This window comes from Lithobates pipiens, unplaced genomic scaffold, assembly GCF_037356315.1.
Source record: "Lithobates pipiens isolate NorthernLeopardFrog02 unplaced genomic scaffold, aLitPip1_a1.2 Scaffold_18, whole genome shotgun sequence".
In the NCBI taxonomy this organism is placed as follows: domain Eukaryota; kingdom Metazoa; phylum Chordata; class Amphibia; order Anura; family Ranidae; genus Lithobates; species Lithobates pipiens.
The window spans coordinates 512,164,310-512,452,667 of NW_027507758.1; the positions used below are offsets into that span (position 1 = coordinate 512,164,310).

At 43.9% G+C, this 288,358-nt stretch overlaps 3 protein-coding genes and 6 non-coding genes across 11 annotated transcripts; all 9 read left to right on the top strand.

Annotated features, from left to right (window-relative positions):
• The first annotated feature begins 25,245 nt into the window (after positions 1–25,245).
• RPS7 (ribosomal protein S7) lies at positions 25,246–39,433 on the top strand. Its single transcript, XM_077488734.1, has 7 exons — positions 25,246–25,379; positions 29,136–29,217; positions 31,676–31,747; positions 34,225–34,368; positions 36,792–36,856; positions 38,579–38,729; positions 39,320–39,433. The coding sequence occupies exons 2-7, from the start codon at positions 29,143–29,145 to the stop codon at positions 39,395–39,397; spliced, it is 585 nt and encodes a 194-aa protein (XP_077344860.1). The 5' UTR covers positions 25,246–25,379; positions 29,136–29,142; the 3' UTR covers positions 39,398–39,433.
• On the top strand, positions 28,755–28,977 carry LOC143990694 (small nucleolar RNA SNORA73 family). The gene has a single exon (XR_013277413.1). It is a non-coding gene; the product is annotated as a small nucleolar RNA SNORA73 family (small nucleolar RNA).
• LOC143990696 (small nucleolar RNA SNORA73 family) lies at positions 30,679–30,900 on the top strand. The gene has a single exon (XR_013277415.1). It is a non-coding gene; the product is annotated as a small nucleolar RNA SNORA73 family (small nucleolar RNA).
• On the top strand, positions 32,024–32,245 carry LOC143990691 (small nucleolar RNA SNORA73 family). The gene has a single exon (XR_013277411.1). It is a non-coding gene; the product is annotated as a small nucleolar RNA SNORA73 family (small nucleolar RNA).
• On the top strand, positions 35,186–35,407 carry LOC143990693 (small nucleolar RNA SNORA73 family). Its single transcript, XR_013277412.1, has one exon. It is a non-coding gene; the product is annotated as a small nucleolar RNA SNORA73 family (small nucleolar RNA).
• On the top strand, positions 37,059–37,280 carry LOC143990697 (small nucleolar RNA SNORA73 family). The gene has a single exon (XR_013277416.1). It is a non-coding gene; the product is annotated as a small nucleolar RNA SNORA73 family (small nucleolar RNA).
• On the top strand, positions 39,029–39,250 carry LOC143990695 (small nucleolar RNA SNORA73 family). Its single transcript, XR_013277414.1, has one exon. It is a non-coding gene; the product is annotated as a small nucleolar RNA SNORA73 family (small nucleolar RNA).
• A 46,783-nt stretch (positions 39,434–86,216) lies between the features above and the next one.
• On the top strand, positions 86,217–172,521 carry COLEC11 (collectin subfamily member 11). 3 transcript variants are annotated; one of them, XM_077488738.1, is made up of 7 exons: positions 86,217–86,369; positions 139,671–139,826; positions 147,854–147,925; positions 157,365–157,436; positions 159,243–159,296; positions 160,789–160,884; positions 168,131–172,521. In XM_077488738.1, the coding sequence occupies exons 2-7, from the start codon at positions 139,697–139,699 to the stop codon at positions 168,538–168,540; spliced, it is 834 nt and encodes a 277-aa protein (XP_077344864.1). In that variant the 5' UTR covers positions 86,217–86,369; positions 139,671–139,696; the 3' UTR covers positions 168,541–172,521. The 3 variants fall into 3 exon arrangements, with proteins under 3 accessions (XP_077344864.1, XP_077344862.1, XP_077344863.1); XM_077488736.1 differs by lacking the exon at positions 86,217–86,369 and adding an exon at positions 122,234–122,498; XM_077488737.1 differs by lacking the exon at positions 86,217–86,369 and adding an exon at positions 122,251–122,498 and having other exon boundaries at positions 168,149–172,521.
• A 5,530-nt stretch (positions 172,522–178,051) lies between these two features.
• ALLC (allantoicase) lies at positions 178,052–230,718 on the top strand. The gene is made up of 12 exons (XM_077488735.1): positions 178,052–178,148; positions 192,080–192,195; positions 206,977–207,027; positions 214,106–214,193; positions 217,184–217,309; positions 218,046–218,122; positions 222,407–222,539; positions 224,147–224,302; positions 224,433–224,506; positions 225,416–225,524; positions 227,899–228,026; positions 230,269–230,718. The coding sequence occupies exons 2-12, from the start codon at positions 192,103–192,105 to the stop codon at positions 230,407–230,409; spliced, it is 1,176 nt and encodes a 391-aa protein (XP_077344861.1). The 5' UTR covers positions 178,052–178,148; positions 192,080–192,102; the 3' UTR covers positions 230,410–230,718.
• The last annotated feature ends 57,640 nt before the right edge of the window (positions 230,719–288,358 follow it).

The window sequence follows — 288,358 nt, forward strand, 5'->3', positions numbered from 1 at the left end:
GAAAAAAATATATACAATAAGTAATAAAAAGAAAAGCACCCAGAAGGGCACAGATCATGAATAACACACTTTCAAAGTAAGTTTCAAGCTCTTGCTGATACATGCTAATCTGTGAACATCATGTAGTACTTATGACCTAATGCTCCAATAAGAGCCAAACACCCATATAAAACAGCATGAACGGAATGTGACATGGGACATAAATAAGAGGGGATGTAGGGAGTGGGGGAGGGTGTAAAGGGTAGAACAAAAAGGGGGAGGGGCAGTAGGGGAATAGGCTATACCACCTATCAACCTTTAACCACTTCCGCCCTGGAAGGATTTACCCCCTAATGACCAGGCCATTTTTTGCAATACGACACTGCATTCATTTAACTGATAATTGCATGTTCATGCGACGTTGTACCTGTTTTTCCCCACAAATAGAGCTTTCTTTTGGTGGTATTTGATCACCTCTGCGGTTTTTCTTTTTTGCGCTATAAACAAAAAGACTGACAATTTTGAAAAAATATATGTATATCTATGTTTACTTTCTGCTATAATACATATCCCAAAAAAATTAAAAAATGTATTCATCAGTTTAGACCAGTATGTATTCTGCTACATATTTTTGGTAAAAAACAAAACAAAAACAAACAATAAGTATATATATATATATATATATATATATATATATATATATTTTTTTTTTTTATTCTTTATTTGTGAAATAACCAGGAGATAACATTGAACAAACTCTGGTACACAAGACATGACCATATTGTGAACATTGTCCGCACATCTCAGCTTTTAAGAACAAATTATGATTATAACAAGTCGCAGTCCCGGGTCGAGACTTCTCTGTGCCCAGTCTGGGAGACCAGGCTTGAGATTATGGAGCTCCTTGTGTCCCTTGTGGTGGCCATTCTGTTTTATTAGTGAGTATGGGAAAATTAGATGTCAACTCATGGGTCAACATTCCTTTTATGAGAAGAATAGATGAAGTGGTGGTAAGAAAGAGATGGGGGTGGAGAGCAGAGAAGAGAAGAAAGGTAGAGTCCAGCTGGTAAGTGTAGTAGGGGAAGTGGGGGGGGGATTTCCCATCCTCCATGTCCTCCACCTGCGTTTCCACAACAAACTAGGGGTACAAAAAACCCAATTACTTATGATGTCAACCTCGCATACTCCTCAGAGTAGAAAAATTTGAGCCAATAATACCATTTTTTGAGAAACTGCTCCCTGAGGCCCCTATCAGTGGCCACCATGTCCTCCATTCTGTACACTTGAGCTACTCGCTTCAACAATAAGCGTATATTGATTGGTTTGCGCAAAAGTTATAGAGTCTAAAAAATATGGGTTCGATTTATGGCATTTTTATTTGTTTTTTTGCTTTTAGTAGTAATGGAGGCGATCAGCGCTTTGTAGCGGAACAGATCGGACACCTGACATTTTGACACTTTTTTGTTAACCGGTGACATTAATACAGTGATCAGTGCTAAAAATACGTACTGTTATTGTACTAATGACACTGACAGGGAATGGGTTAACATCAGTCAAGCCACCTTGCTGCAGTACATCTGCGGTGGGTGGTCAGCAAGTAGTTAATTAGAACAAAAACAGTCAGCATGATAACCAGGATCAGAAATGTGAGGTAGCAAAGGTGTTCTAGGGGTATTTAGCCAACCTATTGAATCTCAGGTACACAAAGGCAATTCAGTTTGGGGTCTCCAGCAATAAGGATAGAGACAAATAGGGTCCAGAGTAAATAGGCTAAGGCGCCTGTGGGGCACTAAAAGTATAATGTATCAAGGTAGCCCAAACACTATAAAACTTCTCATGTCTTTTCCTACACGTTGCCACCCACTCCTATGCTGTCATGATATTATTAACCAGACGGATCCTGTCAGCCCATCCAGGAATATGGGCTGATTTCCAATGGATGGGGATCAGATGCCTGGCTGCATTTAGAAGGTGGGGCAAAACCACTTTACAGTAATTACCCAGAGGGGTGGTTGGCACGTGGAGCAAAAACCCAAAGGGAGAGTCACTCCTTTCAACATCCAGTATTACCTTTATCTGGGCTCTAATATCTAGCCGAAAAGACCTACCTTCGGGCACTTCCACCATATATGCAAATAGGTGCCTTGAAGCCCGCAGCCCCTCCAACAGACATCCAGGGTTGCCAGATTAATCCTGGCCAAGGCGGCATGGATTCTACCACTGAGTCAATAGCATGAAGCCATTTTCCTGCATCTTTGTGTCCACAGAACTCTTGTGGGTAAGGCTACATGAGTGATCGAGCACTCTAACACTTTGAATTACTTGTGTGTGGTCGTGGAACGATGTACCCAAATGAAATTTTTATCATTTTTTTTGAGACAGGTAGAGCTTTCTTTTGGTGGTGTTTAATCGCCACTCAGCTTTTTATTCTTTGTTAAAAAATTTTTTTTTAAAAGTTTCTATTATAACATTTTGTAAATAAGTTATTTTTCTCCTTAACTGATATATTGCACATATGAGGCGGCACTGGTAGGCTGCCCTGATAGGGAATTATGAGGTGCCACTGATTGGTGGCACTGATGGGCATTGAAAGGCAGCACTGGCTGGGCACTGTTGAGGCTGCACCGATTATCAGGGCACTGATGGTTTGTGCAGGTCTCCATGAGAAAATACCGCTGATCGGCTCTCCTCTCAAGCTGTCAGTGCGAGGAGAGGAAAGCCGATAACAGGCATTTCCTTGTTTACATGTGATCAGCTGTGATTTGATGCAGATGATCACATGGGTAAAGAGCCTTGCTATCAGCTCTTTACCAAAATTGGGATGCTCCGTATCCTAGAGACACTGGGTGCCCGCGGAGTGGGATGACGTCATGTGACATCCCAGAACGAGAAAGCCACCCTACCGCTGACATTTGTCTATACAGCAGGCAGGAGGTGATTTTAATGGCTGAAGGTTTTTGTTTTTGTTTTGTTTTGTTTATTTGCCTTAATGTATTATTCCCCCCCCCCCCCCCCAGTAATTACCTGAGCCCAATCTTGGTACAGGGCTGTGCATAAGAGCAGTGTCTCTCTCTCCCTCCTCACTGGACTCAGTGAGAACAGTAGGAGCCATTGTCTCCTGCTGCTGTCAATCAAATGCGAGTGCAGCTAGGGATCAACCTCCTACCAATCAGCATCCACCAGCATCCAAAACCATTGCACAGGGCAGGTAAGTATAACAAGTTATTAAAAAACAGGTCCTTTGCGATCACTAAAAAGTGGTATTAAACCCCAAAACAAAGGTTTTTTTAAGTGGTTGTAAACCGTTAGACACAAACTATGAACAGGAATATCCTTCTATAGACTGCCCTTGTCTCAATCCAGAGCACTAAGTGTCATTTCGGTCTGCTGCTTCATTCCTCTGCTGTCTGCATGAATCACTTTTGATAAGTTTTCCTGACACTAAGAAAAAAATGGTTACAGGGGAGGGTGCAGCCTGTGACTGACAGCCTCAGCTCTGTTGCTGTGTGGAGGGTGCGTGTCCCTTCCCTCCAATCAGCTCTCAGAGATCTCACTAATGTAATTTCAGCTCCCCCAGTCACTTCACTGGATATATGTGCGGGTTTACAAACACTTTAAATTGCAGCAATATGGATCATTAGCCACACTGCAGGCAGACTATGAAAGTCTAGGGCAGGCTGCAGCTGGATGGGGTTGAACACTACTAAATAGTACCACTATTTAGGGTCCTGTGCTTTCAGTCATGAAGGACCAGCATGCTGGGTGGGACGAACTGCAACTGGATGGCCCATTGTGCAAGGAACCTAAAGTGAAGTTCAGCCAAAAACATGTTTGCCCATAGTACCCTTCTAATGTGTTTTTAATTGCTAGCAGGTAGGACTCCGAACATGAGTACTGCTTGGAGCAATGTATATTGCTGTGTATTTCAGCCTGTCATTTAGGCTGCAGGCTGTACCATTGCCTCCCAGGGTCCATTATCTGTGATATTGGCCAGTATCAGCTTCCCTATTTATTAAAGTGTTTGAAATATACCACCTAGTCTTTTGATTATTTATGCTGGGGGCTCCTTACCACACAACCATAGAGTCCTGTCACTCTTGGCATTGTTAAGACTATACACTGAAATATTTACACTGGGCACTTTTCACCACACAACCATAGAGTGACCTTCGGATGAACAACATTTCCATTGGTAACAGAAGCTCGGCAGTCTCAGATCAAAAACCGTTCTCTCAAACCACACAGGTTGGTTTCAAACACAAAAACAATCTAGGAGAAATAACTGGGCCACCACTTGTCCAGCACTACCACAAATCTACTAGATCATGGTTGACAGGAGGAATTCAAGCGGTATTAAACCCAAGAACAAAACTGTAATATATAGCAGCTTACCGATCTTTATATGCGGTAGCTGCATTCAATTTATTTTTATTTTTTTTAACCCGGTGATCCAGCCAGTAACACAGTTGCTGTCTTAGGGTGTCTCCACTCTGGATAAAGAAGCACCAAGTATACCCTCGGGGAGCAGCATTGTCAATCTGGGGAGGGGGTAGTGTACGATGCATTAGCAGATTAAAGGACGGTTCACACTGGTCCAACATGTGCTCCGACTTTGGGAGCACAAGTTGCATGACATGTAAAAATCAGTGGTTCCCTATGAGAGCAGTCTTAACTGGTCTGACTTGTGTTGGTCCGACTTTGAAAAAACGGAAAATTGTATACTTACCTTTCCATAATTTTCCTTTCCTGTCGCATCTTCATGGCAGCATACATTCTGGGTTGTGACTCCGCTTCCACAACCTGATAGGACCACATAGCTATAAGATGACGAGATGGCCCCGCCCCAGTATTCTCCATATATATGAATCACCTTCAGCATATGGCTGTTAGGGATGCTACCAAGATTGCTCTTCTCACCCTCTGAATCAGTGGGGAAATCTTCTCTACCGGTAGCCCCACCATGTTTGTCTGGGTATCCAACTGCGCACCCAGGAAGATCATCCTCTGGGTGGGACGAGCATTGCTCTTTTTCCAGTTTATTAACTAGCCCAGTCCTTGTAGTGTGGAAACTAGAACCACTTGATGTTGGATAAGGGACTCCTGGCTGTTTGAAAGGAGGAGAATGTCGTCCAGGTAGTGATGGACTCTCAATCCTTTCTCCCCCAAGGATGCAATCACTGGTAGTAGGACCTTAGTGAAGGTTCTGGGGGCAGTATAGATCCCGAATGGGAGGCTATGAAACTGAAAGTGGCCCTGATTTACCGAGAACCGAAGGAACTTCTGGAAGGTGACATGGGTCGTAATGTGTAGGTAGGTGTCCTGGAGGTCTATGGAGAGCATTCAGTCCCTCAGATTTATGGATTGGGAGATCGATTGTAAACTTTCCATCTTGAATTACTCCACTTTGATGGAGCGATTAAGGTTTTTCAGATCTAAGACTGGACGGAGGTCCCCTGATTTTTTTCTTGACCAGAAATAACGGGGAATAGAATCCCCATCCCCTCTGTGATGTAGTCACTTCTATTAGTGCTTTCTTTTGGAGAAGCTCTTGAACGTAACTGGTCAGCAGTAACCGTTTTTTCCCTGATGGTGGAAGCCTGGTTGGACAAAATTGGTCCCCTGGGGGATGTCCTCTGAAAGACCATCTGTGCCCGAAACGGACAGTGGCTACTGTCCATGGGTCCTTTATTGCCTCCTCCCAAGCCAGCTTGAATTTTGAAAGCCTTGCCCCCACTACCACTGGCTGGGTGGGCGCCCCTTCAAAAAGACTTTTGGTCACTGGAAGCGGGAGTTTTGGGTTTCTGAAATTTCATAAAAGATGTTTGGGGGTTCTTCGAGCTCCTCCTGTATTCTTTCCCCGACCTATAGGCTTTTGCATCCCTGTAAGGAGGAGGCCTCTGTTGCTTTGGTTTCCTGTCCGATGGTATAAGTCCCGACTTCCCGCCGGTCACTTTTGAAATTGCTGAATCCAGCTTTGCACCAAAGAGATTCTCGCCATCATACAGGATGTGTCAGCAATTAGATTTAGAAACAGGGTCCGCCGCTCAGGGTTTCAGCCACAGTGCACGCCTGGCCATTACAGATGCCAACATGGCCCTTGATGCCGATTTAATCACATCCACCGAGGCCTCTGCCACAAAGTCCCCCGTGAGACTCAGCTCCTGCAGAGCTTTCACTATGCTCTCCTGATCCGTGCCTTCTGAAACCAACTTCTTGGTGTTCGGCAACCAGCTGGAGATAGCCCTGCCTACGGCTGCGAGTGCCACTGCCTTTCTGCAATCGCCTCCTGCCGCTAGGTAGGCCCTTTTCATATTCGTGTCAATCCTCATATCCAGAACATCCCTGAACATCACAGCATCCTCAATCGGCAGTGTTATATGCCTATGTAACAGCATAAGAGAAGTGTCCACAATAGGAAGAGAGACCAGAGGACTCACTTTAGGCCCTTTGAGGGGATACAATTTGGCAAGCCTGTTATTCAGACTCGATTTCTTCTCGGGTCCCTGCCATTCTTCCTTGATTAAATCGTCCAATTCCTCAATGAACGGAAAAGCCTCTGAGTCCCTTTTGAGGGTCGGGAAGTATTTCTTCCGTTTCGGTTGAGCCTCCTGGGGTTCCTCCCAACCAATCGCCTCTTTAACCGATTTGACAAAGGGTTCTATTAGAGAAAAGTCAAAACCCGCAGATGCTTCCAACCCCTCATTATCAGACGGGGAATACTGCTCTCTTGATGTACTGGGAGGAGCAGGTGAGGCACTTCGCGTCGACAACTCTGTTTACTGAGTAAGAATCTGTGAAGCTACAGGTTTTTTAGACTGTGGTTCTCTTTCCTAAGTAGCCTCCTCGTTGCACCTATGGCAGGCCAGTTTGTCTGGGAGAGCTGCGGCCCTGCATATCCAGCATGCGTTTCCGGAGGGTCTCAATGGGGATTGCTGTCCATGCACAGGAGATCGTCTATGGTAGGAGCGGCTGTGTCTAGAATATGATCTGGAGCGACTTCTCCTGCGACTCCCTCTATGGCCTGAGCGACTTCTCCTGCAACTTGAGCGGCTCCGTCTTTGGCCAGAATGGCTTCTCCTGCGTGAGGTCTCTCTGTGCCTTGATTTGGATAATTTTGAGGACCTGGTAGGGCTAACCATTTAGGCACCGTTAGGATTGCTCTCTTTTTTAATCTTCACTATTTACCAAGGTAAATCCTCCCCCCCCCCCCACCTAATGGGCTGACGGTGATCTGCTAGGGCAGTGGTCTCCATGGAAAGGAAATAAGGCAAGCCTAAAGACATATATAGTGTCAAAAATGTGTATAGGGAATGCAGGGAGGAAAGAGCACAGCAGACATGCAGTAAACATTAGTATAGTAACAGGTATCCACTCACCTAAGCAGGATGGATGAAAGTTTTGTAAGGAAGGTCAAAATACTGGCAATCCAATCCCTTTTTAAATCTGCCACCGGAGCCAAGCTCAGGAAGACTGCCAAAGGATACACACAAGGTAAACAGGGAAAGACAGAGGTGGAGACCACTGCAGTTTAGCCAACCCTGTTTAAGACTTATGTGCTGAGTATATTCTCAAGCCTGTTTAAGGCTTATAACAGGAGCCGAACAATACTACTAGAGCCTGTTTAAAACTTCAACCATAGGAAGATAAAAATGCAAGCCTGTTTAAGGCTTATTCAAGGTCACAGAGAGAGTGCAACATACCCCTAAGATCACCAGAGTGGGGTTCCTTCCATTTAGCTTCCTTTAGAGGCTGTACCGGTACAGGAGAGGCTAGAACCTGGCTGGGGCGAAGCGGTAAGGGGGTGATGATCCATGTGGTCCCAACAGGTGAGGGAAAGTAAGAGAATACTGGGGCGGGGGCCATGTTGTCATCTTATAGCTATGTGGTCCTATCAGGTTGTGGAGGCGGAGTCACAACCCAGAGTGTATGCTGCCATGATGCGATAGGAAATGTTCCTGCACTACTTTGATCCGACTTGGGCATGATTTCAGCTCATTGATTTGCATGTACTGTAAGCCCCATACACACTATCAGATTTTCTGATGATTTTTTCCTTCAGATTTACCAAAACCATAAAATATGAGGTCAAACCTTAGGAGTTTCAATTTGTATGCAATCAGGCAGGCCCTTGCACTACATGGTTTTGGTAAATCTTAAGACTGAAATCAGCAGAAAATCTGATAGTGTGTATAGGGCTTACGTCGCATTCCAAGTCAGATCATCATCTTAACTGATCCGACTTTTGCTCTGAGGATCTTGAATCTAAAAAAAAAAAAAAAGCGTAAAGTCCCCCCAAGACCATACTAGACTCTTCACTCTGATATAGATTTTGAGGGGAAATCCTAAAAAAAATAAACGTTGTGGGGTCCCCCCAAAATCCATACCACACGCTTATCTGAACATACAGCCTGGCAGGTCAGGAAAGGCGCTGGACGAGCGAGTTCTCCCCCCCCCCCCCGACCATACCAGGCCACAAGCCCTCAATATGGGGGGATGGGTGCTTTGGGACAGGGGGGGCTCTGCACTCCCCACCCCAAAGCACCTTGTCCCCACGTTGATGGGGACAAAGGCCTCTCCCCAACACCCCTGGGCAGTGGTTGTGGGGGTCTGTGGGCAGGGGGCTTATCAGGCCCCCAGATCCCTGCTCCCCCATGTGAATGAGTAGGGGGTACATTGTACCCCCTACCCATTTACCAACAAAAAAGAAGTGTAGTGTTGCAAAAAACAAGAGACGTTTCCTTTATTAAAAATGAAGAATGTCCCCCATCGTAGCTCTAATGTATCTTCTTTCTTCGGTTCCGCCCCAGATGTCTTTTTCCTCCGGTCTTCTCCCTCCGCTGATGGCTTTTGCCTCCGTTCTTCTCTCTCCTCTGAAATCCTCTTCCTCCAGTCTTCTGCCACCACTGCCCTGCCAAAAATAAAAAGCCCGGTCCTCCTCTTCCGCTGGCTTCCGGTGTTGTGTCAGCTCTTTTGTCTGCCTGTTCTTATATCATCCCTGGCTGGGTGCTAGAGATGGCTGTTGGCTTTGAACCTAGAAGACCTGGAGAAGATGGCAGCAGTGGCGAAGGTGTGACAAGGGGGAGCACAAAAGTTGCTCAAAGAGGACTCTGGGAGGTAAGTTTGCCATAATGTGAAATGAAAAAAATGGACAAGGATTGCATCCTTTTCTGTTTTTCCAGACCTAAAGGCGATGGATCAAAGGTAGCCTGATGTGCATGGACACAAGTCTGTTTACATTTGGCCACCTGGCTCTGCCAATGTCTGCTGTCAAAATGTGGACAAAAAAGTAAACAAGCACAGTTGTCACAAAATCTTTGATTCAGCAGGGGATCTGCTCACAAATCGCCCGCTGAACAGAGAAGAGCATCCCCTTCTGAAAGAACGATAGTGACTTGATTTCACGATGTGCAGTGACCTCCATTTTTCCGCACTGGATAAATGCAGGTCACTGGGCTATGGCACATAGAAAACAGATGCTTTCTATGTGCCCCATTCACACCACAGCATTGGTGTATTGTTCTGTGCATTGCAGTGTGTAAAAAAGGCAGCATGTCTACATTTTTCCTCATCGTGCTAGATGTCCCTGCAAGTCATTGCCCTGCAGAGCAACACTGTGCTGTTGTGGAGTGAATAAGGTGAATAAGGTGTTACTCTGTGACAGACAGGCGCTTTTAACCCTTTATTTGGCCTCTAGCAGGGGTTAAAAGCGCCCCAATAACGCTCGAAAAACGCTGGTAAAGCGCTGCTAGTTTAAGCGGCGCTTTACGAGCGTTTTTTCGGGCGCTGACATTTCACATTGGGACTGCAGATGAGGCTTCTTTCAAGCGCTTTACAGGCGCTTTTTTTAACGCTAAAGCGCTTGAAAAACGCCTGAAAAACGCCCCAGTGTGAAAGGGGTCTAAGACCCCTTTCACACTGGGGCGTTTTTCAGGCGTTTTTCGGGCGCTTTAGCGTTAAAAAAAGCGCCTGTAAAGCGCTTGAAAGAAGCCTCATCTGCAGTCCCAATGTGAAATCCCAAGTGCTTTAAGAACCCTTTCACAATGTCAGCGCCCGAAAAACGCTCGTAAAGCGCCGCTTAAACTAGCAGCGCTTTACCAGCGTTTTTCGAGTGTTATTGGGGCGCTTTTAACCCCTGCTAGTGGCCAAATAAAGGGTTAAAAGCGCCCACAAAACGCTGCTGCCAATAGCGTTTTTCAGGCGTTTTTCTGGCGTTTTACAGGCGCTTCCCATTGATTTCAATGGGAAGGGGCGCTTTAGTCACCGCTCCAAAAGCGCTGCAAAGAAGCTGCTTGCAGGACTTTTTTTGACGCCCTGCCAGCGCAGCGCCTTGGTGTGAAAGCAATCGGGCGTTTACATTGGGATTGCAGTTGCAGCTTCTTTCAGGCGTATTTTTTAACGCTGAAGCGCCTGAAAAACGCCCCAGTATGAAAGGGATCTCGGTGTGAAAGCACTCGGGCTTTTACATTGGGATTGCAGTTGCGGCTTCTTTCAGGCGTATTTTTTAACGCTAAAGCGCATGAAAAACGCCTGAAAAACGCCCCAGTGTGAAAGGGGTCTTAATAAACAGAAAACAAGCGTATGTCAAGCAATGTCAGCCCACATATTTTCTCTGTAGTGCTATACTGCCATAAACAACTGTGCCATGCGTTACATCAGGTCAAGATAATGTAAGTGTATATCTAGGCAAAACCCTTTTTTTGTTTTGTTTTGATAGGCTGGGGAAGGGTTAGATCCTTTGTCAAGTCTTTATTGCTGTCTGTGTCCCCATAGGGGAGATTCACCATTCTATTTGTACTAGCGACCATTGTCACAGAGAAGGAAAGTGAGGAGACATCAAACATTTTAGGGTTGTCCCCAAAACAAGAGGTAAGGTGACATCTTCTAATGGGGACACCTGTTCTGGTGACAATTGTCTTAAAGTGGTTGTAATCTCTTACAAACCACTTTGACCTACAGGTAAGCCTAGATTAAGGCTTACCTGTAGGTCCAAGAAATATCTCCTAAACCTACACGGTTCAGGAGATATTTGCCAAAAGACAGGCACCGCTGTCTACGGCGCATGCGGCGTAGACAGCGGCGCGCAGGCGCACTGAGCACGCCGCTGTTAGCGGCGATATGCCGCGAGTGGCGGCTCCCGTGCGCATGCGCGGGAGTGACGTCATTGCGGCCCTGTCGAATGACAGCGCCGGAGCAGCGAGACCCACCAAGTAGATGGAGGCTCCGTACACAAGGGGACAGCGGTGACTTTGCTGGCTCCTGTGTCAGGTAAGTGACACATAATGGACTACTATGCGATGCATAGTAGTCCATTATGCTTTACCTTTGCAGGGAATCAAAGAGGAAGTAACCCCATCAGGGTTTACTTTCTCTTTAATCACTTAAGCCCCTGACCAATTGTCAGCCTAAGGACCAGAGGTCTTTTTACAATTTCGCACTGCACTGCTTTAACTGGTAATTGCGCGGCCATGCAATGTTGTACCCAAACAAAATTTGCGTCCTTTTCTTCCTACAAATAGAGCTTTCTTTTGATGGTATTTGATTGCCTCTGCGATTTTTATTTTTTACGATATAAAAGGAAAAAGACAGAAAATTTTGAAAAAAAAAAGATATTTTCTACTTTTTAGAAAAATCGAATAAACTAAATTTTAGTCATACATTTAGGCCAAAATGTATTCAGCCACATGTCTTTAGTAAAAAAAAATGTCAATAAGCGTATATTTATTGGTTTGCGCAAAAGTTATAGCATCTACAAACTAGAGTACATTTTCTGGAATTTACACAGCTTTTAATTTATGACTGCCTATCTCATTTCTTGAGGTGCTAAAATGGCAGGGCAGTACAAACCCCCCCCCCCCCCCCAAAATGACCCCATTTTGGAAAGTAGACACCCCAAGAAAAATTCTGAGTGGCATGTTGAGCCCATTGAATATTTTTTTTTGTCCCAAGTGATTGAATAATGACACAAAAAAAAAAAAAAGTTTACAAAAAGTTGTCACTAAATGATATATTGCTCACACATGCCATAGTTATATGTGGAATTGCACCCCAAAATATATTCAGCTGCTTCTCCTGAGTACGGGGATACCACATATGTGGGACTTTTTGGGAGTCTAGCCGCGTACGGCACCCCGAAAACCAATCATTGCCTTCAGAATTTCTAAGCGTGCAAATTTTTGATTTCACTCCTCACTACCTATCACAGTTTCGAAGGCCATAAAATGCCAAAATAGCACAAAACCCCCCCAAATGACCCCATTTTGGAAAGTAGACACCCCAAGGAAATTGCTGAGGGGCATGTTGAGCCCATTGGATATTTTCTTTTTTTTGTCCCAAGTGATTGAATAATGACACAAAAAAAAAAGTTTACAAAAAGTTGTCACTAAATGATATATTGCTCACACATGCCATAGTTATATGTGGAATTGCACCCCAAAATATATTCTGCTGCTTCTCCTAAGTACGGGGATACCACATATGTGGGACTTTTCGGGAGCCTAGCCACGTACGGGACCCCGAAAACCAATCACTGCCTTCAGGATTTCTAAGGGTGCAAATTTTTGATTTCACTCCTCACTACCTATCACAGTTTCGAAGGCCATAAAATGCCAAAATAGCACAAACCCCCCCCCAAATGACCCCATTTTGGAAAGTAGACACCCCAAGCTATTTACTGAGAGGCATGTTGAGTCCATGAAATGTTTTATATTTTGCCACAAGTTGCGGGAATATTACAAACTTTTTTTTTTTGCACAAAGTTGTCACTAAATGATATATTGCTCACACATGCTATGGGCATAAGTGAAATTACAACCCAAAATAAATTCTGCTGCTTCTCCTGAGTACGGGGATACCACATGTGGGGGACTTTTTGGGAGCCCTCAGGATTTAAATATAAAATGCTACCAAAAAAAACTGTTAGCGATCGCAGAGATCAGGCCTGACAATGTGAACGCTGCAGTTATGTGTTTAGTGTTATGTAAGTGACAGTGATTGATCGATACTGCACTTGGGTGGGCTGGGTGGAGGGGCAAAATGCAGGTGCTAGCAGGTATATGGGCTGATCCCGCTAACAATGCGTTTTTTGGAACCCTAAACTGCTGGGGACGCTAGTATAGATCTGATCAGATCAGATATTGATCTGTTCAGATACTATACCCCTACGGGAGGTGTATGTTTTGTGCGTGGGTGTTAGCGGTACTGGCACTAACCTAGCGCTGCCTGGGGCGATGCAGACCCTGACCCTAAAACCTAATTGATATCACCCTCTGGGTGATCAGGGGGTTAATCCTTTATTGGGTAATAAATGGTGGGTTCCCTGATGCTATAAAAAGCAAACTAACTAACCACAGTCACCCGTAACACTTATACAGTGATCACTGGTGAAAGGGTTAACTAGGGGCAATCAGGGGGTTAAAACCTTTATTAGGTAGTATATGGGGGTCCCTGACACTATATAAAAACCAGATGGGGAACCTAAATAACTAACTGGCTAACCAGCGTCACCAGTGACACTTATACAGTGATCGCTGGTGAAAGGGTTAACTCTAGGGGCAATCAGGGGGGTTAAAATCTTTATTAGGTAGTATATGGGGGTAAGTAAAGCTATAAAAACCTGAAGGTGAACATAAAAAATAACTAGCTACCTAGCGGCACCAGTGACACTAATGCAGCGATCAGAAAAACGATCGCTTAGTGACACTGGCAAAAGGAGGTGAAAGGGTTACCTGGGGGCAATCAGGGGGTTAAAACCTTTATTAGGTAGTATATGGGGGTCACGGACGCTATATAAAAACCTGACGGGGAACCTAAATAACTAAATAACTAACTGGCTATCCAGCATCACCAGTGACACTTATACTGTGATCGCTGGTGAAAGGGTTAACTCTAGGGGCAATCAGGGGGTTAAAACCTTTATTGGGTAGTATATGGGGGTACCTAATGCTATAAAAACCTGGCGGTGAACCTAAAAAAATAACTAGCTACCTAGCGGCACCAGTGAAACTAAGGCCTCATGCACACGAGACGCAGTTAAACGCTTGTTCAGATGCAGTTGGACACTTTTTTCAACTGCCCCTGAACTCATTCAATGTTATCCTATGTGTCCATGCACACAGTCTAGTTTTTTGCCGTTTTTATGCAGTTGCGTTTAACCTCGTTTTTCCAGAAGCAAAAAAATGGGTTCAGATGCAAAAATTTCCACGTTTCAGACGCAAAACACGGCTAAACGCGGCTAAACACGGCACCCGCGTGTAGCCGCGTTTGCGTTTATATGCTTTTTTTAAAGGAACCCAGTTTTTTGGACCTGAAAACTCAGAAATATGATCTGAGAATTACATTTTGTGACCCGACTTTGGGGGCCCATATCTTGCGGCCACTTATTGCCAGGAACCCCAAATTCGGTATGCAGACACTGTGGATCTAGCACTACAACATATCCAAATGGTTCCTATCACCAAGTGACCCCGAGATAGGGGGCCCCAAAGTCGGGTCGCAAAATGTCATGCACTTTTCTGCATCAGAGAATGACATTTTGTGACCCGATTTGGGGGCCCATATCTTGGGGCCAATTATTGCCAGGAACCCCAATGTCATGTCATGCACTTTTCTGCATCAGAGATATATGGCCTCAAAGTCAACTGTGACCATCTGCGGCAATGTAATTTGGTCATTAGGGTTGGGTGTTATGGTAAGTGGTTATCCGTTAGGGTTAGGGTTATTGTTTAGGATTAAGGGATGGATTAGGGTTAGGGTTGTTTAGGGTTAGTGTAAGGGATAGGGTTAGCTGTTAGGGGTAAAATTGCCACAAGAAAATTTTAGATATTTTAAAAAATTGGATAGTTTGCTATAAATAGACATTATTTTTTTTTAAATAAAGGACAGAGAAAAAAATTAATCTGTACATTTATAGATAAATATATTTTATAAATATATACACATACCTGATCGTTACCAACAGACGTTCCTCTGGTGACACACTGTTTCTCATATTGGTGTCCACGAATGTCAGACCAGGTCGTACTTTTTCTAAGAGCAGATCAAATGTGACAATGGACATCCAGCTAAAATTAAAAAACTTGTCGGGGTAGGTACACAGCTGCACATACATGTTTGTGAAATATTCAACGGACATTCGCTGTCCCATCAACGGATGGGTCCAATATCGATGAGCTCTGACTCTGGACTTCTCACGAAATTTGCGACGACGTTGCTGTCTCATCAAGAGCAACATCAGGAGCATTTCTTGACATATATTCAATAAGGGATCCATTTAAAAATATATTCCACAGAAAGAGAGGCAAATGCAAATGTACAACTGCTCTCTATGCTGCTGCTGCTCACTCTGATCAAAATAGCAGAAATAGTTAAAAAAACATGCTTTGAGAGCTTGGGGAGGGTCTACATGATGTTATCTTTATAAACGCTTATAAACGCAAACGCGGCTAAACGCGTCTAAACACGGCATGCAAACGCGGCAAAACGCACGTTTCAGCTTTTTTTGAGCAGAGTTTTCACCTGCGTCTCGTGTGCATGAGGCCTAATGCAGCGATCAGAAAAACAGGGGGTGATTTGTGTGCCTATGTGTACCTACATGTCAGTGTAGTGATTGGTGCACTTACTATGTTTTCTCCTCGCAGTCCGGTCAAAAAGACCGCCCCGAGGAGAATGACTTCACTTCCTCCCTGCCTGTGTTTACACTACACAGGCGGGGGAAGCTTCTCATTTGGCAGGAACGATCGAGAGGGGATGGCCAGAAACCAACGGCCGTCCCCTCATCCCGGATTGCTCCGATCGGACCCCCCACCCGCTGGAAGGCAAGCACATACCGGTACGTGCGTGTGCCTGTCGGTGCCATTGTGCCGACGTACATCTACATGCGGCGGTCCTTAGGTGGTAAAGCCCCATACACACTATCAGATTTTCTGCTGATTTTTTCCTTCAGATTTACCAAAGCCATGTAGTGCAAAGGCCTGTCTGATTGCATACAAATTGAAACTCCTAAGGTTTGACCTCATATTATATGGTTTTGGTAAATCTGAAGGAAAAAATCTGCAGGAAATCTGATAGTGTGTATGGGGCTTAAAGCGGGATTCCACCCTAAAGTGGAACCTCCGTTGATCGGAACCCCCCCCCTTCTGCTCAGCACTTCAGCGAATGCACAAAGCGAAAATACACAGCAGACTACAGGTGACCTGATTCTCCAAACTTTTTCTTCTCTTATTCATGCTTCCTCCCAATCTCACCACTCTGTATCATGCACTCTCTATTCTTCCTTCTCACAGTTGCATCGTCTCTGCTTAAATTCTCACTCCTTCACCCACCTTCTCCACCCCACAGCTTATATATATCTCCCTCACTCCTGTCTTCACCTTATTACTGCACTCATCACCTCCTGCTAACGCTAAATCCTTATACCAATAAAGCCTGCAGGCCATTGGGACGTGTCCCCCCACATAAGTCACACTCCCATATCACCTCTCTCACCCTTCTGCTTCTCCTAACTTCTGGAGATATTTCCCCAAATCCTGGACCACAATCATTTACCTTCGGCCAACATACCCAGCACAGCCCATCCTCTGCTAGCAGCCGCAATCCACACAATCTCATTTCTATTCCTCTTCAGCCTAGAGCCAGCCTCCCCTTCTCCTGTGCCCTTTGGAATGCCCGCTCTGTTTGTAACAAACTCACCACTGTCCATGACCTGTTTATCACTAACTCTCTGAACCTACTTGCAATTACTGAGACCTGGATTCAAGAATCTGACCTTCCTTCTCCTGCGTCTCTCTCCTATGGTGGCCTCCTGTGGACTCACTCTCCCAGGCCTAGTGGACGGAAAGGAGGTGGTGTTGGAATTCTCCTATCCCCTCAAAGCACTTTCCAGGTTCTTCATCCACCCCCCTCTCTGTCCCTCTCTTCATTTGAAGCTCACTGTATTCGCCTATTTTCTCCGGTTTCATTGAGAATTGCTGTGATCTATCGCCCCCCTGGACCGGTATCAAACTTCCTTGATGACTTCTCTGCCTGGCTACCCTACTTTCTCTCCTCTGAAATTCCAACACTCATTCTTGGTGACTTTAACATCCCTGTTAATCTTAACACTCCTGCCACTTCTAAGCTGCTGAGCCTAACCTCCTCTTTTGATCTAAAACAATGGACAAGTGCTTCCACTCACTCTGTTGGCAACTGCCTTGACCTTATCTTCTCCTACCTATGCACTCCGCACACCCTTTCCAATATTCCTTTTCCTCTATCTGATCACCACCTTATTAGTTTCAATCTCTCCTTGTCTGCCTCCTCCTTGCCTTCCAACTACCAAACTATTACCCGTAGAAACCTTCGCCATCTTAACCCTTCTCTTCTTTTCTCTGCTACAGACTGTCTCTACGACAAAATCTCCTCCTTGTCCTGCCCCAACTTGGCTACTTCTGTCTACAACAGTTCGCTGTCATCCACCCTGGATACCTTGGCCCCCTTTACTACGCACAGAATCAAGCCCCGGCCGCTGCAACCCTGGCAGACAGACAATACCAGAAGCCTCAAAAAACGTAGCCGTGCTCTTGAGCGTTTGTGGCGTAAAACTAAGTCACAGCAAGATTTCAGCCAATATAAATCTGCCCTCCAAAAATACCATTCCTGCCTGCACGCTGCCAAACAGACCTACTTTATCACTCTCATTAACACCCTCTCACACAGTCCCCGTCAACTCTTTTCTACCTTTACCACTCTACTTCGTCCTCCATTACCCCCACCCACTAACTTACTCACTGCCCAGGAGATTGCTTATCACTTCAAAAATAAGATTGAGACGATTCGTCTCGAGATCTCCGCTCTACAGACATCTCCCTCACCTTACACTCCCTGTCCTCCTGCACAATCAATACTTTCCTCTTTTGACCCAGCTACTATAGAGGAAGTCACTAAACTTTTTTCTAATGCCCGCCTAACCTCCTGCCCCCTGGACCCTGTTCCTTCTCAAATACTACGGTCACCATCTGACTCAATCCCACACTCCTTAACTCATATCTTCAACCTCTCACTCTCTACTGGCATCTTCCCCAACCCTCTAAAACATGCACTAGTCACTCCCATACCAAAAAAGGCCTCAGACCCCACCAATCTTAACAACTTAAGACCCATCTCTTTACTCCCTTTTGCCTCCAAACTCCTCGAACGTTTAGTCTATAACCGACTGAGCAACCACCTCACTGAAAATAACCTTCTCGATCCTTTTCAGTCTGGATTTCGCCCACAGCACTCCACAGAAACTGCCCTTCTAAAACTCACCAACGACTTACTAACAGCCAAAACCAACGGTCATTATTCCATACTCTTACTCTTGGACCTTTCTGCTGCCTTTGATACAGTTGACCACCCCCTCCTCCTCAAAAAACTAAATTTGCTTGGTCTCCATGACTGCACTCTCCGTTGGTTTGAATCTTACCTATCTCATCGCACCTTCAGTGTCACTTTCAACTCCACTTCCTCTTCTCCAACTCCTCTTACCGTTGGGGTCCCCCAAGGTTCTGTCCTTGGACCTCTACTATTCTCGATCTACACATCCTCCTTGGGTCAGCTGATAGCCTCCCATGGCTTTCGCTACCATTTATATGCTGATGACACCCAAATCTATCTCTCTACCCCTCAGCTCACCCCATCAGTCTCCTCACGCATCGCTGATCTACTAACAGACATATCAGCCTGGATGTCACACCACTTCCTCAAACTTAATCTATCTAAAACCGAGCTCTTAATATTTCCTCCCCCACGTACCCCTTCACCTGACTTCTCTGTCAAGATCAATGGCACATCTATCAGTCCATCCCCACATGCCAAGGTGCTAGGGGTAACCTTAGACTCCGAACTGTCCTTTCAGGCCCACATACAAGCCCTGTCCAAATCATGCCGCCTTAGCCTCCGCAACATTTCCAGAATACGCCCCTTTTTAACTAATGACACCACCAAGCTTCTAATTCACTCCCTGGTCATCTCTCGCCTCGACTACTGCAACTCCCTCCTCGTTGGATTACCTTTACATAGGCTATCCCCCCTCCAGTCCATAATGAATGCCGCTGCCAGACTCATCCACCTTACCAGCCATTCAGTGTCCTCCACCCCTCTCTGCCAATCCCTGCACTGGCTTCCACTCACCCAACGAATAAAATTCAAAGTACTAACAATAATTTACAAAGCCATCCATAACTCTGCCCCCAGCTACATCACTGACCTGGTCCCAAAATACCAACCAAACCGCCCTCTTCGGTCATCTCAAGACCTCCTGCTCTCTAGCTCCCTTGTCCCCTCCTCCCATGCTCGCCTCCAGGATTTCTCCAGAGCTTCTCCCATCCTCTGGAACTCCCTACCCCAATCTGTCCGACTGTCCCCTAATCTATCCATCTTTAGACGATCCCTGAAAACCCTTCTCTTCAAAGAAGCCTATCCTGCTTCTAACTAACACTGTTTTACTTCCCCCATCAGCTCATCCCCCACAGCAATTACCTCCTGTATCAATTGCCCCTTCCTTTTTAGATTGTAAGCTCTAACGAGCAGGGCCCTCTTATTCCTCTTGTGCCAAATTGTAATGTAAATGTAATGTCTGCCCTTATGTTGTAAAGCGCTGAGCAAACTGTTGGCGCTATATAAAACCTGTATAATAATAATAATCGGAACCCCCCCCCCCTCCGGTGTCACAATTGACACCTTTCAGGGGGGAGGGGGGTGGAGATACCTGTCAAAGACAGGTATTTTCACCCACTTCCGGGCATAGACTCCCGTGGGAGTCTACGCCATTTCCTGCCCTGCCGCGATGTCTGCTGGGACACACACGGGTCCCAGTGACAGCGCGGAGATTTCCTATTGCGCGGCGCTGCTCGCGCATGCGCAGTAGGGAACCGGGAAGTGAAGCCGATTCGCTTCACTTCCTGATTCCCTCACCTAGAATGGTGACTACAGCAGCCGAGAGCCGAGCGATCGATCGGCCTCGGCTGCCGGCATCGCTGGAACCCGGGACAGGTGAGTGTCCATTTATTAAAAGTCAGCAGCTGTAGTATTTATAGCTGCTGGCTTTTAATATTTTTTTTTTTGGTGGAATCCCTCTTTAAGAGTGGAATTATCCTCACTTTGGGAATTTTCGCTAACTTCCTGGGACAGAAAATGAAAGAAAATTTTCCCAATGGTACACAGACAGAAAAAATAAATAAAAAGCCACCACTCAAACCATAAACCTCTGACTTTAAAGGAAGTCAAAGACATGATACACCAATGTTTCAGGGCCAGGGTGGACCTATTTCTCAAGGCTGTCTGTCACCTGGAGAAAGTACCCTCATTAAAATTTTGAGGTCTATGAGCTGAGTGCTGGCTCTTTCTCTTTTTGGTTACTTTACAGTATCACCGTTAGCCATTCATGTCTAAAAGCATGAAGGTGGAAATAAGGGTCTGGTGCTGGATGAATGTTACAAAGCAAAGAAGAAAAAATTGTCATGGGGTTTTCAAAGAGATGTATGGCCAAAATAGCTAAACCAAAGTTGTTTTGGACATACTTCTCTTGTGGGTCATAGGCATGAACTGGAGGCAGAGAGCGGTGACTGAAAATCACCGCTCTTTGACTCAAGAAAACCGAGAACTGAACAATCAGGAGTCGTGCGATTGCTCTGCTGTCTGTGTTATATACCAGTTTTTCTCCTGTAAACATTTTCTTCTTAAAGAGGATCTTCAAACTGAAAACATAAAATTAAAATTCAGCAACTAAAAATAGTGTAGCTGCTGGTTTTTAAAAATAGGACAATTACCTGTCCAGGGATCCAGTGCTGTCCTCACCCGAGTTGCCCCTTTGGGTCCAGGCGCTGGCATGTTCACTTTGGCAAGCCGACTGTAACTGCTTACAGCTTCACAGCCAGGTTCCCACTGCACACGTGTCCTGAATGGTCCTGCAGATTTCTGAGACCTATGTTGTGTCCTGGAAGCCTCCAAAAAAATGTAGTGCCAAAACTTAACCTCTTCAGCCTTGCGAAATTTCGACCCCCTTCCTGACCAGAGCACTTTTTGCGATTTGGCACTGTGATGTTGCACCCAAACAAAGGGCATGAGTGTGATGTTTCTACAGGGCCCCTTGCGTGACCGTCGGCTCCTGTGCCTCCGGCAAATCATGGAGTCGGAGTCCATGGCCCTGGAAGGAAAAGGGGTGAAGATGGAAGCGGCCACCAGCGGGGACATCGCAGGCTTCATTTGCAGGTAAGTGGCACATAATGGCCTAGTATGCGATGCATACTAGCCCATTATGCTTTTACTTTGCAGGGAACAAAAAGAGGAAGTAAAACCCATCAGGATTTACTTCATCTTTAAGGCTGGGTTAACACTAGTATGAATTGGATGCAGATTTCCCTGCATCCAATTTGCATGACAGGAGAGCGTGCCTGGTGTTCCGTCACAATTGGTGACCCATCAGATTAGGTAACGGAAGTGACATTCTGTCTTCTGAATACTTACTGCACATGCATAGCCGGTTTGTTAATCTGAGAGAGCAGCAGCAGTCAGAAGGAGACAGCGGACATCTTACTACACCTAGCTACGTCTTGAATTTCACAGTCATTTTAGCAATAAAGTGAGAGTATATAAATAAATATATTATATTCACATCTGTGATGCTGTTTTTAATGTTACATTTTGAAAGAAGCTGGAAGCCAGCAATAGGAAGGTGGCGGAGGCCATCTTGGTACACCTCGCACTGGTCAGTGCTAAACATTTATGCATGAAAATTATCATGAAAACAGCATAACAGATCTGAATATACTATGTTTAATTATATATGCTCATTTTATTGCTAAAATTACTGTGAAATTCAGGACGTAGCTGGGTGTAGTAAGATGTCCGCTGGCATTTCTTGTGACTGCAGGTGTTCTGTCAGATTAGAAAACCTGTGCAATAAGTATTCAGCTGACGGTGTGGGTTAACATGGAACGCTTTCTGTGTGCTGCAGACCTCACGGTAGTGCCTTGGATCCCTCGCACACACTGACATCTCAGCAGCGATACCTCCTGCCTCACACTTTCCACCCTAGATGTTTGGGACAACCTACACGAGAAGTTCTCATGGTCCTACAACTCCCCTTTAATGCCGCTTCTCAACCACTGATACTTTCTACCAGGCCTATTAGACCCGGGATTTCGGACTTGGTCCCCTGATCGACCCCTCCTTCTACATCAGGTCCTCCGGACTGATAGCATCAAGTCTCTAAAGGATATTCTTGGCACCACTCCAATTACATTCCTCGACAGGTGGAGATACGCTCAGTTACAGTGTTTCCTACGAGCTCTGCCTCGACCACTCAGAGGCCCTGAAGGTCTTAACGGGCTTGAGGCTGTGTTTTATCCAAAGGATCCTCCGTTGCAATGCCTATCGCTGTTTTATAAGGCCCTTATCAAACTCCTCTACAACTCACACCCGCCCTATCTGGCTAGATGGGAGGAGGACCTAAACGCAAGCCTCTTGGACCTACAAAAGGAAAAGGTACTGCAAATAACCCATGTTTCATCCCTTGCCTCAAATATGGCTGAAGTTAACTACAAGTTGCTCACCAGGTGGCATTACGCTCCAGAGAAATTGCAACGGATGTTCCCTGAAAACTCCCCGCTTTGTTGGAGGAATTGTGGGTTCAGGGCCACTCATGCACATATCTGGTGGTCTTGTCCACTTATTACACCATTTTGGGCCAACGTGATTCAAGTTATACAGCGGATCTCGGGCATTAATCTTCCTAATGATCCTTGGACCGTTCTTTTCCACGCTACAGCCGACCCTGTAGGCCGGTACAGACGCTCCATAATCCCCCACCTGCTGAACACAGCCAAGGCACTAATACCTGCTCTTTGGGGGCAACCCAAAATTCCAATGCTGAAATGCTGGATGCATAAAATTGCAGCAGTTCATCTCATGGAGGACATGACTCACTCCAACAAGAAGACTTCTCAAAGAGTTTTTAAGAAGTGGTCTAGCTGGGGGAATTCACTACCACCTCATTCTACAAGGATCTCCTCACACAGCCCTAATGAATGAGGCTCAACCCCGCAACCCCTTTGAGTCAACCACGCCTATCAACGGTACCCCCCCCCCCCCCCCTCACCTCAGGAGGACTAGGTTTTTTCTTATCTTAGGCCTTATAGTAGTACAGTGTAAGTTTTGGTATTAATTCTCTACATGTAACCACGCGAGCCAACCCCCCCTCCCCCCCTCCACCCCCTCCCTACCTCCCTTCTTGTCCCTCATTCTCTTCCTTCGCTGCCCCCCTTTCTACGCTCTCATCTTTCTTTATCCTATCCTCTGTTCTATAGACAGATGACTTGAAGCCCAATACTTGAAATATTGCTGTGCAATATCCCCATACTCTCCGATTGGTTGGTTTTAAGAGCTCATACGTGTCCCCCTCTCTGTATTGAATACTAACATGCTCTAATTTTTGGATTCCTTGAAGGTATTCGTTTTGTATGTTACCATGTTTAGGGGATTTGGCGCTGTCTGCATTCAGACTTTATTGTCATTGCTTGTTTGTTATTTGTCTCTAATAAACTTTTATTAAACAAAAAAAAAAAGTATTCAGCTGACGGAACTAATCTGATGGGTCACTGATTCTGACGGAACACCGGCTCTCAATGGAGCTGGCTCTGGGGCAGCTGCGGAGTGGCTTGCACAGGGGTCCTGTACGTCTTTGGCTCCGTTTCAGGTCTCAATTCAGGCAAAAAACGCAGGCCTGATTTGTCCCTGAAACGGAGAACAGGGACCCACCGGACCTCTGCTGTGAGCCATGTCCGCACTAAGGCCTGGTTCACACCTATGCATTTTTTAGAGCATTTTTAGTTTTGCACCTGCAATATGCAAACTGCACAAGTAAGTGGACTAAGTATGAACCCAGCCTCAAGAAGAGGGCAGAGACACGCCAGATAAGTGTAACTTCCTATTTTGGGTGAAGTTGTGCTTAAAGCCTTGTACACACGGTGTGATTGTTGGCCAACCAATCGTCTGATTTTTGTCAAAAGGGTTTGTGTCAGCATCTTGTCTTGCATACTATCGGTACAAAATTGTCGTGCCACAAACACAAACGTAGTGATGTACTACGAAGAATTTCAGCTCTTGAGCACCACCCTTTGGGCCCCTTCTGCTAATTTCATGTTTGGTGAGCATTGATTCCGAGCATGTGTGTTTGTATGTTTGACTTTTGTGTGACAGATTTGTGTACTGACCATATACGAAAATCTGACATCAAACTGTTGTCCACTGAAAATTTACTAGCCTGTCATCCAACATTTATTGGCCGAAAATTGGAAAACAATTGTCAAGTAATCGCACCTCGTGTACGAGGCTTTAGGCTGGGTTCACACTATTGTGAATTGGATGGTGGTTCCCCCATCCAATTTGCAATAGCAGAAGAATTTGACAGGCTTTCTATGGATCTAGTTCACATATCTCCACTGTGACTCCAGAACGAATTTGCACACAAGTGCAGTTCTGTGCAGTGCAATCTTTTGGTCCAAATTCAGCCCAAAATTCGGGCTGAAATCGGACCTGAAACAGTCCGGACCCCTGCTGTGTGCCGCATTCAAAGATATTGTGAATCCAACCTTAAAGCGGAGTTTCACCCTCAAGTGGAAGTTCCACTCATCGGAACCCCCCCCCCCCCGGTGCCACAATTTGCACCTTTCAGGGGGGAGGGGGGTGCAGATACCTGTATGATACAGGTATCTGCACCCACTTCCAGGAATAGCTAGTTGCAGATGCCCCCACCCCCCATTGTGTTTTGGGAAACACACAGTTCCCAGGACACAGCAGGGACCAGTGGAGACACACAGCGCGACTCGCGCATGCGCAGTAGGGAACCGGGCAGTGAAGCCGCAACGCTTCACTTCCCGATTCCCTGACAGAGGATGTCGGCGGGGGCAGCCGAGAGACGAGCGATTGCTTGTCATCTACTGCCGACATCGCTGGACCCTGGAACATGTAAGTGTCCATTTATTAAAAGTCAGCAGCTGCAGTATTTGTACCTGCTGGCTTTTAATATTTTTATTTTTTTCAGGTGGCACTCCTGTTTAATCCAAAACTAAAAGAAAAAAAAATTGAAATTAGCTAGAGATACACTTTATTAACTTTTGTATGATGGTGCTTTATAAATCAGCTACTGTTGTCAAGACTGCCTTTCCACTCATTATAGAACGAACTACTATTCATTCACAAAGATCTGCTTCCGCCCTCACTGTACATTCCTCTTGACTACCGCCAGGAGCTGGAGTAAGGAAGAAGGCGTGGTAGTCGATTGAAATACTGGCTCCCAATTTCCCATCATCCTTTTCGCCCGGGCGAGATCTGGGCCTCTCTCGCGGGATCTCGCCCTCTTCCTAGGCCGTCACTGAGAGAGGACGGTGAGTGCGGCAGATCCTCTGAGGGCAATGTGTCTTTTTACTGCGTGTTCCCCTCGCCGACGGCCCGAAATGGCGGCGTGTGCTGACGGTACAGGGCCCCCTCTTGCCTGGCGTGCGCTGGCTTCTCTGTGCGGGGCGGTGTGTGCGGAGGATGGCGATGGATGGAAGGATCGGAGCGGCCCGGCTGGTGATGGTGGATGTGGGGGGGATGGAGCCGGGACTGCACGTGTGCCATGTGTGTGTGGGGAGCCTGGAGAGGGATGTGTGCGGGGAGAGTATTATACAGCATAGGACACTCTAATAGACATTACTATATACACTGTGTTCTGTATGGGGCTCATACATGACTATATATACACACTGTTCTGTATGGGGCTCATACATGACTATATATACACACTGTTCTGTATGGGGCTCATACATGACTATATATACACGCTGTGTTCTGTATGGGGCTCATACATGACTATATACACGCTGTGTTCTGTATGGGGCTCATACATGACTATATACACGCTGTGTTCTGTATGGGGCTCATACATGACTATATACACGCTGTGTTCTGTATGGGGCTCATACATGACTATATACACCATACAGTACTTTTCCCCACACAATAGCATAATAGGACAAACCTATAAGTCATTGCATTTCTGCCACATGCGCTAGGCCCCATGCACTGCATGCTTGTTTGTGGATTTAAGGCAGATTGTAGAGTGTATATGATCATTAATGTATTGACATCCGATCAATCGGGGAGGGTGTATTCTGCCACCTGAGATCCATCACTAATCATTGTGTACATGAGGCATGGTGTGTAGGATGGAGGGAGCTTCAGGATAAAGGGACAGGGAAGTGTAATGTGTCCCTTTTATTTGTGTAATCTCCTAGATCTGACCTGTGCAGTGATAATAGGAAGGGGAAGTATATTGGAGATGTATAGTTATTGGGGGGTGGTGTCATATCGCTTTTACGTGTGCGCTCTTCTATTCATCAAATAGGGCTGGGTCTGTTAAAGGAAGGTTAAAAAAACGCAATGGCTGGTGTCATGTCAGAATACTGCTACCCATCAGAAAATGATGTTCTGAGAGTTTACTGTGCCATGCGTTCCAACATGGCCGCTGTGTGTTCCAATAGGTTTCCTAACCTGACGGAACACTGAAGCAGTAGCGGACATCTTATTACACCCGGGCAAGTCTTCCATTTCACGTATTTTAGCAGTAAACTAACCTTATATACTGAAATACAGTAACTTTAAATTTGTGATGCTGTTTTGATGTTGCATTTGAAAAGCAGTAACAAACCTGCAGGCGGAAGATGGAGAATGCCATCTTGGTACACCCCGTACTGCTCAACGCCAAATTGATTATATACTGAGACTATTTCACTTAGTCACAGTGAAATGGTCTATTTCAGTATATAAGGGGAGTTAAGTGCTAAAATAAGTGAGATTGAAGACTTGTCTCGGTGTAAGAATATGTCTGCTGCTGCCTTCGAGTTTTTTCAGATTAAGAAACGCATAGCAGCCATGTTGGAACGTTTAGTGCATTGAGCAATATTGCTTGCAGCGTCTCTTCTGTTGGGTAGCGCTATTCTAATAGAACACTAGGTTTCATTTATTGCTTGGTACACATGGGACAGAAGTGGTTGATTTGGCAGTAACTGTGTTAACCCCTGATTACCAACAGGTTATCGGACACATACCTGTCCCAGGGTCCAGCGATGCAGGGAAGCAAAGCCCCGCTTATCTCCCCCAACTCCCCCCTCTATGGTGCCAGCATTGTAAGTGTAGACACCCACTGGGCATGCGCGATCCGCACTTGCCCAGGCAATCATCTGAGACCTGTGGGATACGTCCCAGATTGCCGAGAGGGAGTGGTGATCTCTCTTCCTGTGCCGTGGTGTGCCAGGGGGAGCTGGGACCCTCTAAAAAAAGGGTCTGGCCCCCCAAAAAATTACATGCCAAATGTGGCATGCTAGGGGGTCACCTCCCTTAAGCAGAAGTTCCATTTTTGGGTGGAACTCTGCTTTAAGCTTGCTGGGTTCAATGAGAAAACTGGCCGTGTACCTGGTTTAATGTGATGGTAAACCTACAACAGTAAAATAAGTCTGTATATGCAGCAAAGCATGCTTGCTGTGGAACCTAATCCTCCACATTGTGTAAAGTGTGTTTGGTTCCTGTATTCTCTAATCTTCCACTGTCCCCAATCAATCTCTGGTAAAACAGAGGCTAGGGGAGGGTGGATGTGATCATCTGGCCAATTGCACTGTACAGACAGGGTCAGAGGTCCTGCAGCCTCCTAGGACATTCAGCAGAATGAAAATTCCTCCAAGCTTTAGACACTGGTCACATGACTGCTATATACTGCTGAGAAAGGCGTTAGCAGTTTATATTTACTAAAATTGCATTTCCATGTTCTGTGGGAGAGCAGATATAGACTGCAGGGTCCTGGGTTTAGTGATGCTTTAAACCATGTCACACTATCACGTTGCGGGAACCAGCACGACTGCAGTGCCAGTTCCCACATTGAGTCTCCCTAGCAGGCAGTTCACAATGCCATCTACAAACCGCTGCGGGTCTTAATACAAAGTTCATGACACCCCCAGATTGGATCAGAGAAACTGAATTCGGAGAGGCATCGCATTGCGTGGGTGTGAACACCCATGCGTTTAGATGCCATTGCTGGGGAAAAAGGTTCCTGCAGCATTGTGTGAATGCCTTGCGAGTTCAGTCATACAAACTGGCTGAATTTGCATCACATAGAAATTCAGTGCTGATCACATGCGTGATGTCTGTGTTCAATAGTGTGAACCCAGGCCAAGGCCTCATTCACATGGGGCATATCAATACATAAACAAGGTGATAACCACACAAGAATGCAAAGGTGTTCCATGCATCCCCATGCTGGCAGTGCTTTTTGATGTCACTTGGGAGGCAGCAGCTGCTGTTACTGATTGACATTTGTGTGGCATTGATGCATCCTGTGTGGATGAGGCCTAAGGACTGATGAGGAATAGAATACATTTTTAAGTTCAGTTTTCATTGCACTTGCCTACATACTGGTTTTTCTAAGTCCTTTTTTCTTCTTTGTAGCTGGACTTTCTGGCACTTTTTTTTGGGACTTTGTTTTTGCCATCATCACACATGTTCATGCAGTGCATTCGTTCTGAATAGCCTAAAATTCAACCTGAAACATTTCTGTGATGCATTTGGCAGTTTGAAACGTAACCACTGGGTTTGTGTGAAAGGTCAATAACTGTGTCAGACGAGTGTTGAAAAATCTGCCAGTGGGTATTGCATGCCATGTGTTTAGTACAGCTACAGACCTTAATCTTGGCTTGAATGTTGGTTCCCCTTACAAATGTACAGCTTGACCAACGTGGATATCCTGTGAGGTTGCTCTCTCAGGCTCTGTCCTCGTGGCGTATGGGAGCGTAGCGTCTTTCTGGCGCAATGACGTACAGTCCCGTTCCACAACGTTGGAGAACATGCATGTCCCCAGCCTTCAGGTTGGTGTGGATGGCGTCCTGTATATTCCTACAACTTCCCAGAGCCTCTAGGCCCTGACTGGGGAGAAAAACCATGCAGGATACAGATCTTAATTGATTGCATTGGCAACACATTATTTCCAGAAATTGCTGTTTGTGGTTTGAGTGCTATTGAATGATTGAGGTGAATGATACTGGTTGTTGATGTAAAGATGATGCTGGTGACTATCCTTTTGTTAATGATCCTTTATTTCCCTTCTTTTACAGAAAGGCCATGTTCAGTTCAAGCGCCAAAATCGTCAAGCCTAATGGCGAAAAGCCAGACGAGTTTGAGTCTGGCATTTCCCAGGTGAGTGGTTTCACTCGTCCAGTAAACGACTACTGGCTTTAAAGTAGAAGTTCACCTTTACCCCCCAAAAAAAGGGTATTTTATTACAAACAAGTGTACGTTTATTAACATAAACAGCAGATCACAGGTGCAATGCAAGGCTCCTAACTGTCGGCATAGCCGTCTGCCCAGACTATGCTGAAGAATAGGGAGAATTAAACTACCTATAGCGCTCATCCCCTGGTAGTTCATTGACAACTACAAGCTGTCAGCTGTAATCTCTGATAGTTGTAGTTTTCCCACTAAGGCCCCTTTCACACTGGGGTGGTGCGGGCATTGGCGGTATGCGGCCGCAAAAGGGTTAAAAAGCCGTGTTGCCCCATTGATTTCGATGGGTAGGAGTGGTGAATGCACTGCTCCAAAGATGCGGCTAGCAGGACTTTTTTCACCGTCCTGCCGGCGCACTGCTCCAGTGTGAAAGGGGCTGGTTTTTTCAGGCGCTACGGCGCTAAAAAGCCTGAAAAAAACAGCCCCAGTGTGAAAGGGGCCTTACAGAACACTGAATGTGGGTGGGCCATGTTATGAAATTGTGACAACTGGTGTAGGGAGAAGATTCCTGGCCTGCTGTCAACAGACATGTGGTGGCTGCACTTGCATGTTACACCCTGAATACAAGTGTAACATGTTATAATGTGAACCTGTCAATGTAAAGAGTCGGTCATAAGCTATGTATGTGACCAATGCATACCTGTCAGTGCATAGCACTACTTGCAGCCCTTCCAAAGTAGCTATGTATTTAGACCCCTTTCAAACTGCAGCACTAAAGCTCCTCTTGTTTTTGCGGCACTTTACCTTTCCTAAATGTAAAAACCGCCGCTAAAACAATGGTAAAGTCCAGTTTTGCAGTGCTTTTTAAAGCCATTCGGTGCAATGGGCAGGAGTGTTTTGGGAGTGCTAAATACAGCGCTCCCAAAGAGGCTGCTTGCAGGGCTTTTTCTAACCTGCAAGCGTACCGCCCTGTGTGAAAGGCCCCATTGCACAGAATGTGAGGCCGTTTTCGGGCGCATTTTAGAGGCCATTACAAGTGCTAAAATGCCTGAAAACTGCTGTGTGGGTTTTTTTTTTTTTTTCCTGTACCACTAATTTAAAAATGCAACACTTATTGCTATTAAAATGTCAGTCACTTGACCAGCCTATGCTACAATCAGAGCTTTCTGCTGCTTTAAGCAGAGAACTCTGGGGCGTTACTTGCTCCACAGACAGTGGCCTGCATCCTTTTGAATGCACATAGGAATGACGTAATCCGTACTCTGCCTCTGTTGTCCAGATTTCAGTCTGCTGGGTTTTTGGATGACATTGTATTGCTTAACCAGGTCTACAAGTGCCATGGGTCATTGAGCAAAGTTTTATTTTGGAGATTATCCCCACACTTAACTGTATTTGGGTTCTCTTTAATTCAGATGTTTTCAGACAAGCATTTAATCAACGTGGATATCCTGTGAGGTTGCTCTCTCAGGCTCTGTCCTCGTGGCGTATGGGAGCGTAGCATCTTCTGGTGCAGTGACGTATAGTCCCGTTCCACAACGTTGGAGAACATGTATGTCCCTGGCCTTTGGGCTGGCACGGACATCGTCCTGTATATTCCTACAACTTCCCAGAGCTCTCGGGCTATTACTGGGGAGACAAACCATGCAGGATACAAATCTTTAAAACTAAATGCATCATAATGTTTGAGAGCACATATCGGCATCTGTCTTATGGTTGGAAAATCCTAATAAAGTATACCCAGAGTTTGTCCCTTAACTTGTGTGTTTTTTGTTGCTTGGTAGTAAAAATTCAGGTTTTTCTCCTAATAGTAAAAGTGAGAATTTTGACGTAAAATTCACCTAAAGACAAATTAGTCTAAAATGTCCCACTCCTAAACTAACCTGTGTAGATACTTTACCTATTCCCAACCTGGTCCAGTCATGTGACATGGTGGCACCTATGGGTGACATCATCAGTCCTGGATCTCAGCCATTGTCTTGCGCTCTCATTCCCTACTGGCTGGCATGGGATCATGTGACGAGTGCCCTGAAAAAGGGGTTATGTTTATACTATAACTTTATTTTAGTGTTAGGAATGGGGGAGGAATTTTAAGACTAGGCTGCAGCTGGTATGATTCTTTAACCCACGGTTGGACCTTTCTTCTTCCTTCCCTTCATTGGTCTCCTGAATGTTGTGGATGATGTTTAGCTATAGAAGATCTGGTTCCTCCTGTGTACCTTCATGTGTTTGTAAAGCGCTGCACAAACTGTTGGTGCTAAAAAAAACTTGTAGAATAGTAATAGATGAATATGACAAGCTCTGTTTTAGGGGATCCTGGGCATGTTCAAAGGAATGTATCAAAGACAAGCATGTGGCTTTGAAGTCTATTTAACATCACTTTGCTCCTACTTGCATTTAGTGACACATTAATCTGGTCATTTTTAAATTCTAGGCTCTGCTGGAGTTGGAGATGAACTCTGACCTCAAAGCTCAACTAAGGGAATTAAACATTACTGCAGCAAAGGTATGATATATAATTGCTCTTAAACATCTCTCATATCTTATTGACCTTAATGAATGACGTGGCTGGGGAGCATAGGGAAATGACCACTTAGAGATTTTTCTTCTAAGCAGTGGGGGGGGGTTGTGTGAAGGATTTTACAAACCCATGTGGGGTGGCTTTAAAAGTTTGTATATTGAGCACCAAATTAGCCTTATTGGGAACTGCCTGTTACATTTGATTATACAGTTAGCCCTCTGTCTGGGCTTGGCTTTTGCTGGTCTTTATAAATCCTATTTACCAACGTGGATATCCTGTGAGGTTGCTCTCACAGGCTCTGTCCTTGTGGCGTATGGGAGCATAGTGCCTTCTGGTGCAGTGATGTACAGTCCCGTTCCACGACGTTGGAGAACATGCTTATCCCCGGCCTTTGGGCTGGTGTGGATGGCGTCCTGTATATTCCTACAACTTCCCAGAGCTCTTGGGCTATTACTGGGGAGAAAAACCATGCAGGATACATAACAAAAGATACTGGTTCTTTTACATGTTTTTCACTTGTTTAGAGGTGTTTATAGTGAGGTATTTACATTAGACATTTTGATGGTTTGAGGAAGGATGGTACATGATTTAGGAAGTTTTATTTTTGTTGAGCATCCTACATTGCTGCAGGAAGTAGTAATACAAATATGCAGTTATGGTCTAAGTGTTCTAGAGCTGCCCTATGCTGGCTAAAATGAGAGTCACGTTTTTTTATTTTTTTGAGAATTCTCACAGGGTAACATTCTTTCACATTAAAACAAAAAACAATTGGGCTAACTTTATGTTTTTATACTTTTTTTTTTTTTTTTTTCTTACCCAAAAGTGTTTTGAAAGACAGCTGGGAAAATAGTGACATAAAATATTGCGACAATTGATTTCCTAGAGTCTCTGTTAAAATATGTTTGGGGGTTCCAAGTAATTTTCTAGCAAAAAATATTGCTTTTAACTTAAACAAGTGTCAGAAAAAGATTTAGACTTCTAAGTGGTTAAACTTCCTGCATTTACACTTTTTAAGAACTTGGCAGACTGCCTGGATTTTTTTTCACACATCTTATCTCTTTGATCTAAGAAGGAAGAGTTAGTTACAATCTTTCATTTTAAAAACTTGTCAGACTGCCCTGATTTCTTTTGACAGCTGAGAGCAGATATGTCTCTCCACTTATGTAAAAGAATCAGCAAACTCTGCAATAGAGATCGTCTGGGGGGTTGAATTGAGATCATGATTTTTTTTTTAACTATTGTGCAACTCTAACGTATTCATCCCCCTAATGGCTCATTTCTGTCAGACAGGGTTAACAAATTTTGTGTTTTATGTGCCCAGTTTATGCCACCACAGCATTGAGGTTGATTGTGTTAAAATGCAGACCTGATGCATTTTTACAGTGTACCTACCAGAATGTCACTGCAGTGTGCACATAGGCTTGAATGTGTCATTTGGTGACCATTCAAAAACATAGTAAGCACCACCCCCTGCGTGGGATTGAAAGGTGCATTGACTGGCACAATCAAGTCCTAACTGGTATGTGGGGTTTTTTGTTTTTTTTTCTTGGTCAGAACTACTTGCCAAAAGTACCTTAGAGGGTTATAACCTTCTATGTAAAGTGGGTTGTCTTTTTTTTTTTTTTTTTTTGCCCTTTCTCCCTTTTAGGGAGATTTACCTTCACATCCTGTCCCATAGCCAAACAGGAAGTGACAGGAAATCTCTGTAATTGGAATATCTTGGGGGACCCCCAGGTCAGCAGAACTAGTGTCCCAATTAGAAGACTTTACTTTTCTAGGCACAGCCCAAAATTTGGGGTTATACTTGCTTTCAATGATATAGTGGATGAATAAGGTGAATCTCCCTATCAGAGTCACAAATGTCAGTTTTTATTGCTAGGTGTTCTGTGTCCACGCCAACTTGTTTTTTGACTTTAGTTATACTTTAAAGTAGTTCTAAAGCCAGAAATTTTACCTCTCATCTGCCTTAGGGTAAAAAAACTTCAACCCCCATATACCTTCTCCCTTTTAGGATTAAAAATTTCTAACCATGGACTTACTGTTGCATAATACATTTAATGTTTTCCATCCAGATGCCCTATTCTCTTTTGGACATTCTAAAAAGGGCCAATACCAGAACTTTCAGTCAGTGCACTCATGTGATAGCTGACTGCTGTCATCTGCTCACTTCTCTGAAGAGAAGCATCATTGGGGATTAGACATTGACCACAGAAGAGGCCATTACACTGAAAAGTCAAAGCCTTTTTGCCAGAGTGTAAACCTTTTTAGCAAAGGGGGGTGTTTGGAAATTACTTAAGCTTTTTCTGAAGCAAATTTTTTTTTTTTTGTTTTTTTTTTTTGTTTATTTTGTAAAGGTTCCTCTCAAATTTGTATCTCCTGGCTTTTATTTGCCTCTATAGCCCATTGAAGATGATCTTTGGGTAAACCATGGTACACACCTGAATTTTTGATATTTCTCACAGGAAATTGAAGTCGGGGGTGGTAGAAAAGCAATAATCATCTTCGTTCCAGTCCCTCAGCTGAAATCTTTCCAGAAGATCCAAGTCAGACTGGTGCGCGAGCTGGAAAAGAAGTTCAGTGGCAAGCATGTTGTCTTCATTGCTCAGGTAAGAAAATTTACCCATATAGCTTCCCTTTCTTTTTTTTCTTTTCCTCCCAAGAATGTCTACATTTAAAGCAGAACTCTGGGATTTTCAAAAAATCGCCCTTTAGTACCCCTCCCCACACAACGCTAAGCAGCTATTACATTTGTGACTTTTCTTTACCGTTTTTAAGATGTCAATTTACTGGAAGTAAGCTCTGATTCAACAAATGTAGCCTGTACACTAGGTTTGTAAATGGAAACAAGCCCACTTCAACCTAAATTGCACCCCTCGTTTTGCAGCCAGCAAGTTGTGCTACTCAGTAACATAAGGTATGATGGGTTACAACCATATAAATGCATATTAACTACTTCAGCCCTGGAAGATTTGGCTGTTAAATGACCGTCGCTTTGACTATTGTGCGGTCGTGCGACGCTGCGCCCAATTTTTTATTTTTTTTTATATTGACTGCGACATGCTGGACACTGGACAATTTTGACACATTTTTGGGACATTGGCATTTATACAGCGATCAGTGCTTAAAAATGGCAGTGAAGGGGTTAACACTAGGGGGCAGTCCTTCATGGAGTTCTGTTTTAAACTCCCAACAGGAATATCAGAGTAATTATTTGCATGGCTTGCATATCATTAGAGGAGCTCCAGGTGAAATGGCCCAAAATAGATTGGGACAATTGTGCAGCCAGCACAGTAAAATCTGTTTGCATGTTCAAAACAAGGGGCTTAAAATATTGAAGCCAAGTGAGTCAATATAATGGCTAAGCAACTTTTTTACAAAATGGTACCGTCTTTCGTATGTCTCATGCAGTTTTACTTTTAATCACCAACGTGGATATCCTGTGAGGTTGCTCTCTCAGGCTCTGTCCTCGTGGCGTATGGGAGCGTAGCATCTTCTGGTGCAGTGACGTATAGTCCCGTTCCACAACGTTGGAGAACATGCATGTCCCCATCCTTCGGGCTGGTGAGGACAGCATCCTGTATATTCCTACAACTTCCCAGAGCTCTCGGGCTATTACTGGGGAGACAAACCATGCAGGATATAAAACTACATATTATACCTGTCAGTGTAGCACTGCACACCATCTCCTGTGTTCAAATTAGTATCTTGATCACTGTTTGGTCTTGGAAGAATTTCTCTCCTAGTTGCTGTATGCATATTGGATTCTCACAATGTATTGAATGGCTTTGATTCACCTGTTTACTGCCAGGTTTTTCAACTGCTAGAACTCTGCAAGTTTATAAAGACAAACCATACAATTTAAAAAATGTTGGCACTTAGAATGAGGTTAGTTGGTTGAGGCTTTCTCTTGGATGCCTAATTTTGGTAAATGTTGAATGTCACCCCAAAGTAATGTTCAGCATTGAGCCTAAAGTCAATCCAGCTGCCTGAGCAGCTCTGCTGCTCTCTCCTCACAGGCTCAGGCAACAGCGGGAGCTGTTGCCACCTGCTGCGGTCAATCAAATCTCTTGAGGGATCGGGGCTAAGCCACTCTGTGTGCCATGGACACAGCCTGGCTCAGACACAAACCCCCACGAGTGCCCCATTGCAAGCAGCTTGCTACGGAGGCATTTAAAAGGGAGGAGGAGCTGAGAGCGCTGGCAGGGGACCCCAAAAGAAATGGTGGGGGGAGGGCAAGGGGGTGCACTGAGCAGGTCATTTTATCCCATATTTATTTATTAAAAGCTTTACAGTTTTTTGAACTAAAAATGACTGGTGGGTTGACCCTGGAAGTTAATGTCTGGGCGTTCATCAACCCTCCTCCAGAGCAGTGTTCTCCAAACTGCAGCGCTTTATTTATTTTATTTATTTTTTGGCTTTTGGGGTATAGTTCTTGCCACTGAAACAGGGCACTATTCCTCCCACGTACACCAGTGGTATTACTCCTGCTGCGCCCCCTTCCCCTGTCTGGACCATAAACTAGCCCTTTGTTTAGAAAGATTGAAGGCCCCTGTTCTAGAGCATGTTCCCAAATTATTTCTTGTAGCGCAAAATGGGTTTTCTGCTCCCCCCTCTGACCCCATTTGTGGACTTGTAAAGTTCTTGCAGGAGCCACTGCTGAGAGAAGGTATTAGCAGGTGTGCTCTGCTGGTTCCTGCTAACCTAGGCACCATCTCGGATATATATTTTATTTTATTTTTTTTGTCAGGGCTGACAACTTGGCTTTGGATTTCAGTGCTGCTAAAGATTTTGTTTTTTGTTAGGTTTTTAATTTTTTGCATATGGGGCAGACCTTTTGTATACTGTAATGCTAGTTCACGCATGCTATTAAAAAGATGTGAATGAATCGTGTATATATGTTACTGTTGAGACCTCTTAACCCAGACCTATTCATGGTCCCCAAAGGATCTCATATGTTTAGATAATCTGTATGTTTTTGTGGTTCTCTATAAAGTCGGTGTAGTGATGTGAATTGTATTTCCCTATACAGAGAAGGATTCTGCCCAAACCAACAAGAAAAAGCCGCACAAAAAACAAGCAGAAGCGTCCCAGGAGGTAAGTGGGCTTTCAAAAACTATTTAGTAAAACTTTGTAGCTTGAAAGAACTGCTGTTTCCCTCTGAGCCCCCATTGCCCAGTTACTGAGTTGGGGTTCTTGCTCAGACTTTTTGAGTTTAAGGTGCAGGATCAGTAGATGTCTTTTTACTCTGCAGTGTTTTATTTCTACAAGCCTTTCAGTGAGAAATTGGACATCTAACCCAACATGGATATCCTGTGAGGTTGCTCTCATAGGCTCTGTCCTCGTGGCGTATGGGAGCGTAGTGTCTTCTGGCGCAATGACGTACAGTCCCGTTCCACAATGTTGGAGAACATGCATGCCCCTGGCCTTCAGGCTGGTGTGGCTGACTTCCTGTATATTCCTACAACTTTCCAGAGCTTGCAAGCTGTGACTGGGGAGACAAACCATGCAGGATACATACTAAAAATATATATTTTAATGTGTGTTTATTTTTTTTACACACTTCCTCCCCACTGTCTAAAACAAAAATAAAAATTGGTTGGAGTTGGGGCTTTTTTTTTTTTTTTTTTTCTGCCACCCATAAGAGAATTTTTATTTTATTTTTTTCCCCTTTTTTTGTTCTGGATGGTGTAAGGAACACCAACCATCTCATGAGCAGCCTTCCCCTCCCTTCCTCCCCCATCTCCTTGAGATTTGGCTTCCTGGGGACAACCCACAATTTGGGATTCACGCTTAGGCCGGATTGACACGTGCGGTTTCAATATACATCTTTAAACCATTGAATTCTACAGAACTAAAAACTGGAAAAAACCTGGCCCTTTCCATAAAATGCTGATGCATTCTTGGGGAAACCATGTTAAATGGACTAGTGTTTCTGCAAAACTGAAAACGCACTAAATGCATAGGCATGAACCAGGCCTTAAGGTGTCATTGGCTTTTATCTGTGGTATTCTGAATACTGTGCAGAGTTTTCAGGTAATGTTTTGTAGTACATCTTTTGAAGTAAAATTTGATTCTGTGCGCTTTTTTTGACTTGCTCAATGTGTTCCGGATGCAATATTTTATTGTGAGATGAATTGAAAGACTTACTGGTGTTGCCAATATTACCTGGGATTGTTTTGGGGGAGCACTATCTTGTCTTTATATTGACTCTGGTTTTTCTGCACAGCTTTTCTTTTGCTATTAAAGGTGCTTTTTCAGCTTAATGCATCCTATGCTTTAAGCTGAAAACTTTTGTGACTAGCGCCCCCCCCCCCCCCCCCCCCGTTTTTTATCGCCTGAGCCTGTTTGATACCTTGGCAGACACGCGCTCTTCCTCTCTGCCCATTGTCTCGGCTCTTGGTTGATAGTAGCACAGCCATTGTCTCCTGCTGCTGTCAATCAACTACAATACCCCAGGGCCTGCCTTCTGTGTGAATGTACACAGATGCAGGAGTGCCTACATGGGCCTCATCTCAGGAGAGCTTTCTCTAAAGTGGACACTCGATGCGGGGAGAAGCTATAGTGCCGCCAGGGGACCCCAGAATTTGATGATCAAGGCGCCACTGTGCAAAACTAACTGCACAGTGGAGGTAAGTGACATGACTTTATTTTTATTTTTTTTACCAACCCCTTTTAAGATCATATGATCTCCACTAGTGATAAATGCTTAGTGTCACAGGTAACCTCCTACATAAAATCATTAATGTTACACGGTGGGGAGATAATTTTGCCTCATATTTGTTTTTGCTAACTTTGCTCCCAACTGTCTTATCCCAGCCGTACTTTGACTGCAGTACATGATGCCATCCTTGAAGATTTGGTTTACCCAAGTGAAATTGTGGGCAAGAGAATCCGTGTGAAGTTGGACGGCAGTCGGCTTATCAAAGTCCATTTGGACAAAGCACAACAGAACAATGTTGAACACAAGGTAACTTTCTTTGAATGTTGTCAGACAATGGAAGGGAAAACATTTTTGATGAAAGGAGAACCTGCTAGAGATTAAGGTTGTCATTGATGGCTTCCTTATCAAAATGCCAGGCTTTTGTCAACAGATTTTACTATTTTGGGTCACTTGGCCTGAAACAATTATGCAGCCAAGTGCAATGAAATTCTTGTGTGAATGGTTATTTAAAACAAGGGACCTAGAATATTGACTCCAAGCATCTAAAGAATTGTGCAGTAGTGACAGCCTTTCACATCTGTCTCATGCAGCTTTACTTTTAATCCCCAACGTGGATATCCTGTGAGGTTGCTCTCTCAGGCTCTGTCCTCGTGGCGTATGGGAGCGTAGCATCTTCTGGTGCTGTGACGTACAGTCCCGTTCCACAACGTTGGAGAACATGTATGTCCCCAGCCTTCGTGCTGGTGCGGACATCATCCTGTATATTCCTACAACTTCCCAGAGCCTTCTGGCTATTATTGGGGAGAAAAACCATGCAGGATACATAATGTGAATAATCTGTTTCCAATCTGTTTATGCTGTTTGAGTAACTTTCTTTTTTTTTTATTTTTGGCTAGGTGGAAACATTTTCTGGTGTCTACAAGAAACTCACAGGCAAAGATGTGAATTTTGAATTCCCAGAATTTCAGCTGTAAAGTGCTAATGATGTAATTAAAAAAAAAATACTTGTACTTTTTTGTATTTATTTTTTCCCCTAGAAACTTTAAGCTGCTTTTTTTTTTTTTTTTGTACAGACAATTGCTTAATGTTTAAGTGACCTGCTTATACTTTTAGTGCTGCTCTAAGAAATATATGTGCATTGTCCCGCTGGTGCTCAGGGATGGGGTGCCGGTGTTGTGCCATATAGCGTCTGTACCGCGCATGCGCAGTACGGAGCAGATGAAGCTTCAGAAAATCTCAGAAGTTGAACGGCGCCGTGAGTGGAGGTGGTGGCTCCACCATCCAAGCGGACATAGGGTTGTGAATATTAAAGGGGCCCCTCGCAGGCGAGCTTCACTCGCCGCGCTTCGGGCTCGGCCTCGCTGCGCTCGGCTTTTATATTCCTACTCTATGTCCACCTGGATAGTGGGGATGGAACCTGGACTCACGGCGCAGGCGCCGTTCATCCTTGGCAATTTTCGGAATCTGTTGCTGTGTACTGCGCATGTGCAGTACACAGCGGACACTATCGGATGGGGGACTTCATATGACAAGACACCGGCATGAAATATCACCATTTGGTAGTGTAGTATACTGCCACGTGCTGATGTTTCGTCCTGGTTACTGGGAGGCTTAATCATAGAAAATGACCATAGACCTCTGACTAAGCCCCCGGTGCGTGGGGCAAAATGTTAGGGCGTAAACTGGACTGGGAGAGCAGCAACTTGAAACATAATTCCCCCCCACAAATATTGGTTGGTAGCACTGTGCTACACGTTGAGGGAGATCACTAATAGTGGAGCACATAGAATCTGGTGCAGCTGTGCATAGTACCCAATCAACGTCAATTAAACTTTGACAATAACCTGGAAGCTGATTGGATACTATGCAGAGCTGCATCGGATTCTTTGCTCCCAGTTGTAGAAAAATCTGCCCCATAAGTGTAAATGCAATGAAAAACTTGTGATATCACTGCAGTAGAGCATCTATATTAAGGCGGTTGTAACCCTAAAAGGCAAAAGCTTCTGCACTTTTTTTTTTTTTTTTTTTTTTTTTTTAAATAGGTGTGATCTATAGCGGGGATATGCAGTTCGTTGGCATCCCAGCTATTGCAGAACTAAGTTCCATGTGGCATATCAAGACTCTTTACAGCCACAAGCATTACACCCAGAGGCATGATGTGACTTATAGTTTTGGCACAACTAGAAGTGTGCTAATTGCATATCCCTGATCTATAGCATTGTGCTTCTGCAGTGTAATATGGTCCTTGCTTTGATCTGAAATACCAGGCTGATCTTGCCTGTTTTCCTCTTTGTGTACTGACCATGGTAATCGTGGCTGCTTATCCATGATATTGTGGTCTGTTTGCATGCCTCAGTCATCCTGCTCTCTGCTCTGTCATCTTCCCTCCCTGCCTGTTCCAAAGTGTGTGCCAATCTCCCTGCCCCTCCCCTCCTAGTTCGTGTGGCTTAAAAAAAAATTCCTGTCAGCTTCTAATTTTCTGCCACTTTGAAAAAAGATAGCTATGTCTATGGATTTACTGCTGGTTTCTGTATACCCCTTCTAAGGAAAGGGCTTTATCCATATTGGTCACCTACAGCCAAGAGGGGGGAATACATGGACCCCATAGCAAAGATCAGGGATGACCTGTTTATGTTGGCACTGGATCACAAGAGCAAAGCTTAACAGGATTTTTGGTAATGTCATTGGCAGAGTGCTGAGATCCATGGTAGAAACACCCTTGTTGGTGGGCACTTTGTGGGCATTCCTGCTGTGATGGCTAAAGATTGGTTTAACATGGCACTGACCGGAATTGGTAAGTTTCTGCTCGGTGCCAGTCCCCTTTGGGGCTCATAGGTTTTAGAAGGCATGTCTATCCAGTTCAGTGTGGAGGTGGGGGGGTTGGGTGCCCTGTATATTCTGCTTCTACGGGAACAGTGTTTTTAACCACTTGCTGACAAACTGCCATCCTACTGCAGCAGGCCTGGTCCTTCCTGCAAATCGCTGTACGACTGCCTTTTAAAGTGGTTGTAAACCCTTACAAACCACTTTGACCTACAGGTAAGCTTAGATTAAGGCTTACCTGTAGGTCAAAGAAATATCTCCTAAACCTACATGGTTTAGGAGATATTTGCCCAAAGACAGGCACCGCTGTCTACAGCGCATGCGGCGTGCAGGTGCACTGAGTGTGCCGAAGTTGACGGCGATATGCTGAGATTGGCGGCTCCGTTGCGCATGCGCGGGAGTGACTTCATCGTGGCTCCGAATGACCACCAGAGCCGCGAGACCCACCAAGAAGATGGAGGCTACAGGGGACAGCGGTGACTTTGCTGGCTCCTGTGTCGGGTAAGTGACACATAATGGACTACTATGCGATGCATAGTAGTCCATTATGCTTTACCTTTGCAAGGAATGAAAGAGGAAGTAAACCCATTAGGGTTTACTTCCTCTTTAAGAGCTATAGCAGGTCGCTCTCCGCAGCGCAAGAATGGGGATCTGTCAAACAGGGAAGTTCAGAGTGATTTTTCTCCTAGAGATTAGGAACAGCAATCTCTCTGTACTCCAAGTCAGTCAGTCCCCCCCCCCCCCCCCCCAGTTAAAAACGCCTAGCAGGGAACAAGATTTAACCACCTGATCACCACTAGTGTAAACCCCTTCCCTGCCAGTGTCATTTATACAGCAATTATTGCATTTTTATAGTATTGATTGCTGTATAAATGTCACTCGTCCCAAAAAGTGTCCAATTTGTCCATTGCAATCCAGCTGAAAATTACTGATCGCAGCCATTACTAGTAAAATAAAAATGCCATAAATCTCCCCTATTTTGTAGACCATTATATAGCTTTTGCACTAATCAATATTCCCAATAATCCCAAAAGGGTCTGGAGGTTGTTCTGGCTGTAGGCAGGCGGCACATTTCTAATTTGGTTCCGTCACTGCATGGTGCTGTCCAGCGGCCATCTTGGATGTGGGAAAGCCTGTATTCCCCCCCTGGCGAACTTCAGCAGCCATCTTCTTTGTAATCTCCTATTACATCTGCGGCCATTTTATTGAAGCCTGAGCGTTCTTTTCACCGCAGTTCTCTTGTGGCAGCATTACATGTGCTACCACTTGCTGTTTCCTGTGTACAGGATGCTGGATGGCTCCTTGCTGAACGCTGAAGCTAGCTCTGCAGAACGTTTCACCGCTGTTATAAGCAGCTGCTGCTGACAGTTTTCTCTCTGCAACTGGGAACCTCCTAGGGACTACAGGCACTGCTAGTGGCATTCACAGAACGCCCCAGGGTGGTGAGTCTAGTGCTAATTAACCCCACTACGTGGGGGCAGCAGGAGGGTGGGACCTTCGCTGTCCTAAGTCCCCTTGCAGGTGGCAGAGAGGGTAGGGTCAGCATGGCTTCAGAAACTGGTTTCTTCCCCCGAAATCCAGGCTATAGCAACTGGGTCACCTGCGGATAGCGCTGTGCACATGGACACCCTGACGGCGGTCCTTGACTCTTATGTTGCTAAGATAGAGGTGGCGCGTGGAAGGAAAGGTGCCCGCAAGATGCCCCTCCTGTCCTCTGGGGAGAGCTCTGATGCAGACTCGGGGGGGGGGGGGGGGGGGGGCCCTGCTGCGGCTGGTGACCCCTGCTCTGACCTATCAGACGTGGATGACCAGGACCATTCGGACAGTGAGGATGATTCCCCATCTGGCCATGACAAAGCGCTTGTTGGAGCACTTATCACAGCTGTGTGTGATACCCTGAAGATTCAGGGGCCAGCGGATCCCTCTGCTGATGTACCGGTCCGTTTTGGGTCCCACAAGCCAGCACGTTCACCTAAAGGTGTTCCCGTATTTGATTTATTTTGACAAATTCATCTACAGGGTATGGGGTTGCCCCCAACGGACCTTTTCGGTCCCCAAAAATATGGCGGTGCGTTACCCCTTTGAGGAAAGCCTTCTCAAAGTGGTCGGCTCCTCCGGTTGTGGACCCCCCCAGTATCCAGGTTAAATAAAGTAACCACGATCCCGGGTAAGGGGACTCCTGCATTCAAGGATCCTGCGGATAGGAAGGCTGAGGTGGTGGCTCATTCCTTGTTTATGGTTGTGGGTTCAGCCGTGCGACCTGTACTGGCATCCGCACTGGTGTCGCAGACACCAAGTGGGCAAAACTTTTGCACTGCGAATTGGGAGAGCAGAACTCCCCTGTCTAGCAGACCAACTCGTGCAAGGCCTTAAGTACATTTGTGACATGGCCCCGGATACTCTCCCTCCCTTTGGCTGAAATGCTGTTCTGCTGACCAGGCATCCAAGAAAGCCCTGGGCGGATCTTCCCTTCCTTGGCTAGCGGCTCTTTGGAGCCTCGTTGGATGACCTTAAGACTGCCACTGGTGGTAAGAGTACACTACTCCCACAGCCCAGGAAGGTTGAGGAGCCTCGCGCCGCAGGAAAGGGCCCTCTTTTTCCGCTCACAAGCGGCTTTTTCGTCCGCCCGCTGCTTCGGCAATACACCCCCCCCCCCCCCCAGCCCGACAGGACGCCCATGGACAGTCAGACGCATCCCTGGAACCACAAGCCTGCGACCAAAAGTGCTACCGCGTGAAGGTTGGGCCCCCACCCACTTATCGGGTGGGGGGTAGTCTTCGGGAGTTTGCAGCCCGGTGGACCTGGTTATCCAACCAATGGGTCTGCGATCTGATTTCCACAGGCTACAAGATAGTTTCTCTTGGCCGCCAAACGGGTTTCCCCCCCCCCCCCCCCCCCCCCTTCCAGCAAACCCGTGTCCCCGGTTTGCCGGGAGGCCCTGTTAGGGGCGGTAAGGGACTTGCTGAATCGGGGTGATTGTACCATTTCTGGAATCGGAACACTTGCAGGGGTTCTACTCATCTGTTTGAATGTACCCCTTCCTTCTTGGGAACCACAATCTTGGACTTAAGCCCTCAATCACTTTGTAAAGGTGCAGAGGTTCAGAATGGAATCGTTTCGCTCAGTCACTGCACTCCATCAAGGGGACTTCCTGGCGTCCTTGGACATCCAGGATGCTTACCTGCACATACCCATTTGCCTTCAGCATCAAATTCCTGTGTTTGGCAGTTGGGCAAGCCCACTACCAGTTTGTAGCTCTTCCTCTTGGCCTGGCATCAGTCTTTACCAAAGTACTGGCTCCAGTATTGGCGTTGCTGAGGCAATGCGGGATAGTGATTATGGGTTACCTAGACGATCTGCTCCTTGGAGCATCTTCTTCCTCAGAATTAGAGGAGGATGTGGCGATCACCATGCAGACCCTGCAAGAATTTTTGGGTGGCTGTTGAACCTAAAGAAGTCGGTTGTACCAACTCGGTGTCTGTAGTACCTGGGGTTACTGTTGGACTCCAGGGAAGCGAGGGGTTTTCTCACCTTGGACAAATTGCTCTCAGGTCTGCGGTCAATCTACTGATGAACTGCAAGTGGTTGTCTCTCCGCTTTTGCATGCGAGTGCTGGGACTCATGGTGGCCTCCTTCGAGGCAGTACCTTATGCCCAGTTCCACACCAGAGTCCTGCAGAAGGAGATATTGACAAAATCGGACAAATCTCCGTTATCACTGGATCAGCAGATCCAAGTGGGCCAACCAGTCGGACTCCCTGATCTGGTGGTTGAGGTCCCTTGTGATTCAGTCCGGAAAATTGTTTTTCTCTTAACTGGAAGGTGATCACTATGGATGCCAGTCTGTCGGGCTGGGGTGGAGTGATGAGGATTGTCGGCTCAGGGCCTCTGGTCGACAGAGGAATCCAAGTTGCCGATCAAGCTGCTCGAATTGAGAGCGATCAGGCTGTGCCTCCACACGTGGTCGACGTGTCTTCAAGGGCGTCTGACCAGGGTACAGTCAGACAACGACACGGCTGTGACGTACATAAATCACCAAGGGGGAACAAGGAGCTCAGCCGCTGCTCGGGAGGTCGCTCACATGCTTCCGTGGGCAGAGCGACACGTTCTGGCTCTGTCAGCCATTTACATCCCGGGGGTGGAAAATTGTCAGGCAGACTGAATCGTCAGATGTTGGACCCAGGAGAATGGGCGTTGCAGCTGGAGATATTCCAGCTGCTGTGCCTGAAATGGGCCATGCCAGATGTGGATCTCTTGGCCTCCCGTCTCAATCGGAAGGTGCTGAAATGTGTGTCCCAGGACGAGAGAGATTCATGGGCAGACGCGCTGGTGGCTCCATGGGATCAGTACCAACTGATCTACGCCTTTCCTCCACTAAAAACTCTTGCCACTTCTACTTCGCAGAGGGCATTCCAGTAATCCTGGTTGCCCCAGATTGGCCTCAGCGGCCCTGCTACCCAGACCTGGTGAGTCTGGTGGCAGATGCTTCCTGGCGACTGCCACTGCAGGAGGGCCTCCTATCTTGAGGTCCAATCTTTCACCCTGCTTTACCATCGCTGGCTTTAACGCCATGGCTTTTGAGAGCCAGGTGATGAGGAATTGGGGGTCTGTCTGACTCTGATTCCAACTATGCTGAGGGCGTGGTAATCTTCGTAGAAGATATACTATCGTACCTGGAAGGCCTACATCTCTGCGTGAGGAGAAAGGGTGGCATCCGTGCTCCGTTTCTATATTGAGGATCCTGCTGTTTCTTCAGCATGTATTGGACCAGAAAATGGTGCTCAATGCCAATAAGGGGCAAATTTCAGCCCTGGCTATCTTTTTCCAGCGACCCCTGGCATCTCACTCATTTAGTGAGTACCTTTGTTCAGGGGGTATGACATGTAGTCCCTCCGGTGCGTCCTCCGTTACCCCCATGTGATTTGAACCTGGTGCTGTCAGCGCTTCAGAAGCCACCATTTAAGAATATCAGGGAGATTCCCCTGTTGACCCTTTCACAGAAGGTGGTCTTTCTAGTGGCCATCACATCGGTCAGAAGGGTTTCAGAATTGGCGGCCTTGTCCTGCAAGTCGCCTTATCTGGTCATCCACAGGAATAAGGTGGTGTTGCGGACGCAACCGTCCTTTCTTCCAAAGGTGGTTTTGGCTTTTCATATCAATGAGGACATTGTATTACCATCGTGTCTTAAACCGAAGCACCCCAAGGAGGTGGCCCTTCCTGCTCTCGATGTGGTTAGGGCTCTGAAGGTGTTCTTGTCTGCCACTGCTTCCTTTTTGGAAGTCAGACTCACTGTTTGTTTTGGTGGCTGGTCCTAGGAAAGGCATGGCGGTCTCGTCGGCCATTTCCAGGTGGATCAGACAGATTGTAGTCCAAGCCTACGCCTTGAAGGGGCATGTGCCCCCCCCCCTTTCCAGTCATGACCCACTCTACAAGAGCAATCAATGTCTTGAGCCTTCCAACACCAAGCGTCTGTCGCTCAGGTGTGTAAGGTGGTGACCTGGTTGTCCATGTGTTTACGAAGTTCTACAAGGTAGACATCAGTGCATCGGCTGATGCTTGTTTTGGCAGCAAAGTTTTGCAGGCGACTGTGTAGTTGCAACTGAGTTTTTTTTTTTTTTTGTTTTGTTTTTTTCCCCCTTAATTGGGTGTTGCATTACTTCTGCAATGTTGCGGTCTTGGGCATCATTCCTGTTGAGGATGCCTGGTTATATGGTGGCGTTTCCAGACACTGCTGGGTTTTTTTTGTGGATTTAGTTTCACTAGTTCCCACTTGCCATGGTGGATCAAGTTTTTAATGCGTTTTTTTTTCCCCCACCCCTCTTTTGGCACTGCTTGGGGACTTCCCATTTAGTTAGAGAGGAGCTGTGTCAGTCGGTGAATATAAGAGAAAATAGGATTTTTGTACACACCGTAAAATCCTTTTCTCTGTAATTCACCAACTGACACAGCACCCACCCCCTCCTTTTCTCTACGTTATACTGTTTGTTGACGTACTGAATCTGCTGGGAGCAGCGAGGAGGGTTGATAGCACAGTACCCTACAGCCAGGGGTATGCAACTATTCCCCTCACCCCCAGCTGCACTACATGATTCCGCCGGCATTTTTCCCCCACAGCTACTGATCCTTGCTGGTGGAGGGCAATCCGGCTGAACCCTGCACTTCTGGTGCTTTAGAAGTTCCCTCGCCGGGCAGGTGACCTTGCTGCTGACCATCCGGCCTCCTGACTGTATCATGCTCGCAGACATATCTCTGGTGGTCCTGGGACGTGTAGCAAGATGGTGAGACTCTGGCTGTGTCATTTCTGGTCTATGGCTATCTTGGTGGAGGCTGGAGCCTCCAGGGCAAGCACTAGTGAGTTGCTTCTGGTGACATCACATCCAGTTGGCTGCAGAGTGGAGTTCTTACTAAACCAGTACCCCATCTGCCAGCAAGGTATGTAGCCACTTGGGTAGTGCTGAAGAGGATTTTCTGCTCCGAACAGGTTGATTTGCATAACTCAGGATGGCTTATGCTTGGATGCTGAGGGTGACCTGGCATTGGAAGTTTATTTCTTCAGAAGTTAGAGGAAAATGAGTTAACCACTTGCTTACTGGGCACTTAAACACCCTTCCTGCCCAGACCAATTTTCAGCTTTCGGTGCTCTCACACTTTGAATGACAATTACTCAGTCATGCAACACTGTACCCAAATGAATTTTGTGTCCTTTTTTTCCCACAAATAGAGCTTTCTTTTGGTGGTATTTGATCACCTCTGGGGTTTTTATTTTTTGCGCTATAAATGAAAAAAGACCGAAAATTTTGAAAAAAAACGCATATTTCTTTGTTTCTGTGACAGAATTATGCAAATTATTAATTTTTCTTCATAAATTTTGGCCACAATTTATACTGCTACATATCTTTGGTAAAAATAACCCAAATTAGTGGATATTATTTGGTCTTTGTGAAAGTTAGAGAGTCTACAAGCTGTGGTGCGAATCGCACAAAATTGATCACATCTGATGTACTGGTGGCCTATCTCGCTTCTTGTGACCCAAACAAGTCAGGAAAGTACAAATACCCCCCAAATGACCCCTTTTTGGAAAGTAGACATTCCAAGGTATTTAGTAAGAGGCATGGTGAGCTTTTTGATGTTGTCATTTTTTTCCCACAATTCTTTGCAAAATGAAGATTTTTCATTTTCTTTATTTTTCTCCACAAAATTGTCATTGTAATAGGTTATTTCTCTCACGTGGCATGTATATACCACAAATGACACCCCCCAAAAAATTCTGCTACTCCTCCTGAGTATTACAATACCACATGTGTGGGACTTTTTCGCAGCCTGGCCACATAGAGAGGCCCAACATGCAGGGAGCGCCATCACGTGTTCTAGGAGCATAAATTACACATCTAACTTGTTGACTACTTATTACACTTTTGAAATACCAGGACAATGACACGTGACACTGATGACAGATGGCACTGATACGTGGCAATGATGACACTTATACGTGGCACTGATGACACGTGGCACTGATGACAGATGACACTAATATGTGGCACTGATGACACGTGGCACTAATACGTGGCACTGATGACACGTGGCACTAATACGTGGCACTGATGACACGTGGCACTAATATGTGGCACTGATGACACGTGGCACTAATACGTGGCACTGATGACATGTGGCACTAATACGTGGCACTAATACGTGCCACCGGTGACAGATGGCACCAATGACACGTGACACTGATGACAGATGGCACTGATAAGTGGCATTGATGACACGTGACACTGACAACAGATGGCACGTGACACTGACAGGTGGCACTGATGACAAATGGCACTGATACGTGGCACTGATGACAGATGGCACTAATACGTGGCACTGATGACAGATGGCACTATGTGGCACTAATAACACGTGGCACTGATGACAGATGCCACTTATACGTGGCACTGATGACAGATGGCACTGGGGACAAATGGCACTGACAACAGGTGGCACTGGGGACAGATAGCACTGCGGGCAGGTGGCACTGGGGTGGGGTGGATTGCACTGGGGTGGATGGCACTGGGGCGGATGGCACTGGGGCAGGATGGCACTGGGGCGGATGGCACTGGGGCAGGATGGCACTGGGGCAGGATGGCACTGGGGGGGGGGGGCATGGCACTGGGGGGGGGGTGGCACTGGGGGAGGATGGCTCTGGGGGAGGATGGCACTTTTTATTAAACTTTTTTTTTACTTTTTTTTTTTTTTTTTTCTTTTTTACACTGACGGCTGCTGCAGCCGTTCTTCTCTCCCCTCTCACACGCTGTCTGTGTGAGGAGGGAGAGCGGCGCTGAGAGATGATCTCATATGTTTACATATGAGATCATCTCCCATTGGACACGCCGATCACGCTGTAAACGGCCGCTGTGATTGGCCGTTTACAGCGATCTGTGTTTGCCTGTCCCCGGGGGACACGGCAAACACAGAACTTCCGCGATGCGCGCCCGCGGCGGCGCGCATTGCGGAAGTAAACACCAGGCCGTCCAGGGACGGCCAGGCGTAGGAAGCCGCCCGCCCTAAGGCCGGCATTCGGCTATAGGGCGGGCAGGAAGCGGTTAATTCCCAAAAGACTCCCACCCCATCCCATGGAGAAATAATATGGGGGAATTGTACGACAAGAAGAAAAACAAAAGTATACATAAAAGTAATTTTATTACAAAATTTTATACATTTTCCTAAAACCATTTAAATGGTTTACAAGTGTGTGTATATATAATGTTGGTAAATTCTTGAATCACAAATAGACGCCAAAGCAGGGGCTCATGTGAATAACCTGATCAGAAGAAAAAAAAAAAATCCCAATGTGTTTTGGAAAATCAAGGGAATAGCGTAAACATATTCATGCCCTTGCTCGGGTTCAATGCAAGCAAACCGTTATATACCTAATAAAGAAAAAAAAAAAGGGGGAGTTTATATTTTAGTATGATAAAACATGCAAAGTATAAAGATGTTTATTTGCTTAGCAGCGTGAATTATATCCAAATATGACGTAACATAAAAAAAAGGAATATTACTCACAATCAGTGTCCGATGTGGAGAAAACACGAACCATGATAAAGAGAGATGGGGGCCTTGCGTTGCAGAACTGTTTGTGAATGGCAGATGTATACCAAAAAACGCAACTCATGAGATTGATGTTTTTTTTTTTTTTTTTTTAAACAAAAGCCAGAAACTCAGATCTTTTGTTATATGTTGAAGTGTACCGTCCAGACCCCAGAGCAGAAAATCAAGGCTCACAAGGAACAGCCATAAAGTCAGAGAAGTGCTAATCTAACAAAAAAAAAAAAATGAAATAAAGTGAAAAAAAATAAAAATAAATATCAACAAGTGTATATATTGTTTTAGCTCATGAGTCATCCGGGTATGTGAATTGCAACAATGTAGAAAGTGTGGAGGGCAATTAAATGTGTGTGTATATATATATATATATATATATATATATAATGCTCAAAAGAGCTTAAACCTGCGTTGAAATGTCAGCAAAGGAAAATGTTTTAAACAAGATATTTCAGGTGTAGAAAAGGAGAGTAGTTGCTTTCCTTTGTGGAGAGTATACAAAATGAGGCTAAGAAGCTACTCTTTAAACGCTGAAAGGGTACAAAGTGCTCACCTTTAACAAATTATATATGTGACCGACTCAGAAGGAGCCGACGCGACAAAAGGGCAAACCAGTATAGGCATGATGGTCAGACTATGCATGAGCCGCACGGATGACGTTCAAGCGACTGCGCAATACATACAGCCAAAACAAGTTGTAGAGATGGCAGGAAAGCGAAAGCCAATATGTTCGGACACCCCCTAGCGGTCATGCAATACATTGTAACCTTTACACAGGAAAAGCCCTGGGATAAAAGAAAACCCCTCCCCCAGGGCTCCTGTGTGCGGGGGAGTGTCGATGAGCCACAAAGGGGGAAATGACAGAAAATGCACCACAACAATGTATATGTCCAATTTCAGGGACCTTGTATGAAGTAATGTAGTTCAAGTAAAATTCTGAGATAATGAGACCGGAGGCTGCCATCTCTCTTGTACAGCTTTCAGAGTGGAAAAAACTGGAGGGAGAAGAGATTATGTTAAACATAAGGCATGACGTGATTAATTTTGTACAGTAGTTATTGAGGATCACAATTCCCATCAAATAGATATAAAGAATTAGACACACACATAACCACGTTGATATTAATAAAACATAGAAAATCAATAATGCATCAAAGATCTTTGTCAAAGCCCCCAGATGAAAACCCAGGTAAAAGGCTTTAAGTTAAAGGCCTCGTTGAGGCCTGGTGGCATTTAGGTCTGATATCCACCTCAACTCGCGTTGTAGGAGGAGCTTGTTTAAGTCCCCTCCTTGCGAGCTAGGGTGTACCCGATCGAATACCAAAACTGACACTTTGGGACATAACCTGCCATGAGTTTGCAAAACATGCCTTCACAGAGGGAGGTCTGGATTTTTCATGTCGGTAGAGCCTCTGCCATAACCTTTGTATTGTTTTCCCAATATAGAAACATTTACAGCTGCATAGCAGGAGATAGACCACATTGTCTGGCAGTTGGAGACGTGTTTAGGAATGAAAGACCTTCTATTAAGTAAAACTATGTTTTCTGGAATCCATATACTGGCAGTAGGTGCAGGAACCGCAGGGAAATGTACCAACGGTTATGCAAGGATCTCCCAGTTTTGAGCCCCGATATTCACTACTCACTAACATATCACATAATTAGGTGGCATGTCTGTAAGTGATCGCTGGGGTGGGGGGATACAAACTGTCCCACTATGGGATCTGAGGTTAAGAGGTGCTAATATTTTTGGAAGATCTGTCTCAGATGGGTATGATCTTCAGTATAAGTAGTGATAATTCTTGGACATTCATCGGGAGTTTTTTTCTTTTTTGGGAGAAGATTGTGTCTGCTAACTGCATCAGCATGATTAAATGCCTTTTTAAGGCTTTTGTTACTATAGCCCCTTTCAAGTAGACTGCGCCCAAGATTGTTGGTCTCTTTTAAAATTGAGTATTCTGAACAGTTGCGTTCGATACACAAATATTGGCCATAAGGTATGGATTCAACAAGCGATCTTGGGTGAAAGCTTGGGGAATGAAGAATCGTGTTTCCTGCGGTAGATTTTCTAAATTGCTTGCATGAAAGCATATTCAAATTATCTTTAACGATCTCAATGTCCAAAAAGGCCACTCTAGAAGTGTTAGACATGGTAAATTTTAAAATAAATTCTTTGATGTTCAGGGCTGTCAGACATTAATCTAAAAGTTGGTGTGGGCCATCCCAGACAACGAAGACATCGTGGCACAGGTACATAGAGAGACCCTCATCGCTGAAAATGAACTTTTCCCATTCCCCTAGGAACTGATTGGTGTAGCCAGGGGCTCAAGTGCCCTTGGCCACGCCCTGCACCTGGAAGAAAATGTGTCCATCAAAGGAAAAAACAGCATATTTATACTTTGCATTGTATGTTTTATCATACTAAAATATAAACTCCTCTTTTTTCTTTATTAGACATAATGGTTTACTTCCATTGAAACCCTGAGGAAGGAAATGAATATGTTTACTCTATTCCCTTGCTTTTCCAAAACATGTTGGGATTTTTTGTGATCATATTATTTGCATGACCCCTTCTTTGGAGTCTATTTGTGATCCAAGAATTTAGCAACGTTGTATGTACTTGTATCCCATTTAATGGTTTTAGGAATATTTATAATGTATAATATTGATATTTTGTAATAAAATTAATTGTTTTTTTATGCATACTTTTTTCTTCCCTTACTCATACTCTCACCCATACAATCCCCTCAAGGGCGCTTTTTTTCCCTCAGTAGATATGGATAATCTTCTATAGGCTGTAGCAGACACTGGGTATCAAAGAGAAAAAAGCCGCAGTGCTTTCCCTGCACGACAACATTTACAAGGGATTGCAGCCAAGAACGTTTCCAGTGCATCAAATTCTTAAAAACATAGTCAAGAGGGAGTGGGATAAGCCAAAAAAAAAGCTCTTCATACCAGAAGGAGGACAAGACTTGGACAAAATGTCGCAAACAAATTCGACTTGGCTTTTGATGATGGGGGGCATGGGAAGATTTTGAATCCGGTAATAGCTTCCACCTGCACAACTCACATCCTGTTAGCTGGCTGTCTCAACTGCAAGAGCTGCTAGGAGACGCACCAAGGGAAGAAATAAGCCTCGTACACATGATCAGATTTTCAGACGACTAAAAACGTCACTGTATTAGTCTCACGGGTGATGCTGGTTGGCTATTTTTTTTCTAGCATCACGGCACCTGCTGTATATTGCCTAAATAAAGGCTTACCTCCCTGATCACCCGGCGGGTGATATCAGTTAGGTTTTTAACGCTAGGGTCTGTGTCACCCCAGGCAGCGCCAGATTAGTGCCAGTAACGCTAACACCCATGTACGCACCATACACCTCCCTTAGTAGTATAGTGTCTGAACAGATCAATATCTGATCAGAGCTATACTAGTGTCCCCAACTAGCACCTGCGTTTAGCCCTTCCGCCCAGCCTACCCAAGTTCAGTGTCAGTCAATCACTGTCTCTAAAAAAAGACTAAAAACGCATAACTGCAGTGTTCGAAGAGTCGGGCCTGATTCCTGTGAATGCTAAAAGTTTTTTTGTTATTTTTTGAAGCAGTTGCTGACAGTCAGGAGCTTTCCTGTGAGTCTCACTACTGTACCAGTAAATTTAGAGACCAAATGTCAAATTGAAGGTACAGTAGTGAGGAGGCCTATATGTTTCTGAGCATGACAGATGGTGAAGAGGAAGTCACACATCTGTCAGATTCAGGCTCAGAATACGAACCGGTAGACAGCAGCGGCACCCTGATGGGTAGCTCTGATGACAGAGTAGTGGTCCCTGCCGAGGTCAAGTGTACCCAACCTTGTTCTGCTGTCATTGAGCCACAGGGCTCTCGTATGGAGCAGAGAGCCAGTACTAGTGCCGCTCATCCTTCTGGTGAACTGGCAAGCATCCAGCGGTCTAGTGCATCCTACACTGCAGTAACACTTGGTGATGGGGCAAGTCCTATAAGTGCAGCTGGTGAGATGGCTAGGACGAGTAGTGTCTCACAGCCACCAAGAAGAAGTCAAACACTGGCCCTTTGAGCCCAAAGTGCCCTTCCTGCTGCATTTGCCAATCCTAATTGGAAGCCCACCACTTCTGCAGCGCCCGTACTTCCCCCATTCACTGGCCAACCCGGAATTCAGGTTGATTTTATGTCACTTGATTTTTAGTCGCTGTTTTTCACTGAATATCTCTATAGATCTATTGAGGACCAAAGCAGTTTGTATGCTAGTCAATTCATCGCCGCTAATCCCCAGTTGACCCTCTCCAGAGATTTGAGACCTTTAACGGTCTCTGAAATTAAGACCTTCCTGGGCCTATCCCTCCTCATGGGCATAATTAAAAAGAGTAAGTTGCCGTCATATTGGTCTACTGACCCAATTCACCATATGCCCGTGTTCTCTGCCTCCATGACCAGGACACAATACGAGCAGAGCTTGCGGTTCATGCACTTCAATGATAATGAACTCTGTCATCCTGGAGGTGACCCTGGATTTGATCGGCTCTACAAAAGTCGGTCCCTTGTAAACCACTTCAACCAACAGTTTGCAGCATTGTTTACTCCCGATAAAGTTGTCTGCGTTGATGAGTCCCTGATTAGATTTTCTGGCCGCTTGTCTATCAAACATTATCTTCCCAGCAAGCGTGCCAGATATGGGGTCAAGATGTATAAGCTCTGTGACCAAGCAACAGGCTATACATATAGTTTTATGGTTTACGAGGGAAAAGATAATCATGTAGAACTGCCCAGACTACATAGAGAGCACTGGTAAGATTGTGTGGGACTTGGTGTCGCTCTTATTCGCAAAGGGATACCACTTGTACGTAGACAATTATTACACGAGTGTGCCACTTTTGAGTCACCTTTTTGATTATGGAATTGGCGTATTTGGCACCGTGCGATCTAATCGCCGGGGCTTCCCCTTAGACGGGGGGAGAGAGTCTGCTTGAAGTGTAATAATTTGTTAGCAATGAAGTGGAGGGATTCACGGAATGGTTTCATTCTGTCCTCCCTTCATAGAGATATGACAGTCCAAATTCCTACGGCAACTGGTGTTGTGGAGAAACCCCTCTGTGTCCACGAATACAACCTGAACATAGGAGGGGTGGACCTCAACGTCCATTTGTTGGTACCCTACTTAATTGCCCGTAAGGCCAAAGGTACAAAAAAGCGTCTGTATCCTTATTTAAATTGGCTCTGCTGAATGCTTTTGTGCTATATGAAGCTTCAGGATGAACTGGATCCTTCCTAAAATTCCAGGAAGAGATCGTCACAGCCCTTCTGTTTCCAGACGGTGCTATGGCCCACCTTCCTAACGAAAATGCAATGAGCCAGCTGCATAAGCGGCATTTTCCGTATGTCCTCCCTGGTACCCCTACCCAAAGAACACCCCAAAGAAGATGTCGCTTCTGCAGAAAACACGGATTTAGGCGTGACACATGCACTTATTGTCCTGACCAACTTGGTCTCTGCATCAGTGACTGTTTTAAACGCTACCACACACTAGTGGAGTATTAGTGTAGGGTACAGCACTACACAGTCTTAGGGCACACTAACACAGGGTTTTGAAAGATGAGATGGCCATCACATTTTGAGAGACCCTAATCTGCAACGTTCAGTTTAGTTTTTAAGAAGTGAAAAAAACACACAAACGCAAAAAAATATAAAATAAAAAAGCCAAAATTAGTTATGGTTTTATTTTTCTTCTCTATTGTTCTCTCATGTTCGCTCTCTACTGTCCGCTCTATTGTTCGCTCACTATTGTATATTTATTATTCTCGCTCAGTTTTATTTTTACTGTTTTATTGTATAAGTTTTGCAGGTATGGGATGTCTTACTGTTATACTGTAATGTTACTTTGTTAACCATCATTTGCTTAGCAGGTACAGCATTTATTATCTTGTCAGCAACAGCGTTTGCTCCCACTATACGTAAATCATCAACTGCAGCGCTGTTGGAGGTGATTTCACCACCACAGTTAAAAAATAAATAAAAATAAAATGTTGCATGTATGCCCATCATTAGAAGTGGGTGGATGAAGAACGGTATTCTAAAGGTGGACATACCCAGAGATCTCTTTTTTTTCGTTCAGCCGACATGCTGCATGATAAAAAAAATTCCAATGTATGCCCAACAAGGACCAGTGCTGTACTGGTATGTTGCTGGACTTTGAGTGGTTATACCAGAATGATGTCTGCAGGTTTAGGTATCATCTTGGTATCATTCTTTTCAGCCAGCGGTTTGCTTTCTTGTAACGGCAATCCTAGCAGCTAATTAGCCTCTAGACTGCTTTTACAAGCAGTGGGAGGGAACATCCCCCCTCCCGCCGTCTTCTATGGTTTTCTCGGGCTCTCCTGTCCCAACAGGGAACCTGAGAATGCAGCCGGTGACCATAGAGCTGATCAGAGACCAGAACGGCTCCATCATCTCTATGGCTTAAGGAACCGGAAGCTATGATCATTTCATGACTTAACCACTTCGCGACCGGCGCACGACGATGTACGTCGGTAAAGAATGGAACGGGCAGGCAAACTGGCATACAGGTACGTCCATTTGAAATTGCCGCGCATGCCGGTTGGGACCCCCGTGAGTCCGGTCGTGGGTCCCGCGATCGTCTCACGGGCAGGCTGAACAGGGAGATGCCGATGTAAACAGCATGTCCCCGTTCTACCTAGCAACAAGTGACACTGATCTCTGCTCCCTGTGATTGGAGCAGAGATCAGTGTTCACTAACACACAGCCCAGCCCCCCACAGTTAGTAACACGCCCCTAGGACACACTTAACCCCTACACTGCCACCCCCTGGTTAACCCCTTCACTGCCAGTGTAATTTACACAGGAATCAGTGCATTTGTATAGCACTGATTGCTGTATAAATGACAATGGTCCCAAAAATGTCTGATGTGTCCGCCATAATGTCACAGTCACAATAAAAATCGCTGATCGCCACCATTACTGGTAAAAAAAAAAAAATTATTAATAAAAATGCCATAAAACTATCCCCTATTTTGTAAACACTATACATTTTGCGCAAACCAATCAATGATCGGTTATTGCGATTTTGGTGTGGCCAGATGCTTTGAGGGCAAAGGAGAGATCTAGGGTCTAATAGACCACAATTTTTTCAGAAAAGAGTACCTGTCACTAACTATTGCTATCATAGGGGATATTTACATTCCCTGAGATAACAATAAAAATGAAAGAAACAGTTTAAAAATAAAATAAAAAAGCTAAATAAATTTAAAAAAAAAGCACCCCTGTCCCCCGTGCTTACGCACAAAGGCGAAAGCAAGCGTTGGTCTGGTGTCATATGTAAACAGAAATTGCACCATACATGTGAGGTATCACCACGGAGGGCAGAAATTTTAGCAGTAGACCTCCTCTGTAAATCTAAAGTGGTAACCTGTAAAGGCTTTTAAAAATGTATGCAGTTTGTCACTGCTGCAGGTTTGTGTGCAATTTTAAAGCATGTCGTGTTTGGTATCCATGTACTCTGCATAAGATCATATTTTTTATTTCATCAAACATTTGGGCAATATAGTGTGTTTTAGTGCATTTCATTTTTTTTTAAAAGATGCGTTTGAAAAATCGCTGCGCAAATACTGCGTGGGAAACAAAAATTGCAACACCCATCATTTTAATCAGTAGGGCCTTTTCTTAAAAAAAATAAATAAATATATATATATATATATAACGTTTGAGTTTTTTTTTTCCTCTTGCAAAAAAATAAAATAAATATTTTTTCATGTAAACAGTGTCAGAAAGGGTTTTGTCTTCAAATGGTTAGAAGAGTGGGTGATGTGTGACATAAGCTTCTAAATGTTGTGCATAAAATGCTAGGACAGTTCAAAACCTCCCTAAATTACCCCTTTTTGGAAAGTAGACATCCCAAGCTATTTGCTGATAGGTGTGTTGAGTCCATGGAATATTTTCTTTTATATTTTGCCACAAGTATGGAACTAAAGAGATGGTGCTAGGTTGGTCTAGGCTTAACCCACATCCTGGACAATCTAGGTATATGGAATTTGTTCCTCTGGTGGGGCTTTAAAGGGAAAAGGGATACTCTTATAGTAATCGTAAGTACAGTATTTATTGGAAAAATGTATAAATGTATAAAATTGGAATGCAAAAGAAAACAAAATTAAGATATACAGGATGCGTTAATGATGGATATGCAATGCAATACATAAGTGACAATCATACATTCCGTAGAATGTAAAACATATACGGGAAATACCTGACGTGTTTTGAGTGTTACTCTTCTTCAGGGGGGTCAAGTCAATTGTATATGCATATAAGTACGAACCATAAAGTATTGCTAAAGGCATCTAGTATTGTTGCATCCACTTTTAAAACCTTATAGGAAAAAGGAGGGGAAAAGGAGAGGGTGCCACTGTTCCGCAGCAACGCTTGATTCAGAGCCGGGCATGCCCAACGAGAAACCCCAGAGGAGATTCCCCTGCAGAGGGTGTGAGAATCCCTGATGTGTGGTCTGTATCCAGGGAGCAAAGCAGAGATCGCTGTGGAGAAATGAGAGCAATATATCTGTACTGGGTTGAGTAAACCCACAGTGCGTATGACCACAGGTAGTGAATTCCCCGTGTGTTTATACGGATAGAAAGAGGGGCTAGAATTATAAGCAGTGTGAAGGTGAGATGTAAAAAGATAAAAAATAGTACCTGCTATGATGTTCCCGTTCAAAAATGGTACATGGTAAGGCAGAAGGCTGGTTTGCCCTGCCCTGTAAAGGTGCAGATGGAGGGGCGCAAAAGAGTACTGCAGTGCATAGGTGTACACTATAATCAGATGAAGCCATGTGTTTGCCTAAAATATAGGAGGATATGTAAATCCTCAAATGCAACATGTATGAATCAATATATACCATGAAAATATATATGGGGTCCCCATGCCTACATGTAGGGATAGCTAAATAAAAAAGTATGATGAATAGGTACCTGCTAAAGTGTCCTGCCTTGCCTTACACTGGGGTGCCCAGCTGACCATGGACCCACTGATTGGTCCATTTGTACCAGCCACCCCGGCATTTACCTGCAGACGAGCTGGTTCTCTTCGAGACCAGCTGGTCTGCAGCAAATTCAAAGGAGGGGGCATACGAGACCCATGTAAAAATAAGGGGACTTTCATCTGCGGTGGTTGCAACACAGATTGGGACATGGGTGCTGTAAATGGCCTCCAGATCACGTGATCGATGGGTCCAACGACAGCCATCAAACTGCAAATAGAGACACGTGTCTCTTTGTGGGCTGTCCCTGCTGATCTCAGTGCAGGGGATGCTGCAGAGATGACCGTTTTCTGTGTAACTGATGATTTTAGTGTTCAGTCACACAGAGATCACACAGACTGCAGCCATCCCCACAAAGTAAACGAGCACCACTGTCCCTGTCCAAGTGCCCTATTAACATCTGTCACAGTGTATCAGTGGCCCATCAACATCTGTACCAGTGCACAAAAACATCTGTCAGTGTCCCACCAAGAAAAAAAATTTTTTAAGCGCCACTATCCCCCCGTGAACCTTGGTTCTGTACGCATATGTATTGTATATGAATTGCTGCGAACGTCAGAGCGAGAGCAATAATTCTAGAACCAGACCACATATGTAACCCTAAACTGGTAACTAATAAAGGAGTGTTCTGGTGGGGGGCTGTCCCACTGTCAGAACCCAACAGCTTAGCATGGGAGATTGCTCTGCTATGATCACATATTTAGTACAGCTGGTGCTACCGGAGTTGTCAGTTTCTCTTTCGTTCATTGACGGACACAGCTCCATTAATCTTGACCGTAGTGTTATTATGCTACCTTCAGGAAAGGACTAGGCAGAACATGTAATACATGTGAAAAACAACAGAACTGTACAGTTCCACCTAGGGGGTGGTCCCTCTGGTAATAACCCCTTAGTCTGTTTCCTGCAGCTCAGTTTTTTTCTGCCTAGTGAAGGAGAAGAACCTAGGCTCCCTGCCGGGACCATCTGTCCTGGGGACTTTTTTCTGGATTTTGCCATTTGCGCAAGATTTTAAGATCTTCTATCAACAGCCGGCTGGGTGACAGGCTGGATAATATAGATCCTTGTAGTCTTCCCAGCCTGGCCATAGAGCGTGTGCAGACCCTAGCTAAGTGATGGGTCGGCCACGACATGCCCCTCAGGCTCCAGGGGCGGCCGGTGAACGCAATGTTCCAGGGCACGCATATGACCGGACTACAGATGTCTTTGTCACAGCCACCCTGTACTGCTCGGTTGTGGGTCTGTGATTGGATGCCTCCAGCTCGTCCGGATGGTAAGTACAGCTCTTCCTGCCTCGGCGGGATAGAGCAGCTGGGCATTCCCTGGGAGGTTGATTAGGGGGGTCCCTCTCCTCCCTTTCTTCTCTCCCTTTCCCTGTTTTCCCTCCCCCTGTGGGGAATGCTGCATGACTGGGCTGTTGAGCGGTGTGTATACCTGAGCCAAGGGTCCTCTGGGGGGTATGATCCTTGATTGGGGGCTGCGTTGGCAGTCTGTGTCCCTGGGCTGTCTTTGGTCTCTCTGCTGGTGTCTGTGGGCTCTGCATATGCTGCCGCCATAGTGCTGTCTGCCGCCATTATCTGTGTATGTCTCTGTGAGAAGCATGGTCAGCAGGCATTTTCTCGAAATTCAGCGGCCATTTTCCCTCTATACAGGGCACCCAGCGGCCATTTTCTTGTAGCCTCAGCACTGGTTCCTGTACCTCAGAACAGCAAGTTTTTTTTGCTCGCGACACCTAGGAGCTGACACTGGACACAGGCACCTGTAACAGCATGACGCAGCGCTCGGTCAGGGTGGTGAGTCCTGCGGTGGGGGCCCCTCAGTCTGCAGCAGCTAGGAGGGTGGGATTAAGCACCTTGTCCTAAGTCCCCAAGGGTGGCAGACAGGGTGGGTCAGCATGGTGCCAGAAACTGGTGTTTCTTCCCCAGAACTCCCTGCAATTGCAACCGGCTTGTCTGCAAACAGTGTAGTGCCTTTGGATGCTTTGTCGGCAGTCCTTGAAATGTTCGTTGCCAGGGTGGAGGCGGTGTGTGGGCGCAAAGGCGGTAAAAAGGGGCCCCTGCCCCCTGTGTCCTCCGGGGAGAGTTCTCACTCAGACTCGGGCCCCGCAGTGACTGGCGGCCCCTGCTCTGATGTGTCAGAGGACACTGACCAGGACCGATCAGACAGTCAGGATAATGCCACGTCCGGGTCCGCACAAGACAGAGCACTAGTTGGAGCACTTATCACAGCTGTGCGTGATATCCTGAAAATATAGGATGCAGCAGGATCCTCTGCTGAGGTAGTGCCCCCTTTTGGGTCCCGTAAGCCAGCCTGTACACCTAAGGTGTTTCCGTATCTAACTTATTTAGATAAGTTCATATACAAGGAATGGGGAAGCCCGCAACGGATCTTTTCAGTCCCAAAAAGAATGGCGGTGCATTACCCCTTTGAGGAGAGCCTTCTTAAAAAATGGTTGGCTCCCCCGGTCATGGACCCCCCAGTATCCAGGTTAAATAAAGTAACCACGATCCCGGTAGAAGGGATTCCTGCATTTAAGGACCCTACCGACAGAAAGGCTGAGGCAGTGGCCCGGTCCAGGTTTACAGTAGTGAGGTTAGCGATACGACTGGTTCTGGCCACAGCATTGGTGTTGCAGACACTGAGTGGGAAAAACTGTTGCACCGTGAATTGGAGAAGCAGCAGTCCTCCTGTCTGCGTGGAACTAGCAGACCAGTTAGTGCACGTCCTGAAGTATGTCTGTAATGCGGCCCTGGATACCACTTCCCTTGCTCTTCAGAGTATCAGTATCAGCAGTGGTGCTGCGGCGCCTGATCTGGCTGAAATGCTGGTCTGCGGACCAGGCATCTAAAAAAAGCCTGGACGGATTTACTCTTCCTTGGTGAGCGGCTATTTGGAGCCTCGCTGGATGACATTATTAAGAATGTCACAGGTGGGAAGAGCACTTTGCTCTCACAGTCCAGGAAGAGTAAGGAGCCACGCCGCAGGCAAGGGCCCTCATTCTCTGCTCAAAAGAGGCTTTTTCGTCCGCCTGGGACTTCAGTAAAACGCTCCCAGTCTGAGAAGGCAACTACTGAGGGACAGTGAGCAAAAGTGCTACTGCATGAAGGTTTGCCCCCGCCTGTCACTCTGGTGGGGGGTCGCCTTCGGGAGTTTGCAGCCCGTTGGGCCTCTCGGCTGTCCAACCAATGGATCTGCAAACTGATTTCATCGGGCTACAAGATAGAGTTCCTTTCTTGGCCACCAAACAGATATTTTCCCTCCAGCATACCCTTATTCCCGGCTCGCCGAGAAGCCTTGGTTGGGGCAGTAAGGGACCTGCTCAGCTGCGGGCTGATAGTGCCTGTTCCAGAAACTGAAACGTTTCAGGGATTCTATTCCAATCTGTTTGTAGTCCCCAAAAAGGAAGGGGTACGAGATGTCCAATCTTGGACCTAAATGCCCTCAATTGCTTTGTGAATGTACAGAGGTTCAGAATGGAATCAGTTCACTCCGTAGTCGCTGCACTCCATCAGGGGGACTCCCTGGTGTCTCTGGATATCCAGGACGCGTACCTGCACATAGTCATATGCCCCAGGTATCAGAGGTTTCTGCGATTTGCAGTAGGGGGAAGACCACTACCAGTTTGTGGTTCTCCCCTTTGGCTTGGCTTCAGCACCCGAGTCTTTACCAAGGTATTGGCTCCAATTTTGGCATTGTTGCAGCAACGTGGGATCTCCTTCCAAGAGCAGATTCCGTCCTCAGAATTAAGGGAGGATGTGGCAATTACCATGCAAACCCTGCAGGAATTTGGGTGGGTGTTGAACCTCAAAAAGTCAGTACTTGTGCCGACTTAGCGCCTGGAGTACCTAGGCTTACTGCCTGTTCCAGAAACTGAAAAGTTTCAGGGATTCTATTCCAATCTGTTTGTAGTCCCCAAAAAGGAAGGGGTACGAGATGTCCAATCTTGGACCTAAATGCCCTCAATTGCTTTGTGAATGTACAGAGGTTCAGAATGGAATCAGTTCACTCCGTAGTCGCTGCACTCCATCAGGGGGACTCCCTGGTGTCTCTGGATATCCAGGACGCGTACCTGCACATAGTCATATGCCCCAGGTATCAGAGGTTTCTGCGATTTGCAGTAGGGGGAAGACCACTACCAGTTTGTGGTTCTCCCCTTTGGCTTGGCTTCAGCACCCGAGTCTTTACCAAGGTATTGGCTCCAATTTTGGCATTGTTGCAGCAACGTGGGATCTCCTTCCAAGAGCAGATTCCGTCCTCAGAATTAAGGGAGGATGTGGCAATTACCATGCAAACCCTGCAGGAATTTGGGTGGGTGTTGAACCTCAAAAAGTCAGTACTTGTGCCGACTTAGCGCCTGGAGTACCTAGGCTTACTGCTGGACTCCGTGGAAGCGAGTGTTTCTCCCTTCAGACAAACTGCAGACTTTCTGAGCCGCCGAGAAGCTATTGATGAACCGCAGGCGGTTGTCGCTGCGCTTCTGCATGTGAGTCCTGGGCCTCATGGTCACACCAGAGTCTTGCAGAAGGAGATATTGGCAAAATGGGACAAATCTCAGTTATCCCTGGATCGGCAGATTCAGGTGAGCCAGTTAGTCAGGGACTCTCTCTTCTCTGGTGGTTGAGATCTCCGGCCCTTCGGTCTGGGAAATCGTTCCTACCTCTTCATTGGACAGTGATCACAATGGACGCCAGCCTGACTGGCTGGGGTGGAGTACTGGGAGTACAATCGACCCAGGGCCTCTGATCGAGGGAGGAATCCCAGTTGCTGATCAATGTGCTTGAACAAGAAATCAGGCTATGCCTCTCCACACTGTCGATGAGACTACAAGGGCATCTGATCAGGATCCAGTCAGACAATGCCACAGCGGTGGCATATGTCAAACATCAAGGAGGAACAAGAAGCTCAGCTGCAGCACGGGAGGTCACTCACATCCTTCGGTGGGCAGAGCGACACGTACCGGCCCTGTCGTCCATATACATCCCGGGAGTAGAAAACTAGCAGGCGGACTATCTAAGTCGCCAGTTGCTGGACCAGGAGAGTGGTCACTGCATCAGGAGGTGTTCAGGCTTCTGTGCCAGATGTGGATCTCCAGGCCACTCAGGTCAATCGAAAGGTGCAGAGGTTTGTGTCCAAAACAAGTGATCCTTGGGCGGACGTGTTGGTGGCTCCATGGGAGCAGTTCTGTCTGATTTACGCCTTTCCTCCACTAAAACTGTTACCACGTCTGCTCCGCAGAGTGGAGGCCGAGGGGATTCCAGTGATACTGATTGCCCCAGATTGGCCTTGGCGTCCTTGGTACGCCGACTTGGTATGCCTAGTGGTGGATGCTCCTTGGCGGTTACCGAGGCGAGAAGACCTTCTGTCACATGGTCCGATACTCCATCCTGCTTTACTGTCGCTGGGTTTAACGGCATGGCTGTTGAAAACCAGGTGCTAAGGAACCAAGGTCTGTCTGATTTCCACTATGTTGAGGGCACGAAAATCTTCTCGGAAGATATACCATTGTACGCAGAAGGCTTATATCTTCGTGTGCGGGAGATGGGGTGGCGTCCACACACCTACTTGGTGTCTGAAAGGTTATGTTAAGCATCCATCTTGTTTCTGTCAGCCATCTTAATATTCACAAACTTCCATTTCACAATATGTACAGTTTGAACACCCCTTTAACTTCTCAGATAACTGTCTCAACATGAGATTCTTCTAACTCGTGTGTTCTCACACACTTATCTATAACCTTCACACTGTTTCTCAGCATCTTTTAGCTACAGAAGGAATTATGTATCTTTTCTTATATTAATTCAGCTAGCTTAGAACAAAGAACAATAGCGTTTTTGTCTTGACCAGCTGTAATCGTCTTGATGTCTACTGCGCATGTCTTATTCTGTATGACGTAAAATATACTATATCAATTGCTTTGTAACAACTCAATACAATTAGTTCTCGAAGGACGCCATGGTGTGTGTGTGGTTTTATTTGTCCTTTGAGAATTGATTCCAGATATATCTGAATTTATACAATACATTGGATCTAAGGTCTGAGAGGTTGAAGGGACCACCCTAGACACAGGATTAACCCTTACAGAACTGAGGGCTCGTCCCGGGATGGATGTTTATTTACCCTTAATGGACGTGGAAAGCTGCTACTTTTAACGGCTCGGTAAGTGAATTCTATTCTTATTGAGTGAAATTGACTTGCCGGAGTCCAGGTGTCAGGTGTGTGACTTGGCTTCCATCCCACAGAGATTGCTGTTGGGTTATAGAACCTCTCATAAGTATACATAAGTTGACCGGTCATGACCTTGGAGGTCATATAGTGTTTTGGGGACACTTGTAAAGGTTTTGGTGACCTTAAAAGAAAAGATCTTGGCGATCTTAGAAGAATAGGTTTTGGGGACCTAGAAAAATTTACAGAGTACTCTAGAGTTTTCGTTCTGTTCGGGACAGAACTGGTGACTGATGATCAATGTATTGTGTAAACTTTGTGTATGATTGTATAACTGCTTTGCTTTAAAAGTATCACGCTGAATGAATTGCGCTGAGTGTGTATATGTGGACTGCTATTTTGTTTCCAGGACCAAAAGGCATACTTGGTGAGTAGTATTCCTGGAGGTTAAAAAGTTACAATTTGGGTAAAGCCATTTTGTGAAAGGTAAACAGATTAATCTACATTGCAAAGTTAATTTCATAGAAGATTTAAATTTGTCTGAAACAAAACAGCAGGTCCATGAGCAAGATTGTGTGTTTATTGTATCTGAAATACTCTTGAACTTGTTCCAAATTTATTCTGTTACAGTCTTGAAGTGATTGTAGCTGTATTAGTACAAAAAAGTATCACGGACAGTACTGATTTCTTTTTGGTAAAGGAATCTAAGTTGAGGTATTGTCTAATTGTCTGATTCACACCGTTGTCTGATTGTCTGCACCGCTAGGTGGCAGTCAAGCAAGTCAATTGTTTTGTTTTCATAGGAACACTAAATGTACAGAGCGATACCTAGTTAACCCTTAGGTGGTTCATATGGCAGGATGGACAGAAAGCCAGTTTGGGTATTCTGTCAACTTTGGATCCATTATTGATCCAGACTTTCCTGAGTAATCTCAAACCCCATTTAGTGGTCCCAGTCAAACAAATGATTACTGAATGGTCAACACTTTCTAGAACTGACTTTGGCAAAGCTCTTTCACAGAAAGATGTCTCCACACAACATTTACAAGGGAATACGAAGGGGAACTTTAGAGGCAGAGGAAATTTTAGAGGCAGATTTAGAGGCAGAAATGGAAGAGGGATGAGTCGCTCTAGAAACAATGGATGTTTCAATTGCGGTGCTGAGGATCACTGGGTGAGTCAGTGTCCTCACCCCACCCCTTCTCAGACTCCCGATTCCAGCTCTGTCCCTAACCAGACACAACAACCACAGGCATCCATCCAACAAGGTCCAACATTTCCAATCAAATGGGGAAATCAACAACAATGATGGGGCCCCGGAGGGTAGTGTCCCAGCTTTTCCTTTTGTCTCAGATGATTTCACTGACAGTCCAATGGTTGCTATTTCAATAAAAAGGAGACTCCTCCCCTATCTCGTTGATAGCGGGGCCACTAGGAGTACTATTTGTGAAGATCATTTCAGAGGCAAATGGGAACCAGCGGAACCCTCTTTGGGAATTAATGAGATACTGACAAAAACATATAGGACTCCACCCCTACCAATAGAAGATGATGAAGGGTACACCATATGCACACATTCTTTCAGGATAATACCAAGGTGTCCTGTAAATTTGTTGGGAAGAGACTTGTTTGGGCCACTAGGAATCACAATTAGAACCAACTCAGAAGGAGGTCTAGACATTTCCTCAGATAAAATCACTATAGTAGCATGCAAACCAGGTTTATTGATGCTGTCACAACAAAATAGTGAAGAAGATTTTGAGGATATAGACCCCCAGGTCTGGTCTACATCAGATCTGGATGTAGGACTTGTTTCATGCACACCATACAAGGCCACTCTCAAAGAAGGTGCATTTCCTATCTATCACAAACAGTATCCACTCTCTAAAGAAAAGATGGATGGCATAGTGCCAATGGTGAAAAAGTTTCTGCAGGATGGAATCCTGGAGGAAATTATTTCTCCATACAACACACCTGTTAACCCTGTAAAGAAGCCGGATGGCTCCTTCAGATTTGTACAGGACTTGAGGGCCATAAATGACCTCATAGTCCCAATAGCACCCATTGTACCTGATGTTCCATCTCTACTGTCTTCCATTCCAGCAACAGCCAAATGTTTTACTGTGATTGATTTAAAGAATGCTTTTTTCTCTGTCCTTGTAGACAAGGAGACAAGGCCACTCTTTGCTTTTACTGTGTCGATTGACCAACACAATCGCCAGTTTACCTGGTGTAGAATGCCCCAGGGATATATAGACTCACCTGTGGTCTATTCTATAGTACTCCAAGCCACCCTCAGGCCTTGGACTGCCCCTCATGGTTCTGTACTGTTGCAATATGTTGATGATCTTTTGATTTGTAGTTCTTCAGAGGAGGACTGCCGAGCTGATAGCCTATCCTTATTGAAATGGTTATATACGTGTGGTCACAAAGTGTCTAAGAAAAAATTACAATGGTGTAAACAGGAGGTTGAGTACCTAGGGTTTGTGCTGTCTCCGGGAGTTAGGAAAGTCAGTCACAAAAGAATTGTTGCTATAGTGGGTCTGCCCCGCCCACTTACCAAGAAAGACCTGCTAACCTTTCTTGGAATGATTGGTTACTGCCGCCAATGGATACCTGACTGTTCTTTCTATGACAATATATTGAGACAAGCAACACTCTCTGAAATGTCTGATATTGTAAAATGGTCTGATGAAATGTTAAATGCTTTTACCATGTTGAAAAGTGCAATGGTTACCAGCCCGAGCCTCGGCCTCCCTGATTTTAGCAAAATGTTTCACTTGTTTGCTAGGGAAAATTGCAGAACCATGGCAGGAGTACTGGCCCAGGAACATGGTGGGAGACTGCGCCCTGTAGCTTTTTTCTCAAAGGTGGTTCCAGTACAGGTGCAAGGCATGCCTGCTTGTCTCGTTGAAGCTTGAAGCGTTGGCTTCTTGTTCTATGGTTGCAGAGTTGGCAGCACCATTTACCTTGGACCATAACACTACTTTATATATCTCACACAGCGTTACCACATTTTTTAAAATTTTATATATTTAGCATATGTCAGCACAAAGTTTGAGTGGGTATGAAGTCATCCTCCTGTCCAATCCAAACCTGAAAATAAAAAGTTCAAACATAAACTCTGGCCCAGCTCCAATTTTGAATGCCTTATTAGGTCTTAAAGGAGAACAGGATGACTTACCACCACCTCATGACTGTATACAATCAATACATCAAGACACTTCACCTAGAGCAGACATGCTTTCAGTACCAATTCCTACTGCACAAACAGTTTTTGTTGATGGCTCTTGCAGCAGACCAAGTGATAATGTCTATCATGCAGGATATGCTGTTGTCCAACTGCCGGATACTGCCCTCGAGGCCAATCCAATACCCTATCAGTCTGCACAAGCTGCTGAATTGATAGCATTAACCCGTGCATGCCAGCTGTTTGCAGGAAAAGAGGTAAATATTTACACTGATTCCAGGTATGCTCATGGTGTGGTTTGGGACCATGGTGTAATATGGCTTCGCAGAGGATATGTGGCAGCAGATGGAAAGAGCATCTCACACTCTGACCTAGTCACAGCATTACTAGATGCAATTCAGTTGCCTTCAAAACTAGCTATCATGCACTGTAAGGCACATACAGGCCAAATGACTGATATAGCCAAAGGTAATGCACTAGCTGACAGAATAGCTAAAGAAGCTGCATCTACACAAAAGGCAAACATTCAAATGCCCATGCTAACACCTCAGCCATGTTCCCTGAAAGAGACACATTGGCTCACAGAACTGCAGGCTTTTGCCACCCCTGATGATATTGCGCAATGGAACTGTGATGGGATGGTACAAAAGGATCCTAAAACAGGATTAATCTGCAAAGAGGGGAAGCCGTGTATTCCTGTTGCTAGCGCCCCCCTGTTCATTGCACAATACCATGGACTGGGTCACAAGGGATGGCAGGCCACATGTGAACTTCTAGATGCAGATTTTTTCATTGCAAGGAGATGTGTCACTTGCATTAGGAACAATCCAACAAACCCAAAGAAATCAAAGCATGAACATCTTGAGTACCCAACAACACCGTTTACCCATTTACAGATAGACTTTACACATATGCCCAAAGAAGGAAAGAAACAACAATATCTTTTGGTTATCGTGGACATAATGTCACGCTGGCCCGAAATTTTTGTCACCAACAATGAAAACGCACAAACTGTAGTGAAGATCCTCACACAGGAAATTATTCCTAGATGGGGGTGTCCATTGCAAATAAATTCAGACAATGGCCCAGCTTTCACAGCTAAAATATGCCAAGATCTTGTAAAAGTACTAAAAATAGACTGGAAATTTCACCTCCCCTACCATCCACAGAGTTCAGGAATTGTAGAAAGAATGAATAGAACAATTAAAGACAGGAAAAGGAAAGCTACGGGTGGGAATTTTGGCAAGTGGAAAAAAGTTCTCCCAGCTGTATTAGCTGAAATCAGAATGACCCCTCACAGTGTGACGGGTTATTCCCCCTTTGAGGTACTCATGGGTAGGCCATTCCCCACACCGTGGGCTAATCATCCCTTGATGGTAGAGAAAGGTGATTTGGAACAAATACAGGAGGAATATGTAAAAAAACTGATTGAAACTCTTGATATTGTCGAAAGAAGAGTTGCTCGCACCTCTCCTTCTTCTTCACAGGTACCAACCCACCCATTCCAGGTCGGTGATCAAGTTGTGGTCCAGAGGCTTCAGAAAGGTCGAAAGCCACAAGAGGTTCCATTCGGACCAGTGACCAAAGTGGTAGCCGTCACCAGGACCGCCATCCTTACAGAGGAAAGTCCTACTTGGATCCATGCCAGCAGAGTAAAGAAGGTTGATCTAAGCCCAGGAATTCAAGAAAGGCTGAAAAGAGGTGAAGCAGGTGTTTTAAGTCCTCAAAAGACAAGCACAGACATAAAGGACAGTGATGTCACTCATTTCACCACAGACTTCTGGGAAGGCCTTTTGCCTTCTGGTGATGTTTCTACTTCTGATCTTTGTCCCAGTGTGGATAATAACTAACTGTATTTTTCATCCTGAAGACTTAGGTGCCTTGAAACTCATATGTGGTAAAAGCGAAATACACACCAACCATACTGACTTTCACCTCAGAAATCGCAGTAAAAGAGATGTCTCTAATGAATTGATCAAAGAAACAAGTTTTTCTGGAAAAATGTTACTGTTAAAATTTAAATATGCTTATGCTAGAAAGTCAGGATATGAAAAATGCTGGATTTGTAGTAAGTTGCACCCAGAAACTGCTAAAATCCCACTTTTAGCTGTCCCTCTGAACCTCAAGTCATTATTGGAAAATACTCTAGTCTTAAGTATTAAGAATGTCTCGGAAGGGTACCGCAATCAGAGTATTATGTTTTACACTTTAGGAAAGACACATGAACCTGAGTGGTGTGTTCAGTTCGGCAATACATCCAACGGAATAGGTATGTGTTCCAAGTCTGTATTTAACATTTTAAAGGGTATTCCCTTCCACACCAGTAACATTATCATAGGTCATATGTGTATTTACAAAAATCAATCCCTTAATAACACCATTAGTGAACTTACTACATACAGGAACACAACATCTGGGATACTTGTGAGTAAACTTGTTAGTGCTGCATTTGAGGCTGGAACTGAGCCCCAACGTAGTTCTCTAAGAAGTTTTTCATTGGGAAACAATACATACGTATGCTGTGCTAAAATTTGTTACCCATGGATCCCCACAGGAGTGAAAGGATGGTGTTATTTAGCACAGTTGGTACCAGTCATGTCAGCCCTAGGCCAGAATCAGGAACATCACATACAAGTTACTTCAACTCCAGTACATAGGTTAACTTATAAATACAAGAGAGAAGCCCCACCTATGTTTTCTACTTCAGATAAGTCATGGACATGGTTTCCATCCTGGACAGGATGGGGCATAACCATGATGGACAAATTAAATAACTACACTAGTTTAATAAATGATGTTATGGAAAAAAACTCCCAAGATATAGGACTACTCAATGTCGAGCTCAAAGCAATTAGAAGACAACTAGAGTTACACGAATTAGCTATTGAAAGCATGAGTGCAGCTCTGACAGGTTTATGCGAAATGACCCAAGATTATGAATGTTGTACATGGTTTCACAATACCAGCCTGGAAATCCCAGACTACTATGATGTTATTAATCAACACTGAACACAGGTAAATGAATTAATGAAACAAGCAAGGGACATAGGTAATTATGGATGGAACCCCTTTTCTAGTTTGGGTTTAGGTGGAATGTTTTCATGGTTAAAGGACATAGTGATTATGATTGTCATAGTACTATTGTTAGGATTGATAGGCTACCTGATTTTCAAGCTTATTCTACTTTGTATTAGCAAGTGTACTACACCAGACCAACCTTCTCACGCATATACACAATATCTGCAGCTTTATGTAAAAGAATATAACAAACGTAGCAAGAACCGTAGATTTCAGGAGGCTGCGGATCTGTAGAAGTCATTCCATGACTTAAGAGGGGGTTGAAAGGTTATGTTAAGCATCCATCTTGTTTCTGTCAGCCATCTTAATATTCACAAACTTCCATTTCACAATATGTACAGTTTGAACACCCCTTTAACTTCTCAGATAACTGTCTCAACATGAGATTCTTCTAACTCGTGTGTTCTCACACACTTATCTATAACCTTCACACTGTTTCTCAGCATCTTTTAGCTACAGAAGGAATTATGTATCTTTTCTTATATTAATTCAGCTAGCTTAGAACAAAGAACAATAGCGTTTTTGTCTTGACCAGCTGTAATCGTCTTGATGTCTACTGCGCATGTCTTATTCTGTATGACGTAAAATATACTATATCAATTGCTTTGTAACAACTCAATACAATTAGTTCTCGAAGGACGCCATGGTGTGTGTGTGGTTTTATTTGTCCTTTGAGAATTGATTCCAGATATATCTGAATTTATACAATACATTGGATCTAAGGTCTGAGAGGTTGAAGGGACCACCCTAGACACAGGATTAACCCTTACAGTGTCCAGGGTCTTGCTGTTCATACAGCGTGGAGTAGACCAGAAGTTGGCCTTAAGCACCATCAAGGGACAGATATTGGCAAAATGGGACAAATCTCCATTATCCCTGGAGCGGTAGATTCAGGTGAGCCAGTTAGTCAGGGACTCTCTTCTCTGGTGACTGAGATCTCCGGCCCTTTGGTCCGGGAAATCGTTGCTACCTCTTCATTGGACAGTGATCACAATGGACGCCAGCCTGACTGGCTGGGGTGGAGTACTGGGAGTACAATTGACCCAGGGCCTCTGATTGAGGGAGGAATCCCAGTTGCCAATCAGTGTGCTCGAATGAGCGATCAGACCTCTCCACATGGTCGATGAGACTACGAGGGCGTCCAATCAGGATCCAGTCAGACAACGCCACGGCGGTGGCATATGTCAACCATCAAGGAGGAACAAGAAGCTTGGCTGCAGCACGGGAGGTCGCTCACATCCTTCGGTGGGCAGAGCGACATGTATCAGCCCTGTCGCCCATATACATCCCGGGAGTAGAAAACTGGCAGACGGCCTATCTAAGTCGCCAGATGCTGGACCCAGGAGAGTGGTCACTGCATCAGGAGGTGTTCAGGCTTCTGTGCCTGCGGTGGGGCACACCAGATGTGGATCGGGTTTGTAGTCAGTTTGTATGGCTGAAATCACATCGTATTTGCACCAAAATAGTGCAGGTCCTTTTTTTTTTTGTCTGCACTGGAATCAGATTGTATGGGTGTTCAGTGGTTCGCAAAGAGCAGTGTGAACTGCCTGCGATTCAGATGCGATGCAGAAACCTGCACAGGAATCGCTCAGGTTCCCGCATCGCACCAGTGTGAACCTAGCCTAAATAATATGCACTGATTTGAATTTTTTTATTATTTTTTTTAAGCCCTTCCCGCCGAGCGTACGCAGATGTGCGTACTCGGCTTCCGGGGGGTATACGTTTTGTTCAGCTGGCGATTGGCTATCCAGCCATAATAACCGAAGCGGCTAAAAGCCGCTCGGCTGTTATACCGGAGGAGCGGGAGGGGACGTCCCCCCCTCCCGCCGCCTCCCGCCGCTGTTACTGGTGCTCCCGCTTGATCGGGAGCACCAATTCAAGATCTGGCGCCTCTGGCTGGATAGCCGACACGGAAGCGACGTCATGACGTCACTTCCCGTTTACTCGGCTGCCAATGGCGCCGGTTTTAAAAATATATACGGTATTCGGCGATCTGAATACATTGAAGTGTAAAGGAGGGATGGGGGGTCTTTTAGACCTCCGATCCCTCCATAAAGAGTACCTGTCACCACCTATTACTGTCACAGCAATAAAAGTGATCAATTTTTTTTTTTAAAGTGCCCGCCGTCCCCGCGACCTCGCAAAGCAAAGAAAACGCATACGGAAGTCGCGCCCGCATATGTAAACGGTGTTCAAATCACACATGTGAGGTATCGCCGCGATTGTCAGAGCGAGAGCAACAATTCTAGCACTAGACCTCCTCTGCAACGCTAACCTGGTAACCGTAAAAAAAAATTAAAGCGTCGCCTATTGAGATTTTTAGGTACCGTACTTTGTCGTCAATCCACGAGTGCGTGCAATTATAAAGTGTGACATGTTTGGTATCTATTTACTCGGCATAACATTATCTTTCACATTATGCCAAAAAATTGGGCTAATTTTACTGTTTCGTTTTTTTAAATTCATGAAAGTGTCCCTTTTCCCAAAAAGTTGCGTTTAAAACACCGCTGCGAAAATACCGTGTGACATAAAATATTGCAACAATCGCCGTTTTATTCTCTAGAGTCTCTGCTAAAAAAATATATAAAATGTTTGGGGGTTCCAAGTAATTTTCTAGCAAAAAATATGGATTTTAACTTGTAAACACCAAATTCCAAAAATAGGCTTAGTCATGAAAGGGTTAAATTCTTTTTATTGTCGTTTATATACAGCATATAAAAAACAAACAGAACAATTGAAAGCCAGTCTGATACCAGACCTCGCTTCTCAGCATTGAGACCGCACTCTGAGGCTCATAATAAGAACATAATACCAGTATATATCATGTGTGCTTAAATTCAGCATCAAAAAATGGCCTTACTTTAGCTCTATACAGTTGCGCTCATAAGTTTACATACCCCGGCAGAATTTAGGGTATAGCGAAGTTTGAGGTCACTTCCTGTGCGCCTCCTGGACATTTTCCTGCCCTTTTCCATCAGGTCTTCTGCACAGGTGCGGGTTGTCATACTGAGGCGTCTTTGGCGCATGCTCAGTTGGCATGGATTTCCTCTTGCGGCAACTCGCCATTGGTGCATGCGTAGTAAGCCCTGGACTCTTACACATGGCTGTTGAAATACCTGAAGCTTTATCCAGGGATTACGCCCCTGCCACAGGAAGGTTGAGACTTACCGTTCTATACTCTTAAATATATATGCCGGAATCTACACAGGCGAATTCCGGAAAATATATAGGAAGAGAGGCAAGAATTTCATTTTCAGTAGATTAACCTTGCAAATGAGCGTAAGATGGAGATTCTGCCAGGCTTGTAGCTTATGACGTAACTGCAACAGCAATAAAGCAACATTTAGTGTAATAAATTCAGATACAGTCAGGTCCATAAATATTAGGACATCGACACAATTCTAATATTTTTGGCTCTATACACCACCACAATGGATTTGAAATGAAACCAACAAGATGCGCCTTAACTGCAGACTTTCCGCTTTAATTTGAGGGTATTTATATCCAAATAAGGTGAACGGTGTAGGAATTAAAGCAGTTTGTATATGTGCCTCACACTTTTTAAGGGACCAAAAGTAATGGGACAGATTAACAATCATCCATCAAACTTTCACTTTTTAATAGTTGGTTGCAAATCCTTTGCAGTCAATTACAGCCTGAAGTCTGGAACGCATAGACATCACCAGGCACTGGGTTTCATCCCTGATGATGCTCTGCAGGGCCTCTACTGCAACTGTCTTCAGCTTCTGCTTGATCTTGGGGCATTCTGCCTTCAGTTTTGTCTTCAGCAAGTGAAATGCATGCTCAATCGGATTCAGGTCAGGTGATTGACTTGGCCATTGCATAACATTCCACTTCTTTCCCTTAAAAAACTCTTTGGTTGCTTTCGCAGTATGCTTCGGGTCATTGTCCATCTGCACTGTGAAGCGCAGTCCAATGAGTTCTCAAGCATTTTGCTGAATATGAGCAGATAATATTGCCCGAAACACTTCAGAACTCATCCTGCTGCTCTTGTCAGCAGTCACATCATCAATAAATACAAGAGAACCAGTTCCATTGGCAGCCATACATGCCCACGCCATGACATTACCACCACCATGCTTCACTGATGAGGTGGTATGCTTTGGATCATGAGCAGTTCCTTTCCTTCTCCATACTCTTCTCTTCCCATCACCCTGGTACAAGTTGATCTTGGTCTCATCTGTCCATAGGATGTTGTTCCAGAACTGTGAAGGCTTTTTTAGATGTTGTTTGGCAAACTCTAATCTGGCCTTCCTGTTTTTGAGGCTCACCAATGGTTTACATCTTGTGGTGAAACCTCTGTATTCACTCTGGTGAAGTCTTCCCTTGATTGTTGACTTTGACACACATACACCTACCTCCTGGAGAGTGTTCTTGATCTGGCCAACTGTTGTGAAGGGTGTTTTCTTCACCAGGGAAAGAATTCTTCGGTCACCCACCACAGTTGTTTTCCATGGTCTTCTGGGTCTTTTGGTGTTGCTGAACTCACCGGTGTGTTCTTTCTTTTTAAGGATGTTCCAAACAGTTGATTTGGCCACACCTAATGTTTTTGCTATCTCTCTGATGGGTTTGTTTTGTTTTTTCAGCCTAATGATGGCTTGCTTCACTGATAGTGACAGCTCTTTGAATCTCATATTGAGAGTTGACAGCAACAGATTCCAAATGCAAATAGCACACTTGAAATGAACTCTGGACCTTTTATCTGTTCCTTGTAAATGGGATAATGAGGGATTAACACACACCTGGCCATGGAACAGCTGAACAGCCAATTGTCCCATTACTTTTGGTCCCTTAAAAAGTGTGAGGCACATATACAAACTGTTGTAATTCCTACACGTTCACCTGATGTGGATGTAAATACCCTCAAATTAAATCTGAAAGTCTGCAGTTAAAGCACATCTTGTTTGTTTCATTTCAAATCCCTTGTGGTGATGTATATAGACAAAAAGATTAGAATTGTGTTGATGTCCCAATATTTATGGACCTGACTGTATCAAGTTGGATATATGGAGGTCCAAATATTTGACCTTGTCCACCCGTTGCAGGGGGCAGTCTACCGGGACCCTACCTGTTTTAGATGCTGTCTGAAGATGAAGAATTTGAGATTTACCCCAATTAACCTTAAGGCCTGAAAATAAAGCAAAGGTGTTTAAAATATCCAGGGCTGCCTTTAAAGATGACTCAGAGTCACGTAAGAATAATACCATGTCATCCACATAAAACGCATTTTTTTCTGTTGGGCTGCCCACCTGTATCTGATGTCCCACATTAGAAGCTCTCAATGGCACCACCAAGGGTTCAATCAATAAGGCAAATAGGCCAGAGGACATAGGGTAACCCTGTGTAGTGCCTCTGTTCACTGGTAAAAAATCCAACAGTAGACCGTTAGGTTGAATAGCCTCAGTCGGATTCTGATAAAGAATACTTATCCACCTCCTAAACTGGATTCCAACACTGTGGCCACTTGAAATGTCTGGGCCTAGCTGGGTATGTGTAACCACTTAAGGACCGCCTCACGCCGATATACGTCGGCAGAATGGCACGGCTGGGCACAATCACGTACCTGTACGTGGCTCTTTAAGTGCCCAGCCATGGGTCGGAAGCGTGCCGCTGCTGGCCCGCTCCCGACCCGGTTCTGAGCTCCGTGACCGTGGACCCGATCGCCGTTGGTGTCCCGCGATCGGGTCACAGTGCTGAAGAACGAGGAGAGGTCTGTGTAAACAAACCTCTCCCCATGCTTCCTAGTGTGGCTGTCACCGATCGTCTGTTCCCTTTTATAGGGAAAGACGATCAGCGACATCACATGCCAGGCCACGCCCCCCTACAAAAAAAAGACATAACGTCACACATAACCCCTACACTGCCCCCTAGTGGTTAACTCCTTCACTGCCAATGTCATTTACACAGGAATCAGTACATTTAAATAACACCGATTGCTGTATAAATGACAATGATCCCAAAATGTGTGAAAAATATTAATAAAAATGCTATAAAACTATCCCCTATTTTTTAAACGCTATAACTTTTGTGCAAACCAATCAATAATTGCTAATTGCGATTTTTTTTTTTTTTTTACCAAAAATATGTAGAAGAATACATATCGGCCTAAACTGAGGAAAAAAAATGTTTTTGTTTATAGCGCAAAAAATAAAAACCGCAGAGGCGATCAAATACCACCAAAAGAAAGCTCTATTTGTGGGAAAAAAAGGACGCCAATTTTGTTTGGGAGCCATGGTGCACGACTGCGCAATTGTCAGTTAAAGCGACGCAGTGCCGAATCACAAAAAGGGGCCTGGTCCTTTGCCTGCAAATTGGTCCGGGGCTTAAGCGGGTAAAAAACCCTATGCAAATGTATGTCTGTTGCTTTTTTATACATGAAACCGGTCTGATCAGGTGAGATAAGGTGTTGCAATGCGGGTATCAGTCTATTCGCCAGTACTAGTTAACATTTTCAAGTCTAAGTTGAGGAGAGAAATCGGTCTATAAGAAGAACTTTGAAGGGGGTCTTTGTCAGGCTTAGCCAAAAGCACAATGTGTGCCTCATAAAAAGAGGGAGGAAGGGCACTATCATGAAAACAGCCTGCATACAATTTGAGTAGTCTTGGTGCGAGAACCTCTGAGTAATGCCTATACCACTCAATTGGCATGCCATCTGGGCCAGGAACCTTATCGGCAGGTGAAGAATCCAATTGCATTGGTCACCTCCTCCTCCTTAAAGGGAATATCAAGAAACTCCCTAATCTCTTACGTTAGCTTAGGTAAGTGTAAGGGCTCTAGAGTATCCAGAAGGTCCCCTACATCATGTGGCACTATAGGCAAGAACAACCTCTTATAGAACACAACAAGTTCTTGCAAAATTTCTTCCCTGGTCGTCGGCTTCACTGCGGAGAGGAAATACACAGGACCACAGACAGGGGGCTTCCTACAGCGGTCAGTAGCGCCAGAAGCATGCCATTTTTATCCCCCTTTTCAAGGACATGTTCAGCCCTCTTGCACAGTATTTAAGGCCATATCCTGATCATGTAATAGCCGAAATCACGCGAGATTTCGGGTGTATTAGCCGAAATCTCGCGAGATTCCGGGTGCATTAGCCGCAATGTCTCCTGGGATTACTTGGACGAGATCCCAGGAGATAGTGCGGGCTTCAGCAGGAAATGATGCTGATCCCCGCAAGAGACCGCCCATCGCCGCAGGGGGGGAAAATAAAAAACTACGAATTACAAAAGGTAGATTCATAAAAAAAAAAAAACATGTGGCATTATCAAATGTACGGTCTAGAGGCAACAGAATGGGCAAATGTATTATTATGAGTGCAGAACCGCTTTAAGGTTAAACCTCTTTTCTTCTAATTTTAATGAGTGGCCACGAGTCTTGTTAAACTCCCTTTTGCAAAAAAGTTTTATCCCCATTGTGGGGTCACCAGTATGGTATTTGTATATTGAAATCATATCCCCTCTCAAGCGTCTCTTCTCCAGAGAGAATAAGTTCAGTGCTGGCAACCTTTCCTCATAACTAATATCCTCCAGACCCTTTATTAGCTTTGTTACCCTTCTTTGAACTCGCTCCATTTCCAGTACATGTTTCCTGAGGACTGGTGCCCAGAACTGGACAGCATACTCCAGGTGCGACTGGACCAAAGTCTTGTATAGTGGGAGAATTATCGTTTTATCTCTGGAGGTAATCCCCTTTTTAACCACTTCAGTACAGGGCATTTATACACCTTCCTTACCAGACCAATTTTTAGCTTTCAGCGCTCTCACACTTTGAATGCCAGTTACTCAGTCATGCAACACTGCACCCAAACAAAATTTTTATCATTTTTTTCATACAAATAGAGATTTCTTTTGGTGGTATTTAATCACCACTGGGTTTTTTATTTTTTGCGCCATAAGTGAAAAAAAGCGAAAATTTTGAAAAAAAAACACTTTTTTTGTTTCTATGATAAAATTTTGCAAATAAGTCATTTTTGTTCATAAATTTGGGCCAAAATGTATACGGCTACATCTCTTTGGTAAAAATAAACCAAATTAGTGGATATTATTTAGTCTCGTTGAAAGTTATAAAGTCGGATGCCCACAGTAGTAATGCCGGCGCCGCACACAGGCAGGGGAGAGGAGCGAGGTTTCAGGCGCAAGCATCGCTGGACCGTGGGACAGGTGAGTGTGCATTTATTGACCACACAATACAGGGCATTTATACACCCTTTCTTCCCAGACCAATTTTTCGCTTTCAGCGCTGTCACACTTTGAATGCCAATTACTGCATTGTAACACTGTACCCGAACAAAATTGTTATCATTTTTTTCATACAAATAGAGCTTTCTTTTGGTGGTATTTAATCACCACTGGGTTTTTTTATTTTTTGTGACATAAGTGAAATTTTTATTTGAAAATAAGTAATTTTTGTTCAGAAATTTGGGCCAAATTAGTGGATATTATTTAGTCTCTTTGAAAGTTATAGAGTCTACAAGCTATGGTGCAAATCATTGAAAATTGATCACATCTGATCACACCTGATGTACTGACGGCCTATCTCATTTCTTGAGGCTCTGAAATGTCAGGAAAGTACAAATACCCCCCAAAATTACCCCTTTTTGAAAAGTAGACAGTCCAAGGTATTTAGTAAGAGGCATGGTGAGTTTTTTGAAGTTGTAATTTTTCCCACAATTCTTGGGAATAATAAGAATGTTTTTTTTTTTTTTTTTTTTTTTTACAAAATTGTCATAACAAGTTATTTCTCATACACAGCATATGCATACTTCCAATTACACCCCAAAATACATTCTGCAACTCTTCCCGAGTATGGCGATGCCACATGTGTGGGACTTTTACACAGGCTGGCCACACAGAGAGGTCCAACATGCAGGGAGCCATAAATGACACCTCTAATTTCCTAACGACCAATTAAATTTGTGAAGGCCCTGGAGCACCAGGTCAGTAGAATTACCCACAAAATGACCCCATTTTGAAAAGCAGACACCCCAACGTGGAAAACGTGGAAAGAAAATGAAAACATATTTTTTTTTACACAAAGTGGTCAGTTTATAAAATATTTCTAACTCAAATCATGTACATAGCAAAAATTACACCCCAAAATACATTCTGCTACTCATCCTGAGTATGGCGATACCACATGTGTGTAACTTTTACACAGCGTGTCCACATACAGAGGTCCAACATGTAGGTAGCGCTGTCAGGTGTTCTAGGAGCATAAATGACACCTCTAATTTCCTAACGACCTATTACATTTGTGAAGGCCCTGGAGCACCAGGACAATGGAATTACCCACGAAATGACCCCATTTTGGAAAACAAACACCCCAAAGTACATTCTATGAAGCATTATGGGTCTTTTGAATGGTTAATTTTTTTATACAAGTCTTCATAAAACGTGGAAAGAAAATATATATTTTTTTTTACACAAAGTTGTCCATTTATAAGATATTTCTAACACATAGCATGTATATAGCAAAAGTTACACCCCAAAACACATTCTGCTACTCCTCCTGAGTATTGCGATACCACATGTGTGAGACTTTTATACAGCCTGGCCATATACAGAGGTCCAACATGGAAGTGGTACCTTCAGACGTTCTAGGAGCATAAATGACACATCTCATTTCGTTCCTATCTATCACACTTTTGAAGGTCCTGGAGCACCGGGACAATGGAATTACCCACAAAATGACCCCATTTTGGAAAGCAAACACCCCAATGTGTATTCTATGATGCATGAGCTGCAAATAGGTACTCGGGTACTCTGACGGGCTGGTGATAGGAACTCTGTTACTCCGACGGGCTGGTGACAGGTACTCGGGTACTCTGACGGGCTGGTGACAGGTACTCGGGTACCCCGACGGGCTGGTGACAGGTACTCAGGTACTCCGGGCTGGTGACAGGCATTCGGGTACTCAGATGAACTATGACAGGTACTCAGACTATGACAGGTACTCAGGTACTCAGATGAACTGTGACAGGTACTCAGATGGGCTGTGACAGCTAATCAAGTACTCAGATGGGCTGTGACAGATACTCAGGTACTCGGGTACTCAACTGGACTGTGACAGGTACTCAGATGGACTGTGACAGGTACTCAGATGGGCTGTGACAGGTACTCGGTACTCAGATGGGCTGGGACAGGTACTCGGGTACTCAAATGTGCTGTGACAGGTACTCGGGTACTCAGATGGGCTGGGACAGGTACTCGGGTACTCAGATGGGCTGGGACAGGTACTCGGGTACTCAAATGGGCTGACAGGTGCTCAGGTACTCGGATACTCAGATGGACTGTGACAGGTACTCGGGTACTCAGATGGGCTGACAGGTACTTGGGTACTCAGATGGGCTGTGATGGGTGATGACAGGTACTTTGATGGGTGGTGACAGGTACTTTGTGGGTGGTGACAGGTCCTCTTTATGGGGGGGTAATCAGTGTGTGATTGGTGTACACTAGGTGGTAACGAGATGTTACCGCAATATCCTCACACACGATCACGAGGAGAACCCGGTAACATCTCGTTACTGCGGTTTGTTTACATTCTGTGACCGGCTGTGATTGGACACAGCCGGTCACGTGGTAAAGAGCCAATTTAATTGGCTCTTTACTGCGATTGGGGTTGGGCTGTGTCAGGGTGACAATCCGCATCCCTGATCAGCGCTCTGCCGGCCACATGTATCGGGGGGTGGGGGGTGGGGTGGGGGTGGATGGGGATGAAAATCCCACAGATCGGGGATGGGCTGTGTCCGAGGGACACACCTCATCCATGATCGCCGCGCTGCAGGCCCCCGGGGGCCCACAGGAGCGGCAAAATACCGAGACAGTCATATGACGTCCACCAGGATGGGAGATCCCATCTGTGGCCGTCATATTACTATGGCCGGGTATTGAAGTGGTTAATGCATGCCAATATTCTGTTTGCTTTGTTAGCAGCAGCTTGACATTGCATGCCATTACTGACCCTATCATCTACTAGGACCCCAAGGTCCTTTTCCATCCTGGATTCCCCCAGAGGTTCTCCCCCCCAGCGTATAGATTGCATTCATATTCACATTTTATTGCCAGCCAAATGCCTTATTTTACATTTTTCTACATTGAACCTGATTTGCCATGTAGTTGCCCACCCCATTAATTTGTTCTGATCTTTTTGCAAGGTTTCCACATCCTGCGGAGAAGTTATTGCCCTGCTTAGCTTAGAATAGTCTGCAAATACAGAGAATGAACTGTTTACCCCATCCTCCAGGTCGTTTATGGACAGGTTAAATAGGATTGGTCCCAGCACAGAACCCTGGGGGACCCCACTACCCACCCCTGACCATTCTGAGTACTCCCCATTTATCACCACCCTCTGAACTCGTCCTTGTAGCCAGTTTTCAGTCCATGTACTCACCCTATGGTCCATGCCAACGGACCTTATTTTGTACAGTAAACGTTTATGGGGGAACTGTGTCAAATGCTTTTGCAAAATCCAAATACACCATGTCTACGGGCCTTCCCTTATCTAGCTGGCAACTCACTTCCTCATAGAAGGTTAGTAGATTGGTTTGGCAAGAACGATTCTTTATGAATCCATGCTGATTACTGCTAATGATACCGTTCTCATTACTAAAATCTTGTATATAGTCCCTTATCATCCCCTCCAAGAGTTTACATACTATTGATGTAATTCCCAGGGATGTATTTTGGGCCCCTTTTTAAATATTGGTGCTAAATTGGCTTTTCTTCAATCAGCTGGCACCATTCCAGTCAGTAGACTGTCAGTAAAAATTAGGAGTTCCCTAAGTACCCTCGGGTGCAAGCCATCTGGTCAGGGTGATTTATTAGTGTTAAGTTTACCGTCTAATTTTAATTCTGTCCTCTTTTAACCATGGAGGTGCTTGCTGTGATGTGTCGTGAGGATAAACGCTGCAGTTTTGGTTACTAAAGCCCTCTGATTCCCTCGTGAAGACTGAGGAGAAGAATAAATTCAATACCTTCGCCATTTCCCCATCCTTTGTAACCAGATGCCCTTCCTCATCCTTTATGGGGCCAATATGGCCTGTCCTCTCTTGGTTACTGTTTATATACTTAAAGAATTTCTTGGGATTTTTTTTGCTCTCCTGTACTATGTGTCTTTCATGTTTTATCTTAGCTGTCCTTATTGCACCCTTACATTTCTTGTTGCATTCTTTATAAATTCTGAATGCTGATGATGATCCCTCAACCTTGTGTGTGAGATTTGTGGTCTGTGCAGTCCCCGGCCCAATCAGCATCCACATATCCGACCAAATTTTGGATGTGATGTTGCTGGTGACCGTAACTTCATCTGAATTGTTTCTTTAAGGTATTGCATCACTCTTTTTTTTGCAGATATTTTTAGCTTTTGCTGCTCAGCTTTCCAGATAGAACAGCCCTTTATTAAGTGACCGGTCCTTTTACAGTGAAAACAGGCTCTGCTTTCTTTTTTGTGCTTTGTGCTGAGCTTTGTCATCGTATTTTCTTTCCTTCTGTCATATTTATTGATTAATTTCCCTTAGACATATTTCAGTGTCAGCTTCTGCTTGGGTCTGGTTTCTAAAGCATCAATAAGAGCAGTATATGTCACTGGAATGCTGCAAAGGAGCAGGGCAACAATATGGTTATCTTTGATGTCCTCTCCGATGGCGCATAGCTGCTCTATGATCTCTAACATAGCTTTCTTGTGGTCACACATTTGCTGGCCTTCTAATCTCATCCTGTATAACTTTCTTAGTAAAAATAGCTTCCTGTTGAGGCTTGAATGCTCATGCAGTTTTTGTAATAAAGTCCACATACCTTTGGCTGTTTTCTCTGTTCTTATGTGGATAAGCTGGTCATCTTCCGTGGTCCTGTCTGTATTCAGCACTTGCCACAAGTCCTTGTTCAGAAGCATTTCTAGTTTAATCTTGTACAGCTGGTAATTGGCACTGTTCAGCTTTACAATTGCAAACGTCACATCTGAACCACTTGCCATCTTTCCATAGCTTGTATACAGTACTCGCTGTACTCACAGTGGCAGAGTTCTCTTTTCAGTGCCTGGATGCTGCTGGGTACATTGGGTGCGCTGTGTGTGCCTGGAGCTATAACCTGTTGTCAGAGTATTGAAATCATGCACTGGAAGCTTCCTATATACAGCAAACGGCTTTACTTTTATGGAGGATTAGAAGAACATATCTTTACAACATGTCTTTATTATGGAACAGGAAGCAGGAATATAAGGGAACACATACACTGAGAAAGATAACACTTCCTCTGATTACATTCAAGGGTGTAAAACTGGTGGCCCTCCAGCTGTTACAGAGATACAAGTCCCATCATACCTGTAACTGTCAGCCTTGCAATGCCTCATGGGACTTGTAGTTCCAAAACAGCTGGAGGGCCACCAGTTTGACACCTGTACTAGATAGGCATAATGCATACAGTATTATGACTTTATTAGAAACCATGCTGTTGTTCCTTTCAATAAAAAACACGCTAGTGTGCATGCTAGCCTTGAAGCTGGCACAAAAACTCTATTATGAGCGGTTTTCATCCACCGTTTTTCTGGCTTTTTTTTAGCGTTTAGGGTGCCCAACACTTACAGGTTTCATTGCCACCCCTCCCCTTTCACTGGGAAGAGGAGCTGCACACCGAATAGCTCATGTTTCTGCTAGTCTGCTCTTTCCTCCTATCAGCATGCATCTTGCCCTGAAGCACAACTGATTGGCTCCTTGTGCTGCTTCTCCCTCCTATAGCCTAAACTCTGTTGTACAGGGACTGAAAAGGCTTATGCCAAATGTAATTCTGGTACTTACACTGCTTGCATTTAATAAAATACAATTAAGTATGTATTAATAAATACTTAAATTCCTTCTTTCTTAAATTTTTTCTTACTATAAATCTTTATTAATAAATACAGATCTGCATTCATTTACGTCTTTCATTTCTGCATGGAGTTCAGTTTTAAATCTATGTTCTTCGACTTGGTATAATATTAATATTAGCAGTGGAAACCGTTAGAATGACAACTTCTATTTAGGGTATAATACAGTATACGGTACGTGATCATTTTTTTTGCTGGTTTATTTGATATAAAAACTTGTACATGCACTTTTCTATTTTTTTTTTTTTTTTTACAAATTTACAAATCTCAGCAGGATTTAATGAGCCATAACCATCCATGTTTTACTTTATAAATGTATGTCATGATAGTTCATGAAAGTAACCCCTGACATTTAGTAACCTATCTTTCCTGGAACCCCACTGACAACTTATGTTCTAACAGATGGCATTATCTAAAAAGAGATAGCGTTTGAGTGGGTTACATCACAGGGCACCTTCTTGTTTCCCACACTTCTTGCCTAATTATCCAGCACAGCAGCTGAAAACTTTCAAACAGGAAGCTGTTTACAGATAACACTTGTGACTTCTTGAGCTGGAGAGCTGAAGGCATCTTTTTCAATTAAGATCTGTCAGGCTTTTGTAAACAGCGGCTATGAGGTCCTTAGGCATTGCAAGTCAGAGGACAGTTCCAGTCCCAAGCCTCAGGGGAAATACAAGGTAAGGAAACTTTTCACTAACTTCTGTTCATCTTTTCTTAGTCTTCTCAATAGCAAGAATAGTGACAATATTTTCAGTTTTGTTGGATCATACCCCATGTGATCAAATGTTTGTGGACACCTGACCATCACGTTTGATGGAAATCCTGTTTCAGATTCTGTCTCAAAACTATAGGCATTCAATTGGAGCTGCTTCCCCCTTTGTGGGTGTAACAGCCTACACAAGATTTTAGAGTGTGTTGTGGGAATTTGTGCCTAGTCAGCCAAAAGAGGATTTGTGAGGTCAGTACGGCGAAAAGACCTGGCTCCTAATCAGCATTCCAATTCATCCCAAAGGTTTTTCCCTATGATGAGGTTTGGACCTTTGTGCAGGCCATTGGAATTCCTCCATGCCAAAGTCATGAAACCATGTCTTATGGGTCTAGTTTGTGCACCTAACTCAATATTTTAAAACAGCCTTTCTCAACTTTTTTTACTGGAGGAACCCTTAATAAAATTTTTCTGGTCTCAGGGAACCCCTGCTAAAAATGATATATCTAAGTTTCAGAGTAAAATGGCGCATTCAATAAGCTGATAATGGTTTTAAATAAATCATAGAGATAAGGATATTTTTGGTGTCACTTCAAAACATGTTTTACATGAAAGAAACTCATGTCATGTACCAGGTAATAATAATAGTTACCTAGAATATTTAATAACCAGAGCAGATTATTTTTACATTGCTGTCTTGTCAATTATAATCATGAAGGTTAAAGTGGTTGTAAACCTACATCTTCAATTTGTACCTATAGGTAAGCCTATAATAAGGTACAATAAATATCTCCTAAAGGAGCTGTGCCAATGATGTCATCGGCTCCCGTGCACATGCGCAGGAGTGACGTCATGCAACCCCGGCCAGTCACAGAGGACGAAGATAGATGTGGTCTCCAGTGGGGACAGCGTGGGCTTTGTTTGCAGGTAAGTGCCACATAATAGGCTAGTATGCGATGCATACTAGCCCATTATGCTTTTACTTTGCAGAGAACAAAAGAGGAAGTAAAACCCATCATGGTTTACTTCATCTTTAAAGCGGAGTTCCACCCACTTTTACAACTTTATCTTAAAGGAAAGACCACCCCTCCACCACTCGTTTTTGGATAACTATTTATTCTATGTTTCTTACCTTATCTGAAGTACTGAGTGTACTTCCGCCCTAACTCGGCCGCGGTCCAAGGCGTAATTTCCTCCTGCTCCCCCACTGCCTTCTTGGACCTGTGTGTCTCCCAGAAGACAACAGGGCCAATAAGAAAGCACAGCGTGACTCGCGCATGCGCAGTAGGAAACCGGCCATGAAGCCTGAAGGCTCCACTGCCGGTTTCCCTTAGTTACAATGGCAGCACCTGCATCCGAGCGTGGGCTCCCTGGACAGGTAAGTGTCCTTATTAGAAGTCAGCAGCTACAGTGTTTGTAGCTGCTGACTTTGAAAAATGATTTTTTTTTGCGGCTGGGACACCGCTTTAATAATAATGGCCAGAAAAGAAACAGACTGTGAAACTGTACTGTGCCCTTTTACTGGATAGAACGTACTGTTACCTTTACAGTGATGGTAAAAAAGTATTTGATCCCATGCTGATTTTTCCCACTGGAAAATAATAAATAAATAGAAATAATCAGTCTATAATTTTAATGGTAGGTTTATTTTAACAGCGAAAGATAGAATAACAACAAAATCCAGAAAACCGCATTTCAAAAAAATTATACACTGACGTGTATTTATTTTATTTTTTTATATAATCTTTATTTTAGTAACATTTTGTCATTACAACAAGAGAGTGCACATATAGAAAGGGGGAGGGAAAAGGATAAAGGAAGGGGATGAGGGATACATTTATCATGGCCCCATTGAAAACAACAGTAATAGCAGGGAGGCATCTCAATATGTTGTGTTGATAAGGGCACCCTCCTTGTCCCAGACATTTGGTCCATATGGACAAATCTCACTGCTGTGTAGGGAGAGATTAGGGCGATCCCAATCATAAGACCCAAAGGTAGTGCATATAGGGAGAGGAGAGTTCTACGCTTGTAGCGAGATATAGGCATGGGGGGGTGGGGGGGGGGGGCGTGGAGCAAAAAATGTTTTGGCGAGGCCGGAAAGGTCTATACCCAGACCAACTGATATATGCTTGCCAACCATAGACCAAAACAGTGTTAGCACTGGGCATTCCCACCATATATGGAGAAATGTTCCCTTCATTCCACGTCCCCTCCTGCACTGGTCAGAGGCAGAGGGAAAAATTCTAGCCAGAGATGAGGGCACCCTGTACCACCTCGATAAAAGCTTATAGTTATTTTCTTTGGTCCTAGAATCTAGCTTGAGTGGATGAGACAATACAGGTGATGCAGCTGCTCATCTGTGAATTCACACTAAAGGTCCCGCTCCCATTCTTTTATGAAAAGGGGCTTGGGGCTAGGTGTTACTGTCTCCAGCATCTTGTAGAGGACTGAAATGTTACTACGAAATCCTCTAGTTGATGGTGTTTCCAGAAATGAAAGGGGAAGCCATCATATTGTTCCCTGAGGGTAGCAAGTGGAACCAGCGTATGACCCTCCACAAATTGTGCCAGGCTAACAACCCCATCACTTGCCCAGGTTCCGAGGAAGGATACCTGCTCCTGGGGGGGGGGGGGGGGGGGGGCCACAAATACCCGCTCATGGGGGCAAGCGGGGACATCCGTGGTGCCAGTGCCAAATAGTCATTCACTCTATCCCATACCCTCAGTGAATGTACGGTTAGTGGGGACACCCAGTCAGAGAACCCTCTATCTCCTGCGGGGACCCAGGGCAGACAAATCACGACCCGCCATAGGTTGTGTGGAACCTCCAGTTGAGGACACGTTGCAGTGCAATTGCCTGGTAATATTGTAATACATTGGGTATACCTAGACCCCTGTTAGCTTGAATCTTTGTAGCAACGCCATGGCAAGGTGTAATCTCTTACCGCCCCACACAAACTTAATGAGGAGGATGCAGAGCTCCATGAAGAAGCACCAGGGTAAATGCATAGGTACCATCTGGAGGAGGATCTGTATGCGGGGCAGTATCGTAATTTTGAGGATATTTGTACGGCCAACCCATGTGAATGAGGCTCTGTCCCAGGACTGCAAATCTTGGTGAATCTTCCTGAGTAAAGGGGCATAGTTATGTGTGTATATGGAGTCGAGACGTTCGGAAAGCTGGACGCCCAAGTATCTCATAGAGGGGGGCACCCATGTGAAGGGGAAAGATCCCTTCAGGGAGGTGGCCAGGGCCAAGGGAACGGTGATTGGCAGAATCTCAGATTGAGCATAGTTAATTTGGAAGTTGGACACGGCAACGAGACAAGGGGATCCACTACATGAAAAAGAATGTCGTCTGCATAGGCAGAGAGCTTGTGTTCCAGAGAACCCACCTGCACCCCTTTAATGCTCGGGTTGGATAGGACTTTTTGCAACAACGGTTCCAAGATCAGTGCGAACAGGAGGGGTGAAAGTGGGCATCCGTGTCTCGTGCCGTTCCGGATGGGGAATACCACAGAGAGACCACTGTTCACCTTTACCTGAGCAGTAGGGGATGCATATAGCGTTGAGATCCAGCTTAGCATATGAGGACCTAAACCCATTTGCGTCAATATTGCGTTAAGGAAGTCCCAGTCCACGCAATCAAATGCTTTCTCCACGTCTGTAGATAGAATCAAATTGGGAGGCATATGATCGTGTGTGCTGGCCCAGTGGATGAGTTAAGGAGCCCTGAAAGAGTTGTCCCTAGCCTCCCATCCCACGCATGTATCATCTCAGGAAGGAGGTGTTTGAGGTGGTTGCTTAGAATTTTAGAGGATATCTTGAGGTTTGTGTTTAGCAAGGAAATAGGGTGATAACTCTGCAGTAGGGTGGGGTCTTTTCCATCTTTTGGGAAAACTGTGATGTGTGCCAGCGAGGCCCCCTGTGGGAGATGCCGGTTGGTAGCTATGGGGCAGCTCTTTGGTCTTGGCCAAGGTGGAGAGATTGGAATTTGATTGATTGATTGATTGCTTCTGTGGACAGGTGTCTTTTATACAGGTAACAAACTGAGATTAGGAGCACTCCATTTAAGAGAGTGCTCCTAATCTCGTTAACTGTTTAGAAGACACCCGGGAGCCAGAAATCTTGCTGATTGATAGGGGATCAAGTACTTGTTTCACTCATTAACTTTTTCGAAATATGTTTTTTCTGGATATTTTTGGTGTTATTCTGTCTCACTGTTAAAATAAACCTACCATTACAATTATAGACTAATCGTTTCTTTGTCAGTGGGCATACATACAAAATCAGCAGGGAATCAAACACTTTTTCCTCTCATTGCATGGTCAATGGAGAAATATCCACTTATATTGGTAATCATTGTAGATGGAAGCTCAGTCTATCATTGCTCAATGAACCTCTAGCAGCCTGGTTCAGAAAGCCTGCTTTGGTGGGTTGTCCACATACTGCTGACCATGTAGTGCAATGTTTCTCAACTCCAGTCCTCAAAGCGCACCAACAGGTCATGTTTTTAGGATTTCCCTAAAGGTGAAACAGTTGTGGTAATTACTAAGGCAGTGAAACTGATCAAATCACCTGTGCAAAATAATGGAGAGCCTGAAAACATGACCTGTTGGGGCGCCTTGAGGACTGGAGTTGAGAAACATTCAAACTGGGTATCTGTTCTTTATATAATACTGGGCAAACCATACACGAGCAACACCGATGAGTTATTCCTAAAGTTTAGAGAGCTGCCAATAATTATGGGAGACTGGTGATGGATGCTCATATGCTGGGATACCAGTTTTCTTGTATTTTCTGCTGTAGTAAATAATTACATTTTGAATTATGCCAATGGATAAGAAAATGCCTTAAAGTTGTTGTAAACCTCACATATATACGTAGTGACTGGCCTTAGGTGATACACAGAAATTAAACAAATTATCCTACATAAGTTGTACCTGTTTATCTAAAAGCATCCTTCCCCTACAGCCATTCAAAGTGCAGAACTTACCCAGGATCTGTAAGCTCTGAAAGGTAGGGGGTGGAGAGCTGAAGTTACATCAGTAAGGAGAGCACTGAGAGCTGATTGGAGGCAAGGGACACCCCCCCCCCCCCCCCCTCCACAGCAAGCAGTCAATCAGCTGGAGCTCCCTCCCCTGTCTTTTCTCTTGGTGTCAGGAAAACTTGTCAGAAGTGACTCATGCTTATAGCAGAGGGACAGAGCAGCAGATAGAAATGACACTTAATGCTCTGGATTGAGACAAGCACACACTATATAGAGGAATATGCTTTGTTTATATTTAATGTCTTAGGTTTACAACAACTTTAAAACATGCAATAAAAAAATGTGATAAATAAACTCGATTCACTTAAGTGAACATAACATGCTGGTAATCTCTCTGTATATAACGATGAGCACCTCTATACTCACGAGATGTTAACTTAAAAAACTGGTTCCAAGCAACACTAAAATTTGAAGATAAAAGGATATGTATGACCACTCCAACACTGCTGCACATCCTTTCGCTGTCTTATTACCTTGATGCAATGAAATGTTACTTTTCTTATTCTAAAAGGGGTCCATCTCTACTGTAAGGCACCAAGGTTTCTTCTGAAGTTTTAAAGATTGGTATTCCGACTTTTTGCACATTAAGCCATTGCAACCTTTAGAGACCTATCTCCTAAAAAATAAATGCTATATATGACAGGACCACAGATCTGTTCAGTGACACTGTAGAATGTTGCTGATCAGTGTGTCCATTGTTGTGTTATGAATCATTCCCCATACATTGCCAGACAAAGCAGATTACATAGATGACTGGGGTTTCAAGAAAAAAGATAATTTCACAGATTATCACATTTATTTATTTCTCATTGAAATAAATAACACCATTAGCTTCTACCTGGGAATAATTGTGAAGTTCATTGATGTATCTATTAACCACTTAAGCCCCGGACCATTTTGCAGCTAAAGGACCAGGCCCCTTTTTGCCATTCGGCACTCCGACGCTTTAACTAACAATTGCGCGGTCGTGCGACATGGCTCACAAACAAAATTGGCAGCCTTTTTTTCCCCACAAATAGAGCTTTCTTTTGGTGGTATTTGATCACCTCTGCGGTTTTTATTTTTTGCGCTATAAACAAAAATAGAGTGACAATTTAAAAAAAAAATGCAATTTTTTTTATTTTTTGCTATAATAAATATCCCCAAAAAAAAAATAAAAATTTTTTTTTTCTCAGTTTAGCCCGATACATATTCTTCTACATATTTTTGGTAAAAAAAATCACAATAAGCGTTTATTGATTGGTTTGCGCAAAAGTTATAGCGTCTACAAAATAGGGGACAGTGTCATTTTTTTTATACTAGTAATGGCGGTGATCAGTGATTTTTATTGTGACTGCGACATTATGGCGGACACGTCGGACAATTTTGACACATTTTTGGGACCATTGGCATTAATACAGCAATCAGTGTGATTAAAAATGCACTGATTACTGTAAAAATGTCACTGGCAGTGAAGAGGTTAACACTAAGGGGCAGTGTAGGGGTTAAGTGTAAGTGTGTTTGTGTTTTTTTTACTGTAGGGGGCTTGGCTTGGCTTGTGACAACACTGATTGTCTTTCCCTATGACAGGGAACAGACAATCAGTGACAGGCTCACTAGGAAGCATGGGGAGAGGTTTGTTTACACTTACCTCTCCCCGTTCTTCAGCTGTGTGACCCGATCGTGGGACACCGACGGCGATCGGGTCCCACGGCCATGGTCACGGAGCTCAGGACCGGGTCGTCGGTGCAGCTGGGCTCTTAAAGGGCAACGTACCTGTACGTGCTTGTGCCCAGCCGTGCCATTCTGCTGACATATAGGCGGTCCTTAAGTGGTTAAGGAGAGAAGACCAAGGAGCCTATAAAGCAGAACTAAACAGCTGTGTATTGGGTGGGTTTTTGCCATAATGTTCAGGTATGCACAGTCAATTGAAAAATCACCCTTCATCAAGCCTGGTGGAGCTAATATGCCAGCCACCGTTTGAATTTTGGCCAAATGGGCAGGCCAATACGTATAGGAGTTATATTGTCCGCTGTCATCCAGCCCATTCCTGGCATCTTACACATGCTGGGAATGGGCCAGGAGTGTACACGCATGTGCCATACAGTGTACACAGAATATACAACATTTCTAAGTGAAAAAGAAAGATATCCTTACCTCTTAGCAGTTTTTTTTGTAGAGTTTAGTTCCGCATTAAGATTAAGATAAAATGCAGTAAAACCTTGGATTGGGAGTAACTTGCAAGTGTTTTGCAAGACAAGCTAATTTTTTTGATAAACTTGACTTGACATACAAGCGATGTCTTGATATACAAGTAGTGTCATTTCACAACTGAGTATAAAAGAGAAGTGTAGCAATATCGTTACATTTAACCACTTCAGCACCGGACCAATTAACAGCCTAAGGACCAGAGGTCTTTTTACAATTTCGCACTGCACTGCTTTAACTGGTAATTGCACGGTCATGCAATGTTGTACCCAAACGCAATTTGCGTCCTTTTCTTCCCACAAATAAAGCTTTCTTTTGATGGTATTTGATTGCCTCTGCGATTTTAATTTTTTGCGATATAAACGGAAAAAGACCGAAAATTTTGATAAAAAATTATATTTTCTAATTTTTGTTATAAGAAAAATCGAATAAACTCAATTTTAGTCATACATTTAGGGCAAAATTTATTCAGCCACATGTCTTTAGTAAAAAAAATGTCAATAAGCGTATATTTATTGGTTTGCGCAAAAGTTATAGCGTCTACAAACTAGAGTACATTTTCTGGAATTTACACAGCTTTTCATTTACGACTGCCTATCTCATTTCTTGAGGTGCTAAAATGGCAGGGCAGTACAACCCCCCCCCAAATGACCCCATTTTGGAAAAATTAGACACCCCAAGGAAGTTGTGGAGAGGCATGTTGAGCCCATTGAATATTTTTTTTTTGTCCCAAGTGATTGAATAATGACACAAAAAAAAAAAAAAGTTTACAAAAAGTTGTCACTAAATGATATATTGCTCACACATGCCATAGTTATATGTGGAATTGCACCCCAAATATATTCTGCTGCTTCTCCTGAGTACGGGGATACCACATATGTGGGACTTTTTGGGAGCCTAGCCACGTACGGCACCCCGAAAACCAATCACTGCCTTCAGGATTTCTAAGGGTGCAAATTTTTGATCTCACTACCTATCACAGTTTCGAAGGCCATAAAATGCCAAAATAACACAAAACCCCCCCAAATGACCCCATTTTGGAAAGTAGACACCCCAAGCTATTTACTGAGAGGCATGTTGAGTCCATGAAATATTTTATATTTTGCCACAAGTTGCAGGAATTTTACAATTTTTTTTTTTGCACAAAGTTGTCACTAAATGATATATTGCACCCCAAAATAAATTCTGCTGCTTCTCCCGAGTACGGGGATACCACATGTGGGGGACTTTTTGGGAGCCTAGCCACGTACGGGACCCCGAAAACCAAGCACTGCCTTCCGGATTTAAATATAAAATGCTACCAAAAAAAACTGTTAGCGATCGCAGGGATCAGGCCTGACTCTGCGATCGCTGCAGTTATGTGTTTAGTGTTTTGTAAGTGACAGCGATCGATCGATACTGCACTTGGGTGGGCTGGGCAGAGGGGCAAAACACAGGTGCCAGCAGGTATCTGAGCTGATCCCGCTAACAATGCGTTTTTTTGGAACCCTAAACTGCTGGGGATGCTAGTATAGATCTGATCAGATCAGATATTGATCTGTTCAGATTCTATACCACTAGGGGAGGTTTATGCTTTGCGTGTGGGTGTTAACGGTACTGGCACTCACCTAGCGCTGCCTGGGGCGACGCAGACCCTGACCCTAAAACCTAATTGATATCACCCGCGGGTGATCAGGGGGTTAAACCTTTATTGGGTAATAAATGGTGGGCGCCCTGATGCTATAAAAAGCAAACTAACCAGAGTCACCCGTAACACTTATACGGTGATCACTGGTGAAAGGGTTAACTAGGGGCAATCAGGGGGTTCAAATTTTTATTAGGTAGTATATGGGGGTCCCTGGCACTATATAAAAACCTGATGGGGAACCTAAATAACTAACTGGCTAACCAGCATCACCAGTGACACTTATACTGTGATCGCTGGTGAAAGGGTTAACTAGGGGCAATCAGGGGGTTAAAACCATTATGGGGGTACCTAGCGCTATAAAAACCTGGCGGTTGAGATGTGTAATTTATGCTCCTAGAACGCCTGAAGGTACTACTTCAATGTTGGGCCTCTGTATATGGCCAGGCTGTGTAAAAGTCTCACACATGTGGTATCACCATACTCAGAAGGAGTAGCAGAATGTGTTTTGGGGTGTAATTTTTTCTATATACATGCTTTGAGTTTACTAATATTTTATAAACTGACCACCTTGGGTAAAAAGAAAAAGTTTTTATTTTATTTTCACGTTTTCCAAAGACTTGTGGGAAAAAAATTAAGCATTCAAAAGACTCATTATGCCTCACAGAGTAGACGCTGGGGTGTTTGCTTTCCAAAATGGGGTCATTTTGTGGGTAATTCCATTGTCCTGGTGTTGCAGGGCCTTCAAAAATGTAATAGGTTGTTAGGAAATTAAAGGTGTAATTTATGCTCCTAGAACCCCTTATGGTGTTCCCTGCATGTTGGACCTCGCTTTGTAAAAGTCACACACATGTGGTGACGCCATACTCAGGAGGAGTAGCAGAATGTATTTTGGGGTGTAATTGGAAGTATGCATATGCTGTGTGTGAGAAATAACTTGTTATTATGACAATTTTGTGAAACTTAAAAAAAAGAAATAAAAATTCTTAATTTTCCTAAGAATTGTGGGGAAAAAAATCACAACTTCAAAAAACTCACTATGCCTCTTACTAAATACCTTTGACTGTCTATTTTCAAAAATGGGTCATTTGGGGGGTATTTGTACTTTCCTGACATTTCAGGGCCTTGAGAAATGAGATCAGGTGTGATCAATTTTCAATGATTTGCACCATAGCTTGTACACTCTGTAACTTTCACAGAGACTAAATAATATGCACTAATTACGCTTATCTTTACCAAAGAGATGTAGCAGTATAAATTTTGGCCCAGATTTATGAACAAAAATTATTTATTTTAAAGATTTTATTATAGAAATTAAAAAAAGTGTTTTATTTTCAAAATCTTTGCTTTTTTTCACTTATGTCGCAAAAAATAAAAAACCCAGTGGTGATTAAACACCGCCAGGAGAAAGCTCTATTTGTATGAAAACAATGATACAAATTTTGGTTGGGTACAGTGTTGCATGACTGAGTAATTGACATTCAAAGTGTGAGAGCGCTGAAAGATGAAAATTGGTCTGGGCAGGAAGGGTGTGTAAGTGCCCTGTATTGAAGTGGTTAATGATTGCTATGCATGTCTAAATGTCAGAGTGAAAATTCAGTGATCTGCTTAAGTTGCAGTGCTTTAAGTAATTGGTTTATTACACTACTATCTGTAATTGCTCCTGTCTAAGGGTTTAACCCTTGCTCACAGCATATAGGTCCATTTGCTGCTTCAATGTCTGCAAATGGGTGTGTGGATGGCCACTGATATTGTATTAAGGCTCCTAGCCAGTACGTTCGGGTATTTATTATGACCACAAACCTGCAGCTCACATCTGGAGCCATAAGCTTACCCAGAGACTAGTCACAGTCAATAAGGTGAGGGCCAGGTAAGTATGCTATTATAAAAAAAAAAGTGCGTGGGCAGTATGGCTTGTAATACTCTCCAGCCCTTAAAATACCAGCACCACTCCCCAAAGGAAAAGTGGCAACTTGTTCCAACAGTGACAGGTCCTGTTTGGCTCTAAAAACTGCTATACATTCAAAGTGCTGCCACAAGGGGCAGACTAAAGGAAATAACAATAAGGACCATCCTGGGCAGAATGGGGAGTGTGGTTAGCTGAAGTTCCCGCCAATATACTATACCAAGTTGCCTATCAGACAGCAGTAAACACAAAGGCAGATGTGTTCACTCAAGTGCAAACTGACTGGGTGGATCTCTAGTAGCTAACACTCAGGTACTAAGCTAATCAAACAGCCGAGTTTGTTTGTTTAAAGGGTACCTCCTGCCTCAAAAGCAGGCCAATGAGCATTAATCAGATTGGCCAGATGTGTCTTCATGCTAGCAGAGGATGCAAGATCCCCTCTGTAAAGCTCAACTTTTACTGCAGAAGCAGTTAGCCAAGCAAAGTAATCTTCATCAGAGTAGCCAGAAGTGCCAGTCTGCCAGCGGATGATGCAACAGCCATCTCAGAGGCATGGGAACAGCAATATGGATTTGGAAAACAAAGGTTTATACTACCATTAGGGAATATGGTGCGGCCTGCGTTGGGGTGTACTTCAGTAGCCAAGGCAGCAGACGAGTTGAAGGCAAACTTGGCCAGTAATACACCTCTATGGTGCTTGATCCATGAGTGAAATTAGAGTGACCAGCGAGGCAGTACAACCATTATGGAGGGAGCAGGCTATTCCTCATACTATTCTGTGAGGGTAGTCAAGCCCTATGGCTTAACCCACTGACTGCGTATACCACTTCTAATACGGATGGAATGTGATTTAAGATGGAATCAGTGATGCCCAGCTCAGGGACTAATCCCTTAGACCCCTTTCACACTGAGGCATTTTTAAGACGCATTTGGGTTAAAAATAACGCCTGAAAAACGGCTCCCCTGCAGTCTCAGTGTGAAAGCCTGAGTGCTTTCACACTGAGGTGATGCGCTGGCAGGACATTAAGAAAACTCCTGCAAGCAGCATCTTTGGAGTGGTGAAGGAGCAGTGTATACATGACTGCTCGGTCTGGGCATGCGCGTGCCATTCGCGACGATGGCACGGTGTGGCGCAGTGACGTCTTGGGGGGCCCGCCCATAGAGGCCTGGTTTGTGGCTGACGATTACACAGCTGATCGGCTCGGTTTGCCGATCAGCTGTATCCTGCACAGTGTTTAAAGCTCAGATTCACTACAGGTCTGGCAGGGCCAGGAGAAGAACTCTCAATTCTAGGTGTTTTTGGGATCCATGACTGGGACCTTGGCTGTTCAGGTAAATTATATATCCTCTTACTCACTATGAATATTTTTCTGGTCGGATGTATTGTACATCCATTCCAGTTACCATAGCAGGTATATCCACAAGTTTGGCTTGCCTATTTGGTTTACTCTGGACATTTTTGTCTTTATGACAGTATTTTCACCTGACAGCGGGTCTGTATTAACTGGGTCCCTGGACTCCCTAAGCGCCTTTCCCTGTTCTGATATTGGCCTGTGATTACATCAGTCTTTGATCTAGGTGAGGTTTTTTTTATTGACGGGGCAATTACATTTGGGTTTTCTTTTTAACCCTTCCCTTGTTTTATGCCTTACCTATACAATACATGTGCATTACAATTATGTTTTTTTTTTTTTCTTTGTGTTTGCTTTCTTCCAGACTTTCCACTTATTGGGCCCCAGTGTACATGCCAGCCTGTTGTTAGTCTGGGACCCCAGACTTCATTGTGGCTGGTGGGCACGTGGCTTAGCAAGGGGGATATTTCCAGCCTTTTCCTCCAAAACAAACCCCTTGTTCCATCACCTTCTTTTATACATTGTTTATCAACATACGGTGGGATAGCATTGGTGTGGGGCCCCGCTTTGTGATGTCTCTTCCCCATTTTTAAACTTTTTTGTTGGATGTTCGAACGTACCCATTTAGTGATTAGGATGTAAGTATATGTTCTGTACTACTCTATGATTAGCAATCTATGTCAGGATTTGTTGGCTGATTGCTGCACATTTAAATTTCATAGACACTGTATTTCCTGTGAAAACCCCTGATGAAGGAGAACACAACTAATCTCAAAAACATTGTTGGGTTTGGGATACTACATTGTATCTACTCACTATTGTTTGTACTTCATTATACATCCTTGAGTCTGTGTTCGCATTTCATGTATTATTTCTATGTACAATAAATTGGATATTTTTCTATATATTCTTTGATTTAGTAGTACCTATAAAGTCCCACTTATAGGGGGTTTCTCTATGATTATTCTTTGGGATGTGGTACACTTTCATAGCAGTTTCATTCAGATAGTCCCCTTTCATACATGGCTCCTAAACCGCTCCTGCCCATTGAAACGAATGGGCAGCGCCGCCGAACCGCTGGAAAAAGCGTCGCTGCAGCGGTGCTTTGTGGGTTGTTTTAAGTGCTCCGTTTGTGGCTGAAAACCTCTGCAAAAATGACGGTAAAACACTGCTATAAATAGCGGTGCTTTACCTCCGATGCCACCGATGCCCCGAAGCAGTCTTAGGCTAATCACCTAGACCCAGCACAAAGAGTGGTGACAGGGCCTGCGAAGAGCTGGAGAAGAGATTGTCTTTGATCGCCTAAGTCCAAGTCGACTCCTCTTGAGGAGCAGCCAAGTTCCTTTTCACTCAAATGTGCCCAGTAGGTGTTATATTGCAGAAATGAATGCAAATTTTGGTAGGAGGCTCAGGATCAGTGAGGCATGTGCAACACTTATCTTTGTGATGTCATCTGTCTGCAACAAAACCTTGGGACAACAACAGAAGATTCCTGTTGTGCTGGCAAGTTGTACTTTGCAGAAAGAAAGTCACTATAATTTCTTTCCACTCTTCCAACTTCTCTAATTTCCACTATGGTTCTTTAGAGCTATCAATGCTTTAAGCAAATGTTACCAAATCTTGTCCAACAGGAACCATTGGTCCATTGTTCTTAGTCGAAAAGCAGATTTAGGCAAAATATGGAACGAAGGATCAAGATCCCCCCCCAAAAAAACATCATATGGTCATTGAGAACAATCACTCAAACCATCAGATAAAGCAACTACAGTTTCTCTAGATCTAGCTAATGTGTACATGCAGTTCGGTACACCCAGGCTTCTGAGAGTTTCACTTTGGGTTCGTTCAACAACCTTTTGACCTTTCCAAATACTCAAGACATTTTTCCAGAATGTTGCTTCCAGTAGTGGCCATCTTGCAGAAGTAAGGGCTGCAGGTTCCTTATGCGAACAACAGCTGCAGGTGGCTCAACATCCTCCAGTTCCTGTCAAACCCTGATTCAGAGGGAAGGCCAACTAATCTCATTATAATAATGACATTTTAGACGTTCAGGAGAATACTGTCGCGTTGCCCTTATGGAGGGTGACAGTATTAGGTCTTATGTAGAGGCAAGTCCTAGCTCTATCCCATCTGTTTGTATCCCATGGTCAAGAAGTAGTCTGCAGTAATCCATGCAGTTGGTTGGATGCACTGGAGGATTGAGAACATCATAAACTGGCCTTCTAAGGTAAAGAAAAATGTGCTTCCTATTCCAGGGAAGATTACCCCACATATGGGACTAGTCCTGTTGATGGGGGCTAAGGATAGTTAAATTTATCAACTTGCAGGCATACCAATCATCAAAGTCTATTCACTTTCTTGGTATTCACCTCAGTGACCTCCTAGCTCAAGGTCAATGACATAGGCCAATGGAGGACGAAGTGTCTAACATCAGGGGTACAGTGATTCCCAAGTGGGGAAGTCGTTTGGGCAACACAGCCTACGAGGCCTCAGTTATGCTCCAGACGGCAATAGGTAATCTCCTATTTTCATGGCAAGAGGTATCTCCCATTCAGGTTTGCCAACAGTAAAACCTGTCTCATCTCATCGTTCTGTGTTCTGACTTCCCAGAACTTTCTGTCAGATACGGTAAAATATGAAGCCTTGGGTGTCAAGGGTGAGCCCCTAGACCAACAAGTGGTTCAATGAATCTCAACTTGGCAGTAAACTCAATGGTCGGGAAGGGCAGTTATTTCTGCAAGAGGAGCTTCTCAGAAGTGGAAGCAGTGGATCTACTAACATCCACCTGGGTCGGCAGGTTAGCATATAGATAGCCACCAGACTCCATGATCTCCAAGCTCCTCATCAAGATCATAGTACATAATTAGGCAGGTTGAGAAAAGACACAAGTCCATCTAGTTCAACCAGGATCCGTAGTCATACAGCTGGGATAAGGGCAATAATGATCCAGTGGCCTTACAGGCCATGGTCCTCAAAGTACAGGATTTTGCCCAAGAACCTCCTATTCTATTCATCCCGAGATCTCAGACCTTACACAGCGGAGCCAAGTGTATCCAAATTCAGCCACGTTGGATCTAGCAACTGGGAGACCAAGTTAGGAAGGCTCATTGAGGGGTCTCACCCCTATTATTTGAAACCTTGTGGAAACCAAGGGAACCTGCAGCAAATGCCAGGTATACTAGAACATGGGAAATCTCAAGGATAGAATCCTCTGCTACCGGCTGAAAAGATTAAGATGTCTGCAAGTAATATAAGATAAGGGATTGAGCAGTAGTCAAGTCTTGGTTAGGTCCTCAATTCCTGAGATCCAGTGACTGCCGCACATCTGGGGGAACCAATTCCGAAAGGCCGGTACAGATCATTCTTTCCCCTTAGAACTTGCAGTTGGGAAGGTTGTCCCACTCCTCCATTCTTCTGAACAAGACTACCTCAATAGGTTCAGTGACACTAAAGCCCTTCTGGCATGTCCAAACAAATGTCTGCGTCACCACAAGCTGGAGTAATGGACTCTATGTGGAAGAAATACATGGAAGTGGCCCTTCTCTAGAAGGTCAGACAGTGGCCTCTTTAGGCCTGGCAGTATCAGAAGAAGACTTTTCACTGTCCACTAGGACAATGGCATTATCTTGGGTCAAAGTAGCCTAAGGGGCTTATAGGACGAAGATAAATTCAATCTAGTGCAGAGCTCACTTTATAAGATGGGTGGTGTGCTCATGGGCAAAATTCAGAGGTCCAGAATTTTACAGGATACCAACCAGGTTCATATACTAAACCATTTTTTTTTTTGCCTATTGCAGAGTCCATTAAGCAACATCGGAAGCAGGGGAGTTGACTTCAGTTCTGTTGATTCAAATGCTTCAGCATGTCCCTCCCTTATAGGTTTTGTTGGCGTCCTACATCCCATTCGTGTATGCAGTAATGCTTCTGTCACGAAAACGGAAAATTGTATACTTACCTGATGGTAATTTTCCTTTCCTCATGCAAAGCATTTTTGGGTTATGGGTTTCGCATTTGAGTATACTTATGAGAATGCCACCTGGGGGGAGGTGACTCGTTTATATATAGTTTAACCAGTCCTGATTGGGCGTAGGGTGCAGCCTATCCTATTCATGTCATACTTTAAATCAGGAAATGAAAATTACCATTAGGTAAGTTTACAATTTTCCGCTTTATCAAGTGTTCTATTTTTATTTATTATATATTCTCGGTATGCATCTAGCTGCATTGTAATTCTAAAATGTGATTTTTGATTCTGTGACTGCAAGCCTACATGTCTACATGTGCGTAGTACTATCTGCTAGCACTGTGCAATTAATTGTAAAAGATAAACTGGACAGACATAAGGAATTGAATAGAGAAAAGCTTAATGCTTTTTAGGAATTTACTGGCAGTTTGAGATTTGGCTATGAAAATTTCTGTCCTTGGAAGTTTAAACTTTTTAAGTTGAGTTTCTGTAATCACTTTGGCTGTTTTCACATATGTAAATACATGGAGTTTTGTGTGCTAACATGCACTATGGCATGCACTGTTGTGCATAGGTTGTTTGTTTCACCACATTTGCAATTTAAATGTTTGTAAAGGTTTTATTTATTTATTTATTTTTTAAATAACAAACATGGTATACTTAGAGTGCCTTGAAAAAATATTCATACCCCTTGAAATTTTCCACATTTTGCCTTTTTAACAAAAAAATTAAATGTATTTTATTTGATAGATGTATGATTGTGGTCTGAATAATAATCTTAATAATAATTTGTTATGTTACAATCAAAAACGTAAAAGTATTTTATTGGGATTTTATGTGATAGACCAACACAAAGTGGCACATAATTGTGAAGTGGAAAGAAAATGATAAATGGTTTTCCATTTTTTTTTATTATAAATAAATAAAAAGTGAAAAGTGTGGCGTGCATTTGCACTCAGCCCCCTGAGCCAATACTTTGTAGAACCACCTTTCACTGCAATTACAGCTGCGAGCCTGTTTGGGCATGTCTCTACCAGCTTTGCATATCTAGAGAGTGAAATTTGTGCCCATTCTTCTTTGCAAAAAAAGCTTAAGTTCTGTCAGATTGGATGGAGAGTGTGAACAGTAACTTTCAAGTCTTACCACAGATTCTTAATTGGATTTAAGTCTGGACTTTGACTGGGCCATTCTAACACATGAATATGCTTTGATCTAAACCATTCCATTGTAGCTCTGGCTGTATGTTTAGGGCTGTTGTCCTTCTGGAAGGTGAACCTCCTCCTCTGTCGCAAGTCTTTTGCAGACTCTAATAGGTTTTCTTCCAAGATTGCCCTGTATTTGGCTCCGTCCATTTTACCATCAACTCTGACCAGCTTACCTGTCCCTTCTGAAGAAAAGCACCCCCACAACATGATGCTGCCACCAACATGTTTCATGGTGTGGATGGTGTGTTCAGGGTAATGTGCAGTGTTAGTTTTCCATCACACTAAGACCCCTTTCACACCGAGTGTGTTTTGCAGGTGCTATAGCGCCTGCAATCTGCCCTCAAACTGCTGCCCGAGGGCTTTCACACCGGAGCGGTGTGCTAGCAGGACGTCAGGAAAAGTCCTGCCAGCAGCTCCTTTGGAGCGGTGAAGGAGCGGTGGGTTTACTGCGCCTCCACCGCTGCTCCCCATTGAAATCAATGGGGCAGCGCTGCAATACCGCTGGAAAAACGCAGCTATTGCAGCTTATTGCGGGCGGTTTTAACCCTTTCTTGGCGAAATACGCTGCAAATCCGACGGTAAAACGCAGCTAAAAATAGCGACGTTTTACCGCCGACACTATGGGCGCGGCAGTGTGAAACGGGTCTTAGTGTTTTGTTTTTTAGGCTAAGAAGTTCAATTTTGGTCTCATCTGACCAGAGCACCTTCTTCCACATGTTTGCTGTGTCTCCCACATGGCTTCTCACAGACTGCAAATGGGACTTTTATGGCTTTCTCTCAACAATGGCTTTCTTCTTGCCACTCTACCATAAAAGCCAGTATTGTGGAGTGCACGACTAATAGTTTTCCTGTGGACAGATTCTCCCACCTTAGCTGTGGATCTCTGCAGCTCCTCCAGTGTTACCATAGGCCTCTTGGCTGCTTCCCTGATTAATGCTCTCCTTGCCGGCCCTGTCAGTTTAGGTGAACAGCCATGTCTTGGTAGGTTTGTAGTTGTGTAATGCTCTTTCCATTTTTGGATGATGGATTGAACAGTGCCCCATGAGATGTTCAAAGCCTGGGATATTTTTATTTATAACCTAAACCTGCTTTAAACTTCTCCACATCTTTATCCCTGACCTGTCTGGCGTGTTCCTTGGCCTACATGATGCTGTTTGTTCACTGATGTTCTCTAACAAACCTCTGAGGGCTATACAGAACAGCTATATTTATACTGAGATTTAATTACACACAGATGGATTCTATTTACTAATTAGGTGACTTCTGAAGGCAATTGGTTCCACTGGATTTTAGTAAAGGGGGCTGAATACAAATGCACCCTATACTTTTCAGATATTAATTTGTAAAACAATTTGAAAAGCATTTACTTATATTATATTTATTTTCCTTCCACTTCACAATTATGTGCCACTTTGGGGGTTATTTACGAAAGGCAAATCCACTTTGCACTAGAGGTCGACCGATATGGGTTTTTCTCTGGCCGATGCCGATATTTAGAAATCATGGCGGCCGATAGCCGATATATGATGCCGATTTTTTGGGCCGATATGTTAGGCCGATTTTTTTTTTTTTTAATCCCCCTTGATCTCATAAAATCTAACACACCTTTCCCACTGGGACATTTTTCAGGCGCTTTTGGGCTAAAAATAGCGCCTGTAAAGTGCCTGCAAAACGGCTTCCCTGCAGTCTGTGTGAAAGACAGAGTGCTTTCACACTGAGTACCCGTTCACACAGGGGCGACACGACTTGCAGCGCGACTCACAGAGGCGACCTGCACACGACTTCAGCAGCGACTTGCAAAACGACGACTGTATAGAAGTCAATGCAAGTCGCCTGAAGTCGCCCCAAAAATAGTACAGGAACCTTTTTCTAAGTCGGAGCGACTTGAGTCGCTCCTATTAGAATGGTTCCATAGTACAGAACGGAGCGCGACTTGTCAGGCGACTAAGTCGCCTGACAAGTCACGGTAGTGTGAACGGGCACTAAGGCGATGCGCTGGCAGGATCTTAAAAAAAGTCCTGCAAGCAGCACGTTTGGAGTGGTGTCTACCGCTCCTCCACCACTCCTGCCCATTGATATGAATGGGCACCACTGCCGAAGCGCATGCAATGCGATTTGGCAGCGGTGCTTCACGGGCGCATTTAACCTCTTCCTCGGCCGCTAGCTGGGTTTTATGTGCCCCACTAGCAGCCAAATAGCGCCGCTAAAATGATGGTAAAGAGCCGCTAAAACTTGCAGCGTTTTACCATCAACGCCTGATACAGAAAAGTTCTTACATTTAAACATTTATTAAACAAAACAAACCTCCAATCAGTTTACTTGTATGTATGATTTAGATTAAAAAAATAAACCTATATATTAAATAAAAACAGGTAGTCAAAACTTTTGGACGAAAAAAAAAATGGGCTAACTTCCTAAAAAAAAATGCATTTGAAAGACCTCTGTGCAAATGCCGTGTGACATAAAATATTGCAACAACCGCTATTTTATTCCCTCGGATCTCTGCTAAAAAAAATATATATAATTTTTGGGGGGTCTAAGTGATTTTCTGGCAGAAAATACAGGATTTTTACTTGTAAGCAACAAGTGTCAGAAAAGATTTAGTCTTTAAATGGTTAAACTGAGAACTTCTACACACAGAGATGATTTCATTCATTCAAGTGAAAACATTGTATCTTTTTGTTCTTTTCTTGGCAGACTGCCCAGAGAGGAGGAAAGTCGTTTCTATGACGACTCAGGCAACTTACACTGACTTCTATTAGGCTCGGTTCACACAGTAGGCGGCACGACTTGCAGCGCCGCGACCTGCACACGATCAGCGGCGACTTGCAAAACGACTTCTGTATAGAAGTCAATGCAAGTCGCCCAAAGTCGCCACAAAAGTAGTACAGGAACCTTTTTTCTAAGTCGGAGCGACTTGAGTCGCTCCTATTAGAACGGTTCCATAGTACAAAACGGAGCGCGACTTGTGAGGCGGCGAAGTCGCCTGGACAAGTCGCCCCTGTGTGAACCGAGCCTTACAGAAGTCTTTCCAAGTCACGCTGTTCTAAATCGGCCTTTTTATCAGCACAATCGGCCGATGCCGATTAATTAAAAAACGGCAAATATCGGCCGATATATCGGTCGACCTCTACTTTGCACTACAAATGCAAACTACAAGTGCAAAGTGCACTTAAAATTGCACTGAAAGTGCACTTGGAAGTGCAGTTGCTTAAATCTGAGGGATAAATCTGAAATGAGGGGAAGCTCTGTTGATTTTATCATCCAATCATGTGTAAAATGCTCTTTTTTATTTTCCTTGCATGTCCCCCTCGGATCTACAGCGATTTTACTTCCAAGTGCGCTTGCAATGCAAAGTGGATTTTCCCTTAGTAAATAACCCTCATTGTGTCCCTTGATGAATGATAAGGAAATAAGAGAAATTCATTGTTAGAGTTTACATACGCTTCATTTAGGCCTCTTTCACACTGCCGTGACTTGAAAGACGTGTGATTTTACCACGATTTTGCAGCCGCAATTTCAGGGAATGCCTGTGTAAACTTGAGGTCTATGGACCTGAACTCGCATCAAAGTCAGACCAGAGTAGTACAGGAACTACTTTAAGTCGGTGCGACTTGAAGTCGCACAGATATGAATGGTAATCATTGGGAATCATGGGATATGACTTGTCATGCCACTATGGTATCCAAAGTCGCAGGAAAAGTCGTGAAAGGGGCCATAAACCTGTATTGTAATGTTAATCCTGGCCACTGACACACATTCTGTATATATCACCATAATCTTACTGTTAAAGTAGAACTAAAGACACTTGCCTTTTTCAGCCCCATACACATTATCAGATTTTCTGCTGATTTTTGTCTTCAGATTTACCAAAACCATGTAGTGTAAGGCCGCGTACACACGGGCGGACTGTTCGCCCAACTTAGTTCGTCAGACAATCCGACAGACAGTCCGTTCAAAATTTGCATGAACGGACTTGACCACACACGATGAGCAGACAGTCCGCTGAAAGCGTGTGCGATGACGTGAACGGCACGTACGACGGGACGAGAAATTCGACGTCCAATACACTGCAATGCAACCTTCGCCGTGTAAATCCTTTCTGAGCATGCGCCAAACTTAGTCTGTCGAACTAGCCTACACACGAGCGGACTGTCCGCTGAAACCAAGTTTGGACGGACTGTCTTACGGAAATTCCGTAAGACTTTGTTCGTCAGACTGTCCGCTGAAACAGTCCGCTGAAACAGTCCGGTGAAGCCCACACACGAGCGGATTGTCCGCTGAAACACTGTTCAGCGGACTAAGTTGGGCGAACAGTCCGCCCGTGTGTACGCGGCCTAAGGGCCTTCCAAGTGCAATTTCAAGTGCACTTTGCACTTGTAGTTTACATTTGTAGTGCAAAGTGGATTTGCCTTTTCGTAAATAACCCCCTTTGTGTTTCTCTAGCACATAAAATCCCAGTAAAATACATTTACGTTTCTGGTTGTAACATGGCAAAATGTGGAAAATTTCTAGGGGTGTGAATACTTTTTCAAGGAACTATACAAGCCGATAGCCGCAAGGGATGTTGATACTTGTAGTTCATTCAACTCTGTCAATGAATGACGCAGCTGTGTGGATGGAGCCTTCTGTGCCACTTTGCTCTTTTCAAAAAGTGGCTTCTCCCCCTACTGCTGTCACACAGAGGTCTCAGATTGCCAAACCAATGCAGGAGCGCGAACATGTTACATGTTCCACCCTAAAAAAGGAAAAAAGGGTGGAACATGTAACATGTTCCTGAAGTTGAACTTATCCTTTAAAGTGGAAGTAAACTCCTCTATTGTTTTCAGCCAAGGAAGCTGCCTCTGTTTAATCTTCAACTGCTATGGTGCTGCACATGTGATTCGTTATGACACCAGCCATTGGATGGTTTGATAGTTTGGCTGAGAGCACAGCCAATGTGCAGTTAGCATTCCCGGCATGCCTTTTTTTTTAACTGTTTAAATCCATGGGTTTACTTCCACTTTAAGATAAATTAACATAGTAGAGATATATTGTGAATAATCTCCGAAACGTGCACCGTTTAGGAGATATTTACTTCTGAAGCCGCGTATGACGTCACCGGCGCATGCACTCTGAAGAAGCGGCATACCCATTCTCCCAGAGCTCTGTCTTGTGAACAGTGGCTCCCATACATGTGCACGGGAGTGATGTCATCACGGCTCGTCCAATCAAAGGAGCGGAGCTCGCCAACCGGGAAGGAAAACCGGGTGAAAATGGAAGCCCTGTCAGCGGTGACCGTGTGCGGCAGGATGGCTTAGTTTGAAGGTAAGTTTCACATAATATTATTATAATTAGAACATTTTTTTTCCTTGAAGTTTTTTACTGCGTTAAAGTCCCTTCCTCACATGCATATACATACTAGGGCCAATTTGGACAGGAGCCAATTAACCTACCAGCATACATCTGCAGTGTAGGAGGAAACCCACGCAAGCATGGTTAAGATTTGAAAAGCACCCTAATGCTTCAAGATAGAAGGGCTAACCACTAAGCCAGTGTGTAGTTCTCCCTTTTATTAGTTGAATTAGATGGGCTTGTGTCCTTTTTCAACCAGACTAACTATGTAACTACGAAAGTAAAGTGTATAACACACCCCATGCCCTTGCCTGTACAGCAGTTTGTCCATTTGAATTATTTTAAAATGTTGGCATGAATTGGATGCAGTTAAATATTACCTGATGACTGGCCAACAGTTGGTTGAACTTGGACATTGTTCATTGACTAATAAAAATGATGTTCCTGTATTTACTCTCCATATTCGTATGCACTGGAAAAATGACTTTTCTCACATTTGGATGGCATCATGTTTTCCTGTGAATCTGTGTCTGTTATTGCTCATTGCACTATAGAACAGTTTCCCAGCCAGTGATATATATACCTGGGGTGGTGGGTGCTAGTTTTTTTTTTTTTTTTTTTTAACAAAAAGGTTGGTCTTTATTAGTAAAAGAGCAAAGCAATTACAAGCAGTATATGAAATAGTATACAGCACAGAAGCAAGGTATGACACATAACAGAGCGAAAAACCACAGATCCAGTCAGCAGATCAATACCAAAGTCATACCCCCAGATAAGGGACAATAGAAAGAGGATGAAACAAGATCGGTTACTCTGCAGAACCCACCCACGGTTGCCATACCCCTACTAGCATAAGTCAATTTATACATAGGTAGTACAGCATCCACAGCCTTTTCCCAGGCCCTCCTAGTAGGTGGAAGAGGCGAGATCCACTTGAGAAGAATTTTGGCATAGAATAGTAATAACGAGATCAAAGTTTTGGTGGGTCTGGGCCTCTGTATATCATCATGTATGGCCAGGAGAGCCAGCTCAGCTGTCAGTGGGACACTCAGCTGGAGCCGCTCATTAATACAGTCCATCACCGCAGACCAATACTGCAATATACGTGGACACGTCCAGAACATATGCAAGAAGGAGCCCTGACAGGAGCGGCATCTAGGGCAGAGCGGAGACCTGTCCGGATACACTCTGTGTAGCCTCTGAGGCGTGAGGTGTATCCTATGTAAGACCTTCGTTTGTATCAACCGATCCTTAGAAGATATTAACAGCCTAACACTCTCCTCCAGGCAGTCCTCCCAGTCCTCCCTATCTAGAGTTGGAATGTCCCCCCCTCCATTTGTCCCACAGAGTTTCCAGCCTGGAGGACGAGCTATTGATCAGAACTGAGTATAATTCCGAGAGGGGCTTCCTAAGCGAGTCTTGCGCCAGGAGGTCCTCAAGTGCATCCAGTTCAAGGATAGGCGGTTCCGGAAACTGAGCCCGAAAGGCATGCCGCAACTGCCAATACCGAAAAAGCATACTACCAGGTACAGCATGCCTCTCCACCAGCCCCCGGAACGGGACCAGAGCCCCATTGGAAATTACATCCCCCAGAGTCCTAATACCGTACCTAATCCACAGTTGCGGGTCCAGGATGGTTCTGAAGTGGGGAAGCAGCGGGTTACCCCACAAGGGACAGCGGGGGGACCACCTACCAGAGCCAGGGAATCGCTTCACCACGGCCCTCCAGATCCGCACCACTGACCTAGTGGGACCCGCAAGTGCAGGGCGATGTGTCGCTCCCGAATGTAGCACCCCCCCCAGCTCCACCAGGGGGCTCACCAGGAATGTCTCCAAACGAGCTGCAGCGTTCCCCCTGTTCCCCCCCCAGCCACCATCGCACCGTGACTAGCACGGCCGCCCAATAGTACAACAGCAGGTTGGGCATCGCCAGCCCCCCTCTACTGACCGGCATCTGCAACGTAGCCTTGGCCAATCTAGGGGGGGAACCCTGCCATAGAAACCCTCCCAAGTAGCCATCCAATTCCCTAAAGAGAGAGCGGGGCAGGCCCATTGGACAGTTACGAAAGAAATAGAGAAATTTGGGTAGATAAACCATTTTAAAAATACTAATTCGTCCCAATAAGTTCAAAGGGAGAGAGGTCCACCTGGCACAGTGATCCCTCAGCTGCTGCACCAGGGGGCGGACATTCAGGTGGTGGTACGATTGGAGGTCCCTTGTCACCCTAATGCCCAGGTAAGTAAATTCCTCAACCCAACGCAGCGACAGCTGAGGCTCGAGACCCGTCGCCCTGACATCTAATGGGAATAGTACCGATTTGGACCAATTAATCCGTATACCCGAGAACCGTCCATATTCGTCAAACGTCTCCAGGGAAGCCTGCAAAGATGCCTCAGCATCCTGCAGAAACAATAGTGCATCGTCTGCGTACAGAGAAATCTTCTCCTCCAGAGAGCCCACCTTAAATCCAACTATGCGGTCAGACTGCCTGACCAGAGCCGCCAGCGGCTCCAGAGCCAAGGCAAAAAGGCTGGGAGACAACGGGCAACCCTGCCGGGTGCCCCTCTGGAGGAGAAAGGAATCCGTGAGAGAGTCATTCACCCGAATTCTCGCCCTCGGGGCCCTGTACAATAATTGCAGCCACTGGAGAAACCTAGGACCCAGCCCAAACTTACGCAGTACCTGCCAGAGGAACTTCCACTCCACAGAGTCAAAAGCCTTCTCTGCGTCCAGAGAGGCTATGACTCTGTTCCCCCGGTTCGTGTGCTGGGCAGACAAATTTAAGAAAAGCCGGCGGATGTCGGTGCCCTTACCCGGCATAAACCCGGTTTGATCCATATGTATCAGTTCCTCAATGACCCCTCTTAAGCGGAGGGCCAATACTTTGGCCAGCAGTTTAGCGTCCGCGTTAATCAAAGAGATAGGCCGATACGACGCACACTCTTCCGGGTCCTTACCAGGCTTAGGCACCAACACCACCACCGCTTCAGCTAGAGAGTCCGGGAGCGCATCCGCCTCCAGACATTTATGGACTAGAGAAGTGAATCTAGGGGCTAGGAACTCCTGGTATACAGAGTATAGTTCAACGGGTATGCCATCAGGCCCGGGGGCCTTCCCTGAGTGCATGGTACCCAAAGCTATCTGCACCTCGTCTAGGGTGATATCTCTGTCAAGTGCAGCACGCTGTTCCGGTTCCAAGACCGGGAGAGAGATCCGCTCCAGATACTGATCAAGCTGCAAATCATCATAGGTCACCCTAGAGGAGTAGAGAGTCTGGTAGAACTCAAGAAATCGCTCTGCAATAGCCGAAGGCGAAGTCAGGAGTCCACCAGATTGATCCTTTATCCGAGCAATATGGGTAACACCACGTTGGCCCTTGGCCAACCATGGCAGTAGTCTCCCATTTTTGTCCCCAAACTCAAACACCCTCTGGGCGCTCTCAAACATAGATTTTTTCGTGAGATCCACTCTGAGTAGTGAAAGGTGTCGTAAGGCATCCTGCCAGGCCACGTATCGAGCCTCAACCGGGCGGCGCACGAATTCAGCCTCCCGCAGTCTGGCCCGCTCCTCCATCTCCCCCAAAGCTCTCCCAGCCAGCCTCCTTCTTGCAGATATGCGGGACATATACTCCCCCCGCAGCCAAGCTTTAAAAGTGTCCCAGACCAATAAACAATTACCCAATTCTCCATTAGCTAGCCAAAAAGCACACATAGCCTCGGGCATATCCAGTTGGATCTCTGGGTCCATGACCCAGAACCTGGATAAACACCAAGTCCGCACTCCTCCACCCCCCGAGAGCCGCAGTACCACCGACACCGGAGCATGGTCCGAAATACCCCGCGAGAGGATCTCAGCCGAGGTCACCCTGCGGAGCAAGCCAGAAGAGTCCGATGCGTGGTAGATAGGCACGTAAACTCCCTATCAGGAGGATGGAAGTGTCGCCAAAGGTCAGAGAGGCCAAAGACCGCAGCCCAACAGACGAGATCATCCCGTCTTGAGGCTGAGGCCTGCAGCCTATCTAGATCCTCATTCATCACCAAATTAAAATCACCAGCAATTAATACATTGTCAACATTGTATAAAACAATTGTCTGCATTAGGTCATGAAGCAGCTGTACATCCGCCGGAGGAGGCAAATAGATACCAACTATTACCACAGGAATCTCCGAGAGGAGAGCGTGGAGGAGGACATACCTGACACCCGGGTCAGTTTTAACATCCAACAATTGAAACGGTAAAGACCAATGAATTAGTACACTAATCCCTCTTGCGTAATTGGAATATGTGGCATGGTAGTGCTGCCCAATCCACGCCCTCCGAACACCTAACACCCGAGAGCCCACCAAGTGGGTCTCCTACAAAAGGCATATCTGCGGGCGCAACCTACGGAGGTAGTTAAGGACCAGCGATCTCTTAACCGCCGAGTTGAGCCCCCGCACATTCCACGACACGACTACACACTGAGCCATAACACCATTCTCGTAACAATGTGCGGAGGGCCTCCCCGGCTACCGTCCCACGAGCACCGGCTCAATGTGCCCACACCCGTGGGGATCGCAGGTCGGCCTCCCCCGCCCGTCCCCCCAGTATCAAATAACCAATCATAGCGTACCACAGTCACCCATAAAGACCAACCCTTGGAAAACCAGAAACGGAAACAAAACAAAAAAAGAAACAAAAACCCCACCCTCACATAACACCCACCCCAAATCAAACATAGCCCCAGCGGGCCTCCCCACCCCCCTCCCCGTGCACCTTCCCAAACACTAAGGAGCACATAAGTCCCATAAAACCCCAACTTGAACAAGTAATAACCTAGGTTAGGGGCACGGACCATGGACGGGTCACCGTGACCTAGTAACTCGTCCACCGTATGTAGACAAGTCAAGAAGTAAGAAAAAGGACAAAAAAGGAAAAAAAAAGGGTTTAACAACTGAGCAACAAACACAAAAAAAAAACTAGAATCTAGTTCTGTCCGGAGTTCCTGAAGTAGAACAGCCGCCATGCGGCTACGGCATCTTCTGACACAAGAGCAGTTAGTGTATAGTGCAGAGCCCGAAGGCCCCGTGTACAACAACCTCCACCCATCCAAGTATACATCATCTCGGCAGCTAGCAACAGCTACAGTTACAGGGGACAGGTGGCCTCCACGCAGGCAGTCACAGAATGCCCGAAAGAGCAGCCAGACAGGGTATCAGGATCCCCAACTCAGGCAGGGTCAATTGCAGCTGGTATAGTCAGAAAAGGCATAGGGGCATAGAAGCACTGCAGGCAATCCAAACAGGAAAACAGCACCATTCTTGGCACGGGCCGGGTAGCCAACACAGCATCTGGGAGCTCCGGCCACCCATTACGGAAGAGTGTCCATCCAGGCTGAGGCATCTCTAGGGTTGGTAAAAAAACGGACCGTCTCCCCATCCACCACACGGAGTTTAGCCGGGAATAGGACGCTGTACTTGAGACCCTTCCTACGCAAGGCCGCCTTAACTCCATCAAATGAACGGCGCTGCCGTTGGGTCTCCATTGTATAGTCTGGGAACATCATAAGGCGGTTGTTTTCATAGGGAAGGTCCTTCGCCACTCTAGCAGCCCTAAGCAGTTCATCTCTGTCCCGAAAATTAAGCAGACGAAGTATGAAGGTTCTCGGTGGGGGGGCTCCCTCCGGGCCAGGTCTGAGCGGCACACGGTGGGCCCTCTCCACTGCAAAATACGGGGAGAGGGAGGCCTCCGGCAGCAGAGAGCGGAGCAGACCCTCAGCGAACCGAGCTGGAGAGCGGCCCTCCACCCCCTCCGGCAAACCAACGATGCGGAGGTTATTTCTTCTGCTGCGGTTCTCAGCATCCTCGGCCCGATACTCCAGGGCCTTCACCTTTAGTTGCAGCGTGTGGATGGAGGCCGAATGTTCAGCTACTACGTCCTCCGTTTCGCCGACCGCCGTTCTGCCTCCGACACCCTCGAGCGGATCTTGTCTAGATCCTGACGGATCAGTCCAATGTCTAGCTGCACCCCCTCAATTTTCGAGGCCAGGGTGGACTGGCAGTCTGAGACCGCTGTTCGACAGGAGGTAATTGCCGACAGTATCTCCGACAATCCCGGGGCTTCCGATGGCCGTACCTCCTCGTGCTCCGTCTGTGACGCCATGTTGCAGAAGAGCGATGATAGGCCCTGGGCAGAGGAAGCCGCAGCAGTTTCAGGCCAGACGGACGGGGAGAATTTATTCTTCTTGCCCCTCTTCTGGGATCCTGGGGTCCTGGAAGGCATCCAGAGACCTTCGAGCCCGCTAGCAAGGTATGTGTGTCAGCTACGGATCAAATAGCGGATTTCACTTCAGGAGAGCTCCGATAGCACGTCCGTTCACTCCGCCACCTTGGCCACGCCCCGGTGGGTGCTAGGTTTACCTTATGGGGTACCTGAACAAACATCTGGTTTCAGTAAATGATGCAATTTTCCCCATCACCGAGGATGTACTACTAAACAAAATTGGATTTATTTTCTTTATCAGCAGTTTCTGTATTATCCATTCTTGTGTGGGGCTTTTTAGAATGTATGTGATATTTTTTTTTTTTTCAAGCCAGACATATAGTTTCTCAATCAACAAAGCTCACATTATCTGCTGATTGGAGAGCGCTAGCTCTCATTTAGCAGGAAATGTGTTGGACCGCTACAGAGAGACCACTGCTTCCACACAGAGAGCAAGGGTCCCACTCTGCAACATGTTATAGTTTCATTCACTTCTTCAGATGGCTACAGCGCGGACCTACTTTGCCGGGAGGGCATCAATAGACGTCCTCCCATGCTCAAGCGGCCTGCGTGCCCCCTGCAGGGCACGTGCTGCACGCTCTGTGATCAGCGAGTCTATGAGATTCAGCTGATCACAGATCGGAGTAAGGGGTTGATCTTGACCCCTTACCACGTTATCAGCTGTTAGCCAATGACAGCTGATCATGTGATGTAAACAGAGCCAGTAATCGGCTATTTTTTCTCCTCGCATTGATAGCATGAGGAGTAAAAAAAAAAAGCCAGTGGCTGTCAGAGGGGCATCGGGAGAGCTGCCTCCAGCTCATCTGTGCCCACCAGTGCCACCTATCCGTGCCCACAGTACCACCTATCAGTGTCACCAATCAGTTCCTCATCAACAGTGCTGTCTATCAGTGTCACATACCAGTGCCTATCAGTAACACCTATCAGTGCCCATCAGTGTCACCCACCAGTGACGCCTTATCTGTGCCCACCAGTGCAGCCTATCAGTGCATACCAATGAAGGAGAAAAATTACCTGTTTGCAAAAGTTTATAGCATACTATGAAAAATGATTTTTATTTATTCAAAATTTGTCAAATTTTGTTTAGCAAAAAATAAAAATCCCAGCTGTGATTAAATAACACAAAAAGAAAGCTCTATTTGTGTGAAAAAAATGATGCAAATTTAATTTGGGTACAGGGTTGTATGACCCCGTAATTGTCATTCAAAGCGCGTCAACGTTGAAAGCTGAAAATTGGTTTGAGCAGGGGGTGGGAGGGGTGGCGGGGGGCTTAACTGGTTGTAAACTCTCTAGCAAAACTTTATCACATTTAAAGCTACCGTATTTATCGGGGTATAACACGCACCGGCATATAACACGCACCCCATTTTAAGGAAAAAAGTTTTAGGAGGGAAGTTTAAGGAAAAAAAAACTTACATTTAAATGCCCGTCAATGCAGCCTTATCAGTGTGCATCTGCAGCCTTGTCCATCATTGCAGAATGATCAGTGTCATTTGCAGCTTGCCCAGCGCTGTTTGCAGCTTTGCAGTGTCATTTGCAGCTTGGCCAGTGCCGTTTGCAGCCTTGCCCATGTTTAAATTTCCCGCTGCCGAGACAGACCGAGCGAGCGCCTCCGAAAAAGACAGAGCGCCGCCGAAAAAGACAGAGCCGACTTGCTCGGCTCCGCTCGTAGTCCCGCCTCCCTGCTGTTTCTCTAGCGAGCGCTGCCGAAAAAGACCGAGCCATCTGTACTGTGTATTCGGCTGGGCTCCGCTCGCAGTCCCGCCCAGTATGGGCGGGACTGCAAGCCGAGCCGAGTACACAGTACAGTCGGCTCGGTCTTTTTCGGCAGCGCTCGCTCCAGAAACAGCAGGGAGGCGGGACTATGAGCGGAGCCGAGCAATCGGCTCTGTCTTGTTCGGTGGTGCACTGTCTTGTTCGGCGGTGCTTGGTATTTTTAGGCGGCGCTCAGTATTTTTCGGCGGCGCTCAGTATTTTAGACTCGCAGACAGTGGGGATTGGCGTATAACACGCACCCGCGACTTTCCCCCGATTTTAAGGGGGAAAAAGTGCGTGCTATATGCCGATAAATACGGTACATTTGTCAGGCTATTGATCGCTGCCTGTTACACTTCACTTACTTTTTTAATCTCACAATTCGTGCTGCAAACTTTCACTACGTCACTGGCACATGCACAGTTCATCGTTCGATTAACAGCACGCGATGTGTGCCTTTTCCCTAACAACAGCATGCCAGGTATGTGTGTTCCATCGAGAATGGCACAGCTAGGAAGGCTTGCGATACTGCTCATTCCTCCTCAGCGTCCCGATTCTTCCCGCGATTGCGCATGCGCGAGATTTCGGCAGGGGAACCCAGGGAGGCCAGAAATGATATCCATAGAAAAGACAAAAGATGGCACTGCTGATTTACGAAAAAAAGGTAGTTCTGAAGAGTTTTTAATAATCTTAAAATGTTGAATGACTGCTAATACTTTGTTTTTAGAGTTTGCTTCCTCTTTAAGTGCCCAGTCGCACGTGGTTAAGGCTGAGTTCACACTATTTCCGCATGCGGCTCACAACGTCTCCATTCACCCTTTCAGGTCCGATTTCAGCCAGGATTTTTGGGCTGAATTCAGACCTGAAATGGACCAAAAGACGTAGAGGACCCTACGGGTGCCGCACCGGAGATATAGAGAGCCGGTCACAATCTCCTATCATGCGAATTGGATGCGGTGAAACCCACATCCAATTCGCATAGGTGTGAACCCAGCCTAAAAGTAGTCATAGGTGAGATTTAACTCGGACCACTGTACAAATCTGGTGAATGCTCTAATGCTGGCCACACCTAGCAATGTTTTAGGCAAATTAAATGACTTTCTACCAGATTTTGATCACTAATACAATTAAAAGTTAGAAGAACAAAGACAGCCTACCGTTTGAAATTTTGATTCCATGATACATTTTTATCAATTTTATGGACACAAATAGATTGAGGAGATTGAAAGAATAATTGTGACTGAATAGAAAATGATCAAAAACAAGGACCTTGTCAAACAATTTTATAGAAAGCTGTTGGATTTTCCTCTGAGATCAACTGGGGTTTTTCCATGCCATAACCACCATGAAGATTTCACTGCTCTACTGCCTTTTTTTCTCAGTTTATTCAGTGGCACAACATACAATTTTTACAGTATGTATTTTGCATGTGCTTTTTAAAAAACAGCACTTGTAGCACTAGTAGATCCATTGAAATCAACGACACACATGCAAAGACGCTGGGCGTATTCCTAGGATCTGCACTGCACTTTGAGCACCTGCATTTCCCTTGTCCCCATCATACACTTGGTGGAAGCAATGCAGGAGAACAGATTTGTGGGATTTCATGGGAGGCAAGCTGTCACTTGTAAACACAGAAGCCAGACTTCTGTGATTGCAAGTGATAGTGGTGAGCAGAGTGACTGAGCCAGAGGTATTGGAACTGAGTTTCACCAAGTTCCAGCTCAAAAAAAAAGGTCTGGCTGCACCTCTCTGCCAATCCCTTCACTGGCTTCCCCTACCCCACTGTATACAATTCTAAACACTAACCACAACATACAAAGCCATCCACAACATGGCCCCCAGCTACATCACCAACCTCATCTGCAAATATGGCCTAAATTGTCCCCTTCGCTCCTCCCAGGACCTCCTGCTCTCTAGCTCCCTTGTTACCTCCTCCCGTGCTCACCTTCAGGACTTCTCCAGAGCCTCTCCCATCCTCTGGAACCCCTTGCCCCGGTATGTCCGATCAGTCCCTGCCCTGTCCACCTTTAGGCGATTCCTGAAAACCCACTTATTCATCGAAGCCTACCGCACCTCTGCCTAAGAACTGTTCCGAGTCACCTCCATCAGATCATCTCCTGCAGCTATTACCTTTTGTACCAACACCTCCCCTTTAGATTATAAATTCCAGGCACAGAGCCCTCCTATCCCTTCTGTATTGAACTGGACTGTAATTGTACTGTCCCCCCCTTTACTTTGTAAAGTGCTGTGTAAACTGTTGGTGCTATATAAATCCTTTATAATAATAGTAGGAGGCGTGAAACATAAAAGCTGTATCCTGTGCTTATTAGTAAGCTTTTCAATTTTTTTCACAGTTTGGTTGTGCAGAAAGAGAGAATCCTCATACTCTTGATATTTATCTGCTGGCACAGCGAACCAGACCAACGCCCAGCCATCTGAAGCAGTTTGTTTGATATTTATCTCAATTGCTTAGTGGACAATTGAAAATAGTGGATTAACCACCTCCCACCCAATCTATAGTAAAAGAAAAATGGTCGAGCAGGAGCACTGTTATCCCAAAGGATGCCATATGACATCCTCCCATTCACACGATCATTGTACCAGCTACTGTGTGTGGCCCTGGTACCATGTGATCATTGGCTATATACCTTCTGTTTGTGAACTGAACAGTGAACAATGCCCATACAGTATAGTGCTTGTGTACTTGCTAGGAATGCGCAAGAACACTTAAATGTATTTTTTAAAATGCTATCCTACCCTCAGGGGTGTGCCATCCACCCATTTGTGTACAACTGGCAGACTACAAGTAGTTAAAGTCCCTCTAAAGCCTGGCGTTTTTTTTCTTTTCAGACATTTTCAATGCAAAATTACAAGTTAAAGGTATTGAAATAAATGTACCTTTTTTTATTTTATTTTTATTTTATTTTTTTAATTATTGATAAATGTATCTGGAGAGCTGCCAGCATCTAAGCAGCTAAAGCAACAGCAAGGTTGTTGATGTTTCAGTGATTTCACTACAGAAGGAAAAATGGTGCCATCCAGCCAAAGGAGGTGTTCATTCAATGGTTCTATTGGCAGGATCTTTATAAAAAGTTCCAGGGGTTCTGAGAAAAACATGAAGCCAATTCTCACTGGTCTGGAGAGCCCACATCACATACTGTATGTGATTTTATAGGTTGACCATAGTTCTACTTTTAAAGTGACAGTGTTTAAAAAAGATATATTTAAGTATTTATTCTTAACTCAAAGTGTCGTCTATTACTCTCATTCTCTTACAAATCCTTCTTTTTTTTCTGTGATCCAACTTTTACATGACTGTTCCGCCTGTCAGTTTTCCATTCATCCTTAACTAGGGATGCTCCAATTTCTATATTGAGTATCGCCCAAATGATCCCGATACTGAAACTCTTTGCTATGTGCTTTGCGGGAATACAAAATGAATGGGCACAAATTGCATGTGATTTGAACAGAAATGAGGTGTGATTCCTACCTGAATCGCATTTTTCCCCACCACTCCTGTGTGTGTGTGTGTGTGTGTGTGTGAGTATGGATAGAAAGGGAAGTGCCATCTAGTGGGCAGTTTAAAAAAAGGTTAGAACTCACTGTACATATCTGGCCACATTCAAAATAATCTACATCCACCGATGATAGCAAATCAGGGCTGCTGGAGGAGAAGTTCTGGGACCCCATGGGTGTAGGGTGGACGTTATGTCAGCTTGGGGGGGGGGGGGAACTGCCTCTACATCTCTTCCAGCCCTATGAGCACCTTCAGTGGCCCTGATTTTCTACCATCAGCGAAACCTATGTATATTATTTTGCATGTGGCCAGAAATGTACTGTAAATTATAACATTCGTTAAACTGCCCACTAAATGGCACTTTAATCCCTTTCTACACACACACACACATCACATGCAATTCCAACAGGAATCGAACTGCATTCCTGTTAAAATCACATGCAATTCTTTGCAATGCGATTTGCGCCAATTTTCTTTGCATAGACTCAAATCACAGCGCATCAATACTCAGTATGGCCGAGTACTTGTACTCGCTGAAAAAAAAAAACGGTATCTGTGCAAACCTAAAAACAAACAAATGGGGATCCGCCCTCCAGTCAGTTGTAAACGGACAGTGGAATCTGTTTACAGCCAACCATAGAGCAGAGCAGGCTCTGTCCATGTTCACTCTCCATAAACTGAGCGGACACGGACCTGTCATCCGCCCGCTCTGCTCTGATCAACAGGGGATCCGTGAGCGGATCCCCTGCTGATCGGAATGGAGTCCACCCAGTGTGAAATGGGCCTTAGAGGGTGGCTATGTTTTCTCTCCATGGTTCCACTGTATGTAGGAGTGTAGCCAACATCTCTTGTCCACTCTTGAGATGGATTAGGGACTATGTGGTTTGGAGTGTGCATAGAGTAGTAAACATGGCTGCATCTAACGTGCACTGCTGGTTCTAAACAAACAGAAATGAGGGGGGAAAAGGAGTTTGAGAGCTTACAGAGGACATTACAAGGAGGTAGAAAAACACAGTAACAAACTATTTAATGGAAAATAGCTTACAGGGCCATTTAGTAGTGGATGTGTATAGATATGGCCCTATAGGTGAGATCTTTGTACTTGAGCTCCTAAGGTCCTACACTTTCTATAACACTTATCAATGGGCCCAAACCTCTATGTTGCATCTCGCATTTTTATTTTTTAAATTTTTTTTAATACTACAGAAAAAGCAAAAGGAAGAATGCGAAAACCCATTTTGTAGGAGAAACACGAGCCCCCCAACTGTTTGGGAACTTATGACTGGTGCTCTCAGCCCACCAGACTCCGCCTATAACTATAATATCATTTTTGGGTGCCCTGACCCTTTAATAGGTGGATCTTTAGTAGAAACCAGGTTAGTTTTTATATGGAGTCTTTTGCCATTCAGTTCTGCATGTCTTTGCTCTTGTGCGGCTTCCTGCCTGGCCACCGTGACACAAGCTTTCTCTCATTTGAAAAACATTTTTGGGAATCTCGGCTTAAATCTTCTTTTCTGATGTGGCTCCAGTTCCTGCAGTCAGCAGTCAGTGTTTGCTCAGTTCCATCTTTGTGTTGTGCTTGGAAATCACTGTGAGTACAGATCTCAGAAAAAAAAAAGTTTCTTTCCTGTACCTCTATGCAAATATCACTGTAGGAGCGGAGAACAAGCGGAGAACAAGAGTACAAACCTAAGTGAGCAATAACAAAAACGTGAAAGTCTCCGCACAGCCAGCTATTTGTCCAGCTGACGGTGGGAAGCACAGTACACCCCGGACACCCCGGACATCTGCACATCTCTGCTCTATAACAAGACGCCAGTGGGACCACCAATACCCTTTTCTGTGCTTTCTAATATTTGCTTTGGTTAAATGTGGCCATGGAGAGATCGGGCTGATAAGTACGCCGGTTGGACCTCTTAGATGCACTATTCTGTTTGTAAAGGTAAGAGTTCTCTTCTGTCATGTGAGAAACGGTCATAAAAAAAAAAGAGAGAGCTTGAACATGCAGCAGTTCACTAATGACATTAAAATATAGCTAAAGGCAAAACTTTCGTTTTAAATGTTGTATAGAGTGGACAGGGTGTAGAACATCTGTTAACCACTTTCAGACCCGACCAATTTGCTGGTCAATGACCAGACCACTTTTTGTGATTCGGCACTGCGTCGCTTTAACTGACAATTGCGCGGTCGTGCGACGTGGCTCTCAAACAAAATTGACGTCCTTTTTTTCCCACAAATAGAGCTATCTTTTGGTGGTATTTGATCACCTCTGCGGTTTTTATTTTTTGCGCTATAAACAAAAATAGAGCGACAATTTTGAAAATAACGCATTCTTTTTTACTTTTTGTTATAATAAATATCCCCAAAAATATATAAAAAAACATTTTTTTCCCTCAGTTTAGGCCGATACGTATTCTTCTACATATTTTTGGTAAAAAAAATCGCAATAAGCGATTATTGATTGGTTTGCGCAAAAGTTATAGCGTTTACAAAATAGGAATAGTTTTATAGCATTTTTATTAATAATTTTTTATTATTTTTTTTTACTAGTAATGGCGGCGATCAGCGATTTTTATTGTGACTGCGACATTGTGGGGGACCCATCGGACATTTTTGACACATTTTTGGGACCATTGTCATTTATACAGTAATCACTGCTATATAAATGCAGTGATTCCTGTGTAAATGACACTGGCAGTGAAGGGGTTAACCAGTGGGTGGCAGTGTAGGGGTTAAGTGTTCCTAGGGGTGTGTTACTAACTGTGGGGGGGTTGGGCTTTCATTTAGTGAACACTGATCTCTGCTCCAATCACATGGAGCAGAGATCAGCGTCACTAGTTGCTAGGCAGAATGGAGAAATGTTGTTTACAACGGCACTTCTCCATTCGGCCGCTCCGTGAGACAAACGCGGGGATGCCCGCGGCGATCGAGTCCGCGGGTCCGGCGACCGGACACACAGGGTCCCGACCAGTGCGGGAGCGCGCCGCCGGCGGTGCGCTCCCGATGACAGGGCGGCAAATTTAAAGGGACGTACATGTACGCCAATTTGCCTGCCCATGCCATTCTGTCGACGTACATCGTCGTGCGCTGGTCGGCAAGTGGTTAAAATGTCATTGCTATCTGTGGCCCAGCTAGGGAGATAAATCCTTTCTTTACCATTATCACCTGAGAGTGAAAGGAAATCCCAAATTATAGGTTGTCACCAGGACAGGAATAGAGCGGAAATCTTCCAATGGGGACACTAGTTCTGATTACAGGAAGTGAAAGAAAATCTCCCCAATCGGACAAAGATGGCAAAAAAAACTTTCAGGGGTTGTAACTCTCCCTTAAGCCCAATACACACTATCAAATTTTCTGCAGATTTTTGTCTTCAGATTTACCAAAACCATGTAATATGAGGTCAAACCTTAGGAGTTTCAATTTGTATGCAATCAGGCAGGCCCTTGCGCTACATGGTTTTGGTAAATCTGAAGACTAAAATCAGCAGAAAATCTGATAGTGTGTATGGGGCTGAAAAAGGCAAGTGTCTTTAGTTCTACTTTAACAGTAAGATTATGGTGATATATACAGAATGTGTGTCAGTGGCCAGGATTAACATTACAATACAGGTTTAAGGCCCCTTTCATGACTTTTTCTGCAACTTTGGATACCATAGTGGCATGACAAGTCATACCCCATGATTCCCAATGATTACCATTCATATCTGTGTGACTTCAAGTTGCACCGACTTCAAAGTAGTTCCTGTACTACTCTGGTCTGACTTTGATGCGAGTTCAGGTCCATAGACCTCAAGTTTACACAGGCATTCCCTGAAATTGCGGCTGCAAAATCGTGGTAAAATCACACGTCTTTCAAGTCACGGCAGTGTGAAAGAGGCCTAAATGAAGTGTATGTAAACTCTAACAATGAACTTCTCTTATTTCCTTATCATTCATCAAGGGACACAATGAGGGTTATTTACTAAGGGAAAATCCACTTTGCATTGCAAGCGCACTTGGAAGTAAAATCGCTGTAGATCTGAGGGGGACATGCAAGGAAAATAAAACAGCATTTTAGCTTGCACATAATTGGATGATAAAATCAGCAGAGCTTCCCCTCATTTCAGATCTACCCCTTAGATTTAGAGCGACTGCACTTCCAAGTGCACTTGCAGTGCAAAGTGGATTTGCCTTTCGTAAATAACCCCAATATCTTATATAGTTAATAATCAATATCAATAATCAGTATCAAAAATAACAATTCATAGACATTTAACCACTAGGTGTCCGCGCTATAGCCGAAAGACGGCTGCAGAGAGGACGCCAATTGCCAGGGACGGCCTCCTGTTTACTTGCGCGTTGCGCGCTCCTGCGAGCGCGCATCGGGGACGTTCTGTGCTGCCCGTGTCCCCTTGACACAGCCAGTCACAGATCGCTGTAAGTGACCAATCACAGCGGCCATTTACAGCGCGATCGGTGTGCCCAATGAGAGATGATCTCATATGTAAACAAATGAGATCATCTCTCATCCCCGGCTTTCCCTCCTCACACAGACAGCGTGTGAAGAGGGAGAGATTAGCAGCTGCAGCGGCCGTAAGTAACCTGTCCCCAGTGTGCTAATAAATCTGTCCCCAGTGTGCAATCTGTCCCCGGTGTGCCAATAAACATGTCCTCAGTGTGCCATCTGTCCCCAGTGTGCCAATAAATCTGTCCCCAGTGTGCCACCTGTCAGTGCCATCTGTCCCCAGTGTGCCAACTGTCAGTGCCATCTGTCCCCAGTGTGCCACCTGTCAGTGCCACCTGTCAGTGCCATTTGCCCCAGTGCCACCTTTCAGTGCCATTTGCCCCAGTGCCCCCTGTCAGTGCCATTTGCCCCAGTGCCACCTGTCAGTGCCATCTGTCCCCAGTGCCACGTATAAGTGCCATCTGTCATCAGTGCCACATATAATGCCATCTGTGATCAGTGCCACATCAGTGCCACATAGTGCCATCTGTCATCAGTGACATATCACTGTCACGAGTCATCAGTGCCACATATTAGTGCCATCTGTCATCAATGCCACGTATCAGTGCCATCTGTCATCAGTGCCACCTGTCAGTGTCACGTGCCATCTGTTATCAGTGTCATGTGTCATCAGTGCCATCTGTCATCAGTGTCACGTGTCATGCCACATATTAGTGCCATCTGTCATCAGTGCCACGTATTAGTGCCATCTGTCATCAGTGCCACGTATTAGTGCCATCTGTCAGTGCCACGTAATAGTGCCACGTGTCATCAGTGCCACATATTAGTGCCATCTGTCATCAGTGTCACGTGTCATCAGAGCCATGTATTAGTGCCATCTGTCATCAGTGTCACATCAGTGTCACGTGTCATCAGTGCCATATATCAGTGCCATCTGTCATCAGTGCCACGTCATTTTCACGTGTCACTGTCCTGGTTACTCGAAATGCGTCGGGTCCCTTTTTTCCTGTACATGTAGTTTACATGTGTTGTGGAGTCTATGATTGTGATTGTCTTATATTGTATTGCATTTTAGTTCATGTATACTGCATCCCATGTATTTTTTGTTTGTATATTCATATTAATGTATATTTCACATTTGTATTTTCTACAAAAAAATGTTTTTATACGGTTTATCCTAAATAAAATTCATATACGCATTTATACCCCAAGTAGCCTTTTTACCATTTAATGTCCCATTTAAGAGGAACATTTATTTTCTTAATAGGCCAGGGGTAGGCAACCAGTAGCCCTTCAGCTGTTGTGGAACTACATTTCCCATGATGCATTGCCAGACTGGCAGTTACAATTACCCCCAGAGGCATGATGGGACTTGTAGTTCTGTAACAGCCGGAGGGCCCCAGGTTGCCTACCCCTGCAATAGGCAGTATTACTCAACACATTAAATGCTATATGCCTTAATGAACTTCAATAAACCATATTTACAGACAGGATCTGTGCACACTGGATTATAAAAACACCAGTGCTCTTGCCATAAAAAACCCCACAAATTTTGAGTGTGTTTTGTACTAGTCTGTATATGCAGTAAAGCACACTTTTTTTACTCACCATGGAACCTAAGTGGTTAATCCTCCGCATTATGTAAAAAGACTGTTTGATACGTTCAGGGACCCTGCATTCTCATCAGTTCAGGACAGTCAGAGAAGAATGAAAACACCTCCTACAAGTTTATCCAGACACTGATAGAGATCACAGGACTGCTGTATACTACTGAGAAAAGGAATTTAGCAGATTGCATTTCCATGTTCTGTGTACTATGGGAGACCAGATATAGTGAATCAGGGCCGGACTGCAGCCTGGGAATAAAATCTAGCCCTGGAAAAATTTTCATACCAGCCCCATAGCATTATTATACCAGCACAACAGCATAATGTCAGTATTTTCTTATTCATGAAAGGGAAAACCTTACATTTTAAAGCACATGTATTATTTATAGATAAAACAGATATGAAATCACATAGGGCTTTATATATATATATATATATATATATATATATATATATATATATATAAGCAAATTCCAGTTAAAAGTGGTCAATCATCAAGGGGGACCCCAGGAACTCAGAATGTGGAGAGGGAAGGGATCCACCTTCCGCAGAAAGAATACACTAAGGTAAGGGGGGTGGGTTACTGATATAAGGGGGAAACCCACCAGAGAGTACTGGTGGGGTTGTAGAGCACATGGGTGGGGGCAAAGAGCAGAGGGGATTGGAGATCACAGGGATGGGGAGTGGAGAGTGCTGGGGGGGGGGGACTTTAGAGCAATGGTGGAGGACAAAAAGAATGGGGGTGGAGAGCACAGGAGGCTGAGAGCACTGGGTGGGGCTAAGAGTGTGGGGTGGTGAAGAGCACTGTGGGGGAGTGAAGAGCACTGGGATGGTGGCTAGAGAAGGATGGGGAGAGCTGGAGAGGGGGGGGGGGGGCTGAAAGAACAGAAAACTTGGGGGTTGGGGCTGGAAAGTGTGGCGGGGGAGGAGAGCACTGGGGGGGGGGGGGGGCAGGGAGCACAAGGAGAACTGGGGGGGGCAGTAAAAGTAGTTGGATTGGATAGGAGGAGAAGCAGAGCATATAGAGGAGATGAGCATTCTATATTCCTCCATGCAGCCGCTGAATGCTTGATTCTCCTCCTCTCCCTCCTGCAAGCATTCAGGGGCTGCATGGAGGAATATAGAGAGCTCATCTCCTCTATATGCCGCCCCCATCCCGGCACACAGGGCGGCATCTCTTCTTGTGGATCGGGGAGCTAGGTCTGTGTTCGGCAGCCGCGCTGTAACACGGTCCCGCCCCCCTAGACCGGCTTGTGTGATAGGCGGAGCACTGATTCTCTCTACTATCACACAAACTGGTATGGGAGGCGAGACCGTGTTACAGCGTGGCCCCTGAACAAAGACCCAGCCAGCTCAGTGATACACAGGAGCAGGAGAGATGGGAGCAGTGGCCCCAGGGCAGACGGCCTACTGGGAAATCTCCCGGTATCCCGGTAGGCCAGTCCGGCCCTGTAGTGAATGCAGGGTCCTGGGTTTAGTAACGCTGAAAATTGGCCAAAAACTGTATACAAGTCAGCGGACGGATGAAGCCTGCCTTTTAGTTACACAAAGTCACAGGTTTTCCTATGCACCATTGCAACCTTCTAGCTACCGGCATTCTAACAACCAATGACATCATCAGTTGATAAGGAAGACGTCAAACGCCTGCACAGCATCCTAGTTTTCCCCTCCCTTGACCTTCTCCGTGAGCACTGGGGTCACATTAGCTGAGTGAGCGAGAAGAGAAACATTGGAATACTCGTCAGTACCAGTGTGCAAAGGTGTATTTGCTTTGGAAGAATAAATCACCTCTAATGTGTCCTACATGCGTGGATGTTGCTGCGTTATGTAAAACTATTTAGTTTTGTTTTTTACATTTTAGACTGGGGTGCCTCAAGATTGTGTATTATTTTAAAGGGTGCCTTGACTGAAAAAAGGTTGAGAAACGCTTCTCTAAACAACCTAATATGCATGGACACATAGGATAACATTAGTTGCTTCTACAGGAAAAATGCTAAACTCCTCTAGCCAGTGTGCATGGACCCTCAATAAAATGTAAAAAAAAAAAAAACATTGTTTTTATTTTGTGGTTTGTTAAATATACCATTGGTGGATCTTTTACAAAAAAAAACTTGTTGATCCTGCCAGAAATCTTATAGGGTGATAACTTCCTGGTGCTCTCTGCCTGTGGTTCAGTATTTTCAGTTACAATCTTTCCAGATATCTGGAAAGATTTTAATTTATTTTGATCTGTCAAATATACCATTGAAAGAGCTTTGTTCAATCTGTTTGATAAGTAAAAAAAAAAAAAACACAGAATGATCCTGCCAGAAATCTTGTAAGCTGGTTACTTCCTGATGCTCTTTGCCTATGCTTCAGTCTTATCATTACAATCATTCCAGATATCTCTGAGGACTACAGAACCTCTTCACTTTCATTATGTTATGGAGAAAAGGAGGGGAAGGTGCTCTGTATTCTAGGCCAGGGCCGTTTTTAAGGCAGGGCAAAAGGGGCAGCTGCCCTGGGCCCTGTCATTGTTGTGGGGCCCAAAGCAGCTGCCTCATACTTGCCAACTATCCTGGTTTAAATTCCCCTGACCCTTGAGGTTTTAGTCCTGTGCTGTGTCCCAATATCTCAGTGTGAAGTGCTGCTACTAATGCTGCCCAGCTCTGCCCTATTGTTGTGTAAAGATGACTCATCTGCAGACCCTGTGTTTTTTTTTTTTTTTTTTTATATTTTTATTGAGTTTAAGACAGACAAACAGACAGTCAACAGGTAACAGTAAACATGCCACAGCATTAGGACTAGACCCACGCAGGGGCCAGTGAGTTGCTTCCAACATTATTAATCTACAGCTGTAGCACGTCCACAAGAACAAACAACAACTAACTTAGTGCTGGGTTGGCTCCCACTCAATTGAGATAACTAAGGACCAAATTCTTCAGTCGGGCCCCAAGGGACTATAGAAGAAATGAACTAAACCCATAGCAGAGGCTACACTATATAAAAAGTAAATAAAGAAATAAATCGATACTAATCACCTACTGCAACAAAATCACATCCACCCGTAGAGTGGCATTATGTACATGTTCAGTTTGCGGAACCAGCCACCTGGCCCACACTCTCGTGTATTTTTTGGGGCATCCTCTATTATGGTATGTTTCCTTATAACGTGGTAATACTTTATTGACATGAGTTTTCCACAACAATATTGACGGCGGGGCCTGCTTTTTCCAGCATAGAGTGATCATTTTCCTGGCATAAAAAAGTAGGAGTCCTATCAGAGTTCTGTCCGCTATCCTGGGGGCTAACCCCTCTACTAAGCCTAGAAGGCATATCCGCGGGGTTTGGGCTACATCTATTCCCACCACTTCTTGAATTACAGATAGAACCTGTGACCAGTAGTTTTTAATTGCCGGGCAGGACCAGAAGATGTGTATGAAGTCACCCAGATCCCCAGTACATCTCCAACATTCCGAGGACAGGGAGGTTCTCATTTTATGTAATCTATACGGGGTAATATATGCCCGGTGAAGTATTTTGTATTGTATGAGACGGTCTCGAAGTGAGACCAGGATTTTGAAGGGGAAGTCCCACATGTCCTCCCAGTCCTCGGAGTCCAGATCCGGGATGTCCTGAGTCCATCTTTGACGGAGCTTTGACAGATCTGGAGAGGAGACCCTAATGAGGTGCGCATAGAGGACCGAAGTCGGCTTCCTGGCGCATTCAAATCTTGTGACCTTTTCCAGAGCGGACTGCACTATTTGCGTGTCATTGGGTAACACTTGGGCTTTAAATGCATGGGATAGCTGCATATATCGGAATACATGCGAGGGGGGTACATTATTGCGAGATACCAGGTGATTGAAGAGGTGTATAGTTGTGCCGGTTGTGAGGTCAGATATGAGTTTAATACCACATTTGGCCCATATTTTGGGGTCTGGTAGTGAGTAGAGATGGGGTAAGGTAGGATTTTTCCATAGGGGGGTGTGTGGGGAGATTGCATTCTGTGGAAACCCCTCAAGTCCCAGTCCCGCCCTCCAGGCCCTTAGAGTCGTGTGCATGGAGGGTGTCAAGTCGTAGGGGGCTTTGGGACCCCGCAGGGGTAAATGTGTTAAGGCCTCCACAGAACGGACTACTGCAGCCTCCAGAACCGCCGCAGGGTTGGACGCATCTGGTACCAGCCACCAAACTACCGTGACCAACTGAGCTGCCAGAAAGTATTTCTGGCAGTCTGGAAACGCCAACCCCCCCCGCAGCACCAGACGCATCAGCGTGGACAGTTTAAATCTATGGGGGCTGGAGCCCCAGAGGAAGGAGGAGAACATGCGGTTCAATTTCGTAAAAAATGAGGAAGGTATCCATTGTGGGGAATTACGGAATAGGTAGGTAAATTTAGGTATGATTTTCATCTTAATTAGGTTAATGCGGCCTAATAAGGATAGAGGAAGATTTTCCCAGGCTTTCAACTTGGCCTTGACTCCTTGGACCACCGGATCTAGGTTAAGGGGGGTAAAACTGGATGCATCTCTCGAGACCCTCACCCCCGGGTACACCATGTCTTCTACCCATTGCAGTTGGAGATCTGGCGTGGCTAGTCATTTTGCCTCAGGGTCAATAGCTAGTAGCTGGGATTTCGTCCAGTTCACCCGCATACCTGTTATTTTGGAGAAGTCAGTCAGTACTTGCAGCGCTCCTCTAAAGGAGGGATCCGCGTCATTCAGAAAGAGTAGGAGGTCGTCTGCGTACAGTGCTACCCTCTCCTCCAGCCACGCTATTTTTAGTCCTTTTATGTGGGGCGAGACCCGTAGTGCCTCCGCCACCGGTTCCATAGCAACGGCGAATAGTGCCGGAGAGAGAGGGCAGCCCTGCCTGGTACCCCTGGACAGTGGGAAGGGAGCAGAGATATCTCCTGCCAGTCTGATGGCCACCTTTGGGGATTTGTATAAGGTTTGTAGCCACCCAATAAAAACCAACAGAAATCCCATCCTCCGCAGAGTTTCCCAAAGATATGGCCACTCGATTGAATCGAATGCCTTTTCGATATCAAAGGAGGCAACCGTTCTAGTGCCCACATTGTCATGTATGGCATGCAGATTGGTGAATAGTCTGCGGAGGTTGATATCCGTCAATTTCTGGGCCATGAACCCAGTCTGGTCTGTGTCTATAATGGAGGGTAGAAGTGGGTTGAGTCTAACGGTAATTAATTTAGATAACATTTTGAAGTCAGTGTTGAGAAGAGCAATGGGTCTGTATGAGGCGCACTGCTTGGGATCTTTATTGGGCTTAAGAATTAGAACAATATGTGCATCTGCCATGGAGGGTGGGAGAGCTCCCCCCTCCAGACCCTGGGTATACAGGTCTGCGAGCAGGGGGGCCAGAAGATCCGCGTGGGACCGGTAGAACTCAACAGGCAGACCGTCCGGGGCTGGGGCCCTCCCAGTTGCCAACGAGTTAATAATAGCATGTACTTCCTCTGCAGTAATAGGCCTGACCAGATGGGATCTCTCCTCATCTGAGAGCCACCCCAAGGCCAGGGGGTCCAGGAGAGGTGCCATCTCGCCAGGATTTACATCAGGAGGGAGCGTGGTGCAGACCCTGTGTTTACATGTACATTACCGGCATTTATAGGTAAATAGAGGCGGCATTCATATGTAAATAGGGGCTTCCGGCAGCATTGATTTGTATATCATGTCCCCCTGAGGTCACATCCACAGTAATCTCTAGCAAGCAATCAACAAGCAGAAATCATGTGCTGTAACCTCTAGCAAATAATCAGTGAGCAGTAATGTGTGCTGTAACCTTTAGCAACCAGTCATTGAGCGGTAATGATACACTGTAACCTCTGGCAACCAATCGCAATAGCTGCCTGATCTATTGTATGTCTCAGAGCAGGTCGAGAGCAAAACTGCATGGGGGGGAGCCCAAGAAAAGTTTTGCCTAGGGTCCAATCAATATTAAAGACGGCCCTGCTGCCCTATGGTAAAAATGCTGCTCCTTCATACAATAGGTATAGTAAGGCAAGCTTACCATTAAAAAAAAAAAGATACCTAAAAAAAATGAATAATGCCACCACAGGGCTTGTAAACTGCAATATATTACAGTTTTATTCTCAGATTAGATATGCAGTAAAGTGGTTGTAAACTTCTGCAATTAAATTAAGCAAATCATACGTCTCTATAGTTTGTTCTAGAATCAATCCAAAGCATGTAAAGGGTTTTCCACCTGATCTCTCCTCCCTCTTCATGAGTCACGTCTGACAGTCTAACTGGCCACCAAGCAGTCCTCAGAGATGACCTGCCCTCTTTCCAGTACACAGTACTGTGTATGTTTCCATATAAATGAGTGTGGAGGAGGGTGTCTCCATTCTTTCCACTCAGGTTTCAGATTACACTGAGCTCTCCTCTGACGTAGTGCAATGCGTGACATCAGATCTCTGCCCCCTACCTTCTGGAGCTAAGAGAAAGCCTTTGATCTGTGTGTTTAAGGAGGCTGTAGAGAAGGGAGGACTGCAGATAAACAGGTAAAACATATGGAGGATTTGTTTCATGTGTTTCACCTAAGGCTTGTCACTCAGGTTATATTGTAAAACCTGGTATACACAGGTATTTTTTTTTTTCAACCCAGTGGGCTGAACGAAAAAAAAACAAAAAACAGAGGAGCTCTCTGTACTAACTACACTACTTTACATTGCAGCAAAGTGTAATTTCTTCAATGTTGTCACATGAAAAGATATAATAAAATATTTACACAAATGTGAGCGGTGTACTCACTTTTGTGAGATAGTGTGTGTGCGTATTAAAGCCGTAGCGACTTCACAGTAGTTCATGAACTTATTTGGTCTGACTTTCATGCAACTTGGGGGACATAGACTTCAATGTTAACCCTCAAAAGTTACATAAAAGTTGTACCTGAATGTTTATCATGCAACAGTGGGTCTGACATTGCAGAGGGACAACAAGCCACACCCCTCCAAAGTTGCAGCAAAGTTGCACTCCAATTGTAAATGGTGCCTTAAGAGCCCATTCACACAGGGGCAACTCCTGATCCGACTTCAGGTCGCCCCTAGTCGCCTCAGGTCGCCTCAGGTCGGACAACATTTAAAAAGCAATGTAAGTGAATGAGAGCCGTCTTAATGCACACTACTGAAGTCGCTCCGACTTCAGAAAAGGTTCCTGTACTACTTCTATCCGACTTGTAGGCGACCGGTACCCATTGATTTCAATGGAGATCGCCTCCAAGTCGGATCTCCGTTTATACGGAGGCGACTTTGACAGAATTATCAGCTCTCAAGGGGGAACTCCACGGCAAATTTCTGAAAAAAATTTGGCGTGGGTTCCCCCTCCGAGAGCATACCAGGCCCTTAGGTCTGGTATGGATTCCAAGGGGAACCCCCTACGCCGAAAAAACGGCGTGGGGGTCCCCCCCAGATCCACACCAGACCCTTATCCGAGCACGCTACCCGGCCGGCCAGGAAAGGGGGTGGGGACGAGCGGGCGCCCCCCCCCCTCCTGAGCCGTACCAGGCCGCGTGCCCTCAACATGGGGGGGTGCCTTGGGGGAGGGGGGGCGTGCGGCCCCCCCCACCCCAAAGCACCTTGTCCCCATGTCGATGAGGACAAGGGCCTCTTCCCGACAACCCTGGCCGTTGGTCGTCGGGGTCTGCGGGCGGGGGGCTTATCGGAATCCGGGAGCCCCCTTTAATAAGGGGGCCCCCGGATACCGGCCCCCCACCCTATGTGAATGAGTATGGGGTACAATGTACCCCTACCCATTCACCTGTGGAAAAAAAGTACAAAAAAAAAACACAACACAGGGAAAAAATATTTTATTGCACAGCTCCGGGGGTCTTCCGTCTTCGGGGGTCTTCTCGCCGGACTCCTCCGCTATCTTCTTGTAGCTCTTTTACTAGCGGAGGAGTCCGGCTTTCTTCCTCCCCGCCGCCGGCCTCTTCTCCCGACTTCGGGGGTCTTGTCCCCCTCTTCGGTTCTTCTGCCGGGCCACCGCGCCTTCTTATAGCTCTTTTACAGGCGGTGGCCCGGTCTTCTGTCGTCGCCGCCGCCGCCGCCGCCTTCCGTTCTTCTTCTTCTTCTTCTCCAGGAGATGTTGACACGACGCTCTCTCCGGCCGGAATGCCAGAGCCGCCCTGCGCTGCCACTTATATAGGGACAATGGGGCGGTGTCACATGGGTTGATGTCACATGGGTTGGTCACATGGGTTGATGTCACATGGTGACCCCGCCCCCTTACCATGTGACATCAACCCATGTGACCAACCCATGTGACATCAACCCATGTGACACCGCCCCATTGTCCCTATATAAGTGGCAGCGCAGGGCGGCTCTGGCATTCCGGCCGGAGAGAGCGTCGTGTCAACATCTCCTGGAGAAGAAGAAGAACGGAAGGCGGCGGCGGCGGCGGCGGCGGCGGCGGCGGCGACGACAGAAGACCGGGCCACCGCCTGTAAAAGAGCTATAAGAAGGCGCGGTGGCCCGGCAGAAGAACCGAAGAGGGGGACAAGACCCCCGAAGTCGGGAGAAGAGGCCGGCGGCGGGGAGGAAGAAAGCCGGACTCCTCCGCTAGTAAAAGAGCTACAAGAAGATAGCGGAGGAGTCCGGCGAGAAGACCCCCGAAGACGGAAGACCCCCGGAGCTGTGCAATAAAATATTTTTTCCCTGTGTTGTGTTTTTTTTTGTACTTTTTTTCCACAGGTGAATGGGTAGGGGTACATTGTACCCCATACTCATTCACATAGGGTGGGGGGCCGGTATCCGGGGGCCCCCTTATTAAAGGGGGCTCCCGGATTCCGATAAGCCCCCCGCCCGCAGACCCCGACAACCAACGGCCAGGGTTGTCGGGAAGAGGCCCTTGTCCTCATCGACATGGGGACAAGGTGCTTTGGGGTGGGGGGGGCCGCACGCCCCCCCTCCCCCAAGGCACCCCCCATGTTGAGGGCACGCGGCCTGGTACGGCTCAGGAGGGGGGGGGGCGCCCGCTCGTCCCCACCCCCTTTCCTGGCCGGCCGGGTAGCGTGCTCGGATAAGGGTCTGGTGTGGATCTGGGGGGAACCCCCACGCCGTTTTTTCGGCGTAGGGGGTTCCCCTTGGAATCCATACCAGACCTAAGGGCCTGGTATGCTCTCGGAGGGGGAACCCACGCCAATTTTTTTTCAGAAATTTGCCGTGGAGTTCCCCCTTGAGCTCATTCTCTGCTTGGCCTCGGCAAAAGTCGCCTGGCCTGGGGCGACTTGTAAGTCGTCCCAAGTCGGGCTTGAAGTCATCACAAGTCGTTTTGAAGTCGCGCTGTGATCTTAACTCAAGTCGTGTCCAAGTTGCCTGACTCAAGTCGCCTACAAGTCGTGTTGCCCCTGTGTGAATGGGCTCTAAATGTTACTTACCCAATCTTAGCTATTTACAGTACATGCTAGTGCACCTGGGTTTTGCAGGATGCGCTAAAGATATCCTCAAAACGCATCCTGTGACCCTGTACAGCAGAGAAGTAACACCATCCATCGACAATTGACATCGGGCATGAGGATCCGAGTGACATCCGGTGAACCAAGAAGTCTGAGCAGCTCCATATTCAGAAACCGGTGGTACAGCGATCTCTGGACGCTGTGTGAGCCGCAGCTCATCCATCCATCTGCTTTGTGTGTCAGACTTGGTCGATGCAGCAGACTCTCTCCTCTCCTTTTACATGTGTTATTTTATTCACCCTTGTCAGTATAGAGATATTTTTTATTAGTTTGCAATAAACTATATGAAACTTACTACACTAGAATGGTTGCGCTGTCTCTCCTCCTCGCCCTGATAAAATGTGAACTCTGCTGCAGCAGATTAATGTGCAGGGCAATAGGTTGACCAAAAGGTTGACACAGAGACATGCTGTTTAAAATCATTCATTTGAAATCATTGGAGTAGAAGCTGTCCACTTTGCAAAGTAAATGTAAATACATAAATTGAAGCCATGTTCGCACTGGGAATTCAATCATGTACTAGCAAAAGTCCTGTTTTTCTATTTCCCTTGCACATGATTGGGTATTCATAGTGAACTCATGTTCTCCTTATTTACTCACACTTCACCTTACCAACTAATATTATATATAAAAGTCCAGGCTAAGATCAGCTATATTAATATGAGCTGTACTAATAGCACAACAAGTATGAAAACTAAAAAACAGTGCTTTGTAAAAAACCAATAGATTAATTAAATAATTATAACTATCATGTGCAAAATATCATAAAATCAAATACATGTGCAAACAAATCTGCAAATGCCAAAAAAAACCTGCAAAAATTTGCAAATTCAATTCAGTTAAAATGCTACAATAATGTGCAAACTGCAATTCAAATATATAAAAAGTTCTTTATAGTCCCAGACTGACTCACACCTAGGGAAGATTTACTAAAACTACCGCACTCAAGATCTGGTGCAGCTGTACATGGTAGCCAATCAGCTTCTAACTTCAGATTGTTTAATAAAGCTTCGGAAATAAAACCTGGAAGCTGATTGGTTTCTATGCAGAGCTGCACCAGATTGTGCACGCTCCAGCTTTAGTAAATAACCCCCCAAGTGTCCAAACACAATGATTAATCCAGTATATCCATCTGCTGTTTAAATTCTTCCACTTCAATAAACCAGCTTCCTTACACATCACTAAGGTAAATCCCCAATGGGATAAAACTCCCCAAGAGAAGATGACCAGGTAATTGGATAAGATGGCATTGATTTTGCAACTGAACCTTCAATAGCTGTTCCTCCAATCCTGGAATTAATTAGACATATATCCCCAAAGCGTACCAGGCAGAAAACAGAAAGTGACAGTGCAGTATTCTTTTTGGCTAAAAACATATACATTACAGAATACAAAGGGGTCTACTTTGGACTTACAGGAGAACACATCCTTTGATCATGACCAAAGGTGTGACAAGGACTTGTCTTTTGTCTAAGAAGAATAGCACGCATTATTGCAACACATGGGAACACACCATACTTTGGCAATTTAATTTATACCAATTCCATCCCAATGCAATAATGCAATGTACCTACAATGCAAATATGTTGCAATGCACATATGCATTCCCTTTTCCCTTAATTTCCACTCCCTTGGATTTCGCACGAAAGGATGACCGAGTGGACCCCTGACCCTTAAGCCCACCACCAGTGATTGCCATTATTTCATCTGTTTATGCTTGTTTAAAATCTCAAATTCAAATTGCTTATAATTCTCTGTGACAACTACTATTTCCAACATTTATGCTGAAGTTTCTGTAATACTAAGCTCTTGTATTTGTATATAAGCGACATTTTTTATTAAAAATGTATTCCATAAAAAAATAAAAACATAGCCATCCTCCCTTGCTCACCCTAGGATGGACTACGGACTATGGGATTTGTAATATGCATATAGCAGTGCACGTGACCACAATTAATGAGCTGTTCTCATGCATGCACAGTGAAGGAGGTGCCTACCTCCTTAAAGTGGATGTAAACCCAATGTCATCCGTTCTAAACTACTGCCATAGGGGTTATCTATAAGGATATACATGCCTCCTGCATGTATCTTTACCTGTCAAATGTCTCCCCTCTGTCTGTTATGAGACCCGAAAAACTTCAGATCCTGTGGGTGGGTCTGTTATCTGGAGCTCGGTGGGTGGAGTCATGATGTCAGTAGACACCCCGCCCACCTCTATGCTCCCCTTATCAATATGCATATTCTCCTGTGTATTTCTTACACTGAACTTCTGCTATGATCTCTAACATCCAGTGAAAAGACAGGAAAGTAACCACATGATTTCAGCATGCCAAATCATGCTGAGGTGGGGAACATCCAATCCTGGCAGAGCAGCAGAAGAAAGGAGTGGGGGAGGGAATTAAAAAATAATGCACGTCACTTAGGCTAGTGCACGAGATATGTAAATCACCTGTCACTCACAACAAGGGGGAGGATTTGACTTTTCTGTTTGTGAAGATTTGTCTCACTGAACAATAAAAAAAAAAAAGGGGGTAAATAAATAAGGTGCCCGATGGAAAGGTCCAACCAGCTAAGCTCAAGGATAAATGTTGTATGCCTAATTCCTGAGAAAAGGCAGGATTTTAGGGGAATCAGAGGTGGCTATGCTCTTGTATACAGTGGGACCATGAAGAACGAATGTAGCCTCAATAGAATTTTTATTCTTAAACCAGAGTTTAGTGTTACATTTTAACAACGGACAATGTGAATGTGGTAACCGCAATGAGTGCGCCCTTAAAGAGGAACTGCAGTCTGCTCACATAATTTGTAATAAAAACATCTTTGCCATTCTGAAGCTTCCCTCCAACCACTTTGTATATTATTTTATTTATATTGGAATTCTGTACTTGCCAAATATGCTGAAGAAATCTCCCTCCACTAAGTCTGGCTGCATCCATTTTAACTGTGGGCAGCTGAAGCTGCTGCCTGTTCACTTCCTGGATTTACACAGACACACAGCTCCAGCTCTGGAGCTCTCATTGGCCCTCTTATGACTCACCCCCTCCCTTTCTGGCAAACTCTCAGGAGAGTGAGAGAGAGCAGTGCATGATGTCATAAGCCTAGGCTTTTTACCAGACTAGAAACAGGAAGTATAAGGTATTTACTGGCAGAAAAAAAAAATGCTTTACCATCCAAAGTTAAAACAACAAGGGCAGAGGATTTAATAGATGGAAAGATGAAAAAAAGTTCCACTTTAAGGTTTTATTCTTTCAAATCTATTGGATATATATCAAAAGTATTGTGAAGCATTTGTATTTTTAGTCATGACGTGCTTTAAAAATAAGATTATTTATTACTGAACTTCTGTCTGGAGTGAACTCTTGAAGTAAATGTGTTTGTCTGTTTTAAATTAGACATAAGGAGCTAAATATATGAGGTAATCCCAGTACAGCCTCATGGACAGTGTATGTCCTGTTTAAAATACCCTGACAATTGGAGATAACGAAGTGAAGAAGCGAATGAGCATTACACATGCAGTTTGTTTTAGATGGAGTTTCCAGTAAAAGCTGTGACCACGCTGTCGATGTGGTGGGCCTAATTCAGTGAATTTGTTTATGCATTCTTCTCCTCAGGAGTCAATGATCTACAAGGCCTCATTATGAAGGCACTTCTGGTTTCTGTGGCGACTCTGATTAACTTGCTGCTCCTGATACTGCTGGGATCTGGCTATTGTCAGCACATGGCGGATGAGTCGTGCTCTGTTCAGATACTTGTGCCGGGTCTAAAAGGTACTTTGTTCAGTTTATTTGCTTTGCTTTGGGAGTTTAGGCAAAAAATTATCAAGTTGCTGATTTGTTTCAAGTTCATTGTGTTTTTATTTTACTAAAATAGTCAGATGTATCTTGACAGTTTAGAAGCTTAAAGTAATTGTAAAGGAAAAACGTTTATTTAAAATAAAAAACAAACATGTTTCCTGCTCTGTGCAGTGGTTTTGCACAGAGCTGCCCGATCCTCCTCTTCTCGGGGGAACTCACCGGTGCTCTGGGCCCCTCCCCCCTGCTGAGTGCCCCCATAGCAAGTCGTTTGCTTTTGGGGCACTTGTGCATGCTCACAAGCGAGCCAACTCTTGTGTCCATAAGACACAGAGAGTGTGGCTCAGCTTAGCCCTGCCCCCTGCTCCCGCCTCACTGGCTGTGATTGACAGCAGCATCTCAGCCAATCAGGAGGCAGAGCCTCTGGTCTCATGCACATTGCTGGATCAAGGAGGTTTTTTACCTTCATGCATAGAATGGTAAAATACCTTCAGCCTGTACAACAACTTTAAAGTGTAAATGTAGATAGATATAACAGCACTCCCCCTCCTTAAATCCAGTTATGTGTTATTAAAAATAAAACTTAAAGCCTAAGTTTGATCATTTTGTTTTAAATAAGCAGAAGGGATGGTACTTGCATTCATTGAGAAGTGTCCCTTGTGCTGGTGGCTGCTGTCTTAGTTGAAATCTTCTGCCCCCTCTCCATACTTCTGCAGCGGTAATCTGGTGCTATGAGAGTTAATACAGCTGCTGAACCTGTTATAGACACTCATCAGGAGTGCTGACTATGACTGCCCTTTCTGCCCATCCCCACCATATCTTCCATCAATTGATGGAATGGGAACTGAAATGGGGGACCGGAAGTTGGAAGCGTCACAGGAGATGGACAGCGTGACAGGAGGGGGGCAGCAGTACAGGACAGGGGCAGTGCCACTCTGCTCACACACCCCTTGGGAATGACCAGTCCTCCCAGATCTCACCTATCCTTCAGCGACTCCTTCAGTTGGTGTTAGTGTAGAGTATCTGGTGCCAGGAGGAGAAGCTGTGTCCCAGGCAAACAGAAGATTAGAGTGGGGGGGTTTACCCTGACCTCCTCCTTCTTCCTTCTTTTCTGTGGCCCGCCGCTGGGCACCTTTGCCTCACCCACGCTACACAGACATGCTATTCCTCATTGGAGCCTGTATGACACTGCTCCACCCTTCTCTGCATCCTTGCAGGTTTACTGCCCTGCTTGCTTACTTCTCTCTCCCTGGTCTGTCAGTAGCTAGTAAACAGCAGGCAAACTAAAACCTCTCTGCTACCGAGTGCAGATTGGAAGTTTTCGTTTTCTAGCTGGAGGGCAATGAAGACAGGTATCATGAAAATTCTAATCCTCAGCAAGTGGGGGTTTTAGCGACCCCCCCCCCCCCCCCCAAGCCTGGCGTACTAAGGTCGATGCTTATGCTACCTTTTGCTGGCATCAGCCCTGAGGGCAGGCTACAGAAGATTTAAACTAAAAACAGCAGCCACAATGAAAAAGGACATTTTTGTTATGTATCTGGTGGACAAGAGGTGCAAGAGAAGCCTCTTCAGCTTGATCTCCAACACCCCTGGCAGTGGTGACAGGAGATGTGAGGACACAGACTGGCATGAAGACCTATGAAGCAGGCAGTGCCAACTGTTTGTTGCAGGATACATATGACTGTGGATCACCAGACAAGGACCAGAAGTCGGAACACTGTGATACTTGATTAGAAGACAGGAGAAAAGCCAGGACACAAGTCAAAAGGTCATCAGCTGCTGGACAGCATGGTACAGAAAAGTAAGGCATAGTCAGGATACAATCCGAGGTCAGTTCACAGCCTGGAATTGAGGTGCAGGAACGTAAGGCAGAGGCGGAGTCAGGATACAATCTGAGGTCAGTTCACAGCCTGGAATCGAGGTGCAGGAACGTAAGGCAGAGGCGGAGTCGGGATACAAGCCGAGGTCAGTTCACAGCCTGGAAGTGAGGTGCAGGAATGTAAGGCAGAGGCGGAGTCAGGTTACCATCTGAAGTCACAACAGGTAGGCAGTAATCCAAAAACAGGTCAAAGTCAAGTCGGGTCGTGCATGAGAAGGCAAATGTAGCAGGTCAGAACACAAGTAAAGTGGGAACTAGCTGGAGACCACTCAGCAGTTCATATCATAATCCATCTTAACCACTTGCCGACCGCCGCACGACGATGTACGTCCATTTTTTGAAGAGGGATATCTCGGTAACGGCAGCAGCTGCTGCCACAACCGAGGTGTCCATCTCTTCAGGCGGCGGTCGGCTGTACGATAACGGTGGTCTCCGCAGCGGATTCGCCGCGAGATCACCGCTATCGGCAGCGGGAGAGGTGCCACCCCCCCTCCCGCCGCCCTCCCGCACCTTCCGCCGCTTACCGGAGCCGTCGGTAGCGGCGGAGGCGATCGGGTCCTTCTGTCGGCTGGGCATAGAGACAAGTGAGGCTAAGATGGCCCCCACTCGTCTCTATACCATAGGAGGGCGGAAGCGACGTCAAAACGTCACTTCCGCCCATACCTCTTAAAGGTATATTTTTTTTTTGAAATGTCAGATTTTTTTTTTTTTTTTTTTTTTTTTTTTGCATTTTAGCCCAAATATGAGATCTGAGGACCTTTTGACCCCAGATCTCATATTTAAGAGGACCTGTCATGCTTTTTTCTATTACAAGGAATGTTTACATTCCTTGTAATAGGAATAAAAGTGATCCATTTTATTTTTTATTTTTTAAAAAGTGTAAAAATAAATAAAATAAATTAAAATAAATAAGAAAAAAAAAAAAAATTTTTTAAAAACACCCCGTTACGACGAGCTTGCGCACAGAAGCGAGCGCATACGTGAGTAGCGCCCGCATATGAAAACGGTGGTCAAACCACATATGTGAGGTATCGCCGTGATCGGTAGAGTGAGAGCAATAATTCTAGCCCTAGACCTCCTCTGTAACGCAAAAAATGCAACCTGTAGAATTTTTTAAATGTCGCTTATGGAGATTTTTGAGGCTAAAAGTTTGACGCCATTCCACGAGCGGGCGCAATTTTGAAGCGTGACATGTTGGGTATCAATTTACTCAGCATACCATTATCTTTCACAGTATAAAAAAAATTGGGCTAATTTTACTGTTGTCTTATTTTTTTATTCAAAAAAGTGAATTTTTTCCAAAAAAAGTGCGCTTCTAAGACCGCTGCGCAAATAGGGTGTGAAAAAAAGTATTTCAATGACCGCCATTTTATTCTCTAGGGTGTTAGAAAAAAAACAATATAAAATGTTTGGAGGTTCTAAGTAATTTTCTAGCAAAAAAAACTGTTTTAAACATGGAAACACCAAGTCCGAAAAAGAGGCCTGGTCCTTAAGTGGTTAAGCAAGCCATTTGGCACCAATGCCAAGCCACTGCTTAGTGTGCACGCTAATACGTTTGTGCGTGCGTATTGCAGTGAGTTTTTGCAAAAGTCTTCTCGTTCTGGTATGTATGCACTGGACTTTTCTTACGACTTCCCATTTAATGCAAGTACTGTCGCTGGTGCTGATATTTTTTAAATGTAACGGTCAAAAGTACCGTAAATTGTCCTTCTGTGTCCCACAAGAGAAGTATGGCCAAAAAAGCTTTTGGCTATACTTCTCTTTTAAACCGTTCCACATTTTGTCTTTATACTTGTCTTTTATAACCCCCTGCACAGCAGCAATACATGCAAATACAATGTGTACAAAACTGTGTAAGTAAATCTCAAACAATACACCCATCAGTTGCGTAAATCACACATTAATACTATACCATTGCTGGTATGATTACACAATGCAAAAATGTATTATAAACATTAATAGTGCATAATAAAATCACCAACGCCTTACACTAGCAAGTGAGTCAAGCCACACTTAGTAGATCTCTTGGGGAAGATATTCCTGGTGCTTAGTATATATGTACTTGGAAACCCGGTTGTTGACACAACCACAAAAGGTAACAAGCAGATACAAATGGAAGAAGAGGGGGCCTCCATTGTGTAAAACCATTTTATTAATTTAAACTCTAAAAAACAATGCACTTACAGTACATATCATAATAGGCATGTATCTCATAGCATAGGACCATGAGGTGCCGCTTTGAGCGGAAATTACATCACCTGAAAGTTCCGCCCAACATGTTTCATCACAAAACATGGATGTCATCAGGTGCAGGTTAACCTAAATCTCTGAAAGAGATATCAGTGGACGGGTACACAAGACAACTTTGAATTTCTGACAAGATCAACAACTTTTTTTGTCCTTATTGAACTGATATAGAAAAACACTTACAATGGTATATTTAAGATTTAGATACAGTGCTTTGAAAAATTCTAGTCATGTTACAACCAAAAACGTAAATGTATTTTATTGGGATTTTATTTGATAGACCAACACAATGTGGCACATAATTGTGAAGTGGAAGGAAAATGATAAATGGTTTTTCATTTTTTTTTACAAATAAATATGTGAAAAGTGTAGCGTGTAGCCCCCTTTACTCTGATACCCCTAACTAAAATCGAATTGCCTTCATAAGTCACCTAATTAGTAAATAGAGTAAATAGAGTCCATCTGTGAGTAATTTAATCTCAGTATAAATACAGCTGTTTTGTGAAGCCCAAGAGGTTTGTTAGAGACCCGTATGCCACGTACACACGATCGGATTATCCGGCGGACTTGGGCCGGGGGACCGGAGTCCCCCGGACAATCCACCCGTGTGTGGCATCCGGCGTTTTGACTCAAGTTTTGACTCAAAATTGTCCGCCCTAGTAAAAGAGCAGAAGATAGTGGAGGAGTCTGGTGAGAAGACCCCCGAAGACAGAAGAAGAGAAGATCCCCGGAGCTGTCTAATAAAGGTTTTTAAAAACCTGTGTTGTGTTATTTTTAATGTACACTTTTTTCCCCCAGGTGAATGGGTAGGGGTACATCATACCCCATACTCATTCACATAGGGTGGGGGCGGGAATCTGCGGGCCCCCTTATTAAAGGGGGCTCCCAGATTCTGATAAGCCCCCCGCCCGCAGACCCCGACAACCAACGGCCAGGGTTGTCGGGAAGAGGCCCTTGTCCTCATCAACATGGGGACAAGGTGCTTTGGGGTGGGGGGCCGCAGGGCCCCCCTTCCCCAAAGCCCCCCATGTTGAGGGCACGCGGCCTAGTACGGCTCAGGATTGGGGGCCGCTCGCTCGTCCCCACCCCCTTTCCTGACTGGCCGGGTTGCGTACTCAGATAAGGGTCTGCTATGGACTTTGGGGGCCCCCCCCACGCTGTTTTTTTGGCGTAGGAGTTCCCCTTTAAGTCCATACCCGGTGACGGGGTAGAGAGGTTTCAATCTCGCCGATGGAGGCGGCGACATTGATCTTCTTCGGTAGTTACGTCTACCTGGAGCCAGGTTCAAAATGAACGGACTTTACTCCTTGTGTGGGCAAGTCCGTTCATTTCAAAAGTCTGGCGGACTCCCGCCATAGTCTGGCTTGTCCACAGGAAAAGTCCGGTCGTGTGTGGGCAGGTCCGCTCGTTTGGAAAGTCCTGCGGACCTCCGCTGAAAAGTCCGGCGGGTTGTCCGCCGGATAGTCTGATCGTGTGTACGTGACATTAGTGAACAAATAGCATCATGAAAGCCAAGGAACACACCAAAAAAATAAACAAACCCTGCTCCAATAAAAATTGATTAAATAGCTATAGAGCTGCTCCCCAAATACTGTAGACAAGTTACTGTGCAATGTGAAAGTGTTAGAGAGGGCAATAAATGTGTGACAATATAATAAATGTGCTGACAAACCAATTTCAGACCATAAGACATGGAATATAGTGAGATAACAAATTTGAAAAGTGAAAATATATATAAAGTATTTATTAAAAGTCCATAAGTCTTCAGTGAATAAACTTCATGAATGAGTTCAAATGTGCAAAATAAAGTCCTTCACCACTTGATAAGAAATCCAAATCACACCCAATGTGTTCAAATGAAAAACCTTCTCACTAGATGTCCATGACCTCTTTAGTTAAAAAGAAGGTCTGGGAACGCTTAGATTGGATTCAGGAACAAGTAGACTAGGGATGAATCAGGGATCGCACGAATGCTAATGGGAACCACACACTGCTCTGATCACGCTGCGAGATTGGCGTGCGTTCCACTACCACTGAGAGACAAGCTTGGACCCAGAAGTGATGTGACCGGAAAGCGCCTTGACGTACGTTTCGTAATGCTACGTCATCAGTGAGTCATCCCCGTTGCCGGGACAAGGCACTGCAAAATGTAAGCAGGCATTTGTATGTTTCTACGAGTTTTAAAATAAAGCAGTATTATGCTATTGGTTCCCCTCTTGTCTTTCATCCCCTACGGGCAACCGTGGTGGAGAGGACATTACAGTCCAGAAGCTCCCTGATTCATCTCCAGTCTACTTGTTCCTGAATCCAATCTCTGCATTCCCAGACCTTCTATTTAACTAAAGAGGTCATGAATATCTGGTGAGCGGGTTTTTCATTTGAACACATTGGGTGTGATTTGGATTTCTTGTCGAGTGATGAAGGACATTTTTGCACATTTGAACTCATTCATCAAGTTTATTCACTGAAAATGTATGGACTTTTAATAGATGCTGTGTATATATTTTCACTCTTTAAATGTGTTCTCACTATATTCCATGTCTTATTGTCTGAAATTGGTTTGTCAGTACATTTATTATATTGTCACACATTTAGCGCCCCCTCTAACACCAGATAGGTCAGGGATAAAGTTGTGGAGAAGTTTAAAGACACGTTTGGGTATAAAAAAAAATATCCCACATTTTGAACAGCTCACAGAGCACTGTTCAATTCATCATCCAAAAATGGAAAGAGTATGGCACAACCGTAAACCTACCAAGACATGGCTGTCCACCTAAACTGACAGGCCAGGCAAGGAGAGCAATAATCAGAGAAGCAGCCAAGAGGCCCATGGTAACTCTGGAGGAGCTGCAGAGATCCACAGCTCAGGTGGGAGAATCTGTCCACAGGACAACTATTAGTCCTGCACTCCACAAATCTGGCCTTTATGGAAGAGGGGCAAGAAGAAAGCCATTGTTTGAAAGAAAGCCATAAGAAGTCCCGACTGCAGTTTGCGAGAAGCCATGTGGGGGACACAGCAAACATGTGGAAGAAGGTGCTCTGGTCAGATGAGACCAAAATTTAACTTTTTGACCTAAAAGCAAAAGCTATGTGTGGCAGAAAACCACACTGCACATCACCCTGAACACACCATCCCCACCGTGAAACATGGTGGTGGCAAGATCATGTTGTGGGGATGCTTTTCTTCAGTAGGGACAGGGAAGCTGGTCAGAGTTGATGGGAAGATGGATGGAGCCACATACAGGGCAATCTTAGAAGAAAAGCTGTTAGAGTTTGCAAAAGACTTGAGGGTGGAGGTTCACCTTTTAGAAGGACCACGACCCTAAACATTCAGCTAGAGCTACAATGGAATGTTTTAGATCAAAGCATATTCATGTGTTAGAATGGCCCAGTCAAAGTCCAGACCTAAATCCACTTGAGAATCTGTGGCAAAAAATGAAAATTGATGTTCATAGACGCTCTCCATCCAATCTGACAGAGCTTAAGGTATTTTGTAAAGAAGAATGGACAGAAATGTCACTCTCTAGATGTGCAAATCTGGTAGAGACACCCCTAAAAGGACTTGCAGCTGTAATTACAGTGAAAGGTGGTTCTACAAAGTATTGACTGGGGGGCTGAATACAAATACACACCACACTTTTCACATACATGTATTTATATGTAAAAAATGTTGAAAACCATTTATTATTTTCCTTCCACTTCACAATTATATGCCATTTTGTGTTGGTCTATCACATAAAATCACAATAAAATATATTTAAGTTTTTGGTTGTAACATGACAAAATGTGGAAAATTTCAAGGGGTATGAATACTTTTTCGAAGCACTGTACATCTTACAAGTGCATAAAAATACTACATTTACATTTGCTTTTACAGGTGAAATGGGAGAAAAGGGAGAGAAGGGTGCACCAGGGAGACCAGGCAGAGTCGGTCCACCAGGAGAGAAAGGTAAGTAGCCCATCTTCTCTTCTAAATACAGGACATTATAGTTTTGGACATTTGTAAAGCATAAAATAAACCTTTCACAAAAAACATGAAGATGTTGTTGTCAGCAGCATATGCTATAGACATTTGCCTGGAGGGTGGAAATTAGCCAACACATTTTGGAGACTAAGCCCTTGTACACACGGTCGGAGATTCCGACGGAATGTGTCCGATCGGACCGTATTGTCGGATAATCCGACTGTGTGTGGTCTCCATCGGACTGTTTCCGTCGGAATATCGGACGGACCAAGTTTTCCAACTTGTCTATAAAATTTTCCGACAACATGCTCCGATCGGACATACTCCGATCATGTGTAGCCTACTCCTAAGGACAAAGTGCCACGCATAATGGACATTAATTGGGACTTTTAACGAAGCCATGGCCTGGTAAGGTCATGTGTTTCCATCCCACGGGACTTTAAATGAAACCATGGCCTGGTAAGGTCATGCGTTTCCATCCCTATTATATAAAAAAAAAGGGGGAAAACAAGGGGAACAAGGGGGACATTGGGACTTTACATGAAGTACGTGGTAGCAAGAGAACAGAAGGTGAACTAATAGGAATTTTATTAATCGTTGCAGTTGAATTTACAAGAGATAAGTACAATGATAACCAAAGTAATAAACAATACATGATAATGGTAATAGTGATAATAATAGTACAACATAATAATAACATGAATATCGCAAAATATCATAATAAAACTCCAAAGTTCACCACAGCAGGATTGAATAAAAGCATATGTAGCATAATGCCTGCAGGACCAAGGTCTTTGTGCACCAATTAGGACAATGTATAGTAACGTCAGAATCTGAATGTTTTCAAAAGAAGCACAGCATATGATAGCTCTACTCACGTTTTGTGGCCTTTGTACCACTCATCAGGAGCAGAGCACGTGTTCAATCTATAATAAAGAGTAATACGATATTCAGAAGTAAGGTAAAGTAAATTAAAAATAAAAATAGTAATAAAAACGCATGTCAAAGGGTGGGGTAAACAATTCACCCACACCTAATACATGCTTACTCACTTAGGTGAGTGCACTGATGGTCTAGTAGGTGGGTGCCGCAAGCCGTTCAATATACACCCCCAACCGGGAGCCATGGTGGGTAGCTCAAAAGGCCGCAGCACGCGCAGGCATAGTCACCACGAGGCACTTCTATAGAGAGAGTGAAAAATTAGAACCATTAGGCCGCGTACACACGCGGGGACTGTTCGCTCAACTTTGTTCGTCAAACAGTTTCAGCAGACAGTCCGCTCAAAATTAGCATGGACGGACTTGGCCACACACGATGAACGAACAGTCCGCTGAAACCCTGCGCGATGACGTGAACGGCACGTACGACGGGACTAGAAAACGACGTCCTATACACTGCAATGCAACCTTCGGCGTGTAAATCCTTTCTGAGCATGCGCGGAACTTAGTTTGACGAACAAGCCTACACACGCGGGGACTGTCCGCTCAAACCAAGTTTCAGCGGACAGTTTTTCGGGATTTCCGAAAAACTTTGTTCGTCAAACTGTCCGCTGAAACTGTCCGCTGAAGCCCACACACAAGCGGACTGTCCGCTGAAACACTGTTCAGCGGACAAAGTTGAGCGAACAGTCCTCGCGTGTGTACGCGGCCTTAGGAGATTTGCGAGATGTGGAGAGAGTAAAGGGATAAGAAAGATGATTAAGGAAGCTGAATGTTAAAAAGAAAAGGAAGATACAAAGGTGAGGGCTCACCGAGCAAAAAAGTGAGGGGACCAAACATAGCTGTGAATATAGGGGTGGAATAATAAGTGAACCACCGTGAACATACACTAGGTGAAAGTAAAAAACCAATGACGCCGGTAAATGGAAGTGCGGTGGTGCCTGCTAGTCTCCCCCCATCCTTTGCGTCATTGGACGCCCGATGGGTGGATACGCCTCACTGTGCGTCGACGTCACGCAATTCACGCAGGATGTGCAGCGTCCTTTTATTGCTGCTACGTCCTTGCAGTTGAGTTTTACACACTGCTGGCATTATGGGGGTAGTTTGGAGCCGCCAGACCAGAGATACATACTATCCGGCTGGCGGAAGCCCTTCTCCCCCCACCCCCCCATGCGGCGTTATGGTGGTGGGACGACTTGTGGTGGTACTCATGGGGGCGGCTCTCCAGGAGGTGTGGTTACTCGAGGCTTCTTATACACCAGATCACATGCAGTCTTTTAATTTAATCTCTCACTCCTTCACTGCATTCCTATCCCTAATAAGTACCACCTCACTTCCATTTACCGGTGTCATTGGTTTTTTACTTTCACCTAGTGTATGTTCACGGTGGTTCACTTATTATTCCACCCCTATATTCACAGCTATGTTTGGTCCCCTCACTTTTTTGCTCGGTGAGCCCTCACCTTTGTATCTTCCTTTTCTTTTTAACATTCAGCTCCCTTTGACATGCGTTTTTATTACTATTTTTATTTTTCATTTACTTTACCTTACTTCTGAATATCATATTACTCTTTATTATAGATTGAACATGTGCTCTGCTCCTGATGAGTGGTACAAAGGCCACGAAACGTGTGTAAAGCTATTATATGCCGTGCTTCTTTTGAATACATTCAGATTCTGACGTTACTATACATTACCCTAATTGGTGCATAAAGACCTTGGTCCTGCAGGCATTATGCTACATATGCTTTTATTCAATCCTGCTGCGGTGAACTTTGGAGTTTTATTATGATATTTTGCGATATTCATGTTATTATTATGTTGTACTATTATTATCACTATTACCATTATCATGTATTGTTTATTACTTTGGTAATCATTGTACTTATCTCTTGTAAATTCAACTGCAACAATTAATAAAATTCCTATTAGTTCACCTTCTGTTCTCTTGCTACCACGTACTTCATGTAAAGTCCCAATGTCCCCCTTGTTCCCCTTGTTTCCCCCTTTTTTTTAAAGTGCCACGCTTGCTCAGATCAAATTCCTAGACCAAAGCTTTTGGCTACTAGCCTGAATGTAGTCCCGTTGTAATGAAATAACGTCATCACGTTATGAACAACTTTGTCCGACCGTGTGTATGCATTTTCGGACAAAATCCATCGGAAAAAATCCAACGGATTTGGTTGTCAGAATGTCTGACCGTGTGTACAAGGGCTTAGATGTGCCCCTCTCATTGGGGCTGTAAATGATACAAAATATAACCATAACTGGTAAGGCTAGGTTCACACTGTTGTGGGTAGTCATTGGTGTGGAACAGTGTGGAAATCGCACTTACACCTTAAACCACCCTCAGCCAAAACACACTACTCTTTTGCATATGTGCAGGTCCAGCATTCATTCTTAATGGCATCCCCACACATCTGAAAATGCAGTGTGTTTTCAGGTTTGGAAAATTTCCCTGCTGCTGCGTTTTTTAAATAGATACAGGGACCTTTGTGCTGCGTTTCCCATAGGTACAGCATCCCAGTCAAATGAATAGGCTGCTGTGCCCATGCAAATGCAAGCCGTAGCGAAGGCATAGATGTGAATCTAGCGGTACCCATGTATTCATAACTTTTCTCCTCTAGTAAGGAGAAAAAGATACAATGTATCTTTTTTCTCCATTCAAGAGGAGAAAAAAACTGGGGTGGGCTGAACACTGACTGTTCATTGTGATAGTCAATCAGAGGCTATCACAACAATCAAGTGATTGGGAACCAGGGCTCGAAACGGCTTCCGATAGTTAGTATGGGACTCTCAGTGAGATCCCGGTCTCTGTGGAATGTTCTCTCAGCACAAACACAGCACAATAGATTGTTGGGCTTTTCCTTATATTACATAGTTATAGTAAATCTAAAGAAGATTGTATGGAGATTGTACAAACAAATTATATAGTGTAGCTTTAGATCAACCGACCACTATGCAGTGCCTGATTGGATACACGTTGATTGGATATATTAGGTGGGTTATCATATAAATCTAAAGTGTACTAATAGTGTATGGTCAGAATGTAATGTGTTTATAGTGACCCTAAGACATGATTTTAAAAAGATTCTCACCATGCTGCATTGCAAATTATATCTACCACCGGTCATCTGTTTCTGTACTGTATGTAGCTCACCATATGTGTGACTATAAATCAAAGAAGAATAGGTTGGGACTTTACATGAGACCACAACGACAGTACATTGGTCTCCATCCCCAATAGTATAGGATCAGGATGGGAGATAGGGGCAAGAGGGGCAGTTGGGACTTTATATGAAACACAACACTACAGCATAATGAGTCATTAATATAAAGGTAAAGAAAATGGATATTTATTAATATCCTATAGGAGCATAGTGCATTGATGATACAGACATTATGATTCATACATACATTATACAGTAAAACATAATGCTATTAAATCACATTAATAATAAATAATAATATAGTAGACAATGTAGCATCTGATCACTGATAATAACATAAACATAGTATGATGGTATTGAGGCATAGAAAATTGCTGTTCATTGGGTGGGGGGCACCTATTGGGAGGCTGGACTATGCCATGAAAAAAGCAGGGTTTGCCCCTTGTGGTTGTCTTCTTGCCCAACCATTGATGTTTTGCTTACTTTGTTTTTGGCGACTCTATGCGCTTGGATGAATGTGCCTTTGAATTTTGAATGCATTTTACTGGTTTATTGTATGTAAAATACTAAATATAAAATGTGATGAAACGTAAAAAAAAAATTTTTTAATCAGACGATAGGTTATAGCAGGCGAATATTTGAAAAAAGAATAAAAAATAGGGCCCAAATTGGTAATGTGGATGTCATGGTCAAGCTTTGTAAATTGCCAGGTATCGTAATGGTCTTTTTTAACATGAACCAATTACAGCCAGTAATGTTCTGTGCAAAATCTTTTTTTAACGGTATTAATGTTTGTAAGCAGTCAGGGGAAAGATTTCTTACTTACAAACTGAAATTTTTAATACTCAAGCTCTCTTAATGTATGTTAACAAGTCAGAGGAAAATTCATGGTCGGCCATAAACCCCAGCAAGGGGCCGGTCAGAGCAAGCGATTCCGAGGAATAAAATAGAGCTGACTTTATTGCTTTACCTTTTAGTGCATGGGCTTTGATAATAGTAACATAAAGTCTAGTGGAGAGGTTTTATTGAAGAACCCGCTTCCCCGTCGTGTGCTGTTTTTCTGACATCTATAAAACGTGACATTTCATACATCAAATTAACAAGAGAAGGCACTACTGCATCTGCTTAAGCATTATTTCTTTATAGTCTGCCATTCCGTCCAATGCTGGGGATGCTGGTGGAAGTAAGATTTGGGAAGGTTATATTTATTCCGGGCCATAGAAAACAAGATAAATACACAAAAATGACTGCCCAGGATGGATGCATCCCATCTGTTAGTTATTACAGTTTTTTATTAATGTGTTATTCTTGTCACCACTAGAGGGAGCTGCAACCCAAATACAAGATTCTGATTTGAAAACCTTTACATTGCACAGACTAAAGTATTTTTCTTACTTTCTTTTCTTTTATATTCATATGAAAATAATCTGCTTCATGTGAACAATCCCATCAATATGTGTTAATTTTTTTTATTTTTTAAATCGTGTTTCTTTTAATGGTTAGTATTCTATATGTACCTAGGGAAGACATATTTGCTTATTACATATGTAGCACTACTTCAAGGTTAGTAATGCTGCATATTGTGGCATGTGACGTCAGGACGCCATTTTATTTGTTTGATAGATGCATGTTTGTTCTAATTACATGTGAGTGTGTTTCTTGTACTTTAAAGTGCTTTTTGTTTTTAAATAAACTTACTGCACTATGGTAGCTTTTTAGTTCATACTTCCATGAGGTGCTAAACTGAATGAGTTGATCAATCTATCCGAGGATGTCCATGTTTTGTTATGAGATATGGAATTCATGGGGATTATCCAAAGGCATGGCTAATTTCCTTATTATTTCCCAGGGTCGCAAGGCTACTGCTGGATTGCAGATGAAATTTGGTCCACATCTTATGCCGCGTATACACGAGCGGACTGTATGGCGTACTTAGTCCGTCATACAATCCGACGGACAGTCTGTCATACTTTCGACTGAACGGACTTGACCACACACGGATGCACAAACAGTCCGTCGAAAGCTTGCGCGATGACGTGTACAGCACGTACGACGGGACTAGAAATAGGAAGTCCAATACACAGCAAAGCACCCTTCCGCCGTGTAAATCCTTTCTTAGCCCTTCGAACTAGCCTACTGACGAGCGGATTGTCCGCTGAAACCAAAGTACGACGGACAGAATTTCGAAAAATCCGAAATACTTAGTACGCCAGAGTGCACGCTGAAAAAGTCCGCTGAAGCCCACACACGAGCGGACTGTCCACTGAAATGTGTTCCGACGGACTAAGTACGCCATACAGTCCGCCCGTGTGTACGCAGCATTAGTTGGGGATTTGCTGCACAAGGCTCAGTTTGCATCTATGCAGTTTACGATTGATGCATTCTACAGTGCATTTTGCAGTGTGTTTTTTGTGTTTTTGTACGCGTGTTTTTCATGCGTTTTGCTGGGATTTTTTTTTCTGACATGCATTGTGATTGACGATGGATCTACACTGTGGGACATTGTTTTTTATTTTTTAATAAAGGGAATTGTCAAAAACTCGTAAAGTGTCTATTTTTACAGTTTTTTTTTGGTGAATGGTTAGGGTATTATGTTCACATTGGGGGGAGGGGGTGAAGGATATAGGGGCTTCCAGATTCCGAATAAGCCTTCCTCCCGCAGACCACTGGCTAGGGTTGTGGGGAAGAGGCCCTAGTCCCCATCAATATGGGGAAAAGGTGCTTTGAGGGAGGGCAGAGCCCCCCTGCCCCAAAGCACACCCCCATGTTGAGGGCACATGGCCTGGTATGATTTGGGGGATTGCTCACTTGTCCCCTCCCTTTTCTGACCTTGATAAGGGTTTGGTATGGATTTTTTTTTTAATTTTGGCGTGGGGGTTCCCCATAAAATCTATACCAGACTCGGAGGGCCCCACACGTTTTTTTTGCTGATTTTGTATTGCAGGCAATTCTCGTTTTTACATTCAGCTGTCAGTGGGGAAGCCTGTTGACAGCTGATTACTCATCGGCTGTTAAGGACACGGTGGCCCGCTCCTTAACAACCAGATATACACCATCTGTTATGGAGAAAAAAAAATGAAAAAGATTAAAAATGCATCAAAAACGCAACACTTGCATTTTTGGTGCAAGTCCATTGTAGTCTATTACACGCAAAATTTAATCTGCTGCAGGAAACAAAGTCCCTGACCCTTTCCAAAAATGCAGTGACTGAAAAACACATAAATGTGAACGTGTAGGAAACCATGTTAAATGGACTGTTGTGTGTTTCTGCAAATGGCAAAACGCTCTAAAAAATGCATAGCTATGAACCAAGCCTAATGGCTATAACAGCTTTAAGGCATTTTTAGATCACTCTATAATTTGAGGGTAAGCAAATTAGCCCCGTCACTGTGGTGTTGTGTGTATTTATCTATCACACTGAAAACTGGTGCTAGGATTCTTTAATCTTAACTATCCAAATAATATGTACTTATATGAACTTTGATCTTATTATCTGTTATTTTAGGCGCTGCACACAGGTGCTGCACAGTGGTTGTACCTTTCTGTTTTTCTCTTTGGTGGCCTATAGACCCTAGGTGACAATTGATTGCATAAATTTAAAGTGCATCTATGCCAACACTGGACGTTAAACGATACATTTTTTTCACAACCTTTTTGTTTTTTTGAACGCTATTAGCGATTTTGCATTGAGGTAAGGGTATAAAGAAGCAATGGAGTAGTTGATGTTGTGCCTTATGGTTTTGGGGATGTGAGTTTTGTGCAGATTGGAGGGGGGTGTTTCTCACTCTTCCAATTGTGTGTTTGTTGGGAATACAAAAAGTAGTTATAGTGTTATATTGAGTACACAATGCTGGAATGGGTAGAGGTTTTAGAATATCTATGTCAAATAGATGATCTGTTGTGGAGATACCCCTGGCTCCTCCATAAGGAGTAAGCAGCATGTTGCTGACCTTGTGGGAGCTGAGTATTTCTCATTATGAAAAGATATTTGGATATGTAGGGAAGATAATCACATTTCTACCTAGTCTGCAATTTAGTAAGGCCCTTCTGTTCATGCAGTGGAGTTTTTCCATGAATGTGCCAGGGATTGATACATGTAAAGCTCTCTGAAGCACTAAGAATCCTTGCAAGCACTGTGTCAAGTATCCCAAAATAATTCTAAAATTGGAAAATAGAACATAAAACCAGAGCATGGTGATTATTGCAGGCAAATAAAAAATATGCAGCTTATAGGAAGATCCTGCTCACGCTGTCAATGTGAAGCTGATTCAAATTCTGCAGTGGCTTCACCCCTTCTCATTACCTTGCATGTCTGAGTCTGTGGCATCTTCACACAAACAGCACAGGTAGGATCTTCCTACAGTTCCCCTCATTTAATTGCAATATTTGTGGGTGTTGAGGATATTACGCCAAAGAGTTTTTGGCCCAACGGTAGACTGTTTTGTTAAGCCTGATTTCAAGCTTATGGATTATAAGTGTAATGTTTTTTTTTAAATGGCAATAAACTATGCGATCTTCAAAATTCAGTGTGCTTTGTTTTTACATTGTACAGCCAACAGTTTATAGACCAAGAGCAGGCTTTCCACATGCTTTTGGAGTGTGTCTGTGGAAATTTGTGCCTATTCAACTAAAAGAAAATTTGTGAAGTCAGGAACTGGTGTTGGATGACCTGGCTTGCATTCAACATTCCATTTCATCCCAAAGACGTTCAGTAGGGTTGGGCTGTGTGCAGGCCACATGATTTCCTCCCCATCCAAATGTATTAAACCATATCTTATGGAGCTGACTTTATGCACAGGGGCACAGTCATGCTGAAAAGAAAAGGAATGTTCCCCAAACTGCGCTGAAATGTTGGAAGCCCACAGTTAAAAAAAAATATAATAAATATAGTCTGTAAATACTTTATGAGTGTATATTTTACACATTTTATTGACATTTAATTAAGATAAAATATATTTATTATTATTCCTAATTATGTAGATGCCTAATCCTCAATGCATTGGCAGCGCGTGTCCCTGGCCCAGTTGTGACAGCAGCACATATATTATACCTTGGATCATTTACTCTTCTACATAGAGAATTGATGACTGTACCTGTTCCCTGTGCTCCCTGGGGTGCCTCAGGCAATCATTATGGCCTTTCTACATTCAGAAATAGCGCAATAATTGCCTACAGTGCTCTAAATTAAGAACATTGCTTTTGATGTTTGGATGGTCTATAGCCAGCCTTAATCATATTAATATGCAAAGCCAATGTTACCTAACAAGACTACAAGACCACTTGCAGGAATCTGACATTTATGGTTTTGTTTTACAGGAATGGTGGGTGAAAAGGGAATGAAAGGAAGCATGGGTCGCCATGGTAAAATCGGCCCCATTGGTTCTAAAGGTATTTAATTCTGATGCCAGATTACACTATATGCCTGTTGGTATGGTAAGCTGAAATACAGTACATTTTTGTTCTTGGGTTTAGATACACATTAAAGGTAGCTGGAACAAAACAAGCAGGAGGACAAAGGTCTAATCAATAGTATTGCCTGTAAGGCTCCCTGCTGCTGATCTTTTCTCCATCACTAACTAATCATGCCTTTTTGTGCACTGTCTTTCTTTGCAGAAGTGCCCATCTTTGTAGATGACTTGTAGATGACCTTTGTAGATGGTGGGGAAGTATTCAAGAATTCAATATTAGGCAATATGCCATTTGTTAGAAACTCTATTGATGTTATAAAGCACTGTACAAACTGTTGGCACTATATAAATCCTGTATAAAAATAATAATAATTTATATATTTTTTTCTGAGCAACTATGTTAATCAAACAAAAAAGCCCCTTAAAAAATAATGATAAAGGCTTTATCCACTTTTGACCTGCGGGCCCTTCCCTGGTCACCTCCATCTCAAAGACCACCCCTGACTACTCCTGCTTACCTGACCCGACATCTTCACTGTTTATGCGATAGATTAATCATTCCATGTGGGCTGCCACATCAACTATGACACTTCTATCCTGACTGCACCATTTCACAGGCTCAACTTCATTTCCCTTCATCCTCTGTTTATAGCCACTGGTGGTTTACTCAATTCCAACTTACTGCCGTTCTCCATAAATTTAGGAAAGAAACCCACCCAGTCCTCAATCTCACCCAACTGGAAGGCTTTCTCTCCCGTAATGTAACTCTTGACCACACTTTATCCCAGTTATGTAGAATTTTGAGAGGGGGTCCTTCTAGAGGGGATCTCCTTTTTCAATCAAAATTTCCTGGTACCTCCTTTTCTGAAGAGGATTAGAAGAACTGTTTAATTTTTACTCAAACTGTCCATATATTCATATTTATAGGAAAAAATTCTACAAGATTATGTCATTATGGCATCGGACCCCAGTTGACCTTGGCCGTATATACCGTCCGTGCCACCTCCAACATTTGCTGGAGATGCCAGGAAACTGAAAGTTCATACCTTCACATTTGGTGGGACTGCCGCTTGCCCTTACCATTCTGGCAAAATATATTCCTTTCCTACAACTCCATGTGCATTTCTGATATCCAGCCTACCCCAGCCATTGCCCCATTGTCGATGATCCCTGCGTTCAGCTCCAAAATTAAAAAGGGCATTTTTCAGCATTATTTACTAGTGGCTAGGTTGGCTATAGCTCAACACTGGAAATCTACCTCCTCACCTCACCTCTTGGAATGGGCCCATATTTTAAACAGGATCATGGCAGTGGAAACTTTGGTCACATATAATGGCCCCAATCTTAAAAAGATATGCACAACGTGGACATGCTGGGGGGTTTTTTCGTGATTTTTTCACATTCCGAGCCCTAGTGGCAAAATAATTGGTTCACTCCTCTTGAGGTTTCTTTGAGTGTTTATTTGGATTCTTTATCCCCTTTTTAGTCACCCATTTCCTTCCTCCTACAAATCCCCCTGTAACACTTTCAAGGTATCCTTTTTAAGTGATATGTTTCCAACAATTGGTTTTCTTAGTGGATTTCAAGCATCCTGCTTGCTACAGGGTCATTGTATATACATGGTATTATTTCAATCTTAGATATCCTTTACAAATACATGCTTCTTGTTATAGTATTGTAATCACATGCACCTTTGTATATTAGTAATTTGAAAAGCTTCTTGAATAAGCAGCTTTTGCCAAAAAAAAAATAATGATAAAGCATTGCAATGCATTTTACTTTTCAGGTGAGAAGGGAGATGTTGGTGACATGGGTCCACCAGGTCCAAATGGAGATCCAGGTATACCTAAGATTTTCTGAATTAATAGCATGGTACTAAAGATATTCACTGACTTAATTTAATCTACTTTTATTTCCAGTGTGATAGTTTTTCCTGAAAGTGTCAGTTTTTTGTGCATTAAAAATCTGCCATGCCCTAAAGTGAAAGCGGCTCTTCCAGTCCATACTCATCTGTCCCCAAAATCCTTAGTATGTGGCCTTCTCATCTTGCCAGTTCATGTTCACTGCAATCTTTATTTGGGTCCTATTGAGATTCTGTAATCCAACAAAGTCATCTGCAGTTGCATTCTATTGCCTGAATCTTACATTTTAGAAAAGGTGGCTACCTTGTTTAAAGCTTTTATCTTCGCCCAGTCTTGCAAGTTTAGCATCTTTAGCCATCTTGATTGCTTGTCCTGTGATGTCATTACTCCCACGCTTGTGCAAAGAAATTTCATCCAAGTACCATGACATGCAGAGAAGATAGACTGAGCCATGCATGTCCGACTCAAAGTATATTTAGTAGAAAAGGAACTGGCAGGTAGAAGAGGAACTTTGATGGTAGAAGAGACATACCAGCAAATTTGAATTAAAAAAACACGAATTTTCAGCTTTAATAACATCCTCAACGAATACATTCCAGGGACCAAACCTTTATTTACTTTAGGGTCTAATGCTGCCACCATATACATTTAGCCACATTGCACTTAATATCTTTTCCAAATCTCTTGTGTTCTTTTAGCCTAGAAGACCGTTTTTGCAAAAAAAAAACACTGACGAGAAATTGCACCAACAGAATTTACAGCAGCTGTGCATAGTAATCAGCTTCTAACCTCAGTTTGCTCAGATGTGCTTCAAAAATGAAAGATAGAAGATGATTGCTATGGACAACTTCTCCAGATTCTGTATGTGCCAGTTTTGATAAATTTCCCTCACTGCATTTTGTTAACTATTTGAGTTCAATAATTGCAATAATAGTATTTAGAATTAATTCAATTATTTTATATTAATATTTATAGTTTTCTAAACTTATTTTTGTAAAATTTTAACCAAGAGACTCAAAGGTGATTGTTGTAAGCTTCCTTAGTAGTGTTACTTTCATAATAGTGTTATGGTTTGTCTCAGTTCCATCATTATCACTTTTGCAAGACAAATCAGTCTCCATATAAATGTGAAGAAAATATTAAGAGAAATTATGTGATTATCAAAAAGAAATGCATATACTGAATACTGTTATTACACGTATAACCAAAAAAAAAACAATATTTTTCATGACCTTAGTCTTTTAATTCAGGCTTTCTGCCTCAGAATCTAGGTGTATTGGTATTGGTTAAGAACACATTCCATGCACCTGGTTTTGTTGGGACATGTTCAACCATAATTTCTGCATATTTTGGGTGTACAGCCAATCTCAGATGGTTGGCACTTGGTATATGTAATGTATTGAATACAATTCATATGAGGATAAGCCAAGAAATAAGAAAATATAGTGATACCTGCTCTTCATTTTGCAGGGATACCCTGTGAGTGCGGACAGCTGAGAAAAGCTGTTGGAGAGATGGACATCCAGGTCACACAGCTGACAACAGAGCTGAAGTTTGTAAAAAATGGTATGTATTGATTTACCCTTGCAGCTGTACATCCATGCTGCTTATACGGTTGTGCTCATAATTTTACATACCTTGGCAGAATTTATGATTTCTTGGCCATTTTTCAGAGAATATGAATGATAACCCAAAAAAAATTTCTTTCACTCATGGTTAGTGTTTGGCTGAAGCCATTCATTATCAATCACCTGTTTACTCCAGAACCTTCACTTTATTCTGCGGTAGCCAATGACAGGTCAACTTGTGTAAGACAAAAACAATTCCATAGCTCAACTCACCAACCAGTCTGCTGACCAACCAAATTAACCTGTCTAACCGTCTGTTAAAAGCAGTGGTTTAGTTAGCACACATTTACAAACACATGTGAAAGCGGCAAGGCCTTGTCACGGCATCCTGTGTTGCTTGTAGTCCTAACACTACAAATGTATAATTGTCTCCACAGTGGAAGCACATGCATCTAATGGATAGGTGTGGTACATGTGAGCCAGGAGGCTGCCCAAGCCCCCTTAAAAGAACGGGAGCACGCTGGACACCCAGCAAGAGCACAATGGCAGAAAAGTTGCCCAGCATTTGCGTTTGCAAATTTGTGCTAACTAAACCCCTGCTTTTAACAGACGGTTAGACAGGTTAATTTGGTTGGTCAGCAGACTGGTTGGTGTAATGAGCTATGGAATTGTTTGTCTTACATGTATATGCCCTCCATGTGCTCCTTACTGTGAAGGCCAGTTATGGCTGTGGTCATTGGTCAGTGGCCAGTTGTTTGTTACTGTTCATATATATGGTCTGGGGACACGCTGGGCACCTTCGCTGCCATTGTGCTCTTGCTGGGCATCCAGCGTGCTCCTGTTCCTTTAAGTGGGCTTGGGCAGCCTCCAGGCTCACCTGTCCCACATCTATCTATTCCATGCATGTGCTTCCACTGTGGAGACACTTATAAATTTGTAGTGTTAGGACTGCAAGCAACACAGGGTGCCGTGATGAGGCCTTGCAGCTTTCACATGCGTTTACAAATGTGTGCTAACTAAACCCCTGCTTTTAACAGACGGTTAGACAGGTTCATTTGGTTGGTCAGTAGACTGGTTAGTGAGTTGAGCTATGGAATTGTTTTTGTCTTACCTGTATATGCCCTCCATGTGCTCCTTACTTTGATGGCGAGTTATGGGTGTGGGCAGTGGCCATTTTTTTGTTACGACTTGTGTTGTGACCTTGTGTTTTAGATCATTGTCATGTTGGAATGTCCAAGTACATCCCATGAGCAGCTTCCTGGCTGATGAATGCAAATGTTCCTCCAGTGTTTTTTGATAACATTTAACCTTTCATCATAGGCCTTGTTCACTCCTTTCCAAATGTAGCGTATATTGTTATGGCCAAAAAGCTAAATTTTGGTCTCATCACTCCAAATGACTTTGTGCCAGAAGGTTTGAGGCTTGTCTCTGTGCTGTTTGGTGTATTGTAAGCGGGATACTTTGTGGCATTTTATATTCCGGCATCTTATATGACATTTTATACAGTTCAACTACCTTTTCCCGCAGATCCTTTGACAATTATTTTGCTTTCCCCATAACTTAGAATCCAGAAATGTCAGTGCAGCACTGGATGAAAGATGCAAGGGTCTGTCAGGAGTCCAGAAACTCATTGACCTTTTATACATACACACTAATTACAAGCAAACAGATCACAGGTGAGAATGGTTACCTTTAATAGCCATTCAAACCCCTTTGTGTCAACTTGTGTGCATGTTATCAGGCCAAAATCACAGAGGCATGTAAACTTTTGATCAAGGTAATTTGGGTAGTTTCTGTTGCAATTATGGTTTAAAAAGAGTAAACAGAGTTGATTGATATTTAATGGCTTCAGCCAAACACTAACCATGAGTGAATTTTTTTTTGTGTTATCATTCATATTCTCTGAAAAATTACCAAGAAATCATAAATTCTGCCAGGGTATGTAAACTTATGATCACAACTGTATAGGCCTATTTAGCAAGACACTCTAAATTATTGAGTTCAGGTGTATCTAGTGAAGGATACTGCTAATGCCACAGCACACAAGGACAATTTAGCCAACTGTGTGCTTCCAACCATGTATCAACAGATTGGAGAAAGTTTTGGATCCAGCATGACTGTACTTCTGTGCACAATGCCAAGTCCAAAAAACATGGTTTCACAAACTGTGTGTGGAGAAACTAAAGTGGCCTTCAAACAGTCCTGACCTCAACCCCACTAAACACCTTTGGGATGAAATGGAACACCAATTGTGAGCCAGGACTTGTCCCACATCAGTTCCTGACCTCACAAATGCTTTTCCAACAAAATGGGCACATATTCCCAGAGATCCATTCCAAAATATTGTAAAAACATTTCTGGCTGCAAAGGGATGCCATATTTTTTGCAATAGGATGTCCAACAAGTGCAAATAGGTGCCCGCAAACCTTTGCCCATGAAATTCATTGCTCAGCAAAAATGTTATCAGTGGCTACAGCTAATGCACCATCATTACACAAGTCTGTGCTATTCCATATTTAAACAACTCTTCAGAAATATACAACGCATAATATAATGTATTTTTTATTTTCATTAACAAGTGCTTAAAGCAGAGCTCCACCCAAAAGGGGAAGCTCTGCTTGTTTGCCTCCTCCCCCCCTCCGTTGACACATTTTGCACCTTTTGGGGGGGGGGGGGGGGGCAGAGACCTGGTTTTGAACTCAGCAAACTCAGCTGGAAATTTGATTCCCCTCCCTTTTGCTCTGCAGCTGGCCCAATGAGAGAGCACAGTGGGCTTCCTACACGCGCAGTAGGGAATCAGCTATGAAGCCACAAGGCTGCCAGTTTCCTATGGCGATGGTGGCGGCAGCACCTGATAACCGACTGAAAAATCATTATAGAAGAAAATACAAATTTTATAGGGGACAGAAAAATCCCTGAAGTAAATTTTATATAAAATATATGAATATAATAAATATATCCGGCCATGCAACATGGTCTTTCATTTTAAAACCTTTCATCCCCAAAATATGGATTCAGAAGATGCAGTAACTGACTGAATTCAGTTGTGTAAATATTACTAATCTGTGTAATTTGGATCTTCCAGTCAGTAGTTCTAGGATCTGCAGCCAGTTTTATGTTTGCCCCTTATACAGTATATTCCTGAATCTGTCTGCCAGTACTGCAGGTGTGTTGTACTTGTGGCTGATGGACCATAAAGTTGAATAATTTGCTAATAGTTAGTAATTTCTGCCCTAAAGTAAAACCTGTACACTTAGAGATATTTGAGACTGCCAATGCTGACCTTTTTCTGCATTTACTACATGCCTGAATGTCTCTTGCTTAATTACCCAATGATTTTCTGGCCCAGAAACAACAGTGCTACCACTGAAGTTAGACCAAAATCGGAACGGTTGATCTGTGTACTCATTCCAGATCAGGGACTCAGAATATATATTATATAATATTGAATCTACTGTTCTAGCATGCCAGGCTGGTAACTAAAATGTGTACAGTGGGAGGTTAAAAAAGGCAGCCTCCATGTTTCTCTTATTACAGGTTCCCTTTAACTTTCCATTCCTGATTTTGGAGAACCTAAGTGTATCCTTTAGGGGCTCATTCACACCTCTCCAATGTAGTGAGAACTCATGTGTTAACAGAACACGTTACTGCATGCTACATAAAGAGTGGGTATAAACGGTGCAGCGCTTGAACATAAATCATACAAATGTAAATTAATATGAATCATAAGCTCTAACAAGCAGGGCCCTCTGATTCCCCCTGTCTTGAATTGTATTGTAATGTCTACCCTAATGTTGTAAAGCGCTGCGTAAACTGTCGGCGCTATATAAATCCTGTATAATAATAATGAATGAATGAATGAATGAATGAAATACTTATATAGCGCACAATGCGAACTGAATCGCCTCTAGGCGCTGTGGAATAATAATAAAGTGAAAACAATTATACATGTATATAAGAGAACTCATAGGCAGTTAATGTTTCAAAATTGAGTCCATATATTCGTGATTCAGATAATAATGATCAGTCACCCAAGTGGAAAAAAATAATTGTTGTGAAAGCTTTCTGCCACCAAATAAAGTGTAAGGAGGCTTCAGAACAATCAGACCCTATTTAGCATATACCATGGGTCAAATGGGCTTTGAAGTCACAACACTTGGAGTCATCCCCAATGGACCTTATGATATTGGAAAATACTAACAGCCACCGTAGCCAATGGAATGGTATGCAAATTTGTAGGACTTTTCAGAGTGTGGAGTCCTCTAATCAATACTCCATTAGGACATAAATCCAAGAAGAAAGGATAGAAGACTCGACATAGTATAAAACCATTAATAAAATGTATTTAAAAAAAGGTAAATCACTCACGTTTAAGTAAAACCTCAAATGCATGGAAAGGGAAGTTGTAATGGCATGGACAGTACAGTAAACCCAACGCATTTCATCTCAATCAGACATCATCTGGGGTGTCCTAATGTCTCTGCCACGCTCAATTTATTAACTCATGTAACCCCTGAAAACAGGTGACCACGCCATCTGATGCAGCCTTTAATAATCCTAATGTTTCCAGGGTCATCAGCAAAATGGTGCCGGAGCCTCAGTCTGAAAGGGAGGTGTGTACGTCAAGCCTCAAAATGAAAACAAGGCGAGAAACCGGAAATGACAACAACATGGAAGCGGGTCAAGCCTTGTTTAAAAAACCAAGGCATAGACTGGCCCACATCACGTCAAAAGCGGCCCATTGAACATCACTCTAGCCCCCATGTGGAGAGACAGGATAATACAACTGTCGGCACCAAACAAACAGGTCAAGCCTCGTCCGAAAATCAAGACAAAAACCAAGTCAGGATTGCGCCTATCCTGCAAAACAAGTCTCCACATAGAAACAAAGATGAACAACATTTAATACAGATACGGTGTTAATAAGTTGAGAAAAGGCTTAAAACAATAATACAAACTTAATATCTTATGTAAATTTGTATAAAAACTCGTATACAAATATTGAAAAACCTGATTATGTGTATTAACTTAAAATAATAATATTAATATTTTTGCTTTGTTTTATGCTTGATTGATAAAAGCATTAATGTCCCATTCTACATTCATCCCGAAGGGGAGTAAGAATGTAATTGATAAATCCAGAATGTTTTGAAACACCTCTAGTATATGCCCCTCCATGCCAAGGTGGTATGTAATAGTCAATAATCAAAAATTGTGTACAACTGGGATCCCGGTTGTGGTATTTACAATAATGCTTAGGAACACAATGATTAGTTAATCCCTTTCTGATATTGGCTATATTTTCTTTAACTTGTACAGAGAACGAATGGATGGTTCTGCCCAAATATTGTTTGCTGCATCGACAAGTAAATAGATATACAATATGTCTAGTGGCACAAGTGAAAAAATGCTTAAATTGTATACATGATTAGTGGCTGTAGATTTAAATTGTATTGTTTTCTTTTCACCAAATGTATTGTGTAAGCAAACAATGCATTTTTTACATGGGTAATAACCTACAAGTTTATGAAAAAATGTGGGCTTAACTGGATGGTTGATAATATTAGTGGCAATTTTACTTTGTAACGATGGGGCACCTCTGTAAATAATCTTGGCCCAATCTGGCAATGAAAAAAAAAATGTATTTACGGTTTTACACTATGTCGATTCTTCTATCCTTTCTCCTTGGATTTATGCCCTAATGGAGTATTGATGAGAGGACTCCACACTCTGAAAGGTCCTACAAATTTACATACCATTCCATTGGCTACGGTGGCTGTCAGTACTTTCCAATATCAAAAGGTCCATTGACTCCAGTGACTCCAGTGAAGATTCCATATTCAGGTGTTGTGACACCAAAGCCCATTTAACCCATATATGCTAAATAGGGTCTGATTGTTCCAGTATGCCTCGTTACACTTTATTTGGTGGCAAAAAGCTTTCACAACGATGATTTTTTTCCACTCGGGTGATTGATCATTATTATCTGAATCAGGAATATAGTTCTCTTATATACATGTATAATTTTTTCACTTTATGATTCATATTAATTTACATTTGTATGGTTTATGTTTATGCGCTGCACTGTTTATACCCACTTTTTTATACAAGTTGTCTCTTGTAGTGCTAGCTGCTTGAACACTAAGCGCGGTTTAACACTATATCACTCCATGCTACATGCCATGTTTCAATAACACCCCAAAGCACCATCCTAATGCATCTTTGACGCAAATGCACTGCAGCACACCACAATACATGGTAATGCACTACTGTGTATTGTGCTGCGCTGCATCGCACAAAATGGTGCACATCCAATTTTTGGTCAACTTTGGTGCGTTGGGAGCCATTCAAAGAAATGGGCTGCATTAAAGCAATGCATGTTAATGTGCAATTTTTAATGCAACACATCAAGACAGTCAAGTGCAAATGGTCTCTAAAGGAAATCTAGAATCTTTTAAAATTATTTTAGGCTAATAATAGCATTGTGAACACCACAAAAGACATATTATGAGCTTCTAGCATTTCCAGGTAGATGTCACTAAACTGACTAAGCTATAAATCAGGCACTCCTAAGCCCTTGTACACACGGTCGGAGATTCCGACAACCAAATCCATCGGATTTTGTCCGTCGGATTTTGTCCGACAGATTTTGTCCAAAACTTTTGCATACACACGGTCGGACAAAGTTGTCGGAAAATCCGACGTGATGACGTTATTTCGTTACGACGGGACTATGTTCACGCTAGTAGCCAATAGCTTTGGTGTAGGAATTTGATCTGAGCATGCGTGGCACTTTGTACGATCGGAATTCTCTACACATAATCGGAGTTTGTCCGATCTGAGCATTTTGTTGGAAAATGTTACCAACAAGTTGGAAAACTTGGTCCGTCGGATACTCCGACGGAAACAGTCCGATGTAGACCACACACAGTCGGAATATCCAACAAAACGGTCCGATCGGACACATACCGTCGGAATCTCCTACCGTGTGTGTATAAGGGCTTAGAGTGCAGGTAGCATTAGGCTTTCTTAATATTTATTTGCAAACTGAGTATCATAACTTAAATTCCCTATTAAATCCTTATTTATAAAATCAGGTTTGATATTAATAATTATACAAAAACCTGTACTCTTCCAAAAACAGGAAAATAGAAACGTGTCATGCATGTTTGTGGTTTTGTCTCTGCCTAATTATTTTAATGTACATTAAGATTGTTATAGAAATATAAGTGCTCACTTTTCAGCACTGCCCTCCCCCGCAGTTGTTGCTGGAGTGCGCGAGACAGACACTAAGATCTACTTCCTGGTAAAAGAGGAGAAGAAATACATAGAGGCCCAAGCCTACTGCCAAGGAAGAGGCGGCACACTCAGCATGCCCAAGGATGAGGCAACCAACAGTCTGATGGCTTCATACATTAACCAAGCTGGCCTCAGCAGGATTTTTATTGGCATCAACGACCTGGATAGGGAAGGTCACTTTGTGTATTCTGACCGGTCTCCATTGCAGACCTTCAACAAATGGAGGCAAGGGGAGCCGAATAACGCCTACGATGAGGAGGACTGTGCTGAGATGGTCTCGTCAGGAGGGTGGAATGATGTTTCTTGTCTCATTACTATGTATTTTATTTGTGAGTTTGACAAAGAAAATGTATAATTGTGTTTCTATACAAGTAAATGGCATATGAAAGCACATACTTCAGCAATTTGCCAGTGAAACGTTAGTGTTTGGTTATGCAGTTTTGCATTGATATATTCTGTCTGATGTTTTTGCCAGTGAGATAGCACACCATTCCCTGCAGCCTACATGGCTATGGCTGTCTTTATGGGCAGCTTTACAGGAGAAGCATCTGGTCCTACATTTTCGACAAATAGCCTGATGCCAGCCATTTCATGAGCCCAGAAATGCGGTCATATGGGATATATTTTCTTCTTTGTAGCTGTACCATACACCTGACTCTGCACAGAAAATCAGTACCTACACCAAGTCACACCCAGGCAAACCTTATTTCTGGTAAGGTTATGCCCCCTCCATTGCAGTAACTTGTCTGTCAGGTGGGCCAACACATGTTAAAAGACTGAGATCTTAGTTGAGGCAATATCACATAATGGTGGAACACTTAGAAAAAAGATGTCCTAGTTGCATTTATAAGGCTTTTGAACTATGTGTTATAGTGTGACAGTCGAAGGTTCAGTTAATGTTTTTTCTAATCACGTTTTTGAAAAAAAAAAAAGTTATAGGTATCTGTTCTTGTTATGGCGACAAAGCATTCACCACACTACCATCTTCCCAGGAAAACTGGTATCTACAATTTTAAATATGCAAGTAAAGGGTTATTTAACAGACTAAATGCAATTTTCTAAAATATAGACCTTTAATTATTTGTTATAACGATTGTTATTTTTTGCAAAGTTACTGTTATTTTTGGCCCAAATTGTTGAAAATAGTGATTGCTATGGCAAATAATGATCAACACAGCTTAGTGAATTGACTTAGTTATGTTCTTATTCTTAATATATTCTGAAAATTACTTCGGGAAGGGTAGGATGTTTATTCTGATTGGAGACGGAAATGAGGGATATTGTAATTTGTGGAATAAAGATGACTACTAGGGGTAAACCTTCTCCATCTTTTCTAAGACTGGAGATCATTCTAATGACAGTCAAATGCAAACCATGACAAATGCATAGCAATTTACTGACTCCCTATTTACTAAACAGCTACAAGGCAACCAGGTCCATATCTATTACTTATATACATATTTTCTAATCAGTTTACCATGGACAGCCATGCGGAATCTTTTGTGGTGAGCAGATCCTTTGAGGCTTGTAAAGCAAACCCAAACATTAATTAACTCCATCATTCACTTTGCTCAGCAGGTAAGCAGAGCAGCATGAGATGTCTGTACACACACACACTTCATATTTGGTTGCATTCCTTCTGTCACAAACACATCTAGGTTCGCACCATGAGCTTTGTGGTGCTCCCTAGGTACCACTTACTAGGCCAGGAGGCCTACGTGGCAGTGCAGTAGGCCTTACCACTGGAGAAAAGGTAACTGCTGACTAAAAAAAACTCTTTAACACTCCTTCTGACCATCACAGTTGATGAGTACTCTTCTCTATCTTCTTTTCCTCTCCTGCAAACCCCTGATTAGCCAGAAGTCCTGTGTGCAACAGTCTTCCCCTAAACACATTCACCAATCACAGAATAGCCCTAAGATGTTAACCTCATTGTCTACTGTTACCTAGTGTTGATTGCCCTCAAAATGCACATGGAGTTCTATATTACAAAGGTGGGCTATTCTTGTTTTTAGAAAGCATCTTGTGTATTTTAGAAGAATATTAAAGTGATCCTAAACAGAGAAGTGTTAATTGGTATAATTCATTCTCATTAATAATATATATCATTCTACTTTGTTTTATTTTAAAAATCCTCTAAGTCCCTGATTCCTGCAGTGCTGTTGTGTGATCACATAATCTCTTCCTGTCCTTTGGCACTTGCAGGGAAAGATCTGTAGGAGAGGCTTCTATTACTTTGCTGATGTGTGCTCGCTACAGTGTGAGTATGTGTCTGATCAGCCCTGATTGGTGCTGTGCCAATCACATGACTAAAAAAAACCTGTTTCAGTAGAGTGATTCAAATTAGATCATAAATATCAAATAACTGTTTTACAGCTCCCTATAAGTCTTTATTGAACATAAAATGTGTATTTTTTTGTGCATTAGTATGGTGTAGTAGAAGTGGCGGCTAGTGTTTTTATTGGGGGTGGCAAACAATGCACCTGCACTCCCCCTGTTGGTCGGTAGGGTCAATCGCACCCCTCCGGTTGGTCGGCTCTGCACTTACCCCATAAAGAGGGCAGTGTTTCCCTCCAGGCGATGGGTGGCTGCTTCTCGTGCATCTCCTCACAGAGGCTGTGCATCTCCTCCCTCCCCCTCCTAGCGACCAATAGGATCACCTATCCTTTCAGCTAATTGGGAGACTTGTCTTAAGACCCACTTCCTGATTGGCCGGGAGAAGAATCAGTGGGACGGTAGTGAAAATTCATTCACTATTGTCGCACACCTGGGTGGGCTCAGGGCGCAGTGCTCTGTGCCCCTAGTACACCCTTTATTGAAGCCTATTAGAGCCTCTGGCTCTAATCATGTGCTTAAAAAAAAACCCATTGGAATCCATGTGTCCAGCACCCTGCATGTAGATTAGGGGGCCAGATGTATGGACGGGGATGGCGCCCATGTGCCCCTAATAGACGGGCCACCAATGTGTAGGTGTATACGATATCTTACTCCAATAGTGTTTAGCAATATGAGGACATGGAAGAGGGAGGGGGTATAATTTACCACTGTGTATATGCCCAGATGTGTGACTCTTTAGTCATGTGGCCTGCACAGATAAGAAAAAAGAGAAAATGAAGAGCTTAGCAGGGGACTGAAATTGAGCATGCTACATAGAGGACACCAGCTGGTTCACACAATCTCAGCCTGTAGTGGAGACACAGAAGATAGGAGGGACAGCTGAAGGCAGGATCAACCAAGTATATTTTACTCTACACAAAACAAATGCTTTGCTTGCTTTGTGAGTATGAACACTCCGTTAAGCATGTAATGAACACATGTAGCATGTAATGAGAGTTTTTCATAGTCTGGGTTTAATAGCACTTTAAGCTCTACAAATACATTGTTTAAATGATTTAACTGTAATGACATACACATTTCCAATGTCCTTCAAGAAGACTGTAGAATCAGTTCACTCAGTAGGCCTATAAAAGTCAAATAGCATGTTTTTCTTGGTTGATGGCATTTTTCATATTTTTACTGCAATTCTGCACACTCAATTAAGAAAGAAATCTAAAAACACTTAGAGGTCTATTTATCAATGTTCTCACATAAGATTTACCCAACTTTCAAGCAAGGTTCACAGATTTTCTAATTTAATCTTATGTGAAAAATAAAATTATGATACATACAACATACCCTTAAACATTTTTAATTTTCTTCTCAACTGAACGTGCAGGATTTCGGTATAAAATAGAAAAGCTGCCATCTTGTATGTGCTTTCATATGATTCATTTTTTCTTTTTACGTTATTTAATGTCATATCATCAGTATGCATACCACTTTTGATAAACAGCATTTATATATATTGTAGATGTGTAAATATAGAGGACTACTGTAAATGATGAATTAGACTATCCAGAAATAATATTATTGATGTTCTGTGTTAGTTTTTTTGTAATATTGTCATATTCCCTGAGTTGTATGTGAACAAATCCAATTTGCAAAGTAAAAATGTATACATTAATACACATAGGTTAAACCTAGACACTATCTATAACACATATTTCATAATTGTTTATTACAAGCATATAATCCCCTCTATATTATGATTTTTTTTTATGTGTGTTGGAATCATCTAGTTATATATACATATCATGTAGAAAAGCAACAACTTATTTACTGGTGAAGTATATGTTTATTTCAATGAAATTTAGGTACAAATCAAGCAGACTGGTTTCCTAATGGGTATATGCAGTTTAGTGTGACAGCTCTAGTCAAGCATTTTGATAAAAAAAAAGAAAAAAAAAAAAGAAGGTATGCATTACAGTTTTACCTACACATTGCCGAGCAGATTTAACCACTTGCAGACCGGACCATTTTGCTGGTCAAAGACCAGACCACTTTTTGCGATTCGGCACTGCGTCGCTTTAACTGACAATTGCGCGGTCGTGCGACGTGGCTTACAAACAAAATTGGCGTCCTTTTTTTCCCACAAATAGAGATTTCTTTTGGTGGTATTTGATCACCCCTGCGGTTTTTATTTTTTGCGCTATAAACAAAAATAGAGCGACAATTTTGAAAAAAAACGCATTATTTTTTACTTTTTGTTATAATAAATATCCCCCAAAAATATATAAAAAAACATTTTTTTCCCTCAGTTTAGGCCGATACGTATTCTTCTACATATTTTTGGTAAAAAAAATCACAATAAGCGATTATTGATTGGTTTGTGCAAAAGTTATAGCGTTTACAAAATAGGGATAGTTTTATAGCATTTTTATTAATAATTTTTTATTATTATTTTTTTTACTAGTAATGGCAGCGATCAGCGATTTTTATTGTGACTGCGACATTGTGGGGGACCCATCGGACATTTTTGACACATTTTTGGGACCATTGTCATTTCTACAGTAATCACTGCTATATAAATGCAGTGATTCCTGTGTAAATGACACTGGCAGTGAAGGGGTTAACCAGGGGGTGGCAGTGTAGGGGTTAAGTGTTCCTAGGGGTGTGTTACTAACTGTGGGGGGGTTGGGCTTTCATTTAGTTAACACTGATCTCTGCTCCAATCACATGGAGCAGAGATCAGTGTCACTAGTTGCTAGGCAGAATGGAGAAATGCTGTTTACACGGCATTTCCTCCATTCGGCCGCTCCGTGAGACGATCGTGGGGATGCCCGCGGCGATCGAGTCCGCGGGTCCCGCGACCGGACTCACGGGGGTCCCGATCAGCGCGGGAGCGCGCCGCCAGCGGCGCGCTCCGTCCTGACGGCAGGGCGGCGTTGAATATTGGACGTACCTGTACGCCAATATGCCTGCCCGTGCCATTCTGTCGACGTACATCGTCGTGCGCTGGTCGGGAAGTGGTTAAAGGAAAAATAATAATGCATCTCTATTCATTAATCATTATTAAAAGTATTATTTTAATGCAGGGAGGACAAGTACCTAAATTTATATTGTGTTCTTTCAGTCCCCTATGCAGAAGCACTCGGACTGGGGGAGGATCATACTTTTTTTTCACTGCAGATTCCTGTCAAATTTAAAATTGTTTGTGGCTCCTTCTACACAGCCGCATCGTTCATTCATAGGAAATTGTGAATAAAAATACTCATACTCATGAAAGTCCCATCTTCTACCATGACAAAGCAGCTTGTACTGAAGCTCTACATGTAACACAAGTGCAATGGTGCCATTTGATTTGTAGTCTATTGATATTTCCTCCATTTTTGTAACTGAAGGTCCACACCTTTGTATGGACCAGGGCTGGAGGAAGACTCTGCAGGAGCCAGAGTACTGTACCCACTATCCACTGATTGGGGACAATGCTCTGGAGGCTCCAATGCAAAAAATAGTAATAAATGCAAAAGGTGGAATTCTGCTTTAAATTACCAAAAGGATAACTTGGAAAAAAACAGAAATACGATAGATTTAAAGGATGACTATAGCAAAACAATTGACCAGATGCAGTCTTTTTCTATTTAGAAAAGCACAGCATAAGTGGTAGAGATCCAGGTTGCTAATGCATGTTTTACAGAAAGTGGCAAACCATCAGTTTCAGTTAGCCCTGAAATGGAAACTTTTTTTCTTTCCTGAGGAACTCTAAAAGATGAGGCAGTACACCTAAACATGTATGATGTGGCTAGGCAGGCATTGGGCTGCATTTAAATATAAACAGTACACTTTGATATAGTCTGCAGTCATTTTTGTGCTATTACTGAACAGTGATAAAAAATTGAAATTTGCGGTAAGTGATTCTGGGCGGTCTCTGCAGTAATAGTGTTTAAAAAAATGCACTCTAATGGAAGTGGACATTATACTTAAAAAGACGAAATTGGCAAAGTGACAAGACTCTTAAAAGCCCACTCCTACCCAACACACTTATATTTACCTTCCTTTTTTGCTGCTCCATATCTCCATCTGAGCCCTTGCCAAATAACCAGTGCTTCCATGTATAGGGAGCATGTGACCTCCTCCCAGGATGCAGTTCTGGGGCCTAAGCAGCCATTTTCTGGGCCCAAACACTGTCACGTGAGCAGGAGAATGTCAACCGTATGTTGGCTCTGGCATCATCAGTCATATAGCTTGCATTGAATTACTTTGCTGGAGGAACTGAAGAGTTGGGGAGCAGAGTGAAGATGAGGAAAAGTAGGTAAGGGTGGGCTAGGAAGAGACTTTGTCCTCTTTCCGTTGGGAACATGTGACATAGGAGTTGATTTACTAAAAGCAAATACATAGTGCACTTTGCAAAGCGCAATTGCACTCTGCTAGAACAGTTGATCCAGAGCTTAGTAAATGAGCAAAAGCTACGCTGACTTCTATCATCCAATCATGTGCAAGCTAAAATGCATTCTTTCTATTTTCCTTGCACGTAATTGGGTTCTCTTTGCAAAGTGAAGCTGTATCTTATTTACTAAGCTCTGGAACAACTGCATAGAAACCAATCAGCTTCAAGGTTTTATTATCAAAGCTTAATTAAAAAGGTCTGAAGTTAGAAGCTGATTGGCTACTGTGTACAGCTGCACCAAATACCTCTGTTCCCTTCTCCTTTTCATTTGTTCCTCTTTTAGGTGTAATGAATAGACCTCTGTTTAGAAACAATGTATTATTTAACATCAAAAGTGTTATATTACACTAATCTGTCATTTATCCTTTATATTATTGCATTTGTTATTTTGAAAAGCTGGTATAAAAGAAACTTTGTGTGAAAAAACTTCTGTGGGATTCACCAATAATTTGTTGTATTATTTCTTCATGATCCATATACATGTCCATGAGTGTGGCAGGAGGGTGTACTTTGCCTACAAAGTTTGTGATAAATGGTGCCCTCCTTTTAATCTCAGAAAGTTTGGAGGCAAACAATGCTTTTAGTGCTCATGCACACGGACGTTTTAAAAAACTGGCTGCAAAGCTAGCTCCGACGCCTGGAAAAATCGTCGTTAAAAACGTGATTTTTACTGCGTTTTGCATTGGCGTTTTTGCACGTTTTTTAGCGTTAGCGTTAAGTAGCGTTTTTTAAGAAACACATCTCTTGGCTATAGCACTCAGAAAACAAACGCGTTTGTGCGCGTTTTTGCGCGTTTTCCCGCGATTCGCGTTTTTACAGCTCTAGCTCCACGCCACGGAACGCACTGGTCCTGGGTTTTTTTTACAGCTTAAAAACGCCTATGCCATTTGCAGCTCAAAAACGCCTAGGTGGGCATGAAGCCATAGACTAACATAGACAGCCGTTTTTAAGCTGCAAAAAAAGCTCAAAAAAGCGGCTGTAAAAACGTCCGTGTGCATGAGGCCTTATAAGTACATCATGTTAGACTTAAACAGTTGAATGCTTCAGAGCAGTTGGTGCTTTATAAGTACATAATGTTGAACTAAAAGTTGAAGTTGAATGTTGAATGTTTCACAGAAGTTGGTCCTGGGTTCTATCAAGGGACCCACTTTAGGATTACATTACTATGCCCATATAGTGAGTTAAAGTGGTATTAAATACAAAAGCAAGCATTTATTATAGTTCAGCTTACCAATTCTTAGATGTGGTGGCTGCATTAATTCCTTTTTAGTCTTTCTTTCCTTTATTTTCACCGGGTGATCCTGACAGTAAATCTGTTGATTTTCTAAAAGAAAATGCTATTTTGCAGGTGTAGCAGCTAGAGCGATAGGACAAACCAATTACCACTGACAATGATCAGCTTTTATTTATTTATATAAAAATATATCCTAAAAGCAAAAAAAACAAAACATTGCTGCTTATAAATTATTAGCCGAAGTTGGCCTTCAATTTGTTTGTGCTTCTAAATCTGCTCCTCCTTGTAACACTCCCCTCCCTCCAGACTGACAATGCTGCTGTCCAAAGGTGCCCCTATGGGCCTTCATCCAGAGGCACTCTAATACAGGAGGTGTGTTACTGGCCAGATCACCAGGTGAAAACAGAGGGAATAAAAGCCTAAAAAAAGAAAATGAATGCAGCTCCCCCACGTCTAATGGTTGATAAGCTGCAATATATTACATTTTAGTTTTTGGGTTTAATACCACTTTTATTTTATCTTCACAGTTTTCAGTCAAAATGAACAGTTTCCCAGGGGGTGCATGGAGGGAGAGGTTGGGTTTTCTGGTCTACAAGAAAAGTTTAGATAACTCTGCACCTAATACAAGGCTTCCACTGGACTGGTATTGCCCATGTGAAGCAAAGTTTCTAATGACTGTCCAGAGATAGATATTTAATAGACTTACGGTAACTTGACTATGTTAGCCATTTTGGCCATACACAAGAGATAACGTACCACTGATGTCTCAGTGCCAAAGATCATTCTTATAAAAGTTCTTTCCATAATCTGACATGATCATTGGAGCTGAATATTCATGTACACTTCTTGTCAGGTTTATCTCAGGGAAACAAATGCTATCATATGCAAAAGTGTTTTTAGAAGGTCGACTTTGCTGATGCAGTCAGCCAGAGCCTGTCTGCTGCATTATGACTGTGTCCTTAACAAGATAATACAAATATCTCATGTTGATGGGTAGCCTAACAGTAGCTTCAAGATGCAGTTAAAAGTATTCTTCTATGGGGTTACTAGACAGGGATACCACTACGTGCAGAAAAAGCCTCACCTTCTAAATCACCATTACCGGACATATGTTTTGATCTTATTGGGTACTGAAGCATTCACATATTTACTAGCTATTCCAGGCAAAGTGACAGTACTTCCTGATAACTTATTCTTCCCCTCCAGCCATGTTTTGCTAAATGATACCTCTCTGCTACCTTCTTGCTAAAGGAGTCCACCCAAGTAAATTCTAGTATCAGGGCTTAGTTAGGATCTTGGCTGGGCCAATCAAAATGGCCAAAGATCGAAACCTGACAAAATAACAGCTAAATATGTCAACGGTCAGTGAGGGAACTCTAGGACACTGCAATGCTGGAGTAAAGGTGCAGTACCACTACCCCTGTCAGCCTATAGCAGAGCCAGAGGGAACAAGATTGCCCAGTGACCCAACGGGCCAACTGATTAGTCCAAGTCTCTGGGCAAGTTCAAAAAAGTTCCCAGCTATGCAGGTCCTGCATGCATAATTGGACCATTCTTTAATTTATTTGGCTAGCTTTAGATTGACATTAGTGATCTGCAGTGAGAAAATTTAGAACTTTATGCTCTTGTACCAAAGTTAGGTATAAAATATTACATGATGATATGGCACCATGTAATGTTAAGTAATTTCTTTGTATATCTAATTCTGTAATATTATAAAAAATATCTGAAAACATGCCCGGGTACAGGAGAGGGAGCATGCAAGTATATATTGTGATGTAATTCTGCGCTATCACTTTAACTTTCAAATCTCAGAGAAAATCAATAAAGTGTGGTAACTGATTGACAGGGTGGTTAGGACATGTCTAGTTCTGTATTTATTTAGCCAGTTCAATCACCTGGTGTAAGAGCTTTGAGCTGTGACTGACAGTGATCCCGGAGTACGTGGAGTCCTACTTATACGGTAAGATGGCATGATGTGCATTTACTATGTCAATACCAAAGATTTGCCTTTGCAGATCTTAACTTTCAATAGCAGTTTGCTCTACATCAATCAGTAAATATTCTACACATGTAGCAAGATTCCAGTGTTTGGTATCAGCTTAAGGCTGGGTTCACACTAATACTACACGACAGTCATAGGACTGTCTCATCCTACTTTTGCTCTGTGACATCAGTCCTACATCGGTCCTACATCGGTCCTACATCCATCCTACTTGAATGAACAGGATACTACGTTGATCCAACTTTGTGATAGTAGGACTTGTCCTTTGACCAATCAAAACAATCCCAGTGTGACATAAATTCCTTTTACTGCTGCTGTAATCACCATGTTGGATGTAACAAGTCGGATGGTTAGGACGAGGATCCTACCTTGATTCTACTTCAGTGATATTCAATGGGCTTAAGTAGGACCAAAGTCTGCAGCTTTCATTAAATAATAGACATGGGCAGAACAAAAATGTATTTAGTTTAGTTGCAGATGGATTTGTTAAGTTAAATATTTAATTTAGTTAAATTCATTAAGTTTTCATAGTTCATATTATTTTCGTTTCATTTTTCGTTTTTGATTTGAATTTTTTGTCCATATTCAAATCGAATTTGATTCAAATCAAATATTTAAAAATGAGTTAGGTATTACTTGTTCATAGACTGTTTACATATTTGTGATTTTATCAGATAAAAATAAGTTTTCACAACATGAATGCCTCCATTATGGGTCCAACAGAATATATTATCATCATTTAAATGTATTAAAATTGTTGAACTACAAGAGTATCAACATTTGCTGGACCCCAAACACCTTGATGCTATGTATGAATGAGACAGGATAAGCGAGTGCCCCCCCCCCTCCTGAACCATGCCAGGCCACATGTAACATGGGGGGGTGCTTTGGGGCAGGGGGGTCTGCCCCCCCAAAGCACCTTGCCCCTATGTTGATGGGGACAAGGGCCTTTTCCTCACAACCCTGGCCAGTGGTTGTGGGGGTCTGCAGGCGGGGGGCTTAACAGAATCTGGAAGCCCCTTTTAACAAGGGAGCCCCCAGATCCCAGCTGCCACTATGTAAATGAGTATAGGGTACCCCACGGCCAACTCACTTGTCCCCCCCTTTCCTGACCTGCCATGCTGCATGCTTGGATGAGGGTGTATGGATTTGGGCGGGGGGCACACCTTTTTTATTTTGGGATTCCCCTTAAAACCATACCAGACCCAAAGGGCCTATGGATAGGGGGGGCCCTAAACTGTTTTAATTTATTTTTCATTGCCAGCATTGTTTTCACAACTCGCACACAAGTCGCATTTATATCATGCATGTGTGACTTTCATGCGACTTTTGAGGGTTTACATTGAACTCTATGGCCCTAAAGTCGCATGAAAGTCAGATCAAAGCAGTGCAGGAACTACTTTAAAGTTGCTGTGACTTTAAGTCGCACAGATATGAATGGTACTCATTGGGAAACATGGGGTACAACTTTTCATGCGACTTTGGGGTCCAAAGTCACATGACAAGTCACACAAATGTGAATGGGGCCCAATATGAATAAGAATAACTTTAATTTGTATATCATAACTGATTCTTGCCATATGCGGATATGTTCCCAAACCATAATGTTTTTTGGTGATTATACAAAAGCTAAGGAAGCCCTGTCAGTTAGCATTGTCCCCATCCCTGTGACCAATAGGGAACAAACATTTTTTGATTGAGTTGGAAATGTTACATTTAGCTCAAGTTTGCAGAATTTGGTCCTACCTGTGTACAACCGTATCTATGGAAAGGTAAGTCTAACCTGTAACAGACATAGCCATCACTAATGGAGTCTACACATTATATGATAATTGGAGGGAAAAAAATCGCATTAAGAACGATCATAAAATTTTCATATAGTGTGTACACTTTCAATTCAGAGCTTCCAAAAGAAAAATTACTGAAGGAGCAAACTGCACAATTTTGCTTGGTCCTGAAAAGAACTTACGGTTTTCATGTAATGTGTACTGGTTTCTTGTTCAATCATTTTTATTGTAAGTATATCAAAAATCTACAACAATACAAAAGCGCCTTGTCCCCCTGCGCAGGGGCTGTGACTGGCAACATAGAGAACATAAATGTACATACACAGCAAAAGCAAAGAAGGAAGGGCCTCATTCTCAAACAGGTATATCCAGGTATATCCAACTTAAACAAAACATATATGCATTTGGGGGAAAAACCCATTTGTGCCAAGGTGATTAGAACCTTTATGTCAACACCTCCTTAGTGGGCAGTCCTGACACCGATAGGCAGCCAAAGAGTGCTGGAAAACACACCAGAGCAGAGAGCAAGACAGGAGTGAGAGGGAAAAGTAAAGTAGAAAAGAAAAGTAGGGCTCCGGAGTTGCCCAAGACATCAATTAGAGCCAACCAGCGCTTGTCAGTGGGAGATCAGGGAAGGCATAGGCCAACCATGGTTCCCAGACCTCAATAAACTTGGCGTGTGTGTCGTGGAGAATGCTAGACATTTGTTCATTTAGCGTTATAATCGTAAGATGGTTCCTCACTCCCTGAAAGGGCACTGTGGGTTTTTTCCAGGCCTGGGCAATCGTCCTTTTGGCTGCTATGAACAAGTAAGATGCCAATTTTTGCTGAAGAGCGAATAGGCCCAGAATGGGGCAATGCAACAAAGTAAATTTAGCCTTCTTCCGAGTATTTAAATGGAATCCAAGGGACAAGGAATACAGCAGACCGAACACTCAGGACCAGAAGCCCATCAGTCGAGGGCAGGTCCACCAGATTTGTAGAGCACCCCCACAATGGGCACACCCCTGGAAGCAGCGATCACTATAAGCAGGGGAGGGCTGACAGCCTTAGGCCTGGGGGGCAAGTCCAGTCAAGTGGCCCACTTTAACCCCCAATCAGTTCACTATCTATGCCCACTTGGTATTACAAGGTTACCCATGGCTAGTGGCCAGCAGAGCCCCACAGGTCCATGGCCAGGTCCCAGCCCATGGGTCCTGCTCACCTCTGGGTCCTGCTGGCCACTGGCCATAGCCAGCTCCCATCAGGACCAACAGGCAGTAGCAGTGCGTCCATAAAGGGTGCAGGAGCGCCACCCCCCCCCCTCTCCTGTCATTCGCTCTCTCACATAGATAGATTCATGCATTGCATACCACAATAACACTTTATATGCTGCCTCTAAAGTGGCAATATTAAACAAACATTTAGCAATCTAAGACCAGGCCTTGCTCCCACTGAGCCTCAAAGGCAAAGTGATTTGATCAAAGATTGTATGGCTCAGAGCAGTGGGAAACAAAGTCTTACTTTGGAAGTTTGCAGTCAGGGTGTCCAAGCTGAGGTGTCCTCCCACACACCAATAGACAAACGGTCATCGAATATAAGAAGCAGCCGGCAACTCCATAACATCAAGCGTATTTATTTTCAAGACTTCGCAGTGAGTACAGTCAGCAGCAGACTAGTTTCGGCGATAAGCCTTGTTCAAAGGTAAAGTGAAGTTAAAGATGATCGTGGCTGCAGAAAAGAAAATTGCACCATCTATGGCTGACTTACAGAGGAAGTAAAGGCAAAATAGTTTTTTTTTAAAAAAGCACACCCTATAAGGCAAAGGCATAATATGAATAACTTACCTGAGAACGAAGCCCCCGAAGAGGTCCTCCGTCTTCCTCTTGGACGCTGCCATGTATCCCGGAGCGACTTCCGGGTCTCGCTGCTCCGGCGCTGTGATTCGCCAGTGCCGCCATGACGTCACTCCCGTGCATGCGCACGGGAGCCAACACTCGTGGCATATCACCGCGATCTGCGGCCTGCCCCAGTGCACCTGTGCGCCGTAGACAGCAGTGGCTGTCTTCGGGTAAATATCTCCTAAACCGTATAGGTTTAGGAGATATTTCTTGGGCCTACAGGTAAGCCTTAATCTAGGCTTACCTGTAGGTCAAAGTTGGTTGTAAGGGTTTACAACCACTTTAAAACTTTAATATAAAGGATTGAAACAGAAAGAAATTAAAGGGCCCTAGGTTATAAAAGACGTACTTGTTGATCTGGACACAACTGATGCCAAAATTAATTCACCAGAAATATTGACAGTTTGATTTTTTATTTCTTTGTACTAATAAGGTTTATTCAGAGTATGTGAAGTATTCTTAGTTATTAAAATGTATCTGACTTTTGCTGTTTCTATGTACAGTACTGTGCAAAAGTTTTAGGCAGGTGTGAAGAAATAAGGTAAGGTAACAATGCTTTAAAAATATATATTTTACTTGTTTATTTTTATCAATTTAAAAAATGCAAAGTGAGTGAACAGAAGAATAATCTAAATTAAGTCAATATTTCAATACCCTTTGTCTGCAAAACATCAATTCTTTTAGGTATACCTGCACACAGTTTTTGAAAGAAATAAGCAATAGTCAGCAATTTGTTTACTTTTCAAATTTGTTTTTTCGATTTCATTCAATTTTGAATTTGAACGTAATTTTGTTTTATTATAATTTATTTTGGATTCTTTTAAATTCATTCCTGTTGTGATTTGGAAATTCAAATACATCTGAATTTCCGGATATTAAAAAATTGTCAGATTGTAAATGAATTGCACATGTCCAATAAATAACACCTGGCTATTTTGCCCTGAAGGTCCATAATCTGCACTTCTTTTTATGTGGTGACAACGCTTTGTTATTCCAGTTGTTCTCCTGATTTGTCACCTTGTCACATATGCCCCTGCTAAAGACTGCAAATGGCCATGTCAGTCCACTTTGTACAGGTATGGTCCACCTTTGTCACTATCAGGAAGCTGGTCCTGAGCAATGATGTGCAGTGGACGCTGGAATATATGTACATAGTAAGTGGCTGAAAGATGCTGGAGGGATTCAGCAATGTTGTGATGCAACCAGGGGCGTAACTAGAAATCACAGGGCCCCATAGCAAAATGTTGTATGGGCCCCCCCCCCCCACCAAAAAAAATGAACTAATGCCATTAAACAACAGACTACCACACCCATGTGGCACAGTACCCAGGCAACGGCTTATATTAATTTTGAACAACAAAGTATGCAGTATACTCTATGCAGCCCCTGAAGGGAACACATTGCTGACCTCCAGGCCTCTTAACCAATTTCTGTTCTGTTATATAAAATGAAATAGTTCAACTCACCATAATGCAAAATCACTGGGATCCCTGAGCGTGTCACTTGCCATCATCGCCTGCCACCAGATGCAGATTGTAACTTGTCAAACGTTGCGGAATGTCACCTGCCACATGTTGCGGATTGTCACTTGCCAAGTCACCTGCCACACATTATGGATTGTCACTTGCCACACATTATGGATTGTCACTTGCCACGTCCTGGATTGTCACTTGCCACACATTATGGATTGTCACATGCCACGTCCTGGATTGTCACTTGCCACGTCACTTGCCACACATTATGGATTGTAACTTGCCACGTCCTGGATTGTCACTTGCCACACATTAAGGATTGTCACTTGTCACATCACCTGCTACACATTGCAGATTGTCCACTTGCCACGTCGCCTGCCACCAGATGCAGATTGTCACTTGTCACACGTTGCAGAATGTCACCTGCCACATGTTGCGGATTGTCCACTTGCCAAGTCCCGGATTGTCACTTGCCACATTACCTGCCACACATTACGGATTGTCACTTGCCATGTCCTAGATTGTCACTTGCCACGTCTCGGGTTGTCACTTGCCACGTCACCTGCCACACATTACGGATTGTCACTTGCCACGTCACCTGCCATATGTTACGGATTGTCACTTGCCACATCCAGGTTGTCACTTGCCATGTCACCTGCCACACATTACGGATTGTCACTTGCCACGTCCTAGATTGCCACACATTACAGATTGTCACTTACCACATCCTAGATTGTCACTTGCCACACATTATGGATTGTCACTTGCACGTCCCGGGTTGTCACTTGCCACGTCACCTGCCACACATTACGGATTGTCACTTGTCACGTCACGGATTTTCACTTGCCACGTCACCTGCCACATGTTACGGATTGTCACTTGCCACATCCAGGTTGTCACTTGCCATGTCACCTGCCACACGTTACGGATTGTCACTTGCCACGTCCCTGGTTGTCACTTGCCACGTTGCCTGCCACACCTTATGGATTGTCATTTGCCACGTCATGGATTTTCACTTGCCACGTCACCTGCCACACGTTACGGATTGTCACCTGCCACGTCCTGGGTTGTTACTTGCCACGTCGCCTGCCACACATTATGGATTGTCACTTGCTCTGCCACTTTCCTGCTGTGTCACAGAGTCAGCCAGCAGATTATCAGTCAGGCAGCAGAGAGATAATGTCATCTCTCTGCTTCCTGGCTGCCTGCACAGTGAGGGGGGAACTGCACTGCAGGGATGAGAGGGCGGTGAGAGATGATGTCATCTCTATGCTCCCTCGCCCGTCAGCTCCCTGATTGGCCAGCCCGCTCACGCCCACTCTCTCACCAGCGGACTGGCCACTCTCATCTGCCTCCCACTATCACCCGCGGAGCCCCCCCGCGGACCCGCGGAGCCCCCCGCGGACCCGCGGACTGCCCGCTCTCACCCGCGGTCCAGCCGCGGAGCCGCGGACTACCCGCGGGCCGCCCGCGGACCGCCAGCTCTCACCCGCGGAGCCGCCCGCGGACCACCCGCGGAGCCGCGGACTGCCCGCGGGCCACCCGCGGAGCCGCCCGCTATCTCCTGCGGAGCCATAGCGCCTGTCCTCACCGGGCCCCATTTGACTGCGGGCCCCATAGCGCATGTGCATGTAGTTCCGCCACTGGATGCAACAAAGGAAAATAACTGCATTATAAAAAAAAAAAAAATACAATTATTTATGATAAATGTTGCTTTAGAATACTAAATGTTATCAACTTTTACACACTGCTAACAAGTACTTTGAGTCACTAACCCAGTCATGACTGGTTCCGGGCGGTGCAAACAAACTGAAAAATACTGAAACCCCCCCATCAATTGCAGCATCATTGTGCCCATCAAACGCAGCCACATGTACCCATCATATGCAGCTACTTGTGCCTATCAAATGCTACCATTGTGCCCATCATATGCAGTCACTGTGCCCATCATATGTAGCCACTTGTGCCCATTAAACGCAGCCACTTGTGCCTATCAAACACAGCCACCATTGTGCCCATCAAACACATCCATTGTGCCCATCAAACGCAGCCACCTGTGCCAATCAAACACAGCCATTGTCCCCATCAAACACGGCCACTTGTGCCCATCATATGCAGCCATCTGTGATCATCAAACGCACCCACCTGTGCCCATCAAATGAAGCCACTTGCCCATAAAATGCAGCCAGCTGTGCCCATCAAATGCAGAAATGGGAACAGAGGGGTGCCAGACTGAGTGCAGTATAAATCTTATATTTAATAAAAACAAGTAGTAACTCACAGGTTAAATTAGATGAGTTCAGTATGTGGTGAAAATTGCCAGTTATGGAGTCTCATAAATGTCTTGCCTTTGCAGCCTGGGGCACTGGTATGATCTTACAGGGATCCAGAGAATGCTGGGAACCAGGAGGCAGGAAACAAGTAGCAGCTGGTCGTGACTTCACAGGAACAGGAAACGTGATTATTCACAGTGGCAAGGAATGCTAATGCATTTCGAAGCTACAGCTTCTTCATCAGACCATGATTGGCTGGCAAACCTGGCAGTCTTAAATACAGAGGAAATAGAAACAGAGAGATCTGATGGGCTGGCCAGCCCATCAATCACATATACAGATTTAAAGAGGTAGATGGTTGGAGACCGAAGTGAATGTAAATATGAGTAAAAAGCTTGCTGATTAATAGTGGAAGATGATAATTTTATGACGTTTGGAGAAATCGATCAAATAATTGAATAAATACATAAATATAAATGTATAAATATACCTCAGATTTAAAATGAATACATTTTTATGAATAAATTAACTAAAAAATGAATTAAGAAAATTATTAGCAATTGTTAATCAATTATTATAAAAATTATAATGACTTAATAAAATGGTGAGAATGGAGGAAGGAAAGGACTCTATGCTAGATATAATATTAAGGTTCTAAGTTATATCATGACCAAAAATACTTCTCAAAAGGATAAAATTGAATCTTCAGATAATAAATGGTTAATGGGTAATGATGGTAATACCTACTGGGTACATATGTGTGCACACATATAATCATACATATACACAAATACAATAAAAGCTCATGCATATACATATCCACATACCAGCACGTGCGTGCAGTTGTAAACATGTACATGTGCAACAAACCCATGTATACACGTGAGTATATGCAAACATCTTTCTGTCCCAATACTCTCTAGAGGGAACACAATATTGTACAAAAAAAGAGAGGCGGGGGCAAAAAAAGGAGGGGGTGGTAAAAACAAAAGGGGTGGTAAAAAAAGGGGGTGTTTAGTGGAGAAAACTGGGTATCCACCCACCAGTAACCGAGCGACCCACTGAGGCATGACTGGGGGAAAATCACACCAACACCTGTTAAATAATAGTGCTGATTTCAATCTCCTTGTTTATTCCTCTAGGCGACATGGTATCCAAAGTGAAAATCCAATACGTTTCCTGACGACGCGGCCTTTTGAAACGTTCTGCTGGGGTAAATTTATTTGGAATTGATTCAAGGACCCAAACTTTTAGATCCTTGGATGATTGCTTATGATATTCTAGAAAGTGGCGGGGGACACTATGTTAGGGAGACCAGCATCGACAAATCTGCAATGTTCCCCAAATCTGTCTCTGAGGGCCCTGATTGTATGGCGCACATATAGGATGCCACAAGGGAAAGCTAGACAGTAAACCACAAACATGGAAGAACAGTTATGGAAGGTGTTGAATGTGATTAGTTGTTAGGTGTTAGTTGAATGTTATTGGATATAGATTGGGAAGATTTAATTTAGCTAGGAGCGACTTTCCCTTTTATATTTGGAGCCTTCCTATAGGCAAATTGTGGCACTGTAGGAATAGTGTTTTTTAAGTGTGGGTCTTGCTGTAGTATAGACCAGTGTTTTTTTTTTTAAATGCTCTCCATTTTCCAGTGTTTGTTGTGATATTGAGTTATGAATCTTGTTCCTACATTTTCTTGTGATCGCTGTTTTGATTTTGGAAAGTCATTGGTATTGTAAACCATATGAGCCTGATCAATGAGGTCTGGGGGTAGCCTTTCTCTATAAATTTCTGTTTGAGATGAACACTGATTGAGATGAACAATTTCTGCATTATAATCCTCCAACCTAGTGCAATTGTGCCGTAACCAGCAAAATTTACTTTTGGGGACATTTTTAACCCATCTTGGATGGTGAAAGCTGGTGAAATGTAAAAAAGAGTTCCCTGATGTGGGCTTGGTGTAACTTTTAGCTATAATTGTGGACTCTTGGTGACTGAGTTCCAAGTCCAAAAAACAGAGAGAGGTGGCATTTTTTTTCCAAGGTAAAAGAAAGACCGAAGGTGTTGGAGTTGCCAACCATGGAGTATTACCATGGAGAGTATTACCACCAGTTATTCTCTCTACATTTATCAATTCCTCCAACCTCTGGCCCAGGCCCTTGTATATCCGGGATGGTACCCATCTCCTAGAGTTATTACAACCATATACTTGGGAACCAACATATCTGTGGGTATCGTTGGATGTGTGTTCATTGTACACCTCGTATGTACCGTATGTACCTCAATCCCGCATGAGTTTGGAATACAGGCGGTTTTGCATTTTTTATCTGAGGACAGTGACATTAATTGCAGACAGTCACAGTTTATTCTGAAAGCGACCAGACTCTACCTGGAACATAATTACTTCAATTTTGAGGATGATTATTACCTTCACAATACTGGGACTGCTATGGAGGCAAATTTTGCCCCCAGTTATGCAAATCTCACGATGGGCCTATGGGAGACCAGGTGCATATGGGAACATAACCCATTTGCAGTGCACCTGGTCTTCTATGGGTGCTACATCGATGACATTATTATCATCTGGGATGGTCCTCTTCATACTGTACAGAAATTTCTATCACACTGCAACTCCAACACCTTTGGTCTTTCTTTTACCTCGGAAATAAATGCCACCTCTCTTTGTTTTTTGTTTTTTGGACTTGGAACTCAGTCACCAAGAGTCCACAATTATAGCTAAAAGTTACACCAAGCCCACATCAGGGAACACTTTTTTACATTTTACCAGCTGTCACCATCCGAGATAGGTTAAAAATGTCCCCAAAAGTCAATTTTGCCGGTTACGGCACAATTGCATTAGGTTGGAGGATTATAATGCACAAAGTGTTCATCTCAAACAGAAATTTATAGAGAAAGGCTACCCCCCAGACCTCATTGATCAGGCTCATATGGTTTACAATACCAATGACATTCCAAAATCAAAACAGCGATCACAAGAAAATGTAGGAAGAAGATTCATAACTCAATATCACAACAAACAATGGAAAATGGAGAGCGTTTTAAAAAAACACTGGTCTATACTACAGCAAGACCCACACTTAAAAAACACTTTTCCTACAGTGCCACAATTTTCCTATAGGAAGGCTCCAAATATAAAAGGGAAAATCACTCCTAGCAAAATTAAATCTGCCCAATCTATTTCCAATAACATTCAACTAACACTCATTCCTCTGGTGGGCATGTTTCAGTGTAAAAAATCCCTGTGCCTGACTTGTGCTCATATTCAACATGGTCAAAAATCCTTTGCTCATAAGGGTAAGACATTCACATTCAACACCTTCCATAACTGTTCTTCCATGTTTGTGGTTTACTGTCTAGCTTTCCCTTGTGGCATGCTATACGTGGGCCATACAAGGGCCCTCAGAGACAGATTTGGGGAACATTGCAGATTTGTCGATGCTGGTCTCCCTAAACACAGTGTCCCCCGCCACTTTCTAGAATATCATAAGCAATCATCCAAGGATCTAAAAGTTTGGGACCTTGAATCAATTCCAGATAAATTTACCCCAGCAGAACGTTTCAAAAGACCGTGTCGTCAGGAAACGTATTGGATTTTCACTTTGGATACCATGTCGTCTAGAGGAATGAACAAGGAGATCGAAATCAGCACTGTTATTTAACAGGTGCGGGTGTGGGTGGATACCCAGTTTTCTCCACTAAACAGCTCATATTGGGCAACAAACACAAATTTGCCACCGCCCCCTTTTTTTACCACCCCTTTTTGTTTTTACCCCCCTTTTTTTGCCCCCCCTCTCTTTTTTGTACAATATTGTGTTCCATCTAGAGAGTATTCGGTCAGAAAGATGTTTGCATATACTCACGTGTATACATGCGTTTGTTGCACATGTACATGTTTACAACTGCACATACATGGAGGTATGTGGGTATGTATATGCATGAGCTGTTATTGTATTTGTGTATATGTATGATTAAATGTGCGCACACATATGTACCCAGTAAGTATTACCATCATTACCCATTAAACATTTATTATCTGAAGATTCAATTTTATCCTTTTGATAAGTATTTTTGGTCATGATATAACTTAGAACCTTAATATTATATCTAGCATAGAGTCCTTTCCTTCCTCCATTCTCACCATTTTATTAACTCATTATAATTTATAATAATCGATTGATTACCAATTGCTAATAATTTTCTTAATTCATTTTTCAGTTAATTTATTCATAAAAAATTATTCATTTTAAATCTGAGGTATATTTATACATTTATATTTATGTATTTAATCAATTCATTATTTGATTGATTTCTCCAAACATCATAACATTATCATCTTCCACTATTAATCAGCAAGCTTTTTATTCATATTTACATTCACTTCGGTAACCAACCGTCTCCCTCTTTAAATCTGTCTATGTGATTGACGGGCTGTTCAGCCCATCAGATCTCTCTGTTTCTATTTCCTCTGTATTTAAAGTAGATGTATACTCTTTTTTTTTACTTTTACCTACAGGAAAGCCTATAATAAGGCTTACCTGTAGGTAAAAAAAAAATCTCCTAAACCTGTACGGTTTAGGAGATATTCCCCTCGGTATGCGCCGCTGACTGCAGCGGCGCATGCGCACAAGGGGATTCTCGGCTGAAAATCCGTCAGTGGCCGACCGGCCGGGATGAAATCTCCCGCGCGCATGCGTGGGAGTGACGATATCGCGGCTCTGGCCACTCACAGCGCCGGAGCCTCGATACAAGGAAGAAACGCAGAGGAAGCATGTCAGCTCCCTCGGCGTGGATCGGGCCAGATGTCGGGGCCTTGTTCTAAGGTAAGTATTTCATAATGAGCTAGTATGCGGTGCATACTAGCTCATTATGCCTTTTGCTTTGTAGGTGGTAAAGAAAAAAAAAAAACATTAGCGGGTTTACTACCGCTTTAAGACTGCCAGGTTTGCCAGCCAACCATGGTCTGATGAAGAAGCTGTAGATTCTAAATGCATTACCATTCCTTGCCACTGTGAATAATCACATGTCCTGTTCCTGTGAAGTCATGTTCAGCTGCTTCTTGTTTCCTGCCTCCTGGTTCCCAGCATTCTCTGGATCCCTGTAAGATCATACCAGTGTCCCAGGCTGCAAAGGGAAGACATTTATGAGACTCCAGGACTGGCGATTTTCACCACATACTGAACTCATCTAATTTAACCTGTGAGTTACTACTTGTTTTTATTAAATATAAGATTTATACTGCACTCAGTCTGGCACCCCTCTGTTCCCATTTCTACACAGAGCTCATCGCTTCACTCTAAGGGAGCTGCCTCCAGGTGCTAATCATACAAGATCTCGGATCATTTATGGACATTATGTTTTAAACAAATGTTTTAATATTATTTGTGCTTATTCACACACATTATATGTATACCTATATTTCAGTTGCTATATAATTTTATGTTATCACCATATCTAGCGCCACTGTTCACCCCCATCAAATGCAGACACTTGCCCATCAAATGAGGCCACCTGTGCCCAACATATGCAGCCACCTTTGCCAATCAAATGCAGCCACCTGTGCCAATCAAATGCAACCATCTGTGCCCATCAAATGCAGCCACCTGTGCCCATCAAATGCAGCCACTTGCCCAATCATACGCAGCCATTGTGCCCATCAAATCCATTGTGCCACCCTAGACCACCAGGGAAATGACAGTCAGTGCCCAGGCAACTACCAATCAGTGCCAAAGTAAAATGCCTGCCAGTGCCACCAGTGATTCCTATCAGTTAAATCTATTAGTGCCACCTAGCAGTGCCGTCTATCAGTGCCACCCATAAGTACCCATCAGTGCATCCTTTCTGTGCCCACCAGTGCCGCCTATCATTACCCATCAGTGCTGAATATCAGTGCTGCCTATTAGTGCCCATCAGTGCCGCCTTATCAGTGCAGCTTATTGGTGCCCATCAGTGAAGGAGAAAACTTACTTATTTACAAAATTTTATAACAAAAACAAGGAAAAACTATTTTTTTTTTCAAAATTTCCGGTCTTTTTTTATTCGCTTAGCAAAAAAAAAAACAGAGGGGATCAAATGCCACCAAAAGAAAGCTCAATTTGTGGGAACAAAATTATAAAAATGTAGTTTGGGTACAGTGTAGCATGACCGCGCAATTGTTATTTAAAAAGTGACAGCTCTGAAGGCTGAAAAATGGCATGGGCTGGAAGGTGCGAAAGTGCCCTGTATTGAAGTGGTTAAACTGTTGGTTGTTGATTGGACATGGACATACCTGAGAACATGAAAAAGATGTATTAACAACAATAGTCAGTTACATAATGCAACTGACATGCCATGCATGTAAGTAAACTGCTGTGTACACCCAATCCCAAGTTATGTAATCTATTATGTTTCTGCAAATATTTCAAAAAAAAAAAATGTAATTTAATGATAATTTTTTTGCATATACATGTATTTTTATAGAGCAGACAGCAGGTATTTATAAGATGACTGCAACATCCAGAGATCGTGGAGTTCAAGAATGCGTTCCTGAATTTGTACAGATGAATAACCTGGCCTGTGAGTCTGTTGGAGGAAAGGTAAACATGATAGTACAGGATTGTTTGAAGATGAACGCCGAACAAATCTAAAACACATCATGTACAGCCCAGTTTCCTCCCCACTTCTCAAATTATTTTTTTTCATACTTGCCTTCTCCAGATGTTTTTAGGCTGGTCATGTGCCACACATGGTCTTCTTTTACTCCTCTTTTGGTTCTTTTCTAGCAGTAGATAGTCCTCAGTGATGAACAGAGCAGTTCTGATGTGATGACACTGTATCACTGTAAGTGAGTATAGAGCATTGTTATGACAGCCCCTTGGGGGTGGGTCCATGATGCCCTGCCCTCGCAGAATGTTCTCTGATGATGGGAGTTTTTTAGCCCAGAAGATTGAGGACCTCTAGTGGAATAAGGAAAGTACTGCAGGGGATAGCATTGGAAGGGAGGTGAGTATTTCAGCCAGGGGTACTTTTTTCTTTTAAACCCATGCTGGGAGACTAGCAGGTGTTTAAAACAAAAGTCTAGGTACCAGTCAGGCTCTGATGCAACTTACTGTGCATGTGTTGACAGCAACATGCTGACAGAGGGAAAGAGTAATGGCTCTTCAGTGTACCGCTGTTCCTAAAATGTTCAATAAGCAGCCTGGGGTGTTATATTGATCAAACTGCGGAGGTGGAGGATTTGGCTGTGCTGTCTGAGATAATACGTGAATGGCAAGCCTGGCTGCTCAGAATTATAAATTTTCTGATAGTTAAAACAGGTCATATGTATTTAACAGCTTCCCAACCAGCCACCACAGTTGTACTGCAGCAGGTTGGCTCTCCTGCACGAATCGCTGTCATTGTATGTTGGGCGCGTACACAGCGATCTGTGGGCACGCCACTGCAGACGTGCGCATGCCCACTCGCTAGTAAGGGAGAAAATCAGCGGGTCAGCCACCCACAATTGTCCACAGAGAGGCAGTACAGGGATCTGCCAGTGTAAACAAACATATCCCCATTCTGTCAGGGGAATTGAGTGAGATTGTCTGTTCCTAGTGATTAGAAACAGCAATCTCTCTCTACTCCCTGTCAGTTCACTCTCCCCACAGTTAGAAACACCTCCCTAGGGAACATTTAACCCCTTTGATCGCCCATGGTGTTAACCCCTTCCCTGCCAGTGTCAGTCAATTACAATGTCAGTAATTAAATTGCATTTTTATAGCACTGATCACTGTATAAATGTCATTGGTCCCAAAAAAGTGTCAAAATTGTCCACTCTGTCCACCGCAATGTCACAGTCCTGCTAAAAATCGCAGATCACTGCCATTACTAGGAGAGAAAAAATAAAAATGCCATAAATCTATTCCCTATTTTGTAGATGCAATAACATTTGCACAAACCAATCAATATATGTTAATTGGGATTTTTTTACCAAATATATGTAGAGGAATATATATTGGGCTAAAATGAGGAAGAAATTCGTTTTTTGAAATTTTTGGGGGGATATTTATTATAGCAAAAAGTAAAAAAAATTTTTTTTTTTTCAAAATTGTTGCTCTTTTTTTCCTTTAAGTGCAAAAAATAAAAACTGCAGAAGTGATCAAATACCACCAAAAGAAAGCTCTATCTCTGGAGAAAAAAGGACATCAATTTTGCTTGGGTACAACATCACGCGACTGCGCAATTGTCAGTTTAAGCGACACAGTAACGTATTGCAAAAAATGGCCTGGTCAGGAAGTGGGTAAATCCTTCCGGGGCTGAAGTGGTTAAATTGTATATTTATCACTCAACCCCACCATCTTACTCTCTGGCTCCTCTCTATCGTTCCTCTTCAGTCAACTATGACTCTGCATCTGTTCCAGTGTTCCATGGTCAACTGTCACTCTTCTCTCCCTCTGCCATGAATAACTTTGACTCTGTTCAAATATGCTTCCCAGTACACAACCAGCTACCTCCACTAGCACACCACAGGTCTAGGTTTGGCCCTAATGTTATCTCCTATTTCCTCTGTCATGGTCCATGACCAACTCCAACTCAGTATATTGTGCTAGTGGACTATTATAAGCTTCAATTCAGACTCCCAGTGGTCTATATTCCGATCTCTTTAGGCCTTGTATAAACCCTTAGCTACCCAACTAAAATATTGTCTGATTGGCCAGCGATGCTTACCGATGTGTTATAAATTGCTCAGAGGCCAAAAAAATTCTTCCAAAATGTACTCTTTCGTGAACAGGCACATGTTTGCTAGCAACAGTAGATTTGGAGACGCTTGTTTGTATAGGTTATGTAGGGGATTTTTTTTCCATTTAAAAAAGACTGAATATTTCCATATTCCTTTTAAAATTGTAAGCAGTGAAGCTTACAACATGTACTTGTACATGTACGTAAACAAGTTATTTTTGGAGTGTTTCTGTCCAGTGACCTGAAAACTGCAATGTTAAGCATTAACACACTGCTGTCTTAAAGTTATGTAAAAAACCTTTCATGCAGAAACATTTTTCCTTTTTTTACACTTTGGTCAAAAGTAAAAATGATGTACATCTTAAACTGAGAACAAAAGTTTATTTTTCTAAAATTTGCATAACATAACATTAACAGGTTATCCCTACTTCCTGGATAACCCCATAGGATTGTATGTTAATAAATGCTTCATACCCTGCAAGGCCACAATTCTTTTTATCCTCCTCCTGTGAAAAACAAAGTGATTGAAAATCTTCATATCTGTTACAATAAAATCATGGTGAAGAGGTTCTGGGTAAATTGTCCTGTCACAAAATTGCACCCCGCTAAAGGCATGGTATGGTGAGATTGCTCATACAAATGCCTAGTTCACAATACACTGTGAATTTAGTTAGTTATGTTTTTTTCAGCTGGGCAGGCTAGGACATGCTTGAAAGTTGCAGCATATGAGTGGAACGCCCTCTACATGTTCTTAATACTCCCATTTCCCCTTTCAATTGGCAGAATTATATTACAGAAAAGTGTCCACAGCGCAAGCATCAATACAAGCATGTAGTTATTTATTGGAGAAATAAAAGCGCACTTACATGTAAATAAACAAGGTTCTGCTTCAAGTGAGAGAGCTGTGAGCAGCACATCCGGCTGACCGGCAAGACCAGCTGTCATGCATGGATTTCCAGAGCCGCCAAGAGGAGTTGAAGTTGGCAGCTGTGTCTCCCTGGACCAAGGCAACAAGCATTGAGAATGTAAGGGGGCATATACAGTGCCTTTCAGAGGCCTGGCCTCCTTTTTCAAATATGCACTATCTTGGTACAGGAATATTTTTTACACTGGCGGCTGGAAGCTGGTAATGCAGGCAGGTAATGGAATTAAGTTTGACAGGTTTTAAAGAGCCAATCAGCTGGCGGGGACAGGATTGGTGCATGACAGTTAGAACTCAAGGTATACAAACACACTGAACAATTAGCATATACAGACTCGGCAAGATATATAAAACACAGAGGAAAGGAAAAAAGGCAAGAACAGACGTTACAAAAATAACAGGAAAAATTCTAATGTTATTGGTACAATGATAGAAAGTAAATTGTGTACAACACTATTTCAAAACAATATGTTTATAAAATATGAAACATGAAAGGGGAGAAAAAAATGTATTTTTTTACATGCACCATGAAAGCATCCCAGCTCATATCCATTTCTGTGACATACATTATCTTGTATTAATCTGTACCAAGGCTGTTGTTCCCCAAACTCCCTCCTGGTCCACTCCACTGGAATTAAGACCTTCTAGAAGTACCAGTTTGGGAGCTTTGCCAATATCCAAGCACTCTTTTTCAATATGTCTCCATATCAAAGTTTGATGTGCTGGACTTTAGAATGCAGAAAGACTAATTTTCTTTTTAGGAATTATATTACAGACACCAGGGATATAATTGGCTTCTTATTGACATGTGGAGATGTTTTTTTGACTGCAGAATGGCGAGCGTGTTCATGTCATAAACTGGGGCTATACGCATGCTTTTTAAAACCTGGGGGGTCTTTGTTATGGTGCAGTTAAATAACTTATTCTGTTCTGTACCTAGTCATTCCCTTCAGACTTACAGCTAGGAAAGAATATTTGATAATATTGGACAGTCACCTTGTTCGGACCATCCAGAGCATCCATAGCACTCCAGGTTATAAGTATCTACTGTATGTGGTCTTAGCCTTTCTAGGTCAGACCAAAGATCAGGACACTAATTCAAATGTGCATTGTTTTCCACACCCAGTTGTCACGCTCGAACACTGCGAAAAACTGATTAATTAATCCACATAAAAAAGACGTGAACAATTAAATAGGTGGTATCACTTATAAGGCAAGCAGTGCACAATGCACTGAAAGTCTTCACTACCATTTCAACCATGAGCAATATGGTTTTTGTCACAGCTGTGACATAGGCTGTAGATTCAGCCACAGATTTGCCAAGTCATTTGGAACTTGACTCAGATGAGAACATGGAGGATCAATGTGTAGCAAGCTTTAAATTCTTGCTGGTCCAGCCTTATGTAAGAAGAAAACCCTTACAGTGGGAAGAGCCATCTCAGTCTCCTAAGAGGCAAAAGAATCACTAATAGCATCTTAAAAAGGACACTCTTCCATTTATTGAGAAAATAAAAGCCCTGGGGTAGAATGAATGGGCTACAGTGGACCTTAAATTATCCCTAAACAGCCACCTGGCAAAATGAAACCTCTAAAGACTGTTCATTGTATCGCTTTACCTCCTAGATGAAGCAGTGACATTTAAAGATATTCATAACTGAAGAATAGAAATTAACATTAAAAAAAGTGTCTAACATGAGGGAATAGGTTTCAGTTGGTGGTAATCCCCAACAGCAGTAGTGACAGCCATAAGAGCATGACTTTATATCCTTATATTTGTAGTCTGTTCAAGAGTGAGAACCAATTGAAATAGTCAGTGGAGTATTTAGGAGAGGCAGCCATAAATTTCATTAGAGCTTCCTCTCACCATATGTTGTACGGAGTGACCACAAAATGGGTACTATGGCCTTTGGTGGCTAACCCTTTCTCCAAGAATGATTGGTGTAAAATACCCTACACTTTTTGGAGAAAAGAGACTAGATGGAACCATCTCCAAAGCAACTGGAGTGAAATCTGGAATGATCCCACAGGACAGGAACATAATCAGGCAGAAGAGGTTCCAACCTGGAAGGACCATGCTGGAAAATAGTCACAGAAGTTATAAACCTTTGTCTGTCCCCTTCTGGACTGTACATATCACCACATACCTTTTCCTAACTTGATCATTAAACTGATTTAATTATCCAGACAATATTCTAGTAGAGGTACGGGACAAGTAGGCTGTATTACACCATCAAGAACGTATATTATCCACTCAGACAACAAATGACAATCACTTGCAGATTGAAAAACAGTCTACAGTGATTAACGCACAGGTAGAACATCTCTTGGGCTGACCACTGATGCGAGCTCCAGAGAGTGCGGAACCCATTGTCACGACAACCTACCTGAGGGAAGATGGCCATACATGAACTCACTGATAGTTTTAAATATCTTAGAATTAAAAGCAGTGTGGGAAGTTCTGTTGGCCTTGTTTACTAAAAGGGTGAGACATGGAGGTGCAGATGGACAACAACACAGCCTCTTCACACTCTTCAGTGAATTCACACAATGGCCCGGGCCCAAGAAAACATATAAAGTCTCAAAAAGAGCAAATTATGAATGCCAATGTTAACCCCTTAGAGGGCATCTATACTGAAAAATCTAATATTCAAAAATAACTGTACACAGCCAATAATTTTGGCAAAAAAATGATGCTAATGGATACGAATAAGGCCTTAAATACTGTATATGCATATAAATATATAATATAGTATATAAAATTGATAGATAAGCGTTTTTCAAATGTCAGAAACTTTAATCCCAAATTGAACATGTAAAAACATTTCAAAAATAAGTTAAAAACTCTAGGGGGGCCCCATTCAAAAGATGACTTGGTGCAAGACCTAATAAATATTGCAAAGTGCATAAGTATATAAATGCCACAGTATGAAATCCCTTCAAAAGCACAGAATTAATGCAAATAATGTTTAATTAGCAACATTTTCACTTAAAAGTAATAATAAACATTTGAGTAGCAAAAAATAAATTAACAACATGCAGTGGCGTAACTAGAACCTTCAGGGCCCCGATGCAGGAAACCATGGCGGGCCCCCCCCCCCGACCTCCGGACAGGGCTCTTTTCTCTGAGCCCGATGGTGGAACACCAGGGCCCAGTCCCAAGTGGGTGGCTGCATATAAAGGAACCGATTTAAAAAACATCAATTACAGCCACTGTGCCCATCAAATGTCACTACTGTGCCCATCAAATGTCACTACTGTGCCCATGAAACTCTGCCGCTGTGCCCATCAAATGCTGCCACTGTGCCCATCAAATGCTGTTGGTGTGCCCATCAAATGCTGCCACTGTGAATCCCCACCGCCGCTCGCTGTCTGCCCGCCACTTACCCTGTCTTGGTGGGGCAGCGGGTAACGGCCATGAGCGGGGTCCTCCATGCATCTCCTGCCATCCTCATCTCCCGTCCTCTCCTCCTGATGGGCGTCCAATAGCTGTGTCTATCGTTTCAGCCAATCGGGTGATGGGTAACAGACCCGCACACCTGATTGGTGGAGAGGCGGTTCAGTGTTAGGAAAGTGAATATTAATTCACTTTTCTAACACACCTGGGTGGACTGTGAGCATCAAGCATGGCGCTCGCAGTTCATCTATTTTGAAGCCTATTAGAGCCCATGGCTCTAATCAGGTGCTGCAAAAACACCCCCCCCCCCGCCGCTCTAATTCAGGCGCCCAGCACCCGAAAAGGGGCCAGACACCTAAATATGGGGGTGACAGCGGTGGCCATGGATAGATTCATGCTATGCATGAATCTATCCATTGGTCATAGAGGGGGTGGAACCTGTGCACCCTTTTGGATGCACCGCCACTGATAAACACATGCACATTCACATAACATGCACACTCACATACATGCACACTCACATACATGCACACACACACGCACATACAAGCATGCTCACACACATACATGCACACTCACATACATGCACACACACGCACATACAAGCATGCTCACACACACATACAAGCATGCTCACACACACATACAAGCATGCTCACACACACACACACACACGCACATACAAGCATGTTCACACACATGCACATACAAGCATGTTCACACACACGCACATACAAGCATGTTCACACACACGCACATACAAGCATGCTCACACACATGCACATACAAGCATGCTCACACATACACACATGCACTTACAAGCATGCTCAGACACACACATGCACATACAAGCATGCACACAAATACAAGCATGCTCACACACACACACACGCACATACAAGCATGCTCACACACATGCACATACAAGCATATTCAAACACACGCACATACAAGCATGTTCACACACACGCACATACAAGCATGTTCACACACACGCACATACAAGCATGTTCACACACACGCACATACAAGCATGTTCACACACACGCACATACAAGCATGCTCACACACACGCAAATACAAGCATGCTCACACATACACACATGCACATGCACATACAAGCATGCTCAGACACACACATGCACATACAAGCATGCACACACAAGCATGCTCACACACACACACGCACATACAAGCATGCTCACACACATGCACATACAAGCATGTTCACACACACGCACATACAAGCATGTTCACACACACGCACATACAAGCATGTTCACACACACGCACATACAAGCATGTTCACACACACACACATACAAGCATGTTCACACACACGCACATACAAGCATGCTCACACACATGCACATACAAGCATGCTCACACATACACACATGCACATACAAGCATGCTCAGACACACACATGCACATACAAGCATGCGCACACACACACACACACACAAGCATGCGCGCGCGCGCGCACAAACACACACACACACACAAGCATGCTCACGCACACACATACAAGCATGCTCAGACACATACAAATACAGTAGCTAGTGGGCTGGTGGCACTAGAGGGCAGGTGGTGGCACTGGAGGGGGGTGGCACAGTCTGGAGGGGGGCTGGTGGCACTGGAGGGTGTGTGGTGGCACTGGAGGGGGGTGGCACAGTCTGGAGGGGGGCTGGTGGCACTGGAGGGTGTGTGGTGGCACTGGAGGGGGGCACAATCTGGAGGGGGGTGGTGACTTACCGCCAATCAATCAATGATCGATCAATTCCCCCTCCTCAGAATCCTGCAGATGCAAAGTTCCTCCACAAAGCGTGTCTCCTCCAGGAATGCCTTGCTTCAGAGATCTCCTCCCCCGCCTTCACTGAATTGGCTGAAGTTTTTTCTGTGTCCGCCCCGCCTCCCTTACAGTTGCTCTGGATAGGCGGGGGCGGAGCCCACAAAGCACTTCTCTCACGCTGCTCTCTCCACTGTAGTGGGTGAAAGGAAGCTCCCCCCTCCCCACGGCATGAACCGCAGCAACAGTGAATCACACCGGGTCCGTCACCACACACCCCCGGCCGGACAGTCAGGTGGGCCCCTCGGGCGGCGGGCGGGCGGGCTGCCGGTGGGCCCCCTGAAGTGGCAGAGAATTACAGGGCCCAGTCGCACTTGCGACTGTTGCGACCCTGATAATTCCGCCACTGACAACATGTGCTAATTACTAGGTGGTTGTGTAGAAATATATACGTTCATCAAAATGCTTTTTGCAAAGCTGAGTATCCTTGCAGTGATAAGCAATGAGTAATGTTATAAAATACAAATGTTAATAAGCAGCTTGATGAATATTGCATCAAAACGTATTTGAGTATCAAACATATGTGTAAATATGAAATCTATTAAGCGCACGAGAATTAAATGGGTCATCCTAAAAGATCAGCATGCATTTGATAGATAATTAATTTATATTCATAAAAATCTGAAATAGTCAAAGGCAATCAAGGGTAAATATGCTGATAACAGATGTAGTCATATAGTTAAAGCTGAACTACACTGTATCTGAGAACCACAAACCAAAAGTGCTCTTTAAGGCTAGGTTCACACTAGCCTGCACTGTGCGTTCCGGTTGTGAGTGTGGGAAAATCGCGCTGCTCTTACAAGATGTGCAAGCCGCCGCACATTCTGAATGGCACCCTCATTCATCACTTCCTGCAGCACGATAGCGGGTGCGGGAACCGAATGGTTAAAAAGACCATGTGATTTCCCTGCTCTGTTCTCGTGCCACAACAGTCCATTTAAATGAATTTGCGGCTGTGCCCGAGCAAACGCAGGCCACACAGCCTGCACTAGTGTGAATGGAGCCTAAATCATTTTTTATTTTCAAGGCAAACTCACCCACTCATTCTTATCTGCATGCTTTATTTTGTTAAGAAATAACTTTGAAAAACACCTCCTAGCATTTCTGGCCTGGCCATCTTGAGTGGGGGCAGATGATTCATGTAGCATTTACTTCCTGGACTCCAACTGCCCTTAGCATAGGCATACAGGCTGAAGGCTGTGCTTAGCTGAAAAAAACTTCCTCCCCTCCTGAAGACTCCTGGGATGTATGACATCATATGCCTAGGCTGGGAAACCAGAAAGTAACTGAACAAAGGTAAAAAAACTTGTATATGATATACTTACTTATCTATTTGATAATGCTAGCAGTGTAAGGTTTAAAATAGTCAATGCTAATTTAATAATAGGCAGGCAATTAGTGAGGGATGCATATCCTCTGATTATGTACATCCCCATCAGGTCAGATCCTTTGCATTGGGTGTCACATCACACAGAATTGCGGCTGACTTACTGTATATTTCTAGGCCTCAGAATATTCTGGCTGATGTCCTTTCATGCAGGGATTTATAGAGCAGTGAGTGGTCCCTGTCACCACAGATATTTGATCAGTTTACTCAAACATGGAATTTTCCTGAGGTAGATTGTTTGCGACAACACAAAACTCAAAACTTCCACAATTCATGACAGGTTTCCCCACAGACAAACGTTCGTGATATATGCACTAATGGCCCCATGACCATTCAGCATGGCTTATGCAATTCCTCCTGTTTTCCTCATCCTTACTGCCATTAGTTATAATGGTGGTAATTACATACTCATAGTTGCCAACATTTTAAAAATATTTAAGGACACTTTTTTTATCCAGCAAACCCTTGTAGGCAGAAAATATACTTTAATTAGGGGTGGGGCATTCATTTAACCACTTCAGCCCTGGAAGGTTTTACCCACTTCTTGACCAGGCCTCTGTTTGCAATACGGCTCTGCGCCGCTTTAACTGACAATTACATGGTTGTGCGATGCTATAACCAAATAAAATTGATGTAATTTTTTACCTACATCATGGGACACAGAGCCTTAAGTAATTACTTAATGGGTTATAGTCCACCTTCAGGTGATGGACACTGGTATACCCAATCCAGGAAGTTCACTCCCTATATAACCCCTCCTCCTTCCAGGAGCACATCAGTTTTTTTGCCAGTGTCTAAGGTGTTGGTCACGAGTGAAGATGTGCTCTGAGGAGATCCAGGGGGGACCCATGCTGGATTTAAATAGCTTCCATAGACCAGATCCATCCAAAGTGCCACTGAGGCTAAAGTGGATGATACCTGGGCCTCGTATCCGAAGCACGAGGTTTTGCCTGTAACGCCTCTCTTTGCAGGGCTGGACCCCGGGACCCAGGGCTTTGGTCATGCTATATTACCTAAAGCTTTCCTGGTGTGGTGCTTTACGGTTTGCTAAACGCAGACCGCCGTGATGGGTGAAGGTTGGATTGCCTGTTAATTCAGCAAATCCTGTGGCGGGGATAAGGTGGGGGAAAAAACTTAAGAACTGAAAAGTCCAGCTATTCTTTCTTCGTTAAGGGAAAACATTTTGTCATGCCTTCATTTTCCACTAGAGGGAGTCTATGCAAAAGAGCAAGGTTTGGGGTTTTATTCAAATCTTTTTATGGTACCAAAACCAAATGGAGATGACAGACCCATTCTAGATCTAAAAAATCTAAATCAGTTCCTGAAGATCAGCTCCTTTCACTTGGAGACGATCAGGTCAGTAGTTTCTATCCTTCTAGGAGGAGAACTTCTGGCATATATATCGACATCACGGAAGCATACCTGCATGTTCCTATATTTCACCAAAGGTTTCTGCGGTTCAAGTTAGAGCAGCATTTCCAGCTTGTAGCCCTGCCATTTGGGCTAGCTAAAGCACCCTAGGTGTTCACAAAAGTCCTGGCCTCACCTCTAGCCTGGTTAAAGGCACAGGGCATAACAGTCTAGACGATCTCGACGATCTACGATCTATTGTTAATAGACCAGTCGTAGCTCGTTTGGAGGAAAGCGTATGCATTACAACCAGTTACCTGGAAAGTTTGGGTTGTATTCTCATCCTAGAGAAATTTTCCTTAAAACCGCTAAAAAAGGCTGGAGTACTTGGGTCTGATCATAGACACAACCCAGGAAAGGTGTTCTTGCCTCAGGCAAAGATCAACTCCATGAGAGAGCTGATGTGGATGGTCAGGACAAAAGGTGATCACTCCATTCTCCTTTGCATGAGGTTGGTAGGAAACATGGTGACTTTGAAGCTGTTCCCTATGCCCAGTTCCATTCAAGACTGTAGCAAAACCGTATCCTGTCTACTTGGAACAAATCAATTCAAGCTTTAGAGTGCCAATGCGGCTGTCCCCAAGAGTGTCCCAAAGTCTAAGTTGGTGGTTACTAACCCAGAATCTGCTGAAAGGAAAATCCTTTAGACCGGTTTTCTGAAAAGTGGTAACGACAGATGCCAGCCTTTTAGGCTGGGGAGCAGTGCTAGAAAAGACAACTGTCCAGGGACAGTGGTCAAGAGCCGAAAGAACCTTGCCCATCAATATCCTAGAGAGTCTGGCAGTGCATCTGGCTCTAAAGGCCTGGACTTTCAGGTTACGGGATTGTCCTGTCAGGATCCAATCTAACAATGCCACAGCTGTGGCCTATATCAATCACCAAGGGGGGCACCAAGAGTGTCTCAGCGCAGAGAGAGGTGAACCATATTCTAACTTGGGCAGAAAGGAATGTTCCGTGCCTATCGGCAGTCTTCATTCTAGGAGTAGATAATTGGCAGGCGGACTACTTGAGTCACCAGCAGGTATTCCCAGGGGAATGGTCTCTTCAACCCGACATTTTTCGGGCTGTTTGCCAAAGATGGAGGACTCCGGGTGTAGATTTTCTAGCGTCCAGGTTCAACATGAAGTTAGTCAACTTTGTGGCCAGAACAAGGGATCCACTCGCATGCGGAATGGATGCGTTGGTGACCCAGTGGGATCAGTTCTCACTGATCTATGCATTTCCCCCTATTCAGTTGCTGCCTCAACTTCTTCAGGTTCAAGCTGGAAAGAAAGCCGGTAATTCTGGTAGCAAGATGGCAGTGGAGGGTCCATGGTCCCTCCCACTATGGCCAGATCTGCTCTCGCAGGGACCAATATTCCATCCTACCTTACGGTCTCTAAATTTAATGGCTTGGCTATTGAAACCCACATTCTGAAGAAACGTGGGCTTTCCGGGTCAGTTATCTCTACCCTGATTAATGCAAGGGAGACAGCTTTCAGAACTATATATTATAGGGTCTGGAGGGCTTATGTTTCCTGGTGGGAATCCAAGGGTTGGCATCTTTGGAGATATATCATAGGCAGAATTCTTGCCTTTCTACAATTAGGGGTAGAGATGAAATTGGCTTAGAGCACCATTAAAGGCCAAGTCTCAGCTTTATCGGTCTTATTTCAAAGACCGCTTGCTACACATTCTTTAGCCTGGGGTTTTATGCAAGGGGTGATGCGGCTTAATCCGCCAGTCAAACCTTCCTTGAATCCTTGGGACTTGAACTTAGTTTTGTCTGTGTTACAAAAACAGCCATTTGAACCAATACAACATATTCCCTTAGTCCTTCTGACAAGGAAGTTGATATTTTTGGTTGCTATATCCTCACCAAGGAGGGTTTTGGAAATGGTTGCTCTTTCTTGTAAAGAACCATATTTGATTATTCATGAGGACAGAGTGGTGTTAGGCCCTCTTCCAGTGGTGTTACGCCCTCAACCCTCTGGGTTGTGTCTCCCTCCCCTCAAGTAGCATTGCTATGGGACATCCCATTAAGTAAGTAAGGCTCTGTGTCCCATGATGTACGATAAAGAAAATAGGATTTTTATAACAGCCTACCTGTAAAATCCTTTTCTAGGAGTACATCATGGGACACAGAGGTTCCTCCTTGGGGTTTAAGGATATTGCTTTGCTACAAAAATTGATGTGCTCCTGAAGGAGGAGGTGTTTATATAGGGAGTGAACTTCCTGGATTGGGTATACAAGTGTCCATCACCTGAAGGTGGCCTATAACCCATTACATAATTACTTAAGGCTCTGTGTCCCATGATGTACTCCAAGAAAAGGATTTTACAGATAAGCTGTTATAAAAATCCAATTTTTTTGCACTTACGTTCATATCCAAAATTTTTTTTTATAAAAATAAATTTCTTCATCAATTTAGGCCAATATGTATTCTGCTACATATTTTTGGTAAAAAAATCCCCCAAAGCGTATATTGATTGGCAAAAGTTATAGCATCTACAAAATAAGGGATTGATTTAGGGACTTTTAATTTTTTTTTACTGGTAATTTCAATCTGCAATTTTTAGCGGGACTGCGCCATTACGGCAGACAAATCTGACCCTAAGTGACACTTTTGGGGACCAGTGACACCAATACAGTTATCAGTGCTAAAAAATGCACTGATCCCTGTATAAATGATATTGCAGGGAAGGAGTTAACTACCGAGATGATCAAAGGGTTAAATGTGTTCACTAGGAGGTGTTTCTAACTGTGGGGGGAGTGCACTCACTGGATTAAAAGAGAGATATGTGATTCAGCTTAGCTGTGATGTGCTTTGTTTACATCGGCTCACCGACCCGCTGATTGGCTCCTGCGTTGTCCAACCACAAGATGCCCCTAAACTACGTGCACTAAATCACGTACAGGTATGTGATTTTGCCCACCCGGGCCGCCCTGCTGCAGTAAATGTATGTGGGACAGTCCTGAAGCTGCTAAAATGGGCATGGTTATACAAGAGGCATAGCGTTAATCTATTGTGCCGTTTTATTTTAACATACTTGAGATTTATCATAATAAGGACAGAAGCATGAACAAGAAGTTATTGTTTATGGTAAAATTCTCTATGTGTTTATTTAGCTAACCACACCTTTGAGGCCTCGTTCACATGGGGTGTATCAATGCAGACCTCTGTGTGAGGCCGTGTTTACCCGCAGAGTGGCAATCCCTATGCAGGCAGTCCTACTGATGTCAATTTGGGCGCAGTAGCTGCACAGACTCAGTTTTTGCTCCCAATTTGACATTAGCGTGGGTGCAGGTGTTTGCGGGTGCGTGTTCCTAAATGCACACTGTGAGTTCAGTTCGTCAGTTTTTAGGCAGACACCATGTAGCTCTGTGGGCTGGCTGATGTAAACGGACTTGTGTCCATTTAAACCCGCCTACCTCTGAGTCTGTCCAATCCTGAAAAAAAAAAAAAAACGCGAAAAGGCCACCCATAGAGCTGTTATGGGTCCGCCCATGTCCATTGGAAACAAACTGAACAGGCACGGATGTAAAAAACTGACATTCATCCTGTTCAGCTCTGATTCAGCAGGGGATCCACTCACAGAGCCCGTCTAGGTTTATTACAAATCAAAATATTGCATTTTTTTATTTAAAATGAAATAATAGAACTAAACTACATAATATATTATTATGACTCACTGAAAAAAGTTTTTTTTTTTATAGGTGTTATTTGCAACTGATGACTGGTTTGCTGCTGCAGAAAATTTATTGAAAGTAAGTTTTCTAATTCTTTTTTGTATGTTTTTATTCCAAGAAAAATTTATAGGAATCAAAATGTTAAACAGGGGTCAAGTGTTTTGAGCCTCTTCTTTTTAACCACACCTAAACTTTTAGAGTTTAATTTACTAAAGAATATGTGCATATGATTGTCACCAGTGTGTGTGTGTGTGTGTGTGTGTGTATATGTATGTATATATGTGTGTGTTTATGTATATTGCTTGCTATCTGGAATCCTCCTTTAATAAATGATTGTCACCAGTCGAAGGGTCGTTATCTGCTGGTTCTTATATAGCCATGGGACGTGGCCATCCGGTGAAGTCACCTGTAGACCCCACCCTTTGTGACGTCACAGTGATTAAATTTGAGTCAATGTGCTGAAAGTCGGATCAGTTAAGATGCCTCTCATTGGGAACCCTTGATTTTTGACATGTCATGCAACTTGTGGAAAATAGAAGGGGCAGAGAAACGCTGCTAAATGCTAATGTGGTTAAAAGCCAATGCAAGAAAACTTTTAAGTATTGTGTGTCTAAACCTAATAGCAAAAATGTTATATATTGCAGCTTACCAGTCCTTAGATGTGGTGGTTGCATTAGCTTTCTTTCATTTCAATAACACTTTCAGCTAATACAGTAAATATCTGCTAAACTTGGCAGAAATCTAATCCCGCTGTAACTTCTGGTATACTGAACGGAAATCTCAAACGATGTTATAAGCTTTCCAAGCGTAATGAAGATCAGGGGAGGAAAAGGAGTTTGTATTTCAAGCCAGGAGTTTAATGTCTAAAAGGCTCCATGCACATCGGGCTTAAAAAATGGCAGTTCCCTTGGCAGAAAAAAGCTCTTATATAGAGCATTTTTTTACACAGTTTAGGAGAGTTTTGTGGGTTTTTTTTTTTCTACCAGAAAGCCCCAATCAGAAATGCAAACCAGAATGTTTTTTTTTTCCTGCCTCTAAATGTTGAGCTCAAAATATGCCTCAAATGTCCTAATGTGCATGAACACATAGGATAACATTGAGCTGCTTCTACGGGCAAAACACAAAACTCCTGTAGAAGCAGCGATTTTTAAGCTAGTGTGCATGGAGCCTAAGGTGAGCATTGTCACCCTAGGACAGGAAGTGTGGCAAAATCACCAGGGGAAAATAAAGTAAAAGAAGCCTGAAGAAAAATAAACAAATGTAGCCACTACATCTAAGAAATGGCAACCTGCAATAAATTACATTTTTGGTTTTGAGGCTTTAATTTGCTGCACATGGACATATTTTTGTACACATAACACAGAAATTCGAGAACTAACTTCTGTATGAGGTTCAATGCACTGGTACCTAGTATACAGATCCCAATGATAAATATTCATAAACACATATTTTCTTTATCGTACATCACGGGACACAGAGCCACAGTAATAACTGTATGGGTTATATGGCACCTTCAAGTTATGGACACTGGCACACCCTAAACAGTGTTCACTTCTCCATATAACCCCTCCCCTTACCGGGAGTACCTCAGTTTTTTCGCCAGTGTCTTAGGTGTTGGTCACGAGTAAAGATGTGCTGTGCTGAGCTCCTCTGGGATATTCCTCACCTGGGCAAGCTATGCAACCAGATCCAGTCCCTGAAGGTTTTCTAACAGAGCCCACCGAGAGAGGTGAAGATTGGGTCTGTTACCACAGAACCCTGCAGCTGGATAAGGTAAGGGAGATTCCTAAGGAATTGTTATATTTCTTGTGGGCTTTCTCCTTTAAAGTAAATGTTTGCTATGCCTATAGTCACCATCGGGGGCTGTCAAGGGCACATACCTGTTCCATGCTTGTCAGTCTTGGCTCTGTGTACAAGCTGCACGCTTCCTCCGGCCCAGGCTACAGGTAAAGTCGTGGGGAAAGGGGGGTTTTCTTCTCCCGGGAATGTCCCCAACAGCTCGATAGCTTCATCCAGGCAGAGGGAGCACGGCGCTAGACGGCGGTGTACCGCACTGATCCCGCCGCCATTTGGCTCCTCTCCTCCTCCCCCAGACCTCCTCCATGTGGTCCGGTCTGGCTCGGAGCCCGCTCGTGTAGGAAACAATCTAATTTAAAATTGATGAAGGAGGGGGGCGCGGTGGGTGGTCAGAGTAAGGGGGCAGGGCTTAGCTGCGTTGGAGTGAATTGAGCCTCCACAATGCAGGCTGCATAGTTATAAAATGCACCCTTTTCAGGTGCATACAGCTAGGAGTGACACAGAGTGGACAAGTGGCATGTGAGTTGGTGACACAGGCATTCCCAGTCACATTTTACTTTAAAACATCAGGCTGAGCTTAATAGCAGAGGCATTTGCTGCACTATTACTCAGCAGTGGGTGCATTTTTGGTAGTACCTCTGCGTTTGTGCTCAGCACTATGACCAGAGGAGGTAGTTCAAATCCCACGAAGACCAAGGACATGAAGGGGTCGCCCTCAGGTCCTAAGGACCCTCCCTCTGCAACACCATCCCAATCTAAGGAGTCAGAGTGAGCCATCAGTGTCATCAGGGGCTGCAATTGCTTCCGACACTTAAGTCCCTGTCTATATAACTGAGCAGATCTTCTCAGTTATGAGTGGTTTAGAAGAACGATTAGAAGAAAGGCTTTAATCATGCCTTCATGGAGCGGAAGAAAATGTATTAGGTCCCCTTCTACCACCCAGGGTCCTTAAACGGAGCAACTGTGGGAGGAGGAAGATGAATCCCCCACCGTGAAGATGCTGTTGATTCCTCTTCTGTGGGATCAAGTGGGGAAGGACCTTCTTCAGCTTCACATGTTGATAAATTGGGTCCGCTCCACATTTAACTACCCTTAACGAAGTTGGTTAAAGAGCCCACTTCCTGCTTGGGTTCTCTAAAGCCTCCGCAAGCCTTGCGTGCCTTTCCTGTCCATTCATTACTATAAAAGCTTATGTATTCTGAGTGGGATCACCCAGATAAGCACTTTTTTCCTCCCAAAAAGTTTTTAACACTTTATCCTATTTTTTACTAAGGTGTGGAGTATACCAGCAATTGACGCTGTGATATCCTCTGTGAATAAAAGTTTGACTTGTCTGGTTGACAATGTGCAAAGGCTTAGGGATCCAACTAATAAAAAATTGGAATTCCTGTTAAACATTTTCTCCTTGACAGGTTCAGTGGCTCAACCTGCAGGAGCGGCAATTAGGGTATGTCAATCCTTGGGAGACCATTTGGGACAGGTACTCAAGGTGTTCCCTGAACAGCAGGCCTAGGAATTAGTTGAGCTGCCAGTGGCTTTGTGTTTTACAAATGACGCAATCAGAGATTCTATTCTTCAAACATCTCGCCTTACGTTTGGCTTGCTACGTATGCGTAGAATCTTATGGTTGAAAAAGTTGGTCAGCCGAAGCACCATGCAAAAGCTCCTGGCTGGTTTTCCTTCTGCTGTGAGAAGCTGTTTTGGGAGGATGCGGACAAATATATCCCAAAAATATCAAGTAGGAAAAGTACCCTTTTTTGCCAGTTAAGGAAAAGAGTAACGTCCCTCATTTAAATGGGCACTTTTTTCCAGTGCCAGGGGCATCAGCCTCCAGGCAGTCACAGCAGCCTCCGCTGTCAGGTTCAACATGTAAAACTTTATTTTCGCATGGAATCAATCCATTCAGTAGTCTCCATCATACAAGGGGGGAGAACTTCTGGCATCAATCGACATCAAGGATGCACACCTGCATCTATCTATTTTCCCTGCTCACCAGAAGTATCTGCATTTCGTAGTAGAAAAACTTCAGTTTTAGTTTGTAGCCTTGCCTTTCAGTCTAGCCACTGCATCTTGGGTGTTTACAAAACTTCTGGCCCTTCCTCTAGCCAGATTAAGGACCAGAGTTATAGCAATAATAGCATACCTGAACGACCTGCTCTTAATAGACTGGTCGGTAGTCCGCTTAGACCAAAGAGTGGTCACCACAGTCAATAACCTGAAATGCCTAGGTTGTGTCATCAACCTAGAGAAATCTTCTTTAGAGAAGATTAAGGTACTAGGGTCTAGATATAGCCTAGAAGAAGGTGTCTTTACTCCAGGCAAAGGTCAGCACCATAAAGGAACTGGTCCAGGGGGTCAGGGCATAGAAGGGTCATTCTATTCGCCTTTGTATGAGGTTGTTGGGGAAAATGGTGGCTTCATTCGAAGTAGTTCCCTATGCTCAGTTTCATTCGAGACTGCTCCAAGACAGTATCCTAGCGGCAGGGCCGGTGCTACCACTAGGCAGCCGCCTAGGGCGCCCTGCTGCCTAGGGCGCCCGGCTACTGGTGTTCCTACCCTCTTCTCTCTGCAGCAAGCAACTAAGTCTCAGCATCAGCAGGCAACCGCTGCTCTGTTCGCACATAGTGTCAGAGTGTCTGTGTCCCAACTCCCGAATGAATGGAAGCAAGAAAACATTCATTGATGGGCACTGGTAGGCTGGATTGATGGGTGCTGATAGGCTGCATTTGATGGGCGTTAGTGAAGCTATATTTGATGGGTGCTGGTGAGGCTGAATTGATGGGCGCTGGTGAGGCTGCATTTGATGGCCACTGGTGAGGCTGCATTGATGGGTGCTGGTGAGGCTGCATTTGATGGGCGCTGGTGAGGCTGCATTTGATGGGCGCTGGTGAGGCTGCATTTGATGGGCGCTGGTGAGGCTTCTTTTGATGGGCGCTGGTGAGGCTGCATTGATGGGCTCTGGTAGGCTGAATTGATGGGTCAGCACAGAGCACACTGCGGGGGACACCTAAATAGGGCGATTGGCGCCAAACGTGCACCTGGGCCCGCATGCGTGCACCTGCACAAGCGCGCACACAGGCGCATGCACAAGCGCAAAAGCACGCGCCTGCAGCTTAGCGTGCACAGCCGCGTGCCCACGAGCACCAGTGCGCACCGGCGCACTGCAGAGTGCCCAGTCACACGTCCATTACGGCATTTCCCTTACAGCAGGGGAAAGGGGGTGGAGTCAGGAGTGGGGCCAAGGGGGGGGGCGGCAAAATGAGGTTTTCGCCTAGGATTTCAAAAATCCTTGCAGCAGCCCTGCCTATCGGCCTCGAACAAGAAGATTCAGGCACTAGATTTTCCAAGACGTTTGTCGACAAAAATGCGCCAGAGCCTCAGTTGGTGGAGGATATCCAAGAATCTGCAGAAGGGGAAATCCTTCTTACTGGGCAGTCCTGAAAAAAGCGTCTGTCCAAGGAAAATGGCCCAGAACTGAATTGACCTTGACCATCAACATTCTAGAAATTTGGGCAGCATGTCTAGCCCTAAGGGCCTGGATATTCAGGTTGCAGTAGTCTCCTGTCAGGATTCAATCCGACAATGTCAGTGTTCCTTCCTACTTTACAAACCCTAAATGTAACGGTTTGGCTATTGAAACCCACATTCTAGGGAATCGTCGTCTTTCAGTATCAGTGATACCTACCTTGATTAATGCAAGGAAATCAGCTTCCAGAGTCAATTATCATAGAGTCTGGAAAGCATATGTTTCTTGGTGTGAATCCAGGGGTTGGCATCCTAGGAAGTATGTCATAGGTAAAATTCTTGCCTTTCTGCAAATGGGGCTAGAGATTAAGCTGGTCTTGAGTACTATCAAGGGCCAGGTTTTGGCCTTATCAGTATTGTTTATGCATCCACTTGCTTCGCATTTTTTGATTCAAAGCTTTATACAGGGGGTAATGCAGCTTAATCCACTGGTTAGAGCACCCCTGAACCCTTGGGACTTGAATTTAGTTCTGTTGGCATTACAGAAACAGCCATTTGAATCCTTTACGACATATTCTATTTTGACAAGAAAACTTGATTTTCTGGTAGCCATTTCCTCTGCACGAAAGGTATAAGGCCGCGTACATACGGGCGGACTGTCTGCCCAACTTAGTCCGCTGAACAGTGTTTCAGCGGACAATCCGCTCGTGTGTGGGCTTCAGCGGACTTTTTCAGCGGACAGTCTGATGAACAAAGTCTTACGGAATTTCCGTAAGACAGTCCGTTCAAACTTGGTTTTGTCCGTCCAAACTTGGTTTCAGCGGACAGTCCGCTCGTGTGTAGGCAAGTTGGACGGACTAAGTATGGCGCATGCTCAGAAAGGATTTACATGGCCGAAGGTTGCATTGCAGTGTATTGGACGTCGTTTTTCTAGTCCTGTCGTACGTGCTGTACACGTCATCACGCACGCTTTCAGCGGACTGTCTGCTCATCGTGTGTGGTCAAGTCCGTTCATGCAAATTTTGAACGGACTGTCTGTCGGATTGTCTGCCGAACTTAGTTGGGCAGACAATCCGCCCGTGTGTACGCGGCCTTAGAGTTGATGGCTCCTTCTCATAGAGTGCCATATTTAATCGTTCTCAAGGGTGGAGTAGTACTGCATCCTTATCCGAGCTTTCTGCCAAAGGTGGTTTCAGGTTTTCACCTAAACCAGGATATTGTTTTACCTTAATTTTTCCAGAAACCTGTTCTAAGGAAGAAAAGTCACTACACTCTTTGGATGTAGTGAGAGCAGTCAAAATCTGTTTGAAGGCGACTCATCAGATTCAAAAAACAAATATCTTGTTCATGTTGCCTGAAGGTCCTAGGAAAGGACAGGCAGCATCAAAATCCACTATTGCCAAAATGGATTCGGAAGGTAATTATTCAAGCTCATGGCTTGAAGAAGAAGGCTCCACCTTTTTAGGTCAAAGAGCACTCCACCAGGACTGTTAGTGCTTCATGGGCAGTGCATCACCAAGCCTCCATGGCTGAAATCTGCAAGGCCACAACCTGGCCTTCAGTCCATACATTCACCAGATTCTATCAGGAGGATGTAAGAAGGCATGAGGATATCGCCTTTGGGTGCAGTGTGCTGCAAGCAGCAGTATAGGTCCTCAGGTCTGCTTGCACCCTACTTTTGTTGTGTCCACTCCCCTCAGATGGCATTTCTCTGGGACATCCCATACAGTTATTACTGTGGCTCTGTGTCCTGTGATGTACGATAAAGAAAATTACTTTATGGGTAAATGATCTTTAATGAACACATTAAGCAAATACATGATTGTATTTGGTACCATATGCATCATGAAATAAAATGCATTTTCTGAAATAATTTTTTATATTTGTCGTTTAGAAAAATGACCCAGAATTTAAAGTTGGCCTCTTTACAGAATATGGCAAATGGATGGATGGTTGGGAGACAAGAAGGAAGAGAATTCCAGGTAAGAAGTATATATGTTCCTGGCCCTGTCTTTTCACTATTACAATTTATAAACGTGATGGGAGAAGAACTAAGACCTCATTTAACTATACTGGAAACCTGCAATCCAGCTGCTTAATTATATCTGGAAGACAGCCACGGCCTACTCAGAGCCTAGGCTATAATTTTATCCTCTCAAAAAAATCCTTTTCAATTCTGGCTGCAACTCAGTGGTAAAAGTACTGCCTCTATATAGAATTACAGCCCAAAATCTCCACCATGTTCCACCTTGCCTGCATACAGACACTCATCCTTGTACCTCTCTGCAGGCTCTCTGCAAACAAACTGCCTTATGTTCCTGCAAAATATTTCAAGTTTGGTCCAAAGCTCTTGTTGCCATTTTTCTGTACACCAGTTCTTGTGTTTTTGTGTATAAACAAATTACTTGGTCTTGGTCAGGCCACTTTTGACCTGACTTCTCTGGACTGAAGATTAGCGTACCAGGGTCCTATTGGTTTCTGCCAAGTCTATGCTGTTGGTGGACATCTTCAGAATGTGAAGAGAAGTCTGCATGGCGTGACTTTCCTCTGCTGCCCTATTTTGCTTTAGCCAACAGCTGCATTTTCCATCCCCAGTTTCTTTGTGCTTTTTAAGATCAGTGTCGCCCAGTGTTTCCTCCCTACACCTGATTTAAAACTGTAATTGTCGTACTACCGTGTCACAATTGCGTGCATTGCACGGCAATCATAAGTTTAAATCAGGTGGTGAGGAGGCAACATATCACCTCCTCACCACATGTCAAATGCACTCAAATAATTTTTCAGAGGATTAGCAGTGCCTGCTGCACTTGTGAATGAGCCCTTAGTTGCATTCAGCAGAGCTCATTCACACAAAGTTGGGTGGTGATAAAACCCTGCAGTTGATTTTGCCACAGCAGGAATTAAGCCCACTGTTACTTTTGGTGGGTGCTACCACTCTGCAAGTGCCCCGCAACTACATGCTTCTGTGGGGTCCAAGGAGTTAAAGCAGGTGGTGAGAAAGCAACTGTACTGCACAATGTTGCAGGGCATTTTCAGAGCAGCCTCATTTACTTGAATAGGTCATGCTTGGAGGTTCTACACCCACCAACCATGACAGGGTGTATAACTTTTGCTGTGGCTGCAACATGCGTACACACCTGGCCAATGCAGCTAAAGCAGTGCGGTTGGGGCAGGGGTGGTAAAGACACATCTTAACCATGGGGTTTTCCCACCTGAACTACAAATGTAAACTAACCTTTACTGTTCTGAGCCCCCTATAAGGCTACATTCACACTGATGTGCTACAGTTTACCTTCACTGCGGGTGCAGAGCAGGGCATCTGCCAACAACCTGGGTTATCTGCGCTTTGCCATAGATGCCTATTATTATATGCTGCGGGTGTGGTGCACTTTCTGAAAGTGCACCAAAACTCCTGAGTTCAGAAAGTGCACCAAAGCCACAGAATATAAATAAAGTCTGTGGCTAAGTGTAGCAAGCCTACAGGAAAGCTACAGGTACTGTTAGTTTTTCCCATCATTAGTGTGCCACCTGTGACACATGATTTTCATATCGCAATCAAAAGTGCCTGAACCAAAATGCTAGATTTTTTTTAACCACTTCAGGCTCCCCGAAGAATTTACCCCCTTCCTGACCAGAGAATTTTTGTGTTTCGGCATTGCGTTGCTTTAACTGACAATTGTGCGGTCGTGCGACATGGCTCTCAAACAAAATTGACATCCTTTTTTCCCCACATATAGAGCTTTTATCCCCACAAATGATGTCCTTTTCCCCCACAAATTGAGCTTTCTTTTGGTGGCTCTGCGCTATAAACAAAAAAAGAGCGACAGTTTTGAAAAAAATGCATTATTTTTGACTTTTTGCTACAATAAATATCCCCAAAAAATATATAAAAAAATTTTTTTTCCTCAGTTTAGGCCAATACATATTCTTCTACATATTTTTGGTAAAAAAAATCACAATAAGCGTCTATTGATTGTTTTGCGCAAAAGTTATAGCGTCTACAAAATAGGGGATATTTTTATGCCATTTTTATAAAAAATTTTTTTTACTAGTAATGGTGGCGAGCAGCGATTTTTATCGTGACTGCAACATTATGGCAGACACATTGGACACTTTTGGCACTATTTTGGGACCATTCACATTTATACAGGGGGTGCTGCAGGGGTTAAGTGTGTCCTAGGGAGTGATTCTAACTGTGGGGGGGCTGTATGTGACATGACACTGATCACCGGTCCCGATCGCATTTCCATGTTCTTTCTCTCCCTGAGACGATCAAGGGTGTCCCTGCGAACATCGAGTCCGCTGGACCCGCGGTCAGACTCACGGAGCTCGTGGCAGCCACGCACGTGCCTGCTATCCAAGCCTCGCGAGATCATGTACAATAATGTGATTTTGCGCAGCGGAGCCAACCTGCCATAGTAAAACTGTGGGTGCTGGTCTGCAAGCGGTTAAAGAAAAACGAACTAAATAATGGCACAATCGTATATGCCATTTTTTGTTTTTCAATTGACTGAACATTGGGTTTTCAAATTATCTATGGCTGGCCTTACATTTAACTGTCTTCAGTGGCCTCAGCTTGCTGGTAGAGCATGTTTTTTTCCTCACTGAGTTTCAGTCCTCCTACACAGCTGATTGATTGTATTTTAACCTATATGTTATCTTATTGATTATTACCACACTTTTGGTATAACAGTACAGTACTGTAGTTTCTGAAGCAAAAAAACGATTGCCTTTTGAAGGTTTTGAGATGGGACTGGCTTTATCCCTTAAATTCTTGTAACATTCTTTTATTGTAATTGTCACATTTACAAAGCATGCTTTAAAACTTAAACTCTGTGCACTCTGCCCCCGAAAAAATGTGCAAACTAGGGAGTAGTTTGAACTATTGGAGCATAACACTGGACCTTGCTTATAGATCACATTATCAAGTGGAACAACAAAAAACATAATAAACTGCATTTTCTTCTGTTAGGTCATGATTGGTGTATTATTGAACTGGGTGTTCCAGGGATAATTTATGGATTTCATGTGAACACACGATTCTTCACTGGAAACTACGCTCCTCGAATTTCTGTCCAGGCTGCATGCTTAGAGCCAGGTAAATGCTATTTCTCATGGACAGGTCTATTTATCAGGTGTTTTTTTCATTGATGTGGGGATGAAACATGTAACAATGTGTCAAGATAACCAACCCGTAGAACTGGTTACCTAGTTACAGCCCAGAAAAATAACTTGTCCCAGTCAAGGTCGGATACCCGCAGTTTTCATGTCAAGCTACAACAATCCCATGTATAATGCATTCCTAATGTAATTTTACAATGGTTAATTGGGATGCAGCAGCTGCATGGACACAGCCGCTGCTCCTAATTTTACAGGTATGAGTGTAAGTGCGGGTGCTGGTCCCTGAATTCAGACACTGTACATACGGGGACCCATGTCAACATGGGTGCAATAGCTGTGTCTGTGCAGCCACCAGGTCCCACTTGACTTGAATGGGATGGCAAGCACTGGGATGCATGGAATACCTGTGCATTCTCAATGCATGGAAACACAGCCTTCATGTGCTTAATTCGCCCATATGAACAGGCCTAATAGTCATATATTCATGCTTACAACAGATTATCATGTAATGAAAGCATTGTAATGGGCTCATACTTAAAGGCAAAAGAATACTTTTTTTATTTATTTTTCACTGACATAAGTGACATCCTTAAATAGCCTACATGTTATGCTTACGGTCTAGAGGTTTCTAGATAGATGGGTACTATGATTATAAAATTAAATACAAATAGTTCAAGTATAAAAGTCTTATCAGAATCTTTCTCTGTTCTCAGAAAAAAGAGCATTGCCATCACGTGGGGACAGAACTGGATCTGCTGCCTCAGAGGAAGACTATCAAGTTGCAGAAAAGGTAGGGGAAAAAGACACACAGTACACGTATATTAAAGTGCATAAATGATCAGTTTTATGGCAAATGGCAGAGTAACATCTCACAAGCCCATGGGCTAATGCCACATACACATGATCAGAAATTCAGCCAGCAAAAGACAGATGAGAGCTTTTGGTCAGAAAATGCGATCGTGTGTATGCTCCATCGGAGCATGTTCTCAATTCTTTGGTCGGAAAAAGTTCCTATTCGAAAATGCGTTCTGATGTACAAAAACTCACGCATTCTCAGATTCAACTACATGAAGGAAGCTAGTGGCTACTGGTTATTGAACTTCCTTTTTCTAGTCCCGTCGTACGTGTTGTACGTCACCGCGTTCTTGACGGTCGGAATTTGGTGTGACCATGTGTATACAAGACAGCTTGAGCGAAATCCCGTCGGAATTCTGTTGGGAAAACCATCAGAGCTTTTTCTGACCAAAATTCCAATTGTGTGTATGCGGCATAAGAAAATGTACCACATTTTAAGTCCTGCTCATTATTACTTTCTAGACTATAAACCATGCCCTGTTGTGCTGATTAAAAGGAAACAATAATGGTTTTGGACAATCTTTTTTTCATTAGTTACTTTATGGCTCCATTCACACATGCTGCGGTCGCGGTTCACAGCATGGGGTCAGTGCGTCCCTGTTCACTGATTCATGTGCAAATCTGCTCTGAATTTGTGCCTGAATTCGGCCCCCGATTTGCACCAGATTAATGCAGACCATGGCCACCCCAGAGCTGTGTGAACCAGCCCAATTGAGAGTCATGGGAATTGGATGCGGAGAAAGCTACATCCAATTTGCATATGTGTGAATGGAACCTAAATGTTTTTAAAAATTGAGATATTACTATTTTTAAAATAAATTATTAGTAGATAGATGGAGTGCCTTTAAAATTATTCATACCCCTTGAAGTTTTGCACATTTTGTCATGTTACAACCAAAAACATAAATGTATTTTATTCGGATTTTATGTGATAGACAAACACAAAGTGGCACATAATTGTGACGTGGAAGGAAAATGATAAATGGTTTACACCATTTTTTACAAATAAATATGTGAAAAGTGTGGGGTGCATTTGTATTTAGCCACCCTGTGTCAATACTTTGTAGGACCACCTTTTGCTGTAATTACAGCTGCAAGTCTTTTTGGGGATGTCTCTACCAGCTTTGCAAATAGTGAAATTTTTGCCCATTCTTCTTTGCAAAATAGCTCAAGCTCTGTCAGATTGGATGGAGAGCATCTGCGAACACAGATTCTCAATTGAATTTAGGTCTGAACTTTGACTGGGCCATTCTAACACATGAATATGCTTTGATCTAAACCAGGGGTAGGCAACCTTAGCACTCCAGCTGTTTTAAAACTACAAGTCCCATGAGACATTGCAAGACCCTGACAATCACAGGCATGACTCCTAGAGTCAGAGGCATGATGGGATTTGTAGTTTCACCACAGCTGGAGTGCCAAGGTTGCCTACCCCTGATCTAAATCATTCCATTGTAGCTATTTGTTTAGGGTCTTTGTCCTGCTGGAAAGTGAACCGCCACCCCAGTCTCAAGTTTGCCTTGTATTTGGCTCCATCTTCCCATCAACTCTGAGCAGCTTCCCTGTCCCTGCTGAATAAAAATCATCCCCACAACATGATGCTGCCACCACCATGTTTCACTGTGGGAATGATGTGTTCAGGGTTATGTGCAGTTAGTTTTCCGCCACACATAGCGTTTTGCTTTTAGGCTCAAAAAGTTACATTTTGGTCTCATCTGACCAGAGCACCTTCTTCCACATTTTTGCTGTGTCCCCACATGGCTTCTCATAAACTGCAAATGTGACTTCTTATGGGACTTCTTATGGCTCGCTTTCAAGAATGGCTTTCTTCTTGCTACTCTTCCATAATGGCCAGATTTGTGGAGTGCACGACTAATAGATTCTCCCACCCGAGCTCTCCAACTCCTCAAGAGTTATCATGGGCCTCTTGGCTGCTTCTCTAATTAATGCCCTCTTTGCCTGGCCTGTCAGTTTAGGTGGGTGGCCACGTCTTGGTAGATTTTTAGTTGTGCCATACTCTTTCCATTTTTGGATGATGGATTGAACAGTGCTCCTTGAGATGTTCAAAGCTTGGGATTTTTTTTTATAACTTAAACCTAATCTATCTGGTATGTTCCTTGGCCTTCATGATGCTGCTTGTTCACTAAGATTCTCTAAGGAACCTCTGAGGGCTTCACAGAACAGCTGTATTTATACTGAGATTAAATTACACACAGGTGGACGCTATTTACGAATTAGGTGACATACAGCGTAATGCAATAAATTGGGATACAGGTTCCATTGGTAGTAATCCAAACAGTAATTTACAGATTGTGAACACAGAAAACGTCTAAAGAAAAAAATAAGCTTTGTAAGGAGCACATTTATATCAAAAACAATGTTCAAGGCTCACGGTTATATTGGCCCCTCTTAGTTACTTGTCTCAGTTCAAATTGGTCTACCAACACTTCAGGACTCTCGTATTAGCTCTGTATTTTCCAAGTATTCCTTCTTTAAATGGCAACCTGGAAGTCAGGACCGGCCACTACAATCAGTCCCAAGTTCCACGTCCACTATAGCGTAGGGCGAAAAGAGCAGAAAGAATAGGAGGGAGATGTGAAGGGAAGGGGGTGAGTAGAAAGAAAAAGGGGGGGTCAGATAGAGAGCAGGTGGGATCCCACCTGCTACCCCCTCCATCTACTGTTTGCTGGCTACATCCATAGGGTCCTTCGGAATCTTGGGATGGACCATCCAAGATCTTACTGTGTATTGATAATAGGTTACATGTTGTGTCGCAACAATTCCTGATATAACTGGGAAGCTTTATACGTAATCCACACCTTCCAAGTAGCTGAGAAGCTCAAGATTTTGTCTTGTGAAGTGAATATCAGCTCCTCCACCATTGCTATGCGGTCAATACGTAGTGCTCATTCTTTTATTGTACTGGTATACAAAGCCTAGCAGCGTTTATCAAATGCATAGCTATTGATTTGAAGTGGTTCCAGTAGATTTTAGTTAGGGGTATCAGAGTAAAGGGGGCTGAATACAAATGCATGCCACACTTTTCAGATATTTATTTGTAAAAGATTTGTAAAACCATTTATCACTTTCTTTCCACTTCACAATTATGTGCCACTTTGTGTTGGTCTATCACATAAAATTTCAATAAAATACATTTACGTCTTTGGCTGTAACATGACAAAATGTGGAAAATGTCAAGGGGTATGAATATTTTTTCAAGGCACTGTAGATAGATAGACAGACTAATATATAATTAATGCCAAAGGATTCCTAAAGCACTATTGGTTAGCTGAAATGCCTGCATGCCTCTAGAGCAGGCTTTGTTTAATTGAAACCTTGGACTGAGCCATTGGAGTAGGGATGAATTAACCACTTAAGGACCACCGCATGTAATAATATGTCGGCACAATGGCACGGACAGGCACAAGCACGTACCCGTACATGCCTGCCTTCCAGCGGGTGGGGGGTCCGATCGGACCCCCATATACAGCCTAATAAAGGTTTTAACCCCCTGATTGCCCCTAGAGTTAACCCTTTCACCAGTGATCACCGTATAAGTGTCACTGGTGACGCTGGTTAGCCAGTTAGTTATTTAGTTGTTTAGGTTCCCCATCAGGTTTTTATATAGCGTCAGAGACCCCCATATACTACCTAATAAAGGTTTTAACCCCCTGATTGCCCCTAGAGTTAACCCTTTCACCAGTGATCACCGTATAAGTGTCACTGGTGATGCTGGTTAGCCAGTTAGTTATTTAGGTTCCCCGTCAGGTTTTTATAGCATCAGCGACCCTCATATACTACCTAATGAAGGTTTTAACCCCCTGATTGCCCCTAGAGTTAACCCTTTCACCAGTGATCACCGTATAAGTGTCACTGGTGACGCTGGTTAGCCAGATAGTTATTTAGATTCCCCGTCAGGTTTTTATATAGCGCCAGGTACCTCCATATACTACCTAATAAAGGTTTTAACCCCCTGATTGCCCCTAGTTAACCCTTTCACCAATGATCACCGTATAAGTGTTACGGGTGACGCTGGTTAGTTAGTTTGCTTTTTATAGCATCAGGTCACCCGTCATTTATTACCCAATAAAGGTTTAACCCCCTGATCACCCGGCGGGTGATATCAATTAGGTTTTAGGGTCAGATATTGTACCTTAAAAAGATCCTTCTAGGTGTAACAGGTTCTTTTTTTTTATTTATTTATTTATTTATTTTTTAGTTTAAGTCAGAAAACTGGGACAATCTTTTAAAAATGGTGGAGTTAAAGCCGGGATACGAGGAGAGCTCTCACAATTACTTCCATGTCAGTTCAAGAAAAAGATGGACACATGTTCGCCTCAATATCTACCCAGGTAACTGGAAACACACAGAGCTAAGAGGTATTGTTAGAGGTAGCCACTTCATACACATTGTTATGCATTGCAGAACTGACTTTTTCACTTACTATGTACCAAGGGTTAAAGTGGAATGCTAAAAGGTTCTGTACAGGGACTAATGCTGTTTAACTTATTTATCAATGATACTGAGGTTGGAATTAAAGTTGGCCATACACTAGCAGAAGCAAAATTCTTTTGATATCTTGCTGAACATCATTCAAAAATACTTTAAAATTTAATTTGCCTTTACCATTTTTATTTTTTTTTGAACGGTTGGCCTTTCCCAAATGAAAAAAAACATTCACTGTTAGAAATCAATTCCTTTGGAAAAAAAAATTTCCATGCCGCTACTTCGAATTTTCTCATCGCTGCAGCCAAAAATGAACATCGATTTGACCCCACTAATGTTTAGAAAAACCAATGAATGTTCTTGAGTTTTCTAAAAAAAATTCTACCAGCGTATGGCCAGCTTTGGAGTTCACTGCTTTCTGACATTAGCGAAATTGGGCAGGGATAAAAATTCAGCACAAGATGTATCATCATTACAGGAACATCTAGATAAATTAGATGGATAGGCAGCTGCATAATAGATAAGGTTTAGTATTGAAAAATGCAGGGGGGGGGATAGGGTATCGGATGAGGAAGATGACTACTAAATTAGAAGACAGAAGCGCAAAGGACGCATCACACTGAAGGTAAGTCACACCCCTTGTACTGTTTTTTGTAAACTTTGGCCTCCTTAAATTCAAAAGGAGGTTGCTTCAGGGATTTATCTAATTGCCAGTATGTGTCCAGAAAGATTTTTTATTTATTTTTTAATAACTCTGCGATAGCAAATTGAGAAATTTTCCTTGCTCTGGATCAGACTCACACACACACACACACACACACACACACACACACACACACACACACACACACACACACACACACACACACACACACACACACACTTATACACTCACACACACTCTGTTGTGTGAACTTGATAGACCTTTGTATTTTTTTAACCATATCTATTATGTAACTATATAGCAGCTTGCCAACAATGTAGCTCAGTAGAATTCATACTGCTCCAAAATGGCCACCAAAATTTACCTCTATGGGATAGCTACAGAAAGTTTGTACGTATGTGCCAACCTGGAGGATGGATGTGACATCAGAGGAAGGAATGCTCTGAAACACAGCCTGGGAGGAAGACATTGGGGAGAGAACTTTATGGAAGAAGGCAACTGAGAGAGACTACAAAAAGGCATCATGTGGAAGACTTAAGTCAGATTTCTGTTTTTTGAGGACATACAGGACAGGACAGAGAGGCTGGAGCAGATTCCACCTGGATCTTTTGTTCGTCTAAAGTGGCCATAGATTGTGCGATTTTCTTTCCTACAACCCCCATCAACACATGGGAAATCCCCCACACAAAGCTGTTGTGTTCTCCCGGTGGAGGGGGGGGGGAGCCGTCCCTGCTTCTGCTGGGAGAACACACTGCGATTTTATGCTAGCGGCTATGAAAATGTTTGGCCAACTATAGTCATGACATTTCTCTTATCAGCTATTAACAGCTTATTTACATTTTTTTACAGATGGTGGGATAGCAAGATTTAAAGTGTACGGCATTGGACAGAGAAACTGGTCCTTGTGTAGTCCAAATGACTTGGAGGATCTTCTGTCAATGGTTAATGGAGGTGTGTGTCTTGGATTCAGTGACGCACATTATGGACATCCTCGGAATCTCATAGGTATCTACAAAACCAGCTAATCATTTCCATCATACGCTATAACTAAAGGACATCAGATTATGGACATTAATCATTATTTACATTACTTTTCTTAATTTTTTTTTAATAACTGTGTTGATTTAACCTACAGGAACAGGAAAAGCAGCTGATATGGGTGATGGCTGGGAAACAGCAAGAAGACTAGATCGGCCTCCAATATTAAAGGTAAAAAAATACACCAGGATATGCATTAAAGCATTTGTGCGGCTTAACTAAATGATATTTCGTTTTCTAAGGCACTGTGTATCATAAACAATTGCCATTTGTTTTACTCGTTTTAACCTTTTTTCTATCATTGCTTCTAAGGATCTCAACTGAAAGCCATTGTGCAGGGTAAAAAAACAGGAGCACAATCAGAGGACAGAAATAGGTGTTGTCCTATAACAGGACGTGATCGAGCAAGGACCAGACATTATTTTAATGAAAGCAGTATAATAAAATATATAAAATTACTTTTGAAACACATTGTAAATTAACATACTAAAGATTTGCAGGATTTTAGAGATTTTGGTTTAGATCTATTTTAAGGTTTCATAAGTCTTCAGGAACTACTAAGTTTGCTTGCTTGGTGAGTTTATGAGTATTTTTATTACTCTTGTCCTTAGTTTGAAAAGTGGGTTAATCAAAAACAGATATTTAAAAAAAAACACAGGTACCTTAGGTGGTTAGATGTAGAATTAGATCAGAGGTCACACTACATGATCAGACTGAAAATCAGATCAAATCGCAGCCGCAGTAGTATGATCCTAGCCTTAGGAACCCTCAGTTATTAACAACAACAGAGGATCGGAATATTAAAAGTAGATAGAGCGAATATAACTCACTTGCACTTTAATTTTGCCAGTATACTAGAGGCTTTCTTTAAAAATAAATTGACCAATTCACAAATATAGGTAAGTAATGCCTTCTTTATATAGGCCTCATATACTATATATCTTTAACTGTCCCTGCACATTTGTCAACAACCCCTTGAAATAATACACCGCCATATATACCCATATAGTTGTATGACTTTAAATGTTTGTAAAATAGAAGAAGGTGTGATGTTTCATTAGTTACATTTTTTCCTTATAGGCAGATGACAAAGGCATTCTCCAGGTTCCAGGAAAGGAATGGACAATTTTTCGTCTTGGTCACCCTGGTCTCATTACACATATAGAAATAGACACCAGCCATTTTAAAGGTATGGTCCTTAAACCAGCCTGCAGTTTACCTGATCTACAGAAAGTATTTACAGCACTTCACTTTTTTCCATATTTTGTTACGTTACAGGCTTATTCCGAAATGGATTGAATTAATTATTTTCCTCAACATTTTAAAAACAATATCCCATAATGACAATGTGAAAGAAGTTAGTTTTTAAATCTTTGCAAATTAAAAAAAAAATAAAAATGAAAAAAATCCCATGTACATAAGTATTCACAGCCTTTGCTCAATATTTTGTTGAAGCACCTTTGGCACCAATTACAGTCTCAAGTCTTTTTGAGTATGATGCTACAAGCTTGGCACACCAATTTTTGGGCAGTTTCTCCCAATGTTCTTTGCAGGACCTCTCAAGTTCCAAGAGGTTGAATGGGGAGCATCAGTGCACAGTCATTTTCAGATCTCTCCAGAGATGTTCATATGGACTTAAGTCTGGGCTCTGGCTGGGCCACTCAAGGATATTCACAGAGTTGTACTGTAGCCACTCCTTTGTTACCTTGGCTGTGTGCTTAGGGTTGTTGCCCTTTTGGAAGATGAACCTTCACCCCAGTCTGAGATCCAGAGAGCTCTGGAGCAGGTTTTCATCAAGGATGTCTCTGTACCTTGCTGCATTCATCTTTCCCTCAATCCTGACTATTCTCCCAGTTCCTGCAGCTGAAAAACATCCCCACAGGATAATGCTGCCACCATCATGATTCACTGTAGGGATGGTATTAGCCAGGTGATGAGCGGTGCCTGGTTTCCTCCAGACATGACACTTGCCACTCAGGCCAAAAATGTAATTCTTTGTTTCATCAGACCCGAACATTTTGTTTCTCAGACAGGCTGTCATGTGCCTTTTACTGAGTGGCTTCCTCCTGAGGACTTTACCATACAGGCCTGATTGGTGGAGTGCTGCAGAGAGGAATGTTCTTCTGGAAGGTTCTCATTGCTCCACAGAGAAATGCTGGAGCTCTGTCAGAATCACCATCAGAAACTTGGTCACCTCCCTGACTAAGGTCCTTCTCCCCCGATCGCTCAGTTTGGCCTGGCGGCCCGCTCTAGGATGGGTCCTATTGGTTCCAAACTTCTTCGATCTGTTTATAGAGGTCACTGCGCTCATTGGGACTGAACATTTTCTGTATCCTTACTCAGGTCTGTGCCTTGATACATTCCTGTCTGGGAGGTCTACAGACAATTCCTTGGACTTCATGGCTTGGTTTGTTCTCTGACTTGCTCTGGTAACTGTGGGACCTTATATAGACAGGTGTATGTGCCTTTCCAAATCATGTCCATCAACTGATTTTACCGTAGGTGAACTCCAATCAAGTTGTAGAAACATCTCCAGGATGGTCAGTGGAAACAGGATGTACCTGAGCACAATTTTGAGTGTTATGGCAAAGGCTGTGCATTTTTATGTACATGTGATTTTTTAGCTTTTTATTTTTAATAAATTTGCAAAAAAGATTTCAAACAAACTTCTTTCACATTGTCATTATGGGGTTTCTTTCCAGATGCAATGTAGGTACAATGAAACCTTATGGAAATGCTGTAAGTACACAAGCAGAATGTTCTAGCTGATGCCTGGAATGGGTGTTGGGTGCAATGTAATGGGTGTTCAGTGCAACGCATAAATATTGCAACTATTAATACTATTTAATAATTAGTACTTGAAGCAAGAAGGTGTGCTATTAGAAGCTGCTGTCTCCAGGTTTTCTGCTAAGTGGATTACTGCTGCACCATTAGTAGACTGAATAGCCTGTGTGATTTTATATTATGCCATTTATCTCTTTTATCACACACACCCTATGTGCTAGTTCATAGAAACCTGTTCATTGGTGGCTCTGTCAGCTCTCTCTTGCCCGACGTCCTTCTGATAAAAAATTGAAGGAGCCATGTGAATAATTGTCAGATAAGCAGTGGCTGCATCCAAATAGATGCAGCCATTCTTAGGGTATTCCGCTAGCTGCTGGGACTAACCATCAGCATACAATAGCTGCAGCTAGAGATTGGTCCATCTGTACTGTATAATGTGCATGGATGAATCAGATATCTTCATTTAAATTGCAGGCTGAATAAAAAAATCAATGTGTTTATGGCTGACCTTAAAGGTATTCAAAAAGTGAACTTGAATATATAAGAAAGCCCTTTATGTTCTGCAACTTCACTGTCATAGAAGCACAATATATTATATTATTACATGTTTACATGAAACAGAAATTGTGAGAAAATAGTCCAAATGGCTATATATATATATATATATATATACATATATATATATATATATATATATATATATATAAAAAAAAATTTAAACAAAGTAATTTGTGAGGATTGTAGGGTTAATAGAGTGAGCTGGTTTCTGTTTATATCAGGTAATTCACCCAACTCATGTAAGATAGAAGTGGCAGTTCTGACACCTAAAGAAGAGGAAGAGAAAACCAAAGCAAAATGGGATGAAAAGTCGGACGACATTTGGAAAACATTTCTTCCTATCACACAGGTATTTCAAAGCTTAATGTCCTAGTATCACTAAAGATGCACTAAAGAGTAACTTTAGATAGCTGTGGAAATTTCAGATATATAAAGCCCCCATTCTAAGCAAATAATTTTTTTAAATTTTTGGAAAAAACATAGAAGAGTTGCAATGTCTGTGTAGTTTTTATCTGCTATCTGAGATTTTCTTCACTTCCTGTGTGTGAAGACAATCCTTCCAAGGGCAGCACACACGGCAATAGAACAACTTCGTTTAGCAGGATTAGGCCCCTTTCACACATGCGGACAGTATGTCTGTATTTCATCCATCTGTTTGCGGATGAAATACGGACATACATGCATCCCTATGGGATAGCAGGTGTCTGCGGATGAACATCCGCAGACACCCACAATCGTCCGTCTCCGCAATTGTCCGATTCTGCAGACGGAGGAAAATCCTATTTTTCTATACGTCTGCAGAGCGGATCAGATGAACACGGACAGACGGTCCGTGCTCATCCAATCCCCCATAGAGGAGAGCGGAGAGCTGACAGGGCGGTCCCTGCACAGTGTGCGGAGACCGCTCTGTCCGCCGCCGGCTCAGCAGGGACAACGGAGCGATCCCCGCTGAGTGAGCGGATCATCACAGGTCGGATCATTACTGATCCGCCCGGTGTGAAAGGGGCCTAAGGAGTTCATTTTTTTTTTATTGTCTATGACACTGCCAGACTGATTCCCCTCACTTCCTGATTTGACAGGAAGTGATAGAAATTATTCCAGTAGAGACCCAGGCTATAATAATATACTGACGCAGGTTCTTACTCTTCCTCAAATTGTCAGAAAACTAATAAAAAATGCTTAGGCTTGAGTTGGGCTTTAAGATACCCATTTGAGATTGTTGGCAGGATTGGCTGATGGTTCTAGTATGTAGAGATACATTTGGACAGAACCAGATACCACCAGCCAACTGAATATTGGCTGGATATTTTGGCAAGTCACTATTATTTCAATTTAGAAAAGCCAGTGATGGAGGTGTGTGGCTGTATCATGTACCAAGTACCCATAGTGTGCATCTTTATGGAAACACACTTCAAAAGAAAGATATTTGATGAGTGTGACCATACCCGCATGTAGTGCACTGACCGCATTGGTCTGCCGGTTTGGTCCCAGATTCTATTGCAGAAAACTATTGTACAAACAATGAGGACTGAACCAGAACTTCAGGGTGAAGGCACCCTCTTTAAAGTTGTAAAACTGAGCAGCAGGCAAGGAGGAATCCCTATAGAGATGCAGTCCTGAATGCAGAAAATTGCAGCTAAAGATCTTCCAGTGGGGTTTAGGAAAGTCTTTAGCATGCAGTGGCAGTGTTTTTGATTTCCAGGCAGCTATGTGCAGGGTCAGCAAACTTCAATATTCCAGCAGCCTGTATTCTGTATTTGTGGACTTTCAGAGAATACTCTTGGAAGAATAGGACAGAAGTCCTCCCCAATCAAGCCATAGCTGGGACCCCACAAAAGTGCTGCAGTCCAAGGTGAAACCCCCATGGATGCCACAGCCATGAGGCTGGGTCTTACTCCCCTAGGACCAAGAGGCCTCTGCTTTAGGCCCAAGCCTATTTATACCTCCCTCACATCTATATCAACCAGGGATTGGCTAAGGGAATATTAAGAGGGAGGCTGGGATTTGAATTCTCCCAGCCACTATGTCCCAGGATCCCCAAGCAATTGAGCCCAAGACAATAGAGCCCAGAGCAGACCTGTTAATCAATAGGTGTTCGCCCTGGTTACAGGGAGGCCAAAAACTAAATTTAGCACACAACACTAAAAACAGTAAATCTGAGGATACTACACACATATTCATTCAAAATTTAATGTGTATGGTTAACTCTATTGTATTGAGAGTAATGAACATTCTGCTCCATTGTGCTATCTGAGACAGAACTGGACAGCTACCATCAAATTACCACTGCTAAACTCTTTCAGGATCCTAGCTGTTCTTATCATTATAGATGGACACATAGATAATATTACAGAAATATAAAAATTCTCTATCCAATCACTGTTTTGTAGTGTTTTAAACACAAGCCTAGCTGAAGGACCGCAAGAAAGGTTGGAACTTGTCTCTTGCAACCTGCTAAAGCATCATTCTAACCTTGGCTTATGGTGGTAATAGCCCAGATAAGCAATCATTTTATTTGTTTCATGGCAGTTATCAGATTATTCTGTAAAACATTTAAATTAATATATTTTCATGGGTTTCTATTCCTTTAGCTTCAACCTCATGAGCGGCATTTCATCGACGGAACTTTAATTTCACTGCAAGAGGTTGTTACTCATGTGAGGATCACTATTGCTCCAGATGGAGGTGTAAGCAGAGTACGGCTTTGGGGTTTTCCACGACAGCTTCCATAAGAAGATATCAGTAGCCAAAGGAGAGGTTGATTTGTGAACTTTTTGACCTTTTGATCTTCTGCTTGATCACTGCAAAATGTCTTCTGCAAAAGACTTATGTGAGGATCACCATTGCTTCAGGTGGAGGTGTAAGCTGAGGGAAACTTGCTGGTTTTCCATGACAGATTTTATAAGAATATACTATAAAAATAGTCAAAAGAGAAGTTGATTTATGATTATTTTTACTTTTTAATCTCTTGGTCTTCTTGATTCACATGAAATGTAAAGGTAAAGATTTTAAGAATTTAAATAAACATGTTGTGAATACCAGTAAGAGGAAAACTTTATTGGGCGTCTTGTTTTATGAAACTGTATAATCCATTCTTTTGTACATATGCAAGTATAGTAAAGGGATTCTTCTTAATTTATTCAGTCCTTCTCCATGGTGGTGTCCACTGTGCACTCTGCATTTATTGTAATTGTATTTTAGGGTGTCTCGGGGTTAAATTTCAGTACCATTACCGGTAACACAAAGACACTCTCAGGACTGTATTGCAGTATCCTGGTAGAGGTTACTTACCTTGTTCCCAGGATATTGCCTCCCCGCTGTGTCTGGCAGCCAGATCCTCCACCCAGTGTACTGTGTTCCGCGATCCGTTCCCTGCGAGCGTTGCAATGCATAGGGGCGGAGCTGGTGGGAATTTAAAAAAAGTGAAGAAACAGAACACATACAGTACACTGTATTCTTACAGATTACATTACTTTATCAAATCATTTCAGCTCCCTTTTGTCCCTAGTGCTTTGTCCAGTGCTCTGCCTGCAATTTTATATTAGGGGCCAGTTTACTGTCCTCCAGACTTTACAGGGGGCCGGACTGTGGGTAGAAATGATCCTAGTGTCAGTGGGATTGAGCAATGCATCTTTGGCTTTAGGGGGAGGAATAGTGCCCTATTGCTGGTGTCAGTAGGAGAAATAGAGCCCCATCATTGGTGTTAATGGGTGGAATAGAGCCCCATCATTGGTGTCAGTTTGAGGAATAGTGCCCCATCATTGGTGTCAGTGAGAGAAATAGTGCCCCATCATTGGTGTAAGTGATAGGAATAGGGCCCCATCATTGGTGTCAGTGCAAGAACTAGTGCCCCATCATTAGCATCAGTGGGAGGAATAGTGCCCCATAATTGGTGTCAGTTTGAGGAATAGTGCCCCATCGTTGGTGTCAGTGGGAGGAATAGTGCCCCATCATTGGTGTCAGTTTGAAGAATAGTGCCCCATCATTGGCATCAATGGGAGGAAGAGTGTCCCATCATTGGTGTCAGTGGATGGAATAGTGCCCCATCATTGGTGTTAGTGGTTGGAATAGTGCCCCATCATTGATGTCAGTTGGTGGGATAGTGCCCCATCATTGGTGTCAGTGGGAGGATTAGTGCACCATTGTTGGTGTCAGTGGGTGGAATAGTGCCCCATCATTGGTGTCAGTGGGAGGAATAGTGCCCCATCATTGGTGTCAGTTTGAAGAATAGTGCCCCATCATTGGCATCAATGGGAGGAAAAGTGTTCCATCATTGGTACCAGTTGGAGGAAGAGTGTCTCATGATTGGTACCAGTGGGAGGAAGAGTGCCCCATCATTGGTGTCAGTGGGAGAATTAGTGCCCCATTTTTGATGTCAGTAGAAGGAAAAGTGCCCAAAGGCCGGATAAAGGCAAGCAAAGGGCTGCATCTGGCCCCCGGGCTGCAGTTTGGAGACCTCTGATATATACCATTCTTTCTGCCTGGAAACTTGAGATTGTCCATGGCAACCAAAAAATGTCCCTTTATGTCAAAAGTGTTTTAAGGCCCAGCTAGAAAACAGTGATAGTAAATTAGAATCACTTGCAGAATTGATGATGAATTTCCCCACGAATCTCTATCGCTCAAACACTGAAAGTGACTACAGCGACAATTCTGCAACTGAGCAAATTTCTGTGTTTTTGATTTGATTACATTATTGAATAAAATGTATTATTATTATTATTATATTATTATTTTTTATAATTATTTATAGTTATTTATTATATTATAATTTATGATTTTGTGTTTCAAATTTTATCATACCTGGGATATCTACCAGACTCTTGTTTGGTCCAATTTAAGTGAGTTATTCCTAAGAATTACAGGCCTACAATTTAAAACGCCAAATTTCCATGCAAAATAATGTACCGTTTTGAGACGCAAAAATCTAACATAATTATTCCGCCAGAGAGGTTAAAGTGCCTTTGAATTCAACCACACCAGTAAGAGCCAAGACATAGCTCTCTTCTCTTCTGAAAATATCTAACTACTGTCTGTGCTGGCCTGGCTCCTTATTATTATTATACAGGTTTTATATAGTGCCAATAGTTTGCTGAGCGCTTTACAACATGAGGGCAGACATTATTTACATTACAATTTGGTACAAGAGGAATCAGAGGGCCCTGCTCTTTAGAGCTTACAATCTAAAAAGGAAGGGGCAATTGATACAAAAGGTTATAGCTGTGGGGGGATGAGCTGATGGAGGAAGTAAAACAGTGTTAGTTAGAAGCAGGATAGGCTTCTTTATAGAGAAGTGTTTTCAGGTATCGTCTAAAGATGGATAGATTGGGGGACAGTAGGACAGATTGGGGTAGGGAGTTCCAAAGGATGGGAGAAGCTCTGAAGAAATCCTGGAGGCGAGCATGGGAGGAGGTGACAAGGGAGCTAGAGAGCAGGAGGTCTTGGGAGGATTTGATTGTGATTTGGACAGGGCTTGTATGTGGGCCTGAAAGGACAGTTCGGAGTCTAAGGTTACCCCTAGCACCCTGGCATGTGGGGATGGACTGATAGATGTGCCATTCATCTTGACCGAGAAGTCAGGCGAAGGGCCACATGGGGGAGGAAATATTATCTACTCACCTCCCTAAATAACTTTTCAGGTAGCTGCCAGAGGATCAGCAAAGAGAACTAGAATGTAATTTGAGAAACATCTCTGAATCTCTTGGGGCTGCTGGGATCATATCAAAGATGGCAGCACCCAGCAGCCATCTCAGGTCTTTGGATGTCTACACAAGGTTGGTCTTCACAGATAAATCCCATGCATATAGCACATTAAATGCAGATATAGTATTATGGGAAAATTATTGTTCAAATGATTGGTCTAGTAACAGGGTCTCTTCATTCTGTTGTATAAGGTAGGAACAGTTTCAGTACCCTGCTGCTGTTGCATTTCCTTGACATTATATTATTCTACTACTACTCTAAGGTGACCAAAGACCATTACAGTGTATCCAAAGTTGGAAAAAAAATGCCCTTTGTCATGGAAGCTTAAAAAAAAGCAAAAAAAAAAAAAAAAAAAGCTGTAAACTGGGAAATACCAATAATTTATGCCTTGGTTAAGCAGAATGGCTAAAAAAAAGCATGCAGATCACAGTAGTTGCACCATAACATTTAACAGGGCAAATAAAATTCAAATGTCACATATTCTAATCATCCATAAAAAGACAGGGAATGGATATATAATATACACAGTATTTTATTAGTCAGAATAGTATTTCATTATTAACTTTATACAATTATACTGAGAGGAAGGAAAGTTTAACAAGCAGACTCCAGTGATGTGGCCTCAGGAGTCTTTCCGAGTGTTATTCTAATCATTGTTTTCTTACATCTTTACCATATAAAGCTAAGAGGATCTGATGGAAAACATCCTCCTGATGACCTCCTGGATATCCTTTCAGCTACTCTTATCTTATGAGAAGACAACTTCATTTTAAGAAAAGCGAATTAAAATTAAACTTGTTTGGATAGGACAAGTAAGTAAATAAGAGTCAAGTGGGGCAGAAGCGGATCACAGTGTTCCGGTACAAGCAGCAATTGAAACAGAGAGGCAGAGGTGAAGAGAGAAAGGAAGACAAGATATTTTACTTACATTTTAAAAGTAATTTAGGTCAACAAATCAGCTGCAAGTGTTCTAATGTTAAAATGAACAAGTTGTGCAACAAACTTCCTTTACCTTGAAGTTCATGTCAAGCTTATTATTCTTTTTAAGGGAGTATCCTTGCAGGAGTTAAAATAATAAAGCAGCTCCAATGCAATACTCATCTGTTTTTCGACAATGTTCCCTTGAGATTCACCACTGTGCAGTTCAATGCTGGTCATCTTCCAGGTTGAATGGCAACCAGCTTCATTCAAACCACTTATGAACACAGGGTGCGATGGACCCTCCCACTGGGGGTAGAGTTTACAACCACCCAGGACTTTAAAGGAGAATGCTACAGATACTAGTACCCGCATCCTTACTTGGTGCCATTCTTCACTGGATTCAAGACTGCCCACACAAGAAAAAGGATAATCTTTGATGTCACCTAACCAGACTAAAGACCAAAGGATTTAAGGTATGCATACATTTAAGTTTTATAGAAAAGGATGATATGGAGGTTCAGGGAGGATAGATTGGTGGTGGGGGGGTAAGTGTGGTCACAGTAATGCTGGACCTGGGTTTTAAGATGCATACAATTTGTACACACCTCCATAACCTTGGCTGATACTCCCTTGCCGAGCCTGCTTAGGGTTAAGTTTCCCTCAAAACAGTGTTTTCCCTCTCTCCTCAATAGACAAATCTAGCTGTAAAAAGATCACTCATTAAAGCAGGGCTCTACCCAAAAGGAGAAGCCTCGCTTGTTCGTACCCTCCCCCCACCACCATCACATTTGGCACTTTTTTGGGGGGGAGCGGTTACTTGGATTTGACAGGTCCCGGCTCCCACTTCTGGGTAAGATCGCTGCACCGATCTCAGGGAATTTCTGGCCCCTCCTTCTTACCCCCGCTGCCTTCTGGGACACACAGAATTTCCAGAAGACGATGGGACCATTCAGAAAGCGCAAGATGACTCACACATGCGCAGTAGGAAATAGGCTGTGAAGCCTGAAGGCTTCACTGCCACTTTCCCTTAGTGAAGATGCTGGCGCCTGCACCCAAAACCGATTGATGAATTGGTTCGGTGTGCCCACATCGCTGATACCCTGGACAGGTAAGTGTCCTTATATTAAAAGTTAGCAGATACAGTATTTGTAGCTGCTGACTTTTTTTTTTTTTTTTTGCCCAGACTGGAGCTCTGGTCAAAATGTAAAATAATTTATTAATTTCTGGAGCTCTGGTCAAAATGTTAAATAATGTATTAATTTCCATGTTGTATTTTAATTATTTCCAGCCTACACCAATTTATCTGAAAAACAAGTTTGTAAACCTATTTTGTGAAGATCCCCATGTACTCACCTGAATTCTGTGACATGTATTCACTATGCCCTGTAAATAGGATGCTCTGTATCACCCATTTCACAGAGCCTGCCTTCTAAACTACAGAGGTGCTGAGAGGAGGGGTTTCAGGAGGTGGGGTCAGTAAAGGAATCACAGCTTGCAGGTAGCAAGGTGCCATGGGATATGTAGTCCTAGAAATCAACAGTAAACTATTAGAGGAGCAGCTGGAAAGGATGCAGGGAATCTAGTCAGTTGTAGGAGACATCCAGCAGACAGGAAACACTCGCAACATGAAAAGAGATTTTTGCAAGCAAGCTCTTATTAGGTTGTCAAAAATGACTATTGTTTGCATTGTTATTTATATCCTGATATTATAAAATGAAAGTGTATGCTGTGGCCATAGCCCTCCTTTAACGTAGAATGAAGAATGCTGGATACATTTTAATTGTTTTAGTCTTGAGTGAGTGCTCCGGACTTTGGATTGTTCTACTGGACACCTACTTACCAAGGGCAGCGAGATCCACTGCTGTAATTTCACACAGGTCAAAAGCGTTGACTTTCTAAAGACAATCTCTTCAATATGCACTAGTCTGAGCTTCTTCAGAGTTACTAATGGTGAGTGCCACACATCTATTTTACTTGCATTGTTCTCTTACCCTAGTGCTGGTGAAGGCAAGGGCTGCACAATAATTAGATCTGACACAGACACAAGCAGGCACAGCATTCACAGACACAGAGAGCTAACCCACCTGGCAGCTGGAAGACGTTTTTAATATATTAACATGCCAATGTTTGGGATAAGACACAGAGCGTAAAGCAGTGCATGCATTGGATGGTGTGTCACTGAGGGGTGTGTGAACAGGAAGTTGTCCTTTTTGGTTAGCGAATAGGGTCAGTCAGTAGGGAAGAGATTAGTGTCAGCAGGGCAGTGGACGGTGTCAGTAGTTTTTTTTTTTTAATTATTATTATTATTATTTTTTTACATTCTTTAATTTTTTTTTTTTTTACATTTGTTTAACCACTTGTTTACTGAGCACTTAAACCCCCCTCCTATCCAGACCAATTTTCAGCTTTCAGCGCTGATGCACTTTGAATGACAATAGCATGGTCATACAACACTGTACCCAAATTAAATTTTTATAATTTTTTTCCCCCAAATAGAGCTTACTTTTGGTGGATTTTATCACTTGTGCGATTTTTATTTTTTGATAAAAAAAGGTAAAAAGACAGAAATTTTGTTATAAAACTTTAAAACGGGTCATTTTTGTCCGTCATTGATGTATGCTGATTAGGGGGCACTGATGGGCACCGATAGGTGGCAGTGATGGGCACTGATGGGTTGCAGTGATGGGCACTGATCGGTTACACTGATAGACAGCACTTCTAGGTGGCACTGATTGGCACCACTGGTGGGCATTGATTGGTGGCACTTGTGGGCACTGTCAGATGGCATAAATGAGGCATAAATGCCCCTTCCTTTTCGGGACCGTATCCCTTTAAGATGAGCCATTGATCAGCTTTTTTTTCTCCGCTGTCAGCGTGAGGAGAGAAAAAAACAATCACCAAGCTTTTGTTTTGATCATGTGATCAGCTGTCATTGGCTGACAGCTGATCACATGGTAAGGGGCAGGGACCGGCCCCTTACTCGGATCAGTGATCACCCGAGTCTCAGTGACTCGGTGATCACGGCGCTCTCTGCGTGCGCCCTACAGGGAGGGAGCGTGCACAGGTGAGGGCGTCATATGACGGCCTCCTGGAAATTCAGATTCGTGCTGTGGCTATCATTCGGAAGTCAAGTGGTTAAGGAGCCCCATTGGGCGGCTTTGGTAAATTTCAGTACCAGACAGAAGGGAGAACCTGCACCACACAGGGTGATTAGGGTGTGCCCAGGCTCACCTGGCACACCCCCTGCGCACGCCTATGGTTGAACATAAGAAAGCATGCCATATTTCATCATAAAGAAAGAGGTGGGTGGATTGTTTTGTAATGTGCATGTTACATCTATGTTAGTTGCACTCTGTTTTGATGCTCTATACCTCACAATGATAAAAATAATGAACAAAGGACAAACTGATCTGATGGAATAAAAGGATGTAGCCCTGTTTACGGCCCCACGTGCACTGGGCATTAACTAATCTCTCCTAAACACCTTTCCACTTGTCAGCTATGTTTTTGCAGAAAAAAAACAAAACACTATAAACGCCAAGAGCTTGGGCTTTAAAGCGGGAGTCCGCCCCGGAGTTCCGCCGTTTTTTTTTTTTTTTAAAAGCCAGCAGCTACAAATACTGCAGCTGCTGACTTTTAAAATAAGGACACTTACCCGCCCAGCACGCCCGCGATGTCGGCACCCGAAGCCGATCTCTCGATCGTCTCTCGGATGCTGCCACCGTCATCTTGGGTATGGGAAGCAGGAAGTGCAGCCTTTTGGCTTCATTTCCCGGTTCCCTACTGCGCATGCGCGAGTCGCGCTGTGCAATAAGGATGGTCCCGCTGCCTCTGGGATCCGTGTGTTTCCCAGCAGGCAGCGGGGGACTTTCAGAAAGGGGCGTAATCTACGCCCCTTTCCGCAGATAGCTATGCCGGAAGTGGGTGCAGATACCTGTACTGTACAGGTACCTGCACCCCTTCCCCCCTGAAAGGTGCCAATTGTGGCGCCGGAGGGGAGGAGGATTCCAATGAGCGGAAGGTCCACTTTAGGGTGGACCTCCGTTTTAACTCGTGCCATTGGAATGAATTCTGGCCATTAAAATGAATTAATGTTCAATTGGTTGATGCTAATGAGATGATAATGTACGTTTTTTTTGCTGCCGAGATGAAGCTGCTCCTCGACGAGCTGGCAGTAGGTTTTTTTTTTTTCTGCCTCTAAACTCCTCTAAATGCCTATGTGCGCATGGACACATAGGCTAACATGGAGGGGCATTCAGAAGCAGAGAAAAATTACCAGACGTCACCAAAAGCAATGTTAAAACCATTGTGTATAAATTAGCCCTAATTCAGGCTATAATGTTCATTATAAAATGAAATACACTATGTGAAGTTACTCAAGTTCCAACAAGCAGAGCCCCCTCCCTTCCCTTAATAATCCTTTCCTATCCAGTCTTGATTAGCAGTCCCATGACAGAGATGCTGAGCTGTTATGAGCAGACAAGCAATATGTAGACCAGCAGACTGTGTGCTAGACATGTGGGAGTAATGACTGTGCATAGCAAGGAGACCACAGCTTATTATCCTCTGTACACTGCCTGGTACAGAACTCTCGCTAATTCATTCACATGATTAATAGTAGAATTTGCAGCAATCAGTCTGAAAGGTACTATGTAAATGGCATCCGTATTACATACATACACAACAAAAGGCTAAGAACAGTCCTGTGCCAGATCCAAAAGCCCTGTTGCCAATTTCAGTAGCTTTACCAAAGCGTGCTACAGATTCAGGTAGTTCTTGCTATTACAGCACCAAATAAAAAAATGGTTGTAAAGAGGACCAACTGTAAGTTGGCATACAGAGAAAGTCACAATGCCTGTCTCTATACACTATGTGGCAGAGTGGCTTGTTTGCCACTGCTACCCCTTCCCCACCTGTCACTGGTTGGTAAGAGGCTTTCCGCCTCAAAGATGTTGACAGGGATAAGAGCTGTTTATTGGCCATGGACCCATGAGGACCCATGAGGCCCCACCGACTACAGGCTGCCTACAGAAAACGACAGGAGGGGGGGGGAGACAAGACCAATCAACCTGTACAAGGAGAGAGGGCAGCAGTGACTGGTCTTTATTACAGGAAATGTCTATGCAGAGGCAAAATTTCACACTTGATTACTGCACAGATCTGGAAGAAATACACAAAGCACAGCAAAATTCAATTTAGAATACATGACTCTTTTTTTTTTTTTTGACAATATTTGATTAATATGGAATTCACCTTTTAATGGATAACTATGCTTTTAAAACATAGTAGTCATTTAAAAAATATATCCAGAGACACCAAGAAAATTTGCATATATAGACTCCTAACAGTGTGTGATTTCCAGTGACTGCATACATTCACTGTAGCATAGAGACCATTATTTATGGCTCCCGGCAGTAAAGTCATTAAATCAAACATGTAAGGCCCCTTGCATAAGGGCGATCTGACCCAGTGCCATCCATACGCTGCACATAGAGGACTGATTTGCCGTTTGTAATTTGTGGTTGGACTACAGCTTCCAGTTTTCCTTTTGGGCTTTTTTCCTGGGAATGGGACAAGGCAACCCTGGGTACAAGTCATATACATGCTAATTCAGCTTGACACACACATGAAGGTGGACTTGAAACATCCAGATAGCCATTGTTTGTTCCAATTAATCTCTCACATAGAAACAAAAACCCCCCTTGCCATAGAATCCGTCTAACGGATCTGGAAGTAATTTGCAGGACATCCTGTACTTGGTTGACATCTCGATAGTATTTGAAGTATTCTTCAGACATACTTATATTTTTCTAAATGGCAGGCATTTTGATCCTCGAACTTACACCTCACTAGATTGCTATATCATCAAGTTTGTTCACCCCTGATGAAGGTTCTGAATTATCAGCAACTGGAAACGCGTCAGGTGTGGGTGATATAGGACAAGCATTGTTTTAATCATATTTTGTTCTGTATATATGTTTGTTTATTAATACACCAGGAGGACATTGTTTAGCCCATTTGTACTTCCTGGTAATATTATGTACATTGTGTAATTTATGAATAAAAATTGTATATTATTGTGTCCATTTGTGTCCGGAGTTGATGGTCATTTAAAATCCCACCCATTCAGGGGGAAGCCTTTTTTTTTTGATAAGTATATAGGGATTGGACCACTTCACCGTTATTTGACCCATTTTCAGTTCTTCTCTCGTTTGTTTAATATGGAATTCACCTTTTAATGGATAACTATGCTTTTAAAACATAGTAGTCATTTCAAAAATATATCCAGAGACACCAAGAAAATTTGCATATATAGACTCCTAACAGTGTGTGATTTCCAGTGACTGCATACATTCACTGTAGCATAGAGACCATTATTTATGGCTCCCGGCAGTAAAGTCATTAAATCAAACATGTAAGGCCCCTTGCATAAGGGCGATCTGATCAGGTCCGCCTGTCAGTTTTTCAGATGGATCTGATTGGACCCTCCATTTAGCCCTATGAACTGGCGGGTATAAACAGCTTGTGTCCGTTTACATCCGCCTACTTCCAATCTGATCCGGTCTGCTACAAAAAAAAACTGAAGGGGATCCGCCCCTTTCGTCTAGGTGGATCGGGTCCATTGGCTGTCGAGTGTGAATGGACGCTTTGTCCGTGTTCACTCTGCAGAAACTGAATGGACATGAACCTGTCATCTGCCTGCTCTGTTATGATCAGCAGAAGATCAGTGGACAGATCCCCTGCTGATCATATCAAACTCCACCCCATGTCAAAGTGGCCTATGTGAGGCAAATGTTCCCTGTTCTCACTCTCTGTCCTCACCTCCACTGAAGTTAGAATTTTAATGTAAGTATAGCTTAGGCTGGACATGGGCCTGTGATGGCAGCTCTGAAACACAGGGAAAAGAAGCAGACATAGTAGGTATGCTTGCAGATTAGCTGATGGAATTGTTGGTTGTGTGTAGAGGTGTAACAATCGCACTTTTACCTAAGTAACTCCTGGATAGTCAATATGCAAAGGTCAAATCTGAAGAAGGGGCTCTTGCAGTACAACCCGGGGTAGCGATATGAATTGCATCCCAGGGTCGGGTAGCTGTGAGACTACTGAGGACTTGGGGAACAGCTGTAATTCCTAAATTCAGGGTCAAATGATTCTTGCATACTTCCCGATTCAGAGTTTCTTAAAGTATGTACACCAGCTCTTGGAACAACAGTCCAAAGCCACATCCCAAATTATAGTCACAAGGAAAGATTAAGGAGGAAACCCCCTTTCATAACAACATAGGACTTTAATGATTGTGTAATTGTCTGTGAGGTAACACAATTGAATTGAAAACACAACTTTATTACAAATGGGTAAAACAGGTTGTGCAGAGGTTGAATTTTGGGAGTAATAAAGATGTGGTTAGGTGCGGCTTGTGTGGGCAGGTTTGGTGGTTGTTGGAGTGAATTGAAGTGGTTGGGTGGGATGTGGGGTCATGTTGGATCGGGGGAGTCCTACATGGCGGTGAGTCTGATACGTTGGGGTGTGGGTAGGGAGATGGAGAGGTTGGGGCTGTTGCTGCGTGTGCTGGGCGTAATATGGAGGATGGTGGTTGCTGGCTGGCAGAGGTTTGATGGGTTCACACACTTGCAGGGGATGGTGTTGTTCGGCTGGGTCTGGTCTGGTGTGTGGGTGTGTCTGTGGTCACATACTTAGTTGTCTGGTTGTTGGTTGGGGAATGTATGTGTTATGGCTGTTGGCATTAATAGCTGAATGGAGAGGCAACTCTAAAGTGATAAAAATGTATGAAATGCTCTGTGGAACTTAGATGTCACATGTCTGGACTATTGGAGTAGTTTGTAGTCAATTGTAATGCTTCCATTGTTTCAGCTGCCATGGTGGGCTTGGTTGGGACCTATGTTTCCCTTCTGAGTGGTCCAGTGCTCATTTGGCTGACTCCTGATGATCTAGCTGGGGGTCGGGTGACATATGGATGTGGGTTCCTTTTTGGACTGCAGCGAACACATGAATCTAGAAATATTTACAGTTGGTAAGCCTCATTGTTCTGCAATAGAAAGAATGATATATTCTGAAATTTAAATATGTAATAATGTACTGTTGAAATTATGTTTTCCTAGATATCTTCAGAAGTTCCCTGATTAATCAGATATGGTCCGCGAAACGTGTTGGAACAAACTATTTGTGAACATGAATATCAACTAATCCTAGTTGTTCAACAATGTATTGTTACATAGTTACATAGTTGAAAAAAGACACAAGTTCATCTAGTTCAACCAATAAATTGTTGTATTATTAAGGTTGGATTTCTTTTAAAGGATATTTTGCATGGTCAACAATTCCAAAAGATAACCTACCAAAGCCCAAGTAGTTTTTATTTTAGAAAGGAAAATGTAACCTTTAAATCACTTTAATGTTTTTAAATGTTCTGCACAAGCAGTAAAAAAACTTTAAACGTCGCCCTCACTCACCTTTCCAGTTACTTGTACTTTGAAGTAATCCATTCATAAAGATCCACGAAAGATAACAGCAGATACTCTAAGGCTTGGTTTACAAATGTGGCAATGCATAGGCACATTTTTTCGCATGTTATCGCGCGTTGCGGTAGGGCAGCCCGTTCATTTGAGTAGGTAGCCTACTGCATCCAAATCACTCTGAAGAAGTGCATGACACTTTTTTAAATTGTTCTTCACTTAAATGCATGGCATTTATGTGCGCCATTTCATGTGCGCATTAGTAAGGTGTGTTGAGTTGCCATTAAGAAATTATGGCAGTGCTGCATGCTTGCAAAAGGAATGTGCACTTCTTGTGTGCTGTGGGAATGCACATGATTTTGCATGTGTTCCTGCATTGCACATAAGTACACCTAGCCTAAAGTTAGGGTTCAGTGGATTTTTTTTTTTTTTTTTTTCCAAATGAGTTCAGTGGATTTCTAACAGCTTACTAACACATGCTGCATGTATACATAGAAAGCTCTCAAACTGCCTAAATCTGCTTTTTATAAAAATAGCTGAGATTTCAGGGTTTCTGTTGTGAATTTCAAAGATTCATTTTTTTTTTTTGCAACACCTACAACTACATAGGTGAGGGATAAAAGTGCTGTTTGTTCAGAAAATATAAATATATTTAACATAAAATATATAAAATATATTAGTGCGCATAGTCTGGGCCCAGGTTCTCTTTAGACATCCAGAAAAAATTATTTGCTTTAGGATTTCCTTTTACTATACCGTTCTTCATATCCAATAAGTGACGCTTTTACAGAAACCAATCTGTAAACCAATTTTGAACTCATCAAAGCTGTTGGACTGGTATGGTTAGTAATGGATTACTGCTTTTTGCACTATTTTAGTTAAGAATACACATATTATTTCTTTTCATAATTCATACTCGATTGGCAGACATACCATGCCTCTTTTTACAGAGTACATATGCCCAGTAGAAAAATGTGAGTAAATCATTAGTTCACTGAGACTTTCCACTAGATGGCTCCAAATAATCACATATTAAAACAATACAGTCTGTTTCAGCTTAGTCTTTGTGTATATGCAGATACGTATACAGTATATAAGTTACTACACGGGGTCTCTAGACCATTTCATTGTCTTATAAACTTTTTTTTTTGTTTTTCACACTTTCTTCCAATACATATTTTATTTTGAAATTGCCAAATAAATTATTTAAAAAGTAAATATAACTAGCAATGAACAAACGGGTTCTGAAATCAGAAAAATCCCAAATTCCCATGTTTTTTTATTCCATTATATACAGGCAATCAAATTAATTCAATCATACAAATCATGAATCAGGATTACCTGAATTTCATATTGTGTGATTCTCTATAGACCTTACAGGTCGTTATGTAATGATTACAGCCGATCAAAAATGTGCAAACTGCCCATTTCCCTGTTGTGTTTGTCGCTAACATTTACAGGTAATATGTAACATCAGTATTCTATGATTATGAAATGATTTCTAACACATCAGCAGTAAGGCCCCGTTCACACCTGAGCCATTTTCTGCTTGAAGATTGTAGCTCTAAAACACTTAACAAGCCTTATCCTATTCATTTCAATGGCCCCTGTTTACATCTGAGGGTTTTGTCACCTGTAATAAAACTAGGGTTGCCACCCTTTTCCTCAAGCCAAACCCGAACATTTTAGCAGCCTGGGAAACCTTTGGATGCCCCCAAGGAGAGTGGTAATTCGGTGCGCATAGTGTGCCACAGCAGTGGGTGTGGCCAAATTGCTCTTGCTGACATCATCGGCCTGCCCCCCAGTGATGTCAAGCCTGCCCCCAGACAGCCACCTATAGCTCCTGGGTGGCAACAGATTTGTGTGTGACTATCCTGGTTACTTGGGGTGCCACAGCCTAGTCTGAATAATGTGTCCGGGTTTCAGTCCGCCTTAAACCCGAACACATGATTCAAAACCTGGACTGTCCGGATGAATCCTGGACAGGTGGCAACCCTAAATAAAACACCTTTTGGCTTGTTAGAGTCATTTGTGGCCCCAAAGACTTCACTGGAAACAGATGAACATGAGCAACATGAACATTTTATGGGAGTTTTGTTGTGCGTTTTCTAGCCACACAGCTGGTCTCCACCCATAATCACCATCACTCCATGTCTAAACACACCTTTTCTGATGAGCAAGATGGAGGACAGTACATCTCATCTCCTTGATCCAGAGAGCATCACGTGGTGCATACCAACACAGGTCTATCTGAAACAAAGGACCCCCAATATAAAAATAGGGGCCAGAAGAACCAGTTTTCAGACTGGGCCAGCTACCATGCCTTCTGTAGATAGGTAATCTCATACCAGCATTGCTCATGTCTGCAACATTTCTTGCAGACATCTGAGACAAACATGTGATTTCTACCAGTATATGCATCATAATTTGCTATGGTCAGGGGTGCCATTAACAAATATTGGCACTGCCACACATCTGTTGGGAGGCAGCATGTTTCTGTGCATTTCAGGAATGGGCACAATTTTGCACACAGTCATGACATGCACAGGTGTGAACGGAGGCTAAATGTCTCAATTACATTGGTGTAGTCCATGTAATTACAAATGCGACTCAGTGTAGAATCCTTTCTATATCGGTGTAAATGTCTGCCTTACATTTATAGTCAGTGTAAATCCTCTCTTACATTGGCGATCGCTGTAAATGCTCCTCTTACAATAATGATCAGTGTAAATCGCCCCTTACAACGGTGGTCAGTGTAAATGCTCCTATTAAATTGATGGTCAGTATAAGTGCCCCCCTTACGTTTATTGCCAGTGTAGAAATCTCCCTTTATACTGGTGATGTTTGTAAAACCCCCATTTTCATGGTACTCAGTGTAAATTCCTTATTACATTGGTGGTCAGCGTAAATAGTCCTATTGCATATGGTAGTCAGTGTAGAGCCTCCAAATACATACATAAAATAGATTTCCAGTTTTGCGTTACATGATTCAGAATTTGCCACATTGTATTAAAACCTAACTAGTTGTAGTACCCAGAATTTTTCCCTCCTACAAAAACCTACACCCAGCAGCAATTACAACATGTACTCAGTAGAAAGGGCAGCGGTCAAACAATGTTTTCTAATCATTTTATGACAAACATGTTTGCAGTGTAATTGGTGTTTATCACTGTATTCTCCTACAAGAACTGTTGGATTGACACATATTAAATAGATTGTACAGACTAAGGCAGGAGACCGTACACTTGAAAATGTTTCTTGTTCAGCCCCAAATGAGGGAAATAACTTGATTCCCCCATCAACACTACATAGGATAGATGAGGGAATCTCTTCTGGTGACTATTGTCTTTAGACAGTCGGAGCCTAGACAGTGACTGCATCCAATAGGGTCAGTCACTGTCTGGCTGATATAATTTGTCACCTGGTTCCTCTGATTTTAAAGCTGGTTTTTGTTGAGCTGGGTGGTGCTGACAGGGCCACCCATGGTTCAAATTTCAGGTGATTCAGCAGAAGGTGTGCATGGCCAGCTTAAAAGCTAACTAGACAAATAAATAATTTTTACTGAACAGCATCCTATTGGTTCCATTTCTATCTGTATGATATCTGTATGATAAATGGTTCTGTCTATACAGTATTTTAAAATTAAATTGTTTAGTAAGCATGCCTCTTGCAGAACCACGTCCATTTACATGAATATCCTACTCCTAATTAAAGTACAGTACATTCTCTGCTTACAATAGCTTGCTGGTTTAGCACAACTCCTAAACAGCTGATGGATTTATGCACTTCCTTGAGTATAGGACCCAAACTACTGAATGATTCCATAGTAGTAAAGAAAATCAGCTTAAACTGAAGTGAGGATACTTAAAAGCGGAGGTCCACCCTAAAGTGGACCTTCCGCTCATTGGAATCCTCCCCCCCTCTACGCCCCTTTCCGAAAGTCCCCCGCTGCCTGCTGGGAAACACACAGATCCCAGAGGCAGCGGGTCCATCCTTATTGCGCAGTGCGACTCGCGCATGCGCAGTAGGGAACCGGGAAATGAAGCCGAAAGGCTCCACTTCCTGATTCCCATACACAAGATGGCGGCGGCAGCACCCGAGAGACGATTGAGAGATCGGCTTCGGGTGCCGACATCGCGGGCACGCTGGGCAGGTAAGTGTCCTTATTTTAAAAGTCAGAAGTTGCAGTATTTGTAGCTGCTGGCTTTTAAAAAAAAAAAACGGCGGAACTCCCGGCAGACTCCCGCTTTAAGACACATTAGTAAAAGCCAATAAGTGTCTTTTTTAAGCCATTTATTTGTGATATGCTGTCACAGGGCCTTATTGTGTGAACTCAGTAAGTGCAAGTCTGCCTACAGGTTTTTAGGAAAAAAAGGAAAAAGAAAAACCCAACAACAGTGTTGTGTTAAAGCGTTTTTTTTTTTTTTTAAAAAGCCAGCAGCTACAAATACTGCAGCTTTTAACTGACTTACCTGTCCAGCGCGCCCGCGATGTCGGCACCCGAAGCCGATCTCTAGATGGTCTGTCGGGTGCTGCCGCCGCCATCTTGTGTATGGGAATCAGGAAATGGAGCCTTTTGGCTTCATTTCCCGGTTCCCTACTGCGCATGCGCGAGTCGCGCTGAGCAATAAGGACGGTCCCCGCTGCCTCTGGGATCTGTGTGTTTCCCAGCAGGCAGCGGGGCACTTGCAGAAAGGGGCGGGCACTTGCGGAAAGGGGCGTAATCTACGCCCCTTTCCGCAGAGAGCTATCCCGGAAGTGGGTGCAGAATACCTGTACTGTACAGGTATCTGCACCCCCCTCCCCCCTGAAAGGTGCCAATTGTGGCGCCGGAGGGGGGGAGGGTTCCGATGAGCGGAAGGTCCACTTTAGGGTGGACCTCCGCTTTAAACTGGATTTTTTAACTTTTAAAAAGTAAGCAAATAATCAAGATTTAGGTATTCTCAGGGACTATCCAGAGCAGACAGTCTCTGTAGTTTGGCAGCTTTGTTGGGACCCTTTACCAGGTCCGTTTTTAAGGCAGGGCAAAAGGGGCAGCTGCCCTGGGCCCTGTCATTGTTGTGGGGCCCAAAGCAGCTGCTTCATACTTGCCAACTATGCTGGTTAAAATTCCCTTGCCCCTTGAGGTTTTAGCCCTGTGCTGTGTCTCAGATGACTCATCTGCAGACCCTGTGTTTACATGTAAATTGCTGGCATTCATATGTAAATAGAGGTGGCTGGCAGCATTGATATGTATATCATGCCCACCCAAGGTCATATCCACAGTAATCTCTAGCAACCAATCAACAAGCAGAAATCATGTGCTGTAACCTCTAGCAACTAACCAGTGAGCTGTAATGTGTTCTGTAACCTCTAGTAACCAGTCAGTGAGCTGTAATGATACACTGAAACCTCTGGCAACCAATCACAATAGCTGCCTGATCTGATTCAGTAAACTGATTTTGAGTCTAGCTGCTATTTATTGTATGTCTCAGAGCAGGTGGAGAGTGAAACTGCATGGGAAGGGGGCCCCCAAGAAAAGTTTTGCCCAGGGTCCAATCAATATTAAAGATGGCCCTGCCCTTTACGGTGATGCAGTTAAATGTATTCCATTGGATATCTCTCCCTTCTGGAATACATCAGGTGACTAATTGAACTAGGGAATGTCTCCCCAACTGACGTGAGCAACTAATGAGGAGGGAGGGCAGAGGTCAAATAACTGGTAACTGAATAATTGTTGAATAATAATAAACAGGAGAGAATCCATGCTCCAGTTAAATAAGTCCAAGTGACCCCAGTTTTCCTGGGCGTCTATGCTAAAAGTTCTTGTTCTCCGCCCCTCCTGCTGCTGAGACTTCTGGGAACAGAAGTTTCATACCAATGTAGTACCGTTCTTTGTGTGTGTGTGTGTGTGTGTGGGGGGGGGGGGGGGGGGTTAGAACTATAGCAGTACCTGTCCCATAATCAACTCTTCTAACCAGGGCCTAACAGAGCCTAACAAATTAGACTTTTAAACATCACATTATAGTCTTTGCAGCAGTACCTGGCTACACTGGACACATAGGAAAAAAAGGTGTCCTTGGAAATTTTTTTAAATGTTGACAACTATGATATGGTTAGCTTGGTAAACTCTTTTTAGTTGACAGGTACTGCTGGCAGAAAAAAAGCCAAATAATAGCATCAAATAAAAGAAGAAACAAACAACTTTTCAAAATCCTTGTGCATAACAAACACAAATGGTAGAGCAGGACTTCTTGTTCCCGGCAAAGGAAAGTTCTCAGGCAACACCTGTCCAAAGGTAGAATGAGCAAAAATACAGGAGTCAGGGCTGCCAATAGGATAAAATTGAGACATGCGGCAATAAGTTAAAAGTGTCTTACATCCACCCAAGATACAGGCAATGGCTAGCTCATTGAAAATGATGTCTTATAATGTGAGGGGCTTGTGTTCATCTCATAAAAGGGGTCGCAAATGGACCTGGATATTAAGGGTATGCTGCAGGCACATTGTTATATGTTTGCTTCTATATATGCACCTAATACACGTACGGTCTGTTTTTTTTGTTAAGACTCTGAGGTTGTTGGAAAAATTTAGGGAGGGGTTTGAGATTTTGGGGGGGATTTTAATATCACCTTTGATCCCAAACTAGATACCTCAACGGGTAAGACCCCACTATCCTTCAGAGCCCTTAAACATGTCAAACAACTTTTTCGATCTCTCCATCTAGTAGATAGCTGGCGGGTACTAAACATGGAGAAGAAAGATTATAGTTATTTCTCAAAAACCCATAATGTCTATTTCTGGCTTGATTTAATTTTGGTGTAACAGTATTACCTGGATTATGTGAGATCTGCCACCATTGAATCTATAACGATTTCCAATCATGCCCTTAGTGTGTTAACATTTCTTCTGGTATCTGCAAATCACAGGGAGTGGACATGGCGATTAAATGAGTCATTGCTGGATGAAAAACAAATATCGGAGGATTTACTGTACAAATTGGCAGGATATTTTGAAATAAATACATCTGGGGAAGTGTCGGGTCAAACGGTGTGGGAAGTTCATGAGGCGGTTATTAGAGAGGAATTAATAGCACACAAATTAAAAGAGAAAAAAGGAAAGAGATGAGGACCTGCTGGAAAAAAACATGATTTGGTAAATAAACACAAGGCTAACATGGACCCAGGCGATGCCAGAGAGCTGGAGACACTAAAGCCTTGTACACACAATCAGAGAATCCGTCGGAATGTGTCCTATCGGACCGTGTTGTCGGATAATCCAACTGTGTGTGGTATGCATCGGAATGTTTCCGTCGGAATATCCGTGGGACCCAAATTTCCAACTTGTTGGAAATATTTCCGGACCAACTGGTTCGATCGGACATACTCCGATCATGTGTAGAGAATTTTGATCGGACCAAGTGCCACGCATGCTCAGATCAAATTCCTACATCAAAGCTATTGGCTACCAGCCTGAATGTAGTCCCATCGTAACGAAATTACGTCATCACGTTCCGAAAGATCGGATTTTTCGACAACTTAGTCCGACCGTGTGTGTGCAACAGTTTCGGGCTGACAAAATCCGACGGGCAAAATCCGACGGATTTGGTTGTCGAAATCTCCGACCGTGTGTACAGGGGCTTAGAGTAATTCTCTCCGGATGCCTGGGCAGAAAGGCCAAGGACAAACATAAATTATTTTGCACATCAATTTTATGAACAAGGGAATAAATGTGGCCGATTATTGGCCAGACAATTAAAAAAGCAACAAGATCTCTGTCATGTTCATAATATAATAGTTAATAACAAACAGGTAGTGGATACTAAGGCCGCGTACACACGGACGGATTGTCTGCCCAACTTAGTCCGCTGAACCGTGTTTCAGCGGACAATCCGCTCGTGTGTGGGCTTCAGCGGACTTTTTCAGCGGACTGTCTGACGAACAAAGTCTTACGGAATTTCCGTAATTTTGTCCGTTCAAACTTGGTTTTGTCCGTCCAAACTTGGTTTCAGCGGACAGTCCGCTCGCGTGTAGGCAAGTTGGACGGACTAAGTATGGCGCATGCTCAGAAAGGATTTACACGGCCGAAGGTTGCATTGCAGTGTATAGGACGTCGTTTTTCTAGTCCCGTCGTACGTGCTGTACACGTCATCGCGCACGCTTTCAGCGGACTGTCTGTTCATCGTGTGTGGTCAAGTCCGTTCATTCAAATTTTGGACGGACTGTCTGTCGGATTGTCTGATGAACTTAGTTGGGCAGACAATCCGCCCGTGTGTACGCGGCCTAAGTCTATAGCTGCGGAATTCCGTTGTTTTTGGACGGACCTATATGATATGCAATCAACTTGTTTGAGGGCTGAGGATGGGGGGCGGGCAGAAGAGATGAGGGCATATATTAGGGATTCTGCCCTACAAGCCCTCTCCCCCATGATCATAGAGAAATTAGAACGGCCAATTACTATAGAGGAAATAAGTAAGGCTACTCCAGGACCAGATGGTCTAACAAATGCATATTATAAGAAATGTAGCCATATTTTGGCAACCCCTCTATGCAATTATCTTAATAAAATCACAGCTACTAATCCCCTATCCCCGGAAACACTGTTGGTGTATGTGACAGTTCTTCCAAATCTTGGGAAAGACCCAAAATATTGGGCAAATTACAGACCTATCTCCCTTCTTAATTCAGACACCAAATTATTGGCAAAGATCCTAGCCACTAGATTACAGGACCATATAGTACAACTAGTCCATTTTGACCAGACGGGCTTCATGAAGGGTCATGAAACTAAAGATGATACCATTCGGGCCCCTCTTATCCTTCACTGGATGCAGAATGGACCTAATAAAATACAGAGAGTAGTACTATTAATGGACGTTGAAAAGGCATTTGATAAGAGTGAACTGGGTCTTCATGACGGAAGTATTGAAGGGGATAGGTCTGGGGGAGAGAATGATGGGATAGGTATTAGCATTGTATGCGGATCCAAGAGCTAGGGTCAAGGTTAATGGTACTTTATCAGACTATTTTGATATTACGTAACGGTACCAGGCAGGGGTGTCCCCTCTCCCTATTATTTTTTGTTACGATTTTAGAACCCTTTCTTTGCAGAGTGAAGGAAAATAAGGGAATAGTTGGGGTCAGTATTGGCTCTGGTGAGAATAAAGTCTCAGCATACGCTGTTGACTTATTATTTTACCTTTCTAAACCTCAGGAATCTATACCTGCATTGATGTCGGAAGTTCAGAGATACGGTATGTTATCTAATTTTAAAATAAATTTTGAGAAATTCGTAGTATTACTTATGCCGCGTACACACGAGCGGACTGTATGGCCTACTTAGTCCGCCGAAACACATTTCAGCGGACAGTCCGCTGGTGTGTGGGCTTCAGTGGACTTTTTCAGCGTGCAGTCCGGCGTACTAAGAATTTCGTTTTTTTCGAAATTCTGTCCGTCGTACCTGCATTTCGGTGGACAATCCGGCCGTGTGTATGCCAGTCCGCCGTACTTTTGAAATGAGCGGACTTTTCCCGCCTGGAGAAAAGTCCGCTCATTTCAAGCGGGTATCCAGGTAGGCGGGGCCCGCGAAGGAGACGTCGCTGGCCCCGCCGCCTGGTATGGACTTAAAGGGGAACCCCAACACCAAAAAAAATCGGCATGGGGGTCCCCCCCAAGTCCACAACAGACCCTTCTCCGAGCACGCTACCCGGCCAGCCAGGAAAGGGGGGCGAGCGAGCGCCCCCCCTCCTGAGCCGTACCAGGCCGCGTGCCCTCAACATGGGGGGGTGCCTTGGGGAAGGGGGGCCGCGCGGCCCCCCCACCCCAAAGCACCTTGTCCCCATGTTGATGAGGACAAGGGCCTCTTCCCAACAACCCTGGCCGTTGGTTGTCGGGGTCTGCGGGTGGGGGGCTTATCTGAATCCGGGAGCCCCCTTTAATAAGGGGGCCCCCGGATACCGGCCCCCCACCCTATGTGAATGAGTATGGGGTACAATGTACCCCTACCCATTCACCTGTAAAATAAAAGTTCAAAAAAAAACACAACACACGAGATAAAATAATAAAATACTTTATTGCACAGCTCCGGGGGTCTTCCGTCTTCGGGGGTCTTCTCGCCGGACTCCTCCGCTATCTTCTTGTAGCTCTTTTGCTAGCGGAGGAGTCCGGCTTTCTTCCTCGCCGCCGGCCTCTTCTCCCAACTTCGGGGGTCTTGTCCCCCTCTTCGGTTCTTCTGCCGGGCCAGGGTTGTCGGGAAGAGGCCCTTGTCCTCATCAACATGGGGACAAGGCACCCCCCCATGTTGAGGGCACGCGGCGGAAGTAGGGCGGATAGTACGGCGGACTTAGTACGCCGTATTAGTCCGCTCAAAAAGTGCCGTGTGTGGGCAAGTAGCCCGTTCGGAAATTACGACGGACAGTCTGGCGTACTTTTCCGCCAGACTAAGTACGTCATACAGTTTGACCGTGTGTATGCGGCATTAGTCATGCATCATCAGCAATGGCCACATCTCTACAAGATACCTTCCCTTTTATTTGGAATGCGGAATCTCTATACTACTTGGGAGTACATATTACTGCAGATGCAAAACTTTTGTATGAACTTAATTATGGCTCCTTATTGATAGAGATAATAAGGGATTTGCAGAAATGGAAAGGCCATTCCTTCACATGGTTTGGAAGAGTTAACACTCTTAAAATGAATATAATACCTAGAATAATCTACATCTTATATACTGTACCCAAACGAATACTTAAAGCTTTTATATCCTTTATATGAAATGATGGAAACCCTAGAATAGCTTATGGTATTCTACGTAGAGGCAAAAGGGAAGGGGGGATTGGGCTATCAGATATAGCCCTGTACTATAGGGCGATGTCTCTGGAATGAATTCTAAACTGCTGTCATGACTCTTCAAATAAAATATGGGTCTCGGTAGAGAAAAGTATAGTAGGTAGAAATTTAGCGGGAGCACCGTGGATACCGACTATGTTTAGGGGATTGTTAACTTGGACATCAGCACTAACCCGGAATACCTTATCAGTGTAGGATAGAATAAATAAAACTGGTAAATATGTCCACCCCATACATCCCCATTGGCTCAATTAGGAGGATATCCATGGTTCCCCCCGGGAGAGGAGGTTGGAGCATTAGGCCCATGGAGATCAGATGAGAATACAACGTGCGCTAGATTTGCCCCACAAGGAACCTAATCCCCTTTATCGGAGCTGGTATGATCTCAGGGGGACATGCCTATGGCTGGGTGGAGGTACTACCAAATATATGATATTTTTTAATAAGTTAGAACCTCGGGTAAGGACTTTAAGTTCTCTCACTACATTTGAGACTCTGTGCTCAAACATGTCAAAGCCTAATCATTTGCTATCACAAACGTATAAATTGGTTCTCAGGTCAAAGCATCACAACCCCCTACTTTATTAAAGAGTGGGAGAGAGATCTAACTCATACATTTACTTCACTACAAGTTAAAAACTGATAGAATCAACTACTTCTATAAGTTCCTCTATCCAAGAAATGTCATATAAGTTTGTGGCTAGATGGTATCAGACCCCGGCCCGATTAGCACAGATATATCCAACAGCAGATGAATGCTGCTGGAGCGGCTATAAACAAAAGGGTACATTCCTTCACATATGGTTGTCTTGTCAAGATTAGACCCTTTGAGTGAAATAGCCCCATGGATTAAGAAGATGACCATCAAACCCATAGAGTTATCACCTTTACACTTCCTTTTTCATGGAATGCCCGTATCTATCAATTCTTAGAAAAAAAGTGTTATAACACATCTGTTGAATGCAGCCAAAATATTAATACTCAAGTATTGGAAACCGGTCACATGCCCCACTCTTTTAGAATGGAAGAGAGAACTTGATGTAATAATGGAAGCGGAAAGATGGGTGAGACCAGAAACTAACAAGATACATTTAAAAATACATGGGCAGGCTGGAAGTACTATTCTTCAGAGATTGATAGAGACTAAAGTATATTAGGTGATGGATGTAGGTTGATTTTTTATTTTTTCTCCTTTTACGGAAAAGTTCGATGAATAAGAAATGAACTACAATTTTTTTTGGTTTGTGTATGTATTTTGGTTGTATATGGTTGTATATTTTTTCTTTTTGTGGGGGGAAGGGGGGTTTTGGGGGAGTTGGGGGGGTTGCCAGGAGACGGGGGAGAGGTGGGATGAGGGACTGGGGGAGAGGAAGAGCCATTTTTATGATTTTTTCATTTTTGTTGCACTTGAATATACATACACACCAATATATATTACAAACACATGATTATGGTTGAGCATAGTATTTAAAGATTTTTTTATTTTTTATTTTTTTTAACACTTGGATACATATACATACTTATATATATATTATAAACATATAATCATGGTTGAGTATTGCACTTCGAGTCTACAAGGGAATTTGGAGAAACCTTTAAAGACACTTCCTTTAAAGAATATTCCCCCTCCTTTTTTTTTTTTTTATAAATTGGGACATATAAATACACTCACATATGTTTTAAACATAAACATATAACCATGGTTGAGTACTGCACTTATATTTGATCTTACACAGGGAATTTTTAATTTTTTTTGTCTTCTCTTTTTCTATCTCGCTTTTCTTGTTTCATCAGCTACTGCTTATCCCCTTTGTGGACCTCTCCCCCTGGGACTGCTTTAATGGTGCCGCGGTGTTTTTTTTGGGGGGGGGGGGGTGTCCCTGTCCCTTCCCCTTGCTGTACTGACCTGCCCTTTTTTTTTGTGTTTTTTATTTACATTGAGTGATATATAGAGACTGAGATATTATGCAGTAGATTAATTATGGAAGTAGGCGAACAACTGTTTTGTGGTGTTTTTTTCTCTGTTTGTCTTTTTCTTGTAATGATAAATATGAATAAAAATTGATAATACAAGAAACTAGACAGGTGGAGCTTACAGCTGTACATTGTCTATGTTGAGCTATCTGGCCTACCTGTATATCTAATAGAGGGGAATAGGGGAAGACAGGGCCTTTGAAGACTGGGCACTGCAATCACCTCTTGCCACTAAGCAGAGCAGTGTGGATGGTCACTCAGACTGAGTCACCTCCAGCTGGTTCACCCCATCTAAGCCCCTGTACACACAGTCGGACATTCTGCCAACCAAATTCGTCGGATTTTGTCCGTTGGATTTTGCCCCTTGGATCTTGTCCGAAACTGTTGCATACACACGGTTGGACTAAGTTGTCGAAAAATCCGATCATTCAGAACGTGATGACGTAATTTCGTTACGATGGGACTAGTAGCCAATAGCTTTGATGTAGGAATTTGATCTGAGCATGCATGGCACTTGGTCCGATCAAAATTCTCTACACATGATCAGAGTATGTCCGATCAAACCAGTGGGCGGAAAATATTTCCAACATGTTGGAAAATTGGGTCCGACAGAGATTCGGACGGAATCAGTCCGATGCATACCACACACAGTCGGATTATCCGACGACACGGTCCGATAAGATGCATTCCGACGGATTCTCCGACTGTGTGTACAAGGCTTTAGATGAACTCTGATGACTGAAGAAAATGAAGACAAGTAGTGGGGACGATTTAGAGGCAGGAAGCTGGGGTATTCTAAACGCTTAGTTGCCACTCTATTCGCTGTTAAAATCCCCTCTGGAACTATAAAAGCTGATGCATCAGTATTTGTGTAACAGTCCTGAAATGAAAGAGAGCCTCAAGAGGTACCTTTCAAACCTGAGAAATAATGGAGACTTAAGATATAGGGAAGACATCTTCTTTACAGTCTGTAACCACTTCAATACAGGACAACTTCCTGCCCAGACCAATTTTCAGCTTTCAGCGCTGTCGCATTTTGAATGACAATTGCGCGGTCATGCTACACTGAACCCAAACTAAATTTTTATAATTTTGTTCCCACAAATAGAGCTTCCTTTTGGTGGTATTTTCTGCTAAACAAATAAAAAAAAGACTGAAAATGTTGAAAAACTTTTTTGGGTTTCTGTTAGAAAACTTTGTAAATAAGTACGTTTTCTCTTTCACTGATGGGTACCGATAAGACGGCACTGATGGGCACCGATGAGGTGGCACCAATGAGGTGGCACTGATGAGGTGGCACTGATGGCCACTAATATACGGCCCCGATGGGGCACTGATAGGCACTGATAGGTGGCACTGATATGCAGCACTGATCAGTACACATAGGTGGCACTGAAATGTGGCATGGATGGGTACTGATAGGCACTGGCAGCACAGATGCGGTCGCCATGTGCGCCTCCGGGGGCAAGCAGTGGCTTGTTATCCTGAAAGACGTCCGTCTGGTCAGGATAACACAACCACTTTGCCGACGTAATTTTGCTATATGGTGGGCGGCAAGTGGCTAAAAATACAGTCTTTCTTCATCAGAGAAACTTCCAAACCCAGATAAATAGTTAAGAAAAGGATGTCACCACAATACGCAGACTGGATTACGCATGAGTATATATCAAGCCATTGTACCAATAAGTGATGCCCCCTGCCCTTTACTTTACCCAATGCACCAAGGTGGGAAGTAGCTTTGCTTATGATAAAACCAGTTACCTAATTCTGACTAAACCTAACATCTATTGATGGGAAGTTTACTTGCTTACACATTATGTTATTAACAGTTATTGGTTCCAAGCAAGTGCTGAGTTCATTTTGGTTATTTAGTAACTACAAATTCTGTTTAATTGATGACCAAAGGCTTTCAGGAAGAAGAGTTTTGTAGACTGGCTGGGGGAATCGTTAAGGCAAGCAGCCTGGGCATCCTCATCTATGTGGCAGCACCTCAGCTTGTCTCTGTCTTGGCCACTTGATTGAAAGGGCAGGAGGAAGCTGGGATGGGATTGTCCATATGACCTCGACTTGGCCCCACCCATCTAATGGAGGAGGACTTTAATTGGCATGATTCACGGTCGGGGACTTAGTAACAGAGGACCTAGGAAAGGAAGAGTGGTGAGGAGTCAGAGGAGGGGAATGCGGTCTGTGTAGGAGAAGAGTAAAAGCTTCAGGAAACTACTAGACACAAGGGAGGCACTTGGTTACAAAGAAAATGGTGAAGATAAGTATGGGTGGCCAAGATATTGCAGGTAACTCTTCACCTGACTCTCCAATGAAGCCAGCAATGCAGAATCAGAATTTACCCAGGACAGAGGGGACGCAGTCTCCTCCATATTTATCCAGCCAGAAAAGTTCAGCCTAAACATAAAGCACCTTTTTACGGTAGGAAAGTTGGTAGACTTAGATTTGGTGAGAGGCCTTTGACCATCTAAAATTGTGATGAACTTTGCCTGTTGCTGACAGACTACTGCTGCTTAAAGGAGGATCTCTACATACATTCACTTTCTGGTGTTTTGGAACACTTTGTGGATTAAAAATACCTTGATTGATGGTTGCGAGCACCACTGCTGAGTTTCAAATGGCAGACTTTGTGATAGATTTTCCCACTGGCCAGTGGATATCTAGCATCTAGTAAATTGCAGTTAGGCCCCTATACCTAGTTGCCACATACTAGGGATAGTTCTTGAATTGTGTGTGTTGTACATTACTACATGCAGTGTTGTTTCCCACACGCCTAGAGCATTTGAGGCCAGACCTGACACAAGTGACAAGAGGAATAAACATCATACTTTTTCTCTTCATTGAGTTACTGAATTATACTGCTGTCATTGAGTCACTGCTTTTTCTGTTGTTGAGTCTATTTACAGAATCTTTTATTCTGGACTTATTTCTGTTTTAATAAAGTCCATTTATCACCATCAATGTTTCTGAGTATTCTCGGGTCCAGTTACATGGTGGTTTATCGCTGGAAATTGTAGGAGAACCTAACAATTCCAGCAGCAACTTTGGGGATCATAGCTACATAAAAATAGTTACAAATGAAAAAGAAAATATTTTTTAAAAGAATATCATAAATAATAATTTACCATTTAAAAACAAACTAGTTCATAAAAATCAAGGCATGAAAGATCATGGTGACACAATGGAGTTGATAAAATAAAGGAGAAGAGAATGTTCACTTAGCTTATTGAATAAGGTAAAGCTGTCCTCACTTCAATCTTCAACAATGTCTTGAGAAGGAGCTACAAAATTGTGAAAGTTTTGGGGATAAAACATATCAGGGAAGACTTTAGGAACTTATGTTTTAGGAAAGAAGGGAAAGGGGAGAAATTACTGAAATGTTTAAATACATTATTGGGGTGAATAAGGTTCAGGAGGGCAGTATTTTCAGTATGAACCTTAGATCAAGAACACAGGGACATGACCTCATACTAGGAGGTTCGAAACAAATCTAATGCCTCGTACACACGAGCGGACTTCTCGTCGAACTGAACTCCGAAGGACTTTTCAACAGAGTTCTGACAGAGTTGCCTACACACGATCACACCAAAGTCCGATTGTTTAGAACGCAATAACGTACAATGGGACTAGAAAAAGGAAGTTCAATAGCCAGTAGCCAACAGCTGCCCTTGCGTCATTTTTTGCGTCGTTTTTGGTCCATCCAAACAGCATACAGATGAACGGTTTTCTTGATAGGAACTGGTTCTGGCGGAAAGATTTGAAACATGTTCTATTTCTAGGTCAGTCAGAATTTTAGAAAGAAATAGTCTGATGAAGCCCACACACGATCGGAATGTCTGACAGAATGATTCCGTCTGACCTTTTCTGCCGGAAAGTCCGGTCGTGTGTACAGGGCATTAGAAAGTATTATTTTACCGGATAGAGTAGTTAATGCTTGGAACAGATATCAAGCAGAGGTAGGAAGGTAGTCAACAGCAAGTATATTCATAATCTACATAATGCATACATAGGATAAACATAGATCTATGCTAGACAAAAAAGTTAAAACTTAATTAAAAAAAAATCAGCCCCTGTGTTAGGCAACAGTCTTTAAGATATTTAGTAAAAAGAGCATTATAGAGGTTAGGATTCATCCACGTGTAGCGCCACCCCGAAGGAGCTGCTGGTTAAATTATGGGTCATCTTGACTCTAAGCCCTTGTACACACAGTCGGACATTCCGACAACCAAATCCGTCGCATTTTGTCCGAAACTGTTGCATACACACAGTCGGACAAAGTTGTCAGAAAATCCGATCGTACTTAACGTGATGACGTTATTTCATTAGGACGGGACTACGTTCAGGCTAGTAGCCAATAGCTTTGGTTTAGGAATTTGATCTGAGCATGCGTGCCCATTTGTCCGATCGGAATTCTCTACACATGATTGGACAAAGTCCGATCAGATCATGTTGTCGGAAAATTTTATAGACAAGTTGGAAAACTTGGTCCGTCGCATACTCCGGGGGAAACAGTCCGATGGAGCCCACACACAGTTGGATTATCCGACAACGCGGTCCGATCTGACACCTTCTGTCGGAATGTCCGACCGTGTGTACAAGGGCTAAGAATAAATACAGCCCCTTGGACCCACCTGGTTAAATGGAGAGACCTCTGCAATCACAAATATAGACACAATTGGAAAATACCCCACATCTGGCTGTATGTTACTATAGTAATTGCACACACATCCGTTTAGTGACAAGCAAGTTGGTATATTGAAACCATTTAAAATAAAGACAGCCTGAGATAACATAGGTTCACCAATTAAGTTAAACATAGTCAGCTATACAAAATTTCACTATACCCAAGTAAATTGTAATCAGTTCTTTGACTTTAAATAGAGTCAATGAGTGAAATGGCAATAAGTAACATGAATAACGCTTATGAACAGTACAACGTATAATTAACTACACTGTCTTAGAGTGCACTCTAAGGAAAAGAGGTTGGGACCAAAGTGTGGTACTTCTTTAAAACAAAGTAAATGGGCAAAGGGTTAGGGGCATTCCTTGGTCCTGACTCTTCAGCCGGCTAAGACGTTGGAGCTCTTTCAGGCAGTCTCTAAGGTGTTAGGCCGCGTACACACGGGCGGACTGTTCGCCCAACTTAGTCCGCTGAACAGTGTTTCAGCGGACAATCCGCTCGTGTGTGGGCTTCAGCGGACTGTTTCAGCGGACAGTTTGACAAACAAAGTCTTACGGAATTTCCGTAAGACAGTCCGTTCAAACTTGGTTTTGTCCGTCCAAACTTGGTTTCAGCGGACAGTCCGCTCGTGTGTAGGCAAGTTGGACGGACTAAGTATGGCGCATGCTCAGAACGGATTTACACGGGCGAAGTTTGCATTGCCGTGTATAGGACGTCGTTTTTCTAGTCCCGTCGTACGTGCTGTAGACGTCATCGCGCACGCTTTCAGCGGACTGTCTGCTCATCGTGTGTGGTCAAGTCCGTTCATGAAAATTTTGAACGGACTGTTTGTCGGATTGTCTGACGAACTTAGTTGGGCGAACAGTCCGCCCGTGTGTACGCGGCCTTAGAGATAATATGTGACTGACTGTAGATTTTAGCGGCTCAGTCTCTGATGACAGCAGCAAACAGTGACAGTCAGGCCGCGTACACACGGGCGGACTGTTCGCCCAACTTTGTCCGCTGAACAGTGTTTGGGCGGACAGTTTCAGCGGACAGTTTGACGAACAAGGTTTTACGGAATTTCCGAAAAACTGTCCGCTGAAACCTTGTTTCAGCGAACAGTCCGCCCGTGTGTAGGCTTGTTCGTCAAACTAAGTTCCGCGCATGCTCAGAAAGGATTTACACGCCGAAAGTTATAATGCAGTGTATAGGACATCGTATTTTTCGTCCCGTCGTACGTGCCGTTCACGTCATCGCGCACGGTTTCAGCAAACTGTTCGTTCGTCGTGTGTGGCCATGTCCGTCCATGCTAATTTTGAGCGGACTGTTTGCCGAAACTGTTTGACGAACAAGGTTGGGCGAACAGTCCGCGCGTGTGTACGCGGCCTCACAGATAATGGCAGCAGGGCCTCTCACCAATCCAAGCAACACAGCAACAATGGTCCCTCCGAACAGATGTCCTTCCATTCTCGGTTGCCTGTGGTGACACCCACAACTGGCACTGCAGGGGTGGTATCCTTGCAGCCGCTCTGTCCCCTGGCTCACAGGTCACAATGTGGGGCTCCTCTCTGCCTCTGGCTGGTGATGTTGGGCACAATAGCTCTCTCCTCACTCTCAATGGTGTCCCTCAGCACTATCCTCTCACTCTTCTCTGGCTGGCTCAACTCTGGGGGCTGTTGTGGCTTGGTCTCTGTCAGGAAAACCTTTCCCACAAATGTCAGAGTTGTGTGAGGGTCGGAAGAATACCCGTGCACAGGAAAACCAATAGCGCAATCGGTGGTGCTGTCTTGATGGCAATTGGCGCCAATGGCGCTATTTAAAGATGATCTTTGCCTTGCTGTCTTGCTGCCTGATCAACAGCGTTCCTGTGTACTCTGCTACCCTATATCCGAATCTGCTTGATCCGTATTAAACTTGGCCTGTTCCTGACTTCACTTCTCTGCTTGCTACCCGCCCCCGACCTTGGCTTCTGAACCTGACTATTCTCTTGGATTTCGTTTTGGTACCTGATCTGCTCGCCTGTGTTTGACCCAGACTGTTTAACTACTCTGCTACCTGCCATTTACCTGCCTACTGCTGCTGGACTACAGAACACCTCCCTGTTCTCCGCTGTATCCGGCCGGTGCCTTCTGCTGTGTTTTGCTACCACCTGCATCCTGCTGCTGGACTACAGAACTTCTTCCCGTTGTCCGCTGTATCCTGCTGCCACCACATTGTCTGCTGCATTTTGCCTGCGGTCTGCATTCCGCCACTGGGCTACAAGGCACATCCCTGCTGTCCATTGCTTCTGGTTGGTACCGCCTGCTGCATCCTGCTGTCATCTGCATCCTGCTGCTGGACTACAGGACACCTCCCTACTACCAATGGTCTCCTGCCTTCTACACTGGCCACCCGGTCAGGCGCTTGTGCTCCTTTGTGCTCCTGAGCCCCTGTCATCTCTACTAGGGCCTCCCGAGTCAGAGGTTTACGAAAGGCCACTCCCTGCACTCCGGGCTCTGCCTTAAGGTAGGTGACAGTCTCTCTCTCTCCCTTCTGAACCACCTCAGCCCTTCTGGAACTTCTTTTTTTCCCAATCTCCTCTGTGTCTCCTCATGTACAGGTTGGAAAGGTCAGCATCTCCCGTTTATGTGAACGGTGACCCCGCCCACCTCTGACATCATGGGGAAAGCTATAAGGAAGTCCCCATGCGTCGGAGGAGTGCGGGGTCACTGGGTGGCCCCGCCCTCCGTTATTTAAGAAATAAAAATCGAAGCGTCACACGGCTGAAATCTCCCACAGAGGAAAATCGTGCGGACAGCATGGAGAAGAAGCCAGAGCAAGATGCGGGACAAGAAGAGTGGAGGAAGAAGAAGATGAAGAGAATGGAGAAGAAGTTGGAGAAACAAGAAGCACACGGAAGGAAGACCAGAAGAAAGAAGATGAAAGAAGAAAAAATTAATAAAGGACTTGTCAAAAACTCCTCTCTTTTTTAACCTTTTTTATCACTTTTTTTGTGTAATGGTAGGGGTACATTTGTACCCCATTATCAATTCACATGGGAGGGGGGACCTGGATCTGGGTGTCCCTTTATTAAAGGGGGCTTCCGGATTCCGATAAGCCCCCCGCCCACAGACCTCCACAACCACCTGGCAAGGGTTGTGGGGATGAGGCCCTTCTCCCCATCAACATGGGGACAAGGTGCTTTGTTGGGCTACCTCAAAGCACCCTCCCAATGTTGAGGGCATGTGGCCTGGTATGGTTCGGGGGGGCACTCTCTCGTCCTCCCCTCTTTTCCTGCAGCCTGCCAGGTTGCGTGCTCGGATAAGGGTCTGGTATGGATTTTCTTTTTTAAATTTTGGTGTGGGATTCCCCTTAAAATCCATACCAGACCTACACAGGTTGAACTGGATGGACTATTGTCTTTTTTTCAACCTTACCTACTATGTAACTAAATGTAATAATGTATGATTTCTTATTGTATGTTTTTTCTAATTTCTAGCCTTTTGAGTGAAAAGTATTGGAAATTCCTACTCAACCACAGTAGATTTTGGATTATTCTTTGACATCTCTCAAACTACAGTGATGGGTGAATTTGATGTTTTTTTTAATTATTTCCTGTTGGGGTGGTGTTTGAGTACATCAGAAATTAAATATATATACCGTATTTGCCGGTGTATAAGGCGACCTGGCATATAAGACGACCCCCTAATCTTACAGGACAAAAATGCTTTTAAATCTGTACTTACCGTATAAGACGACCCGGCTTTCGAGGCTTCCGAGGCTTCATATTTCTTCCTTCTTCCCGCATTTGCTGGAGCCAATCACGGCAAGCGATGTATTCTATTAATGAATACAAAGCCTGCTTGGATTGGCAGAGGCTGTAACATCATCAGCCCGCACCGCTCTGACTCTCCAAGCCAATCAGAGCAGGCTACAGAGTAGCCTGCTCGGATTGGCAGAGGTCGTTACTCCAATCCGAGCAGGCTTTGTATTCATTTGAATACATCGCTCACCAGGATTGGCTCAGCGGTATATACTGTATGTAGCCGAAGCTACATACAGTATTACCGAACACCCAGCCGGCATCCGAGGAGTTGACCCGGCGTATAAGACGACCCCTGCTTTTTGGCCAATTTTTTTACGTGTAAAAGGTCGTCTTATACGCCGGAAAATACGGTATATATGGCTGTAATGGGATCTATTGGGGTTATGTTATCATAGCCACGTGAGACTTAGTTACATAGTTACATAGTTAGTCAGGTTGAAAAAAGACACAAGTCCATCCAGTTCAACCAAAAAAAAAAAAAAATATATATATATATATAGAAAGGCCAGTATGGTGACCTGGAATTATGGGTGGAGCCCGGTGGGGTATATAACTAGCCCGTTCGCCTATCTTCCTCGTCGGTTCCGGTGCGCGATATCTGATACGTCAGAAATCAAGGGCCGACTGTTGGAGACCTACGTAGCGAGTTGTGTTCGTGAGTTCCCGTGTTTGTCCCAATCGTGTCCGTGTTGTCGAGTCTTCTGTCGTCGTTGGCGTTCGTGTTTTTCCGTCCGAGTGTCGCAATACTCAAAGAAATTGCCGTTGTCGTACAACGCGTCTGGGCCGGCTGTCGCAGGTAGGGCTTCGGCACCCATTTTATTTCATGTGTTACAATGTCACTAAACACGATATCCTGAACTCACGAACCTCTTACTTTTCATTTCACGAACGTTTTTTAAGCCGTGTCATTCGTACTCGTTACCTCATGTCACTACTCCTTTCCTTTCGAAGGAAAGTCGTTATTTCGTTTCAAGACATGTCGGTCGTGCCACGACAGACACTTCGGTTCGAGCCGAAACGATTCCCCCCGATCATTTCTTGAAATATTCGAATCGATCGAATCAGTTCAATACCACAACCGACTGCTCGTTTTCGTTATAGTCAAGCAGTCCGGACCATTTCAAATGCCATGACGTTTCAAACAATAAATCGGTCCGACCGTTCAATACGATTCATTTCGCATATTCGAGGTCATTTCAATCATTTCATTCCGTTCGAATTATTTTGATCATTTCTTGTCATTTCGTATCATTTCAATCTCTATTATGTCAGATCGAATCATTTCAATCATTTCAGTCATTTCAATAATTTCATCATTTCTGTCACTTACCGCGCTCCGGTGCGAATCCTGTTGCATCCCCGATGCACCGATTCGCTTCGAAGTGCCCCAGTTTTGGCCTCATTTCTGTACATGCTCCAGAGACTGAGTCACTCGCAGGTTCAGGCACAGTCCCTGACTCTAGTCTTTGTCATGGCTTATCATTTCAGTCACCTATTACGCTCCGATTCGAATCCCGTCGCATTCATTGATGCACCGATTCGTTCCGGTGTGCCCAGCTGCTACGCCTCATTTCAGTACATGCTCCAGAGACGGATTCTTTGTTGTAACCATCAGTCCAGTTGTTGATTCTTGTCTCTGTCATGGCATATCATTTCTGTCACTTATCACACTCCGATTCGAATCCTGTTGCATTTATTGATGCACCGATTTGTTCCGGTGTGCCCAGCTGCTACGCCTCATTTCAGTACATGCTCCAAAGACAGGATTCATTTATTTTATTCACGGGCCCATCCTCTGATTCTTGTCTTTGTCATGGGTATCATTTCACCTCACCTATCACGCTCCGGTACGAATAGTCACATCGGTGTACCAAATTCGTCTCGGCGTGCCCCAGGACAGGCCTCATTTCAGTACATGCTCCAGAATCCGCTTCGTGCTCGGTCGCAAGATTGTGGCATGGCGATCCGGACCTCTGTCATGGCAGATTCACTCATTTCACAGTCACTTACCGCTTCCCAGTACGGGTCCAGTTGATTCTTCAAGTTTGGATTCCTACTGGGGGCCTTGCTCATCGGCCTCATTTCTCTGTAAATTGCTTCAAAGTTTTATACCTGTTAAAATATAAAAAATAAAAAAATAAAAAAGGAAGATAGGAAGGAAGCAACGTTTCATTTGTTTGTTTCGTTTTCATTTCTAAATCTCACACATCCTCCATGAAGTCACTATTTTTAGCTAGCCGTTTCTGTTCAGGATAGAACTCTCAAACAAACTTCACCTCATCTCCTCAGGTCAGTCGAGTCTTCAGTAGGTCCACCCTGCACCTGGTGGGACGGTGCCTCCTTAGGTAAGGAAAAAAAAAAAACATCATCTGGGAGGAAACGCTCATGAGCGAAAGCATCCTTCCTGTTAAGCATTTATTCTTTTTAGGAATCTCCAATGAATCTTGTAATCCATGTCACCCTCATATAGGTTCCGTGTAGGAAAACCCGAACCCGAGGACTAGTGGGCTCGCCAGGCCTGGATTACGCCACCATGTCCCGGGCTGGCAGTGAGGACCTCACTGCCCTGTTATCTCCGTCTCTAGTCTCGGAGAGTGGCAGCCAACGGTCCCTCAGAGCATGGACTATTCCTAAGCTGACAGCTGAGCTTAGGCGCAGAGGCATATCCTTCCCGGCAACAGCCAGAAAAGCCGAGCTTTTCAGGCTCCTCTTTCCTCCCCCAGCTGCGTCTGAGGCTAGTACCCAGCAGGCCTCCCTGGGCTCTATCGCTTCTTCTATTACGCAGCTCCATACCTTGGTGTCTTCCCTGACGACCGCAATGTCAGAGGTAAGGCGGCCGCCAGGCTCCTCCAGTTCCAGACACCTACTGATTGGAGCATCATGGATACTGAGCTATTTTGCCGCCACTTCGTGGGGCTACGGTCTCCTCTCTGTGCGATTTGCCAATCGGCTACTCACATCATCTGCTCAGTCTCCCCTGGCAGGAGGGAGGAGCTGGATCGCTACCTCCACGTGGTAGTAGATCTTGGTTATAAATACGGCGGTTTCTCATTTTACGACTACCACCGCTCCTTCTCCGCTAAGGCGGCCGCCAGGCTCCTCCAGTTCCAGACACCTACTGATTGGAGCATCATGGATACTGAGCTATTTTGCCGCCACTTCGCGGGGCTACGGTCTCCTCTCTGTGCGATTTGCCAATCGGCTACTCACACCGCGACTTGGTGCGCTACCTCAGTGGCAGCCCCGCCCTCAGATGGTCCTTCTACCTCAGGTACCGCTCAGGGCCCACAGGCGCCGGCAGGCCTGCCACAGACGGATACATTTGGGCGCCCGGTCAAGACCATGGGAGGTGCAGCAATCTGCAAAAATTATAATAGCGGCTCATGCAACTTTAGTCAGTGCAGGCTGCTCCACGTATGCACGCAGTGTCATAGGGCTCATCCCAGGCTCATGTGTGAGGTCAAGCAGATCAAGAAGTCTTGACTAAGCCGGGTCAATGTCTCGTGGCTCAGCACCTACCTCACCGATCATCCTACCCCCTCACTATCCGTCTACCTTGTTCAGGGCTTCACTCAAGGCTTTCACACTGGACTCATTTCTCTCCCTCACCTCACGCACGAATGCCAGAACCTGCGGTCAGCAGCTATGGATGAACGAGCCATTGACCAACTACTACAGTCAGAGTTAGACCGAGACTTCATCATAGGCCCTTTCACGTGGCCCCCATTCAACACCTGGAGAGTCAGCCCTATTGGGCTTGTCAAGGGCAAGTTCTCTAATAAACTCAGATTGGTGTACGATTTGTCAGCGCCTCATTCCTCTTCTGTCCCCAGTCTCAATTCCCTTATTCCCTCGGAGGAGTTCTCCCTCAAGTATGCATCCGTAGACACGGCTATTCAGGCCATTCTCAAAACAGGCACAGGAACCTGGCTCTCCAAGGCCGACATCTCGGACGCCTTCAAGCTCCTTCCCATCCATCCATCTCTCTGGTGCTGGCATGGCATCAAGTGGAAGGAGCGGTACTATTTCGCCACCAAATTAACGTTCGGGTCCAAAAGCAGCCCCTGGCTCTTCGATACTTTCGCACAGACTCTCACGTGGATCCTGCTGCACGTAGCCCAGTGTCGGGGAGTCATACACTATCTGGATGACTTCCTGCTGATCGAGCCACCCGGCTCACCTCCAGGAGATCTGGATAAGTTAAGGGCGGTCTTCAGTAACCTCAACGTCCCCATTGCCGAGCACAAGGTGGATGGTCCGACGCAGACCATCACCTTTCTCGGGGTCAGCCTAGACACCAACACCATGCAAGCCAGCCTCCCCCCAGATAAACTGGCCCGCATCAGGACGGTCCTGAGGGACTTCACCCATGCCAGAACTTGCACCAAAAGACAGCTATAGTCCCTACTCGGCATGCTGAATTTCGCCATGCGCATTATCCCTCAGGGTCGCGCATTCGTGTCGCGCCTATTAGTCTTACTGTCCCTCTCACAGGACCCGGAGCAAGTCCTCAGCCTGGATCCCGCGGCGATAGCAGACCTTGCTATGTGGGAGGAGTTCCTATCCTCTTGGAATGGCGTGTCCCTGTTCATCCCCTCGGTGTCTTCCCTTTCACCCCAGGTGGTGACCGACGCAGAGGCCTCCACAGGCTTCGCGGCAATTTTTGGCCATCTGTGGCAATTTTTGGCCATCTGTGGCTCGCAGCTCCCTGGCCTCCCCAGATACTGGCTATTCCTGGCTTCGCCGAGACGTCCTCCCTCTTTGAGTTGTACCCCATCGTAGCTGCAGTGCACACATCCTAGCCTTCATTTCCTACTGCCACTCAGGCTAGCGTTATCCTTTAATACGATCCGGCTATATCTGGCCGGTGTACAACATTTCTTGTCCCTCCAGGACCCTACCGAACCTTCCTTATTTTCTTCTCACGCCGTGCGGGCTGTCATGCGCGGCATCCAGAAGCACCAGCCAGTGGCTCGCACCAAACGGCTGCCTATTACAGGAGACATTTTTAGAGATATGTCCGATATTCTGGCCACTTCACCTTTCGGTCTCCGCATAAGTGTCATTTTGCAAGCAGCCATACACCTGGCCTTCTACGGCTTCTTACGGCCAGACGAATTCACTTGTAATGGCCCCTCAGCACGTATGCTGTGCAAGCACCACCTGGTCCGATACAAAGACCATTACGTTCTACACTTAGCGGTCTCCAAGACGCAGCAGCTTGGCTCAGGTACGGACATACATTTTTATAGAACCAACAACCGCTGGTGCCCGGTCGCCATTCTCACCCGCTTGTTAACCCTTCTGGCCGATCAACCAGGGTCTGGCCCGCTTCTGCCATTTCACACTAAGCCACTGAACGCTGCCCAGTTTATGGAACATGTCAGGATACTTCTGTGCATCCCTCACCTCAATCCTACTCACTACTCCGGACATTCTTTCCGCATCGGAGCAGCTTCAACCGCCTCCCGCCAAGGGGTCCCGGACCATGTTATTAAGAAGTTGGGCAGATGGAAATCCACCTGTTTCGCCCGTTGCATACCCAATCCGCAAGTGGAGATGGCCCAGGCCTTTGTCAAACTCACCCAGTCTCAAACTTGAAACAATAAATATACAACCCCTACCTGAATGTTTTGCCCCCTTATTTTGGTATACCGTACGTTAGACCAGGGCACACTTTCAGGTCCATTTCAAGGAAGAGAGTTTATGTTAACCTTGTTTGTCATCCTTATCCGTATCGGTCAGAGGGCTCTAGACCATAAATAAAAAGGCCAGTATGGTGGCCTGGAATTATGGGTGGAGCCCGGTGGGGTATATAACTAGCCCGTTCGCCTATCTTCCTCGTCGGTTCCGGTGCGCGATACCCACCCACCCATCCCCTTTTTAGGGCATTTCTCAGGCATCATACTCCTCGTGAGAGTACTCATTTCACCCCATTTCATATTCATCTCATTTATACCCATTTCTCTATCTAGGGTATGCCCCCTTATTTTGGTATACCGTACGTTAGACCAGGGCACACTTTCAGGTCCATTTCAAGGAAGAGAGTTTATGTTAACCTTGTTTGTCATCCTTATCCGTATCGGTCAGAGGGCTCTAGACCATACATATATATATATGTATAATAAATATACCAGCCCATATACCCAATTCTATACCCACAGTTGGTCCAGAGGAAGGCAAAAAAAAACAGCAGAGCATGATCCAATTTGCTATAGCAGGGGAAAAAATTCCTTCCTGATCCCCCGAGAGGCAATCGGATTTTCCCCGGATCAACTTTACCTATAAATTTTAGTACCCAGTTATATTACGTACACTTAGGAAATAATCCAGGCCTTTCCTAAAGCAATCTACTGAGCTGGCCATAACCACCTCTGCAGGGAGTCTATTCCACATTTTCACAGCTCTTACTGTGAAGAAACCTTTCCGTATTTGGAGATGAAATCTCTTCTCCTCTAGACGTAAAGAGTGCCCCCTTGTCCTCATTGTTGACTGTAAAGTGAATAACTCGACACCAAGTTCCCTATATGGACCCCTTATATATTTGTACATGTTTATCAAATCCCCCTTAATCTCCTCTTATCAAGAGAGAATAAATTCAGTTCCTCTAATCTTTCCTCATAGCTGAGTTCCTCCATGCCTCTTATCAGTTTGGTTGCCCTTCTCTGCACTTTCTCCAGTTCCCCGATATCCTTTTTGAGAACTGGTGCCCAAAACTGAACGGCATATTCCAGATGAGGTCTTACTAATGATTTGAACAGGGGCAAAATTATGTCTCTCTCTCTGGAGTACATACCTCTCTTAATACAGGAAAGGACTTTGCTCGCTTTGGAAACTGCAGCTTGGCATTGCATGCTATTATTGAGCTTATGATCTATCAAAACCCCCAGATCCTTCTCCACTATGGATTCCCCCAGTTGTACTCCCCCTAGCGTGTATGATGCATGCATATTCTTAGCCCCCAAGTGCATAACTTTACATTTCTCAACATTAAACCTCATCTGCCACATAGTCGCCCAATTAGACAGAGCATTCAGGTCGGCTTGTAAATTGGTGACATCCTGTAAGGACATTATTGCACTGCATAGCTTGGTGTCATCTGCAAAGATGGAAATGTTACTCTTGATCCCAGACCCAATATCATTTATAAAGATATTAAAAAGCAAGGGTCCCAGCACTGAACCTTGGGGTACACCACTCATAACCTTAGACCATTCAGAGTAAGAATCATTAACCACTACTCTCTGAATTCTGTCATTGAGCCAGTTTTCTATCCATCTACAAACTGATGTTTCCAAACCTGTAGACTTTACCTTACACATGAGCCGTGTGTGCGGAACTGTATCGAATGCTTTTGCAAAATCCAAATATATCACGTCCACCGCCACCCCTATGTCCAAGGTTTTACTTACCACCTCATAAAAAGAAATCAGGTTTGTCTGACAACTCCTGTCTTTCATGAATCCATGCTGTCTGTTGCTCAGAATATTTTTTTCCTGCAAGAACTCGTCTATGTGGTCTTTTATTAATCCCTCCAGTATCTTCCCAACTATAGAAGTTAAACTAACGGGTCTATAATTACTTGGTAAATACTTTGTTCCCTTTTTAAATATAGGCACCACATTGGCCCTGCGCCAATCCAGTGGTACTAGTCCTGTCATTAATGAGTCCCTAAAAATTAGATACAATGGCTTTGAAATTACAGAGCTCAATTCTTTTAGGATCCGTGGGTGGATGCCATCAGGTCCAGGTGCTTTATCCACCTTTATTCTGTCCAAATATTTCTGGATCATATCACTTATGAGCCATTGTGGATTTGGGGCTGCGTCACTACCACCCCCATTGTGGACATGAGCTCCCCCATTCTCCTTTGTATACGCAGAGCTGAAGAAAGTATTTAATAAGTTAGCCTTCTCTTTGTCCCCAGTCACCCACTCCAGATTATTTTGCAAAGGGCCTACATGCTCAGACTTAACCTTTTTACTATTAATATATTTGAAGAATTTTTTGGGGTTTGTCCTACTGTCTTTTGCAATCTGTCTTTCATTCTGAATTTTTGCATCCTTGATTTCCTTTTTACATATTCTGTTATATTCCTTGTAACATTTAAATGACACTAGCCTTCCTTCATTTTTATATTTTTTGAAAGCTCTTTTTTTTATAGTTTATAGCTTTTTTAACTTTGGCCGTGAGCCACATCGGCTTTATTTTTAACCTTTTAAACTTATTGCCCATGGGAATATACTTTGCCGTGAGATCACAAACAAGCTTTTTGAAGAATTCCCATTTCTGTTCTGTGTCCATTGGTGCCAATATTCTCTCCCAGTCTAAGTCCTGGAGAGCGGCCCTCATCCTTGGAAAATTTGCTCTTACCCGTATGTGATTTTTGCTTACAGCTAACATCAAATGAAATCATGTTATGGTCACTGCTACCCAGATGTTCCTTTATCTGAACATTAGTAATACGTTCTGCATGGTTTGAGATTACCAGGTCCAACAGAGCATCATTCCTAGTTGGGGCCTCAATAAACTGTACCATAAAATTGTCCTGTAATAGGTTTACAAATTTTTGCCCTTTAACTGTCCCAGCAGTGCCATTACCCCAGTCAATTTCTGGGTAGTTAAAATCCCCCATTATTATCACTGTCCCAGCCCTTGCAGCCCTTTCTATCTGTGCAAGGAGCTGAGTCTCCACCTCTTCATTAACATTGGGTGGTCTATAACAACTTAATTGGTTTTAAGTACTAGTAGTGTTATTTTAGAGTAACATGTAATGAAAGTCTATTTACTTTATATGTTTGTTGCTCTGTGAGAGATTATCCACCTTGAAACTCCCGTTTACATTTATTTCCTCAGTATATCTGGGGTTAATTTTGTCTAACTTCCGATATGGAGGCTAAAAATAAATTTTCACAACACTATATTTTAAATTGCTGTCTTTTTTTTGCAATTGCTCTGTCTTTACTGTCTTCTAGGAATGTTCAATCCAGAAATTGTATTCTGACACAAAAATATTTATCACAGACTGTGGTGCCTGCAACTTGATAAAAATTCAATCTGGAATGAGAACATTTTATGCTTTTATTACAGCCATTATGAAGGATTTAAGGCTTGCTTATTGCTGGATTGGTGTAAATGGGCATCTGCCCCTTGGTTCTTTCTGAATAAAAATAAATTACAAAATTGGCATTAACCCTGTAAATTCTGTGAACCAAAGGGATGCATCTTATTTAGAACAAACATGTCACATGGGAGGAAGGATCACATTGTAAAGAAGTTTGAAACAATGTAGATATTACATCGGTGAGTCACTCTACCCATGACCTCCTTCTGTCCTGGTTCACTTCTTACGATGCTTATATGTAGAGCTGGTTCCTCACACTTGTCCCTTGTTAAGCAACCATATCAATCTCACTGTTTGTTTTAATTAGTGGAGTGGTGGACGTGTATTTCTGAAGGGCCATTTATAAACAGCACATCAGAAAGCACACTCAGATGGTCGGTGTGCCTGTGAATGGCTGTGATCTGAACCATCACTGGACAGCTCAGATCAGGCACAATGTACACAGATGATCAAAACTGCTCTGTACCTTGTGATCACTGTGATGACCAATCACAGGGATCAAAAATGTGAACAATCTAGTGTTTACATCTTACAGCCCTCCGCGTGCTGACACCATGAAAGTAGTAGTTATCAATGAATAGGGAATGATTGAAGGGAACAACAGCAGTAGATTCATGGTGAGGGGATATATCTGACTGCGGGATAGGTTTTTTTTCACCCTCCCCCTGTCCTGTATCTCATCTCAATGCTCTCTACATGTGACCGGTACATTAATCCTTCGCCTATGTTATCCTTAAACTTAACCCCGTAGTCTCCAATCTCCCACTGTATATGACCAGTACATTAACCCCTTTATCCCCATTCTTCTGTGTATGACTTTTATATTTAATAATACTGTACATGTATTCATACATAATAATTTAGTGCCCAATGTAGTACTCCAATCTCCACATTTTAACCACCTCAATACCAGCATGTTTCTTCATTTCCTGAAAATATTTTGCAAATTAAGTCTACTTTCCAAAAGGGGGTAATTAAGTAAGGAAAACTATTTTTTTCAAAATTGTTGGTCTTTTTTCCTTTATGTAGTTAAAAAAAATACTGTGGTTATGTATGGAAGAGCCCTGGGGCCATCAAAAAATAAATAAATACAGAATTACGTTTTTGAAAAAAAAAATAAAAAATCAGAATTCTGACTTTAAAACTCAGAATTCTGACTTTTAACCTCAGAATTCTGACTTTTAACCTCAGAATTCTGACTTTTAAGCTCAGAATTCTGTAAAAAAAATGTTTTTTTAATTTACAATTCTGACTTTGAAAGTCAGAATTCTGAGATTAAAAGTCAGAATTCTGAGTTGAATGTCAGAATTCTGAGTTTCAAAGTCAGAATTCTGAGATTCAAAGTCAGAATTCTGAGTTTATAAATATAGTAGTCTCTATTAAGAAGATTTTAGGACCAATGAGCAATAATGTAGTAACACCTACAGACCATCATTCTGCAGACATACATGTCTTCTGCTCTGTAAATGGATATGTAAATCTATCTTAGTTATAGCACACAGTATAGGGAAGCAGGCAGTGCTGGGTTCTCTGGTTCCTCCACTGTATTAATAGTTCCTCGGTTTGCTGTCTTATCATTCCTCTCTGTCATCTGCTCCAATAAGAAGAGCCATGCTGAAAACGTGTGTATTGTGTGTGTGTGTATGTGTGGAGGGGGGGGGACAGCTTCCATACGTAACAGAAAACAATGGCCAGCACAGCTCTGCACCCCAACTTGTAGGAAACAATGCACTCAGAATTCTGAATTTTTTTTTTTCAAAAACTTAATTCTGTATTTTTTTTTTTTTTTTAATGGCCCCAGGGCTCTTCCAAATTTTTTAGTTTGTTTAACATAAAATAAAAAACCCAGACTTGATCAAATACCACCAAAAGAAATCTCTATTTGTGGGAAGAAAATGATAAAAAATTTTGTTTGGGTACAATGTTGCATGACCGCACAATTGTCATTCAAACTGTGCCTTGCAGCACTGGGGTCCGTAGTTCACATCCCGGCCCCCCCCCCCCACACTCCACAGACAAGCTTGTTGATTAATTGTCTCCGGTATGAGATTTTACAGAGAGTGTACAAGATGGCGGCCTCCTCTCCAACCTGACGATCGCTCTGAGCCGCAAGAAGAGAAGATCTGTAGAGAGATCCATTCACAAAAAGAAGAGTCCCATCTCCCAGCAAGTTCAACATCACATCACAAGAGAAGAGAAATGGATTTATGGAAAGAAAAAAATAAAAATAAAACCTGTAAAATCCTGGAAGTTTCCGAGCTTTTCTCTGCCATGTGATCAGGTGGTGACAGGGTCTCTTTATGTTCTGTATACAGTGGGGGAAGGGTTAGAAGTTGTATGGGGGAGGTATTGCTGTCTGGGGCCCCATTGAGATTTCCCCTCACTTCTGTCCTTGGAGTTTTCCCTAATGTCAGGACATGAGCGGGGGTCACTAGCACAGGAAGTGAGTGCAAACCTCCCCAATGGGGACAGGATTACCTGTTTTCACCATATATGCTCCCCTATATCCAGCTCCTATACTGACAACATCTCCAGTGTCTATCCATCTGCATATGTGAATGTCTTTGGACAACACACTGCTGCTTTCTCCACATTGCTGACTCAATTAGTGGCTATCTCTTCAGACTGGTATCTCCGGCTCTAAATCGCAGACACCATCCCTGCATTACTGGATTCAAGGGTTTCTTGAACTTTATGCCACTCGGTATTTGCTGTCACTGGATGATGCCTTTTAGGTTTTGACCATCTAGCAACCCCTGTGTGTGTGAGGATTTATTTGTGTGTGTGTGTAAGTGAGCCCGGGCTGTTTTATCTCATTGCGACAACATTGCCATAACGGGGTTAATTTACTAAAGGCAAATCCACCCTGCACTACAAGTGCATTGCAAGTTCACTTGGAAGTTCACTTGGAAGTGCAGTTGCTGTAGATCTGAGGGGAAGCTCTGAAATGAGTGAAAGCTCTGCTGATTTTATCATCCAATCATGTGCAAGCTAAAATGCTCCCCCTTGGATCTACAGCAACTGCACTTCCAAGTGCACTTTCAGTGCCTTTAGTAAATAGCCCCCGGTGTTTTAGTATGTTTAGTGAAGGTTTTGATTATTTCCTGGCTAATTAGCCATGCTGTTATTTTTTCATGCCGCTTTTTCATATGATAAACTTTTGTACTTATTCCGCCGAGTGTGTTTTCCCATTGAAGCCCTGTCTAAACCCCTTTGTTTTTTTCCTCCTGTTTTAATCCATGCTCTTCCCGCCTGCAGAATACAATAGCGCTGCTGGAAGGATTCTCCCATCAACACTGAGGCCGCGTACACACGCGCGGACTGTTCGCCCAACTTTGTCCGTCCAACAGTTTCGGCAAACAGTCCGCTCAAACTTAGCATGGACGGACATGGCCACACACGACGGACGAACAGTTTGCTGAAACCGTGCGCGATGACGTGAACGGCACGTACGACGGGACAAAAAATACGACGTCCTATACACTGCATTATAGCTTTCGGCGTGAAAATCCTTTCTGAGCATGCGCGAGACTTAGTTGGCCGAACAAGCCTACACACGAGCGAACAGTCCGCAGAAACCTTGTTTCAGCGGACAGTTTTTCGGAATTTCCGTAAGACCTTGTTCGTCCAACTGTCCGCTGAAACTGTCCGCTGAAGCCCCACACACGAGCGGACTGTCCGCCCAAACACTGTTCAGCGGACAAGGTTGGGCGAACAGTCCGCCCGTGTGTACGCGGCCTGACTGTGTTGATCAGGGAATTGAGCAATTTTCATTCCTTCCACTTCTGGTGGAAGGAAAGAAAATTGCATAATGTATGGCCTGCTTTAGAATTTGAGCTCCCTAGTCGCAGCATATTGCCGCGTACACACGGCCAGAATTTCCGATGGAAACAGTCTGATGGGAGCTTTTCATCAGATTTTCTGACCGCCTGTATGCCCATCCGTATTTTTCTGTCTGCATTTCCAACGAACTTTAGATTGAGAGCCTGTTCGGAAAACCTTTCTATCAGATGTATGCAATTCTGACACGCAAAATTTCCGACGCATGCTCGGAAACAATTCGATGCATGCTCAGAAGCATTAAACTTCCCTTTTATAGTGCCGTCGAACGCGTTGTATGTTGCGGTGTTATTGACCGTTGAAATTTGGTGTGACCGTGTGTAGGCGAGACAGTTTGAGCGAAATTCCATTGGAATTCCGATGGGAAAACCATCAGAACTTTTTCCCGACGAGAATTCTGTACGGGGCATATCTCTAAACGAAGGGTGCAGACTGGTAGCTACAGATATCAGTAAAGAAGCCCATCAGTTACTTCTTCACCTGCACTGTTGTTACTCAGTTGCCATCTGATGTTTCAGCAGAGTTGCTGAATTTGTCACAATCTACTTTATCATGAAACAACTTTTACATGTGATCCCCATGTAGACCTAACACAGCGGGGTTGATTTACTAAAGGGAAAAAGACTGTGCACTTTGTAAAGTGCAGTTGCCCTCTGCAAGAGCAGTTGCTCCAGAGCTTAGTAAATAGGCAGAAGCTCTGCTGACTTCCATCATCCAATCATGTGCAAGCAATAACGATTTTTTTTTTTTTCCCTTGCACAGGATTTGGGTACTCTTTGCAAAGTCAAGCCTTACCTCATTTACTAAGTTCTGGAGCAATTGCACCTGCAAACTGCACAGTCTATTTGCCTTTAGTAAATCAACCCCAGTGTCTCTGCTAGATAATTTTCCAAGCAATCATATAAATATGCGGTTTAAATATGTATGTGGGAACTGTGTAAGCCACCAAAGTACTTGTACGTTTTTTTAACCCACTTCTGTGATCCAGGCACCCCTGCCAGAAAATGTACCTATGCCAATGACCTCACTTTTCACAGTGCAGTTAAAGAGGAACTTCACTTGTTTTTACAAAAGTAGAAGATGCTGTAGCTGCTGATTTCTAAGAAAGATGAATGTATCAGTCTGCAAGGTCCAGCATTATCTTCCTAGTGTTACACCGGCTCCTGAAGAGCAAGCGCTATGTGTTTTTCAAATTTAATGTTACACCTGAACTACAGTTTGGTTACAATTGTCTAAATTTGGACCTCAGAATCAGTCTGACTGGACCATGAGATGTTCAGCCTGACCACAGGGGGCACTGTCTCTTCTGGAAGGCATGGAACTATGGTCTGGTTTTGCTGTGCTTTCTGGGAGAGGGTATTTAAGATGCGGATGTCATGTGGTTTGGGGTTACCGATCCAGAAGGATGTACTGACTTCATGGTCCTGGTCCTCCTGACCAGCCCCCAGGAAGGCTATGTCCTGGGGTGTGGATCCACCCGATCTTGTTGTCTCGGGGCTGGCTAGCCCGAGGCAAGGTAACTAAAGGAGGATTCTGATGTGTTTGGGTGCCGTCTCCGGTTTGGGAGAGACCCAGTGACTTCATGCTATCCAAGAGAGGACTCTTCAGAAGAAGGCCACATACAGGTTGGTTTCTTAGCAATAACCAGCATGCATATTGGCACACATGCACTCTCAGCAATGGTAATGGCACCAAGCAGCCTGTTTAACCACTTGACCACTGGGCACTTAAACCCCCTTAATAACCAGACCAATTTTCAGCTTTTGGTGCTCTCACATTTTGAATGATAATTACTCAGTCATGCAACATTGTACCTATATGAAATTTTTGTCCTTTTTTCACACAAATAGAGCTTTCTTTTGGTGGTATTCAATCACCGCTGAATTTTTAAATTTTTTTGCGATATAAAAGAAAAAATACAGAAAATTCTGTAAAAAAAAAAAAGATTTTTCTTTGTTTCTGTTATAAAATTTAGCAAATTAGTAATATTTCTTCATAAATTTTGGCCAAAATGTATACTACTACATATCTTTGGTAAAAATAAGTACAAATCGGTGAATATTATTTGGTCTGTGTAAAAGTTATAGAGTCCATAAGCTATGGTGCCAATATCTGAAAATTTATCACACCTGATGTACTGACGGCCTATCTCATTTCTTGAGACCCTAACATGCCATAAAAGTACAAAAAACAAAACAAATGACCCCTTTTTGGAAAGAAGACATTCCAAGGTATTTAGTAAGAGGCATGGTGAGATTTTTGAAGCTGTCATTTTTCCCACAATTCTTTGCAAAATCAAGATTTTTTTTCACAAAATTTTCATATTTTCAGGTTATTTCTCACACACAGCATATGCATACCACATATTACACCCCAAAACACATTCTGAGTATGGCGATACCACATGTGTGAGACTTTTACACAGCCTTGCCACATACAGAGGCCCAAAATGCAAGGAGCACCTTTAGGCGTTCTGGAGCACCCAGGCCAATTCGGACATTTCTCTCCTACATGTAAAAATCATCATTTATTTGCTAGAAAATTACATAGAACCCCAAAACATTATATATGTTTTTTTTAGCAAAGACACTAAAGAATACAATGGCGGTAGTTGAAACTTTTTATCCCACACGGTATTTGCGCAGCATTTTTCAAAATCTTTTTTTCCAAAGAAAACACGAGTTTGAAAAATGCTGCTTTAAAAAAAAAACAGTAAAGTTAGCCCAATATTTTTGCATAATGTGAAAGATGAAGTTACGCCAAGTAAATAGATACCCAACATGTCACCCTTCAAAATTGTACACACTCGTGGAATGACGCCAAACTTCGCTACTTAAAAATCCCCATATGCGACGCTTTAAAGTTTTTTACTGGTCACATGTTTTGAGTTACAGAGGAGGTCTAGAGCCAGAATAATTGCACTCGCTCTAACGTTCCCAGCGATACCTCACGTGTATGCTTTGAACTCTGTTTTCATATGTGGGGCTTACTTATGCGTTCCCTTCTGCATGTGAGCACACGGGGACAGGGGCGCTTTAGGGAATCGCCGACTGAAAAATCTGATATCTGAATGATGCCTGTAGCTGCAGGCATCATTCAGATATCCCCGCACAAAGTCAAGGACATCATATGACGGCGGGCGGGAAGTGGTTAGTGGTTTGTGTTTTTTTTAACACAAAGTTGTCCATTTATACAATATTTCTAACACATAGCATGTACATAGCAAAAATGACACCCCAAAATAGATTCTCCTACTCATCCTGAGTACGGCGATACCACATGTGTGAGACCTCCGCAGCCTGACCACATACAGAGGCCGAGTACAGCCGAGCATGGCTGAGTATGGCCGAGCACGGCTGGTTATCACCGAGTATGGCTGGTTATTGCAGAGTAATGCAGGGTATTGCTGGGTATGACAGGGTATTGCTGGGTATGGCAGTTTATGGCAGAGTATTGCAGAGTATTGGCAGGGTATTTCTTGGTATGGCAGAGTATTGGCAGGGCATTGCTGTGTATTACCAAGGCATTGCAGAGTATTGCTGGGTTAATTGTCAGTGAACAGCGCTGTGGGCACTACAGATCCAGACCACAGATCTATCCCCTCTCACTTTACTGATCGGTACAGAGGGGAGGCAGGAACTGGCGTCATGGCGGTTGTTCACAAGTGATCATTCCGTCATTTGATGGAGCGATCACTTGGTAAACGCCTGTGATGAGCGTCTGTTTACCGTGATCCGTGATGCTCCGGGTCCTATGGACCCGGCGGTCACGGATGTTCTCAAGTGCGCACCCCAGGGGGCGAGCGAGAGCGGAATTCTGGGAGGACGTCATAGTACGCGCTCCCAGAGTTAAGCAACCGCCCTGTAGCCGTCATTCGGCTATGGGCCGGTTGTTAAGTGGTTAATAGTTTGTTATAAAATTTTGCAAACAGGTAATTTTTCTCCTTCATTGATATGCGCTGATGAGACGGCACTTATAGGGACAGCTAAGGCGGTACTGATAGGGACAGATAAGGCAGCACTGATAAGATGCCACTGATAAGATGGAACTAATGGGCAGCACTGTTGTTGAGGCACTGATTGTGGGCACTGGTAGGCGGCACTGTTGCCTATTGCTAGGTGGTACTGGCAGATGGCACAGGTGGGCACTGATTATCTGGCGGCAGCTCGCCATGATCTGGACTGATGTCCCTCTCACAGCCGCCGGTGATCGGCTTTTTTTATCCTCCTCACGCTGTCAGCGCGAGGAGAAATAAAATATCCAATTACCGACTCTGTTGACATCACATGATCAGCTGTCATTGTCAGCTGATAACGTGGTAAGGGGTCAGGATCGACCCCCTTACACCGATCTGTGATTCAGCGAGTCATTCGGCTATAGCATGGGTCTGAAGTGGTTAAAGGGGTTGTAAAGGTTCGTGTTTTTTCACCTTAATGCATCCTATGCATTAAGGTGAAAAAGCCCCGGAAGATTTTCCCCCTTAGTGACCAGGCCATTTTTTTGCACGGTCGTGCGATGTTGTACCCAAACAAAATTGATGTCCTTTTTTTTCCCCACAAATAGAGCTTTCTTTTGGTGGTAACCTCTGTGGTTTTTATTTTTTGTGCTATAAACAAAAAAAAAGAGTGACGATTTAAAAAAAAAAAACACAATATTTTTCTTTTTGCTACAATAAATATCCCCAAAAGTTTAAAAAACAAAGAAAGAAAAACAAATACATTCCTCAGTTTAGGCCAATATGTATTCTTCTACAGAATTTTGGTAAAAAAAAAAAAAATAATATGTTATGCCATTTTTATTATTCACTAGTAATGGTGGCGATCTCCCGTCTTTATCGGGACTGCGACATTGGACACTTTTTTGGGACCATTGCCATTTACACAGCGATCAGAGCAAAAAATAGCCATTGATTAAAGCGGTGTTCCGCACCACCCCAAAAAAGAATGAAAAGCCAGCAGCTACACATACCGCAGATGCTGGCTTTTAACAATAGAACACTTGCCTGTCCTAGAGTCCAGCGATGTCAGCACTGCAGCCGATGTTTCCATCAGCTGTCGGGTGCTGCCGCCACAATTGCGGGTAAGGGTACCTGGCAGCGTAGCCTTATGGCTGCACGCCGGGAACCCTACTGTGCATTTGCGAGGCGCCGCTCCTCTCTCCTACTGGCCTGGCGACAGGGAGAGGAGGAGGGAGCCCCACGGCCCAGATTCCTGGAAGTGGGAACAGGATACCTGTTTAAGCTTCACTTAAAAGTGAAAGTTCCACTCCTCCTCTATTATCAATATTTTCTTTTTTTTTTTTGAAGTGGGTACCATTTTCTGACAGATTCCTACTCCCACAATCCTCTCCCACATGAGAAATGCAGCAGTTGAGATTCCCCCCAACCCTCAACACGTCACATGTCCCAGGAGGCTGCAGGACCAGTTTTAAAGTGCAGCTTGTCCAGGGCATGCGCAGTAGAGAGGTTGCTGTGAGCCGGCAAGAAAGTCAAAACCGGTTTTGTACAGCCAAGATGGTGGTGCCGGGGGCCCAAAAACTGTCGGAGTACCGGCCCAGGTGAAAACAGCACACAGAAATCTGGCCTGGTAAGTGCATGTATATTAAAGTGGCTGCAAACCCAGTTACACCACTTGTACAGGTGAGCCTATAATAAGTCTTACCTGTAGGTACTGCAAATATCTCCTAAACCTGCAAGGTTTAGGAGATATTTACCATATACACCGCCAGTGTTTGTGCCAGTGCTTGTGCTGTTTCTTCAGCAGCTGTGCCCGCGTGGAAGTGACATCATCACGGCTCCGGCTAATCACAGCGCCGGAGTCCGTGAACCCTGAAATAACTCCTGGAGACTAAGGATGAGCTCCGGCGTGTTCGCACACTCCATGTGCGGAGCTTGCCAGGAAGTCGGCGCAGCACTGCGCTAATCACAGGCAGTGAGACATTTCCTGACGCGCGGCTGCTGAGATTGGGAAATATCTCACTGCCTGTGATTAGAGCAGCCCCGACTTCCTGGCGGGCTCGGCATGTGAAATACGAGGACACACCGGAGCTCATCCCTACTGGAGACATATCGCCAGTCACAGAGGTGCAAGAGGACCGCTGCAACAGCTTTGATCTAAGGTAAGTAATTTCATAATGAGCGAGTATGTTTTCCCTGGACATCCATCCCATATAAACTATCCCACGTATCCTCTGTGTACCCTGGACATGTCTCTCGGCCTCCATCCCTTCTAATCTAACCCATGGAGCGGTGCGCTGGCAGAAAGGTAAAAAAAAAGTCCTGCTAGCCGCATCTTTGAGGCGCTGTAGGAGCGGTGTACACATCGCTCCTATAGCACCCCTGCCCATTGGAAATCAATGGGCAGCATCTCTGAACCGCTGACAAAGTGCTTTTTCAGCTGCTGGCGGAGGTTAAAAGCGTCCAGCTAGTGGCCAAATAGTGCCGCAAAAACAACGGTAAAGTGGCCCCCAGCGTGAAAGTAGCACAGTGCTGGATAGCAAACAATATGGTCATAAAGGGTGTAAAACCTTCTGGAGGTCAAAAACAAACAGCAAACTGAAAGACAAAAAGTTAAGGAAATAAGCAACAAGACAAGAGTATGAGCAAAAAAAGGCACTGCCCATTTTATTGATGATAAAAGCATATTATTTTTAAACTTTTAAAAACAGTGAATTTTATTCAAGAAACCATTTATGGTGACGGACGATACAAGATTGGAAAAGTGTAAAGGTGAGCTGCATAAAGAATTGGTATATATGTTTCCACTCCAAAAGTACACGGCCAATCACGGGCGGATGAGAAAATTGCAGATCTGCATGGTGACAGCCCAAACAGATGGGGGAAGCTGAAAAAGAAAAACATTGAAGAGTCAGAAACTGATAAATTTAGAAATGCATGGTAACATACCTCTAACGTTGGTTAACTAAAAAATGGGTGGGCCAGGGATTTAAATTTCCATTTAGAACTGGCTGGGCTCACATGGGGAATGCAGCGGCTCACAGCAGGAGTCCGGGGCGTCTCCATTCAATGTTTCAGCTCAAAATTTTGGCTGAATTCAGACCTGAAATGAATCAAAAGACGCGCAGGACTCCTGTGCAATTCACACTGGAGACTGCAGAGATGTGTGAACCGGCTCCATAGAGAGTCGCTCACAATCTCCTGCTATGCGCATTGGATGCGGTGGAAACCCTCATCCAATTCGCAATAGTGTGAACCCGATCACAAAGTTTGTAAAAAATTGTTTAATTGAAATATAATAATAAGTACGCTGAGGAGTGAGGAAACCTACCTACTCCAAACCACTAAAAATTAGGAATTACCCCAACCGCTGGCTACACAGACAAGTAGATCACCGCCCCCTAGACTGACACCCCCCATAACAAACTACTGACACCTCAGACTGACCCCCGTCCAAATGAAACACCAGACTGAGCCCCTGCCACTAATACACGTCACCCCCAAATAATGACAATAATAACTGCTACCGGTTTCCTTTTTCCCCCCTCTATGACAGTTGGGGGGTTAAGTTTGTGTCCTCCCACAATAGTACTAATGCAGGTCGTGAAATTCTGTATCCCCTCTTATAATATTACAGGCTGTGAAATTTAGCATCCCTCTTGTTGTAATGAAAGTATTTAAAATAGGTATCCCCTCCAGTAATGCAGGCTGTGAAGATAGGTAAGGATGCACCAAATGGGTTTTTTGGTGCCGAAACCGAAAATAAATCTTCCTTGATCCCGAAAACCGAATAACACCGATACCGAAAGTGACTGTTTTTAAAATAAAAATGTATACAGGAGATGGTCAGAGACTGCAGAGATGGTCAGAGACCGAGGACATGGTACAGGAGATGGTCAGAGACTGAAGATATGATACAAGAGATCAATGCAGCCTCACCAGTGCTCGTCAGATGCAGCCAGCCAGTGTCCCCAGTAGTGCAGCCAGCGTCCCGGCCTATGTCCCCGGTAGTGCAGCCAGCGTCCCAGCCTATGTCCCCGGTAGTGCAGCCAGCGTCCCAGCCTATGTCCCCGGTAGTGCAGCCAGCGTCCCAGCCTATGTCCCCGGTAGTGCAGCCAGCGTCCCGGCCTATGTCCCCGGTAGTGCAGCCAGCGTCCCGGCTTATGTCCCCGGTAGTGCAGCCAGCGTCCCGGCCTATGTCCCCGGTAGTGCAGCCAGCGTCCCGGCCTATGTCCCCGGTAGTGCAGCCAGTGTTGCCATTGCAGCCAGTGAAGGGAGAGAGCCGCCGCTCATTATAGCGCCCCCCCCGCCCCTGGTGCCGCCTATCAGGGGTGCTTCCTAGATCATAGAAAAGAGGTTTGATCTGTTTATCAAAGTGCATGGACAAGGTAGAGGGGCTGTATGTGACAGCACGCAGCAGGGAACACAGATATTGAAATGAAAGCTGTGATGTTCCCGGTGCTATAATGAAACAGGCGGCGGCTCTCCTCTTTTCTATGATCTAGGAAGCCCCCCTGATATGCGGCACCAGGGGCAGAGCCCCACCCAATTTTCCATGCAAGTATCGGCAAAAATTCTCTTTCTGCTTTTTGCCAAAAGGGCCATTTTCAGCCGATATGTTTCGGCGGTCGAAATTTTGGTGCATCCCTAAAAATAGGTATCCCCAAGTAATGCAGGGCGTGAAAATAGGCATCACCCCTTATAATGCAGGGCGCCTGTGCCTCCCTGTGACATCCAGGCAGCCTGTGCCAACCATTGTGTACCTCCTGTGGCATGCAGCCTGTGGCCCCCCCATGACACCCAGCCAGTGTAGCCTGTGGCCCCCCCGTGACATCCAGACTGCCCTCCCATGTGACCTCCAGACTTGCCCCCCCTCTGTGACCTCCAGACTTGCCCCTGTGACAGACTTTCCCCCCCATGTGACATCCAGACTTGCCTGCCCCCCCATATGTGACATCCAGACTTCCCTTCCCCCCCATATGTGACATCCAGACTTCCCTGCCCCCCCATATGTGACATCCAGACTTCCCTGCCCCCCCATATGTGACATCTTGCCTGCCCCCCCATATGTGACATCTTGCCTGCCCCCCATATGTGACCTCCAGACTTGCCCCTGTGACAGACTTTCCCCCATGTGACATTCAGACTTGCCTGCCCCATATGTGACATCCAGACTTGCCCCCCCATATGTGACATCCAGACTTGCCCCCCCGTGACAGACTTACCCCGTGAGCTATCCAGACCTGCCCCCCCTTGTAACATCCAGACTTGCCCCCCCCTCTGTGACATCCGACTTGCCTCCCGTGACAGACTTGCCCCGTGAGACATCCAGACTTGCCCCCTCTTGTGACATCCAGACTTGCCGCCCCCTCTGTGACATCCAGACTTGCCGCCCCCCCATCGTAACATACAAACTTGCCGCCCCCCCATATGTGACATACAGACTTGCAACGTGTGGCATCCAGACTGGCCCCCCCGTGACATCCAGACTTGTCCCCCCTGTGACAGACTTGCCTCGTGTGACATCCAGACTTGCCCCCCATGTGACATCCAGACTTGCCCTTCCCCCCGGTGACATCCAGACTTGCCCTTCCCCCGGGTGACATCCAGACTTGCCCTTCCCCCCGGTGACATCCAGACTTGCCCTTCCCCCCGGTGACATCCAGACTTGCCCCGTGTGACAGACTTTCCCTGGATGACATTCAGACATGCCCCCTCCCAGGTGACATCCAGACTTGCCCCCCCAGGTGGCATCCAGATTTGCCACCCCCAGGTGACATCCAGACTTGCCGCCCCCCATATGTGACATACAGACTTGCCCCCACCAGGTGACATCCAGACTGCCCCCCCATGACAGACTTGCCCCATGTGACACCCAGATTCCCCCCCCCGTGTGACATCCAGACTGGCCCCCCCTGGTGACAATCAGACTGGCCCCCCCTGGTGACATCCAGACTGGCCCCCCCTGGTGACATCCAAACTTGCCGCCCCCCCCTGTGACATCCAGACTTGCCCTCCCCCCATATGTGACATCCAGACTTGCCCCCCCCCATATGTGACATCCAGACTTGATCCCCCCATATGTGACATCCAGACTTGACCCCCCATATGTGACATACAGACTTGCCCGGTGTGACATACAGACTTGCCCCTCCCCCGTGACAGACTTACCCCGTGAGACATCCACACCTGCCCCCCCTTGTAACATCCAGACTTGCCCCCCCTCTGTGACATCCGACTTGCCCCCTGAGACATCCAGACTTGCCCCCCCTTGTGACATCCAGACTTGCCACCCCCCTCTGTGACATCCAGACTTGCCACCCCCCTCTGTGACATCCAGACTTGCCGCCCCCCCTCTGTAACATCCAGACTTGCCCCCCCTGGTGACATCCAGACTGGCCCCCCCTGGTGACATCCAGACTGGCCCCCCCTGGTGACATCCAAACTTGCCGCCCCCCCCGTGACATCCAAACTTGCCCTCCCCCCATATGTGACATCCCCATATGTGACATCCAGACTTGCCCCCCCATATGTGACATCCAGACTTGCCCCCCCTTGTAACATCCAGACTTGCCCCCCTCTGTGACATCCAGACTTGCCCCCTGAGACATCCAGACTTGCCCCTTGAGACATCCAGACTTGCCACCCCTCTCTGTGACATCCAGACTTCACCCCCCATATGTGACATCCAGACTTGCCCCCCCATGTGACATCCAGACTTGCCCCCCCCCTATGTGACATCCAGACTTGCCCTCCCCCATATGTGACATCCAGACTTGCCCCCCCCCCATATGTGACATACAGACTTGCCCCCCCCCATATGTGACATCCAGACTTGCCCCCCCATATGTGACATCCAGACTTGCCCCCCCCATATGTGACATCCAGACTTGCCCCCCCCCATATGTGACATCCAGACTTGCCCCCCCCCCATATGTGACATCCAGACTTGCCCCCCCATATGTGACATCCAGACTTGCCCCCCATATGTGACATCCAGACTTGCCCCCCATATGTGACATACAGACTTGCCCCTCCCCCGTGACAGACTTACCCCGTGAGACATCCAGACCTGCCCCCCCTTGTAACATCCAGATTTGCCCCCCCTCTGTGACATCCAGACTTGCCCCCTGAGACATCCAGACTTGCCCCCCCTTGTGACATCCAGACTTGCCACCCCCCCCTCTGTGACATCCAGACTTGCCACCCCCCCTCTGTAACATCCAGACTTGCCCCCCCATATGTGACATAAAGACTTGCCCCACCAGGTGACATCCTTGCCCCGTGTGACATCCAGACTTGCCCGCCCTGTGACATCCAGACTGGCTCCCACCAGGTGACATCCAGACTTGTCCCCCCTGTGACAGACTTGCCCCGTGTGACATCCAGA

Coding starts and splice junctions, on each gene's coding strand:
- COLEC11 (XM_077488736.1), top strand. CDS start 122,477: ATGCACTATTCTGTTTGTAAAG. Junction 139,827..147,853: donor ACTTGTGCCGGGTCTAAAAG/GTACTTTGTTCA, acceptor TTGCTTTTACAG/GTGAAATGGGAGAAAAGGGA. Junction 159,297..160,788: donor AGGTCCAAATGGAGATCCAG/GTATACCTAAGA, acceptor TTCATTTTGCAG/GGATACCCTGTGAGTGCGGA.
- ALLC (XM_077488735.1), top strand. CDS start 192,103: ATGACTGCAACATCCAGAGATCGTGGAGTTCAAGAATGCGTTCCTGAA. Junction 192,196..206,976: donor GTGAGTCTGTTGGAGGAAAG/GTAAACATGATA, acceptor TTTTTTTTATAG/GTGTTATTTGCAACTGATGA. Junction 214,194..217,183: donor AAGAAGGAAGAGAATTCCAG/GTAAGAAGTATA, acceptor TTCTTCTGTTAG/GTCATGATTGGTGTATTATT.
- RPS7 (XM_077488734.1), top strand. CDS start 29,143: ATGTTCAGTTCAAGCGCCAAAATCGTCAAGCCTAATGGCGAAAAGCCA. Junction 34,369..36,791: donor ATGTTGTCTTCATTGCTCAG/GTAAGAAAATTT, acceptor TTCCCTATACAG/AGAAGGATTCTGCCCAAACC. Junction 36,857..38,578: donor AAGCAGAAGCGTCCCAGGAG/GTAAGTGGGCTT, acceptor GTCTTATCCCAG/CCGTACTTTGACTGCAGTAC.